General features: G+C 39.4%; 1 protein-coding gene and 1 pseudogene across 3 annotated transcripts; both read right to left on the bottom strand.

Moving 5' to 3' along the window:
• Positions 1–135552: 135552 nt before the first annotated feature.
• LOC149144411 (acetate--CoA ligase CCL3 pseudogene) lies at positions 135553–137690 on the bottom strand (annotated as a pseudogene).
• A 2832-nt stretch (positions 137691–140522) lies between these two features.
• On the bottom strand, positions 140523–257428 carry LOC149144410 (protein Iojap, chloroplastic-like). Of its 3 annotated transcripts, none has more exons than XR_016264754.1 (6): positions 257042–257427; positions 207447–207564; positions 206781–206919; positions 206586–206674; positions 141041–141272; positions 140523–140889 (listed from the first exon to the last, which is right to left on the bottom strand). XR_016264754.1 is itself a non-coding variant. In XM_089449358.1 (6 exons), exons 1-5 carry the CDS (start codon positions 257255–257257, stop codon positions 141151–141153), a joined length of 684 nt encoding a protein of 227 aa, XP_089305484.1. In that variant the 5' UTR covers positions 257258–257428; the 3' UTR covers positions 140523–140889; positions 141119–141150. The 3 variants fall into 3 exon arrangements, 2 of the variants coding, with proteins under 2 accessions (XP_089305484.1, XP_089305483.1); XM_089449358.1 differs by having other exon boundaries at positions 141119–141272; positions 257042–257428; XM_089449357.1 differs by having other exon boundaries at positions 140523–141272.
• Between the last annotated feature and the right edge of the window lie 30930 nt (positions 257429–288358).

The following is a 288358-nucleotide window of genomic DNA, read 5'->3' as shown; positions in this document are numbered from 1 at the left end:
GTGGTCTACATAGCTATTTGAAGCACACCATTCTCATGTTTAACCCCACTAGCCTAGATGAGGCATCATTTTAGGCTATACATCTAGAGGCTAGAGGCAAGAATGTGAACCCAGAGATTGGGGGATCATCAAAACCCTCTGCAAGCAAGACCAAGGAAAAGAAGAAGCAGAAATGGAAGGAGAGGAAGGCAAACGTTGTACAGAAATACAAACCTTCATGCACTCACTGCAAGAAGGATGGGCACGATGATGAACATTGCTAGTCTTTGCATCCAGAGCTGAAACCCAAGAAGTTCAGTGGTAAGAAGAAGAAGACTACTGCTGTTATTCAGAAAGACTTGGGGTCGGACTTAGGTGATGAAACAACAGTCACAACTACAGGTATAAAAAGTAGAAATTCTGAAGCATCTACAAGTAATTCTACTCAACCTATTGATAATGAAGATAGTGAGAGGAAAAGACATGAACTTTTTCATATTAGAGTTATTTCCAAGCACCAAAAGATTGATACTTTATTTGATAGTGGTTCACAAGTAAACTTGATTTATGAAACAATTGTAAAGAAGTTGGGCTTACTAACAACACCTCACAAGAAGACATATCCATTAGGTTGGGTATGTGATAAAGCAAAGCTACAAGTGGCTAGACAATGTAAACTTAGGTTTTCTATTGGGTCAACATTTGTAGATGAGGTTGAGTTAGATATAGTTCCCTTGGATATATGTGGTATTGTTTTAGGAAGTCCTTACTTATATGATAGAAAAACCATTTTCTATAGAGCAGAAAATAAGTATCAACTCACTAAAGATGGAGTAGAATATATTGTAAGAGCACATAAACTCAAAAATAACTACTCTCTCATAAACTCAGGGCAAATGAAAAGAATTGTAAACTCATGCAAGCAATTTTTACTAATGGTTGTAAAGGAAAAGAACCCTAATAAAACCAATGTATTTGAAGGTTGTGATGCTAAACAAAAAGCTGATTTAGATAAAGTTGTTTCAGAATATGATATCCTATTTCAAGAACCTAAAGGTCTTCCACCCAAAAGGGAAATAGTACATGATATTCATTTGCAACAAGATGCTCCATTGCCTAACATCAGAATGTACAGGTTATCCACTGTAGAGAATGCAGAGATCAAGAAGCAGGTATAGGATTTGCTTGATAAAGGGTTCATAAGACCAAGCACATCACCATGTGGATCTCCAATTGTGTTGGTGAGAAAGAAAGATGGTTCGTGGAGGATGTGCATTGATTACAGAGCACTGAATAAAATAATGATCAAGAATCGTTATCCTCTTCCTCGCATTGATGATCTACTAGATTAGTTGAAAGAAGCAGTTTACTTTTCCAAGTTAGACTTGCGTAGTGGCTACCATCAGGTCAGAGTTACAGAACAAGATGCATGGAAGACTTCTTTCAAGACAAAGCAAGGGTTGTATGAATGGTTGGTTATGCCTTTTAGCTTAACTAATTCTCCTGCCACTTTCATGAGAGTTATGAATGATGTACACCGACCTTTTATTGATGATTTTGTAATTTTATATTTAGATGACATTCTTATTTTCAGTAAAACATGGGAAGAACATTTGAAGCATGTAAAGTAAACTTTAGATGTTTTGAAAAGAGAAAATCTCTATGTGAAGTTATCAAAATGTGAATTTGGCAAAACATCTTTAAATTATTTGTGTCATATTGTAGGGGGTGGTGAATTGAAGATAGACCCCTCTAAGGTTGAAGTCATTGTGAACTGGCCTAAACCCGAATTTGATACAGAAGTTAGGATTTTCCTAGGAGTAGCACAATATTGGAGAAAGTTTATTGCTAACTTTTCCTTGATTGCAGCTCCCTTACATGCTTTAAGGAAAACAACAGAAAGCCTTCCACACCTTGAAAGAAAAAATTAGTACAGCACCAGTACTAGCACTACCAGATCTTCAACGACCATTTGAGATTGAAATAGATGCCAGTGACTATGCCATGGGAGCAATGTTGATGCAACACGGTAAACCCATATGTTATCATTCTGAGACATTTACTTCTGCAGTAGTTAATTATCCCACATATGATAAAGAATTGTATGAATTAGTATAGAGTGTGAAAAAAGTGGAAACATTACCTAATGGGAAAAGAAACAATTATACATACAAATCATCAACCACTTCAGTATTTACACTCACAAACTAAACTGCAACAATCAAGACACTATAGGTGGATGGGTTTTCTACAATAGTTTCATCTTGTCATCAGATATAAGAAGGGCATACACAATAAGGTTGCATATATGTTATCAAGACCAATCATAAATGCATCTACTATACTTAAGCATAACTCAGTATTGCATGAAAGCTACATTGAACAATATGCTCAAGATGTAGATTTTAAATATGTATATGCAATTTTAAGTCATGGCAAACAAGTAGAAGAATTGGATTATCATGTTAAGGACCAACTCTTATATCATTTTGGAAAGTTATGCATTCCTCAAACTGAAAGAGTTAACATAATCTGAGAAGCACACACTTCTCTAATATCAGGTCATTTTGGTGTAAGTAAAACAGTTGCACAGCTACAAAGGCTCTGTTATTGGCCAAGAATGCATGAAACAGTTTCTAGATATATTAAAGGGTGTACTATGTGTGCTAAAAGTAAGCACAGCAATAGAAAATTAGGCTTTTACATTCCACTTCCAGTTCCCTCTCATCCTTGGGAAAGTGTTTCCATTGACTTTGTTGGGGGATTGCCAAAATCTAGAAAGGGTCATGATTATTTATATGTTATTGTGGACAAGTTCAGCAAAATGTGTATTTTAATACCTTGTAACAAGCAGGTTACAGTTGAACAAACAGCAAAGTTGTTCTTTCAGCATGTATGGGTTCATTTTGGGTTACCCACTTCTATTGTATCTGATCGAGATTCCTGATTTGTTGGGAAGTTTTGGTCAAGTCTATGGGAGTTGATGGACACCAGACTAAAGAAGAGCACAACATTTCATCCAAAAACAGAGGGCCAAACAGAGGTGGTCAACAGGATAGTGATCTAGTTGCTCAAGGGCTATTGCAACAAGCATCCCAGGCTTTGGGATGAACATTTGTGTTATGTGCAACATGCTTACAATCGTGCTAAGCACTCTTCTACACAGATATCTCCTTTTGAGACTTGTTTTGGTTTTACACCAAAGTTTCCCTTGGATTTTGTCTTTGGAAAAGACATAGTGGTTGATGGACACAGTGGTGTGGACAAAGCAACAAAGTTCATTGAACAGATCCAAGAAATTCACCAGGCAGTACAGGAACAGCTGGAAAGAAGCTAGGCCAAGTACAAGGTAAGGCATGACATGCATCGGATTGAGCATAGCTTCCAAGTTGGTGATCAAGTCTGGTTGTACATCAAGAAAGACAGAATGCAAGGTGAAGGTAAGAAGCTGAAGCCAATAAGATATGGGCCTTTCAAGATACTTGAGAAAATTGGTGAAAACGCTTTTCGCCTTGATTTTCCAACTTACATGCACATCTATTCAGTAGTTAATGCAGAAAGCTTGAGACTATTTGAACCTTCATTGATTGAATATCCCAAAGAGCAAAGTCAGATGCGTTTTATTGATGATTTATTGCCTGAATATCTCAATGAGTTGCAGGAAGATACAGTTCTAGATAGGAAGGTGAGAACTACGCACAAAGGGGATGTTGAGTACCTCATAATCGGACTCAAAGGTTCAAAACCAAGCAGTGCATGATGGATAGAGATTGGACAAGTGAGGAAGTTGTATCCTCACTTGATCGATGCTTAAAAACCAACTTTTGGTGGTCCAAAAGCTTTTTCAGTGGGAAGGCGTGATCCAAAATGGATCCAAAACACCCTCTAAGTCTTCAAAATCAAAAAACTATCGCATAAGGAAAAACCTTACAAAAGGCGGAAAACACTATCAGGAGAGAAAAATATGAAGAAATGGCCAAAAACAGAGTTATTGGAGGCTTGGACAGCGATGCACAGGAGTCGTCAGATCTGGCCGATCAACGGTCCAAATCCGATTGGCATATCGCAATTGGCAAAGGCAGGAAGAGGCTATCAGAGGCTATCATATGACTGTTGCGACAGCAATCAACGCAAGCCAACGAGGACCATCGATCAAGTGCGCAGATCGACGGTCCAAGTTAGCTCGCAATATCGCGTCGGCACAATACAAAGGAGCACTTACCAATGCCCCGAGACTTTGCGATATGCAATTGCAACATGTCGCATCACAAAATCGCATCGGAGCAATACGAAGGAGTGGGGCTGATACATGTGACTACGATAGCCAAACTCGACGAGATTATAGATGAGACTTAAAATATTTTGAGTTCCGGTAAACAGGTTTTTCTGTGTATTTCACATTTTCGTTAAATAAATGAAATGCAAAGGAAATGCACCCGATCAAATAAATCGGACCCGAAAGGGTTTATATACGCAACGATATGTTTTGAGTTCCATAAAAAACGGGATTTCAGGCGGGCCGTAGGCAGTAAGTGGTATTGGCCGGGCTCCGCCCGAGCCCATACACTAGCTGCCACATGGCCAAGCACCAGAGAGAGAAAACCATCCTTTTTGAGGGGGGTAATCTTCGTGCGTGTTAGCCACCCGAAATCAATAAGAGCCATAGGATCATAATCACTTGCGATAGTGCCCAAGACGAATCCGAAAGGATTATAAGGCGGAATTAATAATATTTCAGGTCCGAGAAAAGGCATTTGGGCTGATTTTTACAGTGTTTTTGTGTATTCTCTGTGTAAATATAGAACGACTATTTTAGTGATTTCTAAATCGCCGATGGTCCCTTCCGTTACAGAACAGGTGGCCACCATCCCTGAAGATGTTTAACAATGATTGCTTAACGCTCAGAGGGGATCTGAGCGGACAGAGGCCGAAAGCCAAAGAGTCCAGAAGAGGAAATGAATAGACAGTGCCGATTGGCTTAAAAGGCACAAAATGACAGAGAAAGAGGCAAGCAATGCTGAGACAGAGGGAAGACAGAGATAGAGAGTGAGAGAACGAGTCTGTGTACTCAAAGAGGCTCAAGGGATTCAAGCAAAACTCCTGTTGTTTTATCTGTTGTGTTGAGACTCAATTTGAGCTCACATTTTGTAAAACTCTGCTCTTTAATACATAATAGAGAGGTCACCACTGAAGGCTGGACCAGGAGACGTAGCCCAAGAGTTTTGGGTGAACTCCATATTAAATTTGTTGTGTTATGTGTGTTTGTCTATTATGTTTCTTTAACTGCTTCATTGCCTATATTATTCGCAATCTTATCAATCTGTTGCACTAAGTAATGTAAGCAAATCCATGCACATGAGTTTGTAATACCTTAATATTAGTCTAAGATCTCATTTTCAGATCAGTTACCGATACACGCATCGAGAATCTGGTCAATGAAGGGAATAGGATAATTATCCTTAGGGCAGGCTAGGTTCAAGTCACAGTAATCAACGCAGAAGCAAATAGTTCCTTGTTTTTTATTGACAGGAACAAGATTTGAGAACCATTTTGTCAAAGGTACAGGATAATAAAACCAGAATCAAGGAATTTTTGAACTTCAACTTTGATAGTTGTTGCTTTACGCGAGTTAACCAGCCGGAGCATTTTCCAAATAGTTTTAGCTCCAGTATAAGTCTTAATTTGGTGTTGGACAATATGTGGATCAATGTCAGGCATTTCGTTGTAAGAACATGCGAAAACGTCGTGGAATCTTTGAAAAGGGTGGTGTAAGTATCAATCTCGGAAGGAGTACAATCAGCCCCAATCAAGATATTTTCCATGACACCTAGTTTCATGGAAATATTAATAGGAATAGTAGCAGAAATATTGGCCAAATTCCCTTCAGAAGAAATGGTAAAAATCCACTGGAAATTCGGGGAAATATTGGCATTTCCAGCGGTAGCCAGGATTTGATGGGATCTGTCCAAATCCTCTATGTAGGGGAGAAAAGAAGAATGATGATGGAGAGCCCCCCAAGGATGGTTGATAATGGACATGACTTCTTGAATAGCTTCATCAAACGGTAACGGGAAGTTGAGAAAGTCACAAGAGGTAGGATGGTTAATAGCCCAAGAAGGTAAGAAGAGATCATCAGGTGGTACCGAGATGGAATCACAAGACTCACCCAATGAAGAAGCCATCTAGATCACCTTATAAGCCAGCTCTGTTGACTCAACGGCATAGATGCACCATATTGATTAAGCTCATATTCAGCAGGCACCACCCAAGGATCATCAAGAAGCTGGGGTCCACTGGTGTGTGAAGATATCATATGGCAGTGAGCAATGGTAGGAGTAGAAGGAGTGTTGGGTGGAGGGAGTTGAGGAAAAAACCCCATAAGAGTGGAACTCTTGAAGATCCCAGCCCCAACACTCTGAAATTGATCAGGGTGATCTCCCACGAGTGGTATATAATTCCCAATAGTGGAAATCTGAGAAGATGGCACACAGAATTCAAGTTGATCGATAGTGACAATCTTGCCTTCATAAGGAAAGAAAAGTAGACAAACAAAAAATGAGATGACTGCAATCATCACATAAAACCAGCTACGGCTAAGGAGTAGGTTGTAATCTAACGTGGTGCCAACAAATTCGACATCAACATGGACATTTTTCCCTCCTAACTCAAGGGAAAAATTTGGAAGAATCCCCTTGGGTATAAAGTTGTGTCCATCAAAATATTTGAGAGTCATGTTGGATGTGGCGAGTGCTAGAGAGCCAAGAGCCTTCCAGCAGGATATAGACATAACACATGTGGAAGAGCCCTCATCCACCAAGGTGTGATGAATATATACGCACAATGATCTGAAAAGAAATTTGATGGGATATGTGAGGAGCGGATTTATCAGCATTAAAAGTGATGAGAGTAGAGTCAGATAAGTCAACTCCACCAATGGAAAACAACAAGGCTTTGTGCTTTCGGGGACAACTTTTCAAGACCTCCAAGGTAGACATGGCACAAGGATCCTGGGTGAGATCTTCAACAATACTATAATGTTGAGCAGCACTGATAGAAGGATTGTGTGTCATCTGATGAGCCCCCAAATTGGGTAACTTATTGGGCTCATTTTGCCTAATTTTCCTTGTTCAATCCTCCATTTTTCATAGATTATGCATGTTTTTTAGTATGTTTGTGTTATTTGAACGAATAAGGGTGGTCACTCTACCTAGGAGGCTAATACATGGTTATTTCAGGATTTTTGGACAAATTTTGGAGCAAAACCAAGCAATCATGGGTCAGCTGATAGCCAAGCTTGAGGTGAGGATTCATAGGGAGGTTGTCTCTTGCATTAAATGGCCTTCCTCAAAATCTCCACCCTCAACTCCGAGCTCCACAGGCCACCAAAACGAGTTTTAAAGGCAGCCAAGCAGTTTTGGGAAGAGTGACTGTTTACTAGCAGTTGGGACAGCCGAGTCCCTTGAATCTAGGAGGGCTGCTAGCCCCCTCGTATTGTACAAATAGGAAGGCCTCAGCCTTCGTAGTTTACTTTTGGAACTGTTGGTATTTTTGCACTATAGTGCTGTCATTTTTCTCAACCTGTTTTCTTGTAGCTACTGCTGTACAACTTTCATATGATGATTATTTTTGAATAATGAGAAGCAGATTTACTTGGCACCAGATCTGAGTTCTTTATAAGAGCCTGCAGCTCTTGGGTTTGGGCCCAACCCAAGTGCTAAGGCCTCCTTTATGTATTGTTAGTTGTTCTTTATGCATTTGCAAAAACATTTCTATTAAGTAGATTAAAGTTTGTTGATTAACTAGGTCATTGTTAATGGTTAAAAAGACTTCTGATGCTCAGATTTAGTTGATAGGTTGTTAATAGGGAAAATCTTCAAAAAAGGGCCATCAAACATCTATGGTTTCACCTCTCCCTTAGTGGGATCAGGAGCTGGGATCAGGGTGACTTTGCTGCCCACAAAAACACTAATTTTGCTTTTCCATGGAATCACTAGTGTTTGATTTTCATGTGTAGAAGTTGGTTACAAGTTCAGACTTTTGCTTGCTTAGTTGCATGAGTTAGAATACATGGTTTCATTGCAGTTTAAACTTTTGTTCATTCTCTTTACTGACAGCTAGCATAGATTAGGTCAACGTAACTAGGTCTTTGAATTTACAAGTCTTTGTTGGTTCAGATTGGAAAAACGACTTGCAGAGCACCTGTACCACTCCTTCATCTGCTTATTCTCCATCAGCACCATCCACTCCACCCTCTACTCAGAATCCTTGCCTCACGTTGCCATTTGCTCCCATAACCCTAGTTTTGTGTAACATTGCTTCAGTCTTCTTCGAACCAAATCCAACCATCTACACCTGTCCACAACTCCATCCACCAAGTCCTGGACCATCTCCAACCCTCACCCTACCTCCACACTCACTCCTTCACCTTTTCCTCTCCATCCATCCACCAAAATCTCACTTCTGAACATCCTGTAGAAAATCACAGACATCTTGTAGAAAATCACAGACATCCTGTAGAACCCCTGCAGACTTCCTGTAGAGGCTCACGAGTGAGGTTTCTTGATAGCCAACCTTGGTGAAACTCTATGGAAGGGTGTTAGGGACCCCTTAGGCCCTCTCTGAACCTTCTTGACCTCCTCCAAGCATTCCTTCTCGCCCATCCACCTCTGCACAGCCAAAAACAGTCAGATCATATGCATAATAACTCTGGCAACTTATTCAAAAATACAAAAAGATGTTTTCTTCGGATGTTACTGTAGAAGTAGCTTATATACATGTATTTACCTTCCTAGAAGTCAATGGTGGTTCTTTCATTATCTTGCATCCTCTTTCTTGCATCAGTAGGGTTAGCTGGTAGAATTAGGGTTTGCTAGGATTTACGTTTCCTTTTAGCTTTCCAGTTTCTTTCTGCAAGTAGATCAGCCTTCTTTAAGTTAGCTTTCGTCCATCAGTTAAAAAGCTTCTTCTCAGAGCTCATAGAAGTTGGCTTAAGCCCCTAGCGGACTTGTGCCAGCTGACCAAGTGACAGCTGCGGCAAGAGCTAGTACTTGTGCATACAACACCGTCGCTTCCAAGTTTGTTACGAACTACCGGGTTGATAAAAGTAAAGAAGGGAGTCCCAGGAGTTGTAGCATTATTGCTGCAATACTGGAGCTCACCACTCTTTTTGGCGCCGTTGCCGGGGAAGCGTCAGAGTATTTGTGATTGCTGTTTTTCTTCTATTTTCCTACTCTCGCCTTCTGCTAAGTAGTTTATTTTATTTCTGCAAAAGTAAATTAGACATTTCCTGCTTTCATAGATTAACCTTTCAATTCTGCAAGCGTAAAATAGAATTTCAATTTTGCAAGCATAGTCTAGTATTTCCTTCTCGCAATTTGATTTCAGCAAAATAGATTAGTCTTTTCCTACTTTCATTTCAATTCCGCATTCTCATTTCTACAAGATAGATTTTAGTTAGTTGCAATTCCATCTGTTTCATTTTTGCAGTTACAAGCAGAGAAAAAAGCAAAAACAAACAAAAATCCTTTCATGCCTCGTAGGAACAGAGATAATACTGGAAAATTCCTACCCAACACCACCACCACTTCACTGAGTCACCCTTCTCTCTTCTTTGGTGGCAGTGATCCAAAAGAACCTATAGGTGAACCTCCTGAGATATACGAAGATCCTATAACAGAAGAAGAGCAAGAAAACATTCCTTTTGAGACCATGGCTGACAACAGAAATGGTAGAAACGATGATGAGAGAATAGAAGGTACCTTCCCCATCCGAGAGACTAATGGGGACATGAAAATGAAGAACATAAGTCCCTCAGCCTTACCTCATTTCCATGGATTGACCACTGAAGACCCTGATACCTTCCTGTTTGAGTTTGCTGTCCTTTGTCGAACTTATGACTATACAGAAGACGAGCAAAAGTTGAAACTCTTTCCCTCTACCCTCAAGGATGCAGCATTACGCTGGTTCATGGGGTTACCTGGAAACTGTATCACTACTTGGGCTCAGATGCAGCAAACCTTTAACAACAAATACTGGGATTACTGTAGGTCAAAGGAAACCAAGGGAGAAATATTTCGGATGACCATGGGAAATGATGAGTCTTTAGAGGACTACGAGGAAAGGTTCCAACTTAGCTATAAACGGGAAAGGTGCACACTTGACCCTGAATCTCTAAAGCTGGTTCTGCTCCGAGGAGTCCCTGAAGACCTTCTAGATACCCTTCACATGCTAGCTGGGGGAGACATTTACCAACTACCTTATGAGGACATAAACACTGTGTTTAGAAACCACTCTAGGGCAGCCCGGAAAAGACGTAGGGGGAATCCGCTTTCAGCTAGTACTACCTTCTCCAAGCATGAGTTTGCTAATCATATGGAAGACCTCAAAAGTGAGATGAGACAGACCATTTCCATGCAACTTGATACTTTCCGAATCCAACAAAAGAAAGAGGAAGCTGAGAGGGCTTTGGCCATTTCTGTCCCAGATGTATGAGGAAGCACCCTAAGAACGAGTGTCCATTGCACTCAGTAGAGGTATGTTTCGTTTGTGAGGAGGACCACCCCACAAACCAATGCCCAACCTTACCTGGATTCAAAGCCATGTACCAAGGGACTGAGGCACCCACTGAACCTCTCTACTTCCTCAACCAAAGGAGACCGTATGGACCTAGACCTTACCAGCAGGGGATGCAAGGGACATCCCAAGCTTATTATAGCCCCAACCAATCTGCTCACATGCCTTCTTGGGGTCCCCCTGCTCATCCTTCCTGGTCTGCACCTCCTCCGTGGTCTTATCCACCTCAATACCATACTCAACCCACTGCTCATTCATTTCACTCACATGTCCAGCCACAGCCTCAGTGGAATGCACCTCAACCAGGGTGGAGGCCCTAATACAACTCTCCTCCCACCATTCTGCCTCCACCACTGGCTCAACCACAACCATTACCTCCTGCTCCTCCAAGACAACCCCAGATGCCTGCCCAACCGAACCCGAACCCCAACAACCGATAGGCCCAGCAGGTATACACTGGGGAGACAACATGTCCTACCTATGTTGTGGAGATCCAGGAGATCAACCTGCGATCCGGGAAGACCCTTCCAGATCGCCAACCTCCTCCCCCAGAGGACGAGGAAGACAAACAAGAAAGTGAACCCAAAGCCATTCCACCCTTTCCTGAGCGACTAACAATAACCACACAACCAAACCCAGAGGAGACTGAACTTCTGGGGGAACTAAAACAGTTATGTGTGAAAATACCACTTCTCCAGGCCATCAAAGATGTACCGATATACAACAAATTGATTAAGGAGAAGTGTTTCAGGCACCCAGGCAGGAGAAAGAGAGATGCCTCGACTATCAATGTCATAGGACAACTGTCTGATCTAATGTTGGGGCAAGTAATCTGTCCAAAGTATTTGCACCCTGGGTGTAAGGACCTCCGATTGCGGGTGCGACGGGCGTCGGCGAAGTCGTGCATGAGGGCGCGCGGGTGCGCGTGCGAGCGGGCGCACAGGCGGGCACGCAGACGGGCGCACGGGCGAAGGCTGAACGACAAAGTGACGAACACACGAGTTTTATGCGACGAAAGCTGAAACGATATGCGACACTTGGGAAATGCGACTAAGTGTTGGACGATATATATACGATGGTTAAGGGAGCTTGCAAGCCGACTTGTAAAGGAGTCTTATGGGCGTATTATGATGGCTTTGGGGGTCGGCCAAGGGGCTGCCAACCCCATGTAAACCCACGCAGAAAGGCGTATAAGTATGTGAGCCTTAGAGCTCATTTGAAAAACGAATCAAGAACTTCGCTCTAAGAAGTACGCAAGGCACAAGTGCGCAGAGTTTACTGGGGTGAAGCGCATAGCTCATGCGCAGAACTTGTAGAGTGTGCAGAGGTGATTTGCACTTGGAGATTTTAGACGAAGGTTGGGCAAGGTGTGCCCGGGTTGGTTCTGAGGTGCAAAATTTTTGCAGGACTTGGTAAGGGGATTTAGTGGCTCGGGTGAGCCCCTTTGTGCAAGAGGTGCACACGGTTGTAAAGGCAGGGTTGCCTCTCTTTGTATTATTTGGTTAAGTGTGAGACTTGGTTCGGCCAAGACACGCTTGTTTATTGTAAACTGATATTCTTAATAAATTGTCAGGCAGACTCACATTACGGGGAGTTGCCCCTCCCCTTTATACTTGTTGCAATTGTCGATATTATTCTTATAATTGCATGATGATAATGAATGAGTATGGGCTTCATTAAGTATAAAGGATAATTGCATGTTTACTTGGTTGCAAAACACAAGTAAGTAATGTTAATGTGGAAGTAGGCATAGTCCACGAATGTTAGTATTGGTGAAAAGAAAGTGTTCGGTGGTGCCGCACCTTGCTACAAGCGGTTGGAATACTACCGCAGGTGTAGGGGCGTGATAGGTGGTATCAGAGCAGCCGATCCAGGTATTGAAGGGTGAAGTTGTTGGATGGTGGAGACTAGATCGCAAAGGAAGAAGAAGCTGTTAGAGATGGCAGTTGGGTCTCATGTTGGGTCTGGCCATGAAACCGAGACTTTATCACTTATGGAGAAGATGCTGTTGAGAATGGAAGCCATGGAGTCTTCCTGGGATACGAAGGTGGATTTGCTCACTAAGGAGCAAGAGGCCAACTCGAAGCTAAGGGAAGAATTTGATGAGCTCCGGACACAGCATGAGTACACTGATCTTATGTGTACACAACTTGAGATAAGGGTCAAGGAGGTTGAAGAAGCAAGGGATCAGGGTCTTGTAGAGATCGTGAACTTGAAGAAATCTCTTGACAAAGCCAACAAATTTCTTGATGAAGCCAAGGATGAGATCGCGGTGTTGAAGAAGTCCATGAGGCATAACTCAGGTGGAGGAGTGCCTCATGTGCAAGTCAAGGAACCAGAATCTTATGATGGCACAAGGAATGAAAAGGCTCTTGGAAACTTTTTGTGGGACATGGAGCAATACTTGGAAGGGTTGAATCTATCTGATTGTGAGACACAAGTCAAGATGGCTGCTCAGTTCTTAACAAAGGATGCTAAGATGTGGTGGCGAAGGAGGGTGGACCAAATTGTCAATGGCAGTGCTGATGACATCACTTCGTGGGATGACATGAAGAAAGCTTTGTAGACCCATTTCAGTCCTCAGGATGAAACGTGGGAAGCAAGGACGAAGATTAAGTACATAAAGCAGACCGGGAGCCTACAAGCATACCAACGATAGTTTGCAAGTGCAGCTCTGGAACTTCCTGACATGGCGGAGAGGGACAAGGTGAACTTCATTATTGGGTTGAAGCCTTGGGCACGCAATGAAGTGAAGAGGTAGAAGATTAGGACACTTGAGGAGGCTTTTGCTGCGGTTGATAGGTTGGTGGATCATTATGATGAGACTTATGATGAGAAAAAGAAGTCCGACAAGCCGAAAGAAAAGAAGAAGGATGATGCTTCGAAATCAGATGATAGTTCGAAGACGAAGAAACCTTTGAAGTGTTGGATATGTGCAGGACCACACATGGTGAAGAATTGTCCCTCTAAACCGAAGGTGGCCGCTATTTCACAGTCTGATGGAAAGAATGAAGATGCTTCTATGGGGATGATGCAGATACTTGGTGCTTCTGCTACTACGGAGGTGGCCTCTAGAAGGGATCTTGAAAGGAACAAGTTGGAGTATGTTCGAATGAAGGTTGGAGGTGCTGATGTGCTCACTATGGTGGATAGTGGGGCTTCTCACAACTTCATGGGCGAAGATACTGCGAGAAGAATTGGGCTGAGATTTGTACCGGCAAAGGCACAAATGAAGACAGTGAATTCTCCTCCTATTGAGATTATTGGTATAGTTGAAAGGGTGGACACTACACTTGGTGAATGGACCGGGAAGGTGGACTTCACTATAGTGCGGATTGATGACTATGAGGCTGTATTGGGGATGGAGTTTATGAAACAATTTGATGCTATGATCGTTCCACATTTGAAGAAGCTCTACATTTATGATGGAAGGGAAGATGTACCCATTGGTGTTCCAACCATTGGTGTGACAAGGCCTGATTGTAAATTGGGAGTGATGCAAATGGAGGATAAGGAGAAGGTGAACAAGCGGTTGTCTAGTGTTGAGACAAAGCTTGTGGAGCAGTCATTGGTCATTAGATCACTTTCAGATAGCATCTTGGATTTGACAAGAAGGCTAGAGTTGGTGGAAGATGATGATGATGATGATGATGAGGTATATGTAAGGCCGGAAGTCCAGAGGGAAGACCGGGTTGCTTATCTACAAAGGATGGAGATTGAGGATCCTGATAGGTGGATCGAGTTGATTAGTGAGGGAGAGCCTTCAGGCTCTACTCCCTCTACATCTTCTTAGATGGATGAAGAAGATGGGGCTCATTGTTAGCTGCTCATGGCAGTGAGTCCTTAAACATGTTTGAGCAGGTATGATTGATGGTGCAGGGATGGTTCGGCATCAAGCATCATGACATGTTACAAATGAGATGGATGGAGTTTCCATGGACCTGAGCATGGATTATGGAGGTAGATTCTTGATGAGTCAAGGATGTGGCAGATGTTTGAGGAACAACTGATGATGGCATGAGGATGTTCACTCTCATGGATTGAGCGTGATGGTTGGATTAGCTACCCAACTAGTTCAGACATGGGGTCCGGAAGTGTGCAGAGATATGTTGGCATCGTGCTGGAGTATCATGGCAGAGGTTCACATGGGGACACATGATGAGGTCGACACGAGATGTTGCAGTGGAGATTGTGGCAGAGGGGTCGATGATCATGGATCGAGATGATATCTGATGGAGAGCATACCGTTGAGGTACATACCTTGGTATGGTGAGCTTGGTGGCAGTTGGTCACTAAGTCGAGATATGATGGAGATGATGCTCTACATATGTTGCAGGGATGTTTGCCTTGTGTAGAAAGGTCGACATCATGGATGATGATGATCTTGGTGGATGGCTACCGGGATGGTATGTTGTCGAGGACGACAACGATTTCAGGTGGAGGAGGATGTAAGGACCTCCGGTTGCGGGTGCGACGGGCGCCGGCGAAGTCGTGCACGAGGGCGCGCGGGCGGGCGCGTGAGCGGGCGCATGGACGAGCGCACGGGCGAAGGCTAAACGACAAAGCGAAGGACACACGAGTTTTATGCGACGAAAGCTGAAACGATATGCGACACTTGGGAAATGCAGCTAAGTGTTGGACGATATATATACGATGGTTAAGGGAGCTTGTAAGCCAACTTGTAAAGGAGTCTTGTGGGCGTATTATGGTGGCTTTGGGGGTCGGCCAAGGGGCTGCCAACCCCATGTAAACCCACGCAGAAAGGCATATAAGTATGTGAGCCTTAGAGCTCATTTGAAAAACGAATCAAGCACTTCGCTCTAAGAAGTACGCAAGGCACAAGTGCGCAGATTTTACCGGGGTAAAGCGCATAGCTCATGCGCAGAGCTTGTAAAGTGCGCAGAAGTGAACGGTACTTGGAAGTTTAGAATGAGGGTTGGGCAAGGTGTGCCCGGGTTGGTTCTGAGGTGCAGAAATCGTGCAGGACTTGGTAAAGAGGATTAAGTGGCTCGGGTGAGCACTACTCTTTGTGCAAGGGTGCACACGGTTGTAAAGGCAAGTTTGCCTCTCTTGTAATATTTGGTTAAGTGTGAGACTTGGTTCGGCCAAGACACACTTGTTTATTGTAAACTGATATTCTTAATATATTTTCGGGCAGACTCACATTACGGGGAGTTGCCCCTCCCCTTTATACTTGTTGCAATTGTTGATGTTCTTGTTATAATTGCTATGGATAATGAATGAGTATGGGCTTCATTAAGTATAAAGGATATTTGCATGTTTACTTGGTTGTGAAACACAAGCTAAGTAATGTTAATGTGAAAGTACGCGTAGTCCACGAATGTTAGTATTGGTGAAAAGAAAGCGTTCAGTGGTGCCGCACCTTGCTACAAGCGGTTGGAAGACTACCGCAGGTGTAGGGGCATGACACTGGGAGTCCTGTAGTTGATGTCCACATCAATGGCACCATTATCCCCCATACCTTGATTGATCTATGGGCTGCCATTAATGTGATGACCAGGGACACCATGCTTAAACTCAACCTTCAGAGTTCCTTAAGGAAGACCTCGACAGTCCTGCAGTTGGCAGATCGCTCCACTGTGACTCCCGAAGGGATTGTGGAGGATGTCTTGGTCTCTATTGACTCTTGGGAGTATCCTGCGGACTTCTTGGTCCTTCAGCCAAAGGAAAAGCTTACTGGATACCCCCTCATTTTGGGAAGGCCTTGGTTAGCCACTGCGGATGCTTACATCAGTTGTCGAGCTGGAAACATGACCATCAAAAATGGTCCTATGTCCAAGCAGCTAGTCCTATACCCTCCTGCCCAACCTCTGCTAGAACATGACTTACCATTCTGGTTGGAAGAAGAAGAGGAGGATGAGGTCTACTCTGCACCATTGTGCACAGTAGAAACCACTAGGGGAGGCCCTCAAACTGAGGATGATCTGATTGAGACTTTGATTCAAAGTCCTCCTCCCAGTGCACTATCCTTAGAGGAATTGGTGGAAGATGCCCAGGCCAGCACCTTAGTGGACCTCTGTGTGACTGATCCAACCTCTCCCAGAGTTAAGAATGTGGAGTTTGGTCTCGAAAGAACTTTAAAGGTCAGCTCTTCCCTATCTCCTCCCGAGGAGAAGGAGCTGTGTAACTTACTGAACAATCATTTAGATGCTTTCACTTGGAGCTATAAGGAGATGAAAGGAGTCCATCCTTTGGTCTGTACCCATCACATCTACATCAAAGAAGATTGTAAACCAGTCAGGCAGCCTCAAAGGAGAATGAATCCAGCCCTTAAAGACATTGTCAAAGAAGAACTGCAAAAATTATTGGATGCAGGATTCATCTACCCTATCTCCGATAGTGAGTGGGTTTCGCCTCTAGTGCTTGTGCCCAAGAAGAACGGGAAATGGAGAATCTGCGTAGATTACCAAGAACTTAACAAAGCCACCAAGAAAGACCATTTCCCTTTGCCTTTCATAGATCAAGTATTGGATGGACTGGCAGGGAAGAAGTTCTTCTCTTTCCTAGATGGGTTCAGCGGGTATAACCAGATCCAAATCAGCCCGGAAGACCAAGATAAAACCACCTTCACCTGTCCTTGGGGTACCTTTGCCTACCGAGTCCTTCCCTTTGGGCTATGCAACGCTCCTGCCACTTTCCAGAGAGCAGTATTAAGCATATTTTCTGAGTTGGTCCATGATTCGGTAGAAATCTATATGGATGACTTTACTCCTTATGGGTCCAACTTCCAAGAAGCATTGACTAATCTGGGAAAAGTTCTAACCAAGTGCATTGAGATGAACCTGTCCCTCAGTCCCGAAAAATGTGAATTTCTGATGACTGAAGGGACCGTGCTAGGACATACCATTTCTCGCCAAGGGTTACAGGTGGATCCTAACAAAATTGCTATCATCCAAAAGGTTCCACCTCCTCAGAAGGTAAGAGATGTTCGGAGTTTCCTAGGCTTAGCAAGATATTATCGAAGATTCATTAAAGACTTCAATAAGCTAGCCTCGCCTTTGTTTGGACTCTTAGGGAAAGATGTTGAGTTTAAATGGACTGACAACTGTCAAGGGGCACTGGATGAATTGAAAGATAAGCTGGTGTCCGCCCCGATCTTGAGAGGTCCAAACTGGGCCCTACCTTTCCACATCCACACGGATGCCTCGAACAAAGCCATAGGGGCAGCCTTAGGACAAGTTGAGAAGAAACTCCCATATGCCATATACTTCATCAGCAAAAACCTGTCCAAGGCATAAATGAACTATACTGTAACCGAGAAAGAGTTCCTGGCTGTAGTCCATTCCCTAAACAAGTTCAGACACTACATCACTGGTTATCAAACATTTGTACACATTGATCATGCTGCGATTAGATATTTAATGAATAAGCCTGATGTCAATGCTTGTATTATTAGATGGTTACTTTTGTTACAGCAATTTGATTTGACGATTGTCGACAAGCCAGGTAAGGAAAATGTTGTTGTTGATTTCTTGTCTAGATTGGACTTGCCTGCAGGTGAAGAAGGAACAGTGGATGACCAGATGCCAGATGAACATCTGTTTTCTATCTCGGTACTCTCTCCATGGTTTGCCAATATATCAAATTACTTGGTCTCAGCACAGTTCCCTCCGCATCTATCCTCAAAAGAGAAGAGCAGAATTCTAAGGAAGAGTGCCCCGTTCACTTGGATCGGGGGCAACATTTTTAAACTTGGTCCAGATCAAATCTTGAGACGTTGTGTTAGGAAGGAGGAAGTCTTTGACATCCTCCTAACCTGTCATGATGGACCTAGTGGAGGCCACTTTGCAGCAAAAAGGACTGCCTTCAAAATTCTACAGGCAGGCTACTATTGGCCTACTCTTCATCAAGATGTCAGAAGATACATCAGCTAGTGTGACCGATGTTAGAGGATGGGGAAACCGACTCCAAGAGATGAAATGCCTCTCCAACCTCAAGTGACCTTCGAGCCATTTGAGAAGTGGGGCATGGATTTTGTGGGTCCTATCAACCCTCCTTCAAAGCAACGGTCTTACATCATTGTGTACACCGACTATCTGACCAAGTGGGTAGAAACGAAGGCAATCAAAGCAGCAACAGAAGAAAAGGTGGCTGAGTTTCTGAGGGAAAATATCTTCTACAAGTTGGCTACCCAAGAGAGTTAGTCACAGATCAAGGAAGCCAGATCACCTCCAACCTGATTGAAGACTTTCTCGCACATCACAAGATCAAGCACAAGACTTCCACCCCCTATCATCCTCAAGCAAATGGGCAGGTGGAAGTCACTAATAGAGCATTGGAAGGGATTTTGACTAAGGTTGTGAGCAGTAGCAGAAAGGATTGGGCAGATCGCCTGGTTGAGGCCACCTGGGCCTACAACACCACTTGGAAGACTACAACCGGTTTCACACCTTATGAGCTAGTCTACGAGAAGAAAGCTTTGCTGTCTATAGAGTTCAAGTACAATACATTGAGGGTGGCAGCTCAGCTAGACCTAGATCTCAGCCATTCTCAATGTGAAAGATTGTTGCAGCTAAATGGATTATATGAACACAGAATGTTGGCCCTTCTCCACTCAGAGGTAGTTCAACTCCAGAGGAAGATATGGCATGACCGACACCTTAATGAAAATCAATTCTAGCCGGGAGATTGGGCACTGCTGTATGACTCAAGATACAAGGATTTCAAAGGAAAGCTGAGGACAAGATGGTTAGGTCCATATACAGTGGAGAAATTCAATGACAATGGTTCAGTCCCTATTAGGACCATTGATGAGGAAGCCATCCCCATGCTTGTCAATGGGCATCGGTTGAAAATCTACAAGAAACCCCTTTCAAGGCAGGAGTTCATTGAAACTGTGGAAAAGTCAGTGTTGGTAATAGAGCAGGGTTCTGCCTCTGTTTCGGCCACACCTTGATCATCAAAAAAAAAAAAAAGAGGAATAAAAAGATCCCTGGACGAAAACCTCTCTGAGGCGGCCAGGGCAGGCAGTGAGGGTGAAAACCTCATGGAGGCACCCCAGCTGTCTCTCAGAAAATAAAAAATGGAATAAAAAAAAGATCCTTGGGTGAAAACCTCTCTGAGGCGCCCAGGGCAGATAGTGGGGGTGAAAACCTCATAAAGGCGCCCCTGCTGTCTTTCAAAAAAAAAGGAAAAAAAGAAAAAGAAAAAGAAGAAAAAACAGGTCTGATCTTTGAAATTATTGCAGGTTGCAGGGATTATAGTGCAGATGAAGAAGGTCACGCAAAACAAGGACAGGGGTCCATCCCAAGCTACCAGACATCCTCACAGACACTCCCTCCATGGCCACTCACTTTTTCCAGGATTTGGACACATTCGGGTCAAGATTCAACCTCCTACAGGAAGTTTCAGGGCTTTCTACAAGAATTTCAACATTTCTATAGGAAACATCCTGTAGAACCTTTGGGCAGGCCAAAATCGATTCTGGAGAAGGATTTAAAGCTTGGAGTTTGTTGGTGAGGCCTGCAGCCATCCCTCTTTCCCATCCATCACCTGTTTCATCTCTTTCCACCGCCATTACCACAATTTGGTCCCGTATTCCTGCACAGTCATGCAAAAAGTCCTGTTTTCCTCAGAGTGAATTTTTTTTCCTAAGGGACAAATCAAGCGTTCAAAAGCTCGCACACTCTACCTGTCAAAAGCTTCAATAGGACCCTTCATCCGTGACTATAGCCTTGCCCATTTCAGCATGCATCCCAGGAGGAGAAGCAGCTACAGGATATCCTACAGGAATCCTGTAGCAGCTGATCCATCTGGAGCGCACACTATGGAGTCAAGAGCAGTTGAAATCGACACAGGAGGCATGCAACCAGCTCCGCGTAAATGTGAACACCTCCTCGACAGCTGAGAAAAGACGGGGCCGTGCATGCAACGTTCACCACCAGAGGACCGGGTCCTGAAAGCCTTGCATCCAGCATCAGCCAATGAACGAAGGAATTCCAACGCCTGTGCACGAAGCAGCAGTGAGCAAAGCCATCGTTTCACGTCCAGAAACCTGCGAAACACGTCCACAGCCACACAGGTAAGTGCCTAACCTTATTTCGTCAAATTGCATAAGCTATACTATGAACACTGCATATCTGTGAATGGTGCGGATTGAACGAATGCAATGGCCAGTCAACTGGCCACCCACAGCCAGTAGAATTGCCTCGTGGGATCCAAACGAGCTCGGTTACGCTCGATTCCGCCAGAAGGACGTGGAGCCGACACGTGGGAAGTGTCCAGTCGGGGAAAATCAGCAGATTTGCAGTGAAATCGGCGGACTGACAGGGATGACGGTGGGTAATGACGGAGATAGACATTGGCGATCATGGACACGCTGGGGAACGATGGTCGTGACGTTGTCTAATGGCTCGACTTGGACACCTCACCCCCCCGCGCCATGAATTGCGCCGTATTTCAAAATCATTCAGCCAGAGCACTCACATTAACCACTACCATTTCCGCCTACAACCGGTTTTCAGCAACGTGAGCGTCCTCCTCCTCTGCAGTTCGTTAGCCCGAGTTTCTCGGCCCAGTTCAAATCTTCTCGCGTCCCAGGCTTGCTCAGCAGCACCGTGACATCCTCCAGAAGCCGGAAAAGCTCTCTACAGGAAGGAGCTCTACAGGAAGCATAGCATACCCTCCCGGAGCAAAGAAACCCGTATCTTCTGCGTCAGAATCGGAAATTTTCGAAGAGATGTAGGCTTGAACACGCCATTCCCATGCTTGATATTTCGAAAGGTGGTGAATTAGCTTGTTTGAAGTGGGAAAAATTAAAACCAGTCTACCTGTGGGTCAAGAATAGTGGTTTGCTTATATGATACACAGAATTTCTTTCAAATGATGTTGCATCACATTTTCCTCCACGGTTCCTGTTAACCAATTCCCTCCATGAACAAAAAACTTTTGTAAGGCTCACCTATGCACATATAAAAGAAAATTGTGACTGTTATGTGGATGGAATAGAAAAACAAGCTCTGCACCCTGTCTGTGAGAGCCTAATTTCCTTTTGACAAGTCGAGTTTTGGGCAGCAGCAGTAGTATAACCAGGAAATTGGTGAAAGGGGAGATACAAACAGCTGAGAAACCCTGTCCTGAGAATCAAAGGAGGAAACCATATCAGAATTTCCATTCTAACCAGAGCTCAAGCCAAAAACAGAGTGTTTTCATCATGCCAGGAGGGTTTATCAGAAAGGAACCCTCAGATTCCAGAAAATTGAGGGAAACTCCCGAGGTGGTAGAACTGTTTACCCGTGCCAACTGGATGACCTTCTATGACAGAATTCAAGGTCACGATGATGAAATAACAGAGGAGTTCCTAAGGTCCTGCAGCCCAAATCAAAAACACTGGCCACTGTAAATTTTAGAGGATTAACCTTGAAACTCACCCCATAACTCATTAGTCGGGTCACTGATTTTCCATTGGGGATACCCTGGGATAGAGGAAAGGAAATTGGGCCAGAAGGCCAAAAAGGAATTCTTCCTACTGGAAGAACAGTTTTCAGAGGATAAGACTGGGGTCTGGAGAGCCAGCCTTCAGCCATTTTGGAGCGAGGTTAGCCTTCAGATTATAAAATATATTACCTGTGAGGGGCGATTCAGTATTGTCTATGGTTATCACTTTCGCTTGTTAACTGAGCTCAGGCATAAGATGGATTTGCCCTCAGAACAAAAATTGAGCATCCCATACTTCCTCCTACAGTCATTGATTGAGTGTGGCACAAAACTAAAGGAGGGGACACCAGACCAGCTATCTCATCATGGGCTTATCAAGCTCCTAGTAGAAGATTCCCTCCATACTTATACTGTCCCTATCTCCTGGGAGATTTTCCGTAATATGTCCAAGGATGATGATATCCGGACTCTGGCCGAAGAACTCACTTCATCCAGCAGTGAGGAAAAGGAGCATATTGAGGCAGAGAGGAAAACTAAGGGTAAGGAAGCTAAGGGTAAGAAAACCCAGGGCAGACCACCACAGGAAAAGCCACAGGTAAAGCAACAGGAAAAGCAAGAGGAAAAGCAAGAAAAAGGACAAGCTGCTGAGGCCAAAGCTGTGGGTGGAGTAAAAACACAAACGCCAAGGGAGAAGCGGTTGCAAACCCGGGCAGAGAGGACTGAAAAAGTCCAAACAAGTAAGGGCACACCCAAGGCAACCACAACACAAGTCAAAGAGAAGGCACCCCCAGCCAAGCAAGCCAAATCAGTAAAAACCGGTTCTACAGGAAGCCGGCAGACTGTTTCTACAGGAAGCCAGAAAACTGCTTCTACAGGAAGCCAGAAAACGGTCACTACAGGACTTTCTACAGGAAGTCTGGGAAAAGGGCAGCAGAAGGAGAAATCACCCGAGATTTTAGCTAGGGAGGCAGCAGCTGTGCTGGCCACCCTAAGCACATCTCCCAAGCAGAAGGAGAAGCGAAAGAGGGAGCTTCCACTATATTTTAAGGCGAGAAGGAGCGTGAGGATTAAAACTGGCAGACCCCAGCCACCGTCCAAAGAACCAATCACCATTGTAGACACCCCTACCACACCAAAGGAGAGGTCCCCCTCCAAGGCAGCCATCACTTATGAACGGGGAAGCCCGAAGACATCCACCTGGAGGGAGAGAATGAAAATGTTGGACACAAAGGCCTCTCTACAGGATGCTGAGACTATTCTACAGGAAACACTGGCTAGACTAAAGGAGACCGAAGCAATGGAGGGTGAGGCAGCTAAATCACCTCAAAGGGAAGAAAAGGTAGAACACATTATGGAACCTAGCCCCTAGCCTAGCTTGGGCTCCTACTATAACTTCTTGGAGGCCGGAAAGATCATTCCTCAAAAATTCACAGTGCCACTTTTCCTTGCACTAGAGGAAGAGAGAGTGAGGACCCACACTTGGATGAAAATCGCTAAGTCCAAGGGAGTGGTAGATATAGGTCCTCTGGAGGAGCAGCTCAAGGAGGCCAAAAGAGAATTGGCTTCCTCCAGCTCAAGGAGGCCAAAAGAGAATTGGCTATGGTACGACATGTGGAGAGCAGCCAGCGGGTCAGGCTACTGGAAGAAAATGAGCTGCTCAAACGACAACTACAGTCACAGGGGCAAGGGGAGGAAGACAGGCCTCATATCTTGGGAGAGCAACAGCAATAGGAGGGGCCCACAATAGCCACAGATACCCCTTATGAACAGCAGAGAAAGGAAGGGGTGCAGACAGAAATTGAGATACTGAATCGGCAGCTACAGGAAAAAGAATTGGAGACACAATCTCTGAAACAGCAGATACAAGAAAAGGAGGCCCAACTGGCCTGCATGGCCAGCTGGGCAATGGAAGCTCTGCAGTGTAGGCAGCCTACAAAATCCTATGCCCTATACCTCAAGGATCAGTGGTTACAGTTTCAGATCAATACCTTGGCTCAAAGGGGCATCACCCCATTCCAAAATTATCATCAGTTTGCAGCTCTATGTGGCAGTAGTTCATCTGAGGATAGGGCCAAATTATCAGAGTTCTACCTGCACAACTTTGCCCTTCCGGACATGAACGCATGGGATCCTAACACGGTGATAGGAGATGTCCAGCTTATGGCCATGGCCTCTTGGATGAGCCATGAGGAGAAGAGAGCAGCAGAGGTCCGCAGTATCATAGGCAGAGAGCTCAGTGAGCCTCTCATGATCAGAGCAGAGCCAGATGACCCATCAGCAGTGATAAGCACCCACCAGCACTTGGCCAACAGTCCTCAGGATCTACCAGAATACATTGAGCAACAGGCTCAAGCCATTGCCCATTTTGAGGACATGGAGAGACTGTTGGGAGAAAACTGTATGCATGCCTGCACAAGGCGGTGGAACACACTGCCTCACAGCTTGAAGATAAGGGAATACCACTCTCCCACTAGGATGAGGGAGGCCTTGTGTTGTGGGGAAAAGTATCCGACTCGGAATGACCCTATCCCGACTCTAAGGGTGATAGTTCCTTAGCAACAACTGAAAGTAAAGCTTTGATAGTTTTCCTTTATGAAAATACAGAGAAGGAAGAAAAGATTGACCAACCGATGTCTTTCGCTTTTGTCGATCCTGTCTTCTCTCTTTGCCTCTTGTTCCCAACTCCTTGCTCCCTTTGCCGGCCCAGCTACACCAAGATCCTGCGAAAAATAAGAGAGGGAAACTACAAGAAACATGTACTCATAACTGATGCATGGATTAGAATGAATCAAATATACAGATAAAAACAATACATCATTGCAATACAAGTATATAGGAGAACATCAAAAGCTTTATTGATAGAAGAAAAAGGTTCTGAGAAGGTTACAACCATAAATGGCCCCAATCCAGCAGCACCTCCCCAGCAGCAAGAAATCTCCTCTTCTCCTCTATAAAAGCAATCACCCAATAGCTCTAACTGTAAACCAACAGCACTTCCTTGCTTTGCACAAAATTCCAGCCTCCCTAGACCTCATAGAAGAGCTCTATATATAGGAGATTTGGAGAAAGGATGAGTCAGCTTGAGGCTGGCATAAAGCTGACTAGTGTCCTCTCTCTCTTCAGTTAAACTTCAGTTCTTGAGTCCACTTGGAGATCTTTGCTTCCACATGGAGATCAAGTACCTCTTACTCATCATAGGGCGAATTCCTTGAACCAAGTGTCAGTTTGGAAGCTTCCTGGGCAATTGACACCTTGCAGAATGACTGTGCCACTTGGCCAATCTCGCCCAGCGCAGGTAGCCTTCATTAGAGTTGACTTTCAGCGCAGGTACAAGGAGGAGCAGTTGACATTCAGCGCAGATGCTCAGTGGAGCAGCTGACATGATCCAAAAATAGCCTGTTTTTAAGTGTTTTCAGGTGGAGAACTGATAGGAAGTGTTGTGGTTTGCTGACCTTGTTCCTCTAGGGGTAAGAACAACATGTTTAGGGACTGAGGATCCCTGTAATTATTGACATTTCATGCTCCATGCTGCGAGGCACAAAAATGTCTATAACAGTTGCCCCCTAAAGTATGAGGCCGTTTATCGGGTGAAATGCTTTATCCAGAGGGTCCGAAGTTCATTCAAGTGCTGAGAGGTGCCCTGTAATACAATACAATACAATACATTATTTTTCATTCTGCTTTCATGATCTAGCTGAGGCGGGCATTCCCATGCTCAGCTTTATAAATACATTTTGGTACATAGAACAGACGATCGTCTGATGGTAGACTGATAATTCTCTGCTGAAATTATCATCCTTTGAGTAGGATGATCATCTGCTGCAATGATGTACATGACAAATGCTTTTATATTTCCTGAATATGTATCGCAGCCCGGATGGATGAAACTAGATCCGGGGTCTTCAAACTCGTTCGATCTTCACTCTAAGTACAAGTCGATCCATGTGAGAATTTCGCTGAAGTCGAACATGGAAAGACATCGCTTGATTACCGGTCAATGATGAAAACCGTTAACAAGCGCGAGAGGAATCACCGATAATGATAATGACCCTCAAGGTACTGCAGTACAATTCACGTGGCGTGAATAAAGGACTTGGCGTCGAACGCCACGCAAAATCTTCTGGTCGAAGGTCATTGATGTATACCTGTCGCCGGAAGTGAGAAACTTGCCATTGAGGCATGCAAGCTTCAAAGTACCGATGGGGTTGTTCCTAGATCAACTTCTTGGATAATGAGCTGAAGTCGACAAGAAGCGATCCGTCAAAGGAGGGCCTTAATGAATCCCACATCAATGACACGGAACGGAGCTAATGATTTTAGTGGAGGTGAAAACAAACTGTGACATATGATTCAGGGTGGCGATCATGAATGGATGAAGGATAATGTATGGCAGTGGATGGGACACGGTTGACACTTTCAGAATGACCTCTCTTGAACATATAACGACACTGATGCGATGGATCGGTAGCATTACCCCAAAATGTGGATGGTTTGGCGAAGACCATGGTGATGAGACCGGTGAATGAAACAACCCAACCCGATGTGGTACAGAAGAAAAGTGTCATGTTCAAGAGCGACTTGCTACCATTAAGCTTTGATGTTCTCCCAATTTTTCCCCAGTCATTTCTGACCAGTGCCTCTTTATTTTTGTCAAGCTTGAGGAGGATAACATATGCTTGTTCTATAACCTGCCCTTCGGGCAAGCCCATCGCTATGATTTAACGAGCTTAGCGATAGGGAAACTCGTTCTCTTCTAAAGACAAGTTTGTCGCTATTTAATCATTTTAACGAGTCTAACGACAAGGATAACTCGGTCCTTTTCATTTTTAGACAGTCTGAAAAGGTACATAAAGTCAACTCCAAAATTCCTTTTTCGTCATCTAATCCCTTAAGTCCGAAAAAGTATAAAACAATACAGAAGGGATGAATTTTCGATTGCTTTAACGAGCCGAACAAAACAAGCGCTCGATCTTTTTGTGCAATAATCCCTCAGGTCCAAAAAGATTAAAATCTAGAGGAGGGATAGCTCTTCCGGTTGCTTTAACGAGCTGGAAGGCCAAAACTCGGCAATCTTTTCATATTTTACGAGTCAGTGAAAAGAGCTTAAAGACGACTCGTCTTTCGAGGAACGAGTGATTAACAGGGCAGCAGCAGATTCCAGGTACAGGTTGGAATATTCCAATCACGGCAGTGTCACAAGGATGGCTAGGTGAAATCACTCTTCGCAGATGTTCCTCAAAATGGGTAAACACACAAATGGAAGTGAATGATCGGCCAAAAGACGGTGGAGGTGACGGTGCACAAACACGACCAAGGCTTTTATGGCTGATGAATTTACGATCTCAAAAGGTTATTTACCGGGATAGGTTCTTTTTTTAGATAAAAATGAGCTTAAACTCTGGAGGGAACATTGCTCACTGCTTTTATTTATTTTTTAACGAGCATGAAGACCGCGTTAAAACTGCTCGGATCTTGCGTTTATTTTTTAACGAGCATGAACCATGTGCTAAAACTGCTCGATTAAGTTTGCATGCCCCCAGCATAATGTCTTCAAATCGAGGTGCATGCCCCCCAAGCTTCATTGCATTCAACTTGGTGATTGGAATGAAGGTTCACTTTTGAGATTTGAAGAGGGGATTGTTTCATTTTTTAACGAGGTTGACACAAGATAAGAACCGTCCTCGGGTCCTTGTTTTCATTTTTTAACGAGGTTGACACAAGATAAGAACCGTCCTCGGGAATGATCCATGTCGACAAAATATTTAGGAATCTTCCGAATCCAACCAGAAGATTGGATTAGATTTCATTTTGTAGGTTTCCACCGTGGCCACTCCCGCCAGATTACTTGGAGGCGGTAGGGCGAAAGTACCCATTAAGGCAGGGTCTTTTAGGAGACCTACTCCGATATTTTGGAGCAAATGATTCCTTCCATGGATCATTGGAATGCTTCCTGTAACTTGTGAACTATTGTGGAGAAAAGTTTGTTGGTCGACGATTGTAATTCCTCCTTGGAAAGGGAATGCAATCTTCCTGAAGTAGGTTGACACAACTGCGGCCATGGCATAGATCCATGGTCTTCCAAGTAGGATGTTGTAATCGAGGTTTCCATCAATTACTTCAACATCAATTCCTACTGTTTTGCCCCCCAGTTCTACTTGCAAGTTACTCAAAATCCCGTATGGAGTGTATGATCGTCCATCAAATGCTTTTAACGTCGTTGACGATTTCGACAAGGGTGGTGAGCCTAAATCTTTCCAGCAACTCATCGACATAAGACATGTAGATGCCCCCTCATCAATAATTGTTCGATGAACAGTTTTGTTGAGGGCTTTCACTTGAATAAGGAAAGCTAGTTGAGCTGGTAATTGCGGGTCATATCCTTTATGATCAAAGGCCACAAGATTGGAATCCATTGGGCCAATCCCACCTTTTGCTGATAATAAAGCTTGCTCTTGGGAGGGGTAATTTTGTGGTACCTCAAGTGTCGACATAGTGGACGGCGATTGGGCCAGGTCCTTTACTATATTATAATTCTGTGCTTCTTTGGCACGAGGATTAAATGTCGATTTGTGTACTACTCCCTTTGGCGACTTTATCATTGGCTCAGGAACGATGGGTGGCACAACTTCGGTCAAAGTTGTTGTTGAACTACTAGGTCGTTCATTAACCTTGTTGTTCGACAGCTTTGGATTCCCGTAATCTTTATTCCTTGTCAAAGCATTATTCTGTTGCTTTGAGGTAGACAACATAAGCACTTGGGATCCTGAAGCATTTTGATTAGCAACCAGATTTTGACCTGGATTAGGAAACGGATCAGTCAATACTGTTGGGGTTTTTGAACTCTTAAAGAGTTTCTTAACTTCAGCTATATGTGGACAATATTTCGTCCAATGATCCTCATCGCATATATGACACCCTGCCGGGGGTTTCCTTTTTCTTCCTGTCTTTTTCTTCTTGCCCCCTGGTTGCTTCAGTTGTTTGCCTTTGTCGGTCGACATGGCATTTACTTCTGAGGTAAGAAGTTTTTCATTTGCATTTTGACTATAAATTTTGTGCTTGCCAATCACGTTCTCGCCGGCGTGAGAGTCATTGTTTGATTTAGGAGGAGGAGGAATTGAGAATTCCGGTCTAGGGGCGTCAGGTATTTTGTCGTAGAGCGTGCCAGACTGAGTATAAACCAAGTCTAGATATTGCGCACGAGCTATAACTTGCTCTTCTGTTACGACTCCCCCCTTGGCCACATCTTCCGTTATGGCCGGAAGTAATGACTTTATAAACCATTCAGCTAATAGCTGATCGGGAACATATGTTTTTACCATCCTACGACGACGTCGCCATTCATGTATATGATCAGATATATGAGTGGCCGTTGTCTGTTTGAAGTTGGTAAGGAGTTCTGTTCCCATTTCATACCTTATCGGTAATTGAAAATGGGTTAAAAAGGTTGTAGCTAAGGCACTGAAGCTGTCGAACGAAGCTCTAGGCAATTCAATGTACCATTTTGCCGCTGGACCCGTTAACGTCCTCTGAAAAAGGCGAAGTCTTATCGAATCATCATTCAGGGTGTTTGATGAACACCATAGATGGAATGTCATCACATGATTCGACGGGTCTTCACCTGGATTTCCGTTAAATTTAGGAATGTCTGATGGAAGTTTATGCGGAATCGCTGGCCACCAAGGGGCATAAGCAATTGGATCATTCGTCAGCCGGTTTAGATCTGGTAATTCTAGAGTTGCTACAAAGGGCAACTGTTGATTCAGGTTAGGTGAAGCATATCCAGGATAAGATGGAATCGCCTGAGCAGTGGGTCTTTGCATACCAGCATAATGTTGGCAACTTTGACAAGGTTGATGGGCATAACCATTAAAGTATGGTTGCCCATTACTTACAAAGACTTGTTGCTCAGGTCCTTGATATGATTGCTGGAATTGCGGTTGTTGAGTTCGAACCAGCTCTGGTTGTTGGACCATTTGCTGATGCCCAATACTAGATGATTGACCAAGATGAGGAGTCACAGTACTTGTTTGATCCTGAGTCGCTCCAGATAAGGAGGCACTGCCCTGAGGTTGCGATTGAGATGTCGAGACAAGAGGTTGTTGTATGGCAACCTGAGAAACTTGGGGTTGACATACAGTAGGCAGCGCTTGTACTTGCGACGCAATCACCATACCAGGTATAGTGGCAACATTCGACACAGGGTGGACTGGTTGCATTGAATATGCAACTCTTGGTTGTTGAGGTAGTATTGGTACCCATCCGCTGGATGTATTTCCAGTTTGACCTGAATTTTGTTGTAAACTCCCATATGGTTGTTCTCCAGGGGGGAACAATGAAAAGGCATACTGTCCTCCATATGGTGGCAATCCAGTACTTAAAGGGCAGATTGGCCTTTGAAGACACGTTGGATTGATTTGTTGAGTTTCAACATAAGAAATACCAGATGATAATCCGGATGAAGAAATAGGAACTAACCATGTCATCGTCCCTGATGGGACTCCGGCTTGTTGTTGATAACTTGCCGGGACAGATGGTATACCATCGAACATTGTTGGGATAGCAGCAGGAGGCTCTGTCGCTGCTGTGTCGGATGACACAGTCCTGGATGTCGACGGTTGTTCAGACATATCTAGTCTATCCAAGAGATTTTCTCGCGATTCTACAAGAACTTACACTTGTGGTAGACTAACTTCGAAGATCAACGAGGGAAAGGTGATGATTATTCCGCTTAAAATGAATTTATTAACGACGCTTTAGACACAACTTGCTTTTTCATTTTTTAAGAGTCGAGAAAAAGCTAAAGATGACTCTAGTCTCCTTCGATGTATTAACGAGCCCGAAGTGACAAATGCTCGGTTGGACTTTTTCAGTTATAGAGTTTGAAAAAGGCCAAAAGAAACTGCTCTGGAGATCTAGTCAGAGGGTGTGCCAAACCTTTCGCAAAACCACGGAATACGTTTTACGGTACGTGTGGTCAATCTTCGTGAATGTTGTGTTCACTGCATTGCGATCAGTAGGGCGGTCGACACGGCTTCCTAAGGATAAAGGATATATGCCTATAGGGGTCTCCCAATATATACTCGACGGTACGTGGGAGCACAAGTCCGTATTAGTGCCACCGACTCTCAGGAGGAATCACCCACCTTCGTAGAGATCGACAGTCACTACGTTTAATGACGCCAGAACACGTCTCTACCTAGACCTCTATTGTGAGCGTTATGTTACAAAGCGTTTTTAGATTCATTCAATATATTTTAAGTTGATCTTGTTTAGCAGTTTGTCTTTCAGGATCACCACGAGATGTATTGGTACAAATTCCTAAATGCAGCTAAAATGATAAGCAAGCTTTACAATCTTTTTAGCTTTGAAAATCCTAACTACTGAGGGGAGAGAAAAACATTATCTTTCCACACAGATCACAAAGCACAAACTAATGCACTTTCCCCTAGATCAATCACGCAAACTTATCAAAAAATGCAAATGCAAGATGCATGTATTTCTTTTCTTTTCCCTTAATGTTGATGTAGACAAAAGGAAACTGTCGTATAATTTTCGAATTCAATTTGAAGCGTAAACAAACAAGTTTTGTCTAAAATCAAAAGACGCCTTACAGGTACTTGTTTCAACACTAAAAATGTATGAATTCAAACCATAAAATGAAAAACAAACAAACTCAAACAGCCATGAACAGTAATAAAACTAGCTCTTAAGATCACGACGACACTTTTACAGTTCAAGATCTAAGAGGCCACAGCTATACTGGTTTGCTTTTCACAATGGGAAACTGTAACTGAAACAAGAAATACTGAAAGAACAATCACAGTTTCATCACACAACTGAGGCGGAATAATGTCAAGGAAAGTTGGTTTACAGCAAGTACAAATGACAAGCAATCAGCAGCAAAACAACAGTGAAAACAGGGCCAAGACTCAGTAGGAAACCTCAGCAAGACACTGGCTAACTGGTCCAGCGCAGGCTCTGGTCTGTCAAACTGACTTTCAGCGCAGTTCCCGAAGGGAGTAGCTGCGCTGAAATGCAGACTGCCTTTGGACAGCCTGCACTGAGACACGAGAGTTGCGTTTACAAGGGTTTCCGGGTCATAAAAAGCTCAAAAATTCACTGTTTTTGCTGAAATAAAAAGCTATAGGTCAAGTACAAGCTAAGGGATGATCAAGAGGATGAAAAGCTATCACAAAGAGCACAAGAGTCCTTGTGGATCAGCTCTTCAAATCATAAACTTGCTCAGAAACTGAGCCAGAGCAGCTGCCCTCTACTTTGCAATTGAAGGACTCAATTGCAGTTCGATTTGGTGCTCTCCTTGTTTATGAGATGAATAGCAAGAAACACAATAAACCAACAAGATACTAGGATCCCCAGTGGAGTCGCCAGTTTGTTGTGGGGAAAAGTATCCGACTCGGAATGACCCTATCCCGACTCTAAGGGTGATAGTTCCTTAGCAACAACTGAAAGTAAAGCTTTGATAGTTTTCCTTTATGAAAATACAGAGAAGGAAGAAAAGATTGACCAACCGATGTCTTTCGCTTTTGTCGATCCTGTCTTCTCTCTTTGCCTCTTGTTCCCAACTCCTTGCTCCCTTTGCCGGCCCAGCTACACCAAGATCCTGCGAAAAACAAGAGAGGGAAACTACAAGAAACATGTACTCATAACTGATGCATGGATTAGAATGAATCAAATATACAGATAAAAACAATACATCATTGCAATACAAGTATATAGGAGAACATCAAAAGCTTTATTGATAGAAGAAAAAGGTTCTGAGAAGGTTACAACCATAAATGGCCCCAATCCAGCAGCACCTCCCCAGCAGCAAGAAATCTCCTCTTCTCCTCTATAAAAGCAATCACTCAATAGCTCTAACTGTAAACCAACAGCACTTCCTTGCTTTGCACAAAATTCCAGCCTCCCTAGACCTCATAGAAGAGCTCTATATATAGGATATTTGGAGAAAGGATGAGTCAGCTTGAGGCTGGCATAAAGCTGACTAGTGTCCTCTCTCTCTTCAGTTAAACTTCAGTTCTTGAGTCCACTTGGAGATCTTTGCTTCCACATGGAGATCAAGTACCTCTTACTCATCATAGGGCGAATTCCTTGAACCAAGTGTCAGTTTGGAAGCTTCCTGGGCAATTGACACCTTGCAGAATGACTGTGCCACTTGGCCAATCTCGCCCAGCGCAGGTAGCCTTCATTAGAGTTGACTTTCAGCGCAGGTACAAGGAGGAGCAGTTGACATTCAGCGCAGATGCTCAGTGGAGCAGCTGACATGATCCAAAAATAGCTTGTTTTTAAGTGTTTTCAGGTGGAGAACTGATAGGAAGTGTTGTGGTTTGCTGACCTTGTTCCTCTAGGGGTAAGAACAACATGTTTAGGGACTGAGGATCCCTGTAATTATTGACATTTCATGCTCCATGCTGCGAGGCACAAAAATGTCTATAACACCTTGGCAAGGGTACCTCTCTACAAACAGTTGATGCAGAACTTGCAGGCCAATTGGATTGGCTTGAAATTCAGTCCCCCTTTACTTCTGGGATTGCTAGAAGGAGTGAAGGAAGAGGAGGAAGGTAGACAATGGGAGGAAGTGGAAAGGAACACAGGATTCCACGACCGGGAAGAGGATATCACTGTAGAGGCATGGGACATGAGGGAGGTGGTCAAAGCCATCAAGGATGATGAGCTGGACTAATTGTTCAGAGGATGAGCAACCGATTTAGCAGGGGGGTGATGATGAGCCCCCAAATTGGGTAACTTATTGGGCTCATTTTGCCTAATTGTCCTTGTTCAATCCTCCATTTTTCATAGATTATGCAAGTTTTTTAGTATGTTTGTGTTATTTGAACGAATAAGGGTGGTCACTCTACCTAGGAGGCTAATACATGGTTATTTCAGGATTTTTAGACAAATTTTGGAGCAAAACCAAGCAATCATGGGTCAGCTGACAGCCAAGCTTGAGGTGAGGATTCGTAGGGAGGTTGTCTCTTGCATTAAATGACCTTCCTCGAAATCTCCACCCTCAACTCCAAGCTCCACAGGCCACCAAAACGAGTTTTAAAGGCAGCCAAGTAGTTTTGGGAAGAGTGACTGTTTACTAGCAGTTGGGATAGCCGAGTCCCTTGAATCTAGGAGGGCTGCTAGCCCCCTCGTATTGTACAAATAGGAAGGCCTCAACCTTCGTAGTTTACTTTTGGAACTGTTGGTATTTTTGCACTATAGTGTTGTCATTTTGCTCAGCCTGTTTTCTTGTAGCTACTGCTGTACAACTTTCATATGATGATTATTTTTTAATAATGAGAAGCAGATTTACTTGGCACCAGATCTGAGTTCTTTATAGGAGCCTGCAGCTCTTGGGGTTGGGCCCAACCCGAGTGCTAAGGCCTCCTTTATGTATTGTTAGTTGTTCTTTATGCATTTGCAAAAACATTTCTGTTAAGTAGATTAAAGTTTGTTGATTAACTAGGTCACTGTTAATGGTTAAAAAGACTTCTGATGCTCAGATTTAGTTGATAGGTTGTTAACAGGGAAAAGCTTCAAAAAAGGGCCATCAAACATCTCTGGTTTCACCTCTCCCTCAGTGGGATCAGGAGCTGGGATCAGGGTGACTTTGCTGCCCACAAAAACACTGATTTTGCTTTGCCATGCAATCACTAGTGTTTGATTTTCATGTGTAGAAGTTGGTTACAAGTTCATACTTTTGCTTGCTTAGTTGCATGAGTTAGAATACATGGTTTCATTGCAGTTCAAACTTCTGTTCATTCTCTTTACTGACAGCTAGCACAGATTAGGTCAACGTAACTAGGTCTTTGAATTTACAAGTCTTTGTTGGTTCAGATTGGAAAAACGACTTGCAGAGCACCTGTACCACTCCTTCATCTACTTATTCTCCATCAGCACCATCCACTCCACCCTCTACTCAGAATCCTTGCCTCACATTGCCATTTGCTCCCATAACCCTAGTTTTGTGTAACATTGCTTCAGTCTTCTTCGAACCAAATCTAGCCATCTACACCTGTCCACAACTCCATCCACCAAGTCCTAGACCATCTCCAACCCTCACCCTACCTTCACACTCACTCCTTCACCTTTTCCTCTCCATCCATCCACCAAAATATCACTTATGAACATCCTGTAGAAAATCACAAACATCCTGTAGAACCCCTGCAGACTTCCTGTAGAGGTTCACGAGTGAGGTTTCTTGATAGCAAACCTCGGTGAAACTCTATGGAAGGGTGTTAGGGACCCCTTAGGCCCTCTCTGAACCTTCTTGACCTCCTCCAAGCATTCCTTCTCGCCCATCCACCTCTGCACAGCCAAAAACAGTGAGATCATATGCATAATAACTCTGGCAACTTATTCAAAAATACAAAAAGATGTTTTTTTTCGGATGTTACTATAGAAGTAGCATAGATACATGTATTTACCTTCCTAGAAGTCAATGGCAGTTCTTTCAGTAGCTTGCATCCTCTTTCTTGCATCAGTAGGGTTAGCTGGTAGAATTAGGGTTTGCTAGGATTTACGTTTCCTTTTAGCTTTCCAGTTTCTTTCTGCAAGTAGATCAACCTTCTTTAATTTAGCTTTCTTCCATTAGTTAAAAAGCTTCTTCTCAAAGCTCATAGAAGTTGGCTTAAGCCCCTAGCGGACTTGTGCCAGCTGACCAAGTGATAGCTGCGGCAAGAGCTAGTACTTGTGCATACAGCACCGTCGCTTCCAAGTTTGTTACGAACTACCGGGTTGATAAAAGTAAAGAAGGGAGTCCCAGGAGTTGTAGCATTATTGCTGCAATACTGGAGCTCACCATCATCTTCTGGAGAATAACCTTGGGAGGGTGATAAACAGGTTCTACAGGCTTATCCAAAGTGAGAGGTCCAGTGGAAGGTAGTGAAGTTCATGAGTCCTTAGAGGTAGAACTCGACTTAGGAACATCATAAGATTTGGCTCGCATAGTCACATTGACATATTCCTTGCACATGAAGACAGATGAACTATGAGAAGGATATGAAGATGACTCCTCATTGCCCCCTTGTGGAGGTCGAGGGGGTTGAGCAACCATCTGTTGATGGGGTTGTGCATGGAATGGATGAGTCAAAATTGCAGGCTGTTGAGTAGATGATCTTGAAAGAAGCCTATGGACCTCATCCATTTGAGGGAATTCATGAGTAAGGTGGTCACCTTGACAAATTTTAAATGGGAACTTGACTTTACAGCGAAGTTCACTAGTGCCCCCTTCCAGACTCTAACGGTTGGGTTGAGACTCTTGAGCATTTTGATTCTTTTTTTTTTATTTCTCTTATTATTATTTTTACCACCTGATTGTTGGTTGTTCTTCAGTTGAGTGGACTTCATCGTGGGAACATCGGTGGGATGCTCAGTATGGATTGAGATGTAACAATCAATTGCCCAAGTTTGGCAACAAGTTGGCTCATGGAATTGGAAACAGACCCAATCACACCATTGGCATGCAGGCTAGGAACAGGTTTGGGGGGGTCAACAGAAGGCCTAGGGGCATGAGGCAACACTTCATAAAGCGTACTTGATTGTGAATAAATAAGATCCAATTGTTGGGAATCTAGAATGGCTTGTTCCTCAGTAATAGCTCGAAACATTGACACATCCTTGGAAATCTGAGGTTGGAGAGATTGGATGAACCATTTACGTAATATCTCATTAGGTAACTTGGTTCTCACCAACATCTTGCAACGGCGCCACTCATGAATATGATCAGAAATTAACATGGCATCGTCTTGCTTGAAATTAGACAAGAGGTCAGAATTGATGTCATACCGAGTAGGTAACTGAAAGTGTGTCAAAAAAATTTGAGCTAGGGAGGCAAAGTCACTATAGGATGTGGTATCTAACTCGATTTACCACTTTGCAGCATCCCCAGTCAATGTACATTGGAATAAACGAAGTTTAATAGAATCATCCACTAATGAATTAGATGAGCACCACAAATGATAAGTGGTAATGTGTGTGAATGGATTCTCCAAAAGCTTTCCTTAAAACTTGAGAATATCATATGGTAATTTGGTGGGCATGGGTGGCCACTAGGGATCATGATGGATGGGGTCATTAGTCAATTTTTCCAAATCTGGTAAATCGAGAGAAGATAAAAATGGATTTTGAAGTTGAAAAATGGGTAATTGGTAGGAGAAGCCCCTGACTAACCATGTGGCCCCCATATATAAGGAGTGGAATGATGCACCTTCTGGTGAAGAAAATGGTTGGCCTCGACATAGGACTATTGCGGGCCAACATGACTGGTAAATGGATGCTTCCCCACTAGGTAAGTGTCACCAGAGAGCAAAGGACCCCCAAAAGAATGGTTGTTGATGGGTTTGTACCAAATGATAGAAGAAGGGCCACTCTGTGCAGTAACACCGACATAAGGGGGATAACCCGTGTGAGAAACGGTACTAGTAGCGGGGTTCCCCCAAGTAATCTAGCCCCTCCAATAAAAGTACTGGTAGGTGGCACCCATCTAAAGAGTGAATTATACCAGTTTTATGACATACTAGAAGCGACGTTGCTCGCAGGCTGATCAGGGACAACTGGTGATTCCCCCCACATATCACTAGAAGTAACCATGCCTAACTAAGGGACATGAATAGTTGGTTTGGAAAAATATGATGCAAAGATTCCTAAACCTACTGGCTGACTAGGATGAGGTGCCATGGTCAGCATAGGAGATGGTGTGGGCATGGAAATGTTCGAGAAATTTGCAAGAGTTATAGAAGAAACGGGTGGAATTCCCTAAGAAGAAGTGAGAGGTGTGGATAGAGGAGTGGGTATAGCCACACTAAGAGGTGAAAATGAAGACATGGTAGCTGATACTTCCGATGCCGAAGGTAAGCAGGTATTAGACTCCACCATAGGGTAAATCACAGACAAAGGCACGTAATTGTAGGCTGGTGTGGAACCATCAAGGTTTAGCCACAATAACTCAGGTCCCAATGGATTGATCAAAGGTGGGTTGGCAGGAGCAGTAGAATCGTCTGCCAAAGTCTCAATAGAAACTAGATCAATACCAAAAGGACTAGGTATAGAGGCCATGACTATGTGTTGGTCTAGTTCTTGAGCACCAACAGGCACTCTTGGTGCAGGAGTAACAATTCCACCTCGTTCAGGAGACAAACCATGAAGACGATGAGATCATCGATGAACAAATTCATCCAGGGTGATAACCTATCATTTAAATACAATTATGGTAGTGCAAACACCCTAAAGGCCAAAACTACTGACTCGAACCATATATAACACATTAGAAACGTCTTAAAAGATAGCACATGCAAACCAAAATACAAAGAAGCTGGTGGTGGAACATTTATACTAGCGACCTGCTTCCCAACCCTTTTAGTTGCGAACTCGAACATAGTGCCCTCACAAGATGAGGAACACCCCCCGAGAGGACTTAGAGAGTATGACTATTAAAACCCAAGTACAGAGAAGACAACCCTAACCTTGCACCTGTGTATGAGCCCTAAGAAGATAGGCCACTATGGTCACCACGTACAATAACACGACTTGGGGGGGAAGTCGCAAGACAAATCCACACGCAAGGGTAGGAAACTTAACCCCAAAAAGGAGCTAAGCCTGAAACCACCTTAGGAATTTCCTCCCAAGTGGTCCCCAAGTGATAATGGCACTATTTTTATGCGTGGACATTTCACTATATCGCACCACCTGAAACTAACTGAAATGGGTCATGTCACCCCTCCTAGCCCAAGTGTGACCTCGTGCTTGACCCTCTTGTGAGAAGGTCTTCCCAGACCACACAACAAAAAATGGATTTAACTCCCTACAGCAAGCTGCTAAGTTGATTTTGTAGTGCTGGAGAAATTAACTCACACTCTTATCTCCAAGACCCTAGTCTAATCTAGTGTTGGTGTGCTAACAGTGAAATTAAAAGACGAATCTAGTTAATTTTATTATCACGTTTATTTTAGTGGTTGTTGTTTACACAAGTGGGATGCGACTTGAAACTAAGATGGTGTGAATGACTCTTAGTTAGTCACCCTAATGCAGCTATATGAAAATTTTTATTTCCACTTTGATGAATGCACACTCCAATTCCTATTATGATGCACCTCTTCACTAAATTTTTTAGATGCAAATTATCCCAATATGTTTTGAATTAATGACCCAAAACAAAGCAAGAAGGCAAACCAAAGCAACCAAAAAGAAACAAAAGCAAAAATTCCCAAGTAATAATGCAAAGCACTCCAGAAGCGTCACAGCTAGGAAAATAAATCCCAATCAAAGAAACACACTTAAAGCAATCAAATAGAAAGCCAAAAGTGGAGGGAGGGAAATGCCATCAAGCTAGGGCTGTAGTACGATGGCCCAACCAAGGCCAATGGTCTACAAAGGTCACAACTTGACCCTAAAGGTATAAATTCATAAACAAGATCAAATGAGGGTGATACAATATAATTAAAACACACTTAAGAGAACCTTTCTAGATGACAAATGCACAACCAAAAGACAACACCATCAATTCTGACGAAAATAACCCAAAGAGGAGAAAAATCGCTCAACGAGAACAATAATGAGTAAAAGTGACAAAATTCTGACAATAAGGCATGGATCGGGGCTAAAAAATCACTGACAATAGCCAATCATATCTAGAGGTGTGATCTAGAGGCAAAAATCAAAGCCTCAACCCTAAAGGATCCAACAAAAACTTCAAAAACAAATGGAAGGACTAAGAGCACTGGAAGACTGTGGACAGAAAATATTAGACCAGACGCATGCAGTAGCTAATCAGCAATAGAAAACCATAAATCACACAAACCTCTAATATATCAGGGAAGGATGAGAGGGTCTAAGCTCAATCAAAGATGAAAAATATGCCTTAATGACAGGTGACTGATCTGAAGGAATCTGATAAACAACAACAGATCTGGACCAAAACTAGCAGATGAACAGGAGGCCAAGACTGAGCAGGAACAGAGGTGAAGAAACTGAGAATAGATCAAGGCCTTTTCCAGGGCTAAAATCCCAGACGCTGGCAGATGACGGGATCAGGGTGTCCAGTGACACTATCAGGATATTGGCAAGACAACATCCAGGGAGTCTTGGATGCTCGGATGACTCTCTGTGAGAGCGACTAGGGAAAAAACTTTAAAATTCCCTAAAAAATTGCACTTAGGCTGAGAAACAAGTGAAACACACAGGAAATGACCCTGAAAATAACTCAAAAAATTTGGAAATACAGGAAAAACTCAGCAAATCAAGCCAGAGAGAAATAGATCAATGTCAAAGGCAAAGCGGACACAAAGCAAGTATGATCTCATTGAAAGAACCACTTATATTGCAGCTAAATCTACAATGAGTTGTTTCTCTGTGATCTCATGTCTAAATCATATCACTAGATAGAGAAAGACAAGACCAATGGAACAATAAAGCAGTCCCAATCCCAAATGTTCAATCATGCAGCAAGCAATTAGATCTATGCTATAAAGAAAAGAGATCACACCTGGAATCCTCACATGTTGGGGAAGAAATCCGATTTCTAAGTAGATCTTGCGTGCCACTCGAGCGATCCAACACATCCGCACCAGACCTTTATCCCTACACACAATCACAACCAAACAAAGATGACAGATGATCTTCCTCGGAAGATAGTTAGATCAAAAGAAATCAACACAACCATATAACATTTTGAACACAAATTCATGTAAGGAAGGGAACATATGTTTCCATTATTTATGAAATATCAATATAATGTTATACCTTCACCTCCAAGCTTCCTCTCCACAATCCAACAGAGTTTCCCCACTATTCTCAAGAAATGAGTATGAAGAGTAGTAGACTAATGGAAAAATACCTCATAAGCTCACTCTAGCAGCAAAATAGCAGCATAGGCTCATGATCAAGCTCTCAATACTAACTCTCCAAAACTAGCTAACCCTCTCAAATGATCCAGTATAAGCAGGCAGAAGAGAAGTCATAGAAACTTCTAACTGATAAGCCCTGGCCAACTCAAATAGATGACAACTCGAATTGATCTCCTAGGGACTAAGGCACTCTAGAAGTCATCCATGTACATTGGCACAAAAAGAATGAAACAATTCCTTGGACGCTCTCATAGAGAAGGATTGAGAGTGACTCAGAGGATCTATACGCTCCCATAGGTTGTTGTGCCAGCGTCTGGGGGTCAAACTAGAGAAAAAGGAGTCATGGGTCTGGAAAAAAGTCAATCAGACTCAAGTACTAAGGGTCACTGACCCAGAGGGGTAAAATAGGTTGATAACAGAGGGGAAGGAGCTAGTTCTTCCAAAGGTTTTGGTAGAAGGATCTGTTCCACATACAACTATTTGGTTATGTGGCACCTCCTTATTTGGCATTGGGATCTTTTGAGATTTAGTGAAATGACTTACCCCATCTCTTGATACCACCTCATTAGTTTCTTTTATGACTTTGCCAAAAAAAATATGATAATTCTCGATATCACCTCATTGCACTCTTTTGATACTTGAAAAAACCATGTACACCAATCCCTAATATCACTCCTAAAAGGGATCAAATCTGCATACAAGTATTGTTGTTGACTCGATCATTGTTAAAAACCATGGATGGAGATATGAAGAGAGGGATACTACACTATTAATGATAAAATGTGATTTTATCTTGGTGATATTAAGGATCTTCTATAAGCCCATTCATTATGGTCTACTATAGCATGGTTTTGACCAGTAGAAAAATGAAGTAATGAAGGATTGATTGATTCTCTCATGATGATAAAGATAGTAGATTAAAAGGGGGGGTATTGTTAAAGAGTTGAGAATCCACCATGTTATAAACAATGGTTATATTAACAGAGTGTAATCATCTCCAAACCACTTGTGACATGGTGAAAAAAATCCCTTAAGTAGTTGGAAACAATGGTGGCCAAGATCAATGTCTAAGTTCTCTTTGCATAGAGCAACTGATGGAGGTAAGATAAAGGTAATAATATTTTCATAGGATAGCACTTTATGGGCATATTCTCTGACATAGTTTGGCAATTCATTCCATAGGTATAATCTTTGATGTGGGTTGGTAGCTTATTCCATGGGTTTTTCTCTTATAGTTTCCTAATTTGTGAACAATTCAATTAGAATAATGGCTTATTCTCGCAGTGGTGACCTTATTCACTGGTCACACATCAATCAAATTTGTTTGTATTTCAATGGATCAAAAGGGGCGCAATGACTTTTTCCAATGGCTTCTTTGATTTTTATTACCCCTTACTTCAACCACGACCTCAATTGTTGAATTCTTGATCTTCTAGGAGATGGTTGTGTTTAACCACTAATTGCAGCATCTTTGAAAGTGACTAGTGGTTATCCATCACACAACAATTTTACTTCTCATGGTGGTGCCTTTGGCTTTGTTTCGTTCTAACATTCCACACGATATACACCATTTTATGGAGGCCCAATTTTATAAACCCACGCCATCCACCATCGTCTTCTTATGATTTGGATCTAGTTTGCCTCTTATTTTATTTTATTATGTTGACCTCATCTTGTATAATTACAATGAACCACCGATGTAAAATGGTGAACTCTATAACATTGAGCTCACCCCAAACAATATCCCTGAATTTATATTGGAAAGTAAATCTCATCTTTTTGAAGGCAAATTTGACATTAACAAGTTCAATATTTGAAGTAGATGTTTTTTTCTTTTTGTCTATGAATAGAGTCAACTAATAAATTATGTTCTGCAATTGTGTATTTATATATAAATGATGATACTAGATAGGTTTTACTCGAGAAAAAACGATCCCATTTCTAGAGACCATTTGTTGCCACTTCCCCAATTCTTGCAATCTCTTAAGAACTATATCCCATTTCAATACTTTTAGACCCTTATCAACCTGATTCCAAAAAACATGTTTCCTGTTGATTCCTATTCCTAGCTAGTTTACAATACCTTTGGACTTGTTGCTAAATGAAACTGAAGAGAAAATATAGCTTACAAACTTTATTGCATGAGATGAGGATAGCAGAAGTGAATTGGTCACATAAGAATGTGGTAGGTAAGAACTTTCTTCGATGTCATTAATCATCCCAATCCCCATTTAGAACTTCAAACTTGTTCACAAGGAAGAAGGATGACACCATGCATATGGATGCAAAATTATGTACTTAATAACCTAATCATACAAAAAAAATGTTCTCTTTGAAAAATCAATTATTTATAGGATTGCATGGGATTATGCACTTAACAAGTTAACCATACAAGACAAATATTCTCTTTGAAAAATAGGATATTTATAGGATTCCTTAAGAGGTTCTACTAATTTTCTCCGTGAGATATTTTAATATTGGATATTATCAAATTCCAATTAACAAAGAAAAATGTAAAGAGAAAACAATATTTATTGCATATCACATCCTCTATGAATTCTTATTCAAAAAAAAATGTGCTAACTTACATACCTACTACTTTTATAAGGTAGGTCAATAACATCAACATGCATCAAATTGGAAACTTTATCATTTGTAGAAACTTAGGAAGTAATATTTATATTATAAAATTTGTGCCCAGTGACAGAGGTACTTGGGGGTTACATATTTCTTCATGAGGTTGGGGTTTCTTATGATATCCATATATATAAATGCTGTGTCACAAACTTTAACAAAATTAGATGCATGTCAGAATGTGTACAGTCGATAGAAGGTGCCTAAAATGCAGCAAAATTTACAACATTATATTGATTAGTTGGTGTTCTCCTTGGGCATTTTATTAAGATCAAGGAGCAGGTTTACATCATGGCCACTCCTTGAATTGGGTTCCATTGAATTATTTTGCATAGTTTGGATTTGATCTTGCGAAGACATTATTTTGTGTACATTACTTCCATCCAATCCATCTGATGTGCAACCATTCTTTTAATACGAACAAGTTCCTCGAGCATTGTTTATTTTGTCTCCCAATGCCTCTGTTGACACATAGTCATTGTTATTGTATCCTCGTGTAGGGAACTCAATTGCACAAACAAGAGGTTAATTTTTTCCCTCCATAAACAATGATGCGACTTTTCTCTTCCATTAATGGACCCCTCCATTTTCTTGTTACTCCCCCTATCTCCATCAACCTACTTCCCTTTTAAAGCCAATTTTGAAAAACTTTATCAATCCCATTTTCCTCTAGGAACCAGGAGCATCTTATCAGAACCACTAAACCATAGTGGCCATCAAGGGAGGCATGTTGTAGGCACAGGTCATTGTCTAAAGGTTCTAATTGTGAATTCAGAATTTCATACACCAATAAAATAGAACCCCTTCCAAACCAGGGACTGAATAGACCCATGGTCTCACTGTAGCGAGAGTGTCCCTCATCGAAAATTCCAAATTTCTCCCTCGAGTAATGAGCATTCCAGTGGTGAAACCAAGTGCATATTGGGTTATGGGAGTCAAATTCCCAAGAATCAACCACCAACAACTGCAAAGGATAGTTAGTTGGAACGAACATAATATTTCCCACCCAATGTTTCAAGAGAGGAAAAGTTCAAACTTAGGAAGTGGAAATTACCTAATTCCCCGAGCCATTGTAGTATCAGTTGAGTCTCGAAACCTTCCATGTCACTAACTAGTTCAATTTCTCCCGCGTCCAATAACCTATTGTGTCTCTACATCTCAAGAATCATAGAGGCCCTCCACAAACTTCCACATGTGTGGACAATAATGGAGATTTTAAAATTCATAATGGTCACCCTTGCGTGAGTGCTTATCGGAGTGAATGGAGGCATTATTTCAAGGTTATGAATCTTGTCCTGGAGAGATAGATGTGAGGCACCACGAAGGAAGCCTATGCATCCTATTTTTTATACCACATGTCATTTGCATTTATCGTGCCCCTCATAATTATAATTTGGTTGATATCACTTCATAATTATAATTTGATTGATATAATTTCTACTTATATATATATACTTTGGTTCCTCGGACTTCCGACGACGATACTCAATCTTTTTATAACAACATGGAACCCTCCATCTGATGACGACACTCAACGGTTTTACAATAACATGGAACCCTCCAACCATCGAACGAAAAATGTGGGATGTCCAATCTCGTCGGTCGACTAACACACCTTAATTGGTCTTCAAATTACCGAAAGCATCCAATTATCGAATGGAAATCATAGCGGGTATGGAAAGTTCATCAAAGGGCGGCCTGCAATTGTCAGTCAAACGACGTGCACTTTCGTCGGTCGTACGATGACCATAATGTCTAACCATTAAATGGAAAATGTAGTAGGTATGGAATTTTCATCGAAGGATGTTCGATGTTTTCAGTCGACTGAGGCACATTTTCGTCGATCTGATGACGACCAGTAACGTCCAACCGTAGAACGGAAATCCTAGTGGGTATGTTTGATGTCATCGATTGACCGATGCATATTTTCGTCAATCTTAAGACACCAGGAAATGGCCCTTATGTTGGTATTGAGATTATATTAAATGATAATTATTGGCATCAGAACTCCAACAAGAACTTGTCTCAAGAAACGCCTTTTTTCTTTGACAAAACATGTCCATAATTATTGTCAAATTTCCAACGATTTTAAAATTGTCGATAATACAATTGTACCAAAAATGATATTTAGTGAGGAAAAACTTCATCGCAAGAACGATAAACGGGGCCATCGAAAATTGGCTCAATTTTGGTGGTGGATCCTTCAAGGAATAACTTGAAAAGGTCAATATCCCTTTCTATATCTAGCTATCACTAACAAATATTTTTGTTATTGTTTTGTATGTACAAAGTTTGGCCATAAAGCACAATATTCAAGTCTTATGATGTTGTGAGATATAGTGGACTTGTTAAAGTATCTTTATGGAAGCATGTGGATCAAATAAAGAGATTTACTCATCCATTTTCGTAAATATTGAAGCCAAATGTTGAATGTTACATATATCACAATGAAGGTTGGCACAATATTTAAGACTTCGTTTGAGTCGGTATAACAGAGAGGGATTCCCTATCAATACAAGGATTATGTCTACAAGATGGAGAATAGTTCAAGAAGGACCTTGATTAGATTTGAATCCTAATATATAATCGGTTGGTGAAAGATTCTTCAATACTATCATCTGCTAAATCAAAACTTGAAGAAGCAATTGTATGTAGGTGGAAGGTGCTCTTTGAGGACAACATATAAACAAGTAACGAGGAAAGGATGTAGTTAGTATGACTTGATGAGAAGTAAGCAAGAATGTTCTAAAGGAAGGGAACAATTATCACATTAGCATTTCAAAAGGTTACAAAGGCTTCTTCAAGACTATCATTTGAATCAAAACTTGAAGAAGTAATCATATGTAGGTAAAGTAGTTAGAGAATGCAAAAATGAAAGGCACTTATCAATGAAGGAATCATGATCTCAGGGGGAGACTCTAAAATTACAAGAACAGTTATGAGCAGCATTGGAAGCATGGTCTCAGGGGGAGACTCTATCAGAATGGCATCACGGTTCAGTCAGGTCCATAGGATCATAGAGGATCATATTATGGATTTTTGACATATATGTAGGATCAAGTTCACCAATAAGCATGGTAGTTTTCATAGAAATATGTGGCCCTTTCCAATTGATGTCAAAGGGGGAGAGATTGCATACATTGATACAAACAATGACATTGATAAAGGAAGGCATTTTCATAGAGGAAGTTTTTTATTTATTGACATCAATGACCATCAATGTCTGGTGGTGGTTCCATTAATGACAAAGGAGGAGATTATTGCACATTTTCAATTGATGACAAGAAGATGTCACTGATGGCGAATGGGATGTATGAGATAACCATAGTATAATTCAAAATGCCTAAGGAAGTAGCAATGCTCTCTATGAACCAATATGATAGCTAGGTATCTTACAGGATATCATCAAGTGAAGTTAAAGGAGCTTGAATTTATTTGATTTTTTGTGTAGTTATGGTGCCCTAATGATCATATAAACTAAATGGTTGTATAGTTTCATCATTGATACCTTTCTAATGGTATATATTGCTTTGAAAACTCCTCCTGAATGAGAAGTTATGTCTATTTGAATATCAATATTAGTTGGAGACCCAGACTATAGGGAAAAAACCCAAAGTATTAATGTGTTAAATAGTGCACATCTTTTAATCATATCCATGGTCCAATGACCGAGTAAATGATGGATCATATTAGAACATGCATGACATTTAACCCTATTAAAATTCGCGTAACTTTCACAAATCAGATGAATCTGACAGCTAGATGAATAGATTAAACAACAAATGATGTTAAAGTTGCACGACAGTTAATCAATCCCTTTGAGTCAATAGTCAGTTGACACATGGCACACATTATTTGGGCACATACGTGGAAGATAGTAGACAGATGACACTCAATGGTTGGTCAATAGTGATGATGTATAATCTTAGATGCACGACATGTGGATCTCCTTCCCCCTTAGTGATGACATGGCAACTCAGAAACGTGGAAGAAAAGTACAGTTCGTATGTGTGATGTGGAAACAATGTGACATGACATGTCAGCATGCTAATGTGGCATAACCAAGGACTGCCATGTGATAGGGAGATTTGGAAGGATCTATTGATGGAAAGTTTGAATTTGGGCGACATGTGGCACCCCTAACAAGCTACCACATGGCATGATGGATGTGATGTTGACATCATCATGTGAATGACCAAGGACTTAGTCTTAAGTCATAGTCATATGAACGTGGCCATATGGAAAAGGGAGGGGATGGGTATGGGTTTTGTCATTCCTAAGCCCCACATCATATGGATTCCATTGATCAAATGTTAGAGCACAAGCATATGATAAATTTTTCATCCTTGTTTAAGCCCTGGGTTTCCAGGCATAAATATTGGAGTGTGGTCGGCCCTCCTAGCACTAGACCACATAGTGGGCCTACATATACACACGCCCAATTCCCTCATAAAACACACATTAGAGAGCAAGATATATGGACTGAATTTTGAGATCATGCAAAGGATATACCTCTGGTTTCATCTACCATGTTTTAGTTATGTTTGCAAATCAATGCAAATCCCATTGGTTTGATTGCATTCTAACCACATAAGGTTTTGGTTTCATTTGCATTATTCTAGTTGCAATTGTGAAGGATATGGTTTTGGTTCCCTCAAGCTTAATGGTTCCATTCCAATGGAAATCCTCCATATTTGAAAGTATTTTTGACGAAAGTATGAATGTGGTCGATTTTGTAGCCAATCTCATGGATCGACTCTAGTATGCACCCGCTAACAACATGTTGAAGTGGAAGCTTGATTAAACGGTTGATTGAATAGGAATGTCGGATTGGTAGGGTGTTCCAATAAACCCATGTAATGTGGATTGACATAAGTCACAAAGATTGGTCATGGGTTTATTATGTTGACATAATACAGGCCCTGAACTATGTGTCAACGAGAGGTATATGTATAGCATGGTAGTTCGGTCGCGTGCCCTGTTCATTTGAACTCTCGGTCATTGAATTGTCAACTAGTATATGTCGAAGGCGTTACCCCACAAGAAAAACAGAGTAGTGCAATTGGTATTGACTCTGAGTGGGAGGCCCAAGGTCACAAGTTTGATATCTGCTAAGTGACGAGTTAAATTTTCTTTTTTCTATATATTTGTCTTTTTGTCGCATTGTTAACAACCCATCGATGGGAATTTTGTAGCGTTGGCGCTAGGATAGTTCATTTTGTAGAAGCACACCTAGAAAGGAGAAAATTGTAGAACCATTAATTTAATATATAGTTTTTGATGGTTTTTATGGGTTTATGGGGTCAATATTGGCCCAAATTGAATTCATAAGAATCATGGTGGGTAGGGCTTAGAGGGGGATACTTCTAGAGATTTAGAAAGTCTTGTTAACACATATTTGATTATTAGAATAGTTATTTTTTTGTTTTGAAGTACTATAAGAAGGTTGCAATGGTTTTGGATACATAATGAAAACAGATTTTGTGAAGTGATTTATGTGACCATAATAACAAACAATTTAGAGAAGAGTAGGGAGAACAACATGACAATTAGGGACGGAGATTGATATGATTTTCATTGTAGTGATAACAATATTTTCAAGGTGTGGCAGTATTTTTTATGGAAATAATTGTAGTGATAGTATTTGCAGGTTGCAGTGGAAGTGATTGTTGTGATAGTGTGTGTAGGTTGTGATGATGGTGAAAGTATGTATGGGTTGTGATGGTGGCAATATTGATTGCAAGTTGTGATTATTTCTCTATATTAACCATATATGATAACAGTTGATCCAATTTGAAAATTATATGAAATAGAGGTCCACAAGAAGTTGAAGAAGGTTGTGGATTCCTCCACTGAGGTTGCATCCTTAGTCAAGTTGGATCCTAGAGCAAGTTGGTTCTTTATCATCATCGAGGTTAGTGCATTCTCATCATTGAGGTAGGAACCTAGAGCGAGTCGGAGCCTAGAGTGAGTTGAAGCCCAATCATCATTGAGGTTAGTGCATCAATCAGGTTATAGCCTATAGTGAGCAGTTGCTTGCCTACTTTCGAGGTTGGTGCCTCAAACATGTTCTAGCCTACCGCAAGTGGCAACTTGAATTTCTTGGAGGTAGTTGCCTCTAGCAAGTCAGAGCCTGCAAATATATGTAATGAATTGAATCATGTGAAGAAGAAGAATTTGTGATTTTCTTCCATATGGGTTTCCACATAAAATCTTGTGTCTTTTTTTCATGTGATGGCTTCTTGATGTGTTATTGATGTGATGGTATATTTTTGATGCATTTTTTTATCTGATGATATTATGCTTTTGGTCATGGTTTATTGCTATATGATTGTTTGATTATGAAAATCTATGAAATGGTAAAATTTCTCTCACACTAATTCAACCTCCCTGCTCTCAATGTGACATTTAGGCTAACAATCCCCTAGTTGTATTACCAACTTGCAAAAATCATAGGACATGGAGTGGGAAACTCCTTCGAAGTAAGCTTGGAAATCATCTGTAGTGCCAACAAAGAACTTGCAAATGTGGATTTAGCTAGAGTGTTACATGGAAGGTATGAAAAACTCACATTGTAAGGGTAGGATGTACAAAAACTTAGTGGGGAGAAGTGACACTGGTTATTTATCATCACCTTCTATAATGATCAACCCATCATCAACCTCATTTTTTTTGTTCCTGGAACCACACTCAGTGCACAACTTTCTATCAAGTTTATGCTTAAAATAAAATAGAAATAAATTTACAAGATGGTGGGCAACTATTTTTCATGGAGTAACATTCCTTTCAACATTTCCAAGAAAAATCCATTCAACCAATGTATGTTTGATGATATCGTTGTTGTTGGCCCGAGGTATAAGGATCATACCTATCATTGAGTTGAGAGGACCTATTCTTCAAAATGAGAAGACCTATTGTAGTATTAGATTGGAGAAGTTTAAAGCAACATGGGAAATCATTGTATGCACTATGATGTTATATGGTTGGATTGATCAAAATGTGTTAAAATTGGAAACTAGGGCTAAACTCCATGTGGGCCATCTTATTATGGCAGCTGAAATTTTTCTTGGATCCCTCTCATCGAGAGGTGTAGGATTGATCCAAAGATCATCCAATTCCGATAAGTATTCATGGATATATGAATTTATTTGTGTTATGGGACAATTCGTCAAGGTCGACCAACAACCAAATAAACCCCACATGTGCTCAACGTTTTAGTTTAAATAGAGGTGCCTTGAAAGTCATTTGTGAACACACAACTCTCACGATATCCCTCTCTCCACTTGTTTGGGTTTGTCTTCTCTCAAGGAAGACGTAGTGGAAAGGGTCATCTAAGAGAGCCCTAGATACAGTCATCAAAGGTGCCCTAGTAGTAGTTGAAGGGAGAGCCCTAGCCGCAGTCTTGAAGGAGATCTGGCTACAAATCTAAGAAGCCCTAGCTACAGTCAACAGTAGTTCTAATGCATAGTAAGAAGAGGCCCTTATCTGCACCTAGAAGAGCCCTAATCCGCAACAAAAGGAAAGCCCTAATCCGTAGCTAGAGTAGGCCCTAATCCGCAGTCAAGGGGAGCCCTTATGCACTGTCAAGAGGAGCCCTAAGCCGTAGTCAAGAGGAGCCTTAGCTGCAGCAAAAGAAGGACTTCATCCACAGCAGAAGGGACCTTATCATAGCGTGAAGGAGTCTAGACAACGTGGGTATTGACAGCATTGAATAAGGTTGTTCTTGTGCATGAACCAAAGTCTGGTTTAGGTGTATATGCTAGACAGGGAAGCTGCAGTCACAAGGAGGAGAAATTCAGGGTTGTATATGTATGCGTTTGAGTGTAGGTAAGTGTTTTCAGCTTGGTCGAGTTCATGAGGAAGGCAATGCTGTTGTTTGAGACTATTTGGGTATCATTTGGGAAGGTCGAAAGCTACAGCTAGTTGTTGTGCTAGGTTGCAGGCCATAGCACACAACTGAGGTTGTGTTAAGGACTGTCAAGGGTGGACAACACCTTCAAAGGGTAGCGTGGCATGAGAGAAAGCTCTCCAAGGTAAACTGCAGTCCTAAAAGGACTTATCTCCTGACTGTGTGGTAGACTACAAGTCATGCTCTAACCTGAACACAGTCATAACAGCAATGGCAATTGGTGTAGCAGTTGTACATAGGAGCAGCAATACATAGCACAATGTATAGTGCAGCATAGTGCACATAATAATAGTGATGGTGAAGCATGGTGACACATGGGACAACTGCAACATGGGATAGCTGCAAGCATGAAGAATCATGGACAGCAGTAGCATGGTAAAGCATGGAACGTAGCAAGTACATTGGGACAGTCGTAAGCATGGTGCAACAGTGGCACTATGTACAGCAGTGCTAGACACTATGATAGCAGCAGCATGAGGTCTAGCATTGTGATGATGAGTGCAGCATTGAGTGCAGATCTGTGATGAGAGTAGCTCAATGATTGGAGTAGCACAGTGACAGGAGTAGCAGCATGAAGTGCATAGCATGGTCATTAGGTCCAGCACTGTGATGATGAGTGCAGCATGGTGCAGCACAGTGAGGTGCAACATGTGGATGAGATGCAGCAAAATGATAGGTGAAGGAGTCACCTTGGAGAATCAATTGAAGCAGCATGTCTTCAATTGATCTCATGTAGAGATGATCTATTCTCTTATCTAGAAAGTCGAAGAGTTGACTTCTATTGTAAATGTAATATCTCTATCTCTCTCTCTCTCTCTCTCTCTCTCTCTCTCTCTCTCTCTCTCTCTCTCTCTGTTGAACTATTGAAGAACATATAAGAAGAATTTTTGAAGGGTTTCCCCACATTGGGGTTTGTCCCTAGCTAGCGCCATATCTTGTGTCCTCTTGTCTTGGCTTATCTTCTGCGATTTATATTTATGTTCTATTTGTAGTTTACTGATGTGATTGTTAATCTGGAAAAGATATTGAGCTAACTGTGAAAATTGAAATAAATTTCTCTAGCATAGAACATACCTAAAATTAACATGGTATCAGAGTTGAGGTGAAGACAAAGCCCAAGCAAGAGTGAAAGAGCAATCACTGAAGACAGTTGGGAAGGAAAAAAGGATCAACGGATTCCTCATCCCTTTTCTAATTCACCAAGGGTGAAGTCAAAGTAGAGAATATTATCAGAATGGCGTAGCGGAAGTTTCTAATGGCCTACCTGAAGATCACTTATATGGAAAAGTCTAGATCTAAGGGTGGAAGGAATGGCAGATGCCTTGGTTGAAATAAGTTCGGCCATTATATGAAGGAGTGTCTGACTGGCAGGGACACATCACTTGATGATAATAACAATCATTCGAGGGACATCTTCAATGATTAGAGGAATGATAGTGCAGGTCATCAAGGAAATAGCCATCTCTTTGAGAAAGCAAGGAACCCCAGGTATGAAGAATCAAATGTTGTTTCTTGTAAGATAAAGAAGCATTATCTTGTATTGGCCCTCTCCTTCAGATTCTTTGGGAATCTAGCTTATTGATTGTAGTGCTTCAAGGCACTCCATCGGATAGAAGGGTTCTCTCTCTAATTTGGTAGAGATGGAAACAATCGTGGGATTATAATTGGAGAAGATTCCACCTATCCTAGAAAGGGTGTAGGGAATGTTACCCCTCAATTAAATGAGGGTAACTCGATTCATTTACAAAATCTCTTTTATGTACCTGATCACAAGAAGAACCTGGTGTCCATTTCGACAATGGAAGTCAAAGGTTACAGGGTGGCATTCATCGATGGAAAGGTACGTGTTTAAAAATAAAATTTTCTAAGATGCTTTTGAGTTCAGGGTTGGCAATTTGTATCAAGTTGCAGGATGGTCCACTGGGGACCATATCAGTTGACACATCTCATCTATAGCATCGGAGGTTTACTTATGGGGCCCTACCTAATGTGATTCAGATGGTGAATCAAATGCCTGAATTCAAAAGGAGCATGAAGGTACATGTCTAAGATGTACCGAAGGAAAATCTTACAAGGGGACCATTCCCCTCATGTAGCAGGTTCACAGACTTGGAACAACCCGAGGGGTTTGAGATTCATTGGGAATCTCATGTATGCAGGTGGAAGAAAGCCCTCTATGGCTTGAAGTAAATCACCCCGAGTTTGATATGAGAGAATTGATAGTTGTCAGATGAAGCTGAGATTCACTAAGAGTGAAGCTGATCCAAACCTTTGTTTGAAGGTTGTGGATGATAGACCTTTCATATCGCCACCTTCTAAGAACGACCTATTTCTGATAGGTGCAAACCCTCTCACTTGCAGAAGAAAGAGGGAGTTGGATTCCGGATGCGGAATGGTAAATTGCAAGCCCATGACTACCTAGAGGATCTTAACTTTCAGAAGTTATATGGTGATGATGCGAGACCAGATTTGGGAAATGCCTCTGAGTTTCATAAACTCATTTGCATTGATGTTCTTGGTGAACCTCCATCTAGATATATGTTTTGCAGTTAGAATGGTGAGCTCATATTTGTTTGAGCCTCACTGGATTGGTTCCAAGAATCTTCTGAGATATCTTTGGGACACAATCTCTCATGGATTGAGATACAATGCCGGAAATATGAAGCTGCATGATTATTCGAATGCTGATTGGGTAGGCAGTGTGGAGGATCACTAGAGAACTTCTCAGTGTTGGTTCTCTTTGGATTGTGCTTCGATATCATAGATGAACAGGAAGCAGAAATCGGTTGCTATAAGCACCACCGAGACCGAATACATAGCTACGAGTATGATCTCGTGTGAAGCTGCTTGGTTGTAGAAGCTCTTCAATGAGTTGTTTATACACATGATGAATGCCACTGTGATTCTCGGTGACAACCTGGGGGGATTCAATTGTTGAGGAATCCCATATTCGATGATTGCTCCAGTAGATAAACATCAGATACTACCTTATCTAGGATATGGGAAATCGATGAGCGAGGAGGCTCCATTGCATTGAGACTGATGTACAAGTCACAAACACTTTGTCAAAGCCCTGGGGAAGGTAAAATCGGTGACTTTCCCAAATGACTTGAAGTCGTTAAGAGACCTTCTTATAAGGGTCCTGCATGTTGCATGGATTGAGCTCTAGGAGCTCTGGGGGGCTTGGGGTACTTACTGGAGCAACACACGACCATAGGGCGACTCACCCTCCCCTAATGGTGTGTTGTGTACATAGTGAATGGCTCAGCCTTCCCCTATGATACCCCGAGGTGACTTTGGGACAGGATGATTCGTTCTTCTATGAGCCAGGATGATTAGTTCTCCTGTGGAATAAGATTATTAGTTCTCCTGTCGAGGCATCCTACCCATGCAGTCTGGGACTCATGGGAAGTACCTCTCATTTGATCAATGAGCAGGGAAATGGGGTTAGGGACCATATTAGTACTATCGATGGACACATCGTTGTATCTACCGTACTGCCTATGCTAGGATGACCTCCAACTAATATGGGATCAATATGATTGGTTTGAGACACTCTCTTATGATATTGATCTGGGATCAATAAAACTGACTTCAGGTCAGTAAGAGTGATATGACACACTCTCTTTAGATGAAACTAACTTTGGGTCAGTATAGAATGGTATGAGACATTCTCGATCAATTCTTCTTCTTCATGGTTCAGCAAAGCAGTGCAGGGAACTGATGGCAGATATAGTACAATCAGACATATGGATCAGCAAATGGAGTTCTCCCTAGTTGAGAGGGAGTGTTAAAAGTGGTAACTAGGGCCAAAATCCATGTGGTTCATCTTATTAATGGAAGCTAATATTTTTCTTGGAACCCTCTCATCGATAGGTGTAGGATTGATCTAAAGATCATCCGATTCCGATAAGTATTCATGGAGATATGAATTTATTTGTGTTATGGGACAATTCGTCAAGGTCGGCCAACAACCAAATAAACCCCACATGTGCTCAACGTTTTAGTATAAATAGAGGTGCCTTGAAAGTCATTTGAGAACACACAACTCTCATGATCTCCCTCTCTCCACTTGTTTGGGTTTGTCTTCTCTCAAGGAAGACGCAGTGGAAAGGGTCATCTAAGAGAGCCCTAGATGCAGTCATCAAAGGTGCCCTAGCCGCAGTTGAAGGGAGAGCCCTAGCCACAATCTTGAAGGAGATCTGGCCGCAGATCTAAGAAGCCCTAGCCGCAGTCAACAAGAGTTCTAATGCGCAGTAAGAAGAGGCCCTTATCCACAGCTAGAAGAGCCCTAATCCGCAGCAGAAGGAAGGCCCTAATCCGCAGCTAGAGGAGGCCCTAATCTGCAGTCAAGAGGAGCCCTTATCCACTGTCAAGAGGAGCCCTAAGCCGCAGTCAAGAGGAGCCTTAGCCGCAGCAAAAGAAGGACTTCATCCACAGTAGAAGGGACCTTATCATAGCGTGAAGGAGTCTAGACAACGTGGGTATTGACAACATTGAATAAGGTTGTTCTTGTGCATGAACCAAAGTCTGGTTTAGGTGTATATGCTAGACAGGGAAGTCGCAGTCACAAGGAGGAGAAATTCAGGGTTGTATATGTATGTGTTTGAGTGCAGGTAAGTGTTGTCAGCTTGGCCGAGTTCATGAGGAAGGCAACGCTGTTGTTTGACACTGTTTGGGTATCATTTGGGAAGGCCGAAAGCTACAACTAGCTGTTGTGCTAGGCTACAGGACATAGCACACAACTGAGGTTGTGTTAAGAACTGTCAAGGGTGGACAACACCTTCAAAAGGTAGCGTGGCATGAGAGAAATCTCTCCAAGGTAAACCGTAGTCCTAAAAGGACTTATCTCCTGACTATGTGGTAGACTGCAAGTCATGCCCTAACTTGAACACAGTCATAACAGCAATGGAAATTGGTGTAGCAATTGTACATAGGAGCAACAATACATAGCATAATGTACAGTGCAACATAGTGCACATAATAATAGTGATGGTGAAGCATGGTGACACATGGGACAGCTGCAACATGGGACAACTGCAAGCATGAAGAATCATGGACAGCAGCAGCATGGTAAAGCATGGACAACAGCAAGTACAGTGTTGCAAGTACATTGGGACAGTCGTAAGCATGGTGCAGCAGTGGCACTATGTACAACAGTGCTAGACACTGTGACAGCAACAACATGAGGTCCAACATTGTGATGATGAGTGCAGCATTGAGTGCAGATCCGTGATGAGAGCAGCTCAGTGATTGGAGCAGCACAGTGACAGGAGCAGCAGCATGAAGTGCATAGCATGGTCATTAGGTCTAGCACTGTGATGATGAGTGCAGCATGGTGCAGCACGGTGAGGTGCAGCATGTGGACGAGATGCAACACAATGATAGGTGAAGGAGTCACCTTGGAGAATCAGTTGAAGCAACATGTCTTCAACTGATCTCATGTAGAGATGATCTATTCTCTTATCTAGAAAGTCGAAGTGTTGACTTCTGTTGTAAATGTACTATCTCTATCTCTCTCTCTCTCTGCTGAACTATTGAAGAACATATAAGAAGAATTGACGAAGGGTTTCCCCACATTGGGGTTTGTCCTTGGCTAGTGCCATATCTTGTGTCCTCTTGTCTTGGCTTATCTTCTGCGATTTATATTTATGTTCTATTTGCAGTTTACTTTAATGTTGATGTGATTGCTAATCTGGAAAGATATTGAGCTAACTGTGAAAATTGAAATAAATTTCTCTAGCATAGAACATACCTAAAATTAACAAAAGGGTAGGACCCTTCTTAACTTCTTACTTAATTGTTCAAAGGGGACAATGCTTATAAAATATATTCTTACATCTACACAAATCAATTATGCAACATTATTATGTGAGTTGTTGGGTCGGTTCATTCAAGTGGTAGATCCGCAAAATGTTGCCCAAGTCATAACAAACAACACTGCAAATTATGTCATTGTTGGTAAGTTGCTTATACTAAGGTATCATACCTTGTTTTGAACTCTTTGTGTTGCACATTGTATTAATTTTATTTTAGAGGATATAAGAAAAAAATTCTTATATTAAGGATATTTTTGAATCAATTAGGAGCATAATGATATACATAATCATGAATCTATGATTAACCTATTGAAAAAATAAAAATATCTATATAAATAAATAAATAACAAGGATTTGGTGTGTGTCTATCTATGTGTGTGTGTGTGTGTGTGTGTTTGTGGGGGTGTGTGTGTATATTCTTATCCTAATGAGAAGATTCATAAACAACATGGTATGTATGTATGTAATCATGCATCTATTCTTAGTCTAATGAGAATATTTGCAAATAACAAGTTGTTGGTGTGTCTTATCATCACACAGTTTGCCACTAGCTTCATATCTCTTGACATGATCCATAAATTGTCATAGATATTCCACTAGATAGTTCATCACAACAAACTTGATAAAGATTTATTGAAATCCAAAAATCTATACTATGAGGGTTAATTTTCCTAATACTTTCTCGATTTATTAAATTATTATTTATTCTTATGTATAAAATATATAAAATGTGGAAAATAGAGAACAAATAGAATAATCAGTCACAAAACCACAATAACACAAGATAAAACCTAAAAAACCCTTTCAGCATAAAGCCTAATAGAAGGTGAGACTGATCTCCTCTCTATTTATCTGAAAGGGAATGGTTCTAATATAAATAAATGATACATATGGCCCATGTGTTACTACATAACACAAACCCTCTCTATTTTACTCTCTCTCAATCCACGCTCAGCTACTCTCCTTTACTATAAAACAAAATGTACTAGAATAGAATCAAACCCTTTTTCCTACTAGTGGCTCGGTTATAACACAACCCATTCAACCCTGAATATGAGTTACAACTCTAACCTTTCTATAGTATTCAACATGCAATCCCATGTGCCATCCCTTTTTCCATGAGCAATGAGGTTGATGTGGCATTCTCTTGAATCATGGTGTACAAAACAGGAAGGTCAACTTTCGAATGACATAACTTTTGCACTCAAACTCCATTTGAGGTATTTCTTGCGGATTTGGAAAGGTATCTAACTATAGAAAAAAAAATATGGGGTCAAGTGTAAGAGAGAATTTTTGGATCCCAAAAAAAATATTTAAATTCCTTAAACTATCTTTAGATTGGTTTAAACCTCATTTTTCCAAACTTGGACCTGCTAGCAAAAATGGTCCTATGAGTTTAATTCTCCATTTTTTTCCACTCTAAAAGCATCAAGATGGATGAAAAATAATATAATGATCCAATTTGAAACATGATGTCTATATGGAATGTGAAAATAATGTTTCTTTCAAAGTCTTGTGCTTTAGCATTTAACCATAAACTAAACTGGGAGACCATATGCAAGCTAGTTCCATATCAAGAGAACTTTTGGGAAAAGGTGGATGAAGTGTGTTCCATTAGTGAGCCTTTGGTAAATTTATATGCTTCATTTATGGATACAATATTGCAATGGGATATTTTTATGAGGCCATGGATGGGGCCAAAGAAGCCATATGTACCTATCATGAGACCAAGGGTGGTGATGGGCTTGTGTTAGGTCCGTATAATACTGGTGATTCCCCCATTACTATTGTCATTGTAGCCCTTATTATTATTGTTGTGCCCCTATTTTCCCCATATTGTTATTATTGTGCTCCATAGAAGCCCACTATTGTTATTGTTGTGTCCTTATATTATTATTCTTATGTCAGCTTTGATTATATTGTGACCCCTTAGACTCCTATATATAGAAAGGAGGTTTTGTCATTTTTATCATCCAAGAATTATGCATTTGTGTAATGTAAAGGATTTTTCCCCCTCGAAGACGCTGATTTTGAAGTCATTGATCTATCTTTTCTTATATTTTGTGAGCTAGTTACAAAACATTTGGTATCATAGCTTTGGATTCTAGGGTTTTGCTGCTCCAAACAGGTCATCGTGGAATTTTCGTTATAACGTTTTTCCTACGATATTTTAGAAGTGAAAATTAAAACCCATTTGATCCAAAATCTTGATGAACCTCGAGTCTGAATTCAGATCTTTTCTTGCTATCTTTTCGGAGATGGGATCCAAGGAAGTTAGGGTTTTTGCAGGATCCTGAATTACATCTCAAACAGGTGACCTGGGGAAAATAATCATAGCTTTCTCTCTAAGCATCAGATTGAAATTTCGTAAAAAATTGCAGAAAGAGGACAGCCTATAGCCTTCTTTCTATCGGTTTCAGGCCCTAAGGTTGAAACAGTGACATGTGGAACTTCGTATAAATTTTCTTTGTTGAACTAGTCTATGATCAAGTCATCGTGGGAGATTTGGCATAACTCTTCCTTGGAGAATCCAATCTTGATCATATTTGTGGGGTTGGCAAGAGGACTCGGAGAGCTAACATAGGACACAATTTTAGACCTTGGAGATAAAAAATTACAAAGATACAATAGATTCAATATCGACCTCCTACAAAGTGAAAAAAGGTGTGTAATTTTTTTAAAATTTTGCATAAATTTGGTTTGAAAAATTAGTTTGAAGGAATTCAAAGGGAATAGTGAAGCATTATTATCATTAATTAATGACCTGAAGAAAAAAATGGAAACACCTAGTAATCAATTTGAAATCTCTAGCATGACTCATGAAGAAGAGGAATAAATGCAACATGATATATCAAAATTATGAGACCAAGTGCAACAAAATTCACTCTCGCAAAAAGTAACAGAAGCTAAGATGGATGGCATGGAAGCTAATATGGATTGTTTAAAGAAAGGTGTGGAAGATAAGATGGATGGTATAGAAGAAAATATTAAAGACAACATGGAAGATTTGAAGACAGGCGTGGAAGCTAAGATGGGTGGTATAGAAGAAAAACTTAAAGGCAACATGGAAGATTTGAAGACAAATTTAACAAATTTTCTACAAGAAATGCTTACTAATGGCGAAAGGGTAGTAAACGAAACTCATGAGGAGAACAAAAGAAATGTTAATCATGATTTCATAGACTCTAACAGTGGATTGAATACCCACCATGTTCCAAATATCGATATGAGGAAGTTTGATGGCAAGGATCTCGTAACATGGATACTACTGATGGAGCAATATTTCGATCTCCATAATGTGAAAAACATACAAAAGGTACGCATTGCAACTTTATATTTGGAACCAAATCAGTTTGTATGGTATCGATGGCTTTTCTCTCATATACAAATTTTCACTTGGGCAATTTTTATGGAAGAAATGATAGCACATTACGAGGATACAAAAAGCAACACTTTTTTTAGCCAATTGATAAATCTCAAACAAAATGGTTCAATTATGGGGCACATTGAGGACTTACAAAAATTGAATATAAGGGTAAAAGATATTCCATAGGAGCATAGGATTGATGTGTTCATAGGGACTTTAAAGGATAAACTCCAACATGAGGTTCGCCTTTGGGAACCTGATTCATTGGAGAAGGCATTCAAGTTGGAAAGAAAAACGAAAAGAAAAATTATGGCAACAAGGAAGCCTACCACTCACAACTATAAAGATAGAAGTGTTGTTGCCCCTAGCCTTCCACAACCTACAAGGTTGACACCACACCAATTGGAAGAAAAAAAGGCAAAAGGTTTTTGTTACAATTGTGATAGAAAATACACTAAAGGTCAAAAGTGTGCTGAGAAGAAATTATTTTACATAGGTTGTGAAGAGGAGGAAGAAAAGGAACAAGAAACGTCAAAAGAAGAGGATATACACCAGGAACAAACCCTAGAGAAAGAAGAAGTGAATCCGACCATGTCTTGTAATCCATTGGCCGGAATTACCACTCCTCAAACTATCAAGATAGAAGGACATATCAAGAAGAAGAAGGTAATAGTGTTGATTGATTCGGGTTGTACCCATAATTTTATTCATTGTAAGATAGCCAAGGAATTGAATTACTTCCTATATCCAGCACCAGATTGTCAAGTGATGGTTGCCAGTGGAGGAACCATAAATTTCTCTGGAAAGTGTCATAATATCAAGCAATCCATGGGAGAATATGTATTGAATATCCCAATGCTTTCCATTCCAATGGGTGGTGTTGATGTTGTACTAGGAGTCCAATGGCTACAATGCCTGGGTATAATAGCTTTTAATTTTCAAGAACTTTTCATGAAATTTTCTTCGGAAGGAAAGGAAGTTGAATTAAGGGGTATCACAGGGAAATCGAGAAAGATAATCATCTCTAACTAAACAACAAAGCTTCTAAAGAAAGAACAACGAGGCATAATTGCACAATTATGTTCACTAGAGGTTCCCACATCGAAATCATATATTTCTCCAAATCTCCAAAAAGTCTTGGACAATCATTCCAAGGTATTTGAGACTCCCAAAGGCCTCCCACCTATTCTTGATCATGATCATGATATTCATTTGATTCCAGGAAGTGTTCCTCCAAACATCAACACTTACAGATATCCCTATGCCCAAAAGAGTGAAATTGAACATATGGTTGCAGAAATGCTAGAGGTTGGTATAATTCAACCTAGTCAAAGTTCTTTCTCTCCTCCAGTAGTATTTGTGCACAAGAAGGATGGTTCATGGCGCATGTGTCTGAATTATAGGGAGTTGAACAAGCTCACTATTAAAGATAAATTTCCCATTCTTGTCATTGATGAATTATTATATGAATTGCATGGATCAATTTACTTCACCAAGTTGGATCTTTGTTCAGGATATTATCAAATCAGAATGAAGACTGAAGACATTCCAAAAACAACATTTAGAACTCATGAGGGTCATTATGAATTTTTGGTCATGCCTTTTGGCCTTACCAATGCACCTTCTACATTTCAAGGTTTGATGAATTCCATTTTCAAACCCTTCCTTGGAAAATGTATGTTAGTATTTTTTGATGATATACTAATCTACAGTAAGCCTTGGAAGGATCATGTTCAACATGTTGACACGGTGCTCAAACTATTGGAGGAGAAAAAATTATATGCAAAAATCTCCAATTGTTTCTTTGGAGTACAAGAGGTGGAATACCTGAGTCATATTGTATCTCATGAAGGTGTGAAGGCAGACCCTAGAAAAATTAAAGCCATTAAGGAATGGAAAATCCCCACATCCATAAAGCATCTGCTAGGATTTCTCAAGTTTACAAGATATTATCACAAGTTTTTTAAGAATTATGGGTGAATAGCGACACCTCTGACAACATCATTGAAGAAAAATGCATTTTCATGGACTCCAGAAGCAACAAACGCTTTTGAACATATTAAAGAGGCGATGTGTCAAGCACCAGTCTTAGCTATGCCAGACTTCACAAAAACCTTTATTGTGGAATGTGATGCCTTGAGAAATGGAATTGGTGTTGTTTTAATGCAAGAAGAAAGACCCATTGCTTTCAAAAGTTGTCCAATCAGTGGAAAGTATTTACACAGAGCTATTCATGAGAAGGAAATGTTGGCAATACTACATGCACTTAAGAAATGATGACCCTACCTAATAGGAAGACACTTCAAAGTAAAAAAAGATCATGATAGCCTTAAATACTTTTTAGAACAAAGATTATCTTCAGAAGAGCAGAAAAAATGGGTCACAAAGATGTTGGGTTATGACTTTGAAATCATCTACAAAAAAGGGAATAAAAATGTTGTGGCAAATGCACTCTCAAGAAAGGATGAGGATGTGGAAGCATTTATTTGCACCATTTCTATTATCCAACCAGATTGGATAAACGAAGCAAGGGATAAATGGAAGAATGATGAAGAAGTGCAGGCACTCATTCAAAAGTTATAATAAGATCCCAGTACATCTAATACATTAGCTGGAAAAATGATTCGTTATGGTACAAAGATCGCTTATATCTATGTGAGAATTCCCAACTCAAACAAAATATCTTTATGTAATTGTCCACCTTGCCCTTAGCAGGGAACTCAGGATTTTTAAAAATTTACCACAGGGTCAAGAAGGAATTTTTTTGGGATGGCCTTAAATCGGATATTCAAAAGTTTGTGGCCGAATGTTTGGTTTTCCAACAAAATAAAGTTGAAGCAATTAAGATCCCAGGTATATTACAACCTTTATCCATTCCAAACCAATGTTGGGAGGAGGTTTCAATGGATTTTATCACCGGATTACCCAAGTCTGAAGGAATGAGTGTCATCATGGTGGTATTTGACAGAGTTACCAAGTATGCACACTTATGTGCATTATCGCATCTATTTAAAGCCAGTACAGTTTATACTGCATTTATGGAAACAATTCAAAAGCTAAATGGAAACCCAAAGATTATTGTAAGCGACAAAGATCCCATTTTCGCTGGAAATTTTTGGACATAATTATTTTCTTTTCTTGCTACTCAATTAGCTCATAACTCATCTTATCATCCTCAATCTGATGGGAAAACTGAGATAGTAAAAAAATGTTTGGAAGGATATATCCGTTGCTTTGTATCTGATAAATAAACACAATGGGTCAAATGGTTGCCTCTGGCTGAATGGTGGTATAAAAACTCCTTCCATACTACAAAAAAAATGACCCCATTTATGGCACTTTATGGATATCGTCCATTGTCCATCACATCATATTTAAGAGAAAATTATAAAGTTCAAGCAGTGGAAGATCACATCGAACATCAACAACAAGTTATCCAACTCTTAAAGGATAACCTCACTTTCGCGCAGAATAGAATGAAACAACAAACAGATCAACATTGCAGCGAAAGAAGTTTTGATGTAGGTGGCTAGGTATTCCTACGGATACAACCATATAAACAAATGTCCCTCAAGCAAGATAATAAGGATGATAAATTATCACCAAAGTATTATGGTCCGTAAAAGGTGTTGCAAAAGATTGGTACTATGGCATACAAATTGGAGCTTCCTGCAGCTTCCCGAGTGCACCCAATTTTCCATGTTTCATGCTTAAAGAAGGTTATAGGTGACAAACTCCCAGTTCAAACAATATTGTTGGAACTTGATGAGGAAGTAAAAATCATATTGGAACTTGAAGCATTCACAGAAACAAGAACTCAATATCTACGAAATCGATTAATTTCGAAGTATCTCATCAAATGGAAGAACTTACTTGCTGAAAATTCCACATGGGAGGGTGAGAATTTTATACAAAAGCATCCAGAAATACTCGAGCATTGAGGACAACACTTTTTTGAAGGAGAGGGACATGTTAGGTCCATATAATACTAGTGATTTCCCCATTACTATTTTTATTGTAGCCCATATTGTTATTGTTGTGCCCCTGTTGTCCCCATATTGTTATTATTGTGCCCCATAGAATCCCACTATTGTTATTGTTGTGCCCTTATATTATTATTGTTATGTCAGCTTTGATTATATTGTGACCCCTTAGACTCCTATATATATAAAGGATGTTTTTTCATTTGTATCATCCAAGGATTATTCATTTGTGTAATGTAAAGGAGGTTTCCCCCTCAAAGAGGCTGATTTTGAAGCCATTGATCTATCTTTTCTTCTTTTTTGTGAGTTGGTTACATAACAGCTTGATAAGTGACTATTGATATGGAGAGTAATTGATGAGTAATTGAAAAATACACTCATCACCCCATTCATGCTCTAAGAATATATCTCAACCCTGCATTTTCTTACTCCTTTGGTTTCAAATTTGATGCTAAGTGATTGATGGATTACTCACTTATGTTCAAAGGATGGTGTCATCTCCACAAGAACATGTAGATATTTCTAAAGAAATGGAGGTATGTAGGATGGTGGTGGAACATTTGGATTTGACATGGCTATATAGGATAGGAATACTAAATGATAGGGAAACTTTAATTTGTTTCAAATTTCATTGTCTCTTCATACTCTATTTCACTTTAAAATTTCAATATTTTTTCATATGTTTCTCTTATTTGTTGTAGAGGTTTGTGATGAGCCTCAGTATTGCAACAAGAATGTTGCAACTCCCAAGGCTACCAACTTAAATTATCAACTTGGAGTTCGTACAAACTTAAGAGGTGTTGGCACTATATGTGCATCATGTAATGTGTCCTTATTTCATTGATATGATGCAATGAAGTGAATGCCATGAAATCCAAGCCTAAACTAAATTGCAGAGATGGAAATACTACTCTATTTGCAAAAAGGAAACCTAATTAATTTTGAAAGAGGAAATCCTATTAGATATCATTTTGGGATTCAACTGCGTTAAGTAAGTCATTCACGTATGACCCATTTCCATGAGAGGAAGTCGTAACTGACTAATTTCTCATGATTTTTGAATAGTTCACTTAGCACTCATTGCATCGGGTGATGCTCACAGGGGTGAAGAAGTGGGATTGAAACTAGTGAAATGTGGAGAACGAATCACATAGCATCAATCATCACTTCCGGGGCTTGCACCCGGTAACCAGGACTTCCCAGGAGGTCACCCATCCCAGAACTCCTCTGGCTCAAGCGCGCTTAACTGTGGAGTTTTTCCCACAATCAAGCCCACTTAGCTTGCTACCCCATTTGCAAAACCTTAGCAAGTATTGTGACTCATGAACCATTCAAGTAGAGATCCCTTGACTCTTTTTGAATTTAAGTATGGGGGTTTACGCAGTGCATTATATTAGATATCATTTTGGGATTCAACTGCGTTAAGTAAGTCATTCACGTATGACCCATTTCCATGAGAGGAAGTCGTAACTGACTAATTTCTCATGATTTTTGAATAGTTCACTTAGCACTCATTGCATCGGGTGATGCTCACAGGGGTGAAGAAGTGGGATTGAAACTAGTGAAATGTGGAGAACGAATCACATAGCATCAATCATCACTTCTGAGGCTTGCACCCGGTAACCAGGACTTCCCAGGAGGTCACCCATCCCAGAACTCCTCTGGCTCAAGCGCGCTTAACTGTGGAGTTTTTCCCACAATCAAGCCCACTTAGCTTGCTACCCCATTTGCAAAACCTTAGCAAGTATTGTGCCTCATGAACCATTCAAGTAGAGATCCCTTGACTCTTTTTGAATTTAAGTATGGGGATTTACGCAGTGCATTATATTAGATATCATTTTGGGATTCAACTGCGTTAAGTAAGTCATTCACGTATGACCCATTTCCATGAGAGGAAGTCGTAACTGACTAATTTCTCATGATTTTTGAATAGTTCACTTAGCACTCATTGCATCGGGTGATGCTCACAGGGGTGAAGCATCACAGGAAATCCTAGTTACTTTTACTGAAAGTAAATGCTATTATACTTTTCATGAATTTAAATTTTAATCCTATTTGTATAAATGTAAACATTAACCTATTTGCAGAGTGTAAATGGTACATCAAAAGGAAGCCTAGTCTATGCAATAGAAATAGCAATGTTGGAAATGGAAACCATAGCTTAAGATGTATGGAAAAAAAAAGAAATAATTCTTCAATCACTACATTCAAGATAGATTTTTCAATATATTTCACAAGGTTCTTCATAAAGTAATCATGAAAACCATCATTATTCTCTTCAAGTCATGAATCTATCTACTAATCCAAATTGCAGAGGTAAATTGCAATGGATAAGAGGTAAGGCTTAAGAGGTCTTTTGGTCTTAAGAAATCATGGATTCAGAGCTTATGGGTCATGATTCAAGCCTAAGAGAAAAAAACCAAGATTTTGGAGAAAATTTGGTCAAGTTTAGACATGTTACAGAAGTGATGCAGGAGGTGTTATAAGAGGTGTTACAGGAGGTGCTACAGGAGGCCCTATTTTGCTACGGGGGCGAGATAGCTTGTCAAATTCCCAAGTAAATCAAATGAAAATGGTATGATAAAAAAAAATTTATTAATAAATATGTCTTAGGACTCCATTCCAAGTGGAATCACTCCAAAATACCCCTGTTAACATGTGCTAAAAAATAGCAGAAAATGACTTACTCTAAAAACCGAAAATTCAAGAACTAGTGACTTAGTTAACCTACCAAATGCCTAACCTAATAAAGTGAAAATCATATGGGTTAAATTTTGTTATTAAATTGATTTTTTATGACCTAATACAAGTGGAATCAACTCAAATGAATCTCATTAACACGTTCTAAAAAATAGCAGAAAATTACTACTATTTTGCTACAAGGAATTTCCAGAAATTCGAGAATTGTGAACAAGTAGACCAATCCAAGTAGTTCAATGATGAATATGACTTTTAAAAGTTGTTCTAAGGATGAATCATGCTTTTGAATTTGTAAATAACCTACAAAATAACTCAATTCAATCATTTAACCAATGTAACCTACAGCAAAAGAAGCATGAATAGTAAATGCAGAAATAAGAGATGCAAGTGAAAAAGACATTCAAAGGACATAAATAAATTGTAAAAGAGGGATTTGAGGCTCCTAGGATGGCCAATCCCAAGGAAACTCAGATTCCTATGAAGGAAACCAAGATTTAGAAGCTAAAAATGGCACCAAACTTCATTATTTGAATCAATCCAAGTACATCCCTGCTAGAAATGAAAGTGGAGCTACTAAATAAGTTTTCTCCACAAGAAGAATAAGAAATGCATGCCTCTAGAGGCCAATTCGAATTGGTACTTATACAAAGTGATGAAAAAGCATTATCCTTGAAAGGAGGAATATTTCCCTTCCAAAATCCCTCAAATAGTGGATCTGGTTCCCAACACTAGGAATCTGCATTAAATGACAGAGAACACATTCCTAGATTTTCTCAATCACTGGAGCTCTAGAATTTGTGCAATAATTTCATAATATATTGTTCATTTATTATCCAACCTTGATACTCTTGTAGCAGGGATAAAGTCCCTAAATTATCTCATCCTCCAAATCTTCATAATTTGCCCAATATTCTCACAATATTCTACAAAAATAAATAATATTAAGCACAAATATGCAATTATCTCTAAACCTTCGTAAGAACATATTAAACCTAAAAAAACGTTGTTAAGTGTATAAGGAGAGGTTTAATATAGCCTTCATGTGCCTAATGAAGGTTAGATGGGTCTTAATTTTTGTCTAATTTGGAGGCCCCTCATACCCCCCTACCGAAATTGTTGCTCATCCTCTGAGCAACCTATTCATCCTCCTTGCCCCGTGTTTCTTCATGTATGTTGGCCTATTTCATTATCTGTTTTTTGGTCCATGTGTTTCTCCTCCTACTTCTCTTCTTACTACTCTTTTATTTTCATTTCTTCCACTATCTCAGTTTCCCATGGAAATTCTAATCCAAGATTAGGTTGCTTCTTTCTCTCAAGTGATTCTTCAAATGTAATGGTTTCTATTTGTGAGGGCAACACATTGCTTTTGTTTTGTCTTCTTGGTATTCCTCTAGCACTTCTCCTTGCGAAAAGAAGAATTATTGGCATCCATTACCTCATTACTAATGTCATTCTCATTGAAGTCCAAGCCTCTTACTACTGATACAAATTCTTGGCCATGACACATCATACTATCCATCAAATTCTTATGAATACCCTTGACTAGCAATCTGAATTCTCTTTGCTCATTAAATTCTGGAATTGAAAACACTTAACAAATAGCTCTTTCTTCTTACATAGGGAGAAATGATGGTCAATAAACTGAAGCAAAAGAAAGGAATGATGTGATGACCAACCTACTAACTTGGATACCTTTCACCCTTGTAGAATTTACCATTATACAACCCAAACTGTCTATAGAAAATCCTTTGTAGCTTTGTTGTGTTTCTTTGTACCTTGTAGCAATTAAATAAAATTATAATTATAATTAATTAAATATTTTTCAATCTAAATCTAAAATTCAATTAATTCTAACAAAATTATTAACTATGATAATTCAAGATATTTATATATTTAAAAAAAAAATTCTAAACATTTTAATGATATTTTTAATAAAAAATCTAAATTAAAATTGATTAAAATTACATTTTTATTTATTTTAATCTTAATCCATAATAATTTTAAAAATTTTGATTAATATTAATATTAATATTAATAAAAAAATTTAATAATATTCTTAATAAGATTCTAAATTATAATTAAATAAAATTAAAATTATATTTTTTATTTCAATCTTAATTTAAAATTCAATTAATTCTAATAAAATTACTAATTGTAATAATTATTAAGTTTTATTATTAATTATTGATTTAACCTTCCCTAAGACATGTCGGCTACCATCATTCTCGTTCCATCACTATCTCATACCTCTATTTATTCATTCCATCGAGATTTGTCTTATATACTTATTGATCTATCCTGATGATGAGCCACGGTGGATGGCTCGAAATGTCGATTCAAACAATTATGGATGTAATGATTCCAGAAGAAAAATCTACACAGAATACAAATCGCAGAAGCCTCAAAACAATAATTAATCATTATCCAACACCCTAGTAGAAAAGAATTTCTCTTGTAGCCCTCTATTAACTTCCTGTAGCAATCTTTCTATATCCTATTATACCTTTGTTCCTTCCTATAGCAGCTTTGTTTCTCTTGTACCAGCTTTTTTTTATCACGTAGCGTTGTTGGTACTCTTGTAGCAACCAAACCAAATCTTGTAACTGCTATTATTTGCATTCCAAGAGGTGGTGGGTCCATTTTTTTATTCTTTTATTTTTATTTTGTATTGATTTTTTCATTATTTTTTCTTTTTTTTCATTATTTTTTCTTTTTTTCAATTTTTTCTCTATTTTTTTCATTGCATGCAAAATAAACTCAAAGTTCTTTGAGTTAAATGAGTTGCCCCTCACCTACCCCTTCGCACTCCTTGTTCTCTCCCCCATGTGCAGGTGTCTTGGTGGAAAAGTGAAGTTAACTGCTAGATAAGGTTGAGACTTCTCTACTACTAAGTTTGGCTATAAAACCTCTTCCTTCATACACTTACAACATTTTTTTGAGCTAAAATAAGTTTGTAATAGAATTTTTGAGGATTGCATACCTAGGCCTTACCTTTGATGTACTTTTTCAGGTGATATTGATGTTGCTAATATGATTGTTGAAGCTACCTTTGGTAGTTCTAAAGATGCTAGTGATGATCCTTTGATGGTTGCATGTTACTTCTAAACAAAGGTAATGGATTATTTGCTAGCTTATTGACGTGTCATATTCTTATGCTCATTGCTCCATGCATTGGCTTTGCCCTAAAAAAAAATTCTCTTGAAATGTGCTTGACTAATTGAAGTTATCACTCTAGGTCTTGTTGATGGTGGATCAAGTTGTTGTTATTGAAGATTATCAGTGACCCTGTAGTAGCCTTGCAAAAGTTTTGTGGTTGCCAAAGATCAAGGAGATGATCCCTCAATGCTTCATGTTGGTCAATTCTTCATTTTGGTGCTTCCAAGTGCTTTTGATTGTGGTTTTGGAGGGCTTGTGAAGATTGTGGGTCTTCATGTGTGTCTTTTTGTAGCAGTCACATAGACCCTACTAGGATCATTATTTCCTTTGGGTGACACTTTTAAAAATACTAATAATTCATGACTAATTTGTTGACAAGGATCAGACACATTTTTGTGGTGGAAGGGATGGAAGAAGGGGTGAAAATGGGTTCTTTTCATGGATAGATATGAAAATGAGAGTGGGTAAGAGGTCAAGTGGTGTGGAAAATGAATGACGAAGCTATGGTGGACCCCTCCTCTTGTTCCTAGATTAAAAACATAAGATTTGAACCATTTTTCCATTCCAATCACTCTCCTATATCAATTTTGGTCACTCCTCTATTATGGAATGCTCTTGTAGCAAAATTAATTTATCCATATCTCTCAAATTGTATATTGGATTGACTTGAAATTTGGTGAGCATGTTTACTTCATCCTTATGCATCTCCCCATAAAACATCTTGGCCAATGGGTGGATGAATATCGAAAAAAAAATAAAAATGGTTGTAGGTGATGGAAGCCAATTTCTCAAAAATTGTGCACTAGAATTTGCTGAAATTCCTTGAGAATGTTACCATCATCCATATGCATCTCCCCATGAAACATCGTGGCCAATGGACGCACATTTTTCTAGATATGGTAAAACTAATTTTTTCACTGTGTATTTTGGTCTCTTGTAGCATTTTAGGACAGTGAGGAAAATGAATGGGAAAGGCTTGGAAATGAGGGGTGGATGTTGGGAATGTATGAGGGTGATGGATTGACATGGCCTTGGTCTTGTTGGAGCATCTGAGCAAAGGAAGAGAAAGTCCAAGTTTGACTTTCTTTGACTAGGTTTTCGATCAACTTTTTCTTTCGGTACTAGCTTGTTCTTGTTGCTTGCAAAGGTTTAAGAGCACATGCATTCATTAGAGAGAAATACATGGAGTAAAGAATTTATTTCTTTTCATTTTTTCAGCTTTTTCCTCTTTGATTAGGCCTACTAGCTACCTCAATGAGGTTTTCAACTCTTAGGTCTGTCTGAGCGCCTTAAAGAAGGTTTTCACCTAGGATATTTTCTTTTTCTATTTTTTCTAGTTTTTCCAAACCATTGACCACCTCATGGAGGTTTTCAATAAATGAGTCAATCTTAGGTGCCTCAAAGAAGGCTTTCACTTGAGATTTTATTTTCTTTCCTCTTTTTCATTTTTTTCTTTTATTCTTCTATCCTACCCTACTTGAAAAAAAGACATCCTCTTTCAAGTATAAGAATACTTTCAATGGAGCCATGTGCATAACAAGATGACAGATAAACTCATGTGTAAACTCAATATGTATGCTTTGATGTGTACCTAAATGTGAGAGACCAAATTCTTTGACTGAGATAAGATCAGGAATTTTTGAAGAAGAGTGTGTTGTTGCATCTTAATGATTGTCTGGAACCATATTTCAATATAGTTGTGATACCCCTATTCCAATTGCACATTTGAATCTCTTTTTATGTCATCTTCTACCATGACATTCAAATCTTCTTTTTTTTGTTGATTATTTTCTTGAACACATGGGGATCTTATGGTAAACAAGAGGGAACTTTCTCAATCTTTGATTCTAATGTATGCTCTTCATCAAGTGCAACCCATGATACTTTGATCTCTTCATTTGAATCTTATTTTTGTGAATGTTTTCCTTCAATGACATAAAGAGAATCTATTGTTTTCAATACTCTTCCTGAGCTAAGATTAATACCATCTAGATCAAGAGGAGTTGTTTGGAATTGTTGTACCTCAAAATTGTAAGTGGGATGAGTTACTTCATTTTTTGGGTTTGCAAATAGTCATATAGGTAGTTGAGTGGGAGTGGATCTTTGAGATGGATAAGGTTGGGGTTTTGGTTGTGGTGGATGTGGATCGTAGGGATAACATGGAGTTGGGTATGGAGGATATTGAGGAAAACATTAAGGATGTTGTGGTTTTCTCCGATAAGGTTCTTGCCAACCTTGTTTCCAAGATTGGTTTTGGGGTTGAGATGGTTGAGGCAAGGGGGTTTCACTTGGGGAACAATATCATACCACGTGGGTTCATATTGGGGGATATTTATTAACGAGAAACTGATATAATATATTGGGGGATATTTATTAAGGAGAAACTGATATAATATATTAGGGGATATGTAGGGGGTAGAGGGTTTTTATATTGGTAAGTATAAAAAATGGAGCCCAAAGTTAATGGAAAAATCTAAAGGGGTATAAAAAATGTTAATGAAAAAATGGATACCTACAATATCTAGTGAAAGTAGGGGTTTTTAAATTAGGAACGTTTTTTGGGTTTGTACTGGTAGGGGGTTAAATAATATGATTTTTAGAGGTATTTTCCAATATGTAGTCAAATTAAGGATATTGTTTAATATGCCACGAACTCACGTGATATGTCAGAGGTTCATTGGGTGAAGCCCTCGGGGGTTGAGTTTGCCAAGGAAAGGGTATGTTCCAATAACTTTGAGATGGATATGCATAACCTTGAAATTTTGAATTACGTTCTTATATCATATTAGGTTGAATAGGCTGCCATGGTCTTCTTTGAGCTACATAACATAGTTGCTTTGGTGATTGACTTGCTCCATTGTCCTCTTGGTAAACTTCCTTCAACCTCGGTAATGATGGGAAATATTTAGTAGCATGTGATTCTGCATGGATAACAAAAATATCAACATCCTCCTTTTGCTCATTTTTCATTCTTAACATTTCTACTTTTTCACTTAGATTGCCAAGAATTTTTGTTTTAAATTTATCAAGAAAATTTCTAAGTTCATCTTGACTTACCAATCTTGATGTTGATATGTGTTTGCATGTTTCACAAATTTCTTCAAATAATAATTGCTATACATCACCTCTACGCATGAGATCAAGGAGATCAATTCACTCATCTCTAATTGTGTTAAGTAAGAGGGTTTTTAGTGTGTCATGTCCTAAATGATGTAATTTTTCCCTCTTAACATTATACATAAATATCTCTACTATATTGTTAGGTCCCTATACTACTAGTGTAGTCCCTTATTGTTATTAGTACAACCCTCTTATTGTATTTTTGTGCCCATGTAGTCCCCATATTGTTATTATTGTGCCCCATGGAAGCCCATTATTGCTATTGTTATACCCTTACATTATTATTTTTATGTTGGCTTTGATTATATTGTGACCCCTTAGACTCCTATATATATAAAGGAGGTCTTGTCATTTGTATCATGAAATAATTATTCATTTGTGTAATGGAAAGGAGGTTTCCCCCTCGAAGAGGCTAATTTTGAAGTCGTTGATCTATCTTTTCTTCTATTTTGTGAGCTCATTGTATAACATTTTGTATCAGAGCATCCAAAACTACTCAAGCGTTGAAAACAACACGTTTTTGAAGGAGAGGGGCATGTTAGGTCCCTATACTATTAGTGTAGCCCCTTATTGTTACTATTGCAACCCCCTTATTGTATTTTTGTGCCCATGTAGCCCCAATATTGTTATTATTGTGCCCCATAGAAGCCCACTATTATTATTGTTGTGCCCTTACATTATTATTGTTATTTCGGCTCTGATTATATTGTGACCCCTTAGACTCCTATTTATAGAAAGGAGGTCTTGTAATTTGTATCATGAAATAATTATTCATTCGTGTAATGTAAAGGAGGTTGCCCCCTCAAAGAGGCTAATTTTGAAGTTGTTGATCTATCTTTTCTTCTATTTTATGAGTTGGTTGCATAACATATATCCTCAAGGCTCTCATATTCTTTTTGATTCATTCTAATAAGTAATAGGGTTTTTAGTATGCAATATCCTAAATGATGTAATTTTTCCCTCTTAACATTATACAAAAATCTCTCTACTAGATCCTCAAGGCTCGCATCTTCTTTTTTATTCATTCTAAAGATTTCTTCTTTAAGATCATGGTCTTTATATTTTTCTAGAAATATATTTTGCATATCATTCCATGACCTTATTGAATTAGTCCCTAAACTCATGAATCATTTAAGAGCTCTAACCTTCAATGTTTCCGGAAACAATCTGAATTTTTGAGTGTTTAATAAGTAACCATAAGATCTACAAACAATTTCAAGTTCAAAGAGAAAGGTTTTCAGATCCTCTGACCTCATACCATGGAAGTTTGGAAGGAAAGATGGAGGGATGCTCTTCATATGAACGTCGATATTAGTATCTTGAATGGGAAATCCAAGAGGATCTTCTTCAATGTCATCATCTCCATCCATTTCTACCTTCTCTTCCACCTCTTCTTCTTCTACCTGTAAAAGTGGATGGTGATGTGGTTCTTGAAGAAGTATTTTTTTTATGTTTTTATAAAAAAATAAGAATTCTAATGAAATGCAATTTTCTATTTTTGAAATGAAATATGCCTAATGCAATTTTTTTGTGTGTTTTTGAAGTAAAATAAATGAATCAACTATGGAAGAAACAATGCATACTTTGACACCTCCCCAGAAATGGCGCCAAGAAGTGATGAGACTTAGTATTGCAACAAGAATGTTGCAACTCCCAAGGCTACTAACTTAAATTATCAACCCAAGGTTCGTACAAACTTAAGAGGTGTCAGCACTATATGTGCAGCATGCAATGTGTCAATACATTGATATTATGCAATGAAGTGAATTCCATGAATTCCAAGCCTAAATTAAATTGCATAAATGGAAATATTACTCTATTTGTAGAAAGGAAACCTAATTACTTTTGTAGAGAGGAAATCCTAGTTACTTTTGTAGAGAGGAAATCCTAGTTACTTTTGAATAAAGGAAAGGATATTCTACTTTGCATGAATGTAAATGTTAATCCTATTTGGATAAATATAAACATTAACCTATTTCTAGAGTGTAAATGGTATATCAAAAGGAAGTCTAGTCTATGCAATAGAAATAGAAATGCTGGAAATGGAAACCATAGCTTAAGATGTATGAAACAAAATGAAATCATTGTTCAATCACTGCATTCAAGATAGATTTTGTCAATAGAGTTCACAAGGTTCTTCATAAAGTAATCATGAAAATCATTATTATGCTCTTCAAGTCATGAATTTGTCCACTAATCCAAACTGCAGAGGTGAATTGCAATGGAGAAGAGGAAAGGCTTAAGAGGTCTTTTGGTCTTACTCAATCATGGATTCAAAGCCTAGGGGTCATGATTCAAGCCTAAGAGACAAAAACCAAGATGTTGGAGCAAATATGGTCAAGTTTAGACGTGTTACAAGAGTGCTACAGGAGGTGTTACAAGAGATGTTACAGGAGGTGCTACAGGCGTGTTTTGCTACAGGAGCGAGATAGCTTGCCGAATTCCCAAGTAAATAAAATGCAAATGGGATGAGAAAAAAAATCAATAAGTATGATGTCTTAGGACTCTATTCCAAGTGGAATCACTCTAAAATACCCTTGTTAACACATGCTAAAAAATAGCAGAAAGTTACTTACTCTAAAAACCGAAAAATTTAAGAACTAGTGAGCTAGTTAACCTACCAAATGCCTAACCTAATCAAGTGAAAATGCTATGAGGTACATTTTGTCATTAACTTGAATGATTTTATGACCCAATACAAAAGGAATAAACTCAAATTAAGCTCATTAACACATTCCAAAAAATATCAAAAAATTACTACTATTTTTCTGCAAGGGATTTCCAGAAATTCTAGGTTTGTGAACTAGTAAACCGATCCAAGTAGCTCAATGATGAATATGATTTTTCAAAGATGTTATAATAATGTATCATGCTTTTGAATCTGTAAATAACATACAAAAAAACTCATTTCAATAATTTAACCAATGTAACCTACAACAAAAGAAGCATGAATAGTAAATGCATAAACAAGAGATACAAGTGAAAACGACATCAAAGGACATAAAGAAATTGTATAAGAGGGCTCTGAGACTCCTGGGATGGCCAAGGTCAAGGAAAATCAAATTCCTACGAAGGAAAACAAGCTTTAGAAGCTAAAAATTGCACCAAACTTCATTATTTGAATCAATCCAAGTACATCCCTACCAGAAATGAAAGTGGAGCTACTAAATAACAAGTTTTCTCTGCAAGAAGACTAATAAATACATGCCCTAAAGGAAAATTCGAATTGGTACTTATACAACATGATGAGGAAGCATTCTCCTTGAAAGGAGGAAGCTTTCCCCTCCAAAATCCCTCAAATAGTGGGTATGGTTCCCAACACTAGGAATCTGCATTAAATGGCAGGGAACACATTCCTAGAATATCTCAATCACTGAAGCTCCATAATTTGTGCAATAATTTCATAATATCTTGTTCATTTATTATCCAATCTTGATCCTCTTGTAGCATGGAGCAAGTACCCAAATTATCTCATCCTCCAAATCTTCACAATCTATCCAATATTCTCACAATATTCTACAAAAATAAATAATATTAGGCACAAATATGCAATTATCTCTAAACCTTCCTAAGAACATAGTAAACATAAAAACACATTATTAAGTGTATAAGGAGAGGTTTAATATAGCCTTCATGTTCCTAATAAAGGTTATATGGGCCTTAATTTGTGTCTAATTTGGAGGCCCATCAGTTTGGTGGACAATCCATGGCTTAAGAGTACCCAAAATACAAAAATGTATCACTCGTGTTTAGCCAAACATGTATTTCCTCTAGATTTGAGTGCAACTAGAGTGTATTTGAAAAAAATACACACCGAGCAGCACAAGTTAAAAGTTTCCAAATTAAATGATGAATTCATCATAAAGTGTAATTTATTATTTTATACCTCATCCCCCTCTAAATTATGTATTATAATTATACATTTATAATTTATGACCCTCAGACAAGTTGGAAACTCTATGCCTTAATGATATGGTATATGTCTACTACAATTTCCGATTGTGAGTGAAGCAACTTCTAAAAACACCTAATGTGTATGTCATCTATTTGGATTGACACCACTGCAACATGGATGGCTGAGACTAAGAGGCCTATCATGAATAAATCCATGATTGATTAGAGGAGATGGCATTGAAAAGAGAGGTATAGGTGGAGGGAGATGACATGATTGTTGATACTTGGAGCCAGCCAACACCACCACCTTCACAAACTTCGAAAAAGTGAGTTGGACTCACTAATAGCACTAGTAAAGGACTTCAAAGTCTACCAAACTTGGTGCTTATTCACGTCAAACCCCAACTCTAGCCTAAGGGCCTTAATCCTCTAAATTAAAATCCATTTCTAGAGCCATCACCTTTCATTGTAAAAGGTATTTGTTTATCCAATTTCATTGTAGATGACTCATGATGAAGAGATACATTTATTATTTTTTTGTTGATATTTTGGGGTTAATTCAAGACTCGTGAGACAAAACGAGATCTAGTATTGATGTGTGAGGTAGAAATAGATATAATTTGTTTTTTTCATTCAAAATGGATTTCATTAGATATTCAAAATAACATAGTGTACAAAAATTCTCTCAACATCCTCCGCTCCCTCATTTCGACCAGACTTTTTGAGATTGGGGGCTAGAGCATACCAAGATAAACAATTTACATGTATTATTTCCGGATGGCTTTGAGGCCTTAGCATACTATGTGAGACACAAAAAGAAATCAGAACTAATGATAGTGAATCAAGGAGGGGGATGTGGGAGCATTATATGGGGAGCTGCAAAGAAACCCATATGATCATGAATGTGGAAGTCAATATGCTCCACGCATACCTCTAAGCTATGGAGATGGTTGTTTGTGTGACGTTGGTTGTGCCGTGGGTTGTCCAACTACTTCAGGATGGTGTTTTAGTTGTATTGAATGTTAGTGAGATAGGCAACAATTTCAATGCGTCTTCATACGTGTGATCCCAAAGAATGTCAATGTCAATTTGAATGTGCCACAGCTGCTCAACGATTGACTCCATAAAGGTAGGAGCTACTACGCATCTTGGCGAGTTAACAATGTAAAGCGCCTTGGCTTCTTATGTTTCTTGACTGGAAGAGGTAGTGGAGGACGAGTGATGTCCTGGTACAGAGCGACCTTCCTATGCCTACTTCCCCTGTCTGTGGTGAGGGTAGCCCTACTGGCGAGGCATTTTGGTGTGCCCGGGTTGTGGCAACTCGCAATAGGGGGAGCCCGCAGAGAAAATTGTCAAATAACTACAAAGAAAACAATAAACACCTAACCCACAAACCCACAGTCCCGAGCAAGGATGAGCCACTATCCCAATATTTCTACCAAGACGGTGAGAAAGGCTCCATATTACCTTAGCCCAGGTGCCAGAGCGGAGTACCTCTGAGACATCCCCTGATTGTTGCACATGAACAGGACCCCCACCCCCAAAAGTTGGCCAAGAAATGGTGACGTCCTCCAGGGCAAAGGCAAGACCTAACCTCCGAACATAAATTACCAAAAACCACATAAAAACCCACACACTTGTAAAGACCTATGGTGGTCCGCTCAAGCAGGAGAGGATCCAAGAGTTGGCGGAGAGATGAAAAGTCCTTATTTCCACCAGAAGCGAGGGAGAAGGATCGAACCATGATTGTCTACGTACCAGGGTCCCAAGGGCAGACCAGGAGACCGATATCAAACCACTTCAAGTTGTTGCAAGTGTCGTATGCCTTCCTCACCCAAGGCCAAAGCCCTAGTGAGGTGCCATAGACATAGACCCAACCTCTATCCAACTCCTTACCACCCAAACTCATTGCCAAAAATGTCGAATTGAGCCAAGACATGCACCTAGGTTCACTTATATCCTCATAGCGCATGAGGAGGTGTGACGTGCCTATGGAGTAATGGTCGGGTCTTGTCATTGTCGCGGAGTTAATGGTATGTGGAAGGAGGCAGACCAAGATGGTCAATCACATGCCAAATGTAACGTCGCATGCACACCCCCATCATGGGTAGGTAGCAATAAATATCTTATATGTATTATATATTAGCCTTTTTTCACTTTTATGTAGCAATGCATTTATTTGACGTTATTTCTTTAAATGTTAAAAAAATGAAATTTTTTAATATTTTATATTCCTTTTATTTTGTAAATATTTTTGTGGATATTTTACAATATTTTGATAATATTTTATTTTCCAAACCCTCAACAATATTTTTTCCAACACAATATTTGCAACATTGCTACCTAATAAAGAGAAAGTCACAATGAAGTCCTAAATGTGGTGAAGAAATGCTTTGATCTATTTTCCATCAATTTTCCCCATTAAATATTTATGAATGTCATTGATGTTACTCATACTAAAAGAGGCATATACATGATGACGATTGTCAACCATGAATATGCTTGGAAGGAAATTTGAATACTCCCAAAATTTCAAATAACTAATTAAAAAAATTTCAAACTATCATAGAGATTATCATGAGAAAACAAAATATTTCCCTCAAGGTTGGGTATTAGAATGAGTTCCATAAATTTTCATACAACCTAATTTTATATGGCTAAAGTGTACATGAAACAGTAATTAGTATCTATTATTTTCGTGTATTTGTTTAAATTTCTATCAAAATTCATTTGGTCTTAGGTTTTATAATCTTCCTCTTCTTTAGGTTTGGAGGATGAAATTAGAAAAAGGTATATAGATTCGTCTAAATATGTTGAAATATGGCAACAATAATATTCCAATTTAATTTGTCCTTGAATTAAATTGTGAATTAAAATCAAATTTAGTCTTAACAGCTACTTGGAAATAATTAATTAATTCATTTTAACTTAATTAGTTGGAGAAATTCAATTTAGAAGTCTTTCTGAAGTCATGCAAGAGTTATCCCTTAAATTAAGGAGATAAGATTGAGTTATATTTGAGTTGTAATTAGTTAACTCAGTTTATTGAGTTAATTCCAGTTAAATTAGTTCCAAATTGTTCGAGGAACAAATAGTGAGTTAATAGTCAGTTGATGCATGCATGCACTCAACTAGTGCTACTCCAGTTAATTGGAGATTCCCTCATCAGAAACTCATGCATATCTATTCTGAGAAAGACCTAGTTGAGATTAATGTTCAAGGACAGTATACTATCAGTTACATGAGTTTTCTCATGGAGAAAACTCATGCATGTCGTCAAAGATTTAATCCTTGAGGATTGCGTAGTTTTGGAGGATAAGGTTTCCACTTGGTAACAAGAGAATCATCCACAAGGAACATCGCAAGGAAATAGGAGCTTGGAGGGCAGAGAGGAAGGCTGGAGAGAAGCCAACATTTCCTGTGAGCATCTGTGAGGATTGTACTGAGAGTTGGCTAGCTGTGAGAACTAAGGCTTTGTATAATTCCGAAGTATTTCCACCATGTATGATAATACAATAGTGTGGGGTTTTTAGCTGAGGCTTTCCCCAAATTATTTTCATGTGTATTGTGCCCTTGATTCTTCTTCTTCTAATTATATTGTTCATCTCAATCTTTAAGCTTCCACAAATTGATAGTAGAAATAGGTTATAGTATTCTGCTTTGATTTATATTGCATTATTAGGTTAACCTATCAACAGATTTTCTACATGGTATCAGAGCCAAGTTTGTAGAAATTTTATACATGGTATCGAAGCTGTGAACAATATACTGAGAAGAGAATTTGAAGTTTGAAGTTCGGGGTTGCAGGTGCAAATCGAATTAATATCATACTTCAAGGTTGGCCAATGGCGTTCTATGGCTTGAGACTCGAGTATGCCTTGGAAGGTAGCTCGAATTACATAGCATGGAAAGATAGAATGGAGGTTTTATTAGAGGACAATGGCTTGAAGGAATTCATTGATCAAGAAATCCCAAAGCTAGCTTCAACTAATGCACAAGAGTTGGCTGAGTGGAAGAAGTGTGGCGAAGGCAAGACGAATCATCCTTGAGGGAGTTCGAGACCATATTGTCTCGAGTATCCATGGGAAGGATACTACATTTTCAATGTGGAAGACATTAAAGGATAGCAACTAGAGGAAATTGGCTCTCAAGGATAAGCTTCGAATAATCAAGATGGAGAAGGGCGATACTATTTCCACATATCTGAACAAGCTCACCACCTGCAAAGATGAGCTTGGCAGTGTGGGAATAACTATTGTCGATGATGATATGGTGAGCCTCGCTCTCCTTGGTCTTCCAAAGAGTTGGAATAGCTACCAGGACTCTGTGAATGGAAGGGAGAAACTGCCAGATTGGGAACGACTGTGGTTAGATCTTATGCAGGAGGAGATAAGGAGGAGCACACAAGATGGTTCTTCATCCAAGAATGATGATGAAGAAAATCTGGCCTTAGAAAGTCAGGCAAGGAAAGGGAAGTTGAAGGCTTCCAATTTCAAATTGAATTCTTCTCATGGAGGGAAGAAGGGTGACATGTCTAAAGTAAGATTCTTTAATTGTCACAAGATGGGAAATTATGCGACTAATTTCCCATCGAAGAAGTCCAAGAAGGGATCATCGAAAGGATTGGAAGGTGAGGCATTAGCCTCTTAGTTCGAAATGGACTTTACCTTCATCGCATGCATGGTGTCATCGATGATGGGTCGTGTCTGGTATCTTGACAATGGATCCTCATTCCACATGACCGGTGATAAAAGTTTATTCAGTGCCTTGGAGGAGAAAGACCTCAAGATGTGCATAGAGATGGGTGACGACAGAAGGTATAGTGTTTCAGGAGTGGGCACGGTTTCTTTTCAAAGGGAGCATGGAGCTCCTCTCACCTTGACAGATGTGATGTATGTGCCTGAACTGAAGAAGAACTTGGTATCGGTCGCAATGTTGGAGAACAAAGGCTACAATGTTATCTTCAGTAAAGGAAAGGTGTTCCTAAGACATAGCCATGGGTCAACCCAAGAGGATAGGGATTCGGGTGAAGAATCTCTATAAACTAGAGGTATATGATTGTGCAGCATTGAGTACGAAAGCAGAATTGGTGCAAAGCCAAGACATTGGCGAGTTGTGACACAGGCGGTTGGGCCATTTTCATCATGGGGCTTCGAAGATAATGCAAAAGATATCTACAGGACTTCCCAAAGGTAAAATTGAGCAAGTCGACACATGCAAAGGTTGTACCTTGGGAAAGTACACCAAGTCTTCCTTTCATGATCGTGACAGTTGAGCAGAGTCTATCTTAGAGCAAGTTCATACTGATTTGTGTGGACCATTCTCGACGGCATCCACATTGAAGCAAAGGTATTATGTGATTTTCATTGATGACTATTCTCGTAAATGCTTAATTTATTTCATGCAAAAGAAGGACCAAACTTTCACAAAGTTTTGTGAGTTCAAAGCTTTGGTCGAGAAAGAGTCAAGGAAGAAGATTACGGCCTTGAGAAGCAACAACAGTGGAGAATATGTCTCTCAGAGGTTTAAGGACTTCTGTGCAATGGAAGGAATTAAACAAGAGTTGATGGCACCTCATAACCAACAGCAGAATGGGGTGGTTGAGAGGAAGAACAGAACTATTGTAGGGGCAGCACAGGCAATGCTGCATGACCAAGGCCTACCACTTCACTTGTAAGCTAAGGCATGCAACACATCGGTCTATTTACAGAATAGAAGCCCACCTCACATACTTGGGATGAAGACACCAGAGGAAATTTTCTCCGATAAGAGACCAGATGTGGGTCACTTTAGGATCTTTGGCTCATCGATATATTGCCATGTGACAAAGGATGCACGGAAGAAGCTTGAGACGACAGTAGAGTTGGGGATATTTGTGGGGTACACTGATACACCCCACAACTATCAGGTGTACTTTCCTACCAGTCGAAGGACAGTGGTTCGTAGAGATCTCAAGTTTGATGAGCAGAAGGCCATGTGAGTTTCCCTTGAGAGGGAGTTCCAACTACAGGCTGTGGAGGAACTGTTGGTTCCTAAGGAGGAGAAGCCTCAGACTGATGCGGAGCAGCCGCATGCAGAGGTTCTAGGAGTGGAGACATCCACTCAAGCAGAGTCTTCCATAGATGGATGGAAGCGCACAAGAGAAGCTGACAAATTGTTGGAGGATGTGAGAGAGAATGTGGGAGCACCATCTTCTCAGCGCAGACAGAGGAGGTCACCTAAGAGGTACACTGGATACATGGCCCTTGCTGGGGAATGTGTTGAGACCGAGCCATATTCCTTTGAGGAAGCAATGCAGCAGCCAATTTGGGTTGATGCTATGGTGGAGGAGTATGACTCCATAGTTCGTAACAGTGTTTGGGACGTGGTTCCGAGACCGGAGAACAAGTCAGTTGTGAGTTCCCATTGGCTTTACAAGGTAAAGAAAGCTGTTGATGGTAGTGTGGAGAAGCATAAGGCAAGATTTGTTGCCCATGGTTTTTCATAGGTCAAGGGGATTGACTATGATGAGACTTTTGCTCCTATCACAAGGTACTCATCTATCAAATCTATGTTGGCACTATCAGCACAGATGGGTTGGAAGACACATCAGATGGATGTGAAGACTGAATTCCTCAATGGACAGATTGAGGAAGAGGTGTACATAGAGCATCCGGAAGGTTTTGAGACCTTCGATCATGAGTCGCATGTGTGCCAACTCAATAGAGCATTGTACGGGCTGAAGCAAGCACCTTGTGCTTGGTACACTAGGATTGACAACTACTTCACTGGGTTGGGCTTCACAAAGAGTGAAGCAGATGCGAACCTATACCACATCGTGGTGAAAGGTAAGTTGTTGATCATCGTACTTTATGTTGATGATCTCATATTGACGGGTGATGATCAGTTGATCGTGTCTTGCAAGGAGGACCTTGCAAGAGAATTCGAGATGAAAGACATGAGTCTCATGCATTACTTCCTTGGCTTGGAAGTGTGGCAGAAGGATGGAGAGTTTTTTGTGTCTCAGGGCAAGCATGCCAACGAGATACTCAGGAGATTCCACATGGAGAAGTGCAATCCCATGCAGACTCCTCTAGCATGTAACTGGAGGAAGTAGGTTGCTACTTCAAGAGAAGTGGTAGAGGCTACTGTGTACAGGTAGCTTGTGGATTCACTGATGTACTTAGTGAACAGACGACCAGATTTGTGCTATGCGGTGAACCAGCTGAGTCAAGTGATGGTTCAGCCTACCAAGATGTTTTGGAAGGCGGCAAAGCATGTATTGAGATACCTCAAAGGCACATCTCAGTATGGATTATGGTACAGATGAATAGAGGGAGTGAAGCTATAGGGCTTCACTGATGCAGATTGGGAAGGGAGTCCATCAGATCAGAAGAGCACATCAAGAAGGATTTTCAACCTTGGGTCAGCGGAAGTTTCTTGGTACAGCAGGAAACAGAGGTTGGTTGCACTCAAATCGCTAGAGGCATAATACATGGTTGCAAGTCAGGCAGCATGTGAGGCCATCTAGATGCGGAAAATCCTAGTTGGTTTGTTTGATCAGAGGATGGATCCAACTGTGATCTATTGTGATAATCAGAGTTGTATCAAAATCTCTAAGAATCTAGTATTTCATGGTAGTTCCAAGCACATAGACATCCGGTATCATCATCTCAGAGACTATGTAGCGAGGAGGATCATGTTGCTGCAGTATATTTCGACAGAGGAGAAAGATGCTGACATTTTGACAAATCCATTGTCAAAGTGTAAATTTGAGTTCCATAGAGACAGGATCATGGTGGCAAATAATCCCTTTCTTGTTGAGAGGGAGTGTTGAAATATGGCAACAATAATATTCCAATTTAATTTGTCCTTGAATTAAATTTTGAATTAAAATCGAATTTAGTCTTAATAGCTACTTGGAAATAATTAGTTAATTCATTTTAAATTAATTAGTTGGACAAATTCAAGTTAGAAGTCTTTCTGAAGTCATGCAAGAGTTATCCCTTAAATTAAGGAGATAATATTGAGTTATATTTGAGTTGTAATTAGTTAACTCAGTTTACTGAGTTAATTTCAGTTAAATTAGTTCCAAACTATTTGAGGAACTAACAGTGAGTTAACAATCCATTGATGCATGCATGCACTTAACTAGTGCTACTTCATTTAACTGAAGATTCCCTCAGCAGAAACTCATGCATGTCTATTCTGAGAAAGACCCAATTGAGATTAATGTTCAAGGATAGTGTACTATCAACTGCATGTGTTTTCTCATGGAGAAAACTCATGCATGCAGTCAAGGATTTAATCCTTGAGGATTGCGCAATTTTGGAGGATAATTTTTCCACTTGGTAACAAGAGAATCATCCATAATGAATAGCACAAGGAAATAGGAGCTTGGAGGGCAGAGAGGAAGGCTGGGGAGAAGCGAAGATTGCATGTGAGCATCTGTGAGGATTGTACTAAGAGTTGGATAGTTTTGAGAGCTAAGGCTTTGTATAATTCCTACATATTTCCACCATGTATGATAATACAATAGTGTGGGGTTTTTCGTTGAGGTTTTCCCCAAAGTATTTTCATGTGTATTGTGCCATTGATTCTTCTTCTCTGGTTATATTGTTCAATTCAATCTTTAAGCTTCCACAATTTGATAGTAGAAGTAGGTTATAGTATTCTTCTTTGATTTATATTGCATTCTCGGGTTAACCTACCAGCAGATCTTCTACAAAATATTGGATAGAAATTTATGGAATTAAAAGTATCTCTTAGTGTGAATTCCTCCAATTCATGTATGACTAAATAATATCCATAAAATTTAGTTCTCTGACCAACTTTGAAGAACCCTAATAATCATGTATTATACATGCTTTTAATTAAGAAAAACAATATTCAACTTAGGAAAGAATCAATCCCTTATAGTACACCATAAATTTATTAGTAGTAAAGAATTTATTAGTATTTATAAAATTAAAACTATATGACCAATCTATTTTCTAACAAAAAGACCAACTATTTAGCACTTTACACATGCAAGTTGAGTAACATGACACATTCCCCCTGTTAGAAAATGTAATTAGGTTTGGTCTTCATAATTTCTATGTATTTATATTAATGTATATTTTATGTAACACCAAAAGAAGAAAAAAAAAATATTATTTTTCAAGCATGGTTTTCATGCTCAAATTATTTAGTCATCTAGGTCAATCATGTTCTTCATTATTATAGGGTTTATTAAGTCAAAATAATATTGGTTATAAGTCAAAATATTTTCTTGGAGTCAAGTCTCATTTGGACTTTGAAAAGAAAAAGGAAAAAGAAATTTATTTGAGTCAAAAATATCATTTTTGTGTCTGCAAGACCAAGTCGACCCTACCTCTTCAAGCCGACCTAGAAAGGGGTAATTCAACCTCCTAGATGTGTATAAACAGAGAGAGTTCAACCTCATTTAAAGCACCAAAAAAGAAAGTTCGATCTCTAAGAGAAGAAGTGTGAAATTAAGGAGAAGAAGAAGTTGGGAAGTAGGAGAAAGAAGGAAGGAATAAAACTGAAGTTTATGCCCTATAATATGCCCTAAATCTCTCACAAGTGTGAAATTTTGAAGTTATTGCAAGGGCCAAAGTTACAAGTTCGGATTTCTGACGCTGGGATCTAAAATTTGGAAGTTGGGGGCCAAAAATCTGATGTTGGAAGTTGTTTTCAAGGATTTGACTTAAGTTGGCTTTGTCTTGCTAAAACAACTTGGAAGAGGGCTAACTTGGGTCTTGTTGGAGGTCTTCGTATTTTTGTTTCGGTCTTGGATTCCTCATTTGATCTAATTCTATAAGAAGAGAATATTTTTTTGGGTTTTCCCCTTGGAGAGCTTTTCCCTATCTTGGAGCCAATATCCTATGTTCATTCTCTATTTGTGATCTTCGTTGTTTATGGTTTTGGTAATTGTTTGATGAAAAGGACATAATAAAGTAATAAGAATCCAACACAACTTCACAAGCGATTATCAAGTAAAGACAAATCACCCTAAGTGTTGCCCCTATTGATTTCTCAACATGGAATCAGAGCTAAGGTGAAAAAGAAGGCAGCTCGAAGATCACTCTTGTTGGCACAAGGAGAAGACTTTCATCAAAGAAACTAGGAAGGACATCATTTTTGGGGAGGACACAAGGAAAAACACTAGGAAGGATATAAGGAGGGAACTAAGATAAGGATACAAGGAAGAGGACTCAAAAGGATCATCTTGAAGGAAGGCTACTACTCCTCCATTGAGGGATATTTATCTTGAAGAAGAACATTAAAATATCTCTTGGAAGGTTCTTTGGAAGACAAGGAAGCATCATACAAAAAATCATCAAGAATCCTCGGAACATCATCTACACTCTTTGGAGCAGATTGAAGACAATATTGTTGGAGACATCCTAGAAGTCATAACTCTATGGCATCTTTGAGGTCTCTTGGAAGTCTTGGGAGCATAAAAGTATTTGAATATCTCTTTATAAAGCTATAAACTCTCATATCAAGTAAGTACTATAGTATTCTCTATGGCTCAATATTTAAATCAAATAATTTCATTTTGTAAAGAAGGTAATAAGCTTGATGGGTCAACAAACTTTCAAGCTTGGATGAAAAGAATAAATTTGATACTTGTAGAAAATGAAGTCATGGACTATGTTCAAAGAAAACTTGTAGAACCAAAGAAAGTTAAGTCTCAAGAATGGGCCAAGTATATGAGGGGAGAAGTGAGAGATCAAAGGATCCTCATTGAATCCATTAAAGGACCATCTCATTCTTTTTGTGGTAGATTTGGACACATCTAAAGCAATGTATGACAAGTTGGTGAAATTATATTATGTAAGCATTACAGGTCAGAAGATAACTCTAAGGAATCATATTTACAAGACAAGGTTATCAAAGGATGAAGATTTAACCTCATATCTCTTAAATGTCTCACAATTAAGGGATCAATTACAAGCACTTGGATAAATTTTCACTGGTTCTAAATTGATAATGTGTGTACTCAATGCATTACCTCCCAAATGGTGTAGTTTTGTGACAAGCATTTACTCAAGAAAGGACACACCAAAATTTGATGAGATATGGTCTTTAAGTATGATATAGAAACAAGAATGAAGGCAAAATATGACACTGAACCAAATGAAAGGTCACAAGATTTGTCTACTAGAATGAAGAAGAAGAAAGTGAAGTTTGGAAATTTTGAGCCTCGTCAAAGGAACTTTAATCAGCTAATAAGTGTTGAAGAATGTAACTAGAGTCGATCTTCATAATTTCATTTGAGTCTTGATTTAAAAAGAAATTTCGTTGTAAAAGAAATTCATTTTTAAGCATGGGTTTCATTCTCTTTCATTTATTTTTTAGGTCACAGCCTCCATTGAAGGCTTCTAGGTTTTGTCTTAAGTCATAAGAGTCATTTTCACGTTTATTAGACCCTTCTTGGACAATTGTATCATGTAAAGAAAATTATTTTTGAGTCAAAAATGTCATTTATCACCTCCTCACCAAGTCATCCCTACCTTGATGAAGTCGGCCCATATTAGGGCTATTCGACCCAGTAGAAGCAGTATAAATAGAAGAGGAACTCGACTCATTTGATACACACTCAAAACAAGTTTGATCTACAAGAGAAAGAGGACAAAAAGGAGATAAAATTGCAAGAAATAATACCAAATTCAATGAAGAAGAAAAATCGAAGTTTGGAGCATCTCTCTCACGCACACGTGTGAGTTTTCTAGGGTTTCTAGGAATGTTGCAAGGGCCTAAATTTTTGAATTAGTTGTAGGTCCGAAAATTTTGTAGCTGGGGGGCTAAAATTTTGGATTGAAGCTGCAATTGAGAAACTCACACTTGGAGACTTTGGAAGTGTTCATCTACATGAAGGAAGGGTTGACTTGGTGATGGGAGGAGGCTTGTTTCTAGGTCAAAAGGGCCTTGTATTATCTCATTTGAATCTATTAGTGGAAACATTTGACTGGGTTTTCCCCTTGATAGGGGTTTTTCCCTGGCTAGGTGCCTATATCTTGTGCTCCTTTTTCTTGTGATCTTCATGCACTTTTGATTCGGTAATTTCTTGATGAAACATAAAATAATAAAGAAGTAAAATAATCCAACACACATCACAAGTAATTATCAATAAAATAGGATTCAAACCCTAATATCTACATGTTTTGATTTCTCAACAAGAAGAAATCTAGATATGTCAAAATTACAATGCTTTGGATGCAATGAATATGGACATTTTAAGAGAGATTGTCCCGAATACCTGCAGAACAAGAAGAGAAATAAGAGGAAGGAAAGAAGTGGAGCACATACAGCTAAAGAAAATGAAGAGCTTGAGAAGAAACCAAAGAATGAAGACACTAAGGATATATACTATTGAAGGACTCCTCCAAGGACTCCTCCACTATCAGGTCTGCTTATAGTATGTTTTCTCTTTCATTAGAAGATGGAAGTTAGAGTAGAATGTACAGTTACATTTGTAGAATAAGTTTATTTTTGAAGCATAGCATCATAGAAGAAGCATAAAGAAATGAAATAATTAGAGTCTACATCATCAAGTTGCATATCTCCAGTAGTAATCATCAAGAAAAGATAGAAGAAGATAGAATATTTTTGGACCATCCATCACTCCATCATTCATGCAGTTACTATTTGGCATTTGCACTATCATAGAAGCACTGCATTAACTACAAAGGATCACAAGGATCCTTGATAGTGGTTATAAAGGTTCTTCACTATGTGAAATAATCTTTGTAACATGAAAAAAATGCATACTTAAACTAAAATTGTGGAAGTTAGCATCGAAGAATTTTGCAGAAATGAAGATAATCCAGTTGCAGCATGAAGAGATAACTGAGAACTTCTCATCCTAGAGAAGGAGTCTCAAATTGAACAACATTCTAGACATCATCCTCAAAAAAATATGTATCACATTCAAAAGGAATAACACTAAATGGAAAGCATAAAGGAAGAGGTATGTATATAGTATCGTTAAGAAGTAGAATTCATGTATTCAGTAATATTGCATGAAGAGATTGTTGCATAAATATGCTTGGTAGCACAATTATGGTATGTTTTGAATGAGATTAGATTGGACAAAACTCTTATGTTCAATTTTTCAACACAAAGAAGTATGATGAATAAGAAAAAACTCTTCCATTTACATGAAGGCATGATAAATGAGCATGATGATATTTTTTGGAAACTCTTTCCATATGATTATCTGGCATATAAAACCATGATAGATGTGAAGAAATCATGATTAAGCTTAACAACATTTGATATGGTCTCCTAAATAATGATATTGATCAACATCTGATTTGGTTTCTCAAAGAAATGAAAGACATACAACTTCAGAGGGAGTTGAATAAACTCTACTAAACATGATTTTAAAGTTTGACAGATACTTGAAAGGTAGAAATCATGAAGAAGGATTATAGTATGAAGATAGACCATACAAAGGGATATTAATTTCAGATAGCATGACATCGTGAAGACTATCACAACTGGGTAACTCTGCTTTTGATACTTCGATATTAAATGATTCATGACTTGGCTACCTAAAAGGACATATTGCAGAAATATGGATTGGAAAGATAACAGTTGAGATAACTGTTAGGATATTCCGACACATAGGAAATAGTTAAGTGAAACTTGGTCTAGTATATAGTTAGGTATAGAGTTAGGTAAAGTGTGTTTCTTTACCGTTGTACATTTTGTAACTTACAATCCGATGGTCACGATATGTAGTGATCTGACGGTTCATTCTCTCCTCGGTATTACCGACACTTGATCCGTGGCTTGACACCCGATTGGTCCATGATTTCTATTTAAAGCGCATGGAGGGTCATTTGTAGGGTAATCCATGCATGAGAGAAACATATGTAAATTTTCATTCTTTTATTAATAAATTGCCTGAAGTGGCCGCGTTGGCTCAGGCCGTGGACTGTTTCCCTCTTTGAGGGTTTTAACCACGTCAAAAATACTAGTGTATTGATCTGCGATCTGGTTGTGAGCGGTGTACTTTAGTGTTCTGTCTGAGGAACTTACCCTGTAAATTCCTACATGGTATCAGAGCTATTTGAGGGTCGCGTCCGTTGGTGATCCAAATCTGAAGCCGGTAGAACTGCATCCGACTGTCGTTTCCTAGATCTGTTGTTTTTGATTGCTTTCGGCCGAGAGGACTGCTCTGTTGTGTTGGGAGCATATGTTCCAGTGAGGAACTCCTTTCATTTCACGCGAAAAGGTTTCCGGTAGCCCTAGCTGCGTCATTTTTAAGATCTGGAGGTATACAGTGTTTATTTGCAGTTTACAGTTATTTTCTCTCTGTTTATTTCGGTTTCAGTTTATTTAGCTTTTTTTATTACCAGATCTATACCTTTCATTTCTGCGTATGCTCTTTGCCCTGCGACTCTGTGCGATCTGGGCAAATCAGAAATAGAAAGGAAGGATTTTTCTCATGCGTATGCTCTTTTCCCTGCGCCTTAGGGTGATCTCGGAAAATCAGAAACATTGAGGAAAATATTTAGTTTCCGGCTAAAGCTAACTTTGAGCCGCAAGGTTCATTTTTGAAAATATTTAGTTTTTCGGCTAAAGCTAACTTCGAGCCATAAGGTTCGTTTTCTTTGCATGTCTGTGTTGAGTTTTTTGTTTTTTGTTTTGTAGGGAAAAAGAGCTTTCTCAAAGCAAGCACGCAACCCAAAGCACCCCCCCCCCCCCCCCCTCTCTCTCTCTCTCAAATTTTTTGTATAGCTCAATTGGTTCAAAGCTATTTTAAGAGAGTAGAGGTCTTGGGTTCAAGTCTCCATTTTGTGGGGGCAGACTTTCTCATTTCCGCACATTCCCGCACTTCGTCGGCAACTTCAACAACTTTTTTTCAAAAAGCCATAACTTCTTCATCCGGAAGCCGTTTTCAGAGCCGTTTTTTTTAAACCAGCCTAATTTTTCGAGATCTATCCATTGGAACACTTAGTTTCAGCATATTTAGCTTCAGTTTCTGTTGAAATGGAAAGTCAATACCGAGTTTCTCTTGACAGCACCAACTACTTCCAATGGTTGTCCTATATTGAGGATTTACTTAGAAGTAAAGGTCTCTACAGAATAACCTCAGGCCAAGAAAAGAAACCAAAGGATGAAGATAAGGCTGCTAAATGGGAAAATAGGCAAGATCAAGCACGTGGATTGATAGGGATGTCTATTTCTCCAGATCTTAGATTCCATATTGCAGAACTTGATACTCCTGATGAAGCAATGAAACAAATCAATAAAGTTTTTGGGATTAAAAATGAACTTAGAGCCCATCAACTTGAAAATGAGTTGCTTACATTGGACCCTAATAATTTTTCTTGTATTGAAGATTTCTTGTCCAAGTTCAAGACCCTTAGATATCTCTTGGAAGGTGTTAAGGTTAAGAAAGAAGATAGTAACCTTATCTATTCCATTCTTACTAAGTTGGGACCAGCCTACTCTGTGTTTGTTTCCACCTTCCATTCTACAAGAGAAGCCTTCATTTCTCAAGGAACAGACTACAAGTCCCCTTCCTTTGACTCTTTTTGTGATTCTTTAATAAGAGAACAAGAAAAACTCTTGCACCTTGGTCTTCTTAATCTTGGAAACTCTTCCAAGAAAGTGTTAGCCGCCTAGCAGCAACCAAATTCAAAGAATCCTAAGAAGTCATATCCTAAAAAGAATGGTCCTAAAACAAACAAGGGTCCTAAGCAATTTCAGCCCCAAAATGAAAAATCATTTCAACAAAATGATAAGACAAATAAAAACAAAGGGAAGAAGACTGATAGACATTGCAATTTTTGTAATCGAGATGGCCACTTAGAATCAAAATGCTTTAAGAAGATGGAAGCCTTGGAAGCAGCAATGAATAAGCATAACATTCATTTGGGGCAATCTTCAACTTCAACTTCATCTTCAGGAATGGCACTTTCTGCATGTGGTTGTCAAGCATCTCGGTCTGTCTATGCATTAAATGTATCTTCTTCTTCTCATTCTCATGAGTGGCTCATTGATTCTGGAGATTCTTATCACATGGCCAAAAACAAAGCCATGTTTTCTTCTTTAAATGATTGTAACACCAAAAATATATATGTTGGTGATGATAGATCTCTTAGTGTTGTAGGGACTGGAACTGTTCATCTAGACAATGGTCAATTTAATGATGTATTATGTGTTCCAACCTTATCCTGCAACCTTCTATCTATATATCAGATAACTCATTCAGGTGAAGGTAAAATCGTTGAATTTTCACCTCATGATGTTGTAATCAAGGACTTAAAAGATCCTAAACAGGTTTTGGCTACTGGCATTGCTGATGATTCTACAAGGTTGTATAAGTTTCACAACTTTGGGTCATCAAATCTTCCCTCAGTATTTGTTGCTCATAACGATGAAGTGAGCAAACTTTGGCATGAGCAATTTGGTCACTTAAACTATCGCTCCCTTCAGCATTTATGTAAAGAAAATATGGTGACAGGTCTTCCTATGGTATCTTGCAGAGATGGTGTTTGTTCCGGATGTGTACTCGGAAAACATCATCGGGATAGTTTTAAAAAACGTGCCTCTTGGCACGCCTCAGCCCCTTTACAGCTTGTGCATAGTGATTTGTCCACTTCCTATTGCTTCATTCTCTGGCTGCAAGTATTTCTTAACTTTCATTGATGATTTCTCCAGACGCACTTGGGTATACTTCTTAAAACTCAAGAGTGAAGTATTTAACACTTTTTTGGCCTTCAATGCCTTTGTTGAAAAACAATCTGGACATCAAATTCTTAAGCTAAGATCTGATAATGGCGGAGAATATCTTAAAAACACATTCATCAACTTTTGCACTGAGAATGGAATTCAAATGCAACATACTGTTCCATATACTCCACAAAAAAATGGTGTAGCTGAAAGGAAGAATCGCACCTTAAAGGAAATGGCTAATTATATGCTACAATCTAAAGGACTTGGTCTTAGTTTTTGGGCAAAAGAAATTAACTGTGCAAATTACATAATAAATCGCACTCCTACTAAGGCTTTAAAGAATATCACTCCAGAAGAAGCATGGAGCTCAATCAAACCAGATGTAAGTCACTTTCGTGTTTTTCGAAGTGAAGTGTGGGCCCATATTCCAGATGAAAAGCATAAAGCTTTAGAACCTAAGAGTGAAAAATGTACTTTTGTTGGATATTCTGAAGATGTCAAAGGCTATAAAGTTATTCCATTTAAGTCCAAAAATGTTATCATTAGAAGAGATGTAAAATTTGATGGAAATATATCGACCTGCGAGCCTAGTCCGGCGGATGTGCCACCTCTCCCTATCTCTTCTACCTTTGAAAACATTTCTTCTTCAGATGATGAAAGTGAGGATGAAAATCCTCCCCCACCATCTCAGGATCCTCCTTCATCTCCTCAGCTTCCAAAATGGGTTCGTGCTACTCGAGATGCAGCAAGTGATCTTGCCGGTGATCCTACAGATCAGCGACGCACACGTTCTCAGTTTGACAAAGCCTCTTCTTTACTGGCTCAAGCTCTAGTAAATTATGATCCTGACACCTTTGCAGAAGCTTCAGGCCATCCAGATTGGGAAGCAGCTATGAATGAAGAATATCATTCATTATTGGCAAATGATACATGGGATCTTGTTCCTCTACCAAAGGGACGAAAACTTGTTAGATGCAAATGGGTTTACAAAACCAAGTATGGACCAGATGGGAAAGTTGATAAACATAAAGCTCGTATTGTTGCTAAAGGTTTTTCACAGGTTGAAGGCGTTGACTACACTGAAACCTTCTCCCCTGTTGCCAAAATGAACTCTATCTGCCTTGTTCTTTCCCTTGCTGCCTCGTTCAAATGGGAATTCCATCAGATGGATGTTAAATCTGCCTTCTTGCATGGGGACTTGCATGAAGAAATCTACATGGAACAACCCATTGGCTTCTTAAAAACAGACTCCAGCCTTGCATGTCGGCTTAAGAAATCCCTTTATGGTCTCAAGTAAGCTCCTCGAGCTTGGTATGCCAAAATGGATAGCTTTCTTTTAGAATCTGGCTTTTCTAGGTGTCATTTTGACAATACTGTCTACACCAAGAAAGTGGGCAAGTCTCTTATCATTCTTGTTCTTTATGTTGATGATCTTATCCTTACCGGTAGTGATCCCAACCTTATAAACCATGTGAAGTCTAGCCTTAAAAAGAAATTTGAAATGACAGACTTAGGACACTTACATTATTTTCTCGGTCTTCAAGTCTTGCAATCCAAGGAGGGTATTTCCTTTCCCAGTCCAAGTATGCCTGTGATATTCTACGCCATTTTCACATGGAAGACTGTAAGCCAGCCCCTTCTCCCTTCCAGTCTGGAGTCAAACTTTCAGTCACTTGTACTTCTCCTGAAGTTGATGCTACCTTATACCGTCAACTTGTAGGAAAAATTTTGTATCTAACCCATACTCGTCCTGACCTTTCCTTTGTTGTTGGCCTTGTTGCTCGGTTCATGCAAAACCCCCATGAAATTCATTGGAAAGCAGCTAAAAGAATACTTCGTTATGTTTGAGGTACAGTTTAGTTTGGGATTCATTACAGTGCCGAAGCATCTCCTCTATTGGTTGGTTTCATTGATTCCGATTGGACTGGTGACCCTGATGATCGGAAGTCTACTGCCGGTTATGTGTTCACTCTTGGTTCAGGACCTATTACATGGGCTTGCAATAAAAAAGGTGCCATTTCTCTTTCATCAACAGAAGCAGAGTATCGTGGTGCCGTAGAAGCTAGTAAGGAAGCCTTGTGGCTTTGTCAGATCCTGTCAGAGTTTGGCTTTGAGCAGCAGCATCCGACTACACTTTGGTGTGATAATCAAAGTGCCATTCATCTATGCAAAGATCCAGTCCAACATCAGCGCAGCAAACACATTGAACTGCACATGCACTTCATCAGAAAGCTCATTCACGACCATGTTCTTGAAGTGCAATATTGTTCAACAGATGATCAAGTTACAGACATCTTCACAAAGGCTCTCACAGAGGCGAAGTTCACTAAACTTCGATTTATTGTTGGAGTTCAGGAAGTTGTCACTAAGGGGGGATAGGCTCTAGTGCCTCCTTCCTTCTCCTATTGTGTCATATTTGTAAATCCTTCAATCCTATCCCAAGTTGTTCTTAAGGGGGGATATTAGGATATTCCGACACATAGGAAATAGTTAAGTACAACTTGGTCTAGTATAGAGTTAGGTATAGAGTTAGGTAAAGTGTGTTTCTTTACCGTTGTACATTTTGTAACTTACAATCCGACGGTCACGATATGTAGTGATCCGACGGTTCATTCTCTCCTCGGTATTACCGACACTTGATCCGTGGCTTGACACCCGATTGGTCCATGATTTCTATTTAAAGCGCATGGAGGGTCATTTGTAGGGTAATCCGTGCATGAGAGAAACATATGTAAATTTTCATTCTTTTATTAATAAATTTCCTGAAGTGGCCGCGTTGGCTCAGGCCGTGGACTGTTTCCCTCTTTGAGGGTTTTAACCACGTCAAAAATACTAGTGTATTGATCTGCGATCTAGTTGTGAGCGGTGTCCTTTGGTGTTCTGTCTGAGGAACTTACCCTGTAAATTCCTACAATAACATATCTACAATTATTTGGTTTAAGCTCAATTCTAATCACATGGATTGAATGGAGAAAATTGATTTTAGCTTAGAAGTATTTATGACAGAAATGTGCACACCATGAAGGCAGGAAAAGGTAGCAAGTCACAAGATAGCATGTTGGTCATGTTGAATCTGATGATATTCACTTTCCAATGGATAGAGGGAGCTATGATTAACTTTAATTGGTTTGGAAAGATACTATTGATGATGAAGATAATGATCGATGAAAAGTGATGTAAAATGATTATGGCAAGTGTAATCTAGTTTTTCATTGATGTCAATAGTTGATCATTGATATAGCAGTGACTAGATGGAAAATAGTCTTGAAGATGCCAAAATATGACTACAACTCTTGTTTAAGTTGATGAAGTGTCAATCATGCTATGGCATGTCTATGGTAAAAGACTAAATGATGACTTATGTGGACCATGACGATGACTTAGGTGGACTACACTTGGAAGACTACCTATATGACATAAACATCATGGCATTCCCTACCTCCAATGATATTCATGATGGCACCACATGATGACAAACCTCCAATAATGTTGAAGGAGACAAGGTGATGAAGAAGGCAATCAAGGACATGATAGTGTCCCTACATTGAAGAAGGAAAGCATGATGATGACCTTACATTGAAGAAGGCAAGGAAATAATAATGAAGACAAGGACATGACAAGGATATGATTATTAACGAAGGAATCACCATGAAGAATCCCTACACTCCATTTCTGCACTCATAAAGGATCAGTCACATTAAAAAATATTTTTTGCTACCTTAGAGGTAGAATTATTCCATGAGACCTACACCATCTTAAAGAGCATAATGTTTCCTTTCCAACAAGCTATTACTTAGCCTGAAACTCCAAGCGGTTTAACCGTTATGGATTTTAAAAGTTAAAGTTTTATTTCTGGTCACTGAGCCAACTTGAAAATGTCAACACATGTCGGCTTCCATTATGGATGTGGTTTTTTGTTTTAAGGACGAAGAGGTATATAAATAGAGGTTCAGACCTCTATTTTCCTCATCTAATTTTCGATGAAGATCATAAAGGAGCTTGTGAGCCCTAGAAGGAGACAAATCAAACGCTAAAAGGAAAAACATATACAGTGACAAAAACATTCGGGTTGATTGCAAAGATACATACAAGGTCAAGGAGAGCTGAATGTAGTTTTGTTTAGGGTGATTCCCTTAGAAGAAGACTGGAAGTCTATTGTTGTTCTAAGAGTTGAGTTTGTTTGAAATATAGGCTGAGGTACTAGAGATCTTGTTTGGGATTATATATAACACAAAAATGCACTACAATCCCGGTAAACAATGGCATGACTACCCTCAGACCTGGGATATCCTTTTTGTAGCTCAGACCCTTGTCTCAGATCTCTGTCACATTGATTTACAGTCACCTGTAGTTGCTTCAAGCTTGGACTTGGTGCAGACAGAGAACAAGTTTAAGAGATTGAACACTTGGATTGTTCACCTATGTAGCTCAGTTTGTTAAGGGCTCAGAAAGGTGCAAGAATAGAGGCTTGAAGCTTCTCATATATCTATGGTATAGACTCCATTGCTTGATTGTGATATAACTTAGTCCTGTAATATCTAATCACAACTCGGACTGTGGACTAAGGTATAGCTCGGAGCTTGGACTGTGGTAATACTAGGATTATATAATTACAGGGACTTCTTTACTCAGAATGTAGATTGCAGCAGCTTCGTTACATAAGCATACTCTTGGTGCAAACAGTGACCTTCTATGATCTCTTACAATTCAATTTGAATTTATGATTATAGCATAGTAAGAGTGAAGTCTAGTGGTGTAATTAACTGAATTCAAACACTAGTTGTTTTGGAGTTGATTGAACATCAGAAATTGAAAGGTGAAGAATCCTATTGAAGATATACAAACACCCTTGAATAATTCTTGGAGCAGCAAATTGAAGACCTGAATATACTTTGAAACTAAACTTGGAGATAATAATGGAGATCATGATGCATGATACATCATGAGGTGACTTCAATAACTTGTTGGGTACGATGAAGTGTAGTGGCGATACCTTCTAATTGACAAGGTTTTCATTGATGATGCTACATGGAGACTACAGTGAAGTTGAAGATGGACAAGGCTTGGTGAAGAAAACTTTGGGAAGTCATGAAGTGCAGCCAAACATATCTTGACAAAGTGAAGCTATAGGATTGGTGCCCTTGGAGTTGGTGCTCCTAAACTAAAGGTTGGTGCCTTAGATAAGAAAGGGTCAAAGCCTTAGAGGTCAAAGCCTCACTAAAGTCCAAGTAGGTGCTTGGCACATCCCAGGTTGGAGCCTAGGTGTCTTCATCAAGGGTTGGAGCCCTACCTATATTGTACTTGATTCATTGTAAAGATTATATTAATAAAAGCATTTATTTCTATTGTTCATTTTGTGTTCTAAATATAAGTGATCTAACTGGTAAAAAATAAAAATTGAAAAGAAATATTGATTCACCCCCTTCTCAGTATTTCCAACAATCGGATTCAGAGCCAATACCTTCACTCAAAGCCTAACAACTTCAAGGTTGATCATTAGAACATAAATGGCAAATCCAATGAAGAAAGTCTCCAATCCTCCTAAAGATGTTTCTCCCTCAACCACCGAAATTGAATTCAATCAATTTGTGAAGGCTCCGTTGTTCAATGGAAACTTTGATATATGGAAGGCAAGAATGAGGAATTTCTTAAAGACTCGAGGCATTGAAGTCTGGAAATCAGTGATTATTGATAGCATGACGGGTGGAGAATCCAAGGAACATAATATAAGAGCAATGAAAGCAATCTTGAATGGGCTACCAGATTCTATGAAGGCCAATTTTGAAAAATGTTCGTCAGGAAAAGGCATACGGGATAAACTTCATGATCTTCACTCAAAAGGAGCATTTAAAATGATCTCTAGTCAATAAAATGATGGAAAACAAGAAGGAAATCCAAATCCCATCAAGGGAGCTGAAGATAACAATGATGACATCAAGGCTAAAGAAGACCTAGAAGATGAAGAGAATTAAAAATATTTTGAAGAAGATCTCCTCACTAAACTTATGGCTGCCATGGAAGAGACTAACAAATTGAAAAAGGAAAATGAGGAACTTAAGAAGAAGGCACAAGTTGGTGACCAGGACAAGACAAGGAAGGAAGTTTACCTTGTTAAGTTTCAAGTACAAGAAAGAGATGAGGAGCTCGCCAAGATTAAGGAATAATTTCATAAAACAAGAGAAATCATCATGAAGAAGTCATATCCATGACAAATCAATTGGATAAGGAAAATAAACGGGAAGATACCTTGTCAAGCCACCTTGAACAAAGGCACAAGAGCTTGAACAAACTTGAAGCAAAGATTGGTCAATACAAGGAAGAGGTCTCCTACTTTAGATATCAACTAGAACAAGCAAGGTAACAAGCACAAGGAGCTGAGAAGGTGATGGAAGCTTTGACATTCATAGAAGGACAAGTTGATGAAGCAGAAAAGGAGAGAAACACCATGATATGCCAAATAGAAGAAAAGGACGATGACATCACCAAGTTAAAATTAGAAATCACTTCTCTTAAGGACCAATCATGTGAAGCAACCAAGATGGAGGAAGAAATGGAGATCATTCTATCAAATAAGGATGAAGAATACAAGAAAATGAAGGAAGAAATTGTCTTTCTTAAAAAGGAAGTTGACTTGTTGAATAAGAAATTGAAAAGTTCCCAAACCCTAGATGAAATCCTAAGTCATCAAAGGTCTCCCCTCAATAAATCAGGTCTTCATTATGCAAGTGAATCCTCAAGAAAGAATGATGCAAACCCTAATGCTTCAAACAACAAGGATATGAGGAAGCTTGGAAGAAATGTTGATGCTCCCAATTGCAGCAAAGGCAAGGAGAAGATTCAAGACAACCATGGAAGAAAATCCTCCTCCAAGAAGAAATACAGATGGTGTCAAGGATTCAAGAAGCAATGGTTATCATCAAAGGATCCCAAGGCAAAAAGACTTCAGAAGTACATCAAGGAAACCTTCTTCTCCCAGGTACCAAAGTATATTTCTTGGTTATTTCTATTCTTGTACAAACTTTGGGCACATGGAAAAAGATTGTAGGGCATATCACAAAGATAATTATAATGGTCCCCGTCAATCTCCGAGAAGCAATTTTGCAAGAAGAAGTCATGAATTTTTATACATGAACAATATAGAGTGCTTCAAGTGTCATAACATTGGACATATGGCATGTGATTGTAACTTGACTTGGGCCCCTACACAAGCTAGAACCATATTAGAGAAAAAGGTTACACAGTATGGAGAAGGAAGAAAACACAATCCATAAGTCTCTTGAACTCACCAACCAACAACACATGTTGTTGACTTGATGATGTCATCCTTGATATTCCAAGTATTTGATGGGGAAACTCTACCAAAAAAAATACCATGCATACAGTTAGGGGGAGCTTATGATGATTAAGCACTCTTGCAGAAGCTATCCATGAATGGGCCCTATGAAATCCTTGATGAGCCACTTGGACATTCATTCTTTGATAGATCATCTCTCGAGAACACTTCTAATGAAGAACATGATCCCTTATTCATCCAAGAACTACTATTGAATATCTCTTCCACTTGATCACTAAGCAGATAATCTTTCATGAGATAGAGTAGGTCATGCAGACAGGGGGAGTTGGTTCATCACATGAAGGAATTTAAGCACATATATCATGAACCACATTGCCAGAAAGAAGAGCACCATGACAAGGGGAGTAACGTACCTATGAAGAACTACTATTCATGAAGAAAAGAAGTAGCTCGATGGGGGGAGCTCTTGGACACCCCGTTTTCCATTGATGTCAAAGGGGGAGACAATATTTGAAAAGGAAAGAATATTGCCATCAATGAAAAAAGGGGAGATTGTTAATATAGGTTGTAATTGATTTCAATAGTTGATAGTTGATATAGCAGTGACTAGATGGAAAATATTCTTAAAGATGTGAGAAGATGACTACAACTCTTGTTTAAGTTGATGAAGTGTCAATCATGTTATGGCATATCTATGATAAAAGACTACATGATGACTTATGTGGACCAGGATGATGACTTAGGTGGACTACACTTGGAAGACTACCTATATGACATAAACATGATGGCATGCCCTACCTCTTATGATCTTCATGATGACACCACATGATGACAAACCTCCAATAATGTTGAAGGAGACAAGGTGATGAAGAAGGCAATCAAGGACATGATGGTGTCCCTAAATTGAAGAAGGAAAGCATGATGATGACCTTACATTGAAGAAGGAAAGGACATAATAATGATGATGCTATGAAGGAAAGGACATAATAATTATGACCCTATGAAGACAAGGACATGACAAGGATACGATTTTTAATGAAGGAATCACCATGAAGAAGCCCTACACTCCATTTATGCACTCATAAAGGATCAGTCACATTAAAAAAAAAAAAAAAAAATGCTACCTTAGAGGAAGAATTATTCCATGAGACCTACACCATCTTAAAGAGAATAATTTTGCCTTTCCAATGAGCTGTTACTCAGACCGAAACTCCAAGTGTTTTAAAATTTATGGATTTTAAAAATTTAAAAATGTATTTTTGGTCACTAAAAAGACCTGAACATGTCAACACATGTTGGCTTGCATTGTGGATGTGGTTGTTCGTTTTAAGGATGAATAGGTATATAAATAGGCTTAGACCTTTGTTTTCCTCATCTAATTTTCGGTGAAGATCACAGAGGAGCTTGTGAGCCCTAGAAGGAGACAGATCAAACGCTAAAAGGAAAACATATACAGTGACAAAAACTTTCGAGTTGATTGCAGAGATACATACAAGGTCGAGGAGAGTTGAATGCAATTATGTTTAGGGTGATTGTCTTAGGATAAGACTGGAAGTCAATTGTTGTTCTAAGAGCTGATTTTGCTGGAAATATAGGCTGAGGTACTGGAGATCTTCTTTGGGCTTATATATAACACAAAAACGCACTGCAATCCTAGTAAATTATGGCATGACTACCCTCGGACCTAGGATATCATTTCTATAGCTCGAACCCTTGTCTCAGATCTCTATCACATTGATTTACAGTCACATGTAGTTGCTTCAAGCTCAGACTTGGTGCAGATAGAGAACAAGTTTAAGAGATCGAACCCTTGGATTGTTCACCTGTGTAGCTCGGTTTGCTGAGGGATCAGAAAGGTGCAGGAACAGAGGCTCGGAGCTTCTCATATGTCTGTGGTATAACTCAACCCTATAACAGCTAATCATAGCTCGGACTGTGGACTAAGGTATAGCTCGGAGCTTGGACTATGGTATTACTCGGATTGTATAATTATAGGGACTTCTTTGCTTAGAATGTAGATTGCAATAGCTTCGTGACATAAGCATACTCTTGGTGCAGACAGTGACCTTTTGTGATCTCTTATAATTAAATTTAAAGTTATGATTGCATCATAGCAAGAGTGAAGTCTAGTGGTGGAATTAAGTGAAGTCAAACACTATTTGTTTTAGTGTTGATTGAACATCAGAAATTGAAAGGTGAAGAATCCTATTGAAGATATACAAACACCCTTGAAGAATTCTTGGAGCAACAAATTGAAGGCCTGAAGATACTTTGAAACTGAACCTAGAGATAATATTGGAGATCATGATGCATGAGACATCATGAGGTGACTTGAAGAACTTGTTGGGTACGATGAAGTGCAATGGTGATACCTTTTAATTGACAAGGTTTTCATTGATGATGTTGCGTGGATACTACAGTGAAGTTGAATATTGACAGGGCTTGGTGAAGAAGACTATTGGAAGTCGTGAAGTACAACCAAACATATCTTGACAAATAGAAGTTGTTAGGCCCCTATACTACTAGTGTAACCCCTTATTGTTATTAGTACAACCCACTTATTATATTGATGTACCCATGTAGTGTCCATATTGTTACTATTGTCCCACATAGAAGCCCACTATTGTTATTATTGTGCCCTTACATTATTATTGTTATGTCGGCTCTAATTATGTTAGGACCCCTTATACTCCTATATATAGAAAGGAGGTCTTTTCATTTGTATCATCGAAGAATTGTTCATTTATGTAATGTAAAGGAGGTTGCCCCCTCGAAGAGGCTGAATTCTAAGGCGTTGATCTATCTTTTCTATCTTTTCTTGAGCTGGTTTCATAACATTTGGTATTAGAGCTTTGGATTCTAGGGTTTCGCTGCTCCAAATAGGTCATTGTGGCATTTTTGCTATAACTTTTTTTTTACGATGTTTCAGAAACTAAAAAAAGAAAACCATTTGAGAAGACATCGTGCTGAAGCTCGGATCTGAATTTCAGAGCTTTTCGCACTATATTTGCGGAGATATGATCTGAGGACGTTGGTCTTTCTGCAGACTCTTGAATTACATTCCAAACAGGTGAGCTGGGGAAAATTGTCATAACTTTCTCTCTGAGTATCGGATTGAAATTTCGTAAGAAGGCACAGAAAGAGGACGGACTGCAGTTTCTTGTGGATATTTTCAGAGCCAAATGTAGAAACAGTGACATGTGGCACTTCATACAAGTTCGCTCTTCTAGAAAGGTCTATAATCAGGTCATCTTGGGAGATTGTGCATAACTCTTTCTTGGAGAATCCAATTTGGATCAGACTAATGGCATTGGAAAGAGGACACAGAGGTCTACCACAGGTCGCAATTTCAGCATTTAAATATCTGAAAGTACAGAGTTACAGTCGTTTCAAGATTGAGCTCCTAAAATCAAGAAAAAGCAAGATGAGGAAGTTTGATGGCAAGGATCCGGTAAATTGGATACTTCAGATGGAGCAATATTTTGATCTACATGGTGTACCACTGTTACAAAAGGTATGTATTGCATCTTCATATTTAGAACCAGATCAATTTTTATGGTATGAAGGGCTTTGTTCTCGTAAACAACTTGTTACGTGGTCAATTTTCACGGAGGAGATGATAGCACATTATGAGGATACAAAGAGCAACACCTTCTTTAAAGCAACACCACAACAATTGGAAAGAGTAAAAGGGCTTTGTGACATAGTGGAAAGTAAAATTATGGAAACCAGGAAGCATACCCCTCACAACTATAAATATGGAAGTGTTGTTTCTCCTAGCCTTCCACAACCTACAAGGGTTACACCACAACAATTGGAAGAAAAAGGAGAAAAAGGGTTTTGTTACAATTGTGATAGCAAACGCACTAAAGGTTATAAGTGTGTTGAGAAGAAATTATTTTACATAGAATATGAAGAGGAGGAAGAAAAGGATCAAGAAACATCAAAAGAAGAGGATATACGCCAGGACCCCACCCTAGAGAAAGAAGAAATGAATCAGACTATATCTTGTAAAGCATTGGCAAGAATTACCACTCCTCAAACTCTCAAGATAGAAGGACATATCAAGAAGAAAAAGGTGCAAGAAGTGAAAGATCACATCGAGAAAGAAGAAATGAATCCAACCATATCTTGTAATTCATTGGTTGAAATTACCAATCCTCAAACTATCAAGATAGAAGGACATATCAAGAAGAAAAATGTTCAAGAAGTGAAAGATCACATGAGCATCAAGAAATGAATCTGACCATATCTTGTAAAGGATTGGAAGAAATTACCACTCCTCAAACTCTAGAGATAGAAGGACATATCAAGAAGGAAAAGGTTCAAGTAGAGAAAGATCACATCGAGCATCAACAACAAGTTCTCCAGCTTTTAAAGGATAACGCCACTTCGGTGCAAAATCAAACGAAACAACAGGTAGATCAACATCGTAGTGAAAAATGTTTTGATGTAGGTGATTGGGTATTTTTACTGCTACATCTCAAGCAAGCTATTTATGAGAAGGAAATGTTGGCAATACTACATGCACTTAAAAAATGGTGACCTTACCGAATGGGAAGACTCTTCAAGCATAATGATGTGGAAGCATTGTTTTGTGCTATTTCTATTATCCAACCAGATTGGATAAACAAAGCAAGGGATGAATGGAAGAAGGACGAAGAAGTGTGGCCACTTATTCAAAAGTTGCAAAATATCTCAATTCAAACAATATTGCCAGAAATTGAAGAGGAAGGAAAAATCATATTGGAACCTGGAGCAGTCACTGAAACAAGAACCCGACAGCTACAAAATCGATCAATTTCAGAGTATCTCATCAAGTGGAAAAACTTACCCGTTGAAGATTCCACAAGGGAGGACAAGAATTTTATACAGAAGCATCAAGAACTACTCAAGTGTTGAGGACAACGCTTTTTGAAGGAGAGGGGCATGTTAGGCCCCTATATTACTAGTGTAACCCCTTATTGTTATTAGTACAACCCACTTATTATATTGATGTACCCATGTAGTGCCCATATTGTTACTATTGTGCCACATAGAAACCCACTATTGTTATTATTGTTCCCTTACATTATTATTGTTATGTCGGCTCTGATTATGTTATGACCCCTTAGACTCCTATATATAGAAAGGAGGTATTTTCATTTGTATCATCGAAGAATTGTTCATTTATGTAATGTAAAGGAGGTTGCCCCCTCGAAGAGGCTGAATTCTAAGGTGTTGATCTATCTTTTCTATCTTTTCTTGAGCTGGTTTCATAACAGAAGCTCTAGGATTGGTGTCCTTGGAGTTGGTGCTCCTAAACTCAAGGTTGGTGCCTTGGATAAGATAGGGTCAAAGCCCTAGAGGTCGGAGGCTCACTAAAGTCGAAGTAGGTGCTTGGCACATCCCAGGTTGGAGTATGGGTGTCTTCATTAAGGGTTGGAGCCCTACCTATATTGTCCTTGATTCATTGTAAATACTATATTAATAAAAGAATTTATTTCTATTGTTCATTTTTTGTTCTAAATATAAGTGATCCAACTGGTAAAAAGTAACAATTGAAAAGAAATACTTATTCACCCCCCTCTTAGTATTTCCAACAATAACCCTATTTTGAAAGAAGATCGAGAAATAGTTTGGCTCCACAAACATCTAGGAAGGTCGAATCTCACATATGAAGATAAGAGAAAGGAGCCCTTGTAGCTACCACTATAATCTCCATGGAAGAAGAAGTAGTTGATGAAAGAAACAAAGAGTGAAGCATATGATTATAATGAAGTCTCCTTGATTGAGATGGAGCAAGAGATGTCCTTATATTTGATAAGGAGTAAGTACCTCCTCCTTGATTGAGAAGGAGTGATGGTGGACATTATATTCTTCATAGGTGTCATGCACTGGACCATGACTAATTATCGTATGTCTATTGTATCACTTTGAGAGGGATAATGGAGGATTGGATAAGAATTTGGGAACTAGTACTCCTTGATGATTGAAAATCAAAGATAGGAAGTAGTTCCATGGACCAACACTCTCTGAGGATCTAACAGGGTATCCAAGATAAGAGTGGTTGAAGAGGATAAATATTCATTGAGGATTGGGAATCCAAGAGAAGAATCAGTCCTGGAAGGACGAACCTTGTGAACATTTGGATGGGGTATGTGTATTGATAGGTTCAAGTGTCCATATATGTGTGCCTCCAAACATTTGCCTCTAAACTTGTGAAGAGTTAGAGTTTTTTAGTCAAAGGGCCTCGTTATGTTGGTATTTGACAATGCTAGCCTTGTTGATGATGCTTAAAATATGGCTTATCAATCTAACTCTTCTTATGATAACATTTCAGTTTGAGTATATCCTTGTACCTATGGTATTATGAATATGTCCCTAATTAAGAGCGAGTGTTATAAAATGTAACTAGGTTCGGCCTTCATGTTTGCTATTGTACTTATATTAATGTATATTTTATGTAAACATCAAAAGAATAAAAATAAATATTATTTCTCAAGCATGGGTTTCATGCTCAAATAATTTGGTCATCTAAGTCAAACATGTTCTTTATGCTTCTATATGGTTTATTGAGTCAAAATAATATTTTTCATAAGTAAAAATATTGTCCCAGAGTCAAGTCCCATTTGGAATTTGAAAAGAAAAATGGAATAGAGCTTTATTTGAGTCAAAATTGTATTTTTTGTGTCTACAAGGCCAAGTCAGCTTGGAAAAGGGTAATTCGACCTCCTGGATGTGTATAAATAGAGAGAACTCGACCTCATTTGAAGCAACAAAAATTAAAGTTTGATCTCTAAGAGAAGGTAGTAGGAAGAGGTTCCATGATCGCGGGAGGAGTACTTGTGTTTCCATCAATGCCAAAGGGGGGAATTGTTGATCTAAAGATGATCTGAGGTTGACATCAATGACAACCTCATATAATATTTAGATCAAAAATCTCCCCCTTTGGATTGATGGCAACACAAGTACTCCCCCTGTGATCAGGGCACCTCTTCCTACTGCCTTCTCTCCCCCTTTGACATCAATGGCAAAGGGTAACTCCCCCTGACACACAACCATCCTGCGGACATGTACACACTTCCACCCCCCCCCTTATTTTCTGAATAAGGAAAATCTAATGAGAACTTGGGAGAATCCCAAGCTTCTGGCAAAGATATTCAAATGCTTCACGAGGTAAAGGTTTAGTGAAGATATTAGCGATTTGTTCTTTCGTACCAACATATTCAAGTTTGATATTCTTTTTAGCGACTTGTTCTCTAACAAAATGATATTTGATTGGAATGTGTTTTTTTTTAAATGCATGAAAGGATTCTTGGAGATCCTGATAAAACTGGTGTTATCACAGAAGATGGGAATAGTCTCATTGAATTGTACTTGAATATCTTGCAAAGTTTGTTTCATCCAAAGGACTTGAGTACAACAAGTTGTCGCTGCAATGTATTCTGCTTCCACTGTAGATAACAAGATTGAGGTTTGCTTTTTGCTCAAGCATGATACAAGACAACCACCTAGATAGAATGTTGCTCCACTAGTAATCTTACGATCATCAACGCTTCCTGCCCAATATACATCTGCAAAGGCTTGAATAATGAGATTGTTTCCCTTGGGATACCACAAGCCATATTCTGAGGGGCGGGGGGAGCGGTGAATCAATATTCCTTTCAATTGCCTTCATTTTTTCTTTTTCATCTATCTTATCTTGTAAGTGTTCTTTTTAAGATCCCTTGAGTTTTTTGATCTCATCACGGTTTGCATCAAGTTCTTCTTTCTTTTGAGCAAGATCTTTTTGAAACCATCTTTTCAATCTTCCTTCTTTTTTCTACCTCCTCAACCTGTAGCTTGAGAAGAGTGGTCTTCTCTACTTCTCTGTTGAGAACCTGTATATGTTCCTTCTGCTTCTCATTTTCAATCCCGAGCCTGCTTATTTCTATTGAATATGTTTCTAATTCCTTTTTATTTGGGTCAACAGCGGATATGTATCTTTGATTAGATTCCTTCCTTTCAATTTCTGCTTCCTGCATCTGTTGTGTGATCCTGCTAATCTCTGCAAATGTTGTGTCGAGTTCTTGTTTCTTTTGTTGGACTTCTCTCTTGAGGTCTCGTGTCACTATATTATTGATTTCTTCCAACGCCCTTGAGCTGTTGGCATAGTTTTGGATAGTGTTTCCCTTCTTCACTTCCTTACATAGCAAGACTACTTCGGCTTCTAATGCTTCCCTTTCTCGGTTGCTTTCTTCCAACTTCTTTTGAAGTGAATCTTCAATACATTTGTGTTCTTCAACTTCAATTTTGAGACCTTGAACTTGTTCTTCAAGAGTATTGGAATGGATCTTCTCAGCCTTGAGCTCTTTTATATCTTGATTGCCTCCTTAGAAAAATCTTCTATGGTCAACCCTTCTTCTTTGTTGTTTGATACCTCTTGTTTATTCTGCTTGGCCATAAATAGTACTCTCTCATTGGCTTCTTCTTCACTGTCACTGTCTTCATCGGATGATGAGCTATCTTATTTAGAGAGAAAGTTCCTTTTGAATCCTTTCTTCTTGCCAATTTTTAGTTTTCTCGTAAAGTAAGCATATTCTCCATCTAAAAAACCTTCTTCATCATCTTCTTTTTCTTCACACTTGCAGGTGCAGGTCTTTTCCTTTGAAGGTTGTTTGTCTTTATTGGATTTCTTAGATGCAGCAAACGCAGTTTCTAGATTTGAAGTACCCTCTTCTTCATCAAGTCTCATTTCATATGCTATGAGAACTCCATGTAATTATTCTTTGCTAAGTTTGTCCATATTTGCACAGTATTCTAAGACCGAAACCTTTGGGTTGAATCTTCCTAGTAATGTTCTAAGAATCTTTCGTATAATAGTCTTCTCGTCAACAGGCTCTCCCAATCCTTCCACGGTGTTGGTTATTTCATCAGCGTGTTGGAAGTATGCAGCAATGTTGTCATCTTCTTTCATTCTGAGTTTCTCAATTTTTTCTCTGTAGATTTGATGCTTTGCTTCTTTGACATTTGAGTCACCTGCATATATATTCTTAAGCTTGTCCCATACATTTTTGGTGGTTTTACAACTCAAAACCTTATGATAAGCATATTCAATAAGTCCACTGATAATAATATTCTTTGCTTTTGCATCATTTACCAAATTCTTCTTACCTTGTGCATCCGCGGTTGGTGTAAAGCTATTTTGAATTAGAAACATCTTCAATAGAAATAAGAAGGCTCAGGATTGAAAATGAGACGCAGAAGGAACAAATACAGGTTGTCAACAGAGAAGTAGAGAAGACCACTCTTCTCAAGCTACAAGTTGAGGAGGCAGAAAAAAGAAGGAAGATCTTGAAAACATGGTTTGAAGAAGATATTGCTCAAAAGCAGGAAGAACTTGATGCAGCCCGTGATGAGATAAACAAACTCAAGGGATCGCAAAAAGAACACTTACAAGATAAGACAGATGAAGAATAAAAATGAAGGCAATTAAATATGGTAAAGCTCCAGTTGATGAAGGTGCAAGCTCCACAGCTTCGCAGGATGATTCTAAGAAGGAAGTTGATCAAAGTGAAAAGCCAAAGAAGAATGTTGCAACTCCAAAGAACAAGACCAAAGCAATCAAGACCAAAGGACCACAAAAAAATACAACACTACCTCCAAAGAAGAATGAAAATTCTTCCAGGTATGTTTGTTTATTTATTGGTTATTTCTTTTTATCTGCTAACTATGGACATATGGCTAGGATTGTGAAGTTTTTGGCAGGTACAATCATTATCTGCAAAACATATGTCAGTGCTAAACAAAAACAACAAATTAGAATACAAAGAACCTAATGCAATTAAGAGATGAACATGCATATACATAATATACTTACCTGGAGCTTACCTCTGTTGCATCATTTTGTTGCACCTTGCTCTTTGCTGCCCTAGAAAGTCTGGTCCTTTGCAGCCTTTGACAGCACTTGATCTAGTTTTTTTTCTTACCTTCTAGGAGCACGATATTGAATCTGATGTATCTCTGTGATTTCATATCCCCAATATGTGATCTTGGTCCTGTAGTAGCCCTATGAGTCTTCTTTCCAATGCCACAGGTCTAACCCGAATTGGATTCTCACAATGACCTAATTATCGACTAGTTCAGTAGAGCAAACTTGTATGGCATGCCACGTGTCACTGTTTCCTCCTTCAACTCTCAAATTGATACACAAAAAACTACAGTCCGTGCACTAGCTACCACTTTTTACAGAATTCCAATCAGCTTCTCAGAGAGAGTTATGACAATTTTCCCAAGGTCACCTCTTTGAGATGAAATTCGGGAGCCTGCAAAAACCCTAACTTCCACATATCATATCTCCGAAAATATAGCTAACCAATATCTGAAATTTGGTCACGACGTTCATCATGATTTCGGCTAAAATGGGTTTTAATTTCAGCATCTAATACTTCGCAAAAATAAAGTTATAGTGAAAATTCCACGATCACTCCTTTTGGAGGATATATGAGATTTCTTTTTATAGAGTTGAGAGGGGCTTCTATAGAGAATGTTGGAGAGATTTTAGGAGCTTAAAAAATTATTAATTATTGACTATTCAATGACAAAAATCAATGATAAATTCCATGCCACAACCCCATAGGGTTTTATCCCACTAATTGGGGTTACTAACTTCAATCTTGAATAACTTAAAAACCGTGAAGAATTACGAGGAGACCTATATACCAATAGAAAGATATTTTTGAGTACGGTATTCCTATAATGATTATGAGACGAGAAACCATGAATGATGATGCCAAATGTGCCATGGAAATTCAAGGTCATCCTTGGTGCTGCTTGGGTTGACATCAATGACAACCTCAGATCATCGTTAGATCAACACTGGATGTGTATAAATAGAGAGAACTCGACCTCGTTTGAAGCACCAAAAATTAAAGTTTGATCTCTAAGAGAAGAAGTGTGAAATTCAAGATAAGAAGAAGTTGGGAAGCAGGAGAAAAAAGGAAGGAAGAAAATCGAAGTTTTTTTCCCTAGAATCTATCGTAAATCTCGTACATGCAAAATTTTGAAGTTGTTGCAGGGGTTGAAGTTGCAAGTCCAAAGTTCTGAAGTTGGGATCCGAAATTTTGAAGCTGGGGGCTGAAATTTTGAAGTTGGAAGTTGTTTTGAAGGATTTGACTTAATTTGAATTTGTCTTGCTAAAATAGCTTGGAGGAGGGTTGACTTGGGTCTTGTTGAATGTCTTAGTATTGTTGTCTGGGTTTTTGATTCCGCATTTGATCTTATTCTATAAGAAGAGAATAAATTTTTGGGTTTTCCCCTTAGAGGGGTTTTGCTCTAGTTTTGAGCCTATTTCCTGTGTTCATTGTCTATTTGTGATCTTAATTGTTTATGGTTTTGGTAATTGTTTGATGAACATAACATAATAAAGTAATAAGAAGCCAACACAACTTCACAAGTAATTATCAAGTAAAGAGAAATCACCCTAAGTGTTTCCCCTATTGATTTCTCAACACCCCCCACCCCTTGTGTCACGAATCCTTCATGTCAGACATGACATGACGATGACACGTAACCCAATATGAGTTTGACTCATGTCCAAGGCGAGGGACACAAGTTAAACTCATGTCAGGCACATCCAAAATCATGTCCCAATTTTTTGACACGTATCCCACGTGAAATGTCCCCAACTCATTTTTGGGTCAACTTCCCCCACATTTATTTATTGTTTTGGAGTAGTGAGAGCATTTGGATGACTAGAAAGGGAGAGAAACAAATTCTAAAGGAGATCTAAAGCAAAGGTAAGAGGATTTTCCTTCCAAAACTTTTAAGTTTTGCTACAGTTTTTGCTTACAAACATAGCCTTACAGTAGTCTATTTTCTTTCATATTTACAGAAATCATGGCTCAATCAAGGGCACTTGGAAAAGGGAAAAAGAAGGGGAGGAATGTCCCCACTGATAATTCCCTCCTCCCTCAAATTCATCGGGCTTTACAAGCGTTCCATCTGTTGGAAGTGGGGCTGCAACAACAACTTTAAATGTTGAAAGAAACATTATTTTAGCAATACAATAGGCTCAAGTACTAAAATATCCCTTGTAGAAGTATGTTGCAAGACATCAAGAGCCAGGGAACAAGTTAAAGGGAGGAGGCAATGTTCTTTGAATGTGCAGTTTTTGCAACCATCAATTCAAGAGCATGTACTTCTGTGCAAAAGGGAATTTGTTGGGCACATCTTGTGGACTTGGAGCATGTCTAGGAGTGAGTACATCTAAGTGATTAGAACTAGAAAGAGAGGCTAATGTTTATGTGGAAATGGTGGCTACGTCATCTAAGAAAAAAATAATGAGGATCTTGTTGTATTCTTGAGGAAAATCAATTATCCATTTGGGAGTTCTAGTGGGAGTGTAGTTCAAGCAACAAGAAGAAGGGCGCTTGGTCGAATGGAAATAATATTTTAGCAAGAGAGCCAAAAAGAGATTGATCTTACCATTGGATTTTTTTTTCTATCTCAACTTCATATCATTTAATTTTTCATGGTCACTTTTATTTATTGAGATGTATCAATCTCTAGCGCAAGGGGATGCAATGGGGTATGTGCCTCCTAGTTCAATTTAGCTTAGAACCACATTGTTGGTTAAGAAAAAGAAGGACTCGGTAGATAAAATGCTTGAGCCTATTAAATAAACATGGCCATCATCTGAAGTTAGTATCTCAACTTCATGGTGTCTTCCTCGAATTGGCCAGTTTTCTTGAAAGTAGTGGATGCTCTTGGAAAATACAAGGATGCACAACATATGGTTGTGTTGTTCATTAAATTTATTGAAGATGTATGTTTTGATTCTTGTGTGCATACCATTACATACAATGCACCTGTTTGCAATGTTGTTGGTATGATTGTGGAAGCTAAGTATCCACAAATATTTTGGAAACATTGCATTCTCCATTTTTTTAATTTAGCACTTAAATCTATTGCTTCTGATGTAGCATGCCATCGGAAATATTACTGAAGATGCACGTCATATCTGCAACTTTGTACAAAATTGCACCAATGCCCTCACAATCTATAAAGAGTACAAAAATCTATCATTGTCGAAGATTGAAAATACACAGTTTACCTCCACATTCTTCACATTGAAGAGGTTGAGGGAAATTGAGACCGTTGTTGGGGCCATGGTTATTTCAGAGTTCTGGTCTTTTTGGAGAAAGACAAATCAAGCAACCTCAAAAAGTTTCAAGGATATATTATTAGATGATGCTTGTTGGGAAATGGTAGATCTTATTACTAATATCATGGATTGTATCATTGTTTTTTATGATTTGCAGACACAAACCAACCCATCCTAGGAGAGGTTTATGCGGGGTGGGATTCCATGATTGACTATATGAGGACCATTATTTTTCAAAATAAGAACCTCGAGTATAAGACATCATACCAAGGCCTTCTTTATTGAATTTCTAACATTTGTAACTATGGTCGGCCTTCATAATGTATATTTTTTCCCTTGATGTATTTATATCAATTATTGTAAAGCCTGTTCTTCATGCTAGAGTCAAAAGAAAAATTATATTTTTGAGTCATGTTCATTCAGAAATTTTAAAAGAAGAAAATTTTAATTTTTAAATTGAAATTTTGGCTCCAAATTTGTCAAGTCAACCTCCCTCCAACTCAATTCGGCCCTGGTAGAGTCACACCCATTCGACCTAGGAAGATCACAATATACAGGTACTTCGACCTCCTCCTCATGGCACCAATTTGCACTCTCTCAAGCAAGATAGTCTATGGGCATCCAATCGAAGGAAAAGAAGGAAAGAGATGACAAAAATCACCTCTATCTCTCTCTCTTCTAGCTCACACGTGTGGAAGGATTCTCTCTCTCTCCAATTCACACTTTTTCTAGGTAGTTTCTATTGCAGGGGCTGAAATTTTATGGTCAACTGTAGGGGCTAAGATTATGGGTTCCTGGGTAGAACAAGGAGGCTAAAATTCATCCTAGGGTGGATTAGAAGCGCAGGTCGCTAGGTAAATTTGAAGGATTGACTTGGAGAGTTTGACCATAGATTTGTTGAAGGTCAATTTGACCTAGTTGTTGACTAGAAGTCTAGGTGTGTCCCCTGTTGAATAGAAGAATTTATCTATTGAAAAGGTTGATGGTGTTTTCCCTTTAGTTAGTTTTCCCAAGGTAAACCTTGTGCTCTCTTTGTGCATTGTGATCTCTATTGTTCTATTTTTCTATTGTTTTGTATGGTTGAAATTATTAAGTATAATTGCTTAATGATATACTGGAAAATTTAAAAGAATATCAACATAATTAGAAGTAATTATTAGTTTTCAGAAATATTATGCTTATATCTATTTCACTTGAAAAATCAGCATGGTATCAGAGCTTTGGTGAAGGAAGGGACATTGAGATCACTCTTGAAGAAACCCTACATTGAGATCACTATTATTGAAATTTTTCATAATGGGAACCCTAAGTATGAGACATCAACTAAGGATTTCTTTGCTTATTTTGCGTAACTATGATCGGTCTTCATAATGTATATTTTGGCCCTTTATGTATTTATATTAATTATTGTAAAGCATGTTCTTCATACTAGAGTCAAGAAAAATTATATTTGAGTCATGTTCATTCAGACTTTTGAAAAGAAGAAAATTTGAATTTTTAAATTTGAAATTTTGGCTCCAAAATTTATCAAGTTGGCCTCCCTCCAATTCAAGTTGTCCCAGGCAGAGTCACACCCATTTGACTCGGGAAAATCACAATACAAAGGAAATTCAACCTCCTCATTGGGGCACCAATTCGCACACTCGTGAGCAAGACAGTTTTGGGTATCCAAGCGAAGGACAAAGTGTACAAAAATCATCTCTCTTTCTCTCTCTCTCTCTCTTATAGTTCACACATCTGGAAGGATTCTCTCTCTCTCTAATTCACACTTTTTCTAGGCAATTTCTATTTCATGGGCCGAAATTTTCTGGGCAACTGCGAGGGTCTAAATTCTGGGTTTCTGGGCAAAACAAGGAGGTTGAAATTCAACCTAGGGTAGATCAGAAGAGAAAGTTTCTAGATTCGATTGTAAGGCTTGACTTGGAGGGTTTGACCAATTTTGACCATAAAATTGTTGAAGGTCAATTTGACATAATTGTTGACTAGAATTCTAGGTGTATCTCTTGTTGAAAAGAAGAATTTCTCTATTGAAAAGGTTGTTGGGATTTTCCCCTTAGTGAGTTTTCCCAGGGTTAATCTTGTGCTCTCTATTGAAAAGGTTGTTGGGATTTTCCCCTTAGTGAGTTTTCCCAGGGTTAATCTTGTGCTCTCCTTGTGCATTGTGTTCTCTATTGTTCTACTTCTTTTGTATGGTTGAATTTCTGAAGCATAATTGCTTAGTGATCTACTGGAAAATTTAAAAGAATATCAACAGCATTAGAAGTAATTATCAATGTTCATAAATATTTTGCTTGTATCTATTGCAAAATTAGCATGGTATCAGATCTTTGATGAAGGAAGGAAAACTCTTATCACTCTTCAAGAAACCATACATTGATATCATTATTATTTAAGTCCTTGTTGATCTATATCCATAGATTCTTCTATGAAATCAGAGCACAAGTTAGAAGGGGCCTCAAATTTCAGAGCTTGGAAAACTAGAATAGATCTTATTCTTGCAAAGAACAAAGTCTTGAATATTGTGAAGGGAAAAGTTGTTGAACCCGCAAATAATGCAAGAAAAGAGAAGTTCAAGGAAAATGACATCATTACCATGATTCTTATTGTGGATTCCATTGGAGATCACTTGATTCCCTATATTGAAAAACTTGAATCTTCAAAGGCAATCTATGATGCCCTAACTAAGTTATTTACAATCAACAACATTGGCCAAGTCATGAGTTTGAAGAATGAGCTTCGTGATGTAAGGATGACAAATGACAACATTGTGCCTTCATATTTTGTAAGAATCTCTCAAATAAGATACCAACTTCAAGCAATTGATGAATTCATCTCTAAGAAGGAACTTATGACTATAGAACTCAATGAGCTACCTAGATCGTGGGATTTGTTTGCAACAGGTATAAGTATCAGGAAGGAAGTTCCCTCTTTTGAAGAACTATGGACCTCTTATCCTCAAGAAGAATCAAGGCTTATATCAAGAGATAGAAAGGAAGAAGGCTCTCAAGCATTTGCAACACATTTCAAGAAGAAGAATGGAGGAAAGAAGATGTTTGGTTTCCATAATAGAAAACCAAAAGGAAGACCTGCTCCAAAAGGAAAGAAAGATATTTCAAAGATTCAAAGCTACCGTTGTTGCAAATTTGGTAACTATATGAACCAATGTCCTAAAGGAGAGAATGATAGGAAGAGGAAAGGGAAGAAACATGCTTCCGCAATTGACATTGATGATGAGGATCCAAAGAAATCCAAAGGTGACAAATATTTATTTTACATTTTCTGCTCGAACAGGGTTTTTTGCAGATGATGATGATATGTGGCTAGTAGATAGTGGTGCTTCACAATACATGACAAGTGATCGTGGGAATCTCACTAGCATGATGGAAAGAATATTATCTCAAAGAGTAGACCTTGGAGACAACCACAACTATGCAGTCAAATGAATGGGAAAGCCATCTATTGAACTAGAATCTAGTAACAATGTTGTTAAAATTGGCAACCAGGGAAAAACTTCATGTGGGTCATCTTATTCATGGCTAATAATATTTTTATTAGATTCCTCTCGTCGAGAGGTGTATCATTGATATAAAGATCATCCAATTCTGATAAGTATTCATGGAGATATGAATTTATTTTGATTATGGAATTATTATCAAGCCGACCTACAACTCATGTAGGCTCAGAAGCCCAACAGTCGCATCTATTCACCCACCAACGTTGTGTATAAATATAAGAGGACTTTTCCTCATTTGGACTCACTCATCTCATCACATCTCTCTCTCTCTACTGCGCAGATATGAGTCTCTTCTCTACTGCGCTGAAATGGGTCTCTCTCTCTCACACATGTGAAGCCGGAAGCTGTTGAATTTGAAGCTGCAACTGCAGAAGTAAAGATTGACTTGTGTGGCCTAGAAGATCTCCTCTTTGAAACTGCACTGTAGGTTCATCTGAACCTCCTTTGAAAGCCGCAACTTTTGGTGGTGGAATGAAGTCAATCCGACGAACGGTTTGCAAGATATCGACTGCCCTAGTTTGAAGCCGGAAACTGCTGTACTATTTCTCTCTGCTGAATTATTGAAGATAAAAGAAGATTTGATCAAAGGGTTTCCCCACACATTGTGGGGTTTGTCCCTGGCTAGCCACCACATCTTGTGTCTCTTGTCTTGGCTTGTTTTCTGTCGATCGTTTAATGTTCTATCTGCACTTTACTTTATGTACATGTGATTGCTAATCGGTGGATTATAATAAGAAAAGAAGTAAACTGTTATAAGCATAGAACATACCATAACTTAACATGGTATCAGAGCTGAGGTGAAGACAAAGCCTGAGCAAGAGCAAGAGCAATCATTGAAGAGAAGATTGGCAAGGCTATCCTAAAAGAACTATGGGGTCCTCAACACTCTTTCCTGCCGAAGACAAGCTCCGTGAGAAAGCTGACTATCACGGATGGAAGATGTCTATCGATCTAACCCTTGAAGATCAAGGAGTGCTGGACCATGTACGAGGAAATATTGTTGAGCCTTCATCAAATGCATCTGCTGCTGCCTGGAACAAATGGAAAAATGGAGAAGTCAAAACAAAGAAGATCATCCGGGACTCTATCAGCAAGCGCTTGGTGGCCTACATCTCTGATCTACACACCTCCAAAGAAATCTACGACAGACTGGTGAGTTTATTTAAAGTTAATGATGCAAATCAAGTTTTGTTTCTTAGAAATAAGTTGAGGTAAATCAAGAAGGGTAAAGATGAAAGTATGCAAGCATACTTCTTAAGAATCACCGAGATCAAGAACGATCTCCTATCTATTGGGGAAACCATTACTGACAGAGAAATGGCACTCACAACTCTCGAAGGATTACCATCTGAATGGTATGTGTTCAGGACTACTCTTCTGAACAATAATGTAATTCCTAGTTTCGAGGAATTAATGGCTAGATGCATTCAAGAACAAACAAGGGTAGAAGAGCAGGAAATGCCCTTGCCTAAAGGTCCTCCTGCTGCTTTTTCTTCTCATGCTAAGAAAAGAAATAATTCTGGGTCTAAATCGAAAGGAAAGGTTGGATTTAAGGGTGGAAGAAAAGGACGATGTTTCATTTGCAATAAAGCAGGTCACTATGCAAGGGAATGCCCTGATAGAAAGGACTCTCACCATGACGATGATCAAAATCCCTCTCATGGTAATCGAAGGAATTGAAAATTCAACATCAAAGGAAAAAGGAATGCGGGAAATCAAGGAAGAGGGCAACCATTCAAGAAGGCTAGAAATTCCAGGTATGAATCTAACACTGTTGATGATAAGCAGGCTGAATATTATCTACCAGCTGCTCTATCGACCTCCGCTCCTTCGGACTCAATGGGAATTTGGCTCATTGATAGTGGTGCCTCAAGACACTTCACTGGTTACAAAGAAGTACTCTATAATCTGGTAGAGAAAGAAACTAACTTGGAAATTGTCCTTGGAGATGACACTGAAATACCCAGTGAAAGGTGTAGGCAATGTTTCTCTTAAACTGAATCAAGGTAATACGATTCACTTACAAGATGTATTATATGTACCCGATCTCAAAAAGAACCTGGTATCCATCTCAGCAATGGAAGACAAAGGCTATAAGGTAACCTTCAGCGATGGTAAGGTACGCATATGGAAAAATAATGTTAAAGATGCTTTCACTCTTGGGTTTCGAGTTGATTCTTTATATCAAGTCGGTGGAAGTCCGCTAGGTGTCATGTCTTGTGACACAACGCTTCAGTCCGAACTTTAGCATCGGAGGTTTTCCCACCTTCATTACAAAGCTATACCCGATGTAAGACAGATGGTAACAGGGATGCCTGAATTCCAAGTAGAGAAAGAAGGTGTATGTCCAGGATGTGCCGAAGGAAAGCTCAAAAGGGGACCATTCCCTTCAAGTCAAAGCAAGACCTCCGATATATTACAACTAGTTCACTCAGACATATCAGGTATGATGCCTGTGAACTCCTTGGGAGGATACTCATATTATCTCACTTTTATAGATGACCATTCTCGAAAGACCTGGATATAGTTCTTGAAAAAGAAGGATGAAGTGTTCCCTTGGTTCCGACACTTCAAAGCCCTAATCGAGAATCAAACCAAAAAGAAGATCAAGATCTTAAGAACTGACAATGGGACTGAATATGAATCTAATGAGTTCCATGATTTTTGTAAAGAGGCTGGCATCAAGAGGGAGACTACTACACCATATACTCCTGAACAAAATGGTGTGGCAGAAAGGAAGAACCGCACAATTATGGAAGTTGTCCGGGCCATGCTACATGATCAAAGTCTTCCTAAGTTTCTATGGGCTGAAGCTGCAAACACTGCCGTATATGTACAAAATCGATGCCCTCATCAAGCATTGGGTTCCAAGACTCCTGAAGAAAAATTCACCGGTAAGAAACCTGATGTTTCTCATTTTAAAATTTTTGGAAGCCCTGTATACTTTCATGTGCCGAAAGAGAAAAGAAATAAATTGGGAGCATCTAGAAAGAAGGGAATTTTCGTGGGCTATGGTGAAAATACTAAAGGCTATAGAATCTATGTAGCCGGTCAAAGGGAAGTCATAATTAGTCATGATGTCACCTTTGACGAAGATATGGCTCTCAACAAGGTGATCAATCTTTCGACTTTGAGGAGCTCTCAAGAAGCCAACACCAGGGAACCGAAAGAAAAGGATGATGAATCAATGCCTTATGTAGAAGAACCCATGGATCCGATTGATCCTCCTCCATATGAACCTTCCTCTTCTAGGAAGAGGCCTTCATGGCTTAAGGGGTTACTTGATGATGCTGAAGGACATGTTGCACCCCGAGGAGCCTTTCGTGAAAGTAAGAAACCTAATAGGTATCAAGGATACCTCACCATCATGAGCACGATCATACAAAATGAGCCTTCGTCATTCTCAGATGCCGACAAGCATCAAGTATGGAAGGATGCTATGACCGAAGAATATGAGTTTATCATAAAGAATGATGTTTGAGAAGTAGTTCCCAGACCCCAGGACAAGACTGTTGTTACTTCCAAATGGCTTTACAAGATAAAGCATGCAGCAGATGGAAGCACGAAAAAGCATAAGGCTCGTTTTGTTGCTCGAGGTTTCTCCCAAAAGGAAGGTATAGACTATGATGAGATATTTGCACCTGTTGCCAGATATACGACCATCCGCTCGATCATAGCCCTTGCCGCTTCACAAGGATGGAACCTACATCAGATGGATGTCAACACTGTGTTCTTGCATGGCTCGATCAAAGAAGAGGTCTACGTGGAGCAACCCGAAGTATTTGAGATTTATGATCGAAAATCTCATGTATGCAGGTTGAAGAAAGCTCTCTATGGGCTAAAGCAAGCACCCCGAGCATGGTATGAGAGGATCGATAGCTACTTGATGAAGCTGGGATTCACTAGGAGTGAAGCCAATCCTAACCTTTACTTTAAGGTTGAAGATGACAAGCCTCTCATACTGGTGTTGTATGTGGATGACCTCTTTCTAACAAGTGCAGACCCTCTCATTCACAAATGTAAGAGGGAGTTGGCCTTTGAATTTGAAATGAAAGACCTAGGACTGATGCACTACTTCCTAGGACTTGAAGTGTGGCAAAAGCCAGGAGAAATTTTCCTATCTCAAGGAAAATATGTGGTGAAGATATTGGAAAGATTCGGAATGGTGGACTGCAAGCCTGTAACTACTCCGATGGAGCTTGACTTCAAGAAGTTAAGCGGTAGTGCTGTTGGACCTGTTTTACGAAATGCTACCGAGTATCGGCAACTCGTCGGAGCATTAATGTTCTTAGTGAACTCTCGTCCAGATATATGCTTTGCAGTCAACACGTTGAGCCAGCATATGGTTGAACCCCACCACATACACTGGATTGGTGCCAAGAATCTGCTGAGATATCTTCGTGGCACTATCACTTATGGGTTAAGATACATTGCCAGAGATGTGAGACTATTTGGATACATAGATGCTGACTGGGTAGGCAATGTGGAGGACCGTAAGAGCACTTCCGGGTGTTGTTTCTCCTTGGGATCTGCTTCGATATCCTGGATGAGCAGGAAACAAAAGTCGGTGGCTTTGAGCACCGCCGAAGCAGAGTATATTGCTGCTAGCATGGATTCTTGTGAGGCAGTCTGGTTGCGAAAGCTCTTCAGTGAGTTGTTTGGATTCACATTGGATACCACTGTGATCCTTTGTGACAACCAAAGTGGGATTCGTTTGTCAGAGAATCCTGTATTCCATGATCGCTCCAAGCATATTGATATCAGATACCATTATATTCGAGATATGGTGCAACGGGGAGCTATAAGGCTCCATCATATCGGTACAGATGAACAGGTCGCCGACATTCTGACAAAACCCCTTAGGAAAGTAAAATTTCTGACTTTCCGTGAACAACTTGGAGTTGTTCAAAGACCCTCCAATGAGGTTCATGTATGATGCATTGGGCTCTGAGAGCTCGAGGGGGGTGCGGGGTGCTTCTTGGAGCAGCATATGACCACAGGATTATTCACTATCCCCTGGTGGTATACATGTACACCCCATGGCGACATTGTATAAGGATTGATGTGTTCTCCTGTGAGGCCTGGATTGATGTGTTCTCCATGGCAGCCTGGATTTATGTGTTCTCCATGGAAATTGTAGCAGGATTTATGTGTTCTCCTGTAGGCCTGGATTGATGTGTTCTCCATGGCAATTGTAGCAGGATTGATGTGTTCTCCTGTGAGGACAGGATTGATTAGTTCTCCTGTCGAGGCATCCTACCCATGCAGTCTGGGACTCATGGGAAGTACCTCTCATCTAATCAATGAGCAGGGAAATGAAGTTAGGGACCATAGTAGTACCGATGGACGCATCGTTGTAACTACTCTACTCCCTACGCTAGGATGACCTCCATTGATCTGGGATCAATGATACTGGTCTGGGACCAGTGGTAGGAGTTGTACCATACTATGACGCTGACTTTGGGTCGGTTGAGACTGGTCTGGGATCAGTGGTACATACTCTGAGACTGACTTTGAGTTAGTGGAGGATGATATTGGTCTGGGACCATTGGAGTTGTACTCACTATGACGCTGACTTTGGGTTGGTTGAGACTGGTCTGGGACCAGTGGTACATACTCTGAGACTGACTTTGAGTCAGTATGATACATCCTCGATCATTTCTTATTCTTCATAATTCGGACAAAAGCAGAGTAGAACAGAACAATGCAAGAGCAGAGTAGAACAAAACAAAACAGTACAGATCAGTGCAGCGCAGAACAAGACAAAGCAGAACAGGCAAAATAGAGCAGAGCAGGGCAAGGGTCAGGCTATACAAGGCAGTGCATTTGATGGATGAATAGTAACGACCGATAGACAGATTGCAGATGAAGTTCTCCATGGTTGAGAGGGAGTGTTAAAATTGGCAACCAGGGCAAAACTTCATGTGGGTCATCTTATTCATGGCTAATAATATTTTTATTAGATTCCTCTCATCGAGAGGTGTAGGGCTGATATAAAGATCATCCAATTCCGATAAGTATTCATGGAGATATGAATTTATTTTGATTATGGAATTATAATCAAGCCGACCTACAACTCATGTAGGCTCAGAAGCCCAACAGTCGCATCTATTCACCCACCAACGTTGTGTATAAATATAAGACTTTTCCTCATTTGGACTCACTCATCTCATCACATCTCTCTCTCTCTACTGCGCAGATATGAGTCTCTTCTCTACTGCGCTGAAATGGGTCTCTCTCTCTCACACATGTGAAGCCGGAAGCTATTGAATTTGAAGTTGCAACTGCAGAAGTAAATATTGACTTGCGTGGCCTAGAAGATCTCCTCTTTGAAACTACGCTGTAGGTTCATCTGAACCTCTTTTGAAAGCCGCAACTTTTGGTGGTGGAATGAAGTCAATCCGACGAACGGTTTGCAAGATATCGACTGCCCTAGTTTGAAGCCGGAAACTGTTGAAACTGAAGCTGAAACTGCAGAAGTAAAGATTGACTTGCGTGGCCTAGAAGATATCCTCATCTGAACTGCACTGCAGGTTCATCTGAACCTCCTCTGGAAGCCGAAACTTTTGGTGGTGGAATGAATTCAATCCGACTGTCGGTTTGTGAGATATGGTCTGCCCTAGTTTTGATGCTACTGATCTAGGGTTTGCTACTGCTGATATGAATCAGATTTATTGTACTATTTCTCTCTGCTGAATTATTGAAGATAAAAGAAGATTTGATCAAAGGGTTTCCCCACACATTGTGGGGTTTGTCCCTGGCTAGCCGCCACATCTTGTGTCTCTTGTCTTGGCTTGTTTTCTGTCGATCGTTTAATGTTCTATCTTCTCTTTACTTTATGTACATGTGATTGCTAATCGGTGGAATATAATAAGAAAAGAAGTAAACTGTTATAAGCATAGAACATACCATAACTTAACAAATGTTCATCTCAACAATGTGTTATATGTGCCAGGTTTGAGAAATAACTTAGCCTTCATTTCATGTTTAGAAGATAAAGGAGATAGAGTAGTGTTTGTTGATAGAAAAGTATTTGTATGTCCCAAGGGCTCTAGTATAAATGATGCTAGAGTTATTGGGATTCATGATGGAAGATTGTATAGACTCTTGGGTCAAACAACTCAAGCTTTAGTACATGATGAAATCAATCCATCTGAGCTATGGCATAGGAGATATGGTCACCTTCATTATAGAGCATTTCTCGACTTAAATCAATTAGTTTCAAGTGTTCCTGAACTGCATATAGAACATGAAGTTGTATCCAAAGTTGTGCACTTGGAAATAATATCAAGTCATTTCCAAGCAGTGATAATAGATCCAAAGAGATTTTGGACTTGATTCATTCTAATGTATGTGGTCCTATGTCAATGAAAACTCTTGGAGGTTCTTTATACTATGTAATGTTTATTGATGAATTCTCTTGTAAGATGTGGATTTTTCTCATGAAGACCAAGGATGAAGTCTTCACCAAGTTTCAAGAGTTCAAGGCTGAAGTAGAGAACTTGACAGGAAAGAAGATCAAGATTTTGAGATTTGACAATGGAGGAAAATACACTTCAAAAATACTTGTTCCTTCTGTAAGGAAGCTAGGATTAAGAGGGAGAAATAAAGAACAAATCCATTGAAGAAGTTGTCAAGGAAATGATGCATGATCAAGATTTTCCTATGTTCTTATGGGAGAAGAATCCTTAATAGCTTTATACATTCATAATAGAAGTCCTCATTAAATTCTAGAAGATATGACTCATAAAGAAGCATTCACTAGACGAAAGCCAAAGGTTGGGTATTTGAGAATTTTTGGCTACCCAGTTTACATCCATGTTCCTAAGGATAAGAGGAAGAAGATACTAAACCTTTAGGAAAGGAAGGTATATTTGTTGGTTACCGTGAATCATCAGGCCTATAGAATCTACATTCCAGAAAATTGAAAGGTTGAGATCAGCTAAGACATTACCTCAGATGAGAAGGTTACATATTGGAAGCCTAAGGAAGTTTCCATGGACTCATTTAATGAAGTAAAGCATGAGGCTTCTAAGGAAGAAAGTTTGAGTTCTTTAGAACATATGAAAGAGTCAGAAGGGCCTTGTGAGCATGTTGAACTAGTTGTTCCTAAGATCAAGAAAATACCAGCATGGCTTAGATCTACATTAGAAGAAGCAGAAGGACATGTAGCTCCAAATGGCACATCCAAAGAAAGTAAGAAACCTAAAAGTTTCTCCAGTTATGCAGCTCTTATGACTAATATTATTGATGTGAAACTTTCCACTTATGAAGAAGCAACTAGCCAGCAAGTATAGAAGGATGTTATGATGGAAAAATATCAATCAATCATGAAGAATGATGTCTCGGAGATTGTGTCGAGAACTAAAGGGAAGTTAGTGGTGACTTCCAAGTGGATATACAAGATCAAACATGTTGTAGATGGAAGTATTGACAAATACAAGGCACAATTTGTGGCTAGAGGGTTCTCCTAAAAAGAAGGAGAAGACTATGATGATACCTTTGCTCCAGTTACTAGGTACACCTCCATTAGATCTATTATTTCTCTTGTTGTTTCGTTGAGTTAGAGTTTACATCAAATGGATGTAAAGATTTTTTTCCTCAATGGTGTGATAGAGAAAGAGGTGCACATAGAGCAACCTCAATATTTTGAGGTGCATGGGAAAGAATCTCATGTTTGCAAGTTGAAGAAGGCCTTGTATGGATTCAAGCAATCTCCAAGAGCTTGATATGATCGAATTGATAGCTATCTGAAAAGACTTGGGTTCTCTAAGAGTGATGTTGATCCAAATATTTATTTCAAGGTTGTGAAAAATGCACCTATGATTCTATTTTTATATATTGATGAGTTAAATTTGACAAGTGTTGAGCCTCTCATTAATCAATGTAAGAGGGAGTTAGCTTATGAATTTGACATGAAGGATTTTGTCTTGATGCATTATTATTTGGGACTGAAAGTATGGCAGAAGTCGGATGAGGTCTTCCTTGGTAAAGGAAAGTATGTTAATGAGATCCTTTACAAGTTTGGCATGATGGAATGTAAATCCATGGCAACTCCCATGGTGACTAATTTGAAGAAGTTGAGAGACTGAAAGCAATTTGGTAGATCCATCCATGTAACCGCAATTGATTGGCACATTGATGTATTTAATTTAATACCAAGTTATACATTTGCTTTGTAGTGAACAAGTTGAGTTATTTCTAGGTGGAAACAATACATGAGCATTGGATTGCACCAAAGTACATATTGAGATATCTACGAAGTACTATAAATTATAGTTTGAGATATCTCTCAAAAAGGAATGTACAACTACAGGGATATACATATTCTAATTAGAAAGGGAGTGCAAACGACAAGAAGAGTACTTCAAGAGTATGCTTCAGTTTGGGCTCTACTATAATATCTTGGATGAGCAAGACGTAGAGACCTATCGCACTCAAGACTGCAGAAGCAAAGTATATGATAGCCAATGAAACTTGTATCGAAGCAACGTGGCTTCAAAAGTTGTTTCTTGGATTATTTGACTAGGAGTTGGAACCTAAAGTGATATATTGTGACATTCAAAGTTTTGTGAAGCTCTCAAAGAATCTCGTGATCCATGGCAAGTCAAAGCACATCGAAATCAAGTACCACTACGTTTGTGACATGGTGCAAAGAAGAGTAATAAGGCTCTATTACATCTCCTCTAATGAATAGACAATAGATATTTTGACAAAGCCATTGTCCATATTGAAGTTTGCATACATTAGGGACAAGCAAGGGCTTGTGGATATTACCCCTCTCATTGAGAGGGAGTGTTGATATGATAGCATCATGGACAATTACTCTCCCTGTGTTAAACATGTTAACTAGTTACGGAGAAAATTCCTAGAAGCCCAAGTTCACTCAATTGAGTGTGTGGTTTTTCAGCTTCAAGCTCAATCTTTCCAGTTTGAATGAGGAACTCATTTAGCATCAAGCCCAGTTGCTCAGATGGAGTGTGGCCTTTGGAGTTTTCACCAGGTTGGTGAACCAATACTAGTTTAGGTCAAGCGTACCAACCAGTTGGGTTAGTGGTACCAACCAAAGTTATGATGACTAGTTGATGCTAAATGTTGTGCCACGTGTCAAGAGTATCGACCAGATGGGTCAGTGATACCAACCAGTGGTGGCTACTAGTTGATGTTGACTATGAAATTCCAACTAGTTAATGTTGATGACAATGATGATGTTGATGATGTTAGAGATGCTGACAGGATGTTCAAGATGATTTTGTTATAACATTTTCATAGAGAAATTTGGTAACTTGAGAACACCTATGATAATCCCAATCTTAGGGAGGGCCCCAAGATCTGGATAATTTCCACACCCATAAAAGAACAAAAGTAAACCAAACCAAAAAATAATTCATGAACTAACTTTTATTAGACCAGAAAAAGATAATTGCGACTACATTGTGTTGAACCCCCCGTCCTCTTACAAAAAGAGACTCGTTATTTATAACATTTTTGAGTTACATTACCATGGGTAAATACCATCGCCATATTTCCATTCGGTTCATTATCATGGGTAAATACCATGGGCAAATTTCCATTCGGATCATTCCTTACTACTTAGGAAGCAATGGTCCCCAATGTGTGAAGTTCCCTCTGGAGAAGCTTTTGTCGAAGATGAGTTGTGGATGACCAAGTGTTGTCGAAGACAATGGTTTTGCATGGTTGACCCACAACGGAGGGTTTGTGGATGACCTGTAACCATGATGCATGAAGATCCAAGGATAAAAATACCTTATAATGCTTGTGAGCCAATTGTGATATTGACAATGTGTGGCCAAGCAAATGGATTTCGCTGGCAAGGGTTTTTCATCACTGACCCATAACCATGACGAACGAAGAGCCAAGGATAAAGATGCCCTATAATGCTAGTGGGCCAATTGTGTTATGAAACCAACTCACAAAAAGATAGAAAAGATAGTTGAACGCCTTAAAATTCAGCCTCTTCGGGGGGGCAACCTCCTTTACATTACACAAATGAACAATTCTTGGATGATTCAAATGACAAAACCTCATTTCTATATATAGGAGTATAAGAAGTCACAATATAACCCAGCCAACCTAACAATAATAATATAAAGCCACAAAAATAACAATAGAGGGATTCTATGGAGCACAGTAATAACAATATGGGGACAATAGGGGCACAACAATATTAATAAGGGATACAACTACAATAGTAATGGGGTAATCACTAGTATTATAGGGACCTAACATGCCCCTCTCCTTCAAAAAAGTGTTGTCCTCAACACTTCAGTAGTTCTACATGATTCTGTATAAAATTCTCATCCTCCCATGTGGAATCTCCAGCAGATAAGTTCTTCCACTTAATGAGATACTCTGAAATTGATCGATTTCGTAGCTGTCGAGTTCTTGTTTCTGTGATTGCTTCCGGTTCCAATATAATTTTTCCTTCCTCGTCAAATTCTGGCAATATTGTTTGAACAGGAACCTTGTCACCTATAACCTTCTTTAAACATGAAACATGGAAAACTGGGTGCACTCGAAAAGCTGTAGGAAGCTCCAATTTGTATGCCATAGTACCAATCTTTTGCAACACCTTGTACGGACCATAATACTTTGGTGATAATTTATTATTCTTCTTAGCTTGCTTGAGAGACATTTGTTTATATCGTTGTAGCCGTAGGAATACCCAATCACCTACATCAAAACTTCTTTCGCTGCGATGTTGATCTGCCTGTTGTTTCATTCTATTTTGTGCCAACACGAGGTTATCTTTTAAGAGTTGGAGGACTTGTTGTTGATGTTCGATGTGATGTTCCACTGCTTGAACCTTAGAATTTTATCTTAAATATGATGTGATGGATGGTGGCTGATATCCATAAAGTGCCATAAATGGGGTCATTTTTGTTGTTGTATGGAAGGAAGTGTTATACCACCATTCAGCCAGAGGCAACCATTTGACCCATTGTGTCTGTTTATCAAATACAAAGCAACGAAGATATCATTCCAAACATTTTTTTACTATCTCAGTTTGCCCATCAAATTGAGAATGATAAGATGAGCTATGAGCTAACTGAGTACCAAGACAAGAAAATAATTATGTCCAAAAATTTCCAGTGAAAATGGGATCTCTATCACTTACAATAATCTTTGGGTTTCCATGTAGCTTTTGAATTGTTTCCATAAATGCAGTAGAAACTGTACTGGGTTTAAATGGATGTGATAATGCACAAAAATGTACATACTTGGTAAGTCTGTCAACTACCACCATGATGACACTCTTTCCCTCATACTTGGGTAAACTTGTGATAAAATCCATTGAAACCTCCTCCCAACGCTGGCTTGAAATGAATAAAGGTTGTAATAAACCCGGGGTCTTAATTGTTTCAACTTTATTTTGTTAGCAAACCAAACATTCCGCCACAAAATTTTGAATATCCGATTTAAGACCATCCCAAAATAATTCCTTCTTAACCCTGTGGTAAGTTTTTAAAAATCCTGAGTGCCCTCCTAAGGGAGAAGTGTGCAATTCCATAAGTATCTTTTGTTTGAGTTGAGAATTCGTACAGAGGTATAAGCGATCTTTGTACCATAACGAATCATTTTGCCAGTTAAATGTATCAAATGTACTGGAATATTGTTGTAACTTTCGAATAAGTGCCCACACTTCTTCATCATTCTTCCATTCCTCCCTTGCTTCTTTTATCCAATCTGGTTGGATAATAGAAATGGCGCACAACAATGCTTGCACATCCTCATCCTTTCTTGAGAGTGCATCTGCCACCACATTTTGCTTCCCTTTTTTGTAGATGATTTCAAAGTCATAACCCAACATCTTTGTGACCCACTTTTGTCGCTCTTCAGAGAATAATCTTTGTTCTAAAAAGTATTTAAGGCTATCATGATCCGTTTTTACCTTGAAATGTCTTCCCATTAGGTAGGGTCGCCATTTCTTAAGTGCATGTAGTATTGCCAACATTTCCTTCTCATAAATAGCTTTGTGTAAAAACTTTCCCTTGGTTGGACGACTTTAAAAAGTAATGGGTCTTTCATCTTGCATTAAAACAGCACCAATTCCATTTCCTAAAGCATCACATTCCACAATAAAGGTTTTTGTGAAGTCTGGTGTAGCTAATACCAGTGCTTGGCACATTGCCTCTTTAAGATGTTCGAAGGCCTTTGTTGCTTTTGGAGTCCATGAAAATGCATCTTTCTTCAATAATGCTGTTAGAGGTGCTGTTATTCTCCCATAATTCTTAACAAACTTGCGATAACACCCTGTCAACCCAAGAAATCCTTGCAAATGCTTTATGGATGTGAGGATTTTCCATTCCTTAATGGCTTTAATTTTGCTAGGGTCTACCTTAACTCCTTTCATGAGATACAATATGACCCGGATATTCCACCTCTTGTACTTGAAAGAAACATTTGGATCTTTTTGCATATAATTGTTTCTCCTCCAATAGTTGTAGCACCCTATCAACATGTTCAACATGATCCTTCCAAGACTTGTTGTAGATTAGTATATCATCAAAAAATACTAACACAAATTTTCTAAGGAAGGGTTTGAAAATAGAATTCATCATTTAACCTTGAAATGTAGAAGGTGCATTGGTAAGGCCAAAAGGCATGACCAAAAATTCATAATGACTCTTATGAGTTCTAAATGTTGTTTTCGGAATGTCTTCAGTCTTCATTCTGATTTGATAATATCCTGAACGAAGATCCAACTTGGTGAAGTAAATTGATCCATGCAATTCATCCAATAATTCATCAATGACGGGAATGGGAAACTTATCTTTAATAGTGAGCTTGTTGAGCTCCCTATAATCCGAACACATGTGCCATGATCCATCCTTCTTGTGCACCAATACTACTGGAGCAGAGAGAACTTTGACTAGGTTGAATTATACCAGCCTCTAGCATTTCTGCAACCATACGTTCAATTTCACTCTTTTGGGCATAGGGATATCTGTATGGCCTAATGTTTGGAGGAACACTTCCTGGAATCAGATGAATAGCAAGAACATGATCATGAATAGGTGGTAAAACTTTGGGAGTCTCAAATACCTTGGAATCATTGTCCAAGACTTTTTGGAGATCTTGAGAAATAGATGATTCCAATGTGGAAACATTTAGCGAACATAATTGTGCAATTACACCTCTTTGTTTGTTTTTTAGAAGCTTTGTCATACCGTTACAGTTGATTATCTTTCCCGGTTTCCCTGCAATACCCCTTAATTCAATTTCTTTTCCTTCCGCAGAAAATTTCATGAAAATTTCTTGAAAGTTAAAAGCTATTGTACCCAAGGATTGTAGCCATTGGACTCCTAGTACAACATCAGCACCTCCCCTTGGAATGGAAAGCATTGGGCTAGTCAATACATATTCTCCCATGGATAGCTTGATATTATGGTACTTTCCAGAGCAATTTATCGTTCCTCCATTTGCAACCATCACTTGACACTCTGGTGTTGGATATAGGAAGCAATTCAATTCTTTTGCTATCTTACAATGAAAAAATTGTGGGTACTTCCTGAATCAAACAACACTATTACCTTTTTCTTTTTGATTTGTCATTCTATCTTGATGGTTTGAGGAGTGGTAATTCCAGCCAATGCATTACAAGATATGGTCGGATTCATTTCTTCTTTATCTAGGCTTTGTTCCTGGAGTATATCCTCTTCTTTTGACCTTTCTTGCTCCTTTTCTTCTTCTTCTTTACAATCTATGTAGAATAATTTCTTCTCAGCACACTTATGACCTTTAGTGTATTTGCTATCACAACTGTAACAATGCTCTTTTGCTCTTTTTTCTTCTAATTGTTGTGGTGTCAACCTTATAGGTTGTGGAATACTAGAGGCAACAACACTTTCATCTTTATAGTTGTGAGTGATATGCTTCTTGGTTGCCATAATTTTGCTTTCCATTTTTCTTGCTAACCTGAATGCCTTCTCTAATGAATCAGGTTCCCAAAGGCAAACATCATGTTGGATATTATTATTTAAAGTCCCTATGAACACATCAATCCTATGCTACTCTAGAATATTTTTTCCCCTTATGTTCAATTTTTGGAATTCTTCAATGTGCTCCATTATTGAACCCTTTTGTTTGAGACTTATCAATTGGCTAAAAAAGTGTTGCTTTTTGTATCATCATAATGTGCTGTCAATTCTTCCGTAAAAATTGCCCAGGTGATAATTTGTTTACGAGATCAAAGCCATTGATACCATACAAATTGATTTGATTCCAAATATAAAGTTTCAATACGTACCTTTTGTGTGTTTTGCACATTATTGAGATCGAAAAATTGCTCCATCTGTAATATCCATGTTGCGGGATCCTTTCCATCAAACTTCCTAATATCGATTTTTGGAATATGGTGGGTTTTCGATCCAACATTAAAGTCTATGAAATCATGATTAACATTTCTTTTGTTCTCATCATGAGATTCCTTTACTACCCTTTCACCATTAGTAAGCATTTCTTGTAGAAACTTTGTCAAATCTGTCTTCAAATCTTCCATGCATGTCTTCAAATTTGTCTTCAAATCTATCTTCAAATCGTCCATCTTAGCTTCCATGTCATTCATCTTAGTTTCTACGTCTTTCTTTAAACAATCCATTTTAGCTTCTATGTCTTTCTTTAAACCATCCATCTTAGCTTCTATTACTTTTTTGTGCAAGTGACACTTGTTGCACTTGGTCTCGTAATTTTGATATATCATTGCATTTCTTCCTCTTCTTCATGAGTCATGCTAAAGCTTTCAGGTTGCTTAATAAGTGTTTGCATTTTCTTTCCTCAGGGCATCAATTACCGATAATAATGCTTTACTATGCCATTTGAATTCCTTCAAACTAATTTTTCAAACCAAGCTTATGCAAAAATTTAAAAAAAACCACACTTTTTTTCATTTTGTAGGAGCTTGATATTGAATATGATGTATCTTTGTAATTTCGGATCATCTAGTTCTGAAATTGAAATCTACGGTAGCCCTCTGCATCCTCTTTCCAAGGCCACTATTCTGATCCAAATTGGATTCTTCAGGGAAGAGTTAGGCCAAATCTCCCACAGTGACCTGATTATAGACTAGTTCAGTAGAGCGAACTTGTATGGCGTGCCACGAGTCACTGTTTCGACCCTTGGCTCTGAAAAATATAAACAAGAAACTACAGTCTTTCCTCTTTCTGTACCTTCTTACGAAATTTCAATCTGATGCTCAGAGAAAAAGTTATGATGATTTTCCCCAGGTCACCTGTTTGGAATGTAATTCAGGAGTCTGCAAAAAGACCAACTTCCTCAGATCATATCTCCGCAAATATAGTGAAAAAAGCTCTAAAATTTGGACCTGAAATTCAGTGCGGTTTCGTCTCAAATGGGATTTTTTTAGCTTCTAAAACGTCGCAGAAAAAAGTTATAGTGAAAATGCCACAATTACTTATTTGGGGCAGCAAAACCCTAGAATCCAAAGCTCTGATACCAAATGTTATGAAACCAGCTCACAAAAAGATAGAAAAGATAGTTGAACGCCTTAGAATTCAACCTCTTCGAGGGGGACCTCCTTTACATTACACAAATGAACAATTCTTGGATGATTCAAATGACAAAACCTCATTTCTATATATAGGAGTCTAAGGAGTCACAATATAACCCAGTCGACCTAACAATAATAATATAAAGCCACAAAAATAACAGTAGAGGGATTTTATGGGGCACAGTAATAACAATATGGGGACAATAGGGGCACAACAATATTAATAAAGGATACAACTGCAATAGTAATGGGGTAACCACTAGTATTATAGGGACCTAACAAACTATGAGGTGGACAGTGTGTGGCCAAGCAAATGGACTTCGTTGGCAAAGGGTTTTGTGTGGTTGACCCATAACCATAATGAACGAGGGTTCGAGGATAGAGATACCCTGTAATGAACCTCGAGATCACTTGTCAATCTATCTAGTAGAGATTTGGTGGCTTATCTTTGTAAATTCTCACCATCCAATGAGATGATGTAAATCTTTCATTTCCACAACCTATTTCTCTCCAAAGATATATCCAACCTCTACATTTACATCTTGCTTTGTTGAAAAAAAGAATGAGGCATTCCTTGTTCTTGAAAAGATACATCGATAATATAGTTCTTTTGTCCGACAAAATTGGCAGATTCCAAAACAGAATGGGAAGGGAAACAAGAGGAAAAAAAATTGGATGAATCTGTGACTGAAGGTGGGGTGCAAAACTATTTAAAGAGGTAGTATTTGTCCTCGTCAAAGGAAATGTCACATGGCCAAGGACAGTACCATTAACCAAAGAAGTCCCATTTGCACCAACATTGCCTTGGAAAATACAAGAACCACGACTTGGATCAGTAGTGGTTACAGTGGTGACTCTGTTGAAGTCACAGGACCCAGAGGCTCTGTTCATCTTGTGGTAATAACTGTCAAAGGCATAATAGGCAGGGTCTACAACGGTATCCAGATTATAATAGCTTTGACTGGCCTGAATAGCAGAGCAATCAGCCTACCCAAAACCGCAGGCCCAATCCAAAGCCCCCTGGAGGAGTTAAGTATCAGCCCCGGACATGGCTACATAGAAGGTCTGCGCGGGAAGTGTCGTTGGCCAAAGTCGATCCGGCACGATTGAGGTGGAGGACATACACGGGCATAGAATTGGCACTAAAGAGCCCCTAGTTTTCCTCTGAAGTCCCACCAGGCCTGAGGTCCTCATTAAAGAGCTTGTAGATGTAGGTGTTGACAGCCACGCCGGGGAGCTTGGGGGTTTTAGTGTTGTTGAGCACGTCCCGGACAGATTATTGTTGTAGGTATCGCCGTTTTCCATAATGATACCACTTTCATCCTCATTGGGATCACCCGACACCTTTTAGGGTTATGAAGGCACACGGAGACTCACCCCAACGTTCGTCGGGCCTTGCAACCACTGAGGCTTCCAAAACCCTGGGATGACCATACAGCACATTCTCCACCTCCACATCATTGATATTCTCCCCACCGAAGATAATGATGTCCTTGGATCGGTCCTTGATTTTGATATACCCATCCGGGTGCTTGACCACCAAGTCGCCGGAGTGATACCACCCGCCGCGAAAGCTCTCCCGGTTGGCCTTCGGGTTCCTGAGGTAGCCCTTCATCATCATGTTGCCCCTAATCACAATTTCCCCGATGGTGATACCATCGGCCGGGAAGGGCGCCATGTTGTCTGGATTCACCACATCCAACCCTCCCAATGAGACATAGCGCACGCCCTGTCGGGTTTTCAGTCTGGCTTGATCTCGCGGAGGGAGTGAGTCCCACTTATCCTTAACTTAGTCTAACGAGGCGGAGGAGTTGCCCGGAAAGTTATGGAAATTCCAGTTATATTTAGAGAAAATCTGGCAAAGATTTTTGTAAATCCAAGTTATAGTTGTTAAACTTCAAAATTTTAGGTGTTCAAGAAGTTTTTGATGGTGCTGAATCTATTTTCACCATCAAAAACACGATTCAAACACTGCCTCTATAAGATTTTTTGAAATTTTTTTACCGGATTCCAGCGACTTTTGGCCGTCCAATTCCTCTACCTCGTTAGATGACTCATCCTTCCATGCGCACACGACGAACGGCCCATAGGTCTCGCTAAGGTCGCATGTGTGTGTCACGCGGAAGCCCTGCTCTTCCATCTTCTCTAGGACGGCCAACGGGGGCGCCGATCCGGTGGTCATGACGTTGACGCCGCGCGGAATGGGGACTCAATCTAGGGGGTCACAGTTAACTACCGAGTTCAGGACCACCGGCGAGCGGCGAAGTGGGTCACCTTATGTTTGGCTATGGCAGCAAAGATCGCCCGGGTAGTTACCTGACGCAAGCAGATATTTGTACCGGAGAATGTTGTCATACCCCATGCGTAGCACCAACCGTTGCAATGGAACATTGGCAGAGTCCACAGGTAAACGACGTCGTCCTTCATTTCCCAGGCCAGAGAAGCGTCGAGCGCCGCAACATACGCGCCTCGGTGGCTCAATACCACGCCCTTGGGACTCGTCGTGGTCCCTGAAGTACCCCCAGCACGATACTCTGCCACTCACCATCGGGTGGTTGCCACTTGAACCCAGGATCTCCTTCCTGCAAGAAGTCCTCATACTCCATGGCTCCACTAAGTAGGGCCCGCATCAAATTCCCCTCGTCACAGGTCTCGTCCCCATACACAACCAGTAATGGAGCTTTGAATCCGCTCCGTTTCTTTTTTGCTATCAACCCCAGCGCCTCTTGCAAAAGCGTAAAGAACTCATGATCCACTAGTATAGCCACGGCCCTAGAATGTTTAAGCAAGAAAGCGAGTATAGCCACAGCCCTGGAATGTTCAAGTAGGAAAGCGATCGTGTGGGCGTTGAGGCGGATGTTGATGTTGTTCAGCACAGACCCCGCCATGGGGATCCTGAAATGGGCCTCGTAGGCGACCGACACATTGGGCGCGAGCACCCCAACCGTAGTGCCAGGGCCAATGGAGCGCTTGGCCAAGGCGAATGTGAGGCGCCTGCATCTTTCATACGTCTGATCCCACGTATATTGTCGGGCGCCATGGATGACCGATTTGCGCTTCGAGTGCACGAGAGCTACGCGCTCTAGGAACCAGAGCGGCGTCAGGGCCGTGTAATTCGCAAGGTTCCTGGGCAGATCGTCGATATCCTTACCTTCCAAGTGTGCCATGATTCTTCACAGAATCCAAGAAGTTATGACACTTTTAGCCACAAACAGAATTTCTAGCCGAAACTTGACATCAAACAACCAGATCTGCATATCATGAACTCATCAAGAACTCATTCAAAGTCTACATTAAATCGAAACCATCATCAACAAATTAGATCTGTAGATCTGGAGAAACTTAGGTCAGGAAGGAAACGCATGCTCTGATACCACTGATCTGCTCTGGATCTTGGGGAGGGCCCCAAGATCTAGGTAATTACCACACCCAGGAAAAAAACAAAAGTAAACCAAACCAGCAAATAATTCATGAGCTAACTTTTATTAGACCAGAAAATGATAATTGCGATTATATTGCGCTGGACCCCCTATCCTCTTACAAAAAGAGACTCGTTAGTTACAACATTTTTTAGTTACATTACCATGGGTAAATATCATGGGCATATTTCCATTCAATTCATTACCATGGTAAATATCATAAGCAGATTTCCATTCGGATCATATGACGATCATTATGAATACCTCCCTAGTTAAGAGGGAGTGTTGAATTTATTACGTTTTTTAGTCATGTCCATTCAGACTTTTTAAAAGTAGAAAATTTGAATTTTTAAATTTGAAATTTTGGTTTTAAAATTTGTCAAGTCGACCTCCCTCCAAGTCAAGTCGGCCCAGGTAGAGTCACGCCCATTTGACCTAGGCATATCACTATATAAAGGTAGTTCAATCTCCCTCCTCATGGCACCAATTCCCACTCTCTCAAGCAAGACATTTTTTGGGCATCCAAGTGAAGGACAAAGAGGATGAAAAGAAGGATGAAAATCATCTCCCTTTTCTAGCTCGCTTGTGTGGAAGGATTCTCTCTCTATAGTTCGCACTTTTTCTAGGCAATTTATGTTGCAAGGACTAAAATATTGCAGGCAACTATAGGGGTCGAAATTCTGAGTTTTTGGGCAGAACAAGGAGGTTGATATTCAACCTAGGGAAAATCAAAAGAGCAAGTTGTTGGATCAGATTGGAAGGCTTGACTTGAGGGTTTGACCAAATTTTACCATATATTTGTTGAAGGTCATTCTGTCCTAGTTGTGTTGACTATAAGTCTAGGTGTGTCTCTTGTCGAACAAAAGAATCTCCATTGAAAAGGTTGGTGGATTTTTCCCCTTCATGGGTGTTCCTAGGGCAAGTCTTGCTCTCTTTGTGCATTGTGATCTCTATTGTTTTATTGTTTTTGTATGGTTGAATATCTACAGTGTAATTGCTTAATCATTTACTGGAAAAATTTAAAACATATCAACATCATTAGAAGTAATTATTAGATTTCAGGAATATTGTGTTTGTATTTATTGCACTTGAAAAATCGGCATTCACCAGCACACAGGATATTCTTGTTAGTAGGTGGAACAAGAATTGCACACATTTGCATTACCTGGCTCACTCATTGAATCCTCAATACTACAGCAACGTGTGGCTCGTAGTGGACCTCGAAGTAGATTCCTTCACATGGATCTTGAGATTTCACAAGGGAAGAAAGTGCATTTAAATGGATATTTCAAGATAGAGCATACCATGATGCGGTGGAGGATGTTTTTGTGGAGTTTCATCTGGCACTGGGAGATTTGCAGGCTATAACGTGACTAGAGACGAGGGAGCTAAGAAGCTCTATGCTTGGTGGGAAACTCGTGGGGCAACATGCCCTCTTCTATAATAATTAGCCATGAGGATCCTCTCTCAGGTTACTTCATCCTCATGTTGCGAGAGGAATTGGAACACATATGGGAATCTATATAGTTTGAAGAAGAACAGACTTGGGCAATCCAAGGTAGAGACAATGGTGTATGTGCACACCAACCTTCGTCTTATTTAAAAACAGAGGGAATGGTTGAAGGGAAAAACAAAGATGTGGGATGTGTTTCATGATAATATGGGTTTGGAAAATAGTGTTGAGTTGGCATTGGCCAACATGGATCTTAATGAGCGAGTGCTAAAGTCTATCACTTTGATGATGGTGATCCTCTTGAGGGGTCATCCTCCACACCAGCACATACAGAGATTAGATTAAATATAGAGGAGGATGCAGGGGAAAGTGGTGGTATTGTTATTGATTTTGATGTTGATGAGCTATAGCCAATGAGATTATTTTGTCCTTATCTACAGACTACAGTCTATCCTATTTTGTATTTACTATTTCCATTGGCATTCCCACCTATAGTAGCAGCGACTTAGAACTCAATGCTTATGTAATACATTTTGATTTTGATGATTTAATGAGAAAACTGTAGTTTATGGTTCATTTCTGTGTTTGTCAATTTATTGTCATTGATATAGTAAGCACCAGTTGTATTGATGATTGTATGTATAATGTATGATTGAATTTGTATCATCATCATGTAAATGTTTTAGTTTCTAAATTGAATCTTCGTCATATATATATATATATATATATATATATATATATATATATAATGTGTGCTCAGTGTCATGTTCCAGGGATTCACTGTCACATGTTGGATACTCTTGTCACGTGTCCTCATGTCATGTGACTTAGCATACAAGCAGGATTTAGCCTCTTATATAAGTCAGATGAACAAATTTTCTGTAAATTCAAAACAAAATAAAAAAGGAGCCTTTGTTCACAAATAAAACGAAACAAATAGCCATTGGTCAAATAAAGCAAGTGCTGAACTCTTAGTTTTGCAAGACCAGCAATAGAAAATCTCAAGCCTACATGTTTTAAATTTATAAAGCTTGATGTCAATTTAACAGTCTTCTTCAGCTGCAACATTGGGGATTTAAAAAATCATTTGTAAGCAATCGTTTGTCCAGAGATTATTAAATCCAGAATTTCCAATAAAATTGTGGAAATGCCTTAAATGTTTATTGATAATTTGACCGCGAAAGCAATGGTGGAGAAAATGTAAAATCACAAAAACGCTCATCGTCAATGATCAGTCTCAGAGAGCTTCCTGAAATGTACTTATCAATTACAATTTGACCACAAAAGAAATGGAGAAGAACATTTAAAATCACAGAAATGCTCCTCATCAATGATCAGTCTCAGAGAGCTTCCTGTAATGTACTTATCACTGACTTAGACTGGTACATATCAATTACAATAACAGATTGTGCATACAAAATACATTGATGGATGTTTTCATTACTTGCAACCATCTCTGTTCAACTATGATGAATGCTAGAGAGATTGCATCACCTGTTCACAAAACATTGATATGACTATTAGCATGGTCAAACCAAATGAACACAACCAACATTGTTCACTAGTGAACAATGTCATCAATATATTGTAAGCCAGATTCTTTTCCCACATCAATCATTTCCCTCATCTAGACAAGTAGAACAACCTTGATGTCAGGCATTATATAAATGGCATGTGCTGAAAATAAAGGAAGCTTTTGATCGTCAATTCCGTAACAAAATACATTTAAATCCAAGTGTCTGTCAAGTCCAAGTGTCATCCTTGACGAGTCGTCTGTGTCTCAAACGGCAGTTCTACAAGGGTAGCATTACCATAAAACTCTTCCAAATTATAATACACACGTTGTGGAGGAAGGAAAATGTGTACAACTACATCACCTGCAATATCCAAAACATTTCCAATTCAATTTTCTGTAAAACACAACTATTTTAATCAAATATGAATAAATCTTCAATAATAGCTACAATCTTAGCTTTGCATAGAAAACCAAGGCAGTGATAGGAACAAAAACAAAACACGCCTTTCAAGTTGAAGAGGGAAAGAAAAAATATAAGACACCAAAGTTCCTAAGCATAAGAAAAGTTCTTAAAGCCCAATCAACAGTAAAATGGTCAACAAGATCAAAACAAACCCATAATAAGCTGCATTCTTTCATGCATAATGCAAGAATATACCTAAATTTGATTAGCTAACACATGGAAGGGCAAGGCATATGTTTTCCTTTAAAATAGTTAAGGGTCAGAAGGCATGGATAACACAATATAGGATGGCATATACGCCGCAGAAAAAGATGAGAGATGAATGCATCCAAACATATTCCAGTTGGGTGAATTACTTATCTCAGTTAAAAGTAGCATGAAGACTGGAAAAAGCTTTTGACGCTTTAAAGAACATGAAAGGCTATACTGATCCATACAAACTTCCTTCAAGAAAATAACATTGCCCAGAATTATTGTTTTACCATATATTTAGTATACATACCTTGTTTTCTTAAGATATTACATACACATGACTCATCTATATTCAGAGAATTATTAAATTTACAAATCTGTAATGAAATAAAAAACACAAGTGAATTTAAGCACAAGTACCCATTGCACACTCGGATATGGTCATGTAGAATAAGAACATAACCAATGAAAAAATAATGCAGAAATATAGGACAAGATAACCAATTCCTATAAAGATGATCATGTGTAGAACTATAAATTGCAGTGAGAAGGCAGAGTCCATCCTATTATCACCAAATCCAGCACCTTAATGCACAGCCATCATCTTGGCAACAACCTCCCTCATTTTAATGAAGGATAAATACAACAAAATGGAGGCTTCCCTACTAAGACTTGGAACTCCAAAGGGAAGACACAATCAAGTCTAAGGCCTCGTAAATATCTACCCAATTCACCAACAAAAAGATGCATAAAGCAAATCAAGGATAAGATAGCTACTCAAAGTAAATTCCAATCTGGTTTAAAATGTTCTATGATTAATTTAGGAGTTTATCAAGTAACAATCTCATGCAAAACAATCCCCAAACTACTTAATTATGAAAATCACAAATGGATGTTGTAAAGCTTGCATAAAAGATATGAAATTTGTCATGTCCCTTCTCAAATGTATTAGTCACAGGGTGCAGCGACACAATTTTGGCATCATTTTTGGCTTAGAAGGAGGACCCCACATGCAGAACTTAGGAACTATAGGCAATTCGACTTTATTTTTGGCAGCTAGTGGAATGTGGAAGCTGTTAGGGTCCTATAATTTATAGGATCTCAAGGTGATTGAGTATTTTATCTCAGAAATCTTATATTGTAAATAATTGTCAATCTGCAAATGATTTCCAAATAAAAGGAAAATAGAATAAAAATGAAAAAAGGATATAAATAAAAAAGAGGAAAACAAAAACATTGAAAATAAGAATAAAAGATTGAACCCCATCAAAAGAAAAAGAAACAAAAAGAAATAATACTGAAAGTGTCGCAAGTCTAAATGCCACCACTGATAGATAATTTTCTTTATAATTGATAAATAAAGGTTGTGTACAGCTTGTTTAAAATGCCACAATGACTAGCTATTTGTTTAATCATACAGTATAATCATGGTTAAACATGTTTAAATATCTGTAAATTAGACTAGAGAATAAAGATTTTCCAAACAGTTTAATCTTGGTAAATCAGTAGTTAGGTAGAAAATGACATTGATTCCACTGTTTAATCTATTCAATAGGGGAAATAAGTGATAAAATTTAGATAGTTTTTCATTTTTCATAAAAGAGAATAATATGGGTTTGCTAGTCGAAGTGCACCCTTTAGAAGAATAAAAATGTTAGTTTAGCTAAAGGGTAGGCAGAAATAGTTGGTTTATAAATATGCTTATGTGCCCTTTTATCCTACGTTTTAATCACATTGTAAAAGGGGCACAATGGGATAAAGTGTTTTTACATTATTTATATTTCTAACCTTTATCCTAAGTTCAAAAGCGAGAAATAAAGGCACATATGGACAAAGCTTTGTTTTGTCGTATTTGGTGAAAGGACATTGTTGTTAGAACATCGGGATCCTCTCTCCCTCACGATCCACAGCCCTCATTTGCTTTTGGCCCCCCCTCTCCATCCTACCTTTACCGCTGAGGGGGGTCTGAAAAGGCAGTTTTCCCCCGCCGGACTCCATTCTAACATGGCACTTTCTCCTCATTTCGCACCCCCCAGCTGACACTGCTTACCACCCTTTACCCCCTCTGAAACCACCTTCCCCTCATCCGCTTTACCATGTCCCTACTTCAACACCTCCGCCACATCACAAGTCGTTGCCCAATTAAATGCTCTCCCAGCAAAATTACCGTTCGGCGTTCAATTCACCTTCCTGGTTAACTATTCAAACTTTAACATACCCGCGCCACCTCCAACGGAACTTCCCATCTTTGTTTAAAAGCTTTGGAACCATCCTTTTTCTCCTTTTCACTAGCTTATCCCCTGTAATTCACAATTTCTTCAAAGTGATCATTTTCAAAGCAGTTGTCGAACCAGACCAAGATCGAAATTGACAGCCCTCTGTCTCCTTCCCCTAAAACTCATTACTTCAAACTATTCCCGGTAAGCTATCCTGTCAATTACTGTTATCTTTCATTGAACTAATCATGCCTCCAAAGAGCAAAACCCAGGAGAAACCTGTCAATCCATTGATCCCTCCCTCCATAGATTTAGATCACATTCCTTTGGCTGACAGGGATTATAGGATCAGTGAAACACAGTGCGACTGTGAGTTTTTAGATCTCTAATGTTGGCTGGAAGACAAACATGCCGACAAAACTGATGAAATTGGACTCTGGGAGTCCAATCTTCCTCATTACATTTTCCCTCTAACCTTCCATGCCCTTGAATTCACCAGAAAATGTCAAGCCTGTTATGTCCCTGGCCAAAGAGCTATTATGGCCCCATCTGGTGACATCCTGTTTACAATTACTACCCAATCTATAAACCAAATGATGTTGGCTCCCCCTGTGGAAAACAGTGCCCCTTTTTCCTTAGAAGCCCTCACCCAGCTTTATCAGAAGCTTGATTTCACTACAAGAGCCAAAATCTTTGAGATCTTCTTGCCTGAAAATGCCCAATTACCCAAGAAGAACCCTCCATACCCTTCCTCAATCTTCCTTGATCAAGCTAAACAGATTATAACCATAATTTCATACATTTTGGGTTATTATTCTGATCAGTGGGTAGATGAACCCATTTTAGGCTTCCTTTCCATCTTTTCCACAGACAGCAAACCATCCATTTTGTTCAATTTCAGTGAATTTTCCACTGATAGCATCCATGAGTAGTTTCTAAAATTTCCAACAGAGCAAGTGTTCAATTACACTTCAATTTTAATTTACATGTTTCTTTATTATCAAGCAAACAAGATCAAGTTTGCAATGCAGAAGCTAGATGATGAAGGAAACCAGCAACCTGTGATATTTTGGACTTCATTGGTCATGAAAGAGCAGCAAGAATTCTCATACAAACAATTTATTGAGGAGTTTGTTCACCCAGCTATGAACATCCTTAATAGTTCCATACAGCCCAGAATCAGTGAAGATATCAAAAGGATTTTACATCTAACAGATTAGGCCAAGACTAGAGATTGGTATTTATACCAAAACTATACAAAAATCAGAGTTTATGGATGCGAATTGGCACCATACAGACTCCCAAAATACCTCCCCATGAGGATTTTTGCCCTAGAATACATCAGACAAATGTTAAATTTGGATGATATTCACTTCGTGGTGGCTAAGAAGAAATCACAATTTCGCATAAAGACATAGGTGGGCCCATTCATATGCAATACCAAGACAGCAGGAGAAGAAGCAAACAAACTTCTTAAAGAAATGAAATTCAGCCTGAGTTTTACATGGTCTTATGACCCTTGGGGTATCATTTTCAAGCTAAGAGTAGAAAACAAAACTACTCCCTACATCCATACCTCAAGGCCTGAGATAGAAAAGTATGCAAATCAGTTGGAATGGGCAGGGAATACTTTGCAGGAAGTTGAAGAACAATTGTTTTCCACATCAAGTTTACAGACTCCCACTCCTTAGGGGAAAACAAGTAAAAGACAGAGAGAAGGGATCATCATCAACAACAGGTAGTGAGGCCAAAGAGTTCAAGGTCAATTACAAGAAAAGTGCAAAAGTGACTCCTAAGACAGATGTTGAAAAGGAGACAGAAGATCATGTTGCTATTATAATTACAAACTCACCACCTACAAGCAGCAAATTTGTTACATCTCCTATTGGAACTTCAGCATCACAAGGTCAAAAGGAAACAGAGTTGGATTCACATAATGTCCAAGGAGAGAAGGAAAAGATTGTTTTTGATAGGTACCGAGAGATTAAACTTAAGAATGAGATTCTTAAGAATAGTACCTAGGAAGCAGACCTCCAACTCACAAAGCAGATTGTTAGCAGTTTTTGACATAGAGCAGGGAAAGATGCAAATGGCCTTCCTTGAGGCCCAAATTCCACATTCAAAAACATCAACAGACTACAAGAGTACTACCTTTGAGTTTAGCACCAAAGATATCTATCCCATTGATCAAATGGAGATGCATAAGAACACTGGTGAGATGATTTCTTCTACATTAACTAATACTGCCATGTCATTGTCTAAGTTGCAGGTTTCATATGCCAACATTCAGTCCCAGTTGAAAATGGAAAAGGTATCCTCCTTAGCAAAGGATAATAGGATCAAATCTTTGAAATATTTGGTATTCAAGATAGGATATGATCCTAAAGATGTAAATGCTGCAGAGGAGATCACCAAGAAGAAAAATTTGGATATTGTTGCATTGAGAAAGCAACTTAAGCTGCCAGCCACAGAGGATCCCTTGACTAAAGACATTGAAGAAAATGAGGCATAGAAGGCTAACATGATGAAGCTGATTATAGAGCAGAATATACAAATCAGGCAGATGGAGGCAGAAATGCAAAAGATGATAAAAGAGAAAGAACAGAGTCAAAAGATGGCCATAGTTCCCCTGGATGCCATACCCATCACTCAACTCCCAGCAACAAGAATAGCAACTGCAACCACTTCTTCCACTTAAACTACAAGTGTTGAACAGGTGACAAAGACACTGGAGAACATGTCAATCCAGTCAGAAGAAATCAAGACATTCCATGGGAAACTCAAAGATCTAGAAGAACAGAAAGCCAAAGCTGAAGCTTCTTATCTAACTGAAGTGCAGAAATCACAGAGACTATTGGAGAGATTGCAAAAATTAGAAAAGGATACATCAATTGGTCAGATCTGGCCCCAAGCCAAGGAAACCATTTGGATGGGTATTCTAGACTCTATGAATGAGATTTGGCCATGCATCCAAATCATTTTTTAACAGAAAAAATTGATAGAAAAGGCCATAGAAACCATTGTTCAGGTAAGGAAAAAGTTTGGAGATATGCCCACAGAAGCCTTCAACATTATCAAATTCTTGAATTCAAAGAACAAGTATGAACTTGAAGAATTAGGAATTAGTGACAGGGCTGCTACCATCTTGGAAGTCAAGAAGGTTTTGACTAAAAGAAACCTCATTGATCAATTGGAGGAAAGGTGTGAAACACTAGAGCTGGGAGTGAACAAGTTTTCCAGTGGAATTGAAACATTAATCCAAAAAGCACTGCCCAGCATATATGTGATTAATGATAAATTCATGACTCAAGAAGATTATGTTCTAAAAATGAAGTGGCCAGAAGCAATGTCAAGTTTAGTTGTATAAAAGGCAGTATGACAGCGAGAGCATTTTTAGAAACCATGGCAAATGATTTCTATATTCAGAATGAAGTAAAACATATTTTTACAGTAAAACCAACATTTGCCAAATATATTGAGGTTGATGAGATTTACCGGAGGGTAATTAAATTAACCATACCAGATGAAAAAAGGTGGGAAGAATAATGTGATTTACTAGATTAAAGGGTAATTCGGATGCAGTAAAACAAAAGCCAACACAACAGTGCAGCACAGTTTTGAGGTTGATTCATCAACCAAATCCACCAAAACAGAGCCACCTTTCCATGCAGCTGTCTACATTGCCTATTTTATGCCAAAGATAAATTTTATTGTTTAGAATAAGGCTAAAAATACACTGTCGGTTGAGACAGCGATTTTTGTAATGATTTTGTAATTATTTGTATGAATACTTCACTGTTTGAAGTATTAAGGGTTGATTTCTAAATATAATTTCCTTTGCAATTGTAATTTTTGAAGTTGTTGGAAGCATCAATAATACAGGGACATTTTCATAGGATTCATGTGGTGTACAAAATGGTGATGTTTTTCTTCAGTTTATGTGTTTGATCATTGTTTTCTTTCTCTGTTATTTCTGAAAATCTCAATTACATAACAAAAATTGTGATGAATAGGATATGTTATTTAGAGCACCCTATTCTGGCTGTTAGTAATTTATATGTTTTCTTTTGAGGTCAAATTAAGGAATTCTTCATTGCTCCTTAATTTCTACAGAATCTTACATTTCTGCTATCTCATAATCCATTTAAATTTCTGAAATATCCAATTAGTGCAACCTAGCTTACCCTGTGAAACTCCTCTAAAATTTGATGTAAATCTAGTTAATCTTTAGACTCCATAGCCCAATGAAATTATAACAATCTAATCAACCAAGCAATCCAATCAAAAACAAACAGTACAGTAATAACTAGCCTAAAATTCACATCAAACCTAGCTAAATTTTACAGAGAGATCCCTCTCTGATGCTGGCAAGGCTAGATCCCAGCTTCCAAAGTGGTTTTGATGTTGTCCTATGTGTTTACTCCCTCAACCTCAAAAATACAGAACAACAACAAGAGCCACCCACATGAATAATTCGAATTGGCCAAGGGATACGTTGGAGGGAAATCAAACTAGTGGAAAGAGGGGCCCACAAGAGGCTAAGGGGGCACAAAGTGATAAAAGGGGAAGGAGCTCTCATTTTCCAGCATTCTGATCATTTGACAAACAAATTTACCTTTATACACTTCACTTCTTAGCGAGTCTATCGACTGTTTAGCCACAAGTCTTCTGCAGAGAGAATTCAACCTCTACTTCGGGGGACTATTCATGCCCGCCCTAAGGAGGTTGTTCCACAAAGATTGCAGGAGTTCCAGCATCGATTTACAGTTCACCCAACCATGCAGAGGAGACTATGTGTTTTCTGGGTAGCCAGAAATACGCAAAAGAGGATTGAGGTAGCCAAGAGGTCCCTAGCTTGCTAGGGGTTCCGGGAGAAGGAAAGGTAGAGGGTTGAGGACATCAAAGTTTTGCAGTCAGCCAGTCAGTAGTTACAGCAGTACGCATTTCTGGGCAGAGGGACTGCACAGTGGCCTCTGGTAGCAATTTTGTGGGGCTTAGGAGAGCAGCCATCCAGGCCAAGGATCATCCGAGGAGCAAGGAATCAGTTATCACAGGTGAAAGCAGCATTTGAGGGGTGTTTCCAGGTGGATTTGCAGGTTGTTTCCTGCAAATCGAATTTGGCAGCAGTAGCCGGAGAGGGGCTCCAAGGAGGCCAAAAATCCAAAGTCAAAATCAGAGAAATTCCCTTCTAGGTTTTTTTGGGTTTTGTCCAAGGAGTCTAAGGCTGAAAGGACAAAATCTTCTAGGCGGTTTTTGGGCACATTCCAGCAAGTCGAAGTCAGCAGATCAGTAATTTTACTGGGACAGCACAGTGCAAAGTGGTGCAGCAACTGAATAGCCATCATCTCAGTTATTCCATCACCTGGGTTTGGTCCAGCTTGTCCTTGAGACAAGCCCAGGTGCACCACTTCATTTATATATTGTACTTATGCTCTCATATTTCATAATATATGGCTCAGCAGTTCCAGATTTACAGTGTTTCATGGGTGTTTAATGTTTGTTTTTAATTTTATGCTGCTGCACTGTTTATTTATTTGGAATATCACTTAAATCCCTACTTGGGAACATTACAATGGTATCAGAGCCTAGTTCTTGGCTCAGTTGTGGGGTTGGTTTCCTATGAGAGGAGAAGACCGGGAGAACATCACTTACTGGAGGCAGAGGTACAGGAGCAGAGAAAGGGAGCTGGAAATTACACCAAACACAGAGGAAAAAGGGAAAACAGTGGTCGGAGAGGAGGAAATGACAGAGCCCAAGAGCAGGGAGGAGATGGCTTTCAATAGCCTCTTGAGGGCTTTGAGTGACTTGGCCAAGGGGCAGAAAGACATGCTGGAGGAGATCAAATCACAAAGTCGAGACAGAGCCACACCTAGAGGGTTTTTGTGTGGAGAAACTTTCGGGGCTTCTCAGCCTTTCGATCATCCCTCACCAGCAGTGCAACGCCCTTCAGTGAGTGTGCCCACTAGGGCTACACTACCCTCTTTTGTGCCAATAGCACAAATCGAACCAGCAAGGGAGGAAGACACTCCCCAGATGGGGGATTACTTCAGAGAGTGGCAGGGGATGGACGAAGATTTCAAAGAATCCCTCTCCTTCAAAGATTACTACAAGCTAAAGCAGAGTGAGAGGAACAAGGGGTACGGAGGACAGGGGACCCAAAACTATGAGCTGCAGAGAACTATAGGGAGGATGTACTTCCCTACATTTGATGGCACTGCCAAGTGCACAGCCAGGGCTTGGGTTGAAAAGATGGACACATACTTTCAACTCAACCAAATGACGGAGCAGGAAGCCATTAAGATGGCAACGCTACACTTGGAGGGGGGAGCCCATGACTAGTGGTTTCACGGCCTAACCACTTTGGGGCATGCCCAGATAGTTTCTTATGAGGACTTCACCAGGAGGGTGGTGGAGCGATTTGATCAGAGGGATCCGGAGGCATCTTTCAGGGAGTTGACACAATTGCGCTAGACAGGCAACCCAGAGTAGTACTTTTCTAATTTTTTGCGTGTGTTAGTGATGGTCCCAGATCTGTCCGAGGCCAGGAGGGTATACACCCTCATTGAGGGCTTGCTTGAACCTCTGCGCGGACGGGTGAAGTCATGCAGACCCTCTACGCTGCATCAAGTGGTGGTGTGCGCCAGAGACTTGCAGGGGTCATCCCCAAGACCAGAGCGCCACTTCTTACACGGACCCCTTTCCCACAGAAGGGGCATGAGACTAGACCCCCACCACCGAAGACCACACAAGGGAGGGGGAAGCCAGATGAGGAGACACAGAAGGACCTCAGGAGGAGGAAGCTATGCTTCACATGCAGAGAGCCCTGGGCACCAAGCCATAGGTGCATAGTGAGTAGAGCACGTTACATTGAGGTCTTTTCTGACAATGACAAGGAGGACGAGATGGAGTAGGATTGTGGTGGGACAGATGGAGAGAGTTCGGGGGACAGAGGGCCACCACCATGATTCGGATTTAAACAGGAACGCAACAAATTATAGAGATAACAATAAACACAGAGATGCTGCAGAAATAATACTTCATTTCATTAATATGAAATACCGAAATATGCTTACAAATAGAAATGGAAATAAACCAACTAGGGCGATGGTAGCTTATCTCTGAGAAGAGATGTGGCGGCTACATGCCTCTGAACTCCTTACAATGAGGCTCAAGGGCCTTTTTATTATTGAACAATAAGAGCAAACCCTAAACAACCAAAACCCTAACCCGAGGAGATGTAACACCAAGAGTTTATGGGCCCCATTGGGGTGAGTTGGATAGCCAACTTCCCGAGGTCGCAACTTGGTCATATTATCTCCGTTTGACGCGCATGATAGCCCATTGGAAAGATCTCTCCGAGGACTACGACAGGAGAGACAATTTTAAATAAAATGTTGGCGATAGATTTCCAAAAAAACGTCGTTTAGGGCCTCAAAACGGCTCCGGAAGTTTAAGACCGGAAAAACTGCTAAAAATAGTAAATTGTGCTACAATTAAGGAAACTGGAAAAATGAAAGAAGCAATGGTGGGGGTCCAAGTGGAATTGGGGGCTGGCCACCAATATCCACCTGGATCATTCCTCCCCCCTTAGGAAGCAATGGTCCCCATTGCGTTGAGTTCCTCCATGAGATGAGGGAACTTCTGCTGAACTTGGTCCCTGCTGAGCCACTTGCCCTGGTGAAGGAGTTGGCCTGCTTTGACAACTCGATAGAGTTGGATATTCTACTAGTGAGTGTCCTTGATCTGTGTGTCCATGATCTGGTCAGTTGCAGCTTGTTCCATGCAATCTGGATTTAACTCTGTGGGTGTGAGCTATTCTACAATGTCAAATGTGTCTAGTAATGGTGGAAAGTATGGCCAAAGGCGGTCCACATTGAACATTGGGTGCAGGCCAAGGAATGGGGGAATGCTGAGCTCAAATGCATTGTCTCCCACAGCCTTGGTAATGGTTTAAGGACCATATCGGAGTGGTCTGAGTTTCCGATAGGCTCCAGTAAGGCGTTCCTTTTGCAAATGCAACCAGACTTTGTCGCCCACCTGAAACTTGTGTGGCACCCGATGTTGATCATGTCGCTGCTTGTACTTGGCATTTGATTTCTCCAGAATGTCATGGACCTGCTAGCGAATATGTTGGATTTGCTCAATGAAGTTGTTTGCCTTATCTTTTTCGAACTGTACATGAGCCGAATCTGTGTGAATAGCTACAAATGGCATGGCCACATCAATGGGACATAGTGACTGGAATCCCATGCCCACCTAAAAAGGGTTGTGGCCAGTCGAGTTGTGGAGTGCCCAGTTGTAGCTGTGCTGAACATAGGGAAGGCTCTCGTCCCATGTGCGTGGATGCTTCGAGTTGTACATGCGCAGAATGTGTACGATCATCCTGTTGACAACCTTTGTCTGGCCATCAGTTTGAGAATGGAAGGCTATGGACTTAGTGAGTTTGGTGTCCAGCATCGACCAGAGACTGGACCAAAATGTACTGAGGAACCTGTTGTCCCGATCTGAGATGATAGACTATGGGATCCCAACCCGCACCCGTTCAAAGAAGAGTTTAGCAGTGGCTTCTGCTGTGATATTCTTCTTGCAGGCTGCTATAATGGCCATCTTCAAGAACCTGTCGATGACCTCAAAAACACAGTTATTTCCATGGTTAGTGGAAGGAAGGCCTGACATGTAATCCATGGAGATGGATTCCCAAGGTTGACTAGGGGTAGGCAACGGGTATAGAGGCCTTGCTTCTTGATGGTCGGTTTGGCAATGGCGCAAGTAGTGCATGATCTGATGTAATTCCCAACATCCTGTCGAAGATTCGGCCAATAGAAATACTTTTGCAGTACTGCCACCGTTTTCTTGACCTCGAAATGCCCAGCAGCCTGACTGTAGTGTGCTTCCCAAATCATCTTGGCACGTTAGCTTGAAGGAACACAAAGGTGACCCAGGTGGCATAACAAGGCATCCTGGAGGTGAAAATCTGAAACACGCTGACCCTCTAAGAGTGTCTAGTATGTGTGGCTGAATTCTGGGTCGCTTTTGTAGAGAAGTGGCAAATCAGAAGTCTCATGCCCACAAGAGTTGAGCACGATGGTTAACGCCATGATCGGTGGTCAACTGAGGCAATCTGCAACATTATCGGTGTTGCCCTTCTTATACTTAATATTCAAATGGATCTATTGCAGGTATGTGGACCACTTCTGATGGTGATCATTCTGCAATTTCTTTTTGGTCTGTATGAACTGCAGGGGTCGGTGGTCTGTGTGGATGACCGTTTCCTTCCCCAAAATGTAATGCTTCCATTGTCAGCAGGCTTGCACAATGGAATACATCTCTTTGTCATAAGTGGGATACTTTCGGACTGTGTCTGAAAGTGTCTCACTGTGATATGCCACTGGATGCCTATGTTGAGTAAGGACTGCCCCAATAGCATAGTCAGAGGCATCTATCTTGACCTCAAATGGTTGTTGCAAGTCTGGTAATGCGAGCACTGGTGCCGAGCAGAGGCGATCTTTCAACTCTATGAATGCCTTATGTTGAGATTCAGACCAAAAGAATTTTGCTTTCGCTCCTCCCTTGGTGACTTGACTCAAGGGCAAAGTGATATGAGAAAATCCCAACACGAACCTGTGGTAGAAGTTGGCAAGACCTAGAAAGCTGCGAAGCTCTGTCAGAGTGGTTGGAGATGGCCAATCCTGAATGACTTGGATCTTGGCTGGATCCACATGCAACCCCTATTCATCAATAATGTATCCCAGATACTGAACCTGGGTCATGCCAAAAGTACATTTCTCCAAATTGGCACATAACTTGTGTTGCCGCAGTGTTTGGAGAACCTATCGGATGTGGTGGAGGTGCTCTTCCCAACTCTGGCTGAAGATTAGGATGTCATCCAAGTATACCACTACAAATGAGTTGGTGAATGGCCGCAAGATGTCATCCATTAGCCTCATGAAGGTTGCAGGAGCATTCGTCAATCTGAAAGGTATAACCAACCATTCGAAAAGGCCCTCCTTGGCTTTGAAAACAGTCTTCCACACATCGGAGGGGTCGATTGGAACCTGGTGATATCCTGACTTCAAATCGATCTTGCTGAAATATTTTGCCCCCTTTAATTGGTCCAGGAGGTCATCAATCCGTGGGATCGGGTACTTACTACGGATAGTGATCTTGTTCAGCGCCCAATAGTCAATACAGAGTCTCCAAGTCCCATCCTTCATCTGTACCAACACGATCAGGCTCCCATAGGGTGATGAACTCGGACGAATGTGACCTTTCTGCAACAGCTCCTCAATCTGCCTCTTGATTTCATCATTCTCTAGAACAGAGCACCGATAGATTGGTCCATTGGGCAACGGCGCTCCTGGAGTCAGATCAATGAAGTGCTTGACCTGACAGTGTAGAAGAACCCCTGTGGGAGAGGTGAAGATGTCCTCGTACTCCTCCACAACCTTGTCCTTCTGTAGTTGTTATGCGGAGGGGCCCTGTCTAGAGGTCGTGGCCATCGTCTTCTTCTTTCCTTGAGGGCGTATCATCAGGGAAACAAATTTCCCGGTTTTAGAAATGAGCTTACTGCATTGTTTTGTAGTAACCAAAGAGATGGCAGTAGGAGGTGCTACCTCTGGTATTTTGTACAACTTATTTCCCAAAGTAACATAACAGCACGAGGCCTTGATTCATATACAGCATGTCGCTTCCACAAGTATGGTTGTCCTACTAATACACCACAAACTTCAATGGGAGCAATGTCACATAATACCTCATCCGTGAAGGGCTTGATGTTGTATGGAAGGCAACACTGTTGGTTCAAGCGAAGATCCCGTCCTTGGTGAAGCCACCTGATGGTGTACGATTGTGGATGTGCTACGGTCGGTAATCCCAGCCGCTTGACGACCTCTGCCGAAATGAGATTCTTTTGGCTCCCGATGTCAACAATGAACTATAGCGGGGAGCCCTTTACCCACATCTGGGAGTGGAAGAGACGCTCCTCCTCCTCTGGATCTTCGGGTTCCTCCTTTTGGATCTTCGTGGTGGCAATGGTGGCGTTGGGCTCCGCATCGATAATCTGTTTCCCTTTGTCATTCCCCTTGTCGGGTTCTGACTTAGAATCGGAACATGCATCTGATTCTGAAACCTTTAGCTCGACCACCAGTGACTGCTTGGCCCAACACTCACTTGTGTTGTGAGTGGAGCTCTTATGGAACTCACAACACTTTCCCATGTCCTTTTCCGGCTTCACAGTGCTATTCTTTGCTTGCAGCTTTGGCGAGTTGTCTTGGGCCGCCCCGCCTTGGCTTTATCCCTATGTTGCAAGAAACGTGGGGCAGGGGTATGTTTCTGTACGGAAACTAGTACAAAACGGTGAAACACGTTTGGTACGGTCGTGAAACGTGTTTCCGGCCATACTACCACGTTTCAGTTTATCGGAACATGCATCTGATTCTGAAACCTTTAGCTCGACCACCACGACTGCTTGGCCCAACACTCACTTGTGTTGTGAGTGGAGCTCTTATGGAACTCACAACACTTTCCCGTGTCCTTTTTCGGCTTCACAGTGCTATTCTTTGCTTGCAGCTTTGGCGGGTTGTCTTGGGCCGCCCCGCCTTGGCTTTATCCCTATGTTGCAAGAAACGTGGGGCAGGGGTATGTTTCCGTACGGAAACTAGTACCAAACGGTGAAACGCGTTTGGTACGGCCATGAAATGTGTTTCCGGCCATATTACCACGTTTCACAAAACTGAAACGTGGCCAGTACGGCCGGAAATGCGTTTCACAGCCGTACGACCCACGTTTCAGCATTTACTTTGTGTTTTTTTTATTTTTTTTTTCAATTTGTTTTTAATTTATTTTTAGGGTATGCTAGTGACTTCTAGTTGCTTCTAGATGCATGTCTAAAGTTATAAAAGTGAATTTTTGCCCTCGTGTTGATATGTAGTTCATCAGAAGTTTGAGGCATATGCAGTTCATGGTAATGTTAAATTCTTAAAGTAAAAGTGATATTCTCTTTTATTTTTCATTTTCATCATTTTACTTAAATTTTTAACATTACCATGAAATGACTCAGGATGTTTGAGAGTGGTTTCGCCCTCATTGGATTTCATATGGAGAAAGTAAAATTTTAGATCTCACTCAAAATCCAGCAGACTTATCTCTTTTTCAGGATTTCAAGATTGGGGGGATTGCAATGTTTCCATTGGATTTTATCATGTACTAGGGTATGGAACTTGTATTTAATCAAGAGAACTAAGCCCTCTATTCAGGGGAAACTCCCAATAATCAAGAGCATGTAGGGTACTAGGGTATGAAACTTGTATTTAATCAAGAGCACTAAGGCCATTCGACTATGTAAGAGGAGACTCCCAATACAACAGTGGTCCTTCTAAAGAATGGGATGTGGATGCAGAAAATCTTGATTTGGATCTCTCTCTTGCAGCCTTATAGTCTTTATTGCACTGGCAGCCTCATATATTAATATAAATAAAGGTTGATTTTGAGATTTGGATATATAATAAAGGTTGCTTTTGGATATTCCAATATTTTTATTTTCATTATGTGATCATTCACGAGTAAATGTGATGTAAATTAAATCTTAATGTTTAAATGTAATGAATTATAATGTATCATTTATGCTTTATGATTGCACACACACACACACACACACACACACACATATATATATATATATTCGTGTTTCCCCGTTTCCAAAATTTGGGGAGGTCGCGTGTTTCGTATCGCTTCCCGTTTCGGAAACTCGTACCCGTTTCCCCGTTTTGTGCAACCTAGCTTTATCCTTTGTTCTGCGGTTTGGTGCCACCTTTCCCTTGCTTCAGATTCGCAGATCCAAAGTCTCGCTTCTTCTGTTTAAACTTTTGCTCGACCTTGACGGCATATCAGTATGCCATGTCGAGCAAGGAGATGTTCAGGAATTCTATTTCTTCCTGGATGTATTTGTGCAGGAAACCGCGGTATTTGAGTACCAAATGCTGCTCTGTATCCTTGATACTCAACTTTGTGCGAAGGGTATGGAAAATATTGGTAAACTCCGACACGTCTCCAACGGGAACCTGCTCTGAATGTTACTCCAAAATTAAAATGGACATAACTCGATCAATATAACTCAGAATATCTATTCTCTGGACACCCTAGAATCTCCAATTTGCGCTGCAATTTTTTTCCACCGTCATAAAAGTTCTGAAAAAATAGTTGATTTTAAATGAGCGATATCTCCCACATCCAAACTCCGATTCGACCCATTTTTTTTTTAAATTGGGTGATTTTTCAAGAGGAGCTCATATCTATAATCCTTTTTCTGAAATTCTGCACAAAAACTTCAAAAAATGATAGGAGAGTCACCGTCCACCAATTGTCGTCAAAAAAAATTCCTACAACATAGCTGATTTTAAATCAGCGATATCTCCCTCATCCAGACTCCGATTTGGCCGATTTTTTTTTTGAATTTTGGTATTTTTCGCAAGGAATCCAGATCTGTTATTTGTTTTTGTAAATATTGCACCAAATATTTCAGATCTGATCTGCAAAATCGCCGCCCAAAAAAATGAGAAAAAAAAAATAAAAATAAAAAATAAAAAATTCTTCCTGCTTGGCTCAAGAAAGTGCTTTGTGGAGGTCGCAGCGCGTGCCTGAAGTTTGTTGAATATTGCTACAAAAATTTGAAACTGAGATATGCATGAAACCCTCATTCCCATGGAATCATAACCTGCTCTGATACCATTGATCCAAATCTTGAGGAGAGACCCCCAAAATCTAAAAGATTGCAATGTCAGAAAGAAAATGAGAGAACACACAGTAAATCCTTATCTAGACACTCTAGAATCTCATATTCGCACTGCAATTTTTTCCGCCATCACATAAGTTCTGAAAAAAATAGTTGATTTTAAATCAGCGATATCTCCCACATCCGAACTCTGATTCGACCCATTTTTTGGAAATTGGGTGATTTTTCAAGAGGAGCTCAGATCTACAATCATTTTCTTGAAATTCTGCACAAAACTTCAAAAAATGATAGGAGAATCGCCATCCACCAGTTGTTGTCAGAAAAAAAATTTGCAACATAGTTGATTTAAATCAGCGATATCTCCCTCATCCAAACTCCGATTCGGTCGATTTTTTTTTGCATTTTGGTATTTTTTCGCAAGGAATCTAGATCTGATATTCGATTTTGTAAATATTGCACCAAATGTTTCAAATCTGATCTGCAAACTCGCCGCCCAAAAAAAAAATTCCTGCAAAAAAATGAAAAAATGAAAAATTCTTTCTGCTTGGCCCAAGAAAGTGCTCTGTGGAGGTCGCAACGCGTGCCTGAAGTTTGTTGAATATTGCTGCAAAAATTTGAAATTGAAATATGCATGAAATCCTCATTCCCATGGAATCATAACTTGCTCCGATACCAATTTTTCAGAGCTCGAGGACCTCTCCCCAAAAATCCATTTCAATCTTTTAGATCTTGGGGGCCTCCCCCCAAGATCTAGATCAGTGGTATCGGAGCAAGTTATGATTCCATGGGAATGAGGATTTTATGCATATTTCAGTTTCAAATTTTTGCAGCAATATTCAACAAACTTCAGACACGAGCTGCGACCTCCACAGAGCACTTTCTTCCGCAGGAATTTTTTTTTTGGCGGCAAGTTTGCAGATCAAATCTGAAACATTTGGTGCAATATTTACAAAAGCAAATACTAGATTTGGATTCCTTGCGAAAAAATACCAAAATTCAAAAAAAAATCGACCGAATCGATGTCTGGATGAGGGAGATATCGCTGATTTAAAATCAGCGATGTTGCAGAAGTTTTTTTTGACGACAACTGGTGGATGGCGACTCTCCTATCATTTTTTGAAGTTTTGTGCAGAATTTCAAAAAAATGATTGTAGATCTGAGCTCTTCTTGAAAAATCACCCAATTTCAAAAAAAAATGGGTCGAATCAGAGTTCGGATGTGGGAGATATCGCTGATTTAAAATCAACTATTTTTTTCAAAACTTTTGTGACAGGGAAAAAAAATTGCAACAAGAATATGAGATTCCAAAGTGTCTAGATAAGGATTTCCAACACATGGGAATATGCAAAATGGTCCTTTTGCTTGCAAAAACGGGTTATAATAAATATTCTGAGTTATATTGACCGAGTTATGTCCATTTTAATTCTGGAGCAGCATTCGAAGTGGGTTCCCGTTGGAAACGTGCCCTCCCACCCCACTTTAGTAGGTACCTGCTTCACATTCATCATTTTCAGCATAACAGTGTTCGACTTGGGTTAGTTGGAGACGTGCCCTACCACCCTAAGCTATGTAGGCATTTGCTACTTCAACAACCAACATCACAGTTATGGGTCGACCGCACAAAATCCTTGTCATCGAAGTCCATTTGTTAGGCCGCACACTGTTAGTATCACAGTTGGTCACAAGCGTTACAAGGTATCTCTATCCTCGGATCTTCATCTATCATGGTTATGGGTCATCCACAAACCCACACTTCATCGAAGTCCATTTGCTAGGTCGCACACTGTCAGTATCACAGTTGGTCACAAGCATTACAGGGTATCTCTGTCCTCGGATCTTCGTTCATCATGGTTATGGGTCATCCACAAACCCACACTTCATCGAAGTCCATTTGCTAGGCCGCACACTGTTAGTATCACAGTGGGTAACAAGCATTACAGGGTATCTCTATCATTGGATCTTCGTTCATCATGGTTATGGGTTAACCACATAAAACCCTTCTCTTCAATGGATCTTCATATTCAACAAAGGCTTCGCAGGAAAGAACTTCACGCAATGGGGACCATTACTTCTTAAGGAGGGAGGAATGATCCGAATGGAAAATGGCATCCACCCATGGTATTCATCCACCCATGTTATTCATCCACGCATGGAATTTACCCATGGTATTGTACGTGCCATTCACCCATGGTATTGTAAGTGGCATTCACCCATAGTATTTATCCACCCATGGTATTGTAAGTGACATCCACCCATGGTATTCATTCACCCATGGTATTTGCCCGTGGTATTGTGACATCCACCCATGGTATTTATTCACCCATGGAATTGACCTGTGGTATTGTGACATCCACCCATAGTATTTATTCACCCATGCAATTGACCCGTGGTATTGTAACTGAAAAATACTATAAGTAACAGGTCACATTTTGTAAAAGGACAGATTGTCCACCACAATGTAGTCCTTACAGTGATTATCTATTTTAATAAAAAATTATGTGGTTTTGTTTACTATTTGTTCTCTCATTTTGTTTCTGACATTGCAATTTTTTAGATCTTGAGGGCCTCCCCCCAAGATCCATTTCAATCGTTTAGATCTTGAGGACCTGCCCCAATGATCCGAATGGAAAATGGCTTCAACCCATGCTATTCATCCACCCATGGAATTTACCCATGGTATTGTAAGTGGCAACCACCAATGGTATTGTAAGTGACATCCTCTCATGGTATTCATTCACCCATGGTATTGTAACATCCACCCATGGTATTGTAACATCCACCCATGGTATTCATTCACCCATGGAATTGATCCGTGGTATTGTGACATCCACCCGTGGTACTCATTCACCCATGGAATTGACCCATGATATTGTAACTAAAAAATACTGTAAGTAACAAGTCACATTTTGTAAAATAACAGATTGTCCACCAGAATGTAGTCCTTACAATTATTATCTATTTTAATAAAAAGTTTCTTTGTGGTTTTGTTTATTGGGCATTCAACTCTTTTTCTTCTGGCAATTTCAATTTTTCAGATCTTGGGGGCCTCCCCTCCAAGATCCGGATAAGTGGTATCAGAGCAGGTTATGATTCCATGGGAATGAGGTTTTGATGCATATTTCAGTTTCAAATTTTGCATCAATATTCAACAAACTTCAGGCACGTTCTTTGTCCTCCACAAAGCATTTTCTTGGGCCAAGTGGGAAGATTTTTTTTTCATTTTTTTGCAGGAATGTTTTGGGCCAGCGAGTTTTCAGATCAAATCTGAAATTTTTGAGACAAAATTTACAAAAAAAAACATATCTGGATTCCATGCGAAAAAATACCCAAATTCAAAAAAAAAGTCCGTTAAATCGGAGTCCGGATGAAGGATATATCGCTGATTTAAATCGGCTATGTTGCAGAAATATTTCTGATGGAAATTCGTGGACGGCGGATCTCCTATCTGTTTTTGAAATTTTGGTGCAGAATTTCAGAAAAATCATTTTAGATCTGAGCTCCTCTCAAAAAATTGCTCAATTTCTTAAAAAAAATGGTCGAATCGGAGTTCGGATGTGGAAGATATTGCTGATTTAAAGTCAGCGATTTTTTCAGAATTTTTGTGATGGCAGAAAAGTTGCAGCGTGAATCTAAAATTCTAGAGTGTCCAAATAAAGATTTCCAACACATGGAAAGATTCAAGATGGTCCTTCTATTTCCAAAAACAGGTTATAATAAATATTCTGAGTTATATTGACCGATTTATGTCCATTTTAATTCTAGAGCAGCGTTCAGAGTGGGTCCCCTTTGGAGACGTGCCCTCCCACCCTGCTTTAGTAGGTACCTACTTCACATTCATTAGTTTCAGCATAGCAACATTCGGCTTGAGTTCTTTGGAGACATGCCCTCCCACCCGAGGCTATGTAGGCATCTGCTACTTCATCAACAACCAACATCATGGTTATGGGTCAACCACACAAAATCCTTGTCATCGAAGTCCATTTGCTAGGCCTCACACTGTTAGTATCACAGTTGGTCACAAGCATTACAAGGTATCTCTATCCTCGGATCTTCGTTTGTCACGGTTATGGTTCATCCACAAACTCACACTTCATCGAAGTCCATTTGCTAGGCCGCACACTGTCAGTGTCACAGTTGGTCACAAGTATTACAGGGTATCTCTATCCTCGGATCTTCGTTCATCATGGTTATGGGTCATCCACAAACCCACACTTCATCGAAATCCATTTGCTAGGCCGCACATTGTCAGTATCACAGTCAGTCACAAGCATTACAGGATATCTCTATCCCCGAATCTTCGTTCATCATGGTTATGGGTTAACCACATAAAACCCTTCTATTCAGTGGTGCTTAATATTTAACAAAGGCTTCGCAAGAGGGAACTTCACGCAATGGGACCATTGCTTCTTAAGGAGGGAGGAATGATCCAAATGGAAAATGGCATCAACCCATGGTATTCATCCACCCATGCTATTGTAAGTGGCATCCACCCATGGTATTGTAAGTGACATCCACCCATGGTATTCATTCACCCATGGTAATGTGACATCCACCCATGGTATTCATTCACCCATGGAATTGACCAGTGGTATTGTGACATCCACTCGTGGTATTGTGACATCCACCCATGGTATTCATTCACCCATGGAATTGACCAGTGGTATTGTGACATCCACTCGTGGTATTGTGACATCCACCCATGGTATTCATTCACCCATGGAATTGACCCGTGGTATTGTAACTGAAAAATACTATAAGTAACAAGTCACATTTTGTAAAATGACAGTTTGTCCGCCACAATGTAACCTTTATAGTTATTATCGGTTTTAATAAAAAGTTCTTTGTGGTTTTATTCACTGTGTTCTCTCATTTTGTTTCTGACATTGCAATTTTTTAGATCTTGGGGGCCTCTCCCCAAGATCCATTTCAATCGTTTAGATCTTGAGGGCCTCCCCCCAAGATCCGGATCAGTGGTATCAGAACATGGGGGATGCCATTTTCACATGTACAGAGCCCTGGGCACCAGGCTATAGGTGCACAGCGAGTAGAACACATTACATTGAGGTCTTTTTTTACAGTGACCAGGAGGATGAGGTGGAGCAGGATTGTGGTGGGACAGAGAGAGAGAGTTCGAGGGACAGAGGGCCGCCACCACCACCTCCTCCACAGGGAGGGAGGGGCATCCCTTGCCTCATCAGGGGGAGTCCTTGCTTCTCTATGCAGGATTCCTAAGTTTTTGACACTCAGGATCAGAGGTACGGTGCAAGGACAGAGGGTGTCGGTCCTAGTGGACAGTGGAGCTACCCACAACTTCATAGATGCACAGCTGGTCCAGAGGAGGGGCCTCACCACAGCAAAGTTTGGGGGGTTCCCCGTTCTAGTGCAAGGTGACCATACCATCCAGTGTACCAAATATGTGCCCTCCTTGACAGTAGTTATGGAAAACTACTCGATGACGGACCACTTCTTTGTGGTCGATGTGCCAGACACCAACATGATGATGGGTGTCCGGTGGTTGTATTCCCTTGGGCGAGTCACGACAAATTGGAGGAAACCTGATATGGAGTTCATGCGGCCAGATGGCAAACTAGTGGTCTTGAGAGACATGTAGTCTTATCTGCCTCAGACAGATTCGGCCCACAGGATGGAGGCAGATCCCTGCATGGGCAGTCGAGTAGAGGATCTCAGAGGTTAGGGGACAGGCACAGTCGCCACCAGGCGGCATTCAGGCTCTACTAGACAGGTACGCAATAGCGTTTGGGGACATTCCACCAGGGCAGCCACCAGATAGAGGGTTTGAGCACACCATTGAGCTAGATCCAGGTATACAGGCAGTCATCACTACTCCTTACAGGCACCCCAAAGCCTATAAGGACGAGATAGAGAAGGCTATTCAGAATCTGCTTGCTTTGGGTCACATCAAGCCTAGTTCCAGTCCTTTCGCTTCTTTTGTAGTGCTGGTGAAGAAGGAGGATGGGGCCCTCAAGATGTGTATCGACTACAGAACCCTTAACAGGAAGACCCTCAAGAACCAGTACCCCATTCCCCGCATTGATGAGCTTATGGATGAGTTTAGAGGAGCTAAGTACTTCTCGAAGATTGACTTGCGTTCGAGGTACCACCAGATCAGAGTTCAAGATCAGGATATCCCGAAGACAGCGTTCCGGTGCCACTATGGGCACTTTGAGTTTCTGGTCATGCCATTTGGGCTGGCCAACGCTCTTGCCACATTTCAATCTTGCATGAACCATATATTTCGGGGGCAACTGAGGAGGTTCGTGTTAGTATTTTTTTATGACATCCTGATCTATAGTCGGACATGGGAGGAGCACCTCCAACACTTGGAGGAAGTACTGCGCATTCTAGAGGAGCAACAGTTTTATGCGAAGCTCTCCAAATGCGAGTTTGGATTGACAGAGATGCTTTATCTCGGGCATATCATTGGAGCAAACGGGGTGAAGGTTCATGAGGAGAAGATCTGGACCATCCGGGATTGGCCAGTACCCCGAGACGTGACTACATTGAGAGGTTTCTTGGGCATTTGCACTTACCATAGGAAGTTTGTCAAAGGGTTCTCACAACTGGCAGCACCCTTGACCGACTTGACCAAGAAAGGGGCCTTCACATGGACTGAGGGAGCACAAGCCACCTTCGATCGCCTCAAGGAGGTGATGAGCAGTTGCCCTGTTTTGGCACTCCCAGATTTTTCCCAGCCATTCACGGTGGAGTGTGATGCATCAGGGGTAGGAGTTGGAGCCATATTGTCACAGGAGGGGCACCCCATAGCTTTCGAGAGTCGGAAGCTCCTACCGCATGAGTTGTCATATTCCATATATGACAAGGAGATGCTGGCCATTATGCATGCATTGGCCAAGTTCCGCCAATACTTGGTGGGAAACCAATTCCGAGTGAAGACTGATCACAACAGTCTTCGACATTTCATGGGGCAACAGGGCCTCAATGATAAGCAGCAGAGATGGGTTAGCAAGGTGCAGGCCTACGACTTTGATATTGAGTATGTGCAGGGCAAGCACAATGTGGTGGTCGATGCTCTATCCAAGAGACCGGCTGGGTTATCTCTTATGAGCATCTGCTAGGATTGGAAGGCTCAGCTGTTGGTAGAGTACTCCAAGGACAGGAAGGCCTGCGAGGTGCTGGAGGGGACACATGCAGATGAGCGTTATCGTGTGATGGATGAGGTCATCTATTACAAGGGGCGCATTTACTTGGTGCCTAACTCGCAGTTGAGGGAGAGGGTACTCCAGGCAACTCACAATTCACCACTGTCCAGACACCAGGGGTTTCGGAAGACTTACATGGTTGTTCGGGAGAGGTTCATGTGGAAAGGCCTCAAGGAGGACGTGCTGCAGCACATAAGGGAGTGTGAGGCCTACCAGCGGAACAAGGGGGAGCTGACTCACCCTACAGGGCTATTACAGCCACTTCCCATTCCAGAGGGGAAATGGGAAAGTATCTCGATGGATTTCATCACTGGGCTCCCCACGGTACAGGGGAAGGATTGCATATATGTGGTGGTCGACAGGTTGACCAAATTTGCCCATTTCTTCGCCATCCCCACTAAATACACGGCTGCCCAGGTTGCCGAGTTGTTCTTCCGGGAGGTTTTCAGACTACATGGACTTCCCAAGAACATTGTGAGCGACAGAGACAGTAGATTTATGGGTGGATTTTGGCAAGAGCTCTTCAGGCTAGTTGGGACAGAGCTCACTCCTAGCACTAGTTATCACCCCCAGACGAACAGCCAGACGGAGAGGGTCAACCAGTGGTTGGAGGGGTACCTGAGAAACTATGTGACGGGTCAGCAGAGGACATGGATTCTGTGGTTGGAGCGGTACCTGAGAAACTATGTGACGGGTCAGCAGAGGACGTGGATTCTGTGGTTGGAGGGGTACCTGAGAAACCATGTGACGGGTCAGCAGAACTTGCCCCAGGTCAGCAGAGGACGTGGATTCTATGGTTGAGGAGTACCTGAGAAACTATGTGACGGGTCAGCAGAGGACGTGGATTCTGTGGTTGCACTTGGGCAAGTTCTGCTACAACACCACACACCACATGTCTATCGGTATGACTCCTTTCCGTGCCCTTTATGGTTATGATGCTCTGACTTTTGCTGATGTTATTTTCGGAGACAGTCAGGCCCCAAAGGCCAAAGACTGGGTCCAAGAGAGCCAAGATATCCTCAAATCTCTCAAGGATAATCTAGCGATAGCCCAAAATCAGCAAAAACTGTATGCAGATCGGCACAGGATAGAGAGGCACTTTGAGGAGGGAGACCTAGTGTACCTCCAGTTGCAGCCTTACAGACAGTCTACGCTGAAACAGAAGGGGGCCGAGAAGCTACAGCCATGCTTCTATGGGCCCTACCGGGTGACTAGGCGGGTTGGAGAGGTGGCTTATGAGCTAGAGTTGCCTCCGGGGAGTAGAATCCATAACGTATTTCATGTCTCATGCCTGAAGAAGGTGCTGGGACAACAGGTGACCGCAGCAGCTGATCTACCCCCATTGGATGATGAGGGCCATTTGGTGTTGGAACCAGAGGCCATTCTAGAGAGCAGGGAGAGGAGACTGAGGAGCAGAACCATCAGGGAGTTCTTGGTACGATGGAAGAACTTGCCGGATGAGGATGCCACCTGGGAGGGTGAGCACATACTGGAGCACCTGGCTTTGAGGTTGCTTGAGGGCAAGCAACATTTGGGAGGGGAGGACTGTCATGTCCCTTCTCAAATGTATTAGTCACGGGGTGCAGCTACACAATTTTGGCATCATTTTTGGCTTAGGAGGAGGACCCCACACGCAGAACTTAGGAACTATAGGCAATTCGACTTTATTTCTGGCAGCTAGTGGAATGTGGGGGCCACCCACATGAATAATTCGAATTGGCCAAGGGATACGTTGGAGGGAAATTGAACTAGTGGAAGGAGGGGCCCACAAGAGGCTAAGGGGGGCCAAAGTGATAAAAGGGGAAAGAGCTCTCATTTTCCAGCATTCTAATCATTTGACAAACAAACTTACTTTTGTACGCTCTGCTGCTTAGCGAGTCTATTGGTTGTTTAGCCATGAGTCTTCCGCAGGGAGGATTCAACCTCTACTTCGGGGGACTATACGTGCTCTCCCTAGGGAGGCTATTCCACAGAGATTGTAGGAGTTCCAGCATCGAATTTAAGTTCACCCAGCCACGTAGAGGAGGAGACTGTATGTTTTCTGGGTAGCCAAAAATACGCAGAAGAGGATTGAGACAGCCAGGAGGTCCCTAGCTTGTTGGGGCTTTCGGGAGCAAGAAAGGTAGAGGGCTGAGGACATTTTCTCAGATTTTTGCTGCCAACTAGTCAGTGGTTACAGTAGTACACATTTCTGGGCAAAGGGACTGCGCAGTGGCCTCTGGCAGCACTTTCGTGGGGCTTAGGAAAGCAGCCATTTGAGCCAAGGATCATCTGGGGAGCAAGGAATCAACTATCACAGGTGAAAGCGGAATTTGAGGGATGTTTCCAGGTGGATTTGTAGGTTGTTTCCTGCAAATCGAATTTGGCAGCAGTAGCCAGAGAGGGGCTCCAAGGAGGCCAAAAATCCAAAATCAAAATCAGAGAAATTCCCTTCTGGGTTTTTCTGGGTTTTGTCCAAGGAGTCTAAGGCTGAAAGGACAGAATCTTCTGGGCGGTTTTTGGGCACATTCCAGCAAGTCGAAGTCAGCAGATCAGCAGTTTCACTGAGACAGCGCAGTGCAAAGTGGTGCAGCAACTGAACAGCCATCATTTCAGCTATTCCATCACCTGTGTTTAGTCCAGCTTGTCCTTGAGACAAACCCAGGTGCACCACTTCATTTATATATTGTACTTATGCTCTCATATTTCATAATATATGGCTCAGCAATTTCAGATTTACAGTGTTTCATGAATGTTTAATGTTTGTTTTTAATTGTATTCTGTTGCACTATTTAATTATTTGGAATATCACTTAAATCCCTACTTGGGAACATTACAAAATTACAGCAGTAAAAATTAAAACAGCCATACAATTTATCCCTCAAAATGAATTATAAAATAATAGAGAATAGGGATAAAATAATGAATAAATCTAAGATTTAATTAATTTTTAAAATCTGAAAATTACAGGGAACATAATAGCCTACCAAAACAAGACATCTGCCCCTAATTATGCAGCAATATAACTCATGAAGAAAAAATTTATAAAATGATTTAGGTCAAGCATGTAACAAAATCCTGGGATTTTAAGTCAAGATTATGCAAGAAAACCCTAGAATTTTAAGTCAATATTATGCAAGAAAACCCTAAAATTTTAGGTTAAAATGTGCATGAAAACCCTAGACGTCTTGGGATTTTGATGGTTGAAAATTATATGTGAGCTAAACAAAACTCTAAATTTACCCTAAAACAAAATAAAATTTCATTTTATAAAATATGATTGACTAGAAGGAAGAAGACTGGTGTCTACAATATTTTTTGGGGACATATGGGGTCAATTAAGGACTCCCTTTAAGATATGTAAATAGATCTAAGGTGATATCTAGGGTTGTCCACTACAAATCCTAGAAAATCTACCTAGTAACTTACAACAAACTTCAAGATGGTTCAAGAGAACTCCACTGGTCACCTTCCAAAAGTTTTGAAAAGAAGGGTTTGTTCAAGAAGAAACCAAGAGAATGTGCCACCAACACTAGAGAAGCACAATTACACTTGCATTAATTCATAAGCAAAACCACAAGATAAAGTGAGACCATTTACTCAAGAAACCTTTCATCCTTCAAAACTCTAGCAATAAGCATCCATGTAGTAAAGTCATCCACAAAACAATCTCCTCAAGAAGTTACTCTGACTAGCCATCCATAGCAATTCTTTTAGAAAAAAAATAAGAAAGGCAAACAAAGTAATGCTTCTCCACAAGTAGCAATGATTTACAAATGAGAAGTGCTTCTCTTATTTATGTGAAAGATCTAGCATCCTTCTCATTATCATAATAATATTTTCCTAGCTTTTATTTTGTCACATGACACGATGACAGGGAAATATGAGTGCTTTACATGAGACACAACACCCTTGAAACAAGACACAAAGGACACGTTTTATATATATATATATATATATATAGAGAGAGAGAGAGAGAGAGAGAGAGCTACACATACAAAAATGAGATGTAGACAAATTCAATTATTTTTAGAATTTAGAAACTATAACATTTATAATTTTACATGATGATGATACAAATTTAGTCATACAACTAGTAATACATGAATGATGATAAAATGACAAACACATAGGAAATTAAAACCATAGACTATAGTTTTCTCATTAAGTCGTCAAAATCAAAATGTATTACGTAGACACTAAGTCACTACCACTATAGGTGGGAATGCCAATGGCAGATACAAAATCAGGTAGTACTAGAACTGTAGATGCAAGAATCTCATAACTTGTGGTTGTCATCGTCATCATATTCACCACCATTGCCATTGTGCTCACTTCCATCTAGATCCCCGTCCTTTATATCCAATCCAACCTCTACATCCATTGGTGTGGAAGATGACCCCTCAAGAGGATCATCATCATCTAAAGTGACTAGCTCTAGGGCTAGTTAATTAAGATCCAATTAGCCAATCCAACTTAACATTGTTGTCCAAACCCATATCATCAAGAAACACATCCCACATCTTTGTCTTTCCCTTAAACCACTGCTCCCTCTACCTATAAATAAGATGGGTTGGTGTGCGCATGCACCATTGTCTCTTCCCTCAACTGCTCAAGACTACTCTTCTTCAAACTATACAAATTCCTATATGTGCTCCAATTCCTCATGCAACAAGAGGATGAAGTAACCTGAGAGAGGAACCTTATGGTTAATTGTTATAGAAGAGGGCATCAAGTTCCATGAGTTTCCCACCAAGCATAGCACTTCTTAGCCCCACTATACTTTGAGCACATCATAGCTTCCAAGTCTCCTAGTGTTAGTGGAAAAATCTATGAACACTGCCTCCACCTCATCAAGAAATGCTCTATCTTCATATATCCATCTAAATGCATCCTTCCTCCCCTATGAAATCTCACCATCCATGTGAGGAGGGAATCTACATGAAGGCCCACCATTGAGCCAATCATTGTTATAACATTTGGGATTCAATGAATGAGCCAAGAAATGCAAAGGTGTGCAATTCTTATCCCGCCTACTGACAAGAATATCATATATGGTGGTGAAAAAGATCTTTGTTGATGTGCCATAATTAAGGCACTCATTCTGTAAAATAATGGTCTTCTCAAACTCGATCATGGAATCCCACGCCTCATAAAACTCTCCTAAGATGGTCTAGTCCATGTTTGCAAACCACAACAAAAAGGTGATAGGGTCCATGATCTTAATGGTAGGATCTACCCTCTCCCACCAACCATCATCTAACAACATATCCTTGGCCTTTCTTGAAAAAGTTTGGTCTGCTTTTCTCCAAAAAGACCAAAACTATGAAATAACCATGGATCCAAAAGCAATGTTGTCCTCCCTCAACCTCTTAAGCATCATGAATGAGGAGGAAAATCACATATCTTCAATCCTCAACAATGTAGATGTGTGTACTTTTTATAGATTGTGAGGACATTGGTATGGTTTTGTACAAAATTAAGGATATGGTGTGCATCCTCAATAAGACTTTTGATCCATGTCACATTCGAAGCAATAAATTTAAGTGATAAACTCAAAGAGTGAACAATGCAAGGTGGCCAAATATTTGTGGATATTTAGCTTCCACAACCATGCCAACAACCTTACATATAGGTGCATTATCTATAATAATTTGCACACAAGAATCAACACCTACATCTTCACTAACTTTAATGAACTACTCACCCATATATTGTGCATCCTTGTATTTTCCAAGAGCATCCACTGCCTTCAAAGAAGACTAGTCCATTCAAGGAAGACACCATGAATTTGATGAGTGGATGGAGTGTTACATTTGTCCATCATCAAAAACAATACTAACCCTAGATGAGCGTCGTGATGATTTAATAGGCGCTAGCATTTTATCCACCTCCTCCTTCCCCCTAACCAACAATGTAGTTCTAAGCTTTTTTGAAGTAGGAGGCACATACCCTGTTGGAGCCACTTTAGCTAGAGCTCAACACATCTCAATAAACAAAGGTGACCATGCAACATTCAATGAGATGAAGTTGAGATAGAAAAATAAAAACTAATGGTAAGATTAATCTAATTTCGTCTCTCTCGTCAAAATATCTTGTCAATTGGACTGGTTTCCCTCTTTGTTGTTGCTTGAAATGCACTCCCACTCCCAATGGATAATTGCTAGATGATTTCCTTGACAAGGAAGAGAATCTTCCTTCTTTCTTTTTCTAGATTTTGCTGCCACTATCCCAAGCCAACATTAGCCTCTCTTACCAAATATTTTCATTTGAATGCACTCACTCCTGGACATGCTTTAAGTCCACAAGTTGTGCCCAACAAATGGCCCTGAACTTGAAAGTAGGTGCTTTTAAATTGATTATGGCAAAACTTACATATCCAACAAGCATTCCCTCACCCCTTTCATTTGGCCCCAGGCCCTTGATGACTTGTAACATACTTCTACAATGGATATTTTTTCTCGAGCCTAGTGTCTTGTTAAAATTGTGTTTTTACAACATCTGAAGTTGTTGTTGCAACCCCACTTACAGTAGATGAAGCACTAGCAGACTGTACAGAAAATGGAGGGGCCACAACATCAGTGGGCATCCCTCCCTTTCCTTTGACCTTTTCCATCTACCGTTAATGATTGAGCCATAATTTCTACGAAATGAGGAACACAATGGACTGCTATAGGAAAAAACTTGAAAATTGGTGGGCAAATCCACTTGCCCGACACTTGGAATCCCTTTTAACATTGCACAATAACCCTCAATTGCACTCCAAAACGTTTCACACGTCCAACCCGTTGCTTGAAATTGTGAAATTTTAAATTCTGTTGCAATTACTAATTATTCTCCTATCTTTTCAGATTATTTGTCAACTGCAAATTATTTGCAGCAAAAGTTGAATAAAACACAACTACAACTCCACTGAAAATTAAATAACCACAATAATTGAGAAAATTATGCACACATACAAATAATGGACACCAATATTTTTGGACAAATGTCCCTGGAAAAACCCCGAAGGGAAAACCAGTGCAGCATGTTACCCACCACCAATGGGTGACCCATACAGGAGAATTTTTCTCCCAGATTTATCTTCAGCCGACAGCCCCTTGCAGCCACTTGATAGCTCGATGTGCTACAATTCTCCGCCACCTGAGCCAATTGTTATGTAACCTTGATCGTATGTTTGAAGGTGGGCCATCCAACCCCGAAAGTATGATTTTTCATTATGTAATTGGGTGTTTATGCTTGCTTTTCTTGGGCACACTTGGGCATGGATTACTGGGAGACTTGGAAGAAGGAAGGGCTTGGACTGCACTCTTGTTTATTTACCTCAGCTTGGGGGTTAATTTCGTATCCTAGTCCTGTGGGATCTCCTTTATTGGTTACTAGCTTTAGGGGTGGCACTACATGGGTAACCTTGATTTTGGTTGCGTAGTCTCGCTTCCCGATATGATATATCACTCTCCTCCGCTCATTACAATCCCTTTTCACACGTTCCCCATCTGGGTCCACATTTGTCCATTGGGTCCACAAGGTGTTAGCCTCCCCCTCCCTTGGTCCACACCTTCGATTGGGTCAGGAATGATACCCTGGAGGTTGATGCCGCTAAAAAGAAAGATAAAAGCATAATATGGCCACATACAACAGAAAATGTACCACAAAATGCAAGAGATGGTTGTGACAATAAAATTTAGCCCGTGGGAAAAAGCCAAACATGAGCTCTACCCCCTATCATTATGGCTATCTCCCTAGTTCCTAGGGCCCCTATGAGTGCCCCTTTCATCATAAAGGAACCCATGAATGTCCCAACCTTTGGTAGGTAATGAATTGTCTCACCTTAACGGGGGTAGTCACTGCTACATTCTCACCTCCTTGAGCCCTGAGCAATAAAATAAAGAAAAATCAATAAAAGGCAAAGGGTAAATGAAGAAGGGTGGAAAAACAAAGGTTGAGGTAACTCATGTACCATGATTGCTCCTTGCTTACATTCATACACCCAAAGTGTGGGCCTCCTTCATCATAGCTACCCTTGTACCATGGCATGTGGCTTAGAGCCTTCCCTTTGTCCCCGCTCCATTCCATCATCATTTCACATGACACCTACCACTTGATGGGTGTACCTTGGACCTGTCATTCCCTTAGAGGTTGAAACCACCTAATAGGGTCCTCCATTAACCTCTCTTGCCAAGGAAGGTAACACCAGGGCATGTCTAAAGCCCCAAATTTGGAAGGGAAACCCACTATGAAGTGTCCACTTCTGCCCTTGATTAGCAAGCTTATTTACTCAATTGCACTAATGAATCATTGTATTGGAAGGTGAGGAGACGCATTAGATCTTATACAGGATTGCAGGTGGGTTTTCATCTTGGACTTGGCCTCCCTATACAGGATCCAAGCCCTCCAGAGGATCACAATGGCATTTATAGGGTGAGCATTGAGAGCCATGGGCCTCCAACCATGCAAAGCATTGATTGCCACACCATGGGCTTCTTCAGCACCACTACTTGCTTGTTTGTGCCCCAGTTATACAGAGATGATGATGCACTTGGACAATGTTTCCCAGTCAGAAACACATTGCACCCGACACTTGGCAGTTGATCCAGGGCCCAGAGGAGGTTATGTCTTTCCTAGGGAGACATGGGAGGGCATGTGTCATCTTCTAGCCCTCATTGATGGAGCATCGACTTGATTATGAGCCACTTGGAGACCCATGAGACCCATTTGGAGCCCACAAAGCCCAAATAGGGGTTTGGAGATGTTTTGCAACATTTGGAGGGCATCCCCTCTTATTCACCATTTTTGAGGCCCTCACTCTTATCCTTAGCACATGAGGCCTCAACACTGTCCTAGGCCTCCACGTCAGCCTTGTGTGGGCTTAAGAAGGCTTATTCGATTTAATTTTTTAGCTATCATTGTTGCCTTGTAATCATAGGTGGGTTACTAGAAATTTTAGGCATTGGAGGGGTTGTCTTTTCATTTTTGAACTCATAACTCATGTATAAATAGATGAGACCTAGTCTCATTCTATCCATCATCACTTGGATCTTCAATCTCTCCCTTGAGAATTTCGGACCTGCAATTGGAGGATGAATTTGGATGTTATTGATAAACTTTGATGTTTGGATAATTTCGCTATCTTTCTTGGAGCTTCTCTTTGGCATTTTTGTGGATGGATATATTCTTCATTGTCTTGTAAGTGTTATTTAATGTTATATTTCTGATTTGATAAATGTCTAATGCATGGAATATTTATCTCATGGTTGTTAATGTGCCCTAATTGATGGAAAATTTGTTTAAAAACATTGAAACTATTGGGAACTTTTGCATGTGTTATGTTGTTACCCTAGAGACAACCTCTCGCCGAGAGGAGGTCAGTGCCTAGGACATCTGTACAAAAGATAGTAAAAAAAAAATTGTTGTCCCATTATGATTATTCAAAGATAAGTTGTATAGGTAATGCAGAGGAAACTTCTTGGAATAAAGATATCTTTCAAGATGGCCTCACTGACTATGAAAATGACTTAAAAGTTGTAGTAGGGTGATAGAAAGAAATAGTGGAAGGTTCAGAACAGAAGGCTGCAACTGCAAAATCTTTTATTATAAACCTTAGCAAAACACATGAAAGACTTAGAAAATGAATGTATGGAAAAATGGAGCGCAGTTTTAAGGTTATTTGATTAAAATTTACAGGTACTGTGAATTAAGTAAATCTGTATTATAGAAAATAACCAACAACTTCATTACACTTTTCCAAAAGAAGAAGAAACAATTAATGACTTACAATAGCAAGAACACATATCATATCCAAAAGACAGCTTGGAATCATCCAGGAAGCTTTATTTAATCTCCAAGAAAAGATAAAACATATTACACAGGAATTTCTCTCTGAAGTCAAAAATTTGGAACCCCAAAAATGGTTCCTCAATGTCTTTTTGTAGGAACATTACAAAGATGACAGTTATAAAAATTATTAACTGCCATAAACTTCTTAAACTACTTTTGGAAACTACTCTAAGCCCTATTTGGTCCTTATGAGGACTCAAACTTTAAAACTTAAAATACTTTGATTTAAGATTACAAAATACAATGTCTTTTTAAAACATCTCATTAAATGAAACATGTGGTTAATTTTCACTCAATGACTTGTGACCCTTGTGCATGCTCGCTTGTAGAAGGTCCAGGTTTAGGCTTCAGCTGCTTCAGTTGGTGACATCAATGCTTTGCATTTCTTCCATATTGACAAATTTGAGCTTGGGCATTTGATAAACCTAACATGAGCCATCCTGAAATTTGTAATTCTATTGTAGGTTGGTTTCTCTGTGAAGAGGGTTTTGACCAACCACAATAACTAGAAATCCCTTTGTAAATAATTTACAATGGTGGAGCCTTTAAGTATTGTTGTTTTCTCATGAGAGGAATCAATCTTGCTCTTTGCCTCAACTAACAATGTTTCATAGTCTCCCATGGGAGCAAATTACCCTGCTGATCCCAACATGAGGGCAATCCTGCTCTCATCCTTTTATCAAAATATGTATTAAATTTTAAAACAGACTCCTTGATTTCCCCCAATTTTGCCTCTGTGTTTTTCTATAAAGGTTTTTTTGTACCATTTTGTTTATTTCCAAAACAAGAGTTGCTCTGTCTTCAACATCCATAGTTCTCAATTCTTGAGTTGATTTAGAATTAAGGAAATCAATCATTCTTTTTGCTAGTTGGGCACTTCGCTAGGATTTCTCTTTATTAGAGACAATAATCATTTCTAAATCCCTTACAATGGTTTTCTCCTCTACCATAATCAACATGTAATCCCAGATTACCTTCACCTGCTGGATAATATCATTCCAAATAATCTCTCTTGCTTGTATGAGAGACATATTACCTTTCAATTTCTCCTTCAGCTCTTTGATTTCATCACATGTTGTCTGATAATTTTTCTGATGTTGTGATGCACTTTCCTTTGCCATATTCAATTGTCTCTCCTTGATCTTTAAATGTTCCTTTGTATCATCTAGACTCTTTTGTATCTTCTTCATTTCATCTTCTGAAATCTTCAATTCGGTCATGACCCTGGTAAGCTTATCAGCAGGATCTTCGAAATCTGGTTGCACCACAATTGTGCACACATGAGTATCTATTCTTTGTTGTAAGCTTGCATTCAGTTCTTTCAAAGTGGTCATCTCCTTATTTCTTTCAAGCAGCTCCTGAGTTATAAGCTCCTTTTCTTTCTCAACTTGGGCTACCTCTAGGGCCATAACATGTTCAACTGCAGGCAATTTCAATTTCTTCCTTAATGCCTGAATCTTTGATTCTGCTCCCTGCAAAAGTTTTTGGACAACAGATTTGTCCTTAGGGTTTACTCCAAGCTTGACAATCAATTTCTTCAGTTCCTCATTCTAAGTATGCAAAACTCGAGAATTGGTTTTCTCTACTAACTTCAGCTGATTTATTGCCTTTCCTAATAAAGCTTCTTCTTTGCTTGCAAATTGATTTTATCAGGCAAAGGAATATCTTTTGCATCTATAGTTAAGTTCACAGTCTTAAATCCTGCTGCAGAAGAAATTGTCAAAGCAGAAGGATGAGAAAAGGAGAGTTTGAGTTGATTTCTCTCCAATTCCATGGTTGACAATAAACGGTGTGGTATTCTGACACTGATTGGGCTTCAAGATGAGAAGCAACATTTTCCCTAATCTTCTTATTCCTTTCTTCAATTTGTTCATGGGATTCCTTCAAAACAGTAACAGAAGTTTTCCCAGCTTCTTCAGGAATAGGAGATGAAGGTATGCATCTCACTTCTCCCAACTGTAATTGGAAACCACCTCCAGAAGAACTTTCCACCAAAGGCTCAAATTCCTTTCCTTCCTATGTAATTTTGATTTTTTATAACTCTGGCTAGTCTCATCATCCAAATCAATGACATTTGCAATCCCTCTCTTTAATCCTTTCTCTGTAGGGTGAGGAGTTTCAACCTCCATCCCTTTTTGTGCTAGTGATTTACCACCATTAGCCAGTTTTTCAACTTCAGGTCTGGATTCATGTACATATGGGGCATAGGAATTCTCCACCCTTCTTCTTGAAATAATTTGATGAGGGTCATAGGACCATTTATCTCCTTGCTGAAACTACATGTCTTGAAGCATTTTTTTCCACTTCCTCCATAGCTTCTCTGTTATTAACAATAAAAGGACCAACAATCTGGGGCAACTTGAATAAGTATCCCTTCTTTGTTGGTACAAAATGGACTTGGTCTACATTCAAACTTTGCCTAATAAACTCCAGTGCAAATAATCTCATTGGTACTATTGACCACTATGTGTCAACTACAATATAGCAGTACACATTTTCGCAAAGAAATTCCATCATGTTCAAGCATTCAAATCATCTAGGACTCCTCATCATCAGTCATCTGTCTATCAGAGTTATAAACCCATTCTGCAGTTTGTAATGTAAATGATCTTAGTAAGACCATATGTATGTAACAACCTAGGTAAGCCTACTATTTTGGTGACAATTTCCAACCTAGGAGGTTTTTTGTCTCACTGATTCATCTGTGTTTCTAAACACAGATGATCGACAGAGTTTTTCCCTCCAGCCTCACCCCAAAGCTAGGGTGGATTTTGTCGTCAAGATATTAAGTAAGTCCTAGTGTTCTAATCTAGTCTTCTGTAAAAGTGATTTGGGAATAATTTTAGCTAATTGACTAAATTATTTTATTGCAAATCACTTGGTCTACTAGCTCATATTGAGTCGCAGAATTGGGTAAAATAATTAAAGGTCTATAACGAATGGGCTTTCCCCTGCGTGGGTTAAAATATAATTATCTTATGTAAATAATATTTTAGCCATGCTGCTAAACTATTAGAGGGTTGGAAAAATTTATTAATCCCCTCGTGTCAATTAATTAAATTTTCTGACAAAAATAAATTAAAAATCCTAAGCTGGAAATTAAGTCAAATTTAAGTCTTAAGAAAATAGATTCTCCAAAACAAAAAATTCGTGGGTTTTAGAGAAATTAATTTTTGGAGGTCCCCCACCAAGGGAATATTGAAAATTTCAAGAAATTTTGGATCCTTAAGCCTTGGTGGTTAAGTCAAAGTCAATATTTTTAGGAAATTAGCTCAAAATAATTAATTTTAAGCTAATTAAAAAAAAATTAAAAGAGAAATTCGAAAATTCCTCAAAAAATAAATATTTCGACGGTGGAGATTAAAAAATAATTAAATCTTTATCAACGGTCGAGATTACTTTGACGAGGATCAAACCAACTAGCCGTTTGGAGAATTTATCTATAAATTAAAGCTCATTTGTCTCACAAAGGATCTGATCTTTGGATCGTGACTAGCTCTTGAAGCTCTCTTGTAATTTTTTTCTGGAATAATAATAACGCAAAGTCTTTGGGGTTTTCATTGATATTGGTGTTACTCTTCTGCTGCTTATGGTAATATTGTTCTTAATGTTCTGTTGAATAATATTTTTATAAGTTGTTAATTTTTAGTCTTTGGGAATAATCTATTGCACAAGTATCTTGCTTAGGTTATTGGATCTAAGATAACATTTTAATTTAATTGAATTAGCAGGTATCTCTAATTCTTTAAGATTACATTGTTATTTTATATCTCTATCGATCTGACAACTTGATCTAGTGTGTGCAAAAATCATTTGTATTCGAAAACTTGGGCATTAGGGGAAGTCTTCGGTTGAACCAGCCAACTCCCAGGGCATAAGATTTGAAGAGCCTTCCTGATTGAAACCCCAGAATCTATCTAACGAAGTTTCTCCTACAGGGTTTCTTGGCTAGTGCCTCATCTAAAATTATTTATCTTTCATATACGGAGTTTAATTGGTAAATCTGGCTAGGACGAGTTTATATCTATAGATCTGGGAGCGGAGTTGAACTCATACTATTTCACTTGTATAGATCTAAAATTTTTGTAAAATAATTTTGAATTTCTAATATCTAGATTTTGGGTTTTTAATTTTATTTTGTAAATATTCGGGATCTAGGGTTTTTCTTTTGTTTTCTGATTTGTGCAAGTGTAGATCTGAAATTCTTCAAGGAAAATTTGGAGTTTTGAGACAGATCTAGGCCCTAGAGGGCAAGATCTTGTCTCAAATATTGTTTGTAGGGATAAAACGACAAGATCATTCAGTGAAAATTTCAGATCTGAGATTTCATAAATTTCTGAGATCGATTTTGCGGTAAAATACATAAATCTAGAAGTGAAGTTTAAATATTGGGCGAGGGTTTGTGTTTAAAAAAAAAATAAGGGCCACGAACAGCCCCAAACCCTCTCGACTCCTCAACGACAGCCTTGTCGCAGCTCCTCTCATTCTGCTGCCCTATCCTCCTCGGCAGCCTTCCTTTCTCCTCCTCGGCACCCATGTCCAGGCCTCCTCTGCCTTCTTTCCTGCTACCATATCCTCCTTCTCCTTCTTCGTTCCTCCTTCCTTCCTCACACTGCCGCATTCCCTGCCTGTAGCAGCCCGTATCCTCTGTGGCAGCCCCTTATCCCTCCTCATTTTCCCTTAACGCTGCTCACAACAGCCTCCTCCTGTTGCCGCAGCAGCCTTATCTCCCTTGCTGCAGCTCCCTCCTTCCCTGCAGCTTCCCTCAGAACCCTCAACGTTCTCCCCTAAAGCCTTACGACAGCCCTACAAAACCCTTCCGATGCCTCCTCTCTTCATTTCCGCAATTCCTTTATTCCCTTATCCTCCGCTCTGCCTCTATTTCTGCCTGTTGCAACTTCCTATTTTATCCATGATGCCTCCTATCATCTCCTCGGCACCCTTCCTCATCCGCCATCCCTTTCCTTCCTCCTCGCTGCCCCTTCATATCCTCATTCCTAGCCTGTTGCAAGCTCTAAAAGGTTTTCTTACCTTCATTGTTGCCCTTCCAAGGCTTTGATCCCTCATCATTTGCCCTCCAGCCTTCACTGCTCTCTTTCTAACCCTCATTTTAGGCTTATCTTAAGTTGACAGTGATTTCTGGGCACTGTTGATTCATTTTGCAGATCCTAATCACACTTAATAATCATAATAATCAGTCCTAAAAACACTAAAGAATAATCATAAGAAAATCAAGTAAGCATCCTAGCTCCTATCTCATGCATTTAATCATTGTTCTATTTGTTGTACTCTTCAATTAGCCATTGTCTTGAGTTGTTTCAGAAGTCTGGTATAAATTTCAGTGGTTTTCATTTACAAACTTTGTCATCACAGTTCTGCAACACTGTTTTGAAAGAGACATTAAGGACACTGTTCATTGTTGCTCATTTGTATTTAGTTGCAAGGACAACATTGTTGTTTCAAGACTAATGCTTTGGGGAAGTTATTGATTTCTGGGTTGATCATTGTTACTTGAGCATTGCTCTTTTCTCTTTTAAAAATTCCGCTCAAGCCTAAAAGATAATCAAAATTGATCATACATTGCAGCATGCTAATATGAAACATTAATGCAGTGGATTGATCTCTCTTGAGAGTGATGTATTTAGGGAATTGGATAGCTGAATTGGTTTTTTCAAAGTGTCAAAGATAGCCTTATTAGTCATAGCTGTGAGGATATAAGGATTGCTCTTATTTGCTTTAAGACTAACAATTGTGGTTGTAGGTTTGCCTTGGTCATTGGAAGAGAAAAACATTTCTAATCTAGCTCATATTCGTTGAAGGATCAACTATAAATGTTTAGCTATCATTGCATGCATTTTTGGATGACTTAATTTCACTATTAGAAGTCTAACATACTTGTTGCAGAAGTCTAATATATCATCTGACATTACTGTCTCTTTTCATTTGCTCAGTGAAGTGCTTCTTTGGTCACTCATGCTTACACCATTTGATATTTTTACTTTCTAATTGTTGCATCACATGAGCAGAATCATCCTTAATAAAAGCATTTGAAATTGTCTCCAGCAAATCTGAATTTAATCCTTGTCGATCACCTAATGTTTCATTGATTAAATGGATCTTGATTATTTGATTGGTTATTGAAGCATATGGCTGTTGAAGAATTTAACTAGGTTTGGCCTTCATAATTGTACTTGAAGTCAAAATGTAATATATTTGCCAAAAGAAAGCAAAAAGAATTTTTATTATTATTTTAATTGACTTGTTAAAGCATGGGTTTCATGCTTGGGTCAATTGTTATAGGTCAAGCCTCCATTGTAGGCTTTAGGATTGTCAAAGTCAATTTTGTTTGAAGACTCCTCCATCCATCAAAGTTTCTTTGCTGTCGAAGGACTCATCATCAAGTCGGATTCCATAAGTAAACTCAAGTCAGCCTAACCTTATGAAGACACAATTGTTCAAAAGATTCATGTCGCCTAATACAGTGACACAACTCTTCATGATCACATGTCGGCCTATTTTCATATGGCAACAACTATATATACAAGTATGAGGACTTCGCATAAACCACCACAAAAACTCGGACTAGTTGGAAAAATGAACTCGTGAGACAAGTGTGGAAATCACAGAAGAAAAGTTTGGAATTTCAGAGATGAAGTTCGATGTAATCACAGTGAGACAGTGCGGGTATTTCAGAGAAGGAAAAAAGGACCGAGATCAAAGTTTGGGGCGGTCACCACAGGACCGAAGGCGGCATATTTTACAGTGAAGGTATGTGGATTTTGGCATACCTTTCTGAGACACAAATGCAGATTACAGTGAAGTGAAGTGGAGATATTTCAGTGCTACCACAGCAGATGATTTCGGTGCTACAACACTGAATGATTTCAGTGCTAGTGCAAACACAGTGATGAAGTCTCGGTGCAAACAGAGTGATAAGGATTCGATGCAAGCATAGTGATAAGGTTGACTTAATGGAAGGAGGTAGTCTTGAGTCTAAATTGTAAGGGTCATGGTCGCCTCATTTTTGAATCTACTGAAAGAAGAATTTTGACTGGTTTTCCCCTAGAGTGGGGTTTTGCCTTGGCGCGTGCCTACATCTTGTGTCTTCTTCTATTTATTGATTGGCATTAGTCTTGATGATAAGAAAAGATAATTCGTAGCTAATATTAATAATGAAAACCTTCACAAGATAATGTCATAATAAGAGAAATCATTTAACTACCACACTTTGGATTTTTCAACATGGAATCAGAGCTAGGGTCATGATCAAAGACAGTTTGAAGAAGGGCAGTTTTGGGCTAATGAAACTAATGAAACTAAGAAGGGAAATTCTGGGCTAATGAAACTAATGAAACTAAGAAGGGAAATTCTGGGCTAATGGAATTAAGATTCTGAGGTATCTTGAAAGGTTGGGTAGCAAATTTCAGTGAGCTAGTTCAGTCTTCATTCACCATATCAAGACACCTTGAAGAAGAAGGAGAATTTCGATATACCACAGTAAAGGAATTCGGATCAATTTTCAGGAAATTAGGATCAATGAATTCACAGTCTAGAAGAAATATAACTTGCTCAAATTACAGAGAAAGTTTTCGAAATCAAGTGACACGGTTTCAGTCTACCACAGTCAACTTGTGAAATCTCAGAAGCAATTGCAGTGTGATGACCGTGAAGTCACAGTCACAGTCATATAGATTTCAGAAGAAGGACTTGGGCTCAGTAATATGTTGAAGCACTAAGTGCTGAAGATAAGGTCAAGGCAGTGACATGTCTATGGGCTGAAGTACTACAAGTTTAATAAAGAAGTACAATCTACATCTTGTTGAAGGAAAGGAACTCGATACAGTTACCTGTGACCAAGGACAAGGCCATCTCCACATAACTGAAGAATCTGAAGTCTGTTCTAATTCAAGTCTTGAGGAAATTCAAGTAAGTATTGTCAAGATGCACATGCAAGTCTAATGAGTTATCAAATCAGAGGTATGTAATCACAAGGTACGTATGTACATAAGCTTTTAGATTTTCAAATGATCCTTGTTTATAGCTAGTCTAGGATAAAGATTGTACTCTCTAAAATAACATATTAGAACCTTAATCCTTATCCTCTAGGATTTACAAGCAATCTAGATGTCAAGTGAAAGTCCTGATGTTGATTAAAAGAATGAATAACTTGATCTTTGATATCATAGGATTCCATCCTCCATACATAGAAGATCTAACTTGAAGAAATTAAATCATGTTCCTGGTATCACATGTTTTGCTTGTAAGTATGTACTACAGGTATAAAAGATCATGGCTTAATACAAAGAAGACACTTCAAAGAATTCTTCCAAGGTTTGTCAAGGAACATCTCCAGGTATGTCTTAGACTATACACCTTATGAAATTCTCTTAAAAATACGTTCATCCTATTTTTGAAATTTGCGTTACATTATTAACATCATTATGTCTAGCTGTCCTGAATCATAAAGATTCTTATTTAGGGTGATTCATCTTTTGATTAATCTACCCTCCCTACATCATTGATTGCTCTTATAGAACCCTATATAGGTTCTCTGGAAAACCCTAACCTAAGGGTATGTTGACAATGAATGAAACCCTAATCTACTTAGGGTTATTGATGGAGTCTAAAGAAATTGCTATTATGTTTGTTATATTGATGATGTCATGTTTGGGGTTTTGGTATGATCATGAAAACCCTAACTTGTTAGGGTTGAAATGGTGTTGTCTGAAATCCTGAACCTTTGAAGTTCTGGTAAAGTAGGGTTTGCTATGTTATGAATTGAAACCCTAGATCCTTAGGGTTTAGTTGTGTCTATAAGCCAAACTCTGGTTATGTATTTAAAGTCCTAGGTATGTGTTCATTTGGTTGAAACCCTACCTTGATCTAGGTCGATATATGTCTAATATGTTAATGTTGCCTAACATATGTTATGCTTATGATTGATGATGAATTCCTAGATATATGTGTTGACCTAATTATTAATGGTCATAAGTGTTGAAGAATCTAGGGCACAGGGTTAATGAGACTCTTCTTTTCATGATAACCATTAATGCTTAGCTTGTTAACATTAGCGTGTCTTCTTTGATTCATTAAATAGCTACCATAACAAAGAGACAAGAACACAATAAGTTGGCATTCTGCCAAGGCCAAAACCTCTCCCTCTTGGAGAGGAAAACCCGCATAAAATTCTTCTTATAGAGATTCCAATTGACAAACGCCAAGACCATGACCCTTGACTAACTGAGCCACTCCACACCAAGCCACCAATACTCTTCTTCATACTGTTGAGATCATTGTCATCTCTGCACCACTGAGACATCCATTACTGTTGCAACATCACTAAGATATTCACGAGAGCAAGACTGCTGCACCATATCTCTATCTTTACTTAGTTCTTTGTTGCTTACCGAGATCATCATTATGTAGATGAGGTTTCTATGATGAGACATGTATATAGATATATACATGTGACTTCTGCATCGAAGTCCTCATGTTAATCCTTCATGCTTATGATGACACTTTAATGTACATTGAGATCCTTCCTTTATATTGAGACTATGATCATCCTTGTTACCATGACTATGACAGCATAGAGAGCTTCATCGAGTATGTGCCTGTGTTCAGAGATTATCCTCGTCTTTGTCACGTTGTGCATACACTACTGTGATATTTATGCCAAGAGTGTGTACTCTTGTAATCTGCATCCGAGAACTATAGACCCTTTCCTCAACCGAGATTCTATAATAAAGACTTCCTCCGAGATTCTTGTAACCTTTAACTTGGTCGAGATTTCTGAGATGAATGCGAGGGTATTCATTGTAGTTATCATTGTGACTGCACCTTACTGCCTTCTCCGAAGCCATAGAGTAATGCGAGATTCTGCACCTCCGAAGTTGCAGAGATGTCCAAAAATATCTGACTCCTGTAATGCAGATCTTTGTCTTGTACCCATACGAAGATCACCCTGTCACAAACCTCTAAAAATCTTAGACAAGTCTGAGTTCTTCTCTTGTATTTTGCAGATACCCTAGTTGGGTATTTATAGTGGTTCGTCCTCCATAATTAGTCGACATGATAGTGTGAAGAGGTGTGTCCATTGATGCAAGCCGACATGGCTTATATTTAACTTGCAGGCCGACATGACTGTGTTTGTACATCGTTTATCTTGCAGACTTCTTTGTTGAAGAATGGTGCTTGTCTTGGAGGGCTTCTTGACACTAGGTTGACCTATGTACATTACATAAATGCTCATAAAGAGCTCTTTAACATAATCTTGACTCTTTGACTTTCCTAGACCTATGGAATGAGCAAGAAACTCATTCATATAATTTTATAAAAATAATATTTCTTTTTCTTGACAAGTACAAAGATCAAAATTACATTGACAAATACCAAACCTAGTTACACTTTTCTTCAACACTCCCTCTTAACTAGGGAGGTATTTACAATGGTACTTGGTTATTCTCAATCTGAAGAATTTCTCATAAGAAGAATCGGATTCGTAATCCCATTTGTATAGCATCATATCAATCAGCATTGTCATAGTAAAAGGCCTTGACTAACAACTCCATCTCTTCATGAGACCATGAGCTACAATGTTGGCGAGACCAATGATTTATAGACACCTTCATCATCGTCTCTCAAGGTACATACCCACTCAGGTGTTAACTAAGTATGGCCTTCTAGGACTATTCTTATCTTGGGTATCTAGCCCTCAAAGAATATCAATCCTCTTGCCTACTCTTATCTTGGATGCCCTACACATCCTCAAAGAGTATCAGATGCCAGATGATTACCCAATCCTCCCATTCTTTCTTCCCAAGTGAAGACAAGAATGTTGTGTCTATCATGTGTCTACATTTCCATTCATGGCCTTCATCTAGACTTACGGTTGTTAGTCCTAGTCTAGTGCATGACACATGACATGGAAAAACACAATTGTCACTCCTTTGTAATTAGGGGTGATCTTAATTCAAACTCCCTCTTGATCAGGGACCTATCAAAGCTCCCTCTTAGCTAGGGACTCTTCTATATATCAACAACTTTTTCTTTGTGGGTCCTTCAGTTGCTTGATCAACTTCTCTCCTTGATGTCATGAAATTTAGTTGAGCTTCTTCCTTGTAGGGCAACAACCATCGATCACTTTCCTTCTTATTCCGTCATGTCATTCCTTTCTTCATGGAAAGTGGCCTTCTTGGTACATATATGGAACCTTCTTCATATGGCTACTTCTTTTCTCTCCATGCTTCTTTCAGGAGTTTCCATCCATCGCATGAATGTTGGTTGCACTTGTACTTACAAGTCTTGTTCTAGTAGCCCTGCATGAACTCATCCAAATATTATTCAAGAAATTATATGTAATATCCCGTTTCAGAGATATTCCCCAAAACCCCCAGTAACTCCAACCAAATACGCACAAATGATATGATAACCAAGAAGCTCAAAATGATAAAAATAACAATGGTGCAACATATAATAATGTAAACATGAAATATAAGCAGATACTCGAGAAATGCAGAGAGAAATGCTAAGCCATTTTATTATACTGAGTAATGGAATGAGTACAGGAGGTGATCAGAAAGATGGCACCTCGACTTGCACAAGGCAAGTGAAGAAATACACTCAAAATAGCAAAGGAATGGCCTTTCTCTGAACTGCGTGGATGCTGCTGGAGAACTGTCGTGCTGCTGCTACTACTGGAAATCAAATGAAGATTTGGGGTTGTTCCCCTCCTCAGAAAATGTTGAAACTCTGGAATCAGCCTCTACTCAGAAAACCCAGAAAAACCCAGAAAGCTCTCCTGAAATGGTCGACCCCTGAAAATCGCCCCCTTGGGGAATCACGCAATCCCTCAAGGCTCTGCACTGCCACTGAGTAGAATCCTCCAAAATACTGCCTGAAACTCTGCCAAACTCCTCCAATATGCAAGAGCTGATCTCTTGCTCAATCTCCCAGCTCAAATCCTCCACAAACCCTCAATCCAGAACTCCTGCCAGAAAGAACTGCATCATCCCTCTCAAGACTGCGCAGTCATCCAAGATGCTCAATCCTCCTGCCAAAATGCTGATGAAACTACTGCAAAAAGACTATTGAAAATACCTTGCCCGAGCAGGCACTCGAAGTCCCCCGGGGCTAAGGGTGAGATCTCCGAACGGAGACACTCAATGCACTAAACAGTGCTACAGACCAGCTAAACAGCCAGCGTGCTCTAAGTCGAAGTGACTAGCTCAAATGCACGTAATCGAATGCCAAAATGAAGAGGCTCCTCTCTCCTTTATAGCATTGGCCTTTCTTAATCCCAAGGCTCACCTCCTCCAACGTAATCTCCTCTTGCCACATGTTCCTTTTCCCATCTGCGCAATCCCTCTAAGTGTCTGCGTAGGCCCCATCTCTGTGTGGTCCTTTGGCCCCCTTGGCTCCCCTTTAAGTCACAACGTTGTGCTACTAGGAAGTGACATTTATTCTAAAAGTGAGTTATGTCCCCTTTTCCTCACCTTTTTATTTACAAATAACTATATAAGGCAAAATTGAGCAAAATCGAATATTCCAATTAGCCATGGCTAATTAGGAATATTACATTATATTAAATTAAATCATTCCTTACGAGATGGCTCTTCATCATGACATCTTCTTGTAGGTATCAGCATCCTACACACATATTGTCACATCCCCCAAAGATATCCATTATCAAGGGTCTTCATTCTTTTCAGACTTTTATCAAAGCCTTCATATCTTTCTGGGAGATTTCCTAGTCAAATATTCTTGGTCTTTTGGATGTTGATTGCCTTTCATCATGGTTACATATCTCACGATCTCTTCCTTCCTCACACATTCCATAGCTTTCAATCAGAGTTTCTTTATTGTAGTCAATCACCTCATACTTCATATGAGGACATATTATGTTGATTTCATCTAGTGTGACTTATGCCTTCCTGCATCTTTTCAGAGGAAGAGATCCTTTTTCTCTTGTTTGTGCTTCTCAAGATAGAAGCAATGATCCATGTTACCTGCAACCATATGACATGACATTATAATATTAAACATAAGCATACATACCTTGTTTTACCTTCAGGTCATCGAGGCTTCTTCCAACAGCTTCCTTGATTGAAAAGATTTTCAATCCCTTGATCTGCTTCATGTCATCACATCATCATCTCATGGATTCCATAAGTTGGAGTTCCTATTGAAACACTTGCTTCCTCTCTAGATTAGTGAACCCTACGATGAGGATTCCATCAGAGAATTTTTTAGGATCTTGTATATCCCCAACTGGCAGATGTTTCCTTTTTGACTTGATGTATGATGAGCCTTAGATGACTCCTTTCTTTCCTTCAATGTCCACTGAGGTTCCCAAGAGCTATATATCCTACATGTTGTCTGCCATGGATTTTTGTCCTTCATGATCCCTATGGAGATGTTACGTGCTCTTGTTTCTAATGCTTCCATGATGCCATGATGCATCTTATTATCATTGTCATATCTTATAACACAAGATCTAGGAGCTTATGATAGGACCTTTTTGTGAGGGATACTATCTTACTCATAGGAGAGATTTGTTACTCCCTCTTTCCTTGGCCCTTTTCTTCAGCTTCCTCCATCTTTCAGTGATATGAGCTTCCAAAATCTTTCTATAGCATTGAATCTTAACTATACTTATTTTGTCTTGCTTGAGGACCAACCTTGCCTTCCTTTTTTGCACATGGTTGAGTTCTTTACACTACTGCCAACTCTGCATTGCACTACAACTAATCTCATGTTGTTGATGTTGATGCAACCACTGCAACTGAAAACCAAAAATTTGAATCAACTGTGTCCCTGTACTGCCTTTGCAACTCTCTTGAGTCTCTGATTGCTACTAATCTCTGCATTGCCTTTTGAGTCTATCTACGCCCTGACTAGCTCTGTGACCCTCAATAACTAACTGCAACAAATACTACAATTGTCCCTCAAGATCTCATCGCAGCATCCTGACACTAATCCATATGCTACTGAAACATCCTGAGGGCCCCTATAGCAAGGGTGATGATCCAAAAGAAGAGTATACTGCAAATGTTGCTCCTCTTCTATGCACCCTGCCCAAACTCTGCAACTCTAAGAACTAAAGCTCGATGTCACCCCACCTCTCACTTGGAGGTATAGTTGCATACAGTGTGAATTCATCCTCCAACCTGGAAGATAAATTATCAATCTTTGCCGAAGTTGTTGCCTGCTACTTCTTTTCCTTCTTGTCCTTCTTCCTCTTCGGTTAATGGGTACTGTAGTGACCGAACTCACCACATCTGAAGCACTTGATCTCAACAGATCCTTCTTCTTCTTTTCACATCCCTGTCATCCTTGTCCATGACTCAAACCTTTCTTTGCCTTCCCTTTCGATGCAAGGGCTACATTCTCCTCCTCTCACACTTTTCGGTGTTTTGCTACTATTACCATTGATATTGTTCTCAACCAGAGGAAGCCTCATTTCCTCCTGTGTGAAATCAAACTACAATCGATCCCAACTTGGTAGATTATCTCATCTAGTGATACCTTGGGCCAAGGTAATCCACTCCTGGGTGAAACCAATGAGCGTTATACGCACTAGCTCACTCTCTTGAAGCGCTTCTCCAACGGTTGCAAGCTCATCTCGGACACTCTGAATCTTGATGACATAAGAAGTGACCCTTTCACCCTTATGCATTATGGTGGTCCTCAACTTCTCTTTCAAGAACATCTTCCGGTTCTCGGAAGGATTCTGGAAAAGTGTAGCAACTACATCCCACATTTCTTGGTTGTATTCTTGGTCGCTAAATGTAAGACTATATGCATCCCATATTTCTTTGGTTGTATACTTGGTCGCTAAATGTGAGACTATATGATCCCAAACTCCATCAAGGATCAACCACTTTGCCTTGGTCATCTCCTTATTGTAATTCTCTAGTTGTTGTGGATTTCCCGGTACTACTACTACTCCCTTTACATACGTCTTCAGACCGCGCTCATCTAGCAGGAAAGACATTTTGGCTTTCCGGATACAATAATTTGATGCTCCATCTAGCCTGTCTTGATTTCAAAGTCCTGATAAGGCCATTTTTTACAAAACTCACAACTAGGAAATAAATAGGAATCTCCTTTCCTGCTTCGCTACTTGCACTGCTACTCACATTCCCTCCTGGAATGTGTAGTTTTTCTTGCTGCTACTGCCACCTGCCACTGGAAATCACAGATTTCTTCCAGAAAACTGAATCTAAAAACCCTCTGAGAAATTCCTCTGTGTCCTTTTTCACTTCCGATCAGCGTTGATTTGCTACTATGGGTGTAGCTGCAAACTAACTGCGCCCATATCTGCTCAACAAAATCTCTAATCTGCTCACCATAACTACTTCCCGGCAACACCACTGCGTGTTGGAACTACTACTGAGCTTGTTTGAACTTTTCCTACCCCTGCAACTAGAAATCGAACCCTTGCCCAACAATTCACATTGTCTAGCTGGACCTTTGCGCAGACCTGAAAGAAACTCGCTCAAACTCCCTTTGAATTGGGAAGATTCTCCCTCTTTGCTACTGAGCTTCTGATCTGTCAAACTTGTTTTTATACCATGTGAAATTTCGTTAAATTGCAGAAACTAGAAATTTACTCTCCTAACTGATTTATTATGCGGTTTATTTGCTACAGCGAACAACGAATAAATCACACTGCAATTTTTCACAAATAAAATATGCTGCAGAAATAAATTGGAAACTAAGAAAAAGATGGCGCACAATAAAATTAACACAATTATTTTTTGACAAATGTCCCCAGAAAAACCCAATGGGGGAAAACCAGTGCAATAGATGAGGGTTTTATTATTATTATGCGGCAATGAAATTTTTTAGTACAATCTAGATGCCAAACTAGCTATCCTTAGCAAATAATCTGGCCAAAATTATGAAGGGAATTTTTCCCTTCTCCACAAGCAATCCCAGCACAACCTGCTTCAGAAAACTGGCCCTCCAAGAACCCTTGCATAGACCTCTACACAGTGCTTGCGCAGACCCTCACATGCACAGCGTGAATCTGCCTATAATCAAGTCGTACTGCTTGTTGTTACCTCTAGAAGTTATTCTCCGGTCCTTTGAAAAGTGATCCCAGCCTCTGAGAACTGAAACGACCTCCTTAGCCAAATCGAACTACCTCACTGAAGTTGCCTATGCAGTCCTTGCGCAACCTCTAGTGGAATAAATCGGTCTCTTGTTGCTACCTCTCCAGAACTAGAAATTCCTCCTGAATTCACTTCTGTCGCTCGCTCTCTATCTCTACGTCCCTTTTGGCTCAAACTTATCTCCCTTGCTCAATCTCTGCAACTGGGTAGCTTGATCTACCGAGGAACTCGACCTCTCAAGCATGTTCTCCATCTCCCCATCAAGTTTCTCTTATAATCTTTCGTTGGTGGACCAACAACCATGATTAGATCCCCATCAACGGCTAAGATCATCTCCAACTCGATGCATGTGATTTTTTAGAGAATTCTCACCTTTCTCAATTAATTACTATTAATTAATCACTTTTCCTAAGTTAGACTTAGGAAATATTTAATTATTGATCAATTAACTTAATTGAGCCATCTCTAGGTGTTTTCTCCTGAAACCTTTTCTAGGTTTTGGAGATCTTGTGTTTCTTAGCCTCTCTGACCAAAGTCAAGACTAGAACACCTGTTCGATGCTACAAAAACTAACAAGAAGTAATCGTGGAATGGCCTGAAAGGATTTTGGGAGGAAAAGAAGCAGGAGGCTTCCAAAGGCAACGACACTTCCGAGAAGGGCACAGTTCTTAGTTCAAGGTTTACTAGATTTGTGGGCGCTAGGAGTTGGGCTAGTGCCACCAACAACGATAGCGATAACGAGTTACTTCCTAGTCTTGCAAGTACCTCCCTTGCTAAGAGGGAGTGTTGAGATTTGTAGTTTGGGAGGTACTCTAAGCCCTAGGGTTCTGGTTTTTGCAGGAATGGGCAGCACAAGCAGGAGGCTTCCAAAGGCAATGACACTTCCGAGAAGGGCACAGTCCTTACTTCAGGGTTTGCTAGATTTGTGGGCGCTAGGAGTTGGGCTAGTGCCACTAGCAGTGATAGCAATAACGAGTTACTTCCTAGTCTTGGAAGTACCTCCCTTGCTAAGAGGGAGTGTTGAGATTTGTAGCTTGGGAGGTACTCCAAGCCCTAGGGTTCTGGTTTTTGGAGGAATGGACAGCACCAAAGTGTTTTATGGGCTTAGAACCCAAGGTGTGGGCTTTGCACCCAAGCTTGTGGGTGTGAAACCACGACGACTTTTTGACATGTAAGCATTGGAGATTGTAGAGGAACCTTAAAGGAGCTAGGAGCCGCAAAGAACACCATGAAAGGACATGTAGAAAGCAAGATATTAATTTTTATGTGTTTTCAAGAGTGCTTGTGGCACAAAGAGCAAGTCGACTGGGCTTAGAGTGCGCCCTCAAGACAATTCGTTGGAGCCCAAGGAAAGCATATAAATAGAAGGTGTTTGAGAGCTCATTTTCCATCATCCAAAGTGTAAAATACATCAAGATTAATCTCTAAAATAGCCGCAGAAGGAAGAGGACTCTAGCGAAGGTGAAAAGGAGCAAGTTTGGCATATTTTCTAGATTGTTTGGAGGGCCGAGTTCCTTAGGCAGCAAGTCGAGGTTGTACGAAGGAAATCTAGGTCGATTAGGTGCACATCTAAATAGTGTTTTCTATCTGATTTTGGCCGCAGACCTTTATGTGGTATTGCGAGGTTTGGATCACTATTTAGAGGAGCCCGAGAGGCCTAGAAGGCAGCCCAACCTAGGCCACATACATAGCAAGGAAGAGCGAGTTGATTGGACCAATTTTGGAGAGTAAACGTAGAGGTTTGCAATAGTAGGTTAGGGTTGATGTGTGCCCTAACCAGGTCTGTCATAAGTGCATAATTGCTAAGGACAAAGGGAGCATAAATAAGGTATGTGTGTCTCCTTTTGTTGATGATGTTTTGCTAGTGGATAGAGTCCAGTTTGGACAGATACTGTTGGGAAATCTCAAGGTTATTGTAGGGCAGCAAGGAAGTGCCCAAGGAGGCCTTAAGTGCAATACAAGGAAGGACACTTAGACTGCTAGGTGAGGTAGATTGGTAGGAAGCTCATTGACTGATCTTTGAAGGACTAAAGAAGGAAGTCAAAGGAAGTTGTTTGACTAGCCCAAGTTCATTGAAGAGAAGGACATCTTGCAGTGATAGGTGGCAACCCTCCAACCCAAAGTTTGTCTTCATTGGAGCAGTGTAGGAAGGCATTAGAGGGAAGAAGTCCCAAAGGAGATGAGGAGCAATAGTGGGCAGTCTAGAGTTGTGAACAACTCAACAGAAGACCCTAAGTGTTGATGCATTCATGGATGAATGATGCGCTAGAGGGCAGATTTATAAGCCAAGTTCAATGACCTAAAGGAATAGGACCATTGTTAGAGGTAGAGTTGCAGATTGGGAGCAGAAGGACCAGCAGTTATGTTCAGGTATGATCAAGGGAGTTGTGATTGTGCACTACATTAGCTAGATGATTAGTGTATCTTGTTCAGGGCAGTTTGGTTGTCATAGTTGTTGACAACAAGCCCTAGTTTGTATTCTTGTATCAGTGGATGTATGAGGACCATTATCCCTGGTACGGGAGCCCTAAACAATTGTATTACAGTTTGTTAATATAACGAAGTTGGGTTGTTGAAAATTGTAAAAAGTTGTCTATTTTATGCACTAGTTAATTTACTATTGTTTATATTTCGTTGTGTAAAGAAGTTTGTGGTGGTACTTGGATTGGTAGTGTCAGAGATCTAAGACCCTGACCTAGATTCTCCAATTCCGTGGAAAAACAACACCATCCCCTAGTGTTAACCTTGTAGGGTGCCCCTCTACAAGGCCTGCTAGATTTTGTGTCAACATTTTTGGCACCATTATCAGGGACGAAGCGTATGTTTCATCCCTAACGACAACATAGATCATTTTCTAGCAACTCCATTGCAAGAACGAAGCCCTTGTTCTTCATTGAACTTCGTGTTCAATGCTTGTAGGGAGGATGATTTTGAAAGTGAGCATGATGAAAATGAAATAGTCAAGAGAGAATTTCAGGCCAGCTTCCCCCATTTCATGGATGTTGAGTTTGGTTGTGTGCCTCCTAAAGACCTTGAAAACGGGAATTTCATTAATTCCCAGGAAGTTGACATTTGTGATTTTCTCCACATAGAGGAACGAAAGTACGATATGAATAGCGATCATTTTGATAAGGATCGCGTCTATGACACTGATAATGAAACTAATGATGTCCTTGTCTTGCCCAATGATGCGAACATCGCGATTTTTTCGCCAATTCAATTTAATTGCCGATTTTTTCAGTGATTTTTTTATTTTCAAAAAATCGCGATTTTTTTCGACGTGGGGCCACAGAATAGCGAGTTTTAAAAGCGATTTTTGGTTTTTTTGCTTTTTGTTCAAACAAAGGGCAAGAATGAAAGCTAAGGAGGAGGAGAACACATCTACAAGGGGAAAAGAGGAGAAAAGTGAAGGAATTTAGCATCCCAAGCAAAAAAAATTCAAGTTTGGACCAAGTTTCTTCAGCAAAGCGTGGTTTTCAAGTATGGGCATCAAATTTGGCCATTTTTTTGTTTTTTTCTTGTTTTTCCTTGGATTTATATAACCCAATTACTTTCCATGATTTTTGTTTGGATTTGATTGTGTTTTTTTTTCATTTTTGTTGCATTTAGTGGAGAGGGTTTATTTTGGTCAAAAATGCAAAAACTTGATTGTTAGATTTATTTGTTTAATTTCTTCTTGTGCCATAGTTTTTTTCCACCATTTTTGCTTGGGTTTGAATGTGTATCTTTTGCCATTATTGTTGCATTGAGTTGAGCGTTTTTTTGGTCAAAAATTCAAAATGTTGTATGTAAATTTTATTTTTATTTTTCAACTTGCAATTCTTCTTGGGCCCTAAATTCAAACTTCAAACTTCATCTTACATTAAAACTCAAGAGTTCAACAAAGTTACAAACATGCCAAGGAGAGTGGACCCTTTGTGGAAATTTGGTGAACCCAATGGAGGGTTTGACAGATCAAATTTGACTTGCAAGTTATGTGGGCATCATATGACAGAGGGTATACAGATTGAAGTATCACCTTGCACAAGTTCCTGGACATGAGGTAGGGCCTTGCACAAATACAAATCCAGAAATCATCCGAAGAGCCCTCAGATCATTGGAAGAAATAAAGCAAACCAAATTGTCCAAGTCAGCTCTGAAGAGTCAACTAGCAGGGAGTAGAGTGTCAAGATTGGGAGGTGAACATGAGAGTGGTACTAGTTCTACTTCACCATCAGCATCTACAGCCAACCCTGTAGCTACCTCATCATTTTTTGTTCCTAGAACCACACTTGGTTCACAACCATCTATCTCTTCAGTTATTAAAAAAAGGGAGAAAGAAGAAGCTGACAAGTTGTTGGGCAAGTTTCTTCTTTGGAGTGATATTCCTTTCAGCGTTGCAAGGAACAATCTATTTTTCCAGCCCGCGGTTGATGCTATTGTTATTGTTGGCCCAGGGTACAAAGTCCCTTCTTATGATGACTTTAGAGGGCGCATTCTTCAAAATGAAAAGGTTGACTACACTAAGAGATTGGAGGAGTTTAGGGCATCATGGGCACACACAAGATGCACTGTGATGTCAGATGGTTGGACTGATCAAAAGGGTAGAAGCCTTATTAACTTCTTGGTTAATTGTCCCAAGGGGACAATGTTTATGAAATCTGTTGATGCATCTACACATATCAAAGATGCACGGTTATTATGTGATTTGTTGGATGTGTTCATTCAGGAGGTGGGTCCACAACATGTTGTCCAAGTCATAACGGACAATGCTGCAAATTATGTTGTTGCTGGCAAGATGCTTATGGAGAGGCATCCTACCTTATTTTGGACACCTTGTGTTGCACACTGCATTGATTTGATGTTGGAGGACATAGGAAAAATTCCTTTTGTCAAGGATATTGTTGAGTCATCAAAAAGCATTACAAAATTTATATATAATCATGCATCTGTGCTTCATTTGATGAGAACATTCACCAACAACAAGGAGTTGGTGCACCTTGCCATTACACGATTTGCCACCAGTTTCATATCTCTTCAATCCCTCTTGAATTCTATGTGGGATGTGAAGAGAATGTTTTTTTCAAAGGAGTGGCGTGTTTTAGCATTTAGTCGCAAACCAGAGGGAGTGGCCATATGCAAGTTAGTTTCATACCAAGAAAGCTTCTGGACAGGAGTGCAAGAGGTGTGTAGCATTACTGAACCTTTGGTAAAGGTTCTTCGATTAGTTGATGGAGACAAGCCCACAATGGACTACTTGTATATGGCCATGGATAGGTCCAAGAATCCATTCAAGCCTATTATGATGATAAGGGGGATGAGGGGTTTGAGAAACAACAACTCCTATGGGAAGTGATTGATGAACAATGAAACAATACACTCCATCATCCCATTCATGTTGCAGGGATCTACCTGAACCCCGCATTTGCTTACTCCTATGGTTTCTTATTTGATGTTGAGGTCATGGATGGATTCTTCACTTGTGTTCAAAGGATGGTGTCATCTCCAACAAAACGTGCAGAAATTCCCAAAGAAATGGAAATATACAAGATGGCAGGTGGCACATTCAACTTTGACATGGTTGTTGTGGATAGGAAGACTAAAATGCTAGGTAAGCTTTAGTTCGTTTCAAATTTCATTGTCTCTTCAAGTTCATACTTTGCTTCAACTTTCAAATTTCATTTTTTTTCTTATTTTTATCCTATTTGTTGTAGATGCATAGTGGAGAAGCTATGGTGGCAAATTACCCAATCTCTGAAGGCTTGCCATTCGAGTGTTCAGCCAAACATGTAGCTCCTTGGGATGCAAGCGCAACTGGAGTGTATTTAAAAAAATACACACCAAGAAGCGCAACAGGTTAAAATATTCCAAATTTCCAATTAATTTTTTGAATTCATTAAATAATATTTTTTATAATTATTATTTTATTATTTATAATTTATTAATTTATGACCCTTGTACAGGTTGGAGTCCCAGCAACTTAATGACATTGTCTACGTCTACTACTGTCTTCAGTTGTGGGTGAGGCAACTTGAGAGGACACCTGATGTCGAGGCCATCTCACTGGATGGGAATGACACCACTATTGCATGGAGGGTTGAGGCCAAGAAGCCTATCATGGAGTCAGCCCCTGATTGGTCAGCGTTGGAGGTAGTGGAGGGGGTAGAGGAGGAGGAGGAGCACCAGGAGGAGGAGGTGACAACACCTACCCAAGCTACCCCTGTCACCAGTAGAGGACGTGGTCTACCTCCCATAGCTCCTAGTTCTTCAACTTCTAGAGAACAGCAGAGTCCATTGCCAGCTCCACCGCCATCTACATCTAGAGGGAAAGTTGTTGCATTTTCTCGCAAGAGGGGCAGAGGAAATCAATAGTATTAGTTATTTGGTTCATTTCATTGTATATGACATTATGGCTCATGATATGAGATACATTATTATATTTTTTGATATTTTGAGGCTGAGTTGGGACTCAGGATTTAGTATTCAGGACATGATTGATTGTTATGTGTGATGTAGCACTAGAAATGATATTACATATCTTATATATTAGTTCTTTTATCATATTTATGTGTCAATGCATTTATTTTATGTTGTGGATGCTTTAGATATTAAAAAAAAAAATGTATTTGCAATTTTTTGCCGACTTTTACCAATTTTTTCCCTATTTTTTCGAATTTTGGATCCTCTCCGATTTAATCTTGATTGCGATGTTTGCAACATTGGTCTTGCCTTGTACTCCATATAATCAGGAAGACATGAATGTGTTGATTTTTGTGCAGCATCGGGAGGTATTCCTGGATGACTAAAGTGTCTCCAAGTTGGCCCTAGAAAAATTATGTAAATTTTATTTTTTTTAAGACAAGTCAACCAAGAAAAGGTTAAGTCAGTCAGCCTGTGAAGGGATGTGCCCCCTGGGCTATCACACCCCCTGGATGTGTATAAATAAGATGTTAACATGCCTCATTTGGAGACCAACGAATAGCAAGTCGTTCTCTCTCGTCATCACTAAGTTTGACAAGCTTTCTTAAGGTTGCACACGTGAGAAATCAAATATGTTTGACCACAGCTAATCGATTGAAGTTGACCAAGCATGACAGCAGAAGCTTGACCAGATCTGACCAGAGGCCTTTGACTGCAATGTTGACTTGGGGTAGCATCAGATGTGCTCTAGCCATGAAAATTGGTGGAGAGGCTAAAGCACATGAGACCTCCAAGACCCATAAATGGTTTGGACAGATTGTACCCGGTTTGGGAGATATTAAAATAATTAATATTTTTAATGAAGTTCCTATGTCCAAACTTAGGAAAAATAGAATATTAATGGGTATTAATATAAAAATGGGTTAGAAAAGTTCCAAAAGTCATGGATCAAGCCAAATATAATCTTAGTCGTTGATTAGAGATTTAATCTTGGCCGTTGAAGGACCAACGAGAAAAGTATAAGAGGAGGCTTGAGGGTCAGTTGAAAAATACACCAGAGTGATCAGTCATTCGTTTTGATAGAGCGAGGTTGCTAAACAAAGTCGAATCAGTGATCAACAGCGAGGGGCAGTGAGTCCTAGAAAGAGAGGCAGAGACAGTGCCAAGAGACCAGCGCAGTGCCTCGGAGGGCTGGCGCGGAGGCTAGAACGGCCAGCGCAAAGCCTCAGAGTCGCTGGAGAGGGTTTCGTGGGACAGGTTTTCTGAATACCTGTTTCCGACTAGAGAGGTATTGTTGTCGTGTATTTTTTCTCTATCAGGTAAGCCAGTTAGGCACCCAGTTGTACTCAAGGAAATACTACACAATAATAAACCCTCGGAATAGTTGCACCGATTTTCCCGCATTGGGTTTTTCCAGGGACATTTGTCCAAAAATAACGGTGTCACTTGTGTGTTTGTTTTCTTTCAGCTGATGATCTGTAGATGTTGAGACTGTATTGTGTTTATTTTGTTATTTTTATGTTTTAAATAACTTGTTCATAAGTTACAAGTAGAAGAAATAAACCAGCAGAATATAGATTGATTTTCTAATGGATAGACTTAGAAAATTCAACATGGTATCAGAGCGTGGTTGCAAATCACAGGAATGCTGAAGGCATCAGCTAAGCAGAGCATTTGCAGCAGAATCAGTTGTCCCGAGTGACAGAAGTTGATCCTTGCAGAAGCGACAAAAGAAGGGTTGACGCAGAGGGACTTCGCCATCAGTCCGGGCCAGAGAAAGGCCAATGAAGAGCCTGAGGAGGGTAGAAACAGGCTCACACAGAGCCACGCAGAGACCAGGAGGGTTGACGTAGTTGGCTGAGGGAGTTGTTTTGCCAGTGTCGAGATTGCGCAGAGCCTAGAGGCTCAGTCCTTCAATTGTTGGGGCATAGGAAGCTGTGGGCAGTTTGCGGGAGCGAAGCTGGTGGGGTATTGTGGTTAGAACAGTACCTAACAGGGCAAAACCAAGGTAGAGGGAGTTGCTACCGAGGCAAATTTCTAGCCAAGGAATCTGGATCAGTGTTGCAGTTGCACAGAAGATCGGAGAGGGGCAACTTGACGATTGGCAGAAGGATTTCCAGGAGGGAAATCGGGACTCAGAGGGAGTCTAGCAGAGAACTTCCAGACGGGAAGTAGAGAGACTCAGCAGGAGTCGAACAGAGAACTTCCAGATGGGAAGTAGACTCAGCAGGAGTCGAACAAAGAACTTCCAGGCAGGAAGTAGAGAGACTCGAAGGAGTCGACAGAGAAGAGCAAAGAGATGGTCGTGAATGGGCTGAGGGATCAAGACAGGCTGGACGAAGCGTCCAACTTTGTGGTCTGGAAGGCCAAGGTCTTGTCCATTCTAGACAGACATCGCAACAAAGCCTTCGCCTTGAGAACAGTGGCGAACCCAATTGACCCCACTGAAAATGAAAAGTACGAGGAGGCAATGGCCAAGGCGAAGTGCATCATCCTTGATGGGGTCAAGGATCATGTGGTCCAACATATTGCCGAGAAGGACACGACAAATGAAATGTGGGACGCCTTGAAGAAGTTGTACCAGCATACTTCCGTACAGAGGAAGATGTTACTTGAGAATCAGCTACGGTCATACCAGATGCAGAAGGGGGAGAAGATAGATCACTTCCTCGGTTGGTCGAAGGAGATCCAGGACCAGCTGACTTGCATAAGGGCCACGCCGGATGAGGAGATGTTGGTGAGGACCGCACTTAACACAGTCTCCAAGGAGTGGGAGACATTTGTCCAAAGCATATTGGGCAGGGCAGATCTTCCAGATTGGGAAGAATTGTGGGCGGCTCTTCGCCGAGAGAAGATCAGGCAGTCAAACAAGGCAGAAAGCAGCAACAAAGGAGTGAGGATCAAGAAGGAGGAGGAAGAGGATGCAGCTCTGGCATTTGCGGGAAAGCAAGAGAAGAGGAAAAAGAAGGACCTCTCCAAGGTCAAGTGCTTCCATCATGGGGAACTAGGTCACTATGCAAACTAGTGTCTGAGGAAGAAGAGTAAGGGAGAGACTTCTGACTCTAAGGCAACGCCAGCGAAGGCAGAGAAGGAGGTCAAAGAGGATGACGATTGTGCAATGAGTGCTCATGTACCTCTAGAGAAGAGGTGGGGAGACATCGAGCTGTAATCAGGAAGACTACAGGCGATGAGGGGCAGGATCCTTGAGGTACCCAACCTCTTGGATTATACTTTGCTACGGGAGCCCCGAAGAGGAGTAGTAGGCCTGGCGGATGTAGGTAGAGATAGGTGCAGATGAAGCAGCAAAGAGTGTTATAGTGCAGGAGTCCCCGGACAGTGCGAGGCTAGCAGGTTGCAACAATGCGAGAGGCACAGGAGTGTTGCAACAGTGCAGGATGGCACAGAGAGGTTTGCAGCGGTGCGAGATGCAAGGAGTTGTTGCAATAGCGCAGAGGTCAGTAGAGGGAGCACTTGTTAGCGGCAGAGAGAGCTTCAGCATCGGGAGTGTTTCTAGCCTGACAGGGATGTCAGAAGTTGGGTGGATCAGTTACTTACTTCTCAGTAACTGAGTTGCAGTGCAGTAGCACAATGTAGCATGATGAGAGGGGGATGCAGTGCATATGCAAAGGATGGACCAGCAGCAGCACGGATGCAAAGGGAGTTGTTGCACGAATGCAGCAGTGGCAGTGACAGGGTCGTGCGCAACAGTACAGGATGCAGCAGTGCAGAGGATGTTGGGCAGGGAGGCCTAGCATCAGCACAGGTACCGGTGCCAGATAATCAGAGTGATGCTTAGTGAGGAGTATTACTAAAGCACAGTCCTCGCTAAGAGGGAGTGTTGATTTGGGATAGCATCGGATGTGCTTTACCCATGAAAATTGGTGGAGAGGCTAAAGCACATGAGATCTCCAAGACCCACAAATGGTTTGGACAGATTGTACCCGATTTGGAAGATATTAAAATAATTAATATTTTTAATGGAGTTCCTAAGTCTAAACTTAGGAAAAATAAAATATTAATGGATATTAATATAAAACTAGGTTAGAAGGTTCCAAAAGTCATGGATCAAGCCAAATCTAATCTTAGTCGTTGATTAGAGATTTAATCTCGGTCGTTGAAGAACCAACGAGAAAAGTATAAAAGGAGGCTTGAGGGTTAGTTGGAAGATGCACCAGAGTGATCAGTCATTCGTTTTGCTAGAGCGAGGTTGCTAAGCAAAGTCGAATCAATGATCAGCAGCGAGGGGCAGTGAGTACTGGACAGAGAGGCAGAGACAGCGCCAAGAGACCAGCGCAGTGCCTCAGAGGGCTGACATAGAGGCCAAAAGGGCCAATGCAAAGCTTCAGATTCACTAGAGAGGGTTTCATGAGACAGGTTTTCTGAATACCAGTTTCCGAATAGAGAGGTATTGCTTCCGTGTATTTTTTCTTTGTCGGGTGAGCCGGTTAGGCACCCAATTGTACTCAAGGAAATACTGCATAATAATAAACCCTCATAATAGCTGCATTGGTTTTCCCGCATTGGGTTTTTTCGGGATTTGTTCAAAAATTACGGTGTCACTTGTGTGTTTGTTTTCTTTCAGTTGATGATCGGTAGATGTTGAGACTGTATTGTGTTTATTTCGTTATTTATATGTTTTAAATAACTTATTCAGAAGCTATAAGTAGAAGAAATAAACCAGCAGAATACAGATTAATTTTCTAACAAATAGACTTAGAAAATTCAACATGCAATTGACCGTAGGTTTTGAGGCATCAACTTCGTAGTATAATGATGACTAGATGACATTTTTTTGTCTCTTATCTTATGAGTCCCTCGGTTGAGAGATGAACTTGGAGCCATTCGAGATACCATTGATGATGCAGAGCTTGTTACAGTGACTTGCAATGAATTTCCTTTCTCATGGAATCCATTTGTTCAGGGAATTTGTGCACGAGATAAGCTACCCATGTTCGATAAGCTATGGACTGATTGTGTCCAAGAAGAGGCCAGATTATCATCCAAGGACAACTTGCAAAGACCTCAGGATAAAGAAACTCAAGCCCTTGCAGCTCATGTAAGAAAAGGCAAAAGAAGAAGAAAGTTTGGAAAGTTTGATAATAAGAACACAGGTAGAAGAACCACTCCAATTCAAGATCAGAAGAAGAAGGATATGTCAAAGATCAAGTGCTTCATATTGAATTTTGTAGCTATGGTCGGTCTTCATAATCAATACTTTAGCCCTTGATGTATTTATAATGTTAAATATAAAGCATGTTCTTCATGCTATTGTCAAAAGATAAAATATATGACATGTTCTTCATGTCAGATTTAAAAGAGAAAAGTTGTGAATTTTAAATTTGATTTTGACTCCAAGATGACCTGGTCGACCCTCCTACAAGAACAAGTTGGCCCAGCTTCTAGATGCACCCATTCGTCCTCTCAAGAGACTATATATACACACCATTTTGTCCTCCTCCAAGAGAAAGAAACTCAATCTATCCAAGGCAAGCGAAGAAGAGGTCTAAGGCAAGCAAAGAAGTCTTTCTTAGGCAAGCAAAGAAGTCAAATATGAGGCAAGTGAAGGATGAATATGTGGCAAAGCTTTTGGGGTTATCTAGGTAGCAGAACTAAGTTATCTTCAGAGAAGAAGAAGGCCAAACTTGTTGGACAGCAAATTGTCTTGTCTAGAGGGCAATTGATTAGGTTTGACCTAGCTATATTGTTGGTCAGTTTGACCTTGTATATGATTGGATGTATCTTCATTGAACTTAATGGTTTCTCTAAGGAAAAAGGTTGTTGGGTTTTCCCCCCATGCAGATTTTCCCAAAGTAAACTCTTGTGTTTCTTGATTGGTTGTCTCTCTATGGTATTTTGTTTCTACAGTTGATATCTTTTGTGTAATTGCTTTATGATGAATTTGAACGCAAGAAAAGATTAATGCGAGATATTATAAGAAGTAATTATCAGGCAAGAAGATCCTACGAAAAATAAACATGGTTTCAGAGCTAGGGTATAAGAGCAACCTTGAAGTAATCAACTTGTTTACCACAGTCTAAGTTTTGAAAAGGAAGGAGTAGATCCAAAAGAGACTAAGATTTGTTTGTGCCCTAGAAAATCAAAATCCTTAGTTGATAGCAATGTGAATTCAAGAAGGTCAAGTATCTCGGAAAAGATTGATCAAAGATACATTCTTAAGGCCGAAGTATGCTAGTAAAGGGACCAAGCCCTAATCAAATATTAGAAGGTCGAAAGTCTGTTGAAAAGAGTCCTAGTAAAAGGAACAAAGACTTGTATGTTATTTTTGAAAGAAGATCGAAGCCCTAAGCCTCAGTCCATCTACATAAGGGCCAAAGAAGTCTATCAAATTAGGTAGGCCAAGAGGGTTGGAAGTTAGGCCTCAATCGAAGAAGGCTCAGAACTTATGACAGAAGGCTGAGAAAGGCTTCAAATTTTACCTCAGTGTTGAGAAATCAATAGGGCTATAATTGAAGTGATTTCTCTTTGATTTGAAAATTGCTTGTGATATTCTTTTACTTTTTCTTATTATTAACTTCTTCTCTTATCATTATCTTTTTCTTATCATCAAACAAACTACCAAAACATGATGATCAATAGTACACAAGAACACAAGATGTAGGCTGCTAGCCAAGGCCAAAACCTCTCCTAGAGAGGAAAACCCACAAAAATCTCCTCTTCTTATAGATTCTTCAAATGACGAATTCCAAGACCTTTAGACCAAGACCAAGACCCTTCCAAGGCCAAGTCAAACCTTCTTAAGGATGTGCTTCTTACCAAGTCAAATCAAGTCAAATCTCTTCCAAATGCACAACTTCTACTCCCAACTACAAAATTCGGCCCTCACTGCAAATCTGTAATCTTCAGCCCCCTACAACTTCGCACATGGATGAATTAGGTCTTTTTAGGCTTCCTCCTTTCTTCGCTTGGGCTGCTTCTTCTTCAAAGGCTTGTAGGTGATCAAGTTGACCTTTCTTTGGATTTCGTCCCTTCTTTGCTTCTTGAGAAACTTCAACCTTGTAGCTACAAAAACCCTAGCCTGTTTCACACGTGTGAGAGATAGAGAGAAAAAAATCGAAATTCTTGTCTTCCTTCTTCCTTCTAGACCTTCACTTGTCTTCTTGCTTCTTGTTCTTGCTTCCTTGATCGAATGAGTGAGTGAATGTCCAAATGAGGTCGAATGGTCTCTTATATATAGGCTTCCAAGGAGGACGAATAGCCCTAATGAGGCCAACTTCTTCATTGCTAAGCCGACTTGGTCTTGGAGGGGTATTTTGACACTTTTGACTCAAAATAAATTCTTTTGACTTGTTACAAAATGCCCAATAGGGTCTAATACATGTGACAATGACTCTTTTGACTTCTTGACTCTATGACAAAACCTAGAAGCACACAATGGGTGCTTTGACCTAGAACAAATTAAACTTGACCTTGAAACCTATGCTATAAAATAATAATAATAATCAAATACATAAATCAAGAGTACATAAAGTATTATGAAGACCGGACCTAGTTACAATTTTCAACACTCAGTACACCAAGAAGCCTCAATCACAGCCTTAAAAGCCCGAAATTTTCTCAAAAGCAAAATTTGGGTGCAAGAGGCCGAGAGTCTCAGAATAGTCCTTAGAAAACTAATCAAATGCCATCACAGATCTAATAACTGAAAATTCTTTTCAAGATTGTGATGATATTGTGAGAAGGCCAAAAATTCCTTTTTGATCGAGTTTCCTCAGAACTTGAATCAGATTCGAAAAGTCTAAGAAGATGGTCAAGAAAATTCTCGACAAGCTGAGAACTAAGTCAATTACTTATTAAAATATTTCAAATCCATATGTCAAGTTATTGATGTCATCTGGATTCTGTCTCTCTTCGGAAAGCTACGAGCAAAGACCTCAAACTTTGATTGAATACGATTTCTTGAACAAGCTATTGCTTTGAGACAGGTTCAAAGGAGTCTTAAACAGTCCTTTGATTTTCTTAAGGAGCTGAGCTGGTGTCACCTTGAAGGAAGCAGCCACAAGTAAGTTTCAAAACATCCCTGTCTGAAGATAAGACATCCTTTGTGCAAGGCACTGTACATAAAATAAGGGATGGGACTGATGTCTAAAGTGTTTCATGAATCTCATGCTACTAGAACTGATATTTTCTAAGGAAGGATGCTCTAGCATAAATGACAAGGTTAAAGTAATGAAGATATGTTTTGGTCACCAAGCAAGACTTCGTTCCCATGCAAGCATACTACAGTAAGAAGTTAAACATGGAAATATGGACCTACAAAAAGACCAACAAAGTTACAAGTCTGCGGTTCAACGCTTGGAATATAAGGTCTCCTATCAAGGTCGGGATCATAAGAATATATCAAAAGGTCTAATTTGTTAAGGATCCTTGAAGAAACTATCAAGGGCAGTTATGATGACTATTGAAGGAGCCACGTCCCTACAATTTCAGTGATGAAACTCACATATAAACCTACTGATCTATATAAGGAAAAGTCATTTCAAATGACAGCATCCTAATTTAGGCAAGATAAGGCCAGTACTGAACATTGATCAAACCTGTGTTTCTCCTGAAAAGATGTCGCATTTTATCAAAAGCAGAATGTTATTAAATTTGTGTTATGGACTTTGCACTAAAATCCTGAAAAATGCATGAATATGCTGCTAACATTGATTGCTGATAAGGTATCTATATTTTAAAGAATGGGACCTATCTTATGAAATGAGGATGCTTAACAGTCTTGAATGCATTGATTAAGAAAGATTATAAGTATGCAGATATTGCCACAACATGATGAATGGAGTTTGATATTGTTTCCTTTTTCAATGTGCCCACATTGTTTCAAATGTTCACCATCACTTTCCAAATGCCCTTGATCTGGGATTTGAACTGCCCACAAGGATGGGTGATGGGTGCTGTGGGGCTGAAGGTGTACATTTGTGCTACATTGATAATTATAACATATATTTTGGCAACAAATGTCACCAAAGTAAAAGCAAATGTGACTTTGTTAATTTCTTATGTCGTTTTTTTAAATCACTAGCATAAAGGTACTATGAAATATATACACCAAAATTAGCTCTATAATATGGCCATTAAACTATATAAACTATCACATGAAAGGCATCATTAAAGAATCAATATGTAGCTACTGAAAAAAAAAATCAAACTGCAGTTACAAAGAGAAATAATAAGATACTCAAAAACAATTGCATCCCTAAAGGAGTTCATAGTCATACAAGAGGAATGGACCATGACACTGCCTGAACAATGTGGAAGAAAATCCCCTTTTTACTCTGGATGTTTAAATTTATTTGTTTCATACATTTTGCATAAATTTTTCAAAGTTGATATAGCAAACAGATTTTTCATTGTGAATTTTTGTTTGATTTTCCTTAGAGGTGCACTAAGGACGGGAGTTCAAAAGCCAATGTGATCTACTTTTGCTGTTGGTGGCATAAACAGACATGACTTAAGTTTAGGGACAAAGTAAGTACCACAAGATTCCGATATAAACCTGGAAGACATGAAAATAGATGGTTGAAACTCATAAGAGAGCTTACCAAAGTCTAGTAGTGTCCATGAATTAGGTTTAGTATCTCCTCTAGGAGCAATCTTAAACTGCTGTTCTGCTATATCACGAATTTTCGACCTGTGAGATTAGAAGAAGACATAACCAACGTTACGACTTTTGTTGTCTGAGCAAACTATCAGATGTGTTTATCAATTATATAAATGCAGTCATCTGTTCCACTTACCCTATGGCATCAATCTGTGGACGTGAAAATGCCGTGGCAATGATAAAAAAGCGTGTCCAGTATACTAGAGGCTTCACACATAAAACTTGAATATCGACTGCCTTCACATCATTTGCAGCCTTTGCCAGAGCTACAGCAACTGAACAACTACGATTCATCAATCATTTAGGAAAAACTTTGGTTTAAGCCAACTGGTATAACATATATATGGATGGACTCCATTGAACCATTTTTCTTCATTGTATGTAACTTAATCAGTTTTTCAGCAACAACAAAAAAATAAGGATTATGGTTAAGAAAAATTTGAATAACACAATTCAAAAGATATATGGTTAGTAACAAGTGTTTCATCCTATCAGGTCACATGTTCAAACCCAGAGAGGAGTAGAGTATGTACACCTCCATAGACTTTAGCAGTCAAATCACTGCACAGAAGGGGGACCCCTTGTCCCACAAACAAGGGGGTTTCATACACCAATTTGGTGTCTAGCTTGGCCGTGACTTTAATATTAGATTATTTATTTATTTATTTAGATAATAAATATAAAATCTAAATACAAAGTTCATGTATAACATAACTCCCTTTCTCTCACACGGTCTCTACCCATTCTCCTGCATTGATAATGGAGAGAAATACATCACTGCACATGTGAAACTTTGACTTACGTGATAAGCTCTCGGCATCATCATTTGCCTCTGCACTAGGGGAACTCCGATGAGGGTTTGTATAAATAACCTCACCATACTCATCAAGCAGCTTCTCCAAATCTTCCTCATTCATATTCTGGCTTAAAAGAAGAAAAAAGGATGAAGTAAGATTTCAAGTTAGTGAATTTAAATAACATTATGTTGCTTGGGACAAAAAAGTTCTTGAACTAAACACTGAAGCTCTCACATTTATATTATGTTTCTTGAGCTTTGACCTTTGAGAGAATGCAACGAATGCAGTTCATGCATGCAAAAAGACTCTTGATCCTATTACCACAATAAATACATGTAAACAAACAATAATCCATCACATTTAAAAGTCCTTGGAATTGAATATAATAATTTTGACTGATGCTTTAATCATGCTCGCAAAAATATTTAGAAACAGACAGTGCTCTTTCATGATTACATAATGAAAATGCTTGAATGGCATATTCTAAAGTATCACCAGGATTATTGTCTCTAAATGAACAAAAAGCAAACATTCAGTCATGCATCGCATCTCCCCTCTATACAGCCAATAATCAATTGAATCTCCAGATAAAGAATGGACCAGATGCAACATGAAAAAGAAAGGCTTTTGACTAAACTCTTTTCAAAGAGAGGATGAAAAAGACAATTTGAAACTCTCAACACAGTACCGTAAGTTAGCATGAAATAAAAATTTTGTGATCTTATAATCCCAGAAGACATGCTTAACTGTTTCAGCCTTTCCACAAGCAGAGCATTGATCATCTGTTAATCCACTCTTTATAAACAAGATTGTTATATATCAGAATGAACTTTGAGATAATCTACAATTGTTGACTTTCTGTTTTACATGACTCGTCACTACTTTTAACTTTGGATATCATTCTATCAAGTGGTCAAGACTCTTATTTATGTAGTATAATGCATCACAATCAATGGATGTTTCCCTGGAGGTTTTAGTCTATTCAAAACAGTTTGATAGCATTGGCCCCTAATTATAGCCTTCTGCATCCTTTGAAATGATGCACAAGGCTAACTAATTGCCAAAAAGGTTGCACATGGCTAAAATAACAATATTCTATTGCTAGCAAAAAAAATGCCCAGTAGTTGGGTAATGAGCACTTGTCGATCACACTTCATTGGAACTGACAAAACAAGTGAGATAATTTCAAGAATCCACGCTCAATACAAATTCGGAGATTTCACCTCAACATTGAGGTTCCCTGGATATAATTTCCTGTGAACTTTCAGCCTTAAGGTTGAAACTGAAATTAAAGTTACAGCAGTATATATTTGACTTATGTCCAACCAAATCCTCAAGGCAGCCCAAAAAAAAATAACTGAACAATTGTACATGAGGGAACTATGTTTCCAGCCCTTACAGCACAATTCCCAACATATAACAGATATATTATTCATGGTAGATTTGTTAAAGCCACAAATCTGCCCCCTTAGCTTTTATATGCTTGTCATATCACTCAGCAAAATCTGAGAATATCAGCTCAAAATCGGATCAGCAAGTACACAGTTTTGACAGCAAAGTACACTTAATATACATATGAACGAAGTTACAAGTACATAGCAACAGTTTATCTCAATCCACTACAAAATACCCTTTCAATCTTATTACAAGCTATGACTCTCCAATGCCTCCAAAACCTAATCAGGGCATCCACCTTAAATAGAAAACCCTAACAGCAATACAAAAGCCCAGTAAAGCACCCCACCAAGCTAATTAGTGACTCCAAAGGCTCCACAACAAGCTAGCATCAACACCAAGAAGTCCACACTTTAGTCTTTCAATAAGCTTGCCTCACACAAGCTCTAAGGAAAGCATTTTACCATTTCCAATGTCTACAAACTAGTGCTATTGTCTTCCTTAAAGTTTACAAACCCTAGCCAACCTGCATCACACAATTTCAAGGCTTACAAGATAACTCTAGTGCTAGTCTCCAAGTCTTCACGTCCATCCTAGGAATCAAGTCATCAAACCCTAGGCTTCAAGTCCATCCAAGGAATTAAGTCATCAAACCTTAGGTATTAAACTCTTGCATCAAACAAGCAACAAGACTTTCATGGAACATCAAGTATACAATACACATCTTATTTCAAGCAAGGTATCACACCAAGCTCAAGACTCCCTCACTCATCAAGCAATGCTACTCATATAGCACTTCAACATCATGCCCCAGCCTCCTGCATTACACAAGAACAAGGCTGCAATATAACTGAAAGTGCTAGCTCTCTTATTTGTGTCTTCTTTTAGGGTTGGAGCCTATTGTCGCCCAAGTTGTACACCTAAGTGCGGAAAAAGTTTCCAACCCCACAAGGTATAAACTTTGTGGCGCAACGCTTAGAGTAGGGGTTGTCAGTCTAATCCCTACTCACTTCGTTTAAGCTCTCTCCTAGACAAGCTAAAGGGGGTAGTCTCTAAAGATGGATGGAAAAGGGGAAAATTGTTAGAACAACAAGTTCTAGAAGACGAAGGGCAAGGAAACTATTGCTTATGCAACTTGATTAAGATCAACGAGTGAGATTAATGTGTTAAAATTGGAAACTAGGGCCAAATTCCACTTTGGATAGCCCATTTGATGGAGAAGATGACTGCATTAAATTCCTCTTTTCGAGAGGACCAAAATCAACCTAAAAAGCGTCAAATTTGGACAAGGGAAAGTGTGCTTATGAAGAAAAGCCCACATATGCACATTTGGACAGGTCAGCCCTAATAGTAAATTGGTCACCCTTGGAAGCCTATAAATACAAGTGACCTTAAGCTCATTCGGACACTAAGCATCTTCTTCTTCTCTTCTTCATTGATTGATTCGCACAAGTATGAGGCTTGGACGACAAAATAAGCTAGCAAAGGTTCGAAATTACAGGGTCTGAAGCTCGCATTTGTTTCTAGGGCTTTCGGTTACAGTCGTTGGCTCGTCACAAGACAAATTCAGCTGCAGTCGCTGGCTTGCAGGCTCAAGGGAGTGACTGGAAGCCTTCAGTCGCTCGCACAACTCCTCCTCCCTACGACTGGAAAGTTTGACTGAGATTTGACCGTTGATCGAAGTTGACCGCAAACAGGAAAAGTTGTCTTTGATATATATTGATGCTGGAAACATATTTCTGAATGTTATTGGGTTATTTTGTTGGATGATATTGTATTGGTGTTAATTTTAGATAACAATGGTATGTTCTATGCTTAAGATCAATTTTACTTGAATTTTCTTATTAGCCCAATATCAATATCCAGATTAGCAATCACATCAACATGATAGTAAAATGCAGATAGAACATAAACAATAACAGTAGAAGACAAGCCAGGGACAAACCCCAATGTGGGGAAACCCTTCGATCAATTCTTCTTATTATTCTTCAAAAGTTCAGCAGAGAGAGAGAGAGTACAATATGCAATAATCATTTGCCCAATCACAGTGAAATCTGTCCCAACAAACAATAGTTACAGAAAGCCCTAACCAAAAAGTCAACACTAGTCAACAGGGCAGAGTTTGACCTCCAAAATAGCTCGGTCAAACTTGGTCAACTCGGCCTCAAACAACAAGTCAAATCAGCCCAAAAATCGGTCCGAAAATATCCAATCAAACCTAGTCAACGAAAGTCGACGCTGCAGTCAAACCCTTCTACCGTCAACATTGGGCAAAACAGTACGGTTTGCCTCGTTTTGTGTCCAAAAATGCGTCTTTCCCAAACAAAGATAACCCTCACAAAACCATAGTCAAATAAGTCAACGCTCTTGGTCAACACTGGTCAAACACCCTTCCTGCAACTTCGGTCAACGTTGGTCAATGCAGGAACAGAATTGCCCTTCTTCGCACGTGTGGAGAGCTGCCTCAGAAATCCATACCCAATCAATGAAGGAAAGAGAGATATGTGAGTGAGTGAAGTGTCTAAATGAGAAGGAGGACCCTTCTATTTATATGCAACATTGAGGATGAATAAACGTGACTGTTGGGCTTCTGAGCCTATATTAGTTTGCTAGCCAACCTTGACAATTTGTCCATAAACAAAATAAATTCATAATTCTATTTGTACATGTCAGAATGAGATGATCTTTAGATCAATCATACACCTCTCGAAGAGAGGAATCCAATAAAAATATTAGTTGCCTCATATGAGCTGTCCAAGGTGAAGTTTGGCCCTAGTTGCCAAATTTAACACTCCCTCTCAACTAGGGAGAACTTCACTTGCCAAACTATCTGACAATATGTACCATCCCTGTCTTTGCTCTGCTGAACCATGAAGAAAGAAGAAATGATCGAGAATGTATCATACCATTCTCCACTGACCTGAAGTCAGTCTCCAATAATCGAGAGTGTGTCATACCACTCTTAACTGACCCGAAGTCAGTTTCCATTGATCCCAAATCAATATCAACATCCTAGCATAGGGAGTACGGTAGTACACGATGTGTCCATTGGTAGTACTATGGTCCCTATCCTCATTTTTCTACTCATTGGCCAGATGAGAGGTACTTCCCATGAGTCCCAGACTGCATGGGTAGGATGTACCGGCAGAAGAAGGTGAACCACTCATCCTGCTCATATGCCATAGGAGAAGGTTAACCACTCATCTTATGCATATCTCAACATGGGGTATCACAGAGGAGGGTGAACCACTCACCCTATGGTCGCTCATCGCTCCATGAAGTACCCCAAGCCCCCTGGAGCTCCCAAAGCTCAACATCCATCTCATACGGAACCCTCATAACAAGGTCTCTCCACGACTCCAAATCGTTCACGAAAGGTTAAGAATTTGACCTTCCCCTGGGGCTTCATAAGAATATTTGCGCCCTAATCATCAGTCCCAATATGACGGAGCCTTATTGCTCCCCTTTGTACCATATTCCGGATAAAGTGGTACCTGATATCAATATGCTTAGAGCGGTCATGAAACACAGGATTCTCAGAAAGATGAATCCCACTTTTGTTGTCGCTATAGATCACAGTGGTATCCATCACATGCCCAAACAGCTCACTAAAGAGCTTCCTCAACCAAACAGCTTCATAGGAGGCCATACTAGCAACAATGTATTCAGCCTCAATAGTGCTCAAAGCAACCAACTTCTGCTTCCTGCTCATCCAAGATATCGAAGCATAACCTAGAGAGAAGCAACATCCAGATGTGCTTTTGCGATCCACCACAATGCCAGCCCAGTCTGCATCAGAGTAACCATGGAGCCTCACATTCCCAACCTTGTATCTCAGTCCATAAGTGCTTGTGCCCCAAAGATATCTCAAGATATTCTTGGCAACAATCCAATGTATGTGATGAGGCTTGACCATAAACTAACTCAATGTATTCACTGCAAAACATATGTCCAGACGGGAGTTCACCAAGAACATCAGGGCCCCCACGAGTTGACGATACTCAGAAGGATTTCCCAAATCAGGCCCAGCAACACTTCCGCATAGCTTCTTGAAGTTAAGTTTTATCGGAGTAGTCACAAACTTGCAATCCACCCTCCCAAATCTTTCAAGTAGCTTCACGATGTATTTTCCTTGAGAAAGGAAAATCTCACCTGGCTTTTGCCAAACCTCCAACCCTAGGAAGTACTGCATCAATCCTAGGTCCTTCATCTCGAACTCGGAAGCCAACTCCCTCTTACATTGATGAATAAGAGGGTATGCACCTGTTAAAAAGAGATTGTCCACATAAAGTACCAAGATGAGAGCTTTGTCATTCTTAACCTTAAAATGAAGGTTCGGATTAGTTTCACTTCTCGTAAATCCCAACTTCATCGGATAGTTGTCGATCCTCTCATACCAAGCCTCTCATACCAAGCTCAGGGAGCTTGCTTCAACCCATAGAGGGCTTTCTTCAACCTGCATACATGTGTCTGACGATCTTGAACTTCGAACCCCTCGGGTTGTTCTACATAGACTTCCTCCTTAATTGAACCATGTAAGAAGGCGGTCTTGACATCCATCTGGTGTAGATTCCATCCTTGCGAGGCAGCAAGGGCTATAATCGAACAGATGGTGGTATATCAAGCAACAGGTGCAAATATCTCATCGTAGTCCACACCTTCCTTTTGAGAGAAGCCTCGAGCAACAAATCTAGCCTTGAACTTTTCAGCACTTCCATCAGCTCCATGCTTGATCTTGTAGAGCCATTTCGAGGTTACAACAGATTTATCCTTGGGTCTAGGCACCACATCCCAAACATCACTCTTCATAATCAACTCATGCTCTTCGTTCATAGCAACCTTTCAAACTTGGTGCTTTACAGCTTCTTCAAATGTGCAAGGCTCTGATTGAACAATGGTGCTCATTGCAGTTAAATACCCTTGGTACCTATTCAGCTTATTACTTCACGAAATGTCCCCTAGGTGAAACATGTCTCTCGGCATCTTCGAGAGTTTCCCTAAGCCATGAGGGTCTCCTTTTTTAGGAGGAGGGCTCATGAGGGGGTGGATCAATGGGATCCATTAGTCCTTTAGCATCGGGCATCGGCTCATCCTGCAGTTCTCCCTGCTTTCCTGAATCTGCTTCTTTGTCCTTCCTTGGAATAGGAAGGTTACTAATCTTCCCAAGGGCAGCATCCTCATCAAAGGTGACATCATGACTTATCTCCACTTCTCTTTGACCAGGCACATAGATTCTATATGCCTTAGAAGTTTCACTGTAGCCCACAAATGTTCCTTTCTTCCCAGAAGCATCCAATTTGCTTCTCTTTTCTTTCGACACATGAAAATATACAGGGCTACCGAAAATTCCAACTAAGAAACATTAGGTTTCTTACTAGTGAAAACTCTTCAGGAGTTTTGGAGTCCAACGGTTGATGACGGCATCTATTTTGAACATACACGACAGAGTTTGCAACTTCGGCCCATAAGAACTTCAAAAGGCTTTGATCATGAAGCATGGCACGAGTGGCTTCTACAATAGAACGGTTCTTCCTTTCAGCAACACCATTTTGCTCAAGAGTATATGTGGTAGTAGTCTCTCTCTTAATGTCAGCTTCTCTACAATAATTATTGAACTCATTTGATTCATATTCAGTTCCATTATCGGTCCTCAATATTTTGATCTTCTTCCCAGTTTTATTTTCGACCAAAACTTTGAAAGAATGGAACCATGAGAATGCTTCGTCTTTCTTCTTCAAGAAATATATCCAAGCCTTGCGAGAGAAGTCATCCATAAAAATAGCATAATATAAATATCCTCCCAAAGAGTTTACGAGCATCATACCAAATAGATCAGAATGAACCAATCACAATATGTCGGTACTATTGCTATCAATGGAGGGGAATGGTCCCCTTGTATGCTTTCCTTTGACACACCCCATACAAATACCTTTATGTTCTACTTTAAATTTGGGCATACCTGTCACCATCTTCCTCACATCAAGTAGAGTCTTATAATGTAGATGGGCAAACCTCCAGTGCCATAATTCGGATTGAAGTGATGTGTCGCAAGACATAGCTCCCAAGGGACTTCCTCCAACTTGATATAGGCTATCAACCCTGAATCCAAGTGTAAATACATCTTTGAAATTTTTATTCCACACACATACCTTTCCACCGATGAATGCCACCTTGAATCCTTTGTCCTCTATTGTCGAAACAGATACCAGATTCTTCTTTAGATCGGGTACATATAGTACTTCTTGTAGATGAATGGTGTTACCTTGATCCAATTGAAGAGTAACATTCCCAACTCCCTTCACGGGATAGGTGGCATTGTCTCTAAGGATAATTTCCAAATTTGTATCCTTTTCAATTAGATTTGAAAGAGCTTCCTTATGCCCAGTGAAGTGCCTTGAGGATCCACTATCAATCAACCAATTTCCCAAAGTGTTCGGAGGAGATGCAGTAGAGAGGGCAGATATAAGATAAAATTCTTTTTGCTTGTTATCAACAACATTAGATTCATCATACCTGGAGTTTCTTGATCTCTTGGGAGGGCGACCATTTCCATGTTGAGTAGCGAGAGCATTCCTTTTTCCTTTGTTTTTGAATCTGCCATTCCTTTGATTGTTGTTGCCCCTGAAATTGTTGTTGTTGTGGTTGTCATCATCATGAGGTGTATCCCTTCTATTAGGACACTCCCTAGCATAGTGGCCAAACTTGTTGCAAATGAAGCATCTTCCCTTCCTTCCATTCTTGAAACCCGGTCTTCCTTGACATTGCTTCTTTGAACCTACATTGTTCTTCTTTTTAGCATGAGCGGAGAATGCAGTAGGATCATTCCTATTTGAAGGCATATCTAGTTCCATCATCCTTGTTTCTTCTTGAGAACATCTGGTCAGCAATTCTTCAAAACCTGGAATCTTGTCGTTGTTAAGAATAGTAGTGTTGAACACGTGCCATTCACAAGGGAGTCCTCCAAGGGCAATGAGAGTAAGCTCCCTATCAGCAATAGCTTCTCCAATCGAAAGAAGATCATTTTTTATCTCAATAATCCTCATGAAGTAGGATTGAATATCTTCACCTCTTCCCTTCTTTATGTCCTTCAATTTGTTCTTGAGAAAGAGAACTTGGTTTGCATTGCTAGCTTTGAACATGCCAACCAACCTGTCATATATCTCCTTTGATGTGTTCAAATCGGAGACATAAGCAACTAAATGCTTATGAATAGAATCCCTGATGATCTTCTTTGCTTTGACTTCACCCTTCTTGTACTTTGTCTTAGCAGCAACCAGTGCATTAGAAGGAGGTTCAGTAATCTTTCCCTGCACATAGTCCATAACATCTTGTTCTTCTAAAGTCAAATCAAGAGACATCTTCCATGCATGATAATCAGATTTATCATGAAGCTTGTCATCAGACTTGAAGTAGGATGTGGAGGCCATTGAATCTTGTCCTTGATCAAAGGATCTCAGTGATTTCTCTTTTCACTCTTGCTTGGGCTTTGTCTTCACCTCAGCTCTGATACCATGTTAATTTTAGATAACAATGGTATGTTCTATGCTTAAGAGCAATTTTACTTCAATTTTCTTATTAGCCCAATATCAATATCCAGATTAGCAATCACATCAACATGATAGTAAAATGCAGATAGAACATAAACAATAACAATAGAAGACAAGCCAAGACAAGAGGACACAAGATATGGCACCAGCCAAGGACAAACCCCAATGTGGGGAAACCCTTTGATCAATTCTTCTTCAAAAGTTCAGCAAAGAGTGAGAGAGTACAATATGAAATATTCATTTCCCCAATAATAGTGAAATCTGTCCCAACAAACAGCAGTTATAGAAAGCCCTAACCAAAAAGTCAACACTAGTCAACAGGATAGAATTTGACCTCCAAAACAGCTCGGTCAAACTTGGTCAACTCAGCCTCCAACAGCAAGTCAAATCAGCCCAAAAACAGTCCAAAAATATCCAGTCAAACCTAGTCAACAAAAGTCAATGCTACAGTCAAACCCTTATGCAATCAACGCTGGTCAAACAGTATGGTCTGCCTCATTTTCTGTGCCCAGAAATGCGGCCTGCCCAAATAGAGATAACCCTCACAAAACCGCAGTCAAACAGGTCAACGCTGCTGGTCAACATTGGTCAAACACCCTTCCTGCAACTTTGGTCAACGCAGGAACAGAACTACCCTTCTTCGCACATGTGGAGAGCTGCCTCAAAAATTCGTACCCAATCAATGAAGGAGAGAGAGATATGTGAGTGAGTGAAGTGTCTAAATGAGGAGGAGGCTCCTATTTATATGCAACGTTGAAGATGAATAGACGTGACTATTGGGCTTCTGAGCCTACATTAGTTTGTTGGCCGACCTTAACAATTTGTCCATAAACAAAATAAATTCATAATTCCTTTTGTACGTGTCAGAATGAGATGATCTTTAGATCAATCCTACACCTCTCAGAGAGAGGAACCCAATAAAAGTATTGGTTGAGTCATAAGAGTTGTCCACAGTGAAGTTTGGCCCTACTTGCCAAATTTAACAATTGGGCTCATTGTACTCTCTACTAAACATTTTATGACAATCTAATAGAAGAAGAATTTCAAAGTGTTTTCCCCTTAGTGGGGTTTTTCCCTGGTCTTTGACCAAACCAGGTGTCTCTTGTTGATGTGTTGATTGTCTCCTTTGTCATTGCATTTATTGTTTTATCTTCAATTATTGTTGATGATTGGAAATACTAATTGTTACTGGAAAGATTGCTAATTGAAGTATTGAATTGGGCTAAAGTAATTGATATAGCATAGAACAACCTAAAAAATTAACGTGGTATCAGAGCTAAGGTAAAAACAAGCCCAAAAGGAGATGAGTAGTGAAGCAATCATCTTTGGGAAAGTTGAAGGAGCCAACCTAATCAAGTCAGGATGTCTTGCTTCTGCAAAGAAAATGAGAAGTTGGGTGACTCATCTAATTTTGATGCATGGAAAGTCAGGTTGGAGATCATAGCTGATAACAATGAGGTTTTGGAATACATTCAAAGAAAAGTACCTAAGCCTCAAAAGAATGCTTCCACTGCTGCCAAGAACAAGTACAACAAAGGTGAGTTGAAAGCAAAGCAAATTATATTTGATGGTTTACAAGATAATTTACTTGCATATGTTGGCAATTTGAGGAAGTCTAAGGACATGTATGATAAGATAGTTGGCATGTACGAAGTCAACAATTTGAATTAAATCATCCCCTTGAAAGATCAACTCAAAGGCACGAAGATGAATAAAGGAGAGTCTGTGCAATCCTATATCATGAGGATATCTCGTCTTAGAGATCAATTGCAAAGATTTGGGGAATCTGTGCCTGACAGGGAATTGGTAATTGTGGCTCTAAGAGGTCCCCCTCCTATTTGGGAAACCTTTATTACTACTATAAGCAACAACAATGTCCTCCCATTATTTGATGAAATTGTTGGAAATCTCACTCAAAAAGAATTAAGGATGATATCAAGACGAAGGATTCAAAAGCATGAATAAGGAGAGCGCGTTGCATTCATCATTCATGACAAACACCCTTCCTGCAACTTTGGTCAACATTGGTCAACGCAGGAACAGAAGTGCCCTTCTTCGCACGTGTGGAGAGCTGCCTCAGAAATTCGTACCCAATCAATGAAGGAGAGAGAGATATGTGAGTGAGTGAAGTGTCTAAATGAGGAGTAGGCTCCTATTTATATGCAACGTTGAAGATGAATAGACGTGACTATTGGGCTTCTGAGCCTACATTAGTTTGTTGGTCGACCTTGACAATTTGTCCATAAACAAAATAAATTCATAATTCCATTTGTACGTGTCAGAATGAAATGATCTTTAGATCAATCCTACACCTCTCAAAGAGAGGAATCCAATAAAAATATTAGTTGACTCATAAGAGTTGTCCAAGGTGAAGTTTGGCCCTAGTTGCCAAATTTAACAATTGGGCTCATTGTACTCTCTGCTAAACATTTTATGACAATCTAATAGAAGAAGAATTTCAAAGTGTTTTCCCCTTAGTGGGCTTTCTCCCTGATCTTTGACCAAACCAAGTGCCTCTTGTTGATGTGTTGATTGTCCCCTTTGTCATTGCATTTATTGTTTTATCTTCAATTATTGTTGATGATTGGAAAGACTAATTGTTATTGGAAAGATTGCTAATTGAAGTATTGAATTGGGCTAAAGTAATTGATACAGCGTAGAACAACCTAAAAAATTAACATGGTATTAGAGCTAAGGTAAAAACAAGCCCAAAAGGAGACGAGCATTGAAGTAATCATCTTTGGGAAAGTTGAAGGAGCCAACCTAATCAAGTCAAGATTTCTTCCTTCTTCAAAGAAAATGAGAAGTTGGGTGACTCGTCCAATTTTGATGCATGGAAAGTCAAGTTGGAGATCGTCGCTGATAACAATGATGTTTTGGAATACATTCAAGGAAAAGTACCTAAGCCTCCAAAGAATGCTTCCACTGTTGCCAAGAACAAGTACCACAAAGGTGAGTTGAAAGTAAAGCAAATTATATTTGATGGTTTACAAGATAATTTACTTGCATATGTTGGCAATTTGAGGAAGTCTAAGGACATGTATGATAAGATAGTTGGCATGTACGAAGTCAACAATTTGAATGAAATCATCTCCTTGAAAGATCAACTCAAAGGCACGAAGATGAATAAGGGAGAGTTTGTGCAACCCTATATTATGAGGATATCTCGTCTTAGAGATCAATTCCAAAGAGTTGGGGAATCTGTGCCTGACAGGGAATTGGTGATTGTGGCTCTAAGAGGTCCTCCTCCTATTTGGGAAACCTTTATTACTAATATAGGCAACAACAATGTCCTCCCGTTATTTGATGAAATTGTTGGAAAGCTCACTCAAGAAGAATCAAGGATGATATCAAGAGGAAGGATTAAAAAGCATGAATAAGGAGAGCCCGTTGCATTCATTGCTCATGACAAACAACCTTCCTGCAACTTTGGTCAACGCTGGTCAACGTAGGAACAAAACTACCCTTCTTCGCACATGTGGAGAGCTGCCTCAGAAATTCGTACCCAATCAATGAAGGAGAGAGAGATATGTGAGAGAGTGAAGTGTCTAAATGAGGAGGAGGCTCCTATTTATACGCAAGGCTGAAGATGAATAGATGTGACTATTGGGCTTTTGAGCCTACATTAATTTGTTGGCCAACCTTGACAATTTGTCCATAAACAAAATAAATTCATAATTCCATTTGTACGTGTCAGAATGAGATGATCTTTAGATCAATCCTACACCTCTAGGAGAGAGGAATCCAATAAAAATATTAGTTGACTCATAAGAGTTGTCCAAGGTGAAGTTTGGCCCTAGTTGCCAAATTTAACAATTGGGCTCATTTTACTCTCTGCTAAACATTTTATGACAATCTAATAGAAGAAGAATTTCAAAGTGTTTTCCCCTTAGTGGGGTTTTTCCCTTGTCTTTGACCAAACTAGGTGTCTCTTGTTGATGTGTTGATTGTCTCCTTTGTCATTGCATTTATTGTTTTATCTTCAATTACTGTTGATGATTGGAAAGACTACTTGTTATTGGAAAGATTGCTAATTGAAGTATTGAATTGGGCTAAAGTAATTGATACAACATAGAACAACCTAAAAAATTAACATGGTATAAGAGCTAAAGTAAAAACAAGCCCAAAAGGAGACGAGCATTGAAGCAATCATCTTTGGGAAAGTTGAAGGAGCCAACCTAATCAAGTCAAGATGTCCTCCTTCTTCAAAGAAAATGAGAAGTTGGGTGACTCATCCAATTTTGATGCATGGAAAGTCACGTTGGAGATCATAGCTGATAACAATGAGGTTTTGGAATACATTCAAGGAAAAGTACCTAAGCCTCCAAAGAATGCTTCCACTGCTGCCAAGAACAAGTACAACAAAGGTGAGTTGAAAGCAAATCAAATTATATTTGATGGTTTACAAAATAATTTACTTGCATATGTTGGCAATTTGAGGAAGTCTAAGGACATGTATGATAAGATAGTTGGCATGTACGAAGTCAACAATTTGAAAGAAATCATCTCCTTGAAAGATCAACTCAAAGGCACAAAAATGAATAAAGGAGAGTCTATGCAATCCTATATTATGAGGATATCTCGTCTTAGAGATCAATTGCAAAGAGTTGGGGAATCTGTGGGAATTGGTGATTGTGGCTCTAAGAGGTCCCCCCTCCTATTTGAGAAACCTTTATTACTACTATAAGCAACAACAATGTCCTCCCGTTATTTGATGAAATTGTTGGAAAGCTCATTCAAGAAGAATCAAGGATGATATCAAGAGGAAGGATTCAAAAGCATGAATAAGGAGAGCCCGTTCCATTCATCACTCATGACAAACACCCTTCCTGCAACTTTGGTCAACGCTGGTCAACGCAAGAACAAAACTACCCTTCTTCACACGTGTGGGGAGCTGCCTCAGAAATTCGTACCCAATCAATGAAGGAGAGAGAGATATGTGAGTGAGTGAAGTGTCTAAATGAGAAGGAGGCTCCTATTTATATGCAATGTTGAAGATGAATAGACGTGACTATTAGGCTTCTGAGCCTACATTAGTTTGTTGGCCGACCTTGACAATTTGTCCATAAACAAAATAAATTCATAATTCCATTTGTACTTGTCAGAATGAGATGATCTTTAGATCAATCCTACACCTCTCGGAGAGAGGAATCCAATAAAAATATTAGTTGACTCATAAGAGTTGTCCAAGGTGAAGTTTGGCCCTAGTTGCCAAATTTAACAATTGGGTTCATTGTGCTCTCTGCTAAACATTTTATGACAATCTAATAGAAGAAGAATTTCAAAGTGTTTTCCCTTTAGTGGGGTTTTTCACTGGTCTTTGACCAAACCAGGTGTCTCTTGTTGATGTGTTGATTTTCGCCTTTGTCATTGCATTTATCGTTTTATCTTCAATTACTGTTGATGATTGGAAAGACTACTTGTTATTGGAAAGATTGCTAATTGAAGTATTGAATTGGGCTAAAGTAATTGATACAACATAGAACAGCCTAAAAAATTAACATGGTATAAGAGCTAAGGTAAAAACAAGCCCAAAAGGAGACGAGCATTGAAGCAATCATCTTTGGGAAAGTTGAAGGAGCCAACCTAATCAAGTCAAGATGTCCTCCTTCTTCAAAGAAAATGAGAAGTTGGGTGACTCATCCAATTTTGATGCATGGAAAGTCACGTTGGAGATCGTAGCTTATAACAATGAGGTTTTGGAATACATTCAAGGAAAAGTACCTAAGCCTCCAAAGAATGCTTCCACTGCTGCCAAGAACAAGTACAACAAAGGTGAGTTGAAAGCAAAGCAAATTATATTTGATGGCTTACAAAATAATTTACTTGCATATGTTGGCAATTTGAGGAAGTCTAAGGACATGTATGATAAGATAGTTGGCATGTACGAAGTCAACAATTTGAAAGAAATCATCTCCTTGAAAGATCAACTCAAAGGCACAAAAATGAATAAAGGAGAGTCTATGCAATCCTATATTATGAGGATATCTCGTCATAGAGATCAATTGCAAAGAGTTGGGGAATCTGTGGGAATTGGTGATTGTGGCTCTAAGAGGTCCCCCTCCTATTTGAGAAACCTTTATTACTACTATAAGCAACAACAATATCCTCCCGTTATTTGATGAAATTGTTGGAAAGCTCATTCAAGAAGAATCAAGGATGATATCAAGAGGAAGGATTCAAAAGCATGAATAAAGAGAGCCCGTTCCATTCATCACTCATGGCAAACACCCTTCCTGCAACTTTGGTCAACGCTGGTCAACGCAAGAACAAAACTACCCTTCTTCACACATGTGGAGAGCTGCCTCAGAAATTCGTACCCAATCAATGAAGGAGAGAGAGATATGTGAGTGAGTGAAGTGTCTAAATGAGAAGGAGGCTCCTATTTATATGCAATGTTGAAGATGAATAGACGTGACTATTAGGCTTCTGAGCCTACATTAGTTTGTTGGCCGACCTTGACAATTTGTCCATAAACAAAATAAATTCATAATTCCATTTGTACTTGTCAGAATGAGATGATCTTTAGATCAATCCTACACCTCTCGGAGAGAGGAACCCAATAAAAATATTAGTTGACTCATAAGAGTTGTCCAAGGTGAAGTTTGGCCCTAGTTGCCAAATTTAACAATTGGGTTCATTGTACTCTCTGCTAAACATTTTATGACAATCTAATAGAAGAAGAATTTCAAAGTGTTTTCCCTTTAGTGGGGTTTCTCACTGGTCTTTGACCAAACCAGGTGTCTCTTGTTGATGTGTTGATTTTCGCCTTTGTCATTGCATTTATCGTTTTATCTTCAATTATTGTTGATGATTGGAAAGACTAATTGTTATTGGAAAGATTGCTAATTGAAGTATTGAATTGGGCTAAAGTAATTGATACAACATAGAACAACCTAAAAAATTAACATGGTATCAGAGCTAAGGTAAAAACAAGCCCAAAAGGAGACGATCATTGAAGCAATCATCTTTGGGAAAGTTGAAGGAGCCAACCTAATCAAGTCAAGATGTCTTCCTTCTTCAAAGAAAATGAGAAGTTGGGTGACTCATCCAATTTTGATGCATGGAAAGTCAGGTTGGAGATCGTAGCTGATAACAATGATGTTTTAGAATACATTCAAGGAAAAGTACCTAAGCCTCCAAAGAATGCTTCCACTGCTACCAAGAACAAGTACAAGAAAGGTGAATTGAAAGCAAAGCAAATTATATTTGATGGTTTACAAGATAATTTACATGCATATGTTGGCAATTTGAGGATGTCTAAGGACATGTATGATAAGATAGTTGGCATGTACAAAGTCAACAATTTGAATTAAATCATCTCCTTGAAAGATCAACTCAAAGGCACGAAGATGAATAAAGGAGAGTCTGTGCAATCCTGTATTATGAGGATATCTCGTCTTAGAGATCAATTGCAAAGAGTTGGGGAATCTGTGCCTGACAGGGAATTGGTGATTGTGGCTCTAAGAGGTCCCCTCCTGTTTGGGAAACCTTTATTACTACTATAAGCAACAACAATGTCCTCTCGTTATTTGATGAAATTGTTGGAAAGCTCACTCAAGAAGAATCAAGGATGATATCAAGAGCAAGGATTCAAATGCAAGAATAAGGAGAGCCCGTTGCATTCATGACTCATGACAAACACCCTTCCTGCAACTTTGGTCAACGCTGGTCAACACAGAAACAGAACTGCCCTTCTTCACACGTGTGGAGAGATGCCTCATAAATTCGTACCCAATCAATGAAGGAGAGAGAGATATGTGAGTGAGTGAAGTGTCTAAATGAGGAGGAGGCTCCTATTTATATGCAACATTGAAGATGAATAGACGTGACTATTGGGCTTTTGAGCCTACATTAATTTGTTGGCGGACCATGACAATTTGTCCATAAACAAAATAAATTCATAATTCCATTTGTACGTGTCAGAATGAGATGATCTTTAGATCAATCCTACACCTCTCAGAGAGAGGAATCCAATAAAAATATTAGTTGACTCATAAGAGTTGTCCAAGGTGAAGTTTGGCCCTAGTTGCCAAATTTAACAATTGCGCTCATTGTACTCTCTGCTAAACATTTTATGACAATCTAATAGAAGAAGAATTTCAAAGTGTTTTCCCCTTAGTGGGGTTTTTCCTTGGTCTTTGACCAAACCAGGTGTCTCTTATTGATGTGTTGATTGTCTCCTTTGTCATTGCATTTATTGTTTTATCTTCAATTATTGTTGATGATTGGAAAGACTAATTGTTATTAGAAAGATTGCTAATTGAAGTATTGAATTGGGCTAAAGTAATTGATACAGCATAAAACAACCTAAAAAATTAACACAGTGTCAGAGCTAAGGTAAAAACAAGCCCAAAAGGAGATGAGCATTGAAGCAATCATCTTTGGGAAAGTTGAAGGAGCCAACCTAATCAAGTCAAGATGTCTTCCTTCTTCAAGGAAAATGAGAAGCTGGGTGGCTCATCCAATTTTGATGCATGGAAAGTCAGGTTGGAGATCTTAGCTAATAACAATGATGTTTTGGAATACATTCAAGGAAAAATACCTAAGCCTCCAAAGAATGCTTCCACTGCTACCAAGAACAAGTACAACAAAGGTGAGTTAAAAGCAGAGAAAATTATATTTGATGGTTTACAAGATAATTTACTTGCATATGTTGGCAATTTGAGGAAGTCTAAGAACATGTATGATAAGATAGTTGGCATGTACGAAGTCAACAATTTGAATGAAATCCTCTCCTTGAAAGATCAACTCAAAGGCACGAAGATGAATAAAAGAGAGTCTGTGCAATCCTATATTCTGAGGATATCTCATCTTAAAGATCAATTGCAAAGAGTTGGGAATCTGTGCCTGACAGGGAATTGGTGATTGTGGCTCTAAGAGGTCCCCCTCCTATTTGGGAAACCTTTATTACTACTATAAGCAACAACAATGTCCTCTCGTTATTTGATGAAATCGTTGGAAAGCTCACTCAAGAAGAATCAAGCATGATATCAAGAGGAAGGATTCAAAAGCATGAATAAGGAGAGCCTGTTGCATTCATCACTCATCACAAACACCCTTCCTGCAACTTTGGTCAACGTTGGTCAACGTAGGAACAGAATTGCCCTTCTTTGCACGTGTGGAGAGTTGCCTCAGAAATTCGTACCCAATCAATGAAGGAGAGAGAGATATGTGAGTGAGTGAAGTGCCTAAATGAGAAGGAGGCTCCTATTTATATGCAACGTTAAAGATGAATAGACGTGACTATTGGGCTTCTGAGCCTACATTAGTTTGTTGGCCGACCTTGACAATTTGTCCATAAACAAAATAAATTCATAATTTCATTTGTACTTGTCAGAATGAGATGATCTTTAGATCAATCCTACACCTCTCGAAGAGAGGAATCCAATAAAAATATTGGTTGACTCATAAGAATTGTCCAAGGTGAAGTTTGGCCCTAGTTGCCAACTTTAACAATTAGGCTCATTGTACTCTCTGCTAAACATTTTATGACAATCTAATAGAAGAAGAATTTCAAAGTGTTTTCCCCCTAGTGGGGTTTTTCCCTGGTCTTTGACCAAACCAAGTGTCTCTTGTTGATGTGTTGATTGTCTTCTTTGTCATTGCATTTATTGTTTTATCTTCAATTATTGTTGATGATTGGAAAGAATAATTGTTATTTGAAAGATTGTTAATTGAAGTATTGAATTGGGCTAAAGTAATTGATACAGCATAGAACAACCTAAAAAAATTAACATGGTATCAGAGCTAAGGTAAAAACAACCCAAAATGAGATGAGCATTGAAGCAATCATCTTTGGGAAAGTTGAAGGAACCAACCTAATCAAGTCAAGATGTCTTCCTTCTTCAAAGAAAATGAGAAGTTGGGTGGCTCATCCAATTTTGATGCATGGAAAGTCAGGTTGGAGATCGTAGCTGATAACAATGATGTTTTGGAATACATTCAAGGAAAAGTACCTAAGCCTCCAAAGAATGCTTCCACTGCTACCAAGAACAAGTACAACAACGGTGAGTTGAAAGCAAAGAAAATTATATTTGATGGTTTAGAAGATAATTTACTTGCATATGTTGGAAATTTGAGGAAGTCTAAGGACATGTATGATAAGATAGTTGGCATGTATGAAGTCAACAATTTGAATGAAATCATCTCCTTGAAAGATCAACTCAAAGACACAAAGATGAATAAAGGAGAGTCTGTGCAATCCTATATTATGAGGATATCTCGTCTTAGAGATCAATTGCAAAGATTTGGGGAATCTGTGCCTGACAGGGAATTGGTGATTGTGACTCTAAGAGGTCTCCCTCCTATTTGGGAAACCTTTATTACTACTATAAGCAACAACAATGTCCTCCCGTCATTTGATGAAATTGTTGGAAAGCTCACTCAAGAAGAATCAAGGATGATATCAAGAGGAAGGATTCAAAAGCATGAATAAGGAGAGCTCGTTGCATTCATCATTCATGACAAACACCCTTCCTGCAACTTTGGTCAACGTTGGTCAACGCAAGAACAGAAGTGCCCTTCTTCGCACGTGTGGAGAGCTGCCTCAGAAGTTCGTACCCAATCAATGAAGGAGAGAGAGATATGTGAGTGAAGTGTCTAAATGAGGAGGAGGCTCCTATTTATATGCAACATTGAAGATGAATAGACATGACTATTGGGCTTCTAAGCCTACATTAGTTTGTTGGCCGACCTTGACAATTTGTCCATAAACAAAATAAATTCATAATTCCATTTGTACGTGTCAAAATGAGATGATCTTTAGATCAATCCTACACCTCTCGGAGAGAGGAATCCAATAAAAATATTAGTTGACTCATAAGAGCTATCCAAGGTACCCGAATGCGGGTGACAACCTTGACATTTAACATGATTAGACTGATGGGCGGCGAGAGGACGGGCCACATGGTCGTCTGCGTTCCCTCCCATGCCAGCCTGAAACGAATTCATGGCGGCCTACAAGCCTCATTAAATGGGTACTCTGGCCGAGAGTTGCCCATCATGCGCACTGCAATGGATTCCCATCGCCATAACGCTGCTCTTCCCCCCCTTCTCCAGTGCATTTGTTCACCTCACGCTGTTGAGCCCTGTTCTCGCACTGTTACCGAGAGCCATTGCTGGTTGGTAAGTTGTGTAGACCTTGGTAATGGGCATCACTTCTCCCAAACTAGGCTCTGCAATTTGACATCAACCCAACCTTCCCTTGCTCATCCTCTGTTCAATTCTTCAGCCAACTCCCCCACTGATAGCTCGGCTTTGCATTCTACCATGGCATGCATTCATCACCGAATGCGAAGTCGAAAAGGGGGATGTCGTGGTGGTAGTGTCCGCCCTCTTGCGACGCCTAGCCCTGAATCCGCCTCCACCTCCCCTTCCCCTGACATTCCCAACCCATATGGCTCCTTCTCTGGCAGGTATCCTGATACCTGCAGTGGTCGTGGACGCGCACAACTTCAAGGCGCTAGCCGAAAAGATGTTGCTGTCCACACCGCAAATTTTCCTCTCCCCCCTCACCCTGCTCCCCACTTGACCCAATTTCGCTTCCGCAACACCCTGAATAGACCTGTCATTACAGCCACTATCACCATCGTTTTCTCTGAAGAAAATGATCCGCAGGATGCTCCGTCGGGAACACTGGAGCGCAACAACGGGATGCTCACAGGCTCAGGAGTGACCGTGATTCAGGCAAGCAAACGATGGACGAGGAGATGGTCACCCTGCATGGCAAGGCATTGGGTGGCAGTCAGCATGTAGCGGAAGGAAAATCTGGAGACATGCAAACACCTGGTGGCAGAATGGTTGACAGATCAGTTCCACATGCAGCTACTGGCAGCTCTAGTGGCATTCAACCTGCTCGTGGACCTCAAACCAGCGTGTCGGAGGAGGAGGATGATTGGTATAAGTATGTGTTCCTCATCGAAAAGGAGCCCGCCCCGAACGACCTCAAGTGATGACACTTGGCAGCCAGGTATCACCCTTATGCCAACTGGGTATTTCTTTTGCTGACTGGCTCTTTTCTGAAATGGTTGAACTGATTAAACTTTCCTGGGTTTTTTGCCATGTTTTGATATTTCCTGTTTTTAAGACTGATAACCCATATGTGGGTATTTTTGCCTTCGTGGATTGGTTTCCCCATCGATGGGGCAGTCAAGTTATTTTTTGACAGATGATGTTCAGTACTGATGAGGCCTATGCCTCAATGTAAACATATTTTTTTCATATTAATAGAATAGCTTTACTTAGAATAAAAAATTAAAAATAAAAAAAAAAGAGTTGTCCAAGGTGAAGTTTGGCCCTAGTTGCCAAATTTAAAAATTGGGCTCATTGTACTCTTTGCTAAACATTTTATGACAATCTAATAGAAGAAGAATTTCAAAGTGTTTTCCCCTTAGTGGGGTTTTTCCCTGGTCTTTGACCAAACCAGGTGTCTCTTGTTGATGTGTTGATTGTCTCCTTTGTCATTGCATTTATTGTTTTATCTTCAATTATTGTTGATGATTGGAAAGATTGCTAATTTAAGTATTGAATTGGGCTAAAGTAATTGATACAGCATAGAACAACCTAAAAAATTAACATGGTATCAGAGCTAAGGTAAAAACAAGCCCAAAAGGAGACGAGCACTGAAGCAATCATCTTTGGGAAAGTTGAGGGAGCCAACCTAATCAAGTCAAGATGTCTTCCTTCTTCAAAGAAAATGAGAAGTTGGGTGACTCATCTAATTTTGATGCATGGAAAGTCAGGTTGGAGATCATAGGTGATAACAATGATGTTTTGGAATACACTCAAGGAAAAGTACCTAAGCCTCCAAAGAATGCTTCCATTGTTGCCAAGAAAAAATACAAGAAAGGTGAGTTGAAAGCAAAGCAAATTATATTTGATGGTTTACAAGATAATTTACTTGCATATGTTGGCAATTTGAGGAATTCTAAGGACATGTATGATAAGATAGTTGGCAAGTACGAAGTCATCAATTTGAATTAAATCATCTCCTTGAAAGATCAACTCAAAGGCACAAAGATGAATAAAGGAGAGTCTGTGCAATCCTATATTATGAGGATATCTTGTCCTAGAGATCAATTGCAAAGAGTTGGGGAATCTGTGCCTGACAGGGAATTGGTGATTGTGACTCTAAGAGGTCTCCCTCCTATTTGGGAAACCTTTATTACTATAAGCAACAACAATGTCCTCCCGTCATTTGATGAAATTGTTGGAAAGCTCACTCAAGAAGAATCAAGGATGATATCAAGAGGAAGGATTCAAAAGCATGAAGAAGGAGAGCCCGTTGCATTCATCACTCATGACAAGAAGAAGAAGAAAGGAAAAGGAGGTCCATCAAATTCAAGAAAGCCTCCTCCTCGAAATTCAAATAGAAAGAAGGAATTATTGCACATTGAATGCTACAATTGTCATAAGAAAGGCCACTATGCTCGAGATTGCCCCGAGAAGAACAATGGACCACGCTACAATACTAGAAGCAACAATAACAGGTTCAATGATCAAAGAAGAAGAGATGACCGAAGGAATGATTGCAATGGAAGAGATGAAAGAAGAAGAAGAAATGCTCCAAGTGATCATGAAGAAGATCGTCGTCCACAAAAGAAGTCAAGATTCTTCAGGTATGAAAGTAATGTTGTGAATCAATCTGAATATATTCTTATTTTTGCCCTTACTAGTTCATCTCCTCCAGATTCGTGGGATAGTTGGTTGGTTGATAGTGGGGCCACTCATCACTTCTATGGTTATAAGGAAGTTCTCTCTAATTTGGTAGAGAGGGAGTCAAATTTGAAAATTATTCTTGGAGACAACTCCACTCATCCCGTTAAAGGCTTTGGGTCCGTTAAATTTCATTTGAATTCTAGGGAATCTATTTTGCTCCATGATGTGATGTATGTGTCGGGATTGAAGAAGAATTTGGTATCAATATCCACTTTGGAAGACAAAGGGATGAGATTTGCCTTCATCAAGGGAAAGGTTCTTACTTGGCCTATTGGATCACCTATGAGAGATGCATTCACATTGGGATCAAGATATGAAGGACTCTATAGAGTCACTAAAAGACCACTTCTAGCATTGGTCCATGATACTAATCATCTAAGCGAGCTATGGCACCGAAGATTTGCCCATCTACATTATGATGCTCTTCCAAAATTGGAGAAATTGGTCTAAGGGATTCCCAAAGTTCAAGCCCAACATGATGGAGTATGTCCAGGTTGTGTCAGTGGAAAGAAGACAAGGGGACCATTCCCCTCTAGCGAGAACAAGACAAATGACATCCTCCATCTCATTCATTCCGACATATGTGGTTCGATGCCCGTGCATTCTATTGGTGGCCATCTCTACTACATCACCTTCATTGATGACTTCTCAAGAAAGTCATAGATATATTATTTGAAGCACAAGAACAAAGCCTTCGAAATGTTCAAGGAGTTCAAAGCTTTGATCGAAAATCAAACAGGGAAGAAAATCAAAATATTCAGGTCTGACAATGGTGGAGAGTACACATCAAAGGAGTTCATTGATTTTTGCAAGAAGGAAGGTATCAAGAAAGAGACAATTGTGCCCTATACTCCCAAACAAAATGGAGTGGTTGAAAGAAAGAACAGGTCCATTATAGAAGTTGCACGTGCCATGCTCCATGATCAAAAGTTGTCGAAGTTCCTTTGGGGAGAAGCAACGAATGTTGTCGTATATGTTCAAAATAGGGTGCCTCATCAAGCATTAGACAACAAGACCCCCGAAGAAGTATTCACAGGTGTCAAGCTTGATGTTGGTCATCTCCATATCTTTGGTTGCCCCGTATACTTTCATGTGTCGAAGGACAAAAGAAACAAGTTGGAGGCCATGGGAAGAAAAGGTATGTTTGTTGGATATTGTGAAAATTCTAAAGCATTTAGAATATATATTCCTGGTCAAAGGAAGGTTGAAATTAGCAGGGATGTTACATTCAATGAAGATGTCGCCCTTGGAAAAGCAAGGGACCTTCCTCTGCCTCCTCCTCTTGAGAAGAATGATGATATGGATATTTTAGATGGTCCTTCCGTGCCTGAATCTGAGACAGACATTGTTGATGATCCCATGGAGCCCATAGATCCCTTAGATCCTCCTCCATGTGATCCTCCCTCCAGGAAGAGACCACTTTAGCTTCGAGACACATCACAAAATGATGAGAGAAGAGATCCCATTTGAAGATCATTTAGAGAAAGGAAGAAGCCATGCAAGTACCAAGGATATGTTGCAGCCATGAGCACTATGATTCAAGTTGAACCTCCCACCTTTGAAGAAGTCGTAAAAGAACAAGTTTGGAAAGATGTTATGGCTGAAGAATATGAATCAATCATGAAGAATGATGTATGGGATGTTGTGCCGAGACCAAAGGGGAAATCCGTGGTGACTTCAAAGTGGCTATTCAAGATCAAGCATGGAGTTGATGGTAGCATTGAGAAATACAAGGCAAGGTTCGTGGCTCGAGGATTCTCCTAGAAATAGGGAGAAGATTATGATGATATATTTGCACTTGTGGCTTGATATACAACCATTCATTCGATAGTTGCCTTTGCTGCAAGTCAAGGATGGACCCTTCATCAAATGGACATGAACATTACATTCCTTCATGGCATGTTACAAGAAGAAGTGTACGTTGAGCAACCACATGGATTTGAAGTAGAGGATCAAAAGACACATGTTTGCAGATTGAAGAAGGCATTGTATGGTTTGAAGCAAGCCCCTAGAGCATGGTACGCCCGCATAGACAGTTATTTGGTGAAGCTGGGATTCACAAGAAGCAATGTCGATCCCAACCTCTACTTCAAGGTAGTCCAAGGTATGTCATTGATTTTGGTTTTATATGTTGACGATCTATTCTTGACAGGTAGTGAGCCCCTGATGATCAAGTGTAAGAGGGAGCTAGCCTCTGAATTCGAGATGAAGGACCTTGGACTCATGCACTACTTTCTAGGCCTTGAGGTGTGGCAAAGGCTCAGTGAGATTTTCCTTTCACAAGGAAAATATGTTGTGAAGTTGTTGGAAAGATTTGGAATGACAAAATGCAAGTCCCTACCCACACCGATGGAAATGAACTTCAAGAAGTTATGTGGAGAGGCTACAGGACCCGATTTGGCGAATCCATCCGAGTATAAACAATTGATTGGGGCTCTAATGTTCTTAGTGAACACTCGTCCAAACATATGCTACGCAGTGAATACATTGATTTAATTCATGACCGAGCCTCTCCATGAACATTGGATTGCCAAACACATTTTGAGATTTTGCATGGGACGATCACACTTGGTTTGCGATATTCTGCTGGAGATGTTAGATGCCATAGATACATCGATGTTGAATGGGAAGGAAACGTTGTCAAAAGGAAGAGTACGTCTAGATGTTGTTTTAGCCTTAGATCTGCCATGATATCTTAGATGAGCAAGAAGCAAAAGTCTGTAGCATTGAGTACCGCCAAGGCAGAGTATATTTCTGCAAGCATGGCTAGTTGCGAAGTAGTTTGGTTGAGGAAATTGTTTGGAGAGCTATTTGAGCAACTCCTAGACACTACAGTGATATATTGCAACAACAAGAGTGGCATCCGTCTGGCAAAGAATCTTGTATTTCATGACAAGTCCAAGCACATAGAGATCTGATATCACTTCATTCGAGACATGGTGCAAAGAGGAGTTGTTAAACTCCATCACATATCGACAAATGAGCAAATTGTAGATATTCTCACCAAGGCTTTGCCGAAAGGTAAGTTCTTGGTCTTCAGAGAGCAGATTTAACCAATGTTCCACTAGGTTTCTAGGACGAGGAGGTGAGGGAGCGAGGATACGCAAGAGTGGCCTATGCAAAAGCTCCCCACCAATTTTTAGGAAACATGGGAGGACGTCGAGGTCTTAATAACTTATAAATGTAAAATACAAATCGATGAATCATATAACTGAAACAAATTTAAAACGAAAAGCATGACCATTGATATCATTATCATATAAATTATAATCATACATCATACATGTAAGTTTGTAACTGTACAATGTAACTACTAGTCTACTAACTTACTAACAATGCATAATGAAAATAAATTATAAAATTATAAATGTTTAAACTTTTAAACTTTAAACTTTAAACCATATTGATGTTCCACTTCCAACTATGAACATTGAATACTGAATATTGAAATAAAATTATAAAAGTCAAGTTTGATACATCAAGAGTAAAAAAAATTAATTTTATAGAGTCAAAATAACATAAGAACATATCAAAAGATAAATGAGCATAATTTCTCAAGGTAATCCGTTCAACGAAGGAGCAGACAGAAGGCTGCTTGGCGATGGCGGCAGCGTTCTGTTCAACGAAGGAGCAGACAGAAGGCTGCTTGGCGATGGCAGCAGTGTTCAGTTCAACGAAGGAGCAAACAAAAAATGAAATGTGAAATGAACATAACGTAAACCCTTCCTGGTTGGTCAACAAATATTAAAAATTACGATTTTTTGTTTCATAAAAAAAATTGTGAATTTTTTCTAGGGAAACGACCCCTCAAGACCCCTTAAGACCCCTTTCGCCTAGGAAACGACCCCTTTCAAGTTTCCTCGCGTACCTTGTTTTTTGGGAGCATGGGAAACAACCCTCTCTCATCCCCAAGTCCCCGGAGCGCGAGGGAGCTAGGAAACTCGACCCCCAGGTAGGGGGACGAGACCCTGTGGAACACTGGATTTAACTGATGGATGTGACCCCTCCTGATAAGGCACATCACTGATCGAGAACACTGAGCTAGCTCTTTCCCCCCTGTTTGAGCTCCCAGGGTGTGGAATTGTGATGGAGGGCTCCTAGGGTTGAGGGATCTTTGGACAATAGGGTATCACCCCTATTTGTTACCCATAGGGTTGGAGATGTTGCTCCCCTATCTTGGTCTTTGCAGAGTATACCCCAATTGGCATCATACCCACAAGTCAGGCTTGTTGGGATTGTCCCTCCCCGTCTGGCCAACGGGTTGAGGAGGCTTGGGGCATGTGATCCTTACCTTTTGGTAAGTCGGGTATCTAGCCCAAGCTCGGATTATGATGCAAGTGTTCTACCACATGACTCTTGAGGGTCATTGTTGGGAAGATTGGTAGGCAATAGGATGGGTTGAGATGTGCTCCCCTATATCACTTATTGCTCGATATGGGGTTGGAGATATTTAGCTCCCCCATGAGATTTTGGGTTGAGATGTGCTCCCTGATGTGGTTTCAGGTTGAGATGTGCTCCCTAATATTGTTTTCGGATTGAGATGTGCTCTCTGATGATGTAGAGGGTGGTAGCTTTAGCTCCCCAATGATTCTTCTTCTTTAGATTCGAGAATGTTTCAGTAGATAGAGTTGAGCAGAGATGGGACATGATATGACGACAAGATATACATGACATGATGCAGGTGGAATTCCCCCTAGTTGAGAGGGAGTGTTAAAATTGGCAACTAGGGCCAAATTCCACTTTGGACAGCTCATTTGATGGAGATGGCGATTGCATCAAATTCCTCTCAAGAGGACCAAAATCGACCTAAAGATTATCGAATTTGGACAAGGGAAAGTGTACTTACGAAGAAAAGCCTACATATGCATATTTGGACAAGTCAACCCTAATGGTAAATTGGTCACCCTTGGAAGCCTATAAATACAAGTGACCTTAAGCTCATTTGGACATCACCAAGCATCTTGTTTTTCTCTTCTTCATTGATTGGTTTGCACAAGTCTGAGGCTGGAACGACAAAAGAAGTTTGCAAAGGTCTGAGATTACAAGGTCTGAAGTTCGCATTTGTTTCTAGGGCTTTAGGTTATAGTCGTTGGCTCGTCACAAGACAAATTCAGTTGCAATCATTGGCTTGTAGGCTCAAGGGAGTGACTGTAAGCCTTCAATCGCTCGCACAAATCCTCCTCCCTACCACTAGAAATTTTCACTAAGATTTGACTGTTGATCGAAGATTTGACCCAGTAACTAATGCAAGATACTTGTGCAAATAGTTAATCAAACAACTCGATAATGAAATAACAATCTTCAATCGAAACCAATCAGAGTATTAAAACATATTCAGTAACATACCATAGATCATATAGGGGGGAGGTAATCTACATCATTTTATATCTTAAGGAGAGACCGGAGTGAGCGAGGATGGCGAGGGTTATGCCCTGCAGCACGATCTTCGTCGCAGGTTGTCAGTATGTCCGGCGTCATGTTGGTAAGTCGGGGTTATCTGCCACGGACTTCTCACTCCTACATGCGGCCATGGTTGAGATTATCAGCTTGAATGGTGATGGCCATGCATCCCGATTTATAAGAAATCCCCTAGTTGTTGTAACATTTTCCAATCGGTCAAATCTGGAGCTCTTTTCTCCCATGCGAGGATTATTACATCGATCTGGTTTTTTCTTTGTTGATACAAGTTTCCATGGCTACAATGCAGCGGATCGGTGCTCCTTTCTTACAGATATGATCGGATGGCATATTTCTTTGGGTTAGTCAAATCTACTGATTTTTCTTACGGATCTAGGAGTTGGGGCCACGCAACAGCACTCTTGTATCAAAAGAATTTTCCAGATCTTTTTTGTAGTATTTGTGATTGATGCCAGAGGTCAAGGTTGGTGTTATTTTCGTTGCAATCCTGGTTTGAAGCATATTGGTAGATGGGATCTATAGTTTAAGGTTGCGCGCAGTCCCCTTTCTTGGCTTCAAATCGCAGCTTCATGTGGATCCAGTCCTCCAATTGTAGATCTACATCTTCCCATTGTGGATTTGTTTGTAGAGGAGTGGTTCATACGGGAGCAAAAATTCCAAGAAAAAGGTTGTCGAGATCAGATCTGTGCCCCTCGTCTTCAGATCTGCTACTTTGGCCTAGATTTGGAGGAAAACCATGTAGAAAGGATTCCTCAAATACCAAATCTAAATCCATTAATTATAGATATGTATAAGTCCTTACGGATCCCTTCACCAATTATGCATTGGAAAATGGCATCAAAAGTGAAGAATTGCCCTAATGGTCGGAACCCAGATCTACCTGTGGAAGATTTTATCCATATTTTTGTTAAATCCCTGGATGGGAAATCAACTCCTATGAAAGTATGGGTTGGAGATCAGATCCAAACTCTCAAGTGGAAGATACAAATTTGATGGGTATTCCTACAATCCTCCAAAGTCTAATTTATGCAATCAAATCAATACAAGAGGACAACAAGCTGCAGGATTATGGAATTGAACGAGATTCGACTATTATCCTTAATATGAGATTACTTGGAGGATGTCTTGGATCTAGCTCCAAAGGTCCAGTTTCTTTCAAAGATGTGGTTAAAGGAAGATCTGATCCACACAAAAAATCAAATCTCCCCCCAAATATCCCTGATCCCTATATTGTGGAACAAATGAACCAGGTGCCAGCATTGACAATAAATATGCCAGAGATCAATGAGTTGTACTCCGAGTTCCATTCAAAAGCAGTAATATGCAGATTTAATGGTTTCTGGCCCAAGTCGGAGGGTTTACATCAATGGATATATTCCTCTTGGACTGAAAATTGTGACATTCACCTATGCTCTAGGGGATTTTTTATTGTGAAATTTGATACAACAAAAGATATGGATTTCGTTTTAAAAGAGGGACCATGGTTCTAGGGCAGTGCAAGTCTTTTTATGATTCCATGGTTTTCGAGTTTTGATGCAAATACCATGGTGGTTTCCAAAATGCCAATGTGGGTTAAATTACATAATCTTCCTTTACATTTCTGGCATCACAAAGTGCTAGAAGGAATCGACAACTCTTTGGGGAAATTCCTAAAGGTGGACGTGGATAGACTTACAAATGGAATATTCACCTTTTCCAGGATTTGTGTAGAGGTAGACCTTAGTAAAGGTTTACCTAATCATATTATTCTAATTCATAATAATGTGCAGTGGTCCCAAACTCTAGACTTTGAAAATACAACATTTAGATGCCAAATTTGTCTTCAAATTAGACATCTTCAAAATTCGTGTCCTCAGGCAAAGAAAGACCCCAAAAGAAAAAAGAGACAAGCCCCAAAGCCAAAGGGATGGTAATTCACAAGTACACAGGTAAACGAGGAAGAGGAAGAAGAACCCCAGAATTCTACAGAGAATGTTGAAAATAACTCCCAGGAAATCATAGAGAAAAGCAGGGTTGAGCAAGTAGATTCATTGATTTCGGCCAAAGTACGAACATCTCTAGTGTAAAAAATCTTGTAGATTCACAAGCTAATGTAATTTGCTAAAGCAAGAGATAAGAATCTACTTCTACTCTTTACAACGGAAGCCCATAAACATCGAGCAAACAATAATCAATAGTGGAAGAGAATCAAAGGCACATAACACAATAAATATCCAGGGAAAGCTCCAGCTGAAAACCCCACTATCTGTTTTGTATTAATCCGGAAAATCGAGATGAAATTACAATGCTTTTTCTCTCTAGAACAATCCCAGCACTCAGAAAAGTCAATCTCCAACACATAAGCAAGCTCAAGGCCAAAGCTTAGCCTCTTCACAAGCTCTCCAAGTCTCTATTCCAATGTGCAATTCCTATGAAGGATAGCTTGTATTTAAAGGGAAAATAAAGCCTCTAAAAATAGCACAATCCCTCAAAGATCAGTTCCTGAATGCATGCACTATCAGTGCAACTCGGAAAATTCTAAGACAAATAGTACACTGTCCCTGCACTCTAGTCTCAACTGGGTCTTTCTCAGAATCGAAATACATGAGTTTATGATGAGTAAATATTCAGTTAACTAGAGTAGCACTAGTGGAGTTCATTAGTGTCACCACTGACTGTTAACTCACTATTAGTTATCTCAATCAGTTTGAGAACTAATTTAACTGAACTAACTCATGAAACTGAGTCTTCTATTTTACAACTCACATTGGACTCCTACAAAGTAGGGAGAACATATGCATGACTTCCAAAAGACTTCCAACTCGAATTTCCTACATTAAGTAAGTTTAATAAACTTAATTTAACTATTTTAAGTTGCTATGAGAATAGAATTCGAATTTAATTCACAGTTTAATTCAAGGACAAATTAAACTAGAATTTCTTGTTGCCATTTCTCAACATCTAGTTCACCAGCAGCAGAATGTGAAGATTTCTCGGGAAAAAGAAGCAAGTGGCACAAAAAGATTCCATGGATTAGAGAGTTCAAACTCTAATAAAGAAACAACTGTAAATGTAGAAGATCATCAAATGGATATTGTATCCTCCACTCCCAACTCTGAGGTTGGTGGAAAGTGGAGAAAAAGAAGGGCAGGAAAGAATAGAGTAGTGTTATTTATTTTATGAGATTTCTATCTTGGGTACCAGGTAAGGTTGGACTACTTGAATGCTTTTTTAGCATACTTTTTGATATGCCTTTCGGCATCTACACCATGTAATTTTCATTATCTTAATGGGAATTATGATTTTTCCTTGGGGAAAAAAGCATACCATAAACATTGAAAGAGAGACACCATCAATTGATCCCAAAGACTTGCTTTATTATCTCAAAAAAAATCCAGTACAGAGTTACAGTAGCCCAAGGCTTAAAGAGTTTCTGATGATACAATGAGGAGCTCATAGCTTCCTTATATAGAAAAAATGAGAGCACAAGGCCCCTCCAAGTGGAAGAACGGTTAGTTTGACTTGATCCATGGCTTAATCCTTGTCAAAATAATTTGATCCCTTGATAATTGGTGCACAGATCTCCAAAAAAAACTGACCTCCTTGATTGTTGAGCTTGATTGACCAATCTTTGACTTCTGGGTCATTTTGTACCATTAGAGAATCTTCAAAAAATAAAATTCTCGAAATTCTCTCATTAAAAATAACCACTTTGACCCAAAATTTGATTTCCTTGAGAAAATATTTCCTTTTGGCCCAACGAATTTTTGAGTGGGACTTTACGCCTTGAAAATGAGTTCTTTCTTATTTTTGACTTGATTCCATCTTTGAAAAAGGACTTCATTAATTTTTATAATTTTTCCACTTAGAATTTAATTTTCTCTCATCTTTTGACTAATTTTTAGCTAATTAATTTTTCTTTTTGTTTTTGCCAAAAAATAAATTAAATGATTCTAGAGGGGATTAGACATATTTTCCACCTCAATGTAGGTCTAAAAAAATATTTAGGTGATAACGTCTAATTATGATTAATCAACCACCTAAAATATTCCTAGACAACACCTCTTACATCAAAATATTATACAGACATCCCATACAGAAGGGGAATTTTACAATTAAAACATGACCTCTAGACTCAACCAAATTTAGCAACACTTGACAAATGATCTAGTATGATAATTTACATAGACTCGATAACACTAGGACTCACCTAAGACCTTACCATCGAGCCCCACTCTAGCTTTGGGGTATGTGTGGGAGAAAAACTCTGCCAATTATAAGGGTTCGAAAACACGAATAATTGGTGGAGGATAAAAAACTCCCTAGAGTGAAACTCTTTGCTAAGAATCAAAGGCTTACCTAGATGTTTTTACATGGTTTCATAGTCATACTAGAATCATTTTTACAATAATGGCCGATAGGGCTGCAGAATTTGGGATTACAATGAAAATTTGGAAGCTGCATGATGATGATGACTTTGAAAATATTTATCTGCTGACATGTACTCTGCATCTTAGGGAAGTTGACACGTGTCAACAGAGCCTTAGCACTACATCCTCTTGCTTCACAACAAAAGCCACCTCCTCTACAAGACAATCCAATGTGTAAGTAACTCAAGCCAACAAGCAAGTATTTAATGCATCAACTCGTCTAATGTTATGTCCTTCTCTAGGGTTTTCTTGCATTGCACAAACCATAGTTTCCTCTTGCATCCCACAAAAGCAAACACTCCAAGAATACGTATCTCTATGTCTCCTCTAGCATTTACATCACAAACCCTAGGTCTTGAGCCCTACAAGACTCATCCAAGACAATTATAAAGATAGAATCATGACTACATCAATAGTGAGTAACAACAAAGGCTCTCTCCTCTTTCCTCCCTTTAAATAGAATAGGTGAGGAAGGCCGACATAAAATATGGACTAGGTCCACACAACCTTGGACCTAAGTCAGCAAGGCAACCCTACATGGAGTGCTCCATAATACAAAGATGACAAGTGGCAATATTAGGGTTTTAGGCAACCTACAAGTGGTTCAACTTCCAAGGATGATGCCCCTTGGTCCCAATGTCCTTCCTCCAACATGGTGTACTATCCAGTAAGTTGTTAGCCCAATACTCCCTCTTACATGTTGGTTTGTTCTTCAACTATCCTCATGCAAGGTGCTCCTCTAGATATGTGCCACATGCCCTCTTGTGTTCAATGCTCCTCAACATGTGTGACAAGGTAATTACTTTCACCAATGCCTCTCCTTACCATGTGTCAGAGGCCACAACTGACCTCCATGATGTATGGTTCTCAACAAAAGCACCCTCAACTCAAGTATCCAACCTCGAAAGAGTATGTCACATGGTCCCATGCCCTTAGGGCTATGTTCCCTCCAAGTGCCCAGCACTCTCTAAGCAACCTACTCCACCATTATGTGCACCTAATGAATTAGACACAATGTTCCACCGAGTTTTCGGGACAGGAAATGCGGGAGCGGAGATATGCACAAGGGGGGTGTATATAAGCAATCCCAAAATTTAGGGAAATTTCGGGGAAATGGGGGGGCGTCAGAGTCATAAAAATTATAAAATTATTAAAAATTTAATATATAAAAATATATAAAATAAAATCCCAACAATATGTTAATAACTAAATTAGTAAATAGTAAATCTTAATAATTATGAAATGTACATCTAAATATAATCATCGTTTTGTATTAGAATATTATGAATCAGAATTATCATTTGACATTCTTGCAATCATCAATGTAAAACTGTAAACCTAAAGTAAATTACTAAATTGAATCCATCATTTGACATTATGCAATGTTCCATCTAAATTCATCATTTGACAATGGGCATTAATATTATGCAAGGTACATGTAAATTAAATTAATCATTTGACAATTGAAATTACACAATCCATGTCAAAAGTAAATTCATCATATGGCAATGACATTATGCTAAGGTCTAAAAATAGCCATAGAATACTAAACTAAAAGTAAACATAGAAAGCAATGAAAATACTAGTAAATTTCTCAAAAAGAACTAAATAATAAATCATAACACCAATCCGATGGCTCCAAGTCACAAAATGAAAATTGCAGCTCCAATCCAACAGCTCCAAGTCACGAAATGAAAATTGTAGCTCCAAATGTCTAAGGCCCCCGATCGATGGTAAATCCGAATGATAGCAAATTGCAAATGGAGAATGTCAAGGGGCAACAATAGGAAAATCTTGGGCGACAATGTAAAATCATAGGGTTAATGAGAAATGTGAATGATTATGTTTTAAAGTTTTAATGTCTCCTTTAGATTTTATTTTCATTTTTTTAATTATACTAAAATTTGTAACTTTTGTAATTTTTTATGTTTTTAATTGTTATTAGCAAAAAAAAATTGGGGGACGCGGGGGAGCGCTTTTCATCACTAGAAAAAAGTCCCCCTAGAGTTTCCCCAAAAAGGGGGACGTGGGGAAACATTTCCCCAGGAGCGTGGGAGAGTGAGGAAGCGCGTCCCACACCCTGGGGGGCGCGTCCCCGTGGAACACTGATTAGACATCACGCCACATAGAATAACAACCTCCAAAGTGTGTTATGTTAGCACTTTATTTGAATTTTTTTTGTAGCATCAGGAGGTATTCCTGCATGCCTAAGTCGGATTAGAAGAATTATGAAAAATTAAATTAAAATTTTGATTTTTAAATGACAAGTCGACCCAGAAAATTCAAGTCAGCCGGAGAGGGAGAAGGGGCATGTCCCTTGGGTTATTTCACCCCATTTGACTAGTATAACTAGATGATGTGACATCTCATTTTTCTCCACCAAGCAAGTGTGAATTTCTTCTCTCTTCATCATTTTCTGATCTCTCTTGGACAACCACATGTGTGGAGAGAGCAGGGCAAGTTTCACTGATTTGACTGAGAGCTGAGTTTACCTTTTATTTGACAAAGTTTGACCGCGCATGTAAGGGTTGAGTGCAGGGGTTGACCACAGGTTTACCAATGTTGATTTTGACTTTTTAACTGTAGTTGACTAATGATGTCTTGCTGGAGATTGACCAAGTTTCACTAGTATTTTTGACTTGGATATTGGCACAAATTTCTAGACAAATTGGATTTGTAAACCTTGATGAAGAATAATTTCTCCTAAGAAAAATTGTTGGCTTTTCTCCCAAGGTTGGGTTTCCCAAGATAAACTTTGTTGTTTCTATTGTGAATGGTTGTCTTTCTATGATCTTTACTGTTTCCGCTGCATTTACTGTTGATATTTTCAGAAGTGTAATTATTCAAAGATAGTAGTGGAATAAACACTAGTTGGAAATCATTAGGAAGTAATTATCAATCAGAAAACTGTATTCTACTATTCATCTTGTAGAAAATTCAACACTCTATCCAAGCTCAATCATCCACTCAAACTAAGACATCCATATGTGTTAATTTTAGCTATGTTCTATGCTTAGAGCAATTTATTTCAATTTTCATAGTTAGCTCAATATCTTTTCCAGATTAGCAATCACATCAGTGTTAAAGTAAACTGTAGATAGAACATAAACATAAATTGCAGAAGACAAGCCAAGACAAGAGGACACAAGATGTGGCACTAGCCAGGGTCAAACCCCAATGTGGGGAAACCCTTGATCAATTCTTCTTATATGTTCTTCAATAGTTCAATAGAGAGAGAGATAGTACATTTACAACAGAAATCAACACTTTGACTTATCTAGATAAGAGCATAGATCATCTCTAAGAAGATGATACATGAGATTAGTTGAAGACATGCTACTTCAACTGATTCTCCAAGGTGACTCCTTCACCTATCGTTGTGCTACATTTCGTCATCATGCTGCACCTCACCGCGCTACACAATGCTGCACCCATCATCACTATGCTGCATCTCATCACACTTCATTAATCATGACTGTACCCATCACTGTATTGCATTATGTGCCATTGCTGCACCATGTTGCCATACTGACCTATGTGTTGGCTGCATCTTGCTTGCTTGTTGTCCCTAGCTTGCTTGCTTGTTGTCCCTAGCTTGCTTGTTGTCCCTAGCATGCTTGTTGTTGCATGCTAGTTGTCTCTTGCATGCTAGCTGTAACATTGCATGCTTGGTGTATTTGCTGCTAAATCCATACAATTGTCCCAATGTTAGTTAGTTGTCCCTTGCATGCTGCTAACCTTTGGAGACAAATGCTCTAGCTATTCCGGCAGTTTCGACAGTTCCGGCTTTTCCCAACAGTTCCGGCAATTCCCATTGTTCTGGCAATTTCGGTTGTTCCCAACAGTTTCGGCAGTTCTGGCAGTTCCGACAATTCCGGTTGTTCCCGGTAGTTCGGCTGTTCCCGGCGGTCCCGGCAATTCCCGCTATTCCCGGCAATTCCAGCAGTTTCCGGCAATTCCGGCAATTTCGGAAGTTTCGGCTTTTCCCGGTAATTCTGGCTATTCCCAGCAATTCTGGCAGTTCCCGACAATTCCGGCCGTTCCCGACAGTTCCGGCTGTTCCCGACAGTTCTGGCAGTTCCGGCTTTTCCCGGCAGTTCCAACTTCTGCCCTCTAGATTAGGGCAGCATTATCCCTTAGGATATCTCCTCCTACTAAAACCCAAAGACAAGTAGAGAGGAAGAGGTCACAAGTGTGTTGAAATGACTTGAAGGCCACCTCTATTTATACTAAAACGTTGAGCACAAGTGGGGTTTATTTGGTTGCTGGCCTACCTTGACGAATTGTACCATAACACAAAAAAAATCATATCTCCATGAATACTTATCGGAATCGAATGATCTTTAGATCAATCCTACACCTCTCAATGAGAGGGATCCAAGAAAAATATCAGCTTCCATTAATAAGATGACCCACATGGAGTTTGGCCCTAGTTGCCAATTTTAACACTCCCTCTCAACGAAGAAGAAATCCATCTGTTGATCAATATGTCTGACTGTACTATCTTTGCCACCAGTGCCCTGCACTGCACTACTCTACTGAGCTCTGCTTTGCTCTGCTGAACTATGAAGAAGAAGAAAATTGATCGAGAATGTCTCATACCATTCTCTACTGACCTAAAGTCAGTTTCATCTTAAGAGAGTGTGTCACATCACTCTTACTGGCCCGAAGTCAATTTTATTGATCCCAAATCAATATCACAAGACAGTGTCTCAAACCACTCATACTGATCCCAGATCAATGGAGGTCATCCTAGCATAGGGAGTACGATAGATACATCAATGCGTCCATTGATAGTACTACTATGGTCCCTAACCCCATTTCCCTGCTCATTGATCAGATGAGAGGTACTTCCCATGAGTCCCAGACTACATGGGTAGGATGCCTCGACAGGAGAACTAATCATCCTATTCACAAGAGAACAAATCATCCTGCCCCAAAGCCGCCATGGGATAACTAATCATCCCGACCCACAGGAGAACTAATCGTCCTATTTCACAGTTGCCACGGGAGAACTAATCATCCCAGCTCACGGGAGAACTAATCATCATGTTCCACAGTTGCCACGGGAGAACTAATCATCCTGTTCCGCAGTTGCCACGGGAGAACTAATCATCCTGGCCCACAGGAGAACTAATCATCCCGACCCACAGGAGAACTAATCATCCTATTCCACAGTTGCCACGGGAAAACTAATCATCCCAGCCCACAGGAGAACTAATCATCCTGTTCCACAGTCGCCACGGGGTATCACAGGGGAAGGTTGAACCTGTCATCTTGTACATAGCGCACCACCAGGGGAGGGTGAGTTGCATTGTTGTTGTAGGTTGCTCCAGTAAGTACCCCAAGCCCCCCAGAGCTCCCAGAGCTCAATGCATGCAACATGCAGGACCCTTATAAGAAGGTCTCTCAACGACTCCAAGTCATACGGGAAAGTCACAAATTTGACCTTTCCCCGGGGCTTTGACAAAATGTATGCGACCTGTACATCAGTCTCAATGCGATGGAGCCTCCTCGCTCATCGACTTACCATATCCCAGATAAGACAGTATCTGATGTCTCTGCTGGAGCAATCATCGAATACGGGATTCCTCAATGATCGAATCCCCCCTCTGGTTGTCACAAAGAATCACAATGGTATTCATCATGTGTACAAACAGCTCACTTAAGAGCTTCTGCAAACATGCAACTTCACACAAGATCATACTCGTAGCTATGTATTTGGTCTCGACGGTGCTTATAGCAACCAACTTCTGCTTCTTGCTCATCCATGATATCGAAGCATAATCCAAAGAGAACCATCACTGAGAAATGCTTTAGTGATCCTCCACACTGCATGCCCAGTCAGCATTCGAATAATCATGCAATTTCATATTTCTGACAGTGTATCTCAATCCATGAGAGATTGTGCCCCGAAGATATCTCAGAAGATTCTTGGCACCAATCTAGTGAGGCTCAACCAAATATAAGCTCACCATGCTAACTGCAAAACATATGTCTGGACGGAAGTTCACCAAGAACATCAATGCAAATGAGTTTATGGAACTCATAGGCATTTCCCAAATATGGTCCGGCATCATCACCATATAACTTCTGAAAGTTAAGATCCTCAAGGTAGTCACATGCTTGCAGTTTATCATTCCACATCCGAAATCCAACTCGCTCTTACTTCTGCAAATGAGAGGGTCTGCATCTGTCAGAAATAGGTCGTCCTCATAAGGTGCCGGTATGAGAGGTCTATCATCCACAACCTTCGGGTAATGGTTTGGATCGGTTTCACTCCTAGTGAATCTCAGCTTCATCAGACAGCTATCAATCCTCTCATACTACGCCCGGGGTGTTTTGCTTCAAGCCATAGAGGGCTTTCTTCCACTTGTATACATGAGATTCCTGATCATGAATCTCAAACTCCTCGGGTTGTTCCAAACCTGTGGACCTGCTACATGAGGGGAATGGTCCCCTTATAAGATTTTCCTTCAGTACATCTCAGACATGTACCTTCATGCTCTTCTTGAATTCAGGCATCCCTATCACCATCTGACTCACATTGGGTAGGGCCCCAAAGGTAGACCTCTGATGTTATAGATGCGATATGTCAATTGACATGATCCACAATGGACCATCCTACAACTTGATACAAATTGCCAATCCTGAACCCATGAGAAAAAGCATTTTTGAAAATTTTATTTTTTAACACGTACCTTTCCATCGATGAATGCCACCCTGAAACCTTTGACTTCCATTTCCGAGATGGACACCGAGTTCTTCTTGCGATTAGGTACATAAAAGAGATTCTTGTAAATGAATAGAGTTACCCTCATACAATTGAGGGGTAACATTCCCTACACCCTTTCCGAGATAGGTGGCATCGACTCCAAGTATAATCCCACGGTTGTTTCCGTCTCTACCAAATTCGAGAGATGAACCTTCTATTTGATGAGGTGCCTTGAAGCACTATGATCAATAAGCCAAATTCTCAAAAAATCTGAAGGAGAAGGCCAATACAAGATAACGCTTCTTTATCTTATCAAAAACAACATTTGATTCTTCATACTTGGGGTTCCTTGCTTTCTTTGAAGAGCCGACCATTTCCTTAATGACCTGCATTACCTGTCATTCCTTTGATCATTGAAGATGTCCCTGGAATGATTGCTATCTTCATCAAGAGATGTCTCTGCCATTCGAACACTCCTTCGCATAATGGCCGAACTTATTGCAACCAAGGCATCTGCCTTTCCTTCCACCCTTAGATCCGGACTTCCCATTGAAGTGATCTTTAGGTAGGCCATTAGAAACTTCTACTGCGCCATTCTGATAATATTCTCTGATTCGACTTCACCCTTGGTGAATTTGAAAAGGTATGAGGAATCCATTGATCTTTTTTTTTTCCCAACTGTCTTTGGTGATTGCTCTTTCACTCTTGCTTGGGCTTTGTCTTCACCTCAGCTCTGATACCATGTTAATTTTAGGTATGTTCTATGCTTAGAGCAATTTATTTCAATTTTCACAGTTAGCTCAATATCTTTTTCAGATTAGCAATCACATCAGCATTAAAGTAAACTGCAGATAGAACATAAACATAAATCGCAGAAGACAAGCCAAGACAAGAGGACACAAGATGTGGCGCTAGCCAGGGACAAACCCCAATGTGGGGAAACCCTTGATCAATTCTTCTTATATGTTCTTCAATAGTTCAACACAGAGAGAGAGAGATAATACGTTTACAACAGAAGTCAACACTTTGACTTATCTAGATAAGAGCATAGATCATCTCTAAGAAGATGATACATGAGATCAATTGAAGACATGCTACTTCAACTGATTCTCCAAGGTGACTCCTTCACCTATCGTTGTGCTGCATTTCGTCATCATGCTGCACCTCACCATGCTGCACCATGCTGCACCCATCATCACTATGTTGCATCTCATCACGCTTCATTAATCATGATTGTACCCATCACTGTATTGCATTATGTGCCATTGCTGCACCATGTTGCCATACTGACCTATGTGTTGGCTGCATCTTGCTTGCTTGTTGTCCCTAGCTTGCTTGCTTGTTGTCCCTAGCTTGCTTGTTGTCCCTAGCATGCTTGTTGTTGCATGCTAGTTGTCCCTTGCATGCTAGCGATAACATTGCATGCTTGGTGTATTTGCTGCTAAGTACCATACAGCTATCCCAATGTTAGTTAGTTGTCCCTTGCATGCTGCTCTCCTTCTGAGACAGATGCTCTCGCTGTTCCGGCAATTCCAGCTGTTCTCGGCAGTTCCAGCTTTTCCCGGCAGTTCCCGACAATTCCGGCAATTCTAGCTATTCCCGGCAGTTCCGACTGTTCCCAGCAGTTCCCGGCAGTTCCGGAAATTCCGACTATTCCCAGCAGTTTCGGCAATTCTGGCTGTTCCCGACAGTCCTAGCAGTTCCAGCTGTTCCGGTTGTTCCCGACAATTCCAGCAGTTTCCGGCAGTTCCGGCAATTCCGACAGTTCCGGCTTTTCCCGACAGTTTTGGTAATTCTGGCAATTCCCGATAGTTCCGACTGTTCCCGGCAGTTTCTACAGTTCCTGGCAGTTCCAGCAATTCCGACTGGTCCCGACTGTTCCGGCTGTTCCCGACAATTCCAGCTTTTCCCGGCAGTTCCGGCTTCTGCCCTCTAGATTAGGGCAGCATTATCCCTTAGGATATCTCCTCCTACTAAAACCCAAAGACAAGTAGAGAGGAAAAGATCCCAAGTGTGTTGAAATGACTTGAAGGCCACCTCTATTTATACTAAAACGTCGAACACAAGTGGGGTTTATTTGGTTGTTGGCCTACCTTGACGAGTTGTCCCATAACACAAATAAATTCATATCTCCATGAATACTTATCGGAATCGGATGATCTTTAGATCAATCCTACACCTCTCGATGAGAGGGATCCAAGAAAAATATTAGCTTCCATTAATAAGATGACCCACATGGAGTTTGGCCCTAGTTGCCAATTTTAATAATATGTCTATCAAGCATCACTAAGGGACGACGAGACCTAACACTCTCCTAGCTAGGTCAAAACACTTCTGGAGTAACCTCAAAAGCTAAAAATAAGGGTCAACCATAGTCACTGTGATGTATAACAAAGTGTTTAACTCAAAGATCAACTAGAAAGACTTTGCGATCTAGACAAAGTCAACAACCATTCCCTAACCAACTCGTAACTTTCAACTAGACATAGATTGAACCAAGACAAATTTTTAAGATCCTCAACATGTCGATTCAACATAATTTGTGGAAAAATAAATTATTGATTTGGTGGAAAAGAAAAATGATTATTGGATAACAAACTACCTAGAAAATTTACAATATTTAATCAAGGTTCTAAGTTGAAAGAACGGAACCATTTGAACACTTTGTCCAAGTATCCTCCTACAAGTATCCTCCTAAAGATGTTATGGCCAATGTACCTGATAGATAAAAATGGACCAATTGAAGAATATCGGTAGTTTGACTTTCACTTGAAGGGAATGGTCCCCTTGTATGTTTTCCAGTTGCACAACCCTGATAAACTCCTTCATGATCTATGTTGAATTCGGGCATACCTGTGACCATCTTCCTTACATCAGGTAAGGCTTTGTAATGAAGGTGAGCAAATCTTCGGTGCCATAATTTGGATTGAAGAGAAGTATCGCAAATCATAGCTCCCAAAGGACTTCCTCCAACCTGATAGAGACCTTCAACCCTAAATCCAAGTGTAAATGCATTTTCGAGTTCCTTTGTCAAACGCATACCTTCCCATCAACGAATGTCACCTTGAAACCTTTATCTTCCATCGCAAAAATAGATACCAAGTTCTTTTTCAAATCAAGTACATACAATACTTCTTGTAGATAATGGGTTTGACCTAGATTTAAGTAAAGAGAGACAGTCCCTATCCCTTTCACGGGGTAGGTGGCATTGTCTCCAAGTATGATCTCCAAATTTGTCTTTTTTTCCAATGAAATTTGAGAAGGCCTCCTTGTACCTAGTGAAGTGCCTTGAGGCACCTTTATCAATCAACCAATGATCCAATGTATCTGAAGGAGAGGTAGTGGTGAGGGCAGAAATAAAATATAATTCTTTTTGCTTATCTACAACATTAGTTTCCTCATACCTGGAGTTTCTCGATCTTTTGGGAGGACGATCGTTTCCATATCGAGCAACGAAAGCATTCCTCTTTCCTTTGTTGTTGAACTTGTTGTTCCTTTGATTGCCACTGCCTTTGTAGTTGTTGTGGTTGTTGTTGTCATCATCCCTTGGAGTATCCTTCTTGTGAGGACACTCTCTAGCATAGTGGCCAAACTTGTTGCAATTGAAGCATCTTCCTTTTCTTCCTTCTTTGAATCCCGGCTTAAATCCTTGACCTTGTCTTCTTGGACCAGCATTGTTCTTCCTTTTAGCATGAGCAGAGAAAGCGGTAGGATTATTTCCATTTGAGGGCTTATCTCTTTCCATCATCCTTATTTCTTCTTGAGTGCATCTAGCCAATAATTCATCAAAACCCGGAATCCTATCATTGTTGAGGATGGTGGTGTTAAACACATCCCATTCTCTTGTAAGACCTCCAAGTGCAATAAGAGTGAGCTCCCTGTCACCAACAACTTCTCCAATAGATAGGAGATCATTCTTGATTTCGGTAATCCTCATGAAGTAGGATTGAATGGACTCTCCTCTCTCCATCTTGATGTCTTTCAACTTGTTCTTGAGAAAGAGGACTTGATTTGCATTGTTTACTTTGAACATCCCAACTAGCTTGTCATACATCTCCTTAGATGTTTCCAAATCAAAAATATAGGCAACCAAAGGCTTGTGAATGGAATCTACAATAATTTTCTTAGCTTTGACCTCACCTTTCTTGTACTTTGTTTTTGCAGCAGTGGGTGCATTTGAAGGAGGCTCCACCACTCTTCCTTTGACATAGTCCATAGCATCATTCTCTTCCAAAGTCAAATCCAGAGACATCTTCCATGCATGATAGTCGGATTTGTCCTTAAGCTTGTCCTCGGATTTGAAGTATGATGTAGTCGTCATTGAGGCTAGCTCCAAATTCTTGTCCAACAGCTTCCCTTAGTGATTGCTTTTCTCACTCTTGCTTGGGCTTTGTCTTCACCTGGGCTCTGATACCATGTTAATTTTAGATAACAATGGTATGTTTTATGCTTAGCACAATTTACTTCAATGTTCCTTTAGCAACCCAATAACAATTTCCAATTATTTCCAATAGCAATCACATTAACCATTAATCACATTGATAGTAAATGCAGATAGAACATAAAACAAATGCAGAAAACAAGCCAAGACAAAAGGACACCAAATTTGGCGAATGCCAGGGAAAAACCCCAATGTGAGGAAAACTCTTTGATCAAATCTTCTTATTATTATTCAATAGTTCAGCAGAGAGAGTACAAAAGTCAAATAGACTAGCCCAATACAAAGTCAAATCAGCCCTGTCAAATTCTGTAGTCAAACTTCAGCCCTAACCAGAAAGTCAACTTTAGTCAAAACAATAGTAAAACACCTCCTTTGAAGCTCGGTCAAAGGCAGTCAAATTCGACCTCCAGCAGTGGTCAAAGTCAACCCAAAACAATCACAAAAGCTCTAGTCAACCTGCAGTCAGCTCTGCGGTCAAACAGGCCTATAGTCAACGCAGGTCAAACAGCTCCAAAATCCTCGATTTTTGTGCCAGTCAATGCGGCCTAAAGAAACCGAAATTTTGCCCTCAAAACCACAGTCAAAACAGGTCAAAATCTCCTTGGTCAACGCTGGTCCTGAAGTCTGAAATTCAGCTTGTAATTTTCTACCCAGAAAATCGTCCTCCTTGCCACACGTGTGAGAGAGAGAGAGGTTGCCCAAGCTGTACGAACCAATCTGATGAAGAGAGAGAGAAGAATGTGAGTGATGGATGTCCAAATGAGGTGTGAGGTCTCTTTTATTTATACACTTCGTTGTGGGTGAAAAGACACATCCATTAGGCTTCTTGAGCCTACATTAAGTTGATACCGACCTAAACAATTTGCACATGTGCACATGAGTGGTCATAAATTCAAAATCACACTTATGCTTGTCCGAATGAGATTATTTTTATATAAATCTTGGACCTCTCGAAAAGAGGAATCCAATGCAATCATCATCTCCATCAAATGAGTTGTCCCAAGGTGGAATCTGGCCCTAGTTGCCAATTTTAACAAGAACACAACAAACTAATACACTTATCTTCATTTAAAATCTTGATGTCAACTAATAATAGTTGATTTACCATAGTATTGAAGGCATTTAGATGCTCTATCACCAAGTCTCCATCCTTCATCCTCAAGTTATACAGTTTTTTCCTTAGGAAAAAATTGTTCGCCAAGCACTTAGATTAATACAAAGTCCCTAACTTATTCCACAATGTCTTCATTGTAGCTTCTCTTGAAACATTAAGTAATATTGAATCTGAGAGACACAATCATATTGTGGTATTTACATTTCAATCCAACTTGGTCTACTCTTTTGTCCACATCCCTATTGATGTAGTACTTTTACACTTCATCTCCTCTAATAACAAGGATGAGACTGTATCATCAAAACCTAAAGTAGTTGCATTACAACCTATGGCAACAACCAAACTATCTCACAAGTCTGGTAAAGAACACAACAAACCGATACACTTATCTTCATCTAAAATCTTAATGTCAACAAATAGTAGTTGACTTACCATAGTATTGAAGGTGTTTAGATGCTCTTCCACCAAGTCTCCATCCTTCATCCTCATGTTATATAATCTTTTCCATAGTATCAATTTGTTCACCAAAGACTTAGACTAATACAAAGTCCCTAACTTGTTCCATAATGCCTTCGTTGTAGCTTCTTCTAAAACGTTTAGTAATATTGAATATGAGAGACACAATCATAGTGTGCTCTCTGCCATTCAATCCAACTTGTTCGAGTCTTCTATCTAGATCCTTGTTGATGTGGTACTTTTCCATCTCATCTCCTCTAATAAAAAGAATAAGACTATATCATCAAAACTTAAAGCAGTTATATTGCTACCTATGGCAACAACTAAATTATCTCACGAGTCTAGTAAAGAACACAACAAACTAATTCACTTATCTTCATCTAAAATATTAATATCAACAAATAATCATTGACTTACCATAGTATTGAAGGCATTTAGATACTTTGTCACCGAGTCTCCATCCTTCATCCTCAGGTTATACAACTTTTTCAATAGGAACAATTTGTTCACTAGGGACTGAGGCTAATACAAAGTCCCTAACTTGTTCCAGAATGCCTTCATTGTAGCTTCTTTTCAAACATTCAGGAATATTGAATATGAGAGACACAATCATATTGTGCTCTTTGTATTTCGATCCAACTTGGCCCAGTCTTTCGTCCACATCCCTATTGATGTAGTACTTTTCCATCTCATCTCCTCTTATAACAAGGATGAGACTATATCGTTGAAACTTAAAGTATTTGCATTACTACCTATGGCAACAAACAAGTTATCTCACGAGTCTAGTAAAGAACACAACAAACTAATACACTTATCTTCATCTAAAGTCTTAATATCAACATATAATATCTAACTCACCATAGTATTGAAGGCGTTTAGATGCTCTGTCACCGAGTCTCCATCCTTCATCCTTAGGTTATACGACATTTTCCTAAGGAACAATTTGTTCACCAAGGACTTAAATTGATACAAAGTCCCTAACTTGTTCCACAATGTCTTTGTTGTAGCTTCTCCTGAAACATTCAATAATATTGAATCTAAGAGACACAATCATATTGTGCTCTTTGCCTTTCGATCCAACTTGGTCCAGTCTCTTATCCACATCCCAGTTAATGTAGTACTAGGATCCATAGCAATCCACTGATCTTTGTCCACCAATAGGTCTTCCATTTGGAGCTTCCACGGCTCAAAATTCTACTCATTGAATCTCTTTATCTCTAACTTTGAATTACTCGCCATTTTCTTTCACTACAAGAATCAATTTCGCAAATCTTCCACTATAACAAGGTTTACCACAAGCTCGAATAAAACCCAGTTGCCACAAAAGCGTCCCATTGAAGCCAAAATTGCTTTGATAAGAAATGTAAACTTTGACCTTGTACAATTAATTGTTGCAAGTAGATTCTTAATAAAATAGAAAAGATGCAATGGCAAACACACACATTAACACAAAGATTTTACCCTAGAAACCTAAACGGCATCCATAAACCACCAATCCATTTACCTTGGATTAAAATACAATCATAATTCCTTAACCAAAACTACAAAACCATGGCCTAGACCACCATGTGCTAAAAATGGACACAAAAAACTATGTACCAAAAAACCATCAAAAATGGAAACAAAAAAACCATGTGTGTGGAAGTAATCATGTAAAGAATATAACACATACCCAACATATTCTAAGGAAGCCCCCCTAGAGTGGGAGGAAAGTCAGCCTAAAGTGTGAAGACTCAAGAGGGTTGTTGAAATGACAATGGCCTCCTTTTAATTTTTCTAAATCCTTGCTTTGAGTTTTAGGACTTTATCTCATGAAATAAGGCCTTGAGAGGTAACATAACCAACATTCAATCATGTGAACTCTTTTATCCTAACCCCACAGATTTGCTGGCGAAAGTTATAGTGCTTCTATGGAAGGGCCTTATGCATAGTTATAAGGTTCCAAACCTTAAGTTCCAAAACAAAATAAACAATACAACAATCCAATCGTCAACCTATGATACAACACTCATGCATTTCCTTGAAAACACATCACCACACATAGGCATACCCTTGTACACACAAAATTTATAACTCTAACATAAAGCACAATTAGCAACAATTGTTACAATACCAATTACATAGAGAGAAAACAAAAGATTGCAGATAACCTGAAATTGTAACAGGATTTCTAACATGTCCAAATGGTGATCTTGGAAACTGAGCCAATGCAGTTGTCACAGACTTGCAAGTCATTCCAGTTAGTTCAACGAGGCTTGAAATTTTATCTGATCATAGATTTTCCCAGAATACTCCTCTAAATTCTTAGAAATCTAATGTTAAGCTAGCTAATGTAGCAGCCACAATATGATGGTCTGCATAGTTCCATGGGAATTGTCTTCAAACCTCGGTACCACTATTATGACCATTGGATTTGGGTATGTGATTCAAGACCAGAAAATGTAACTGTAACAAATAACCACCATCACATAAGATGATAAGACGCACTCCAAGAGAATGATTATAAACACCATATCTGGGGTATGCAATTAAAGACCAAAAAATGTGGCTACAGCAGATAATCCCATCAATTAAGAAGCACACCAAGAAAACAACTCTAGACAGCATATTTTAAAACTAAACGTGAAGGAATACCACAACCAAATGCTGTATTAATCATATATGATGGGAAAAGAGTTGAACAATAAATGCAGACACCCAATAGTGTATTTGCTGCAGGCATCTCCTGCAGGAGACTTATAAAACATAAACCTAGATCAATCTAGATTCTAAAGTGAATGCATGATATTTATAACGTGCATACCCCGACTATTGGAACCAAACCCGCTTCAAAACAGTGTTACCAAAATTCCGATAAAATCCCCCAATCTTGAGTTTTTCAATCAGACGAGTTTTTCAACCAGACTATTTTTTGAATTTTCAACCCGCCTTTTTTAATTTTGCAGAGTTTTTCCCGATTTTACCCATTTTCTCCCAACTTTTACGATATTTTCAATTTCGGACCCTTGCCAATTTATTCCCAAATCCGACTTTTGTAACATTGCTTCAGAACACCGAGCTACCATATCACTCCTGTGACAAGTTTGAAGCACAAAGCTACAGGAAGATTTAGGGCATTGATCTATATAAAACTTAAATGTACATATGCTAATTATACTTTCTATATAAAACTAACGTGCATACACTACTTATTCTTTTTACAAGAACAAGAAGAAGGAGCATGCTACTCCGAGGACTCAGGCGGACCACTGAGCAGGAGCAGAAATACCAAGTGTCAAATCTCGGTCTTGCAGCAGTAAGTGCTCCAATCCCTACCGCCACAATACAGCCCAGACAACACATCCATTACTTAAGACTGGGAGACTGGATCATACCAGGGGGTAATAGTTCTACTTTGGCCATCCTCCTTCAAAAGACTCACTGCATACACCAAATCATGAACAAAATAACACACTATCACAATTCAAGAAACAGCAATCTCCAACTCCTCACCCACGCATTATGTGTTCAAACCTTCCTATCTAGCCTTCTTCAGTCCCATAAACCGACCCAATCCTGACTTATGTGCACTGTGAGAAAGAAATCATATAAATGTCCACTGAAGCCCAGATTAGGTCAATGGGACTCGAAAATGCAGCAAATAAAAATGGAAATGCTTAGGGCAGCTTCTTCCTAAAGCCGGAAGATAAAATCAGATAAAAAGCATTATAAGACTAAAAGAATGAAGGTAGACCTATAAGGGACAAAGCCTCTGCAGAAAAGAACAAGAGTTACATTAACGTGTCCGAGTTAGAGGATGATCCTGTAGATCCCTCTAACGCTGTGAAGTCGCCAATTAATAATGTCATCAGAGTAGTGGCCCGCACTAAGTGGAATCAGCTGGGCAATCGTAGGCGTCAACCAAGATTTACTCTCAGGTGTTCTCTTAACATTCAAGTTGATGAACTCCCAGTAGAGGGGTGAAATTGCGTGCACTTAGAATTACATATTTAACATTGTGAAACACCTCCGTAGAGAATTGTAAGAGGGTCGACTTTGTTCTAGCACCCAAAACTAAGAGAAGATACGATGTATGATACAATATAGTAAAAATAATCCCATATAGATTAACTTTCAGGTAATTGTTATGCTCATTGGTGTGGCTTAAAAGAAGGGTTGTTACACAGTACGATTGTGACTGATACTACACATGATATAAGTCTTGGCTACATAAACATGAACCCTTGTTCAAACAACAAGGAACAGTAGGCCCAGTGACTGGTCAGTGAAAGAACTAGTATTAAACGATAAAGTTTCATAAGCTGCATTCAAAACATGTAAACCAAAATGAAAAGAAAGCCCAATTATACCATTTGAAGTGTATTATATAATAGAATCTGCTCTTACATTGATTGGACCTGGAACAGCTTGTATTTTCGCAGAAATTGGAGCTGGCAGTCGAAAAGTTCTGAATATGTCATGATTAATCACTCCAATACCATGCGGTTGCTTCCCTCCAAATGTTTTGCTTCTGCTTGAAAACCCAGATAGAAGTCCACTTGTCCCTGAGCTATTTTGTATGGAAGGAATTCTCAGATTCTGATGTGCACTGAGTATATACATGTTGGTCAACAAAGAATGCAAAATGTTCTATGCTTCACAGAAAGTTGCAGCAGAAGGGCGGCAATCATTGAGGGCGAGGTAGAAAACCCATGTTTTCAAAAGGGCCTCAACCGCTCCATTTTCTTTCTTCCATTCAGATTGTGTAGACAGGAGAAATGGGAGTGCCATTTTCTATCATCAGACCTCTTGATAAGGATACGAGAGGCGTTCAACAGGTGGCGTTCACTAGTTGGTTGGGACGTTTATTTTATTTTAAAAAATGCAATATTTTTTTTTTATATCTTGGGGTACTTTTGCCGGGAGCACCTTTTACACTTGTATTTTTGTTAGTAGCATTTTTACCATTAAGAAAATATATTTCGATTTTTATATGGAAATGAAATGAAATGATATTTTAATGTTTACTAGACTAAAAATAGTTTATGGGATTATCAGGTTTTTGTTTTTATTTTTTGCAATTTATTCTTTTTTTTGTTCAAATTGATGATGAGCTCGCCCAACTTTCCAACAATCCCCTCATTGAAAAGATGATGCCAAGAAACTGATACTAGCATATTCTCAAAACTTTCTCTGATGTCTTTGAATGCATCACATTCCAAAATGAAATGTTTTTCCAATTCCACTGCCCTAGATGTGCAAAATGTACACACTCGTTCTTCCCAAGCTTCTTTAGGCCTTTTCCACCATCCTGTTTCACACCGAAGTTGATGCGAGTTGGTTCTTAATTGAGCAATAAGAACCTTTGTTGTCCACGGAATGCTAGCTTCAATGAACTCATTTTGTTGTAAATCACACGTAGGGTTGAATTCCTCAATGTAATACTTCTTCTTTCTACCCAATTCTTTTCCCCATACCCGTTTACAAAACTTCTCCATAACAAAATCCTTTAGCTCCTTGCTATTTGTGGGACACGCATTGAGGTAGATATTCCATTTTTGCATCCATATGTCTTCGATGAGAGTTGCTCCTGCTTCACTCAATATTATCTCATAAGATACCAAATTTTTTAATTTGAATTTGCTCATGATCAAGCATTTTTGGATTTTCTCAATTTGTTTTCATTTGGTGTAGCGTGATTTTTAATTGTTTTTAAGTGTAGTGTGATGTGTCCCTAGAATGGAGGTTGGGGTCAAAAGCATCACGTTCGTATCATACATTTAGAGAAGCCTCTTAATGATGAAGAGACGGTTTACTCACAATTTTTGTTGGTATGTTGGCTTGGGCAAGGGAGTTATGGTTGGTATTAATCAAATATATGGAATTAGGGAGTATTAAAAGCTTTCTATCGAGATTATTAATCATCATTTTGTTGGTACATTGGTTTATGTAGGGGAGTCATGGTTGGTATTGATTAAATATATGCAATTGGGGGAGAACAAAAGCTTCTCATCAAGATCATCAATCATCTGCACTCCAGGAACATTTTTTACTTATCTCGGATCAGTAAGGGATGGGATTTGCGTAGCCAATTCCCCATTTGAAAAGATGTGAGGGATTTAAAATGAAATGAGGATCTTTGAGTCATATGGAACAGGTGCATTCACCTCTTATCCATTGCTGGTATTTCTTTGGAGGGCGAAGATGACAGGTTGTATTGGTTTGATGAACCCACCTATTGTAGCATTTTTTTGGTTTTGATAAGTTAGAATCAATTAGTCAAAAAATGAAAATATTTTTCAAAAAATTGTTAAGCTAGGATATGGACAAAAAGAATACTGAATAAAAATGTTAGGAAATATTTGGATAAATATGTCCATATCAAAGAAAATGTTAGAATAGATGCCCTAAAGAATAAAGGCAAAAATAAAATGTTAGGTTAGAGAGAAAAGCAAAAAACAATAAACTTTGAAAGTGTGCAAGTCCAAGTGCCACTACTTTTTACTTTATTATGCAAAATAATGGTTGTGTGTAACTTGTCATAAATGCCACAACGCATGATAGTCAAATAGTTTAATCTTGACTAGTTCATGCTTTAAATTTTATGTTTATAGTTAGAGAATAAAGATCTAGCCAAACTGTTTAATCTTGGCAGATCAGTAGTTAGGTAGAGAATAATAAGGCGCTCATCAATTTAATCTGAGCCCTTGGATGTTATAAGGTTAGAATTAGATAGTTTGATTTTCAGAGGAAAAATGAAAGAAAAGGGTCTGCTAGCCTAAATGCACCCAATAAAGTGACGTAAAAAATGTTAGGATAAGTAAAGGGTAGGTAAAAGAAAGGTTGCAGAAGTACAAAGTTGATTGAGGCATAAGCACATTTATCATGCTTGATCATGTGTTTTAGTGTGCAGGAGCAGTTATCAAAGTGAAAGGATGTTCACAGGCTTATTTAACTAACTTCCCCTCATTTCATTTCAGCCCCAACTACATACTTGTTAATTTCCTCATTATCCCATCATTTCTTAAGAAAATACCCTTTTTCCCTTCATTTTCACCATTTCCCTTCGTTTCACACATTTCCCCTAGCAATTTACCATCCAAACTCATTTCCCTACTCAAAACCCCTTTTCCCTAGTGTGAAACCCTTTCCCCATGGAAAAAATCATTTTCCCCTTGTGATTTCCCTAAAAAAACATAAAAACCCTTTACCCTAAGTATAAATCCCCCCCTCCGCTTTATCTAATTAAACTCCACCACTCATGTATTTACCAACAAAACCCATTTAACACATAAAACCCTTTATCCTAAAGTTTTATGTTCCCCCCGCTTTATTAATTTAACTGCGCAATTCACCATTTTCCCGACTAAACTTTTTAACCCACCCCCTTGGTGTGGTTAAATAAACCCCGCCACAGTTAAACCCTGGTCCCACTCCATTAACCCATCGCGATATGTTTAACCCGCACTTTATTCATTAAAATAATTACAAATCACTTGTAATTATTCCTCGGGCCCGTTAATCTCCGCACCTGCTCCCTCCATGCATCTCGACCGTGCGATAGTTTTCCTATCACCTGCTCCCAAATCTAATGACCCACAACTATATCGCTCGCTCTCGATCTCTGACCTTTACCCGCCCAAGAGCACGCATGATTCGTGGTTTTGGCAGCACCACATTAACTCGCGTGCCCTCGGAGAAAAACCACCCCACGGCCAAAAGCAGTGCGATGAGCCTCCGAAACCACTCCCCCGCGTATGATAAAACCATCCACTGTTCACTTTGCGCCAAATTTTAAAAGGTTAACCATTTACCTGTTTAAACGCGAAAACCCTCACTTTCGCTCTTTTTGTCTGTTTACACAGTGAAACTTATATAACCCTCTTGCGCCACCCTAAGCCTCTGCAACCGATTTAACCACTGTTTACCTCCTGAAAACGCTCTGAACTCCATCCACTGACCTTTCAACTCAAATGAAGCCATTGTGGCCCTCCCTGTCAACCTGTGTTTTTATTAACAATTGTTGTACATGATTAGCAAAAGACCAGGAGACTGGACAAACAGTTTTTATACCAGTTAAAAACCTATTTGTTCCAGATTCTCGAGAAATGAATTCAAATTATTTTCTTGTACAAACATAAATCAACTCTAAACCAAAGACAAAGCAGAAGAAATCATTTACACAATGAATGTTAAAATAGAAAATTTACACAGTTAAAAGACAAACAGATGATCAGTTTCCAACTACCTGATGCTGAGACATGAAAAAACTAAATGATTTACTGTTGAAATATACAGTAAAAACTTGAAATGTACAGTAAAAGTAAAAAGGCACAGTAAAGGATATTGATAGGTCAATAAGGTCAAAGAGTATCAGATGAAAGGTCATAAGTAAATATGACATCCAGCGTGAAGACCAAACAGAGAAGCGGCTTAAAGGGCAAAATATCAAAGACCAAAGCCAACAGAACCTAAATAACAGGAACAACAAGCAGCAGTTCAATAGTTGTCTCTATCTTCTTGCATGAAGATATTTCATTTTCCTATAATAAATCCTTAAACAGTTTAGGATATTTTCTTAGTTCTACTATTGTATAAATAACTCTATTCTCGAGTTATTAAGGGTTCATTGTTCACCATGGAACCAGGTTGAGCATTGAAAGAGGTTACACCCTTGAAGAAGCATTTGTAAACACCTTATGTACTAGCTTTTCTGAACCCTTACTACAAAGCAAAGGATTCTGAATTCAGTTTTACACAGTTTGTGTTTCCTGTAAGTTTTTCCAATATTACACATTATGTTTTTCTTCATATTCTTATGTCTTACAAAGATACCTAGGTAGGAATAATTGTGTCTCAATCTATTCCTATAAGCTTCTGAAGTGATAATCATTAAAGAGAATGGATTAATGAACTGTTTGTTTAATTAATTCCCTCTGAATCAATAAATCATCAACATCTTGTTGTAAGCATAAGCATATTCTCTTGAACCTTCTGAACATCAGTCAGAGGTTTTCATACTTATGATTGTTTAATTTTCTATCTGAAAACTGTAATAATCATATTATTTTTGTTTCTGCTCACCACTATTCAAAATATTTCACTGTGTGAAGTTTTATAGCAGCCCTTTACTTTGGGATTAATATTATTCAAAAGGTTAGGCATTACAGTGTTACATCTGTTTCATTCATTGGTCCTCCAAATCAAAACAAAAACCCCCAAAACAATTATCTTAGATGCTTTGGCTTGATAGCTGACTATTATCAACTCAGAGGTACAACATCAGTCTGGCGTCATTGCCGGGGATTCGAATTCCATTAAGTTTTCCTGGGACAACGATATTCATTCTATTCCTTTAAGGTGATTAAAGGTCTAGAAAGGTTAAAATCTTTCACCTGGCGACTCCACTAGCCCAAATTGGCACCTTTTAAGCACACCAGATCTCATTCAGAATCTGACTTAGTTAATCCTCTGTCAGATCCTGAAAAGCTTCTAAGAAAAGCCAGTTCTAAAAGGAGACATCAACCATCTTCTTCTTCCTCTTCTGCCTTGCAGTCTGAATATTTAGAATCATTTGATCCTTTTAGTAATATTCCATCTGATCCTGATAGGACACAAATACCTCCTAGGGTTTTTGAACTATTAGATAGGGGAGTTGATTTAGGTTCAGCTTTCCTCATTCATTCTTTTGAAACACATCAATAACCCCCTTTACCACCAGGATCACCTAAAAATGATTCTGACTTGGGTGTCCATTTACCTTAATACAAACACATAGATTTCATATCCCCTACCACTTATTCATTCCCTTCCACTTCTAAACGACCTAAAGCTTCTACTTTTGAACAACCTGAAGAGACCATCTCTATATACACAAATCCACTCTTTGAAACAAAAGAGGGTATTCATTCACCAGTTCTAAAGTTAGTTCTTAAGACTCCTTTAAAGTTATTCAGGAGACCTCCTCCTTCTTCACCTCCACATAGTCACACACCCCCTCAATCACCTTCTTCTTCCTCTTTTTCATCTTCCTCTTCTTCATCTTTTTCTTCTTCATCCACACAAACACCTCATACACCACCTTCTACTATGGCATTCCAACCTATTGTACAGGCTAGATATGTAGCTTTAGTCTTACCTGCTAACCTAGATGCATTCCCAGCTGGATACTTGAAATACCTTCCCAGGTATAATGGAGAAACTGGTCCCACAGCTAAAGACCATCTTCAAGCTTTTCTAGACTTTGCAGACAACATGAATATCGAACAAGAAAATGTTTACATGAGATTGTTTATACAGTCACTTGAAGGAAATGTAAGAATCTGGTTTAGGCAGTTACCTGTAAATTCCATTAGAAATTGGGAAGAGATTACAAAAATATTTAAAAACCAATGGGGTATAAAGAAAGATCCTCTTTACTTTCTAACTGAATTTGAAGAAATTAAACGAAACTTTGGTGAACCTGTATCTGATTTTATCAAAAGGTTCAATAAACTTTATCATAAGATGCCCCCTGATTGTAAACCCCCTGTAGCAGCAACTAAGTCTAGGTTTTCTAAAGCCTTCGACGATGATTTTGTTGTAATGCTAAGAGAGAGAACTTCAAGAACTATTGAAGATATGCAAACAAATGCTATCGAGGTGGAAGCAAATAGGGCTGCTTCAACTTCCTTGAAAGCTAAATAGGAAAAGGCCTAAAGAAAACTCAAATATATTCAAGAAGCCTCTAGTTCCTCTAGTTCTTCTAAGACTAAAATTGAAGATTCTAAAATAGATTAAATAACTTCTCTTCTTAGGAATCTATCTAATAGAATTTCCAAGATTGAGACTCAACCTGGGACAGTTCAACAAACAGTTACTAGACCCCAAAATCAAAATCAAGGTCAGTATAAAAGGAATCCATAATTACAAATTCTTCAGAGACCTAATAATGATCAACAGGTTCCCACTCCTCTATTGATAGATGACCAGCAACCTGATGAAAATGCTATGACTATTACTGAAGACATCAATAACATGGATACTTATTCTAATCAAACAGTTATTATTCCTCTCTCACAACAAAATCAGGTTCAAGAAGATCAAGACTCCTCACAGGTTTCTAAATACCATGCCTTCTTTGAATTTTTAATTGCAGAGTTGAACAAGAGATATGATCTTAGGCCTAGACCTAGCCCTGGAAGACCTCCTAAGGAGACTCCAATAATTGAACCTCGTACCAAAGTTGCTGAAACTCAAACAACTATTATTCGACCATTAAATCAGTCAACTGATACTATTCAAAATGATAAGAATGTTTTGACTACATTTAATGTTGAAAAAGAGTTAGAAAGAGTTAAAATCCCAATTCCACTTTCAGAACTTTCCAAAAACCCTGGGTATAAAAATCAAGTCTCCAAATGGATACAAAACACCTCGATTGATGTTGAAAGTGATATCATTAGTTTGTAAGATGAAAAACCAACAATTATCTTTGGTCCTAGCTCATATATGATAGATGAAATAGTGCCTCGTTTCTATGTAACTCTTAAGACAAATGATTCCATGTTATATAATTGTATGCTTGATTATGGAGCATCACATAACCTCATGCCAAAAACTATCATGGACCATTTGAAACTTGACATAACTAGATCCTATCATGACTTATACACCTTTGATTCTAAAAGGGTGCCCTGCTTAGGATTGATTAAGGATTTAGTAGTCACCCTTGCCCAAATTCCAGTGAAAAGTGTAGTGCTTGATATAGTTGTCACATATATCCCCCCCAAATTTGGAATGCTCCTTTCTAGGTCTTGTTGTGCCAAATTAGGGGGAACTCTTCAAATGGATATGTCTTATGCCACTATTCCAGTTTATGGGGGAGAACAACTAAGGTTATATAGAGAGGTAAGATTTGTGCACACTGTTTGCAAAACATACCAACCAAGGAACCATCCCATTTATGCAATTGATCAGGATTTTGGTTGCTTTCAACTCTCTTCAAACCAAAAACATGAAACTCAAGTTAAAATAGAAGATGTAGTTGAAAGTCCTGTACCAAATCAAACTGATGTATGGAAACTATTTTTTGATGGTTCTTGTACAAAATATGGGGTAGGAGTTGGGGTAGTTTTAATTTCACCAGAAAAAGAAAATATCACCCAATCATGTAAACTTGACTTCGAAGTTACCAATAATGTGGCTGAATATGAAGCTTTCCTTTTGGGACTGCAATTAGCCAAAAGCTTAGAGGTTCAAAACTTAAGTGCTTTTATTGATTCATAACTTATTGTCAAACAAGTGAGAAATATTTGTCAGACTAAGCATCCTAGACTTATGTCTTATAGAAATGAAGTTTGGGATTCAGTTGAAAACTTCTTTGATGCTTTTAATTTGACTTATATTCCGAAAAATCAAAATATTCATGTAGATGCCTTAGCTGTTTCTGCTAGTTCATTTAAAATTTCCGATCATACCAATGTACTCTATCAAATACAAGTCAAGTATAGACCATCCATCCTAGACAATCTAAAACATTGGCAGATATTTGAAGATGATGAACATTTGAAATCATTTCTGCAGGTTATAGATGATTTTTCAATTCTACAAATTGATGAAAATAGAACAGAAATAGATGAAAATGCAAATGAAAATGATACTTCAAATTTCAATTCAAAAATTGTTGATCATGACATTATTCAATTGTCTAACAATTTTATTCCCAAAGGCCTCATTCCTTTAGAATAATTGTTTGATCAAAATGATGTTCTCAGTAACCCTTAGTCCATTTCTTCATCAGATGACATAGAAGAAATTAATATTGGAACAAATGATGATATTAAAAACATCAAATTATGTGCATCTCTAGATCCTGAGATCAAAGCTTAATATCTTAAGTTACTTCAAAATTATAAGGATGTTTTTGCATGGACATATGCTGATCTAAAAACCTATGATACTTCATTAAAAAACATAAGATTCCTTTAAAGCCAGAAGCAGTTCCTTATCAACAGAAACTTAGGAGGATCAATCCAGCTCTTCTACCAACTATAGAAAGGGAAATTAGGTAAATGCTAGATGCCTAGATCATTCTCCCTCTTAGATATTTTAATTGGGTTTCCATTTAGTTCCTGTGAGAAATTAGACTTTGTGTGGACTTTAAAAATTTGAATAAAGCATCATTTAAAGATAACTATCCTTTGCCCAAAATGGATCAGTTACTTCAAATGTTTTCAGGAGCACAAAGACTTTCTATGCTTGATGGTTTTTCAGGTTATAATCAGGTAAATGTTGATCCAGCAGACAAAGAGAAGACAACCTTTACTACACCCTGGGGTACATTCATGTATGCCAGAATGCCATTTGGCTTATCCAATGTTGGAGCAACCTTTTAGAGAGCTATGTATGTAGCTTTTGTGGGTCAAGTAAATAATTTTGTGGTCATTTATCTTGATGACATAACTATTTTTTCTAAATCTGATCAGAAACATCTAAAGCACTTGATGAAGTTTTTTGACAGGTGTAGAAAATTCGGAATATCATTGAACCCTAAAAAGTCTCTGTTTGCCATCAAAGAAGGAAAACTGTTGGGCCATATAATTTCAGAAAAAGGAGTGGTCATTGATCCCAAGCGTGTGTCTGCCATTGAAACATTGACCTTACCTAGAAATAAGAAGGAGATTCAAGCTTTTCTAGGCAAGATTAATTTTTTAAGGAGATTCATCCCAAATTATGCTGAGATTGTAAAAGATATAACTGACATGCTCCAAAAGGATCATGAGGTTAAATGGACTGTCTCTTCTAGGCATGCCTTTGATCAGATCAAGAAAGCTATCTCTGAAGCTCCCACCTTGGCCAGCCCTGATTACACTAAACCATTCAGTATCTTTTCCTTTGCCTCAAAAACAACCCTTGTTGTTGTTCTACTACAAAAGAATGAAGATTCCCATGACCAACCCATAGCCTTTTTTAGTAAGGTTATGAGAGATGTTGAGCTTAAGTATGACATAATTGTGAAGCAAGCCTATGACCTTATTCAAGCCGTAAAATCATTCAGGATGTATGTCTTACATTCTCCTATTACTGCTTATGTTCCTAACAATGCTGTGAAAATTGTTTTAACCCAACCAGACACTGATGGAAAGAGAGGTAGATGGATCAATCAAATACTGGAGTTTGATATAACTATCAAAACCACAAAGCTAGTAAAAGGCCAAGGATTAGCTAAGCTTCTAGCTGAATCCAACTGTAAAGTGCTTGGAATCAATTATGTTTTAGAGATACAAGGGAAGAATCCACAAGAACCTTCTCAAACCTTAGATAAGAAGAATCCACAAGAACCTTCCCTTCATCCTGAAGAAAAGAATCCACAAGAACCTTTACCTTCAGATCAGATCAACCCTTTACACATTGATGAAAAATTTATGTTGTCAGATTGGTACCAAGACATTGTAAATTTCTTGATCCATTTTGAATGTCCAACATCATTCTCCAGAAGCTAGTGTAAAACTCTCAAACTGAAAGCAGTCAAGCCCTGTATAATAAATGCAAATTTATACTGGAAAGACCCACTAAATTTTTTGTTATTATGCTTAACAGAATCAGAAACTGAAGAAATCATTGACTAGTTTCATACAGGATTTTGTGGAGGACATTATGCTTGGAGAGCAACAACAGATAAAATCTTAAGGGGAGGATTTTATTGGCCAACATAGTTCTTACAAGTAGGAGCAAAGGTAAGAGGTTGTGTTCCTTGTCAAATGTTTGCTGGTAAGCAAAAATTAGCAGCTCTTCCACTGGTTCCATCAATAGTCTCAGAACCTTTTAGCCAATGGGGATTAGATTTTATTGGAGAGATTCATCCCACTTCAAGTAATCAACATAGATGGATCCTCATTGCAATAGACTACTTCAATAAATGGGTGGAAGTGATTCTAGTAAGAAATGCTACTGATTCAGTAGCAATCAAATTTATTGAAGAGAACATCTTATCTAGATTTGGTTGCCCAACTCAAATTGTCACTGATAGTGCAACAACTTTTTATAGTGTTAAAATCATTGAGTTTTGCCAGAAATATCAGATTCTGTTACACCATTCAACTCCATATTACCCACAAGGTAATGGCCTTGCAGAATCCTCCAATAAAAGTCTGGTAAAGGTAATAAAAAAGACTATAGCAGATCATAAAAACAGTTGGGACTCTCATCGAATTTATGCAGTATGGGCAAATAGAATTACTCCAAAGAGATCTACTGGTAAATCTCCTTTCTAGTTAGTTTATGGGAATGCAATCTTCCCTACCAATTTGGCCTTCCCTGTTTTAAAATTCCTACTGGATTCAACAGATGAACCTGATGATGAAAATATTTTTCAAAAAAATGTTAAGCTAGGATATGGACAAAAAGAATATTGAATAAAACTATTATGAAATATTTTGATAAATATGTCCATATCAAAGAAAATGTTAGAATAGATGCCCTAAAGAATGAAGGCAAAAATAAAATGTTAGGTTAGAGAGAAAAGCAAAAAGCAATAAACTCTGAAAGTGTGCAAGTCCAAGTGCCACTACTTTTTACTTTATTATGCAAAATAATGGTTGTGTGCAACTTGTCATAAATGCCACAACCCATGACAGTCAAATAGTTTAATCTTGAGCTTTAAATTTTATGTTTATAGTTAGAGAATAAAGATCTAGCCAAACTGTTTAATCTTGGCATATTAGTAGTTAAGTAGAGAATAATAAGGAGCTCATCAGTTTAATCTGAGCCCTTGGATGTTATAAGGTTAGAACTATATAGTTTGTTTTTCAGAAGAAAAAGGAAAGAAAAGGGTCTGCTAGCCTAAATGCACCCAATAAAGTGAAGTAAAAAATGTAAGGATAAGTAAAGGGTAGGTAAAAGAAAGGTTGCAGAAGTACAAAGTTGATTGAAGCATAAGCACATTTATCATGCTTGATCATATGTTTTAGTGTGCAGGAGCAGTTATCAAAGTGAAAGGATGTTCCCAAGTTGATTTAACTAACTTCTCCTCATTTCATTTCACCCCTGACTACATACTTACTAATTTCCTCATTATCCCATCATTTCTTAAGAAAATACCATTTTCCCTTCATTTTCACCTTTTTCCTTGGTTTCACACATTTCCCCTACTAATTTACCCTCCAAACTCATTTCCCTACTCAAAACCCCTTTTCCCTAGTGTGAAACCCTTTCCCCATGGAAAAAACCATTTTCCCCTTGTGATTTCCCTAAAAAAACATAAAAACCCTTTACCCTAAGTATAAATTTCCCCCTTCCGCTTTATCTAATTAAACTCCGCCACTCATGTATTTACCGACAAAACTCATTTAACACATAAAACCCTTTATCCTAAAGTTTTATGTTCCCCCCACTTTATTAATTTAACTGCGCAATTCACCATTTTCCTAGCTAAACTTTTAACCCACCCCCTTGGTGTGGTTAAATAAAGCCCGCCACAGTTAAACCCTGGTCCCACTCCATTAACCCATTGCGATATGTTTAACCCACACTTTATTCATTAAAATAATTACAAATCACTTGTAATTATTCCCCGAGCCCGCTAATCTCCGCGCCTGCTCCCTCCGTGCATCTCGACTGCGCGATAGCCGTCCGATCACCTGCTCCCAGATCTAATGACCCACAGCTATATCGCCCGTTCCCAATCTCCGACCTTTACCTGCCCGAGAACACGTGAGATTCATGGTTTTGCTCGGGCCCCTTGCGATTACATGGCAGCACCATGTTAACTCGCGTGCCCTCGGAGAAAAACCACCCCACGGCGAAAAACAATGTGATGAGCCTCCGAAACCGCTCCCCCACGTACGGTAAAACCATCCACTATTCACTTTGCGCCAAATTTTAAAAAGTTAACCGTTTACCCGTTTAAACGCGAAAACCCTCACTTTCGCTCTTTTCATCCGTTTACACAATAAAACCTGTATAACCCTCCTGTGCCACCCTAAGCCTCTGTAACCGATTTAACCACTGTTTACCTCCCAAAAACACTTCGAACTCTATCCACAGACTTTTCAACTCAAATGAAGCCATTGTGGCCCTCCCTTTCAATCTGTGTTTTTCTTAACAATTGTTGTATTTTGCAGGTGATTAGCAGAAGACCAGGAGACTAGATAAACAATTTTTATACCAGTTAAAAACCTATTTGTTCCAGATTCTCGAGAAATGAATTCAAATTATTTTCCTGTACAAACAGAAATCAGGTCTAAACAAAAGACAGAGCAGAAGAAATCATTTACACTATGAATGTTAAAACAAACATTTTACACAGTTAAAAGACAAACAAATGATCAATATCCAACTACCTGATGCTGAGACATGAAAAAACTAAATGATTTACTGTTGAAATACACAGTAAAAACTTGAAATGTACAGTAAAAGTAAAAAGGCATAGTAAAGGATATTGACAGGTTAGAAAGGTCAAAGAGTATCAGGTGAAAGGTCATAAGTAAATATGACATCCAACGTGAAGACCAAACAGACAAGCAGCTTAAAGGGAAAAATATCAAAGACCAAAGCCAACAGAACCTAAATAACAGGGACAACAAGCAACAGTTCAATAGTTGTCTCTATCTTCTTGCATGAAGATATTTCCTTTTCCTAGAATAAATCCTTAAACAGTTTAGGATATTTTCTTAGTTCTACTATTGTATAAATAACTCTATTCTCGAGTTATTAAGGGTTCATTGTTCACCATTGAACCAGGTTGACCATTGAAAGAGAGTTACACCCTTGAAGAAGCATTTGTAAACACCTTATGTACTAGCTTTCCTGAACCCTTAATACAAAGCAAAGGATTATGAATTCAGTTTTACACAGTTTGTATTTCCTGTAAGCTTTTCCAGTACTACACATTATGTTTTTCTTCATATTCTTATGTCTTACAGAGATACCTAGGTAGGAATAATTGTGTCTCAATCTATTCCTATAAGCTTCTGAAGTGATAATCATTAAAGAGAATGGATTAATGAACTGTCTGCTTAATTAATTCCCTTTGAATAAATAATCATTAGCTTCTTGTTGTAAGCATAAGCATATTCTCTTGAACCTTCTGAACATTGGTCAGAGGATTTCATACTTATGATTGTTTAATTTTCTGTCTGAAAACTGTAATAATCATATTATTTTTGTTTCTGCTCACCACTATTCAAGATATTTCATTGTGTGAAGTTTTATAGCAGCCCTTTAGTTTGGGATTAATATTATTCAAAAGGTTAGGCATTACAGTGTTACATCTGTTTCATTCATTGGTCCTCCAAATCAAAACAAAAACCTCTAAAACAATTATCTTAGATGCTTTGGCTTGATATCTGACCAATATCAACTTAGAGGTACAACACCACCAAAGAGCATATTTCTGTAAAAAGCATATAAAATCACATTTCCTCCTCATGCCGAAGCCCGGAAGAAAGATGTTTTGTTCTTTAGGGCCTGGAAATGGAATCTTTCAAAAAACTCCTACTTTTGGATGGCTTGTTTGCAGGAATCAAATTCTTACATGGGACAACCTTTGCAAAAGGGGTTTTCAGGGCCCTGGTAGATGTTATTTATGCCATAAATCACAAGAGAGTATCATGCATATGTTCATCAAATGTCATGTTTCTAAATCTATTTGGATATATGTATTATAATAGTTGAAGATAAATGTTGACTGGAATTATGAAAATATTGGGACCTGCTTCGAATTCTGGTTCGAAGCGCCTTTGGAACACAGACCACTTCCCTTCAACATTTATTGGGGCATCTGGAGAGGACAAAATGCTACCATTTTTTGAGGCCATTTTGCATCAAACACATTGGTACGTACATTTGTGCCTTCTTTATGGAGCATAGGATGCCCTCCACTCACACGGTTTCCAGACAAATCAAGTTTGGGGATGATTTGATTACTTTTACTGGACATTTTGATGGGGTAACACAAAAACATGGTTTGTGAATGTAGGATCATGATTGATATCAATCCAGATTACACTTTCCTTTTTAATTTGAATGGGGATTTTGGATCAAATAGTGGAGCAGAGATCATTTCTTTCGTCTGTACATGACATTCATACGAAGTTTTTTTATCAACCTAGGTTTTTTGTTTCTATGCTCCGCTTGTATATGGTATTAATTCTCACTTTCGATGTTTTCCTTAGCGCCCTATCTATTCTGCATGCATTGTAATGTTTGAATTTTCCTCTCTCTTTCCTCTTTTTGGTCTATGATCGACAGTGTTATGAAAAGGGCCCAAATCCTCTGTTTTCATTTGTCTGATGTTTATCAATCATGGCAGTATATTTATGTATATCAATTTATATGTTAACTTGATTTAATACAAATCTTGTTCATTTTTTCTTTTGTGAAAACATTAAATTAAAAATAATAAAATATAATAATGACTCAATAAAAATTTATATATATATATATATATATATATATATATATATATATATATATATATATATATATCTATATATATATATATATATATATATATCTGAAAATAGATTTAAATAATAATAATGTATATTCATAATCATAATATTTCAAAATATATAAAAAAATAATAATTAATAAACATATAATTAAAAATAAAATAAAAATCTCGTAAAATATATGAAATGTAAATCAACATAAATTTAATTCTTGATCTATCAAGCACCAAGAGGGATCAAATGTCTCAAAGTGCAAATTTATTTTTGAGTGCAAAATTGAGGAAATGTGTGCACCTTGAGAAATTTAATAGACGCAGAGTTAGATAAATCTATGTTATGTTAGTTTTGAGCAATACATTAATACTAACAATTGCACCCAATGTTGCAAAGTAAATGTCGTAAGTGGATAGCATATGGAAGAAGAGTGTAGGTGAAGAAAGATGTGACATGTTATGTGATCTAACTGTAGCTCAATTTGAGTGAAGGAGAAATCTTAATGTTAAGTGCAATACAATCAAACAATCTACTCAAAATAGAAGCATGTGCAACTTCCTTCCCAAGTGCTCAATCCAAACTCAATACTATCTGGCCCTAGACATTTGACTCATCCTGAAGCATGCAAGGTTCAACAACACCTAACTCAAATGCAGAAATTGTGGAATCTATGATGGATTGAACTAAATTGTAACAACCATGGTAAAAAATCTATGTAATAAAGTTAATAAAGGCAATGTAAGACCAAGGTCATGGGACATGTATTCCAAGTTGAATGTTGGGAAAAACATCCTAGTGTGGGTGCTCATTTGGCTTATTATGGCTAAGGAAATTGGCCAAGGCAAAAAGCAAAAGGCAAAGGCATTGGCAAAGGCAAAGAGACATTAATTGACATTTATTTATGAAAATAATGGAAAATAGGAGAAAATGAAGGTGAAAGGTCGCAAATTTGCATGAGAGGGAAAATGAAGGAAAAATAATAGAAATTGAAAAAAATAGAGGCATCATTGATAAAAAGGCTTCTAAGCATCAGTTCATGGCCTTTTGATAGTTTTCGGGTGGATCTCTCTCTCCATTCCCTCTCTCACACACTTAGAGCATTCTTGGAGCACTATAACATTGGAGGAAAGAAGGCAAAGGAAGGACAACAAAGCAAAAGGGAAGCAAAGACCAAGCAAGGAAGAGCGGGATCAAGTGGCTACAGCAGAATTATTTGCAGGTATCGAGTTGCATGCATGATTTTCTTGCTAATTTTGGCATGCATGGTACATGAATGCGTGTATTTGGTTCTTTTGTTGTCGTTGGCATGGGTTTTTCCAAGTGTGACAGTGGTTTTCATCCTTGCCTTTCCATTTTCGGATAGCCATGGTGTGATGGGGTTCTCTTATTTGGTTGAGCTGGATTGCTGGATGGATTCAAAACTGAGTGGGGTGGTCTCAAGAAAAATCACAAGGCCCAGGAATCCCTTGGCGGGACATACGGTAAATCCTGGTTATGAATACCCTTGTTGGGCCTAGGAATCCCTTGATTGGTAATGGTGGGATACATGGTAAAGCCTAGAGGGTGGAGACCTCGTTGGGCCTAGGAATTTCTTAAACGGTAATGGCGGGATACAGGGTAAAGCGTAGAGGTGGGGACGAACAAATTCCTCGTGGTTTAGGTGGAGAGGTCCAGAGGCATCCATGCTTGTTTAGGGCCTAGTAATCCCTTGACTGGTAATGGTGGGATACAAGGTAAAGCCTAGAGGTGGAGACGAACAAATTCCTCACGGTTTAGGTGGAGAAATCTAGAGGCATCCATGCTTGTCTAGGGCCTAGTGATCCCTTGACTAGTATATGGCGAGGTTGCGGTAAAACCTAAAGTGCATGTTTATTGTTTGGGCTTAGGAATCCCTTGGTAGGCTACATGGTAAAGCCTGAGGAAGTCTTGCTTGGTTTTGTTGTGAGTCCCGCATTCATGCTTGGAATATGGCACAAGGGTGATTGGCTGAAAGAAAGATTTGGTTCAGCCCAATCTATGGTCAGGTGGTACGTGGAAGTCCTTGACTTGGTTGACTTTTTCATTAGTTAATAAGAGTTATTTTCCTCTTGTGTTCTATGTGTAAATGTACTTGTTATTATGTGGCTTTAATGGTTGTTCTATCATTGTTATTATGTTGGTTATAAGCATCGTTTCATGACATATTTTAATTATGGCTCTTAACATATTTTGATTCGTAAATGAATGGTTATTGAATGCATGACCTAATCAATGTTATTACAGTTATTATGAGAAGGTACTAGACCTTCTTGGTGATTTTTCAGATAAGTATCAGACCCTTATGTTCGGATTTGCATTTATAGCCTGTAGGTTACATGTTCACAATGTGTTAGATGAAGTGTCTTTCATGGTTAGGCTTGATTAGGTCAAATCCTTGATCAAGTATTGTGTTAGAGGATTTATCTTGGTGTCATGCATTGTCTTGGAAAGTCTCATTAAGTTCTTGGCATTGGTCTAGAGACTAGCCCTGAACAAGTGGCTTAAATCTCAAAGTCTCTAGCACAAAATTCACTGAAAAAGATTACAGTCTCTTGCTTGCAAGCTTGTCAGAGCAACTGGAGGGCTTCAGTCGCATGGAGGCCTTGTCATGGGAGTGACTAGGAGTTTAGTTCAGTGAAAGTCTAGGTTAACTTAGGGGTTGGGCACTTGGAGTGGTGGAGTAGATCCTAGTGGTCTTGTAGCACCTGAGGGAGGTTTGTAAAGTGTTGGTTCGTTGGTTCCACTTCCTTAACTGCACTTAGGGAGTTCAATCATATCATTGTAACTCTTTGTCACATGTTTATTGTGGTGGACCGGTTAGCTTGGGTAAATGTGGGAGGAGGGCGTTACAGAGTGGTATTAGAGCATGGTTAAACGCTTGGACTGGATGGGCAGAATGTTTTTCATGCATGCATGTAGGTTATATATGTGCTTGTTATATATGCACGATGATGGTCATTGTTATAGTTGTGTTGTCATGTAGAAGTTGATGATGTTGCTGTTGCGATGTGTTTCTTCATGAATGAATGTCGGTTGTATATGCATTTGTTATGCATGGCAGTGTCTATATGTTGTTATGCATGCATTGTCATGGTTATGGTTATGCATGCATGGTAGGTCAGGCATGCATCATGGTGGTAATTATGCAATTTATGTCATCATGATATTGTTGGTATGTTATGATGCTAATATGTTGGTTGAGATGAAGTAGGAGAAGCAAATTATCAAACGAGGTTGCAGCATTGGACCTCGAGGTAAGAGCATATCATCATACAAGTTTGTATGTTGGGTATGCTAGTATGTTGGTTAATGGTTGTTATATGCCTTGCGTCTATATGCATGCTTGTCATCTATTGTTGCTATTGTTATATATATACATGATAGATGCTAGTTAATCAGTGTGGTCCTATGCATATGTGTCAAATAGTCATGAATGATAGTAACTTGTTGTTGTATGCATTGTGGTCATATGCATGATGAGTATGGTAATTGTGTTAAGTTCTTCATGTTATGACATCTAGGTATGAGTCGATATATTTGTGATATTATGTTATACTAGTCTGGACTGACTTGTGCAGAAGTGATAGCCTCCCTTAAGATACATTAAGGTATGAGTTTGATTATATCATATATTTGGTGTTCGAGTGTTTGATTATGTCGTCTATTTGGTGTTTAAGTGTTTGGTGTCATCTATTTGTTGTTTGAATGTTTGATTAATTGCATGATATGAGTATGTGTCTATAAGATTGTCTAAAGGAATGATCTTGTTTCAAGATGGTTGTACTAACATATTATGTGCTAAGACAACTGATATGTGCTTGAGTGTAAGTGGGTGCTAGCTGTAGTAGTAACATTAATGATTGTTAGTTGATTATGACATGGTTGTTAGTCTTGGCAAATGTTGGTTTTCAATTAATAGGCATGATTTTTTGATCTTTGGAACATGTGGTTGACATGTGTGAACAGTTGTAGGGCAACATGCTTGGTATTAGCATGACAAGGTAACAGTTGATTTGTTTATATAATTAATTGTTGGGTGATGTGATAATACATATTAAGATTCAATTGTAGCAAGGTAAAAGTAAAAGGAATGAATGGGGTGAGGATTCCTTTGGTTATGTTCAAAAACCACAATTCCAAACAAATGAGTATTTTGCATGAATACGAGAAGTCTTCTTAACCTTAATTTTGTCTGATTTTATGTGGATATGTGTTATTTTCATGAACATGTATTTGACAGGTATAATAGTTGGTCTCCAATTATGGTTGGATTCGTCAAAGAATTGGAGTCCCTTGAGAGAAGATATAAGTATGTGTTCAGTTACAAGTCAACGTGATGGGTACAACAAGATAAGGTAATCGGTATATTGTTATGTTTATTTATGCACTATCAATTGTGTGTTTATGGAAGTATGATACATGGAATTGCATGGCAAAAGAGACTGCCATGAAATCTTAAAGAAAGCTCGGGTTGAGCTTTCCCTTGTAAGCTTGTGAACCCTTCGAGATTGAGTCAAGGTGTTTGTTGGGAGTTTTGTGCTTTCGTTGTTTTGTGATTTGTTTGCACTTGATTTTTAGTTTCATTTATGTCTAGTGTATAGCCATATCACTTAGTTTGTGGTGTCGTATTGCTATTGGTTTTCCATGGTTTTCTTCTTGCTTGTTTCTTGTGCTTGCCTTTTATGTTTTGAGGGTCTTGGGGATTGATTTGGGAAAGAGGAAAGTTAATGGAGCTGGAAAGCGCCGAATGAACTCGACAGGTAATGAAAGACTCAACTGAAGCCCAATGCATGTATAAGGGCAACTAAAGGCAAGAATGTGACAACTAGTTGGGTTGGTTGGGTCCATTGGGATAAATGGACGGGGGCATGATAGGCATGAAAAAAGTAACAAGAAAGGTAAAGTAAATGGATTTGAGGTGTCATATGCCTTGGCTATGTTGGGACTATTATTCTCAAGGCTGTGCATGTTGTGCACGGATAAAGGAAATTCTCTTAACTGTGACCTCATGATATCTAGTAATTATGTTGTGATCATGGTTATATCGATGTCTATGTGTGTATACATGCATGTATGTATGTCGTTGTTTGACAAGGTGTCATTGGGGATCATTGTTGTTTTATGCTAATGTTTATATGTATGTATGTATGTATGTATGTATGTATGTCATTGTCTGGCAGGGCTATCAGGGATCATTCTTTTGGAGGAATGATTGCTTGTGCAAGTGAATTACATGAAGAGGTTCTTGGTATTATGAGGAATTGTGGGAAGAGTAGCCCTGACAGATATTTGAGGTTAGTATCATGTAGAAATGAATTGATATTATGTGATTATACTATGTATATGTTTATGTTATAGAAGGAAATGTTGAGGGATACATTAGCTAAATGAAAGCAGTGTGACGTGTGGCACATTGGGACAAACATGGATAAGACACTAGAAGCAAGGTTGCAAGGTAAGGACAGTGTGGTCATAGGATGTGCAGTATCAATGTTGCGTACATGTAGCATATGCAGTATTGTGTAACTATGGTGTTGTGCACATGTTGCGTATATGGTGTTGTGTGCATGTTGTGTATGCGGTGTTGGGTACAAATGGTGCTATGTATATGTCATATATGCAGTGCTTTGTGCAAACGGTGTTGTGTACATGTTGTATATGCAGTACGGTGTACACATTATACATATGGTGTTGAGTACATGTGGTGCTATGAACATGTTGTACATGAGGTTTTGTGTGTGTGTGTGGTGTTGTGTACAAGTTGTACATGTGGTGTTGTGTACACATCGTGCAGGTGGTGTTGTGTACATGTGATGGTGTTGTGCATGTGGTGTTGTGTACATGTAGTGCTATGTACACATTGTGTAGGTGGTGCTGTGTACATGTGGGGTTGTGTACACATGGTGTAGGTGGTGTTATGTACAGGTGGAATTGTGTACATGTGGTATTGTGTGCATGTCGTACATGTTGTGATGTGTACATGTTGTATTGTCTGCATGTCGTATATGTTGTGTTGTGTACATGTGGTATTGTGTGCATGTCGTACATGTTGCGTTATGCACATGTGGTACTATGTATATGCATTGTGTAGTCCTTGTATCGTGACACGTGTATTCGTTGTGTTGTACTCTTTGTATGTATGTGTATTGTGTTGTACATAGAGTGTAAATCGATGTGTTGTGTTGTACACCGGGTGTAGGTGTACGTGTTGTGTTGTACACAAAGTCTAGGTGTATGTATTGCATTGTACATTAGGTGCAGGTGTGGGTCTTGTGTGGTACATCGGGTGTAGGTGTGTGTATTGTGTGGTGTTGTACACCATGTGTGGGTGTATGCATGTGATGTACATTGTGTGTGTGTACGTGATTGAAGAGAAGAGAAGTACATGATGCTTGTCAGGTGTGACAACCAAGTCAGTGTGTGTTTGGAAAGGACAAAGAACAAGGGTAGAAGCAAAGAATCATTTAAAGGATGAGTATCAGTGTTTTATTTTAGTGTTGATTATGCATGTGATATATGACTCTGATTTATGATGGTTACATGTGATTCATGATTTTGATCTATGATGGTTGTGTTTTGAGCTAACTAGATGTGATATGTTTATTCCTGATGATTTTATTAAACAACTAGTTTGACGTGTTGTGACACGAAGTGAACAAAATACTAAGTGTACCTTATTGACGAGCTACCAACAAGGTGTGATGTGAATTTATTTCAGTTTATTTTGAATCTAATGGAGATTATGTGCTTGAAACAAGAAAGCATGGAAATGCCTAGTTCAAGTGGTTGAAACTGATTGCAATAATTAGCAACATCAGTGAAAGAAATTGGAATAGGTAACAATATGCTGGTAAAGCACTTCAAGAGTAGGGCCATTATGGGACACTAGTATCCAATAGTGTCCATTGATTTCCATGAGCATGATATAACTAATATGATGATTTTGAGGTAAGGATATGCCTTGGTTTTTGGCCCTTCCTATGTGAGGAAATCTTGCCAAGGGATGGATCACCCGAGAAAGGGGATGTTGAGGAACTTGGAAGGTGAGTGACTACATGGAAGGGGGCAGGCAGATTACCTGAGGGACTATGTAGCAGAGAATGGAAGGCCATGGACATATTTGTTTTGGTCATTAGCATTGCCACGTGGAATCAGATGCACACTGGGAGTGTGCCCTGGAACAATGAGCCGATAATTATTCACTAAGAGGACAAGTGGCGTAGGATTGTAGCGTTGGACACTGGATGCAACTTTGATTTTGGCAATGGATTATGGATTTCCTGGGAAGGAGGTGAATCTTGGTACTATTTTTGAGGGTGGAGGTGTGAGGCTATGGATTCCCTTGATGTGGATGCAAGAATCGTATCCTTTTATTTGTTGGTTGAGAAAATGTGCATATGTGTATATTATTGTAAATACTGTATTGAGTTAGATTTATAAAGCTCCATAAACAATATGGTTATTTGCTGGTTGAAGCAAATGTGCATAAGTATATGTGGTTGTTATTGTAAATATTGTAATGAGTTATAAAGCTCTAGTAAATGATATTTTTGTCATGTTTTCAGAAGTGGTCATTGCAAATACTGCAATGAGTTGTGTTATAAAGCTCCATGGGTAGTATGTTTTATTTTTAGTGGTCTTGTTGGTTGTAGGTGTCATTGAACACCAAGGACAGTGTTCCCCCAAGGGGGAGGGTTCTATAACAGGCCTAGTCAAAAATCCATATAATAAAGTTAACAAAGGCAAAAATAAGACCAAATTCATGGGACACGTATTATAAGTTAAGTGTTGGGCAAAACATCCTAGTGTGAGTGTTCATTTGGTTTATTATGGCGAAGGAACTTGGAAAAGGCAAAAGGCAAAGGCATTGGCAAATGAAAAGATACATTAATTGACATTTATTTATGAAAATAATGGAAAATAGGAGAAAAGGAAGGTGAAAGGTCACAGATTTGCATGAGAGGGAAAATGAAGGAAAAATAATGGAAATTGAAGAAAATAGAGGCGTCATTGATAAAAAGGCTTATGAGGATCATTTCATGGCCTTTTGATAGTTTTTGGGTGGAGCTCTCTCTCCATTCTCTCTCTCACAAACTTAGAGCATTCTTGGAGCACTCTAGCATTGGATGAAGGAAGGTAAAAGAAGGACAATAAAACAAAAGGGAATCAAAGATCAAGCAAGGAAGAGTGGGATCAAGAGGCTACAATGAGATTACTTGCAGGTATCGAGTTGCATGTATGATTTCCTTGCTAGTTCTGGCATGCATTGTACATGCATGTCTGTATTTGGTTCTCTTGTTGTTGTTGGCATTGGGTTTTTCCAAGTGTGAAAGTGGTTTTCAGCCTTGCCTTACCATTTCCAGATAGCCATGGTGTGATGGGGTTCTCTTACTTGGTTAAGTTGGATTTCCGGATGGATTCGAAACTGAGTGGGGTGGTCTCAAGAAAAATGAAAAGGTCTAGGAATCCCTTGGCAGGATATATAGTAAAGCCTGGTTGTGAATACCCTTATTAGGCCTAGGAATCCCTTGATCGATAATGGTGGGATACACGGTAAATCCTAGAGGGTGGAGACCTCGTTGGGCCTAGGAATTCCTTAACCGGTAATGTCAGGATAAATGGTAAAGCTTAGAGGTGGAGATAGACAAATTTCTCACGGTTTAAGTGGAGAGATCCGGAGGCATCCATGCTTGCTTATGGCCTAGTGATCCCTTAACCAGTAATGGTGGGATACATGGTAAAGCCTAGAGGTGGAGATGGAAAAATTCCTCATGGTTTAGGTGGAGAGATCGGTAAGCATCCATGCTTTTCTAGGGCCTAGTGATCCCTTGACCGATATATGGCGGGATTGCGATAAAGCCTAACGTGTATGTTTATTGGTTAGGCCTAGGAATCCCTTGTCAAGAAACATGATAAATCTTGAGGAAACCTTGATTAGATCTATTGTGAGTCCCACATTCATGCTTGGAATATGGCATGAGGGTGATTAGCTAAAAGAAAGATTTGGTTAAGCCCAATCTATGGTCAAGTGGTAAGTAGAAGTCCCTAACTTGGTTGGTTTCTGCATATGTCAATAAGATCTATTTTCCTCTTGTGTTATATGTGTAAATGTACTTGTTATTATGTGGCTTCATGACAGATTTTAGTTATGCCTCTTAACATGTTTTGATTGGTAAATGAATGGATATTGAATGTATGACTTAATAGATGTTATTGCAACCATTATGAGAAGGCACTAGACCTTCTTGGTGATTTTCAGATAAGTATTAGACCCTTATGTTCATATGTGGATTTATATCCTATAAGTTACAAGTTCACAATGTGTTCGACGAAGAGTCTGTCATTGTTAGGCCTATTTAGGTCAAATCCTTGATATATTTTTGTGTTATAGGATTTTTCTTGGTGTCCTTTATTGTCTTAGAAAGTCTCATCAAGTTCTAGGCATTAGCCTGGAGACTATCCCTGAAAAAGTGGCTTAAATCTCGCAGTCTCTGGGCCAGAACTAGCTAAAAAATATTATAGTTTCTGGGCTAGAACTGGCTGAAAAATACTGCAGTCTCTCCCTTGTAGGCTTGTGGGAACGAATTTATGGTTTTAGTCACATGGAGGCCTTGTCATGGGAGTGACTGGGGGTTTAGTTCAGTGAAAGGCTAGGTTAACTCAGTGGGTGGGCACCTGGAGTGGTGGAGTAGCTCTTGGGGGTCCCGTAGCACCTGAGGAAGGTCTGTAAAGTGTTGGTTCGTCAGTTCCACTTCCTTAACTTCTCTTAGGGAGTTGAATCATGTCATAGTAACTCTTCGTCACATGTTTACCCTGGTGGACTGGTTAGCTTGGGTAAATGTGGGAGGAGGGCGTTACATGAATCTGAACCAAAATGAATTTTTTTTGGTGACCAATGCAAAAACATGTGCTGGAGGAAGCTATGTGCTTGAAGTTGGATTTAAATATTCATTGATTTATGTCTGATTTGAATGAAGCCACTTAGTTGAATGGTGTGTTGGTGAGAAAAGCATTGTCCTAGAGGGAGTTGTGTGCTTGAAGATAGGTTTCCATTCCAACTCTTGCCTTGAACTACTTGGCATTGGAGGGAACTTGGTTTTTGTTGCTTCGTATCTCTATTCAATAAGGTCTTCAAAATCCAATGTTAAACAATAGAGATATGATGCAATGTAAGTGCTATGATACCTGAACATGTGACAATAGGGAGTTGTTGAGTATGATTATCTATAAACAAGCTTGGATATTCCAATGGTTAGCTCACCAGAATAGATATTGAAATTAATATTACTACAATGAAGTTATGCTTGACTTAGTGAGTGTTAGCAGAAAGATAAATCACAACATACATCCTGTGAAATGAATATGGAATGACAATTTTTTCCCACATAGTTTCGAACCGGTGACCTTTACACTACGAAGTACCTTAACATAAAACCATGTCATCATCTACTCTATGCCTCGTGGGCATGTTTATAAAACATTTTGAGTATTAACTAATTCCCTTAATTTTGCATTTTATTGAGGTATGATTAACAACTACTAGATTTTGCATGATAAGTTAATGACTTCATGGAAGGAAAACCTAAATTCTTCCTCATATTGTATGTTAGGATATGTATGAAAGTAATTTGTATCGAAATAACATATAGAACTAGGATAAATGATTATTCATAAATAAATTCGTCTACAGTGAAAAAGGGTATGATTTGTGTTGAGCCTCAAACCTGCACTTCTTTACACATCCTCTCAGCCTCCTTTCCCTATTCATTTCCTCCTCTTGTCACTCATTCCCTCCATCAAATTGCTTAAATCATTGTATTTTAGGACTTTTTACATGGTTTATTAATTATGCTAATGACTGTGTTGTTGGATTAGAATTTTGGTTCAAGTGCTGCACATTCCGCAGCTCACATAGGGTTTCCGCAGCTGATCCCGGTTTCTGCAGCCAACCCCAGATTCCGCAGCTGTTTTATTAAACGGCATGTTCCAGGTGTCCTCCGGGCAGAAGAGCCACATGGGCAAGTTCGTGGAACCAAGGACATGGTGTGTGTCCTTCCAGCTCAGCCAAACCAGTGACAAAAACCCATGGTCAACGAGGAGGCAACTTCGGTCAACAGAGGTCATTGACGGTGGCACGGCTCTGCGTGTTCAGTTTTAGAGCACGTGAAGAACAGCTGGCCTCTTCCTCAGCCACGAAGATGATGGGAGACACGAATCCAACAGAAGATTTAATGCCCACCACGACCGTTGCCTAAATCCGTGGACGCTGCCAGATTACGTGTTTTTACACAGCTGATAGAATAGCGTAGTTTGTGTTAAGTTAGTTTTGTTTTCTTTGCTATAAATAAAGCGTCTCTGAACGCTGGATAGTTAGCTGCTGATATGTAATTTTGAACCCCACTGTACTTTCTATTTTGATACATAATATATGAGAAGATTGTTCTCCATTTGAGCGTGTAATTGATCTTTGAGCTGGCTGGAGTAGGCAGAGGGCCCCTGTTTACTTAAGGCCTGTACAGTGCTTTTAACTTCCTGCATTTCTTTTTATCATTTTATGTATAATAGTTGTACAGAATGCCTTTGATTGCTGTGTTTCGATCATGTACAATAGCTGTATATAAACGTTGAATTCTGCTCATTTATATTTCTGAATTTTTCCATGACTGATCAGTGTGTTTTGCAGATTGCTTAGGCGTGCCCGGGACAGTTTCTTTTCTTTCTTTTTCACAGCTAGTGACACTTGTGATCATCTTGTCTATGTTGCTGACCTTCTTTGTTTTGCAGCCTTTATTTCTTTGTTATCATTTCTTTAAGTTGCATAGTTGCTTACTACTTTTAGATATCAAGTTGTTTACCTATTGATGGTTTCTTCTCTATAATTCAATATCTTTATTGAGGACCAAAATATCACTAACACAGCTTGGTTTAGTTGCTCAAGAACTCACAATTGCTTGGCTTATTTTTGACTGTTTCTCACATGATATATTCAGTTAAAAGACAAGAGGTTAAGAAGAAGTTAAAGTATTTGTGACTAGTCTTTCTTTTATGTAGATTTACTTCAGTTTCATATTACTTAGTTTTAGCTAGACTTGACATAGATTTCATCTTCATTTTCTTGCAGCAGCATAGATACTGGGCCAATGTCATTAGCCTTTTTGATGCCTTCATTTTCCTTTAAGAGTTGATTTCATTTCAAGTTGTTGTTCAAAGCTTTCTTGTAGATTATTTTTAAGTCTTAAGAAATCATTTAGAACTCATCACAATCACACACACTTCACTCACTTTATTTCATTTCCATCACATCATTGTAGGAGAAATATATTTGAAAACAAACTTAAAAAGTTAAAAACGACAAAAACATAAGAAACAGTTGCCTAAGTACATACAGTACACATCACTTCATCAGCTTACGAGCCCCGGGTTGACATTTAAAAGTTGCAATTTAAAAATTGACCAAACAATTTGTGTTCAAAAGATATGCTCTGTGAAACATGTTTATTCCATATATTTAAGATAGTCCAAAAAAGCTAAACTTTTAAGCAAACTTGAAAGGCTTTACCTACCTTTAACAAGATCACCTAAAAACTCCAGATTCAAAAACACATAAATCATTATTAGACAACTAATGAAAACATAATAGGAGTTTTACTCTTATAGTTATCATATTAGTAGAAAATTCCACCTTGGTATTTCACAAAGTGCAAGTTTGATAATCAGATTAAATACACTTAACAATTGCACCAAGGTTTTTTAGCGCTATGCAACCATGCAATAAAATTTATAATCTATCAATAACTGCAATATTTCCTTGTTAATAGTGTTTTTACTATACAAACTCATATGTGCTTCATAATAGTGATAAATACCCTTGTTGTAGATAGGGTAGTTGAGAACCAGCCCATGAAATACTTCATAATGGTAGAATATAGGGCTTTCTCCTTGCATCAAAACAATCCCATAACATGCCCACTAGCATTTGTCTCCACTTCGAAGGGATGCTGCAAATTTGGAAATGACAGAAACGACGCTTGATTGATCTTCTTCTTTAATTCCTCAAAGGCCCTTTGTCAACCCTTTCCCCTTTCAAAAATCTTGCCAACCATTATTATGATGTGGATTGGTGTTGTTACTTGTTAGGTCCCTATAATATTAGCGATTCCCCCATTACTATTGTCATTGTATCCCTTATTGTTATTGTTTTGCCCCTATTGTCCCCATATTGTTATTATTGTGCCTCATAGAAGCCCACTATTGTTATTTTTGTGCCCTTATATTATTATTGTTAGGTCGACTTTGGTTATATTGTGACCCCTTATACTCCTATATATAGAAAGGAGGTTTATCATCCAAGAATTGTTCATTTGTGTAATGTAAAGGAGGTTTCCCCTCGAAGAGGCTGAATTCTAAGGCGTTTATCTCTCTTTTCTATATTTTTATGAGCTGGTTTCATAACATTTGGTATAGAGCTTGGATTCTAGGGTTTCGTTGCTCCAAACAGGTCATCGTGTCATTTTCACTATAACTTTTTTTCTACAACGTTTTAGACGTGGAAAAAAAACCCATTTGAGCCGAAATCTCGCTGAACCATGAGTCCAAATTTCAGATTTGTCTCGCTATATTTTAGGAGATATGATCCAAGGAAGGTAGGTTTTTTGCAGGATCCTGAATTATATCTCAAACAGGTGACCTGGGGAAAATCGTCATAATTTTTTTTATTTTTTTTTGAGCATCAGAATGAAATTTCATAAGAAGTTATAGAAAGATGACGGACTTTAGTTTTCTTTGTATCAGTTTTAGATCCTAAGGTTAAAACAGTGACACGTGGCACTTTGTACAATCTCACTCTACTGAACCAGTCTATAATCAGGTCATCGTGGGAGATTTGGCATAACTCTTCATTAGAGAATCCAATCTTGATCAGACTTGCGGGGTTAGAAAGAGTACTCAGAGGGTTACCACATGAAGAAATTTCAGACCTTGGAGATCCAAAATTACAGAGATACAACAAATTCAATATCGAGCTCCTACAAAGTGAAAAAAAGTGTGTAGTTTTTTTTTTTTTTTTTTGCATAAGTTTGGTTTGAAAAATTAGTTTGAAGGAATTCAAAGGGCATAGTGAAGCATGATTATCATTCATCGATGCCGCGAAGAAAGAAAATGGAAACACCTAGTAAGCAACATGAAAGCTCTAGCATGACTCATGAAGAAGAGGAAGAAATGCAACACGATATATCAAAATTACGAGACCAAGTGAAACAAATTTCACTCGCACAAAAAGTAAGAGAAGCCAATGTGCATGGTTTAAAGAAAGACGTAGAAGCTAAGATGTATGGCGTGGAAGCTGTTAGCGCTTGAGATTTCACCCTAGGCTGAGGAAGGTAAACCTTCAAGGCTACATCAAACCATTTCACCTCGTAGCTAGCCCTACGAGGTATGAGAAGGCTCTCTCGGGTCAGATTTGATAGATCTTTCAATAGGATTAGGCTGACCAATTAAGAATAAAGATTTTAGGCTAGTAAATTGATAAGGGGTTTGATTTGATGATTTGTGGGGGTTTTGGTGGCAATTGGTGGAAGTGCAATTCAAAGTGCGGGGATTGAGCACAGTTTTCACAGGGGGATCTAAGGGGCAAGGTAGGAATGAGTGCTGATGTCTTAATCTGAGATGGATGATCAGAGATGATAGAGGAGAAGCTAAAGAGGGCAAACACACAATTCGAATCCTCTCTAGACAGTAGAAAACATTAAAATTGAACAAACTAAAAAGCTGAGCATGTCAAAACATGAGTTCAAACTTTACCACTTCATCTGTCCAATTTAGAAGCATAAGAGAGATGTGAAACACATAAACAAACTTACAAGAACATGTAGAGAACACACCATCAACAATCAGATCCACAAGAATCCTCAAAGATGTCTGTAAAACCCTGGCTTTCCTTGCCTTCAATTGCAGAAATAGATGCACAATATACAATAAAGCTTCCTTACACAAGAGTCCAACCATGAAAATGAGAAGGATAGAGCATAATATAGACCATCTAGACCATCTAACTCCTTTCCCCACCTCTAGGGGTCGAGCTCAGCTTCCTAGGAGCAGTTTGAACTAATTCTAAACTAAGAACTAGAAAATAGGCAGCCAAACAACTTGCCTCTATTACTTAGCTAACTCATCCATGCATTAATTTTTCACTTTTTACATCATGGAAGCTTCTAGAAGGGTAAAGAAAGATAAAATCTACCAAAGTGCCATGAACATATTACATTTATTCATCATCTACAAGTAAAAATAGTCAACCATAGTCAAAACAGTGTTTTTTTGACCAAAAATGTGAATTCTGGCAAATCTGGAAGTTCTGGTCGCGCCCCTTCACAGCTGTTTTTGAGTGGGTTCCACTGGTCCAAATCAGGTGCAAGATGGCTCATTGGAAAGCTTGGCCTGTCTACTTTCCATCCCAAGTGGAATTTCTGAATTTGGTGTTGATTTGACCCCTAAAAAACCATTTCTCCCAAGGTCACTTTCTGCAACTCAAAAAGTGGGCAGAAAGTCATTTTTTTGATGTATTTTGAGCTTTTGGAGGCTCAAAACTCAAAACTAGGCTTCTCCCAAGCATTGGTAATTTTTCTTTTTGCATGCCCTTTCCAAAAATGCCAAGTTTTCAAAATTCCGAGCAGTCCTCCAAAATGGTCTCACCCGGGGTGAGACCAAACCGTGGGCAAAACCTGTAATTTTACCAAAAATTTCCAAAATGCTCCAAAATTCTCAAAATTTTCACATTTTGATGCTAGATCAAGGCTGATCAGTACCATGATGAGTGAGGGAGGCTTCAGCCAAGATACGGAGTGGGTTTGTCCTTTTCTTCCTCTTCCGGGCCTCAGACAGCTTCCTTTGGAGAATTTTCATTTTAGCCTTGCAAACATGTAACCACTATGATGACCACCTTTGCCACCCTTACGAGGCCTCTGCTGTGTCTCAACCTCTGTAGAAGAAGACCGGTCATCACCTTGCTCATTAGTCTCAGTGGTTGACATGGTGTTATTGAGCAAGGTGGAATAAACAAGTCAAGATGACCGCTGCCCTGCCTGCAAAATGCTGTGAAGTATGCTGTTTTCAAGGGGAAACATCATAAGGGACATGTTAGGGGAGGGAATTTACATATTGGAAAGGGAAAAATATATATATAAGCAACAGGTAATTTTGAAGGAAACAATCACACAATGTTAAACATGTCATTCTATCTTTCATCATTTGCAAATCAATACTTTATTAGGGAAAATGTGTT

This window comes from Pinus tabuliformis, chromosome X (assembly GCF_031772625.1).
Source record: "Pinus tabuliformis cultivar Carrire ecotype Pingquan chromosome X, CPIR1, whole genome shotgun sequence".
NCBI lineage: Eukaryota > Viridiplantae > Streptophyta > Pinopsida > Pinales > Pinaceae > Pinus > Pinus tabuliformis.
This window is presented reverse-complemented; position numbering and strand designations above follow the sequence as displayed.

What these genes read in the sequence shown, in the direction of transcription:
- LOC149144410 (XM_089449358.1), bottom strand. Translation starts at nt 257,257, where the DNA reads ATGTATATACTCAGTGCACATCAGAATCTGAGAATTCCTTCCATACAA. An exon ending in CTGTTCCAGGTCCAATCAAT is followed by an intron (nt 207,565 to 257,041) that starts GTAAGAGCAGAT and finishes CTTTTAAGCCAG; the next exon opens with AATATGAATGAGGAAGATTT. An exon ending in ATGGACACTACTAGACTTTG is followed by an intron (nt 141,273 to 206,585) that starts GTAAGCTCTCTT and finishes TGGATATTGCAG; the next exon opens with GTGATGTAGTTGTACACATT.